Below are 288,358 nucleotides of genomic sequence, written 5' to 3'. Positions count from 1 at the left end.
AGGGGATGGGTAGTGTTAGAGGGGGAGAGAGGGGGAGACGGGTTGGGGGCGCACTGAAGGGGGACAGAGAGACAAAGATGGAGGACGAAAACAGCTGAGGATAGGGTGCAGAGACTCAGGGTGGGAAGAAGGAAAAACCACTCTGGGGGGAAGGAGTGAAGAGGAAACAGGGGGACCCTGGGGAGACAGGGAACGAGGCCAACCTACAATTGGTGGGATGGGTAGATGTCAAGATGAAGTTCATCATGCAGGAAGGGGAGGTGCTGGAAATGGCCCTGATGAAGAAAATGGAGGGTGCAGAGATGGAGAGAGGGAGGGATACTGTGATAGAGGTGTGGCAATGAGTGGGAGGTTGAGAGTAAGAAGAATGTCAGGGGTTGGGGGGATGAAGCATGCAGACAGTGTAAAGCATGCAGATATGTTGGAGGAAAAGAAGGTGGTGGGGGAAGGGGATGAGGTCATATTCGAGATGTCTGGGAGACGAAAGGTGGATACAGAAGGCAAGGCAGAGTGAGTGGCGTTCTAGGATTTGGAGGGCCTTATAAAAGTGGAGAGGGGTGGAGATCCAGGTAACGCTAGCATGACAGAAGATAGGATGGATGAGGGATTTGGAGGTGAGGAGGATGATGGAAGGATGCAGTCCCCATGTCCGGCCAGACAGGAGGTGGAAGCAGGAATGGGCTCTCTGCTGGATGGTCAGGAGATGAGGCATCCAGGTGAGGTGATGGTTGAGGGTGAGGCCAAAGTATCTCAGGATGGGGTGAACTGCATAATGAGGTAGAGATCATGGAGACAGAATGAGTGGGTGGTGCAGCCTATGATGATTGTCTGGGTTTTGGAGGGGTTGATATGAAGGAACCTTTGGTTGAACCAAGTGGTGAACTGGTCAGGTTAGGGCCATTGAAAGATACGATAGAGAGCTGAGAAGGCGGTGTCATCACCATATTGGAGGAGGTAGACAGATGGGGGTTGGTTGGGCATATCTGTGGTGTACAGGAGATAGAAGATTGGGGAGACAGCGGCACCCTGGGGGACGCCAGCAATGGGATAAAAGGTGGGATAAAAGGTACATGAGGGTGATGTAGGAAGGACGGAGTGAGTGGAAGGAAGCAACAAGATGAACTAAATTGATAGGTACAGTGTAGGTTTGGAGTTTAAAGAGCAGACCAGGGTGCCATATGTGATTGTAGTCATTATGGAGGTTGAGTGAAAAATATGGCTTGGTGACAGGAGTTAAGTTGGAGGGAGAATGGTTCAAATGGCCCTGAGCACTATGGGACTTAACATCTGAGGTTATCAGTGCCCTAGAACTTAGAACTACTTTAACCTAACTAACCTAAGGACACTATCAACATCCATGCCCGAGGCAGGATTCGAGCCTGCAACTGTAGCGGATGCGCGGTTCGAGACTGAAGCACCTAGAACCACTTGACCACACCAGCCAGCTGGAGGGAGGAAAGGTGGACGAGGTCATGTAGTTGGTCTCTGGCAGGGAAGTGGAGTAGAAAGCCACACAAGGTAAGGGGCAGGAGATGATGTTGATTAAGGTGGTAATGGATATGATGGAAGAAGACTGATTCGAAGACCTTACTGAAGATGGAGGTCAGGTAGATGGGTTGATAGGAAGAGGTGATGGAAGGGGGTTTGCCAGGTTTAAGGAATAAGACGACATGGGAGTTCTTCCACAAGTTGGGGCAGAAGTCGGTAGCGAGGATGACATTGTACATATTGTCAATGATAGTCAGGAAGGAGAATGGACATTCTCTGAGGTGACCCAGTGGTGTCCAGTGGCTGTGTTGCGTTCTGACCGGAGGATAAGTTTAATGTCTTGAAACTGTTTATCTCTGAGGGGGGCAACTCTCCCAAGTACTGGAGACTGGGAGCAAGTGGAGTGACTGAGGTATTGACGTGTTCCATGACGGTGGGAAAAAGGGAGTAACCAAAGTCAGGATCATCGGGGACACAGAAGACCTCGGAAAGGTAGGAAGTGAAGCGGTTGGCCTTACTGAGGTTGTCGGGATGGGATCAGTCATTATGGAGAAGGGAGTGATGGGATGCATAATGGAAACCAGTAAGGTGATGGAAGGCTGACCAGTACTTGGAGGAGTTTATAGGCAGGGTGGTGTTGAGTCGTGTACAGGTCTGTTGCCAGTCCCGATGTTTTTTGCCCTGATGTCGCGAACTTTAAATGTTCCCTCTTTGATACCCACAGGACTGCCTCGAATTGGCTGGATTACGTTAACAGAGGTAGTGTGCTCTGCATCTACAGATTTTACTTACACCCTCTATCTACTGTTGCTTACAGAGGCATCCATCACATCAGGAGGTGAATTGCGAGAATTTCTAATTTTTTTCCGTTCCTAGTGTACACTTCTGTGCATTGCTATGTGCACAGCCAGTGTCTCTATTGAAGATGTGTTCACAAAGTATAATTTGAACTGTTTCTCTGATCACATTATCCCAATAGTTCGATGGATGAGCAGTTATTCCCGTTGTGCCAACAAAATCATACGCTTATTTAAATGTCCGTATTTAAGGCGATGGACTATCTTCCATTATGTTCCGCCTTTTTTTAAATCTCTGTTTCGCCATATTTTCTCCGCTATGCCGTTTTAAATGTCTCCCTGTTATGTGTTTACTGTCTTTCAGGAGAAGAGCGGCGCCTATGCTACTGCCAGCCTGCCCTGAATGAGGAACTGAAAGAAAGAGGTAATGGTCTCTCTCTCTCTGCTATCTTTGTTTCCCTCAACCTCCAAAACGCTTATGACCATGTCTGGCATCCTTGGCTCCTGTTTAAATGCGCTCCAGACCTATGCTCTTCCCATCGATTGGTCCATCTCGTTGCTTCATTCTGCTCCCGTCGCCCCTCCTATGTCACTGTCCACAATACCAATTCCTGCACTTTCCATCCCACTGCCAGTGTGCCCCAAGGTTCCGTTCTTTCCCCTCTCCTCTATCACCTGTATAATGCAGATATGCCCAAACCTCCACTGCGTGTTCACCTTCTCCAGTTTTCTGATGACATCTCCTTTCTGGCTCTCTATCCTATCCTTCAAGAGTTCTAACAAACCATCCAAACCCACCTCAACCCCTTCACCACCTGGTCCAGCCAGTGGCTCCTTCGCATCAACCTTTCCAACACTCAGGCAATTGTCATAGGTTGTACCACACACTCCTTTCAGCTCCACGATTTTTACCTCAGAATTTATGGTCATCTGACCCACCTCATTCCTATCCTGAAATACCGTGACGTCACCCTCGACCATCAACTCACCTGGATTCGCAATCTCCTTACAATCCAACACAATCGCCATAATAGACTCCACCACCTGTAACTCCTGTCTGGCCAGACATGGGGACAGCATCGTTCCACACATATACAAATCCTTGACTCGCCCCATCCTTTCTTATGCCAGCGTCACCTGGATTTCCACCCCTCCCAGATTCTATGAAGTGCTCCAAATCCTTGAAGGCTATGCACTCCACGTTGTCTTCCGTATCTGCCTCCTGTCCCCCAATAGGGTCCTCTATGACCTCAAATATTTTCCACATCTTCTCATTCTCCTCGAACACATCTGTACCCTTTACATTGCAGACCTAGTCCCCCCCACCCCTTGGTGCCTTCCATCCTCTCTACCCTGCCTGTTGCCGCATCTCTACCGTTGTGTCCCATCCTCTCTCCATCTCCACACTCTCCATCTCCTTTCCCAAAGCAACTTCCAGCACCTGCCCCTCTCGGATAATAAGCTTCACCCCGATCTCTACCTCTCCTACCAACTGTAACCCTATCTTCCCCCTCCTACTCCTAAAGGCTCCCTCTTCCCTCCTTTCCCTTCCTGTGAGCGGTTTTCCTTCCTCCTCCACCCCCCTTTCCTGTCATCCCTTCTGTCTCTCTGTGCTCCCTCCTGGCTTGCCTTCTTCTCCATCTCCAAACCTATCTGTCTCCTGTCACTTTTTTTTTCATCCTGCAGCCTCCAGCCCTCCCTCGTCGGGTCCCTCTCAGCAATTTTTCTTCTTCATCATGTGTGCTCCATCTCTTACAGTGGCTTTTCAAGTGTCCTTCTTATGGAGTGTTTTATACTGTGCTCAGCTTTTAAACTGTGAAAGTGACTTCAGTGTATCTGATTTGCTGCACGAATCGCCAACTGTGTTTTCCAACTTTATGTCGACTTTTTTAACTGTCCCACAATAAACGTCTCCCTGTCAGTGTGTGTTTTAATCCTCATTGCCTCCACTTATTATGTTTTTATGGTTCAAATGGCTCTGAGCACTATGGGACTCAACTGCTGAGGTCATTATTCCCCTAGAACTTAGAACTAGTTAAACCTAACTAACCTAAGGACATCACAAACATCCATGCCCGAGGCAGGATTCGAACCTGCGACCGTAGGGGTCTTACGGGTCCAGACTGCAGCGCCGTAAACCGCATGGCCACTTCGGCCGGCCTTATGTTTTTACATCACCCTTTTTATGCACAGTTTCCTCTTTTTTAACTGTTATGTTACCCTACTGTGGAGCAGCGGATTGTGCTGCTGCTAGCCCTCCCCTGCCCACATGGGCATGGGAATGAAATCACAATAAAGAAAAAAAATAAGTGATGGTGTCCCTTCCTCTCTTGGACTCCTTCTCCTCCCCCTCCCCCATCTACTGTTTCCTCCCTCGTATCACTTCCTCCCTGTCCATCTCTTTTCCCAGTCCCTGTGCTCCCTCATGGGCTGCACCTTCCCCATCCTCCCTATTTCCTGCCCCTTTGTGTGCTATGGGCTGCCCAACTTCTGTCCCTTCCTCCCTCCCTCCTCTGCCGACCACCCTTCTATCTTTCCTCTCTCTCTTCTCTGATCTCCCCTCCCCTTCCCTCCTATCCTTTCCTCTCCTCTCACTTGGCAGGTTCTTCTGACTTTAATCCAATTATATTGTTGTGTTTTGGTGCTCGCCATGTGTGTAACATCAGTGCAGTGTGTGTTCAGTGTTGTCATCCCATGTCACTCTCATGACTGAATGCCATTTTTAATTGTGCTCTTCTTGCCGCTCAGGCTTATGTGATAGGTAATCATCGAGTGTCATTTTAATTATATGTGGATTTAATGTAAACATGCCTTGTGAAACTACCCCATTTTTGTGTATTTGCCCTCCACTGATTCCCCTTCTCATGTGTAAACTTCATCTTTTATCCACATATTTTATGTATGTATCATTCTCCTGTGTTGTTTCTGCAAGGTAGTGCTGCAGGGTTTGCAGGAGAACTGTGAAGTTTGGAAGGAAGGAGACGAGGTGCTGGCAGAAGTGAAGCTGTGAGGACCGGAAGTGAGTCCTGATTGGGTAGCTCAGGCAGAAGAGCAAAGGTCCTGCGTTCGAGTCACTGTCCGGCACTCAATTTTAATCTGTCAGGAAGTTTCGATCTTTCTATTAATTAATCCTGTGATAATAAATGTAACAGAATTTTCTAACACATGCTCATTTGGTCGTTTCGATATAGACATCTGATTGACTTACAGAGTTTTTTTTTTTTCACGGTTACTCAGCTGTCAACTACATTGTTTGACATTTACAAATAAAAAATAGCGATCAAACGACTGAAATGCCATATTCTTATTTAAAGAAAGATAAGTTCTCATACTCAGGAATGCACGAAATGACATGTAAAACTTGTTCAAGCTACTACATAGGACAGACCCATGGGAACGTTCATACTACATACATTGAGCACATCAACTGTTACACAGATCACCAATTCACCAAATCTGTTACAGCAACAAACATGAAATGGACACCCATTCAAAAACATAGAAGAAGATCTTATAATTCCCCATCCCTTTCAGAAATCGCATATAATGAATTTAATGGTGGAGGTGGAGCAAACACTGTTTCTAACATTAGAGCGTAAAACACATAATAAAATTTATTTTGGCCAATTTTCGGAATACAGTATAACCTCAGAATGGCGACTTCAGTTCAAGATATACAGAACGTCGTACTAAACACGAAAAAATACATTGCTAGTGCTGTGTTTCACTGTTAAAATATTGAATCGTATCTGTCCACGTCTACACTGTCTTCAGTACTCTACCATCAATGATGTCCATGAAGCTGCACATTACGTTAATTCTATGCAGATATTGTGTCTCGATCGCATTGGATAAACAAACTACAGTTTACCAGTTTTCACTCGAACTAGTGTTCATGGGAATCATTATCTTCTGTTGCTGATTCATAAGAACTAAACCAGTAAACTGTTGTATAATTATCTAATTCTTTTAATAGATTTTCGAATCAACAGTATTTTCAAAATTTGAACACGTCAAACATCATTCATTATAGTTGTCATGTTGTTCTGCGTCACATAGCGTTTTACAAGACCTGCACAATTAAATTAAGGTATCCCTATGTACAATAACAAAAAATATTTTGAACACTATGGAGTTAGTTTTGATGTGTTGAAAAACTAATTATTTCTGTTAATTTTCTCCCATTATCTGTTATGTATCTTATGGTTTTCTTTTTGATGAAAGGTGTAAAATTCGATCCATAACTCATATTCAGGTATTTCATGGAGGATTAAGTTGGCTCTGGATGCATAATTGGGCTATACATCAAATTAAGGATATAACAACAATTCCTTACGCAACCTGTATACTTGTGAACAACTTCAAATATAGTTGCCAAACGAAGCATTCCTATAAGAAAGCAAACCGAGACACTTTATGGTAATACACCAATTAGAGAACATCCAATTCAACAGACTTACGCTGCACACATCCTTGGAACACGCTGACTCGGTCACCTCCGCGCATTCTCAAGGTCATTGTCGAGGCAGCTCAGATGTCATGTAGGCTAGTGGGCGGCATGAATTGCTCATACAGTGGAGTCGACCATAAGATCATCGACTGTTTTTAGTGGAGCACTCGAAGCGGTGTCCCTAAGTCAATTCCGACAGCTCTCACGGAACGTAGATAGTAGTGCAGAGTTACACTGGAGTCTGCTTACATATGCAAGTCGGAGATAGCTGCCTTTAGCATCAATTCCAGATACAGTGACGTGTGGGTGACGCACCGAATAGCATCAGCTCAGCTCTCAGAAATCTGGGAACAGATAACCCCCAGACTCCTCATCAGCAAACTGATATGTTTGCATCTCACAGCGACTAGGTTTGGCAGACCGTGCAAGCAGCAATTTCAAAGATAAGTCATTTGGCGAATGGTAGAAGTCTGTCAAGCGTCTGCAGCATAGCTGGCTCACTGTAACTTAATAGGATATGTTCCTCGAAGCCTATCCATCTGAGGCAATGACTTTATGTCTTACCGAGGGCGTGCGGAATTAGTATTTAATTTAGGGGCGACTAGACACTGCGATAAGACCAACAAACAATAGGATTAGCGGTGCCACAACTTGACAAATAGTCTCTAGTCCCCTAATGTTACATCAATGCCCGTTCTCAACTGGCCATGGTTGATTGGCTAATGGAGATGGGAGCCTTCAATAACTGCTTACACAACATTACTGATTTATGTAATTTATTAATAACAGTTCTCTGAAAAACAAGTCTTAAAACACTTCGTAGAAAGGCTGGTTAAATAGCCGTTCCTTTGATTAATCTGGTAACAGTAGCAAACATCACTTCCAAATAAAAACTTACAGAATCGTAATGGTAGAAAGATACCTTACAAACTTCAAAATTCACTTTCATTTAACACGCAGATATAAAAACATATCCAAAACTCACAATTAGGATATTTGTCAAATTCTAGTACTTGTAACCCGCTGAACTAAAGCGCAGAACTGACAATTTCATATCTGTACAGTGAGTATTCCTGATAACAGAAAATTATGTTCACAAATAAGAAATATAATAACTTTATGACAACGTCCATACGGCCGTTGGCCACACTTTTACACAATCGTAAATTCCGTTCAAAAGTGACAGTTACTACTCAATCTCCACACAGTTAAGTAAATTAACACCCTAGAAGTCACTGAAGGTTAATACACGTACCGTACTCCACTGCTTTCTTCTCCAAGATCATGACATCCATATCGTGGGCGAACATGCTACAGCACAGCGTTTTCAGGTTGGGTCCACGCTGTCTTCGTTTATCTGCCGTGGCAAAACACCCACAAACATCATCGGTCACAGCTCGCCGTAAATTGCGTCCATACAGTTGTAGAGTCCACAGCTGGGTTGAATAACGAAGCATCTCGGTTTCACCATCAATTCATTACCGCAGATTGCTAAAATTCTTAATGCACAATTCGGACCATCCGGACCCCAACACTCTGCCGTTCTGTCCTTCTCGTTCGGTACTCTCCAACCCCCCTCTCCTCGTCGCCAGAGGTCCACTCGCCGCCAACTCGGCGTGTTCCTATGGCATTGTGCTGGGCTGTAAAAATGATGTTATGATCCCTCCCCAGTGAGATCATGTTACTCAATTAATTATTCAGATTCCTCAGTCGAGCAATATGATGCAATAGCTTCCGGGGTGTGCCACATTAATTACAGTGTCGGCTCTGTCCATGTTGGTAATTCTGATTGCTATACGGTATGCTGGCCTATTTGACTTCACGTAGAGCTGGCTGGAGACAATTTTAAGAAAATTTTGCATTTGCCAGTGATCCCCTGGGGCCTAACAGTTTCCAGAGCGGGTATATTTTCTCTGTTCTATGAATTCTGTAAAAATAAACCCAAGGAATTTATTTTCATTTTTTCTTTATCAAATTAAAGGGAAGTTAGAAATGGTTTTATCGGTGTAATCTGAAGCATAGAGCCACCTATGCACATCGCTTTAAAAACATCTTAAATATTTGAGGTACACTACTGGCCATTAAAACCGCTACACCACGAAGTTACCGTGCTACAGATGCGAAATACAACCGACAAGCAGGAGATGCTGGGATATGCAAATGATTAGTTTTTCATGGCATTCACACAAGGGTGCCGCTGGTGGCGACACCTATAACGTGCTGACATGAGAAAAGTTTCCAACCGATTTCTCATACACAAAGGGCAGTTGACCGGCGTTGCCTGCTGAAACGTTGTTGTGATGCCCCGTGTAAGGAGGAGAAATGCGTACCATCACGTTTCCGACTTTGATAAAGGTCGAATTGTAGCCTATCGCGTTTGCGGTTTATCGTATCGCGACATTGCTGCTCGCGTTGGTCGAGATCCAATGACTGTTAGCAGAATATCGAATCAGTGGGTTCAGGAGGGTAATACGGAACGCCGTGCAGGATCCCAACGGCCTCGTATCACTAGCAGTCGAGATGACAGGCATCTTATCCGCATGGCTGTAGCGGATCGTGCAGCCACGTCTCGATCCCTGAGTCAACAGATGGGGACGTTTGCAAGACAACAACCATCTGTACTAACAGTTCGACGACGTTTGCAGCAGCATGGACTATAAGCTCGGAGACCATGGCTGCGGTTACTCTTGACGCTGCATCACATGCGGGAGCGCGTGCGACAGTGCACTCAACGACGAACCTGGGTGCACGAATGGCAAAACGTCATTTTTTCGGATGAATCCTGGTTCTGTTTACAGCATCATGATGGTCGCATCCGTGTTTGGCGACATCGCGGTGAACGCACATTGGAAGCGTGTATTTTTCATCGCCATACTGGCGTATCACCCGGCGTGATGGTATGGGGTGCCATTAGTTACACGTCTCGGTCACTTCTTGTTCGCATTGACGGCACTTCGAACAGTGGACGTTACATTTCAGACGTGTTACGACCCGTGGCTCTACCCTTCATTCGATCCTTGCAGAACCCTACATTTCAGCAGGGTAATATACGACCGCATGTTGCAGGTCCTGTACGGGCCTTTCTAGATCCAGCAAATGTTAGACTGCTGCCCTGGCCAGCACATTCTCCAGATCTCTCACCAACTGAAAACGTCTGCTCAATGGTTGCCGACCAACGTGCTCGTCACAATACGCCAGTCGCTACTCTTGATGAACTGTAGTATCGTGTTGAAGCTGCAACGGAAGCTGTACTTGTACACGCTATCGAAGCTCTGTTTGACTCAATGCCCAGGCGTATCAAGGCCATTATTACGGCCAGAGGTGGTTGTTCTGGGGACTGATTTCTCAGGATCTATGCACCCAAATTGAGTGAAAATGTAATCACATGTCTGTTCTAGTATAATATAATTGTCCAATGAATATGCATATATCTTCTGCATTTCTTCTTAGTTTAGCAATTTTAATGACCAGTGTGCTAGTTACATCACATATTAAGCTATCACATTTCAACAGAGCCTTCATTTTACACACATAATGGAAATCTACAAGCTTAGTAACATCAAAAATAGACATTCTTGCAGCTATGGATATCTCCAAAACAATTTTCTGTCCACTTAATTCTAAAACAACTAAATTGTTCTTAAATATCACATTACACTATAAAACTGGTCTTGCAATTAGAGCAGCAGCTCAGTATCTACCTTCCCAGCTTATTACAAACTTTACATCACACTTTTTTGCACATTCTTCACTAATTTTACAGAAACATTGTTACTCATGCTTAGCTGCTCTTACCCTTCTGGCCCCATAAACCACAGTCGGTTTTTGATCTAGTCAAGAAGCCTACTCCACAGCATAGTGCTCTTGGTATCTTCTTTCTTTGCACCAATTATATGACGATCTTTGGCCAGCTTATCTTTCTACCTTATTTTAGGTCTGCCTTAACATCTCCATTTTTGCTTTCGCGTCAACATCAGATTCTTTATACTGCTTTATGAGTTCTCTCTTTTTCCCTTCTTCGCAATTCTGCTCCCTCACAAATCATTTTCCGCTAGATTTTATGTACTCTCGATACTTATCTATTCGGTGTATTTCGGCCACATAGAGTTTTATTGCTCTGATTATGGTTTATGTGGCCTTATTTTGGATCCAGTTGATACGATTTTAGGTGACATTGCTTTGTTGAGTGAATATGAAGGTCTGGATGCCGCTTTTATACTTGCTTTTATTTCTTGTTTCTCATAATTTCTTTATTTATTCCAACACCTTCAGTTGTTATTCATAAGTTACAAAAACTTCTTTTCGAAACCTTTTTTTGCATTCTTAAACTTTTAAGAGTTAATATCGATATCGGTTTAATACAAGGAGGCATGGAATAATATCCGATCAATTTTGATACCAATAAGATTACTGATCAGAATCTGCTTTAAATTTCAGTGTTGCAGCACATAAATTTTACTGTGGTATAAAGCGGAAATCGACTTTTTACTGCTTGGTGGTGCTATAATTTTCTCTGCGGACAGTATTAGAGTGGAGTGAAAGAAATGGATATTTTCTGCACACAGTATCTTCTTCTGAAATGTAAACTATGTCTGAGTCATCTGATATGCCCATGTCATCAAAACCGTCCAGTCAGAGACTGGTAGGTGCTGCATCATCGCCCAATTGTAGATGCTATCATCATCGAGGTTTATAATATACGACTAATCATTATTTTAATTGAAATCTGTCATGAATCAAGTGTTTACAGCAGCATGTCTATGCGAACAGTGGACAATACCGTCTCTGATGCCAGGCCCAACAAATTGGAAATTGAAAATTTTTGCACAATAAGTTGCCACCGTATTAAATATTTTAAGCAAAGCATGCTACGTTAAATCAGCCGAAGTCACATAATGAGCTGATTTTAGTTCGTATGTTTTGAGACAGACTGGGAAGAAATTTTTAAACACATTGTCCAATAATAAGACACTGATTCACAAATATAAGTCAGAGTAATCCGCCAACGTCTTTTATCAAATAAATAACACCCATTGCACGCTTTTTAGTATACAGATCATCTTCAGACTATAAAGCATCTCGTTCACTGATCCATGGAAACAGTGAAAAGAGTCTAGACTGTATGTCGGAAGGCACAGTGGTCAACGGCTGCCTCAACTGTGTTTCTGCGGATCACTGAAGGAGATGCTTTATGGTCTGAAGATGATTTGATATGTTAGAGCAGGTCATCATTAAAGAAACATCATCCGTTTTAAGACAAACGTTGATTATTTTATTGCAACTGAATTAATAATCTGTCTCTTCCAAATATATTATAAAACATCTTCACCTTTTTTTTTTTTTTTTTGGGTGCATTCAAATCACTGTCTTCGTCTACAGATTTAAACCTCTACATGGAAGTTATTCCCTGACGTCTAACACACGTTCTATCGTGCTGTCCCTTCTTGTTGTCAGTGTTTTCTATATGTTAGTTTATTCGCCAATTCGGCGGAGAATGTCATCATCACTTACCTTATCACTCCACCTAATTTTCAAATGGTTCAAATGGCTCTGAGCACTATGTGACTTAATTGCTGTGGTCATCAGTCCCCTAGAACTTAGAATTACTTAAACCTAACTAACCTAAGGACATCACACACATCCATGCCCGAGGCAGGATTCGAACCTGCGACCGTAGCGGCCGCGCGGTTCCAGACTGAAGCGCCTAGAACCGCTCGGCCACTCCGGCCGGCACCTAATTTTCAAAGTTGTTCTTCAGCACCGTATCTCAAATGCTTCGATTTCCTTCTAGAATCTTTCTCATTTTTCCATCATTGCTACATCCCTGTTCTACATGCTTTCTAATATGGACGCTTCATTCTTGTTATTCCAATTTATTGATCTCTCTTGGTTCTTGTACATATTATATGTAATCTGTCTTATTAATCAAATAAAACTGTTCACTGTTGGGGATACTCTTTCTTGTTATTTTCAAGTCATCACGTTTTAGGTATGAGACTCATCTTTGCTGAGAGTACCCAGAAATTTGCAGGGCTATAATAACTGGAATTTTTGTTCGCAATGTTGTTTCACAACGATAGTTTTAGTAAATATTTTCTACTTTTCAATGTTTGTCCCATTCCCAGTAACATGGCCTGTATTTATTTCCTCTGCAGTATTATGTTCCGTTTCGTTCACTTGTTTGCATACGTTCATACAAAATTGTCATCATAATTCATCAGATTTCGAAGAGAGCCCCCTAGCAGATTCACATATTTTTCGCAATTGAGATATTTCGATTCTTACAGTGGAACTACTTTCCCTTTGTATCCTTTTGTTGTTCCTATATCCTTACACTGTAAAATGATCCCTGTAATTTAAATTTCAGAAAACATGTGTATATCCTCTAAATCTGTCTGTGTCATGAGGATAATTTGTGTGTTTCACATCAGTTTACTTCCATTCCCTGCACATGTGGCCAAGTTCTGCAGCAAAATAAATTATCGTTCTTCGAGGCTAATATTTATCTGCTTGTAATTTATCACGCACTTGGCCGTCAAACAAAGTTTTTTATTAAGTCATTCCATACAGTCGGTACCTCACTTCAAACGAAACTCCGATCATTTCTAGTGTAACTACGGAGAATGCAGAGAATTATACAATGGTTTGTGCACATCACTTGCGTCACTAGCGCCCCGTTGTAGTAGAGAGCCGATATCTGCATATATGTTAAATGATAGCTTTAACTGCATGCTGCGCTTTTGGAATTTTATTTACTGTTTCCCTGTTTTGTGCGTGACACTGTTGAATGATCTGATTTGCAAACAATCGCTAAAGGTTCAGCCAACTTCACTTTAGAATTAAAATAACACAAACAATGCTCAGTATTACAGCGTAACAGTATAAAGAGAAACGTTACTTGTGCTAGCCTCTAAAGCGTCTAAAGATTTTTATGTAAATATTTGTATATTCAACCGGCGTCATTAACTGATTAACTGGTTCCCATGATTATGATGTTTCAATGCACAGAGTAAAGTGACTTTAAATTACTTTTTCATCATATTCCTTTGCCTCTCCTATAAACGTAAATCGTGCTGAGAAGTTGGAGTAACACACATATTAAGAGACATCATTTCGTCGTTAGTCTCAAATATATTCACGTGCTTCAGATTGCTAGAAAATGAAATGTTAGCATGGTGTAATGCTTCTAAGCAAGAGATATAGCTAGATATGTAGCTTACAAGGTCATCTGATGGCTTACTAACCCGCTATAAGTGACCACTTGTAGCAATAATTACTATTCTTTGAATCCAAATTTGAACGAATTTTTGTTTGCATTCACTTTGGTAACTTCTTTCATGTTTCAGTATACAACCCATTGAATAAAGTTATGTTAACATGCAGTTTCAGAATTTCTTTTAACACCCAACGCTATTCGCGAATCTGGAAAGTGTCTAGTTCTTTTGAAGGACAGGTCATAACGTTAGCTGAATATCATTCACTGATGTCATTGATCGATGATAGAGACTTATTCCTACGGTGCGTTTACATTTCCCTAATATCAACCGACATGGACGGTAGAGAAGTAAGATATTTACGAGTATATCTAATCGTCAATGGAACTCATGTATTCTGTTGGTGACAAATATAAAATAAGCTTCAAGAAAGCTTCGGGATACTTAAACTCATCACCATTAGCTACTACGCCAATGCATATTGGGCTCTTAAACGCAGAAATATGCAAATCCACTCTAAACTATCATCACTAATTTTAATCCACATTGTGGATGTTTCACCCATTATTTGTAATATACACTACTGCTTAGACAAATGAACTAAGTTATCTGTAGCAACTCCTTTTCTTTGCCAATATCTTTAAAATAGAGGTGTCATAGTACTACAGAATTTGGTGGTTATCTATTGTAGCTGCAAATAGAGGAAAGAAGAAAAAAAGAGAAAATGAGGATGAAGATGATGATGACGATTCTCACTATAGTCCACATAATCGTCTTGAAACATTCAGCAACTTTGTAGATATTTAAAAATACCCTCATTTATTATTGCGTCTCAGTTGCACAATTTTAATTATATTACGTGTTTTGACGACTCTGGATCATCTTCAGATCCAAGTAGTTGCGTCAGAGACCCGTTTGCCTAGTGAGAACAACCTATGAGAATACAGCACTCTGATATGTGGTTCTGAGTAGACAAGACAGGTTGCCATGTTGCTGGCGCACAGATGATTCAGGGTGATCAAAACATGTACTGTACTTAAAAACGTGCGACTGAGGCGGAATAATAATTGAGAATTTAGATGATGATTCTCTTAAGCTATAAATACACTGCCATACAGAAAATACAAGTACTGAGACTATTTATACATCCATTTTGAATGTGAAGAGAGTTATACACTGCTTACAATCCAAAATGCAACACGAAGAAGGACATCACAGCCAAGTTGGTTTGGAAGCTAACGCATTGTAGAAAGATCACATGACTGAAAATACAGCCCGATGTGATGTGAGACAGATGATAAAATTGCTGGACATGACCGCTGCCACACGCCTCGGTCCTGAATCAGAGAGGCTCTGGATATGTTGTTGTGGTATAACAGTTCATGCTGCTTCCACATATTGCCAAAGCTGGACTGGTGTAGCAGCGGGTGCTGTATTCTGGGCCAGTCGTTCCTCTGTTGTCGACAAGACGTTTTCGACAGGTAGGACATCGGGAGAACAGGGAGGCCAACGCAGCAATCCGATGGACGGCGAAGAGGTCCTGAACACTGTGTGCCCACTATCCTGTTACGATGTGGCAGTTGACGAGCTAAAAAAAAAAAAAAAAAAAATACTACGTGAGTGCGAGAGTGAAATTTATACCACTCCCAACCATAGTACCGGGAGCTGGATAGTATGGAAATACATGAGGAATCAGTTCAACAGTCTCTCACCACGGTTTCTCCAGGTTAATCCGACCATCGTGGTGGCGGTGGTGCAAATAGAATCGGGATTCCTCGGTAAAAACAATGTCGTTCCATTCGGCTGACAAGTTCATTGTTCATCGAACCACTGCCGGCGCAAACGCCTGTAGCGTTGACTCAGTGGTAAACACATCAATGGACGCCTTGTGGAGAGTCTACTTTGTTACAAACGACGTCGAATGGTACGTGCGGACACTGCTTGTTGCGCAACAGATCGAATTCGTTGTGCTGTTGTTCGTGATGTGGCAGAGCGACTCAGTACTGACATGCACGCAACACGTCTGTCACCACGTGTGGAGGTGCAACGATTATTTTATTTTGGAACTCTTCCATTTGGTCCGTGTTTGCATAGAAAAACAGTAATATCATAAATTGAGTCCGCTTTGATGCAAAACATCTTAACTGGGATTTTTAATCTAAAACATGCAGAAAATAGCATGGTAATACAAACACAGTAAAATATTATTACATTTTTATTATTCATCTTTTGAAATATAGTTTTCTATGAAATACTTTCATACTACCTTATTTATTGTATGTTACAGCATGTTTTAAGCAATTATTGGCGCTGATGGCGGCATATTTTCTGTGCTCTTTTTTGTTGCCGTTTTTTACTTAGCGAACATCATGTCATCTGCAGCCACGTGAGCGGCTGTTAGTAGACAAAATACTGAAATGTGAACTTCGTATGTCAGCAATATATACTTGGGGTTATGGTAGTGTTGTGGAAACCAGTTATTTGGTGTGTACTGAGCTGTTACTTAGCTATTCGTGTACTCACGTTCGTTGAATGGTATGTGGCTGCTTTTATAAACAGAAAAACAAAACTTTCGCGCTTTGTTTCTGATCCAAAACATTACGCCCTCTTGCTGTTCACGTGTGTCGCGAGAGGTGTACAGCATGTGACGAGAAAGGCTATGAAAACTGTAGCGTGAATTACGAAAACTTCTGTTCATTATTTATGTCTCTGTGTGTGATGTTCGGTGTCCTTGGTCAGCTCTCTCAGGGCGGTAAAGAGTGTGTTGTTGCAAAGCGTTGTGTTTACATTTATTACACTTTTCCCTTCGACTATAGCCTTTTGTATGTAGTAATTTTCTTCTATCGTTAGTTTCCGGCATAAACTGCTGCTGTTTCCCAGAATGTGTAAGTCGTTTTCAATATTAGTCGGAATATGGTTTTCGTTCATTAGATTTTCTGCAAAAGATGAATGAGCGCTGTCACTTTTTAGAGTTCTCATGGGCTCTGTGTACTTAGTTCAGAAATTTCTACTTGTTTGTCCTAAGTATTGGGCCTGACAGGAGTTGCAAGTGAGTTGATGTATTCCAGCTTTGCTAAATTTGTTTGAGGTTTTTCTGACCGGTCTTAGTCTTTTCTGAATTGTATTATTTGTTCTGAATTGTTTTAGAATCTCTTGCTTTCTCAAGATGTTTCTTATTCTATGTGATATTTTGTTATTGTATGTTAGTGTGTACCATCTCTCTCTTTTTTCTGAAGTGGTGTGGTCAGCTGTGTTGTCTTTGTGTACTGCATGTTTCCGTTTTATCTTGTTGTTGAGTTTGTTTATGCTGTCTGTTTTGTAGTCGTTTTCAACAGCAATTATCTTGATTATGTTTAGTTCCTGTGTGTAGTTTTCTGGTTTACGAGGTGTTCTGTTTATCCTGTGGAGCATGTGTGTGAAACTGCCATATTTATGCACTGTCGGATGGTTGGATGACCTGTGGATGACAGTGCTTGTGGATGTGGGTTTTCTGTAGATGGAGAATTCATGTTGGTGGTTGTTTCTTGTAATTGTAAGATCCAAGAAATTTAGTTTCTTGTTGTTTTCTATTTCCTTTGTGGAGTGTATTTGACGGTGCACTTTGTTGATGTTACTGTGTATCTCTTCTATCCTGTTATGTGTTTCATCTACAAGACAGATTATGTCATCCACATATCGGTACCAGTAGATTATTTTGCACCCTCCTTGTTTTACAATATTATTGAATATTGTGTTCTCTATATGGTCCAAGAAAATGATGGCTAAGGTTCCACTGATGGGGGACCCCATGGGAAGCCCCTCTTGTTGCAAGTAGAAGTTGTTGTTGAAAGTGAAGTAGTTTTGTTCTGTGATTAGCCTAAGAATGGATGGAATTTCATTTATTTGTACTTCTGGGAATTTCTTGCATTTTAGCTGTTGTTCTATAATGTTTATAGATTCTACTGTGGGTATGTTTGTGTACATTGATGTTATGTCAAAAGATACCAGTTTTGCTGTTGGGGGATGTTGACATTACCTAATTTTCTCTATCATGTCTCCTGTGTTTTTGATTCTTCTGTTGTTTGTGTATGTGTATGTCTTCTGTAGGAATGTGTGCATGTGTCTCCCTAGTAAGTAAGATGGGGCTTTCTGAAGTCAACCACCGGCCTGACTGGGATCAGGGGTTTGTGGACCTTTGGCAGGCTTGTTAAGAGTGGAGCTTTAGGGTTCTTTTGTGTCATTCTTTTTGTCTGGTTCTGTGTCAAGGTGTGTGTAATGTTTTTTTAAGAGAGTCTTTACATTTATTTGGTATCTTTGTGTTGGGTGGATACAATCGGTCCCTTCGGTCCGTCGTTCTCTCCTGCATCCAGCGATTACAGATCTGCATCACAGTTGCTTGTTTCCGTCCAACACTATCATCGATTACACTGAAGGATAATCCGCAGTCATTATAGGTAACTGTGCCTCCTCAGTCAAACTCCGAAAAGTGCTCGAAAGACGCTCCCTGTATTATAAGAGTCATACTGAGCTGCTTACGCGAAACAACCACACGAAAGAACAATTCCAGTACATCCATACGGCCGTCTGTTCCCCCACCCCCCACCCCCCGGACATATTGCTCTTGCAGATGGCGTTACCGGTGGCCGTGATGTGCGCCTGCCCTGAAATGCTAATCATGTGCGTTTCTTGTCGCCGCAAATGCATGCTGCTAATTTCACCTGCTTTCGATGTTTCTTTCAGGGTGTTTTATTTTTAGTGGCCAGCGGTGTAAATATGCTCTGAATGACAGACACACACATACACACACACACACACACACACACACACACACACACACACACACACACACGACAGCTAACGTCGCCAGCAACAGAAACATTAATTTACTACAAGTGGTTAATTTGCTTTTAATATCTATCTTCCTGCATAGGCAGCTAATCCAAACATGCTAATGTCTACATACGTGCAGTCAAGAAACAGTTGTGTCGTATTTCGCCAACATTACTTAAATGCACATATCAGAAACCTGAGGTGTAGAGGTAGTGTCTTTGACTGATGATCAAGACAAACTCGGTCCCTGGTACGAACAGCGCCGAAACTTAATATTTCAATGAAAAATATCAGCAATACCGGGTGAGGACTTCCGGCATAAGAAGTCACCCTCGTTCTGCTAATGGTCTCGTCAAAAAGGACAGAAGAGTGAACAAAGATTCAGGGCACTCTCTAGTGTTGCGAAACACCCTGTAAAGGATTCAGCAATCATCAATGGAATGAGAATTCAGAATGCAGTTGGAACCACTGTATTAAATATACATCACGTGTAAGGTCAAAGAGCCGTGGAAGGAGGAATCCGTGGAAGTGTTAGGTCCCAGATTATGACATTCATTATTTGCCAAGTGATTCACGTTTATTACACAGTTTCTTACAAACAACAATGTTAAAACACAATCACAGCAAAATGGTTAATACAGCGGTTTTGAATTATCAGACCCAATATAGAAAAATGATACCAGGCTAACTATAGCTCTGAATTACTGACTCAACGTTTAACATGGTCTTTTAAAGGATACGACAAATTTAAAGCCAATTTTTGAAGGTGAATGTAGTAACAAGTAGCACAAATTTAGTAACAGGTAAAGTGTTTTAACAGTTTAAATGTCAAAGCTAACTGAATGCCTATAAATTGGACCATAATTTTATCCAGTACCTTAAGAGAGCTGACAAATTTAAATGAAGATTTCTAAAAGGTCAAATGCATCAACGGCTAGCACCAATTTAGTGAAGGGAAAATGTTTAAAGCAAATTTTAATGTCCTAGCCAACAGTACGGTTCTACATTACATATCCAAATTTAGCGCAGTCCATTGAGAAAACTGGCAAATTTAAGCAATACAAGGGCCATAAAATGGCCGGCTGACCAAGGGAAACTTGACACAGAGAGAGCACGGCACCAAAAGTCATCCAAGCCAACAGACAAAAATACGCTAACTTTGAACAGCTTTAGGCCCATGCGAACCAGAGAAGACAAACTGGACTGAAAAAAAGCAGTTACCGTGCCTTAGAGCTGCTTCCCACAAGGTAATGTCAGCGGAAAATCTCAAATGCTATCCAGTAATATTGTGCCGCCAATGCGTTCACCCTTGTCAGACCGGGCTAGTTGCACATATAGACTGCAGAAACAGTAGCTGACCCATCAAGCAACAGCAAGGCGCTCGTAAAGTAAGCACCATGCGACAAGAAGATGCCTAGAAACGCAAACCAACAGGTCAATTAGTACAATACCACACATTCAGCAAATAGCTGACTGAATAAGCAATCCAGAATAATGGAGAACACCCGGCAAACGGTGATTTACGGATTAAACTAATAATTTCAATAACAGTAAAATTTAAACACTGGAGTCAACCAAAAATAAGTGTCTTAACATACCCAGGATACGAACATAGTTTAAGTGGTTTTTAAACAACAGTCTTGAATCCTGGTTCAATTAATAATGTAACGGTCAGACGCCAGTATGAGACAGCTCGCAGGCCAATCAGACTCCAAGCATCAGCTAAGGAATTTCGCCTTATAACACCCAAAGATGGCAACAGAAATGCACCCGGTATGCTAATAGATGTGGTCAGACCAGAATGTAAATCATGTTTAAAGGAGCGCATTAATCATAAATGTTCAGAACAGCACCAGCAGCACCTGCGACCGCCGTCACACTCCCTTAGCTTGCAGAGACTGTGACAGTAATAATGTTAGGCATCATTTGGCAAGGAGAAACATTATTAGAACCAAACAATAAAAAACTGTCACCACAGTTCTCACACCGGGGGATCACAACTAAGTTACTTTTCAGGAAAGCCACACAGGGCGCTTAGTGAACACACAGATTACTGTAAGGGAAACACGCTATGGCGCATCCAAACTTCCCGAAAAGCACAAATCCACATCTGTAGGGCGAGAAGAAACCCAAAGTTATGATTTTGTCCCATTTATTTACTGAAAATGTTTAATGAAAAAATCTTGTGTGCTAGATTTTCCTGTCTGAGATCAGTTCAAAAGTGTACAGTACTCCTATTGACGAATATGAAGAACTGGCTCAGTGAACTGAAACTTCTTGCCGAGATAATCGGGGACGGGGTTTGAAAGAACTCGCAATTCCTACAGTATTTATTCTAGTCAGAGAACCGCATTTCGATGGCTTCCCTGAACAGGAGCAAGTGTACAGTAATTTGTAACATATAACATGCTGAAGTATTACTGAATGTCTTTTTACGGTAGGCCGTGGGTGACGAATAAATAGGGACTTGATCAAATAGGTTAAATTTCAATTATATTCTGTACTAATTAGGACAATATGTGGTACTGAAGTCAGTGGCGATTAGCAACCACACATTCGCATTTATGAATAGAATGTTACATAAAATAACCACTTGGAAATCAATCGAAAGGCGTACATATTTTTTTAAATAATTGTCTTGATAGCAAAGTTTTTTAAGAGAATTACCGGTATCGGCTATACAACAGCTATCTTCAGAATCTACAACGGAAGCAAATGAAAAGTATTACTACCTACTAAAATAACAGGTAAAATAAAAGGGCAGAAAATTTAATATAAACACGATATACCCCTCATTCTGCTGCTACGCAGGAAGTCATAACGATGCAAAAGCAAAAGTAGTTAAAGCTGGCATTCATGCTTCAACACGATGTATATAGGATGCAAAGCTGTTCTAGAAATCATTGATGTATGCTTAACGTACAGATGATTATAAGATATAACTGAAAAAGAATTCATCCAAAATCACAGTGAACTGTTCTCAGTTGTATTTAACCCTGATCCTATCAGGATAGCTTTGCTTCACTGAATACCACTGGAGTGATCAAGATCCCAACTAACTTATAATCGATGTGTTAGAAGAATTTTTGAAGTAACATAAAAACATACATTACAGTCATCAATCAATTTTATAATGTTACATTCAAGGAACAAACAGAAATTTAGATTGGGGTCGTACCGAACTCAGTGGTGCCAGTTTCAAAAACCATGAATAAATTGTAATGCATGCTAAATAGAAAACTGAACGAAACAAATCTGGATACGACTGAGCCAGAGGGAGGGAGTCAAATATTTTTCAAATAACAGCTTTGAAAACAAATAATATACATATTTCCTATGGCTTACGCTGTCATATTGTCCCCAGTGGTAGTAGGAGGGTATTCTCTAAAACTACAACTTCCCTCTCTCTCCATAGGGTGTGGTTTGAGAGAGAGGAGTTAGTGTTTTACAAATGTTGACCCAAATCAAAATTTACGAAGTAAATAACTATTTATTATTTATCCGCAACCATTTTCCACGCAAAAATGAGAATATGGATTTTCTTGAATTACAGCGCCAACTACCAATAATGAAAACAAATGTTTAAAACAAAATGTGCATAGTATTTTATGTAGAATCTGATTCTGCAATTAAAAATGGGAGGTCCAATTAGAAATTTTAAAACCAGAATGAGATTTTCACTCTGCAGCGGAGTGTGCGCTGATATGAAACTTCCTGGCAGATTAAAACTATGTGCCCGACCGAGACTCGAACTCGGGACCTTTGCCTTTCGCGGGCAAGTGCTCTACCATCTTTTTTTTATTTTTGTTTTTTTTTTTACCGGCGTATCCACTTTTTTTTTCTTGTCCCCATCACCATCACCGAGCCTGTGGTGCTTAGGGAAGTGGGAGAAACAGGAATCAACAGTAGTGGAAGGCGTTGTTATTTATTTATTTGCATTTGTTTTTGTAATATTCACTAATAGCATGAAATTATGGGAACACATATGCGAAAGAGAAAAGAAATATAGATTCTGGGTAAAGAAAAAGAAAGGAAAAAGGAAAAGCAAAAAGAAATAAAATCCGCGCAATCTGCGACGCGCTCTCCCATCCGCGGAGGTCAGAAGTAGAATAGATCGTACGCGGTTGAAACTCAGACACCGCCGGGGGAGGAGGGGTGGGTGCCCTCTGTGCCAGGCACCCCCCAACTCAGTGGAGGTCTAACAAAGACCGCTCGAAGATAGTTAGCAAATAATGTTCGGTAACGAGGCGTGTTTTCGAGAGCTGCCTGGGCTGTTCGTAAATAGGTCCAGAAGTCGAGGCGGGATTTAGGTCCCTCATGAAAGAGATAAGCGACCGCCCACCCTTTGACGCACGTAATAGCATGACATTTGGCGGCGGGAAAATGTCGGTCCTCCGGGTATAGAAACATTCGAGGCTCGACTGTGTCTGGTGGCACCCGGAGATAGCAGGCAATGATTTGCTGCACGAAGCGCCATACATCTTGCGATGAGGCGCATGTCAGACGGTGTTCACCAGTGTCCAGTTGCTGGCAAAGGAGACAAAGAGGGGATTCTGACAAGCCAATGTTGTGCAGGCGCTGCTTCGTGGCAAATTTCCTGTTGACTATGTGATAAAACAGTGCCCGGACGTTCGTAGGGAGGAAGGGCTGGTGGACGGTAGTCCACACTATGGGCCACTGGATGGGGGGGTGTTTGGTCTCCATCACATTCCGGGGAACACAGCGCAGCAACAGGCTGTAAAAATCCTTAGTCCTAGGTGGGCGTGTATATGGGAGACTGGTATGTATTTAACTGTAGTCGACGAAAAAGGTCGAAATATGGGACAAATGAGGCACGATATGGCCGACAGACACCGGTGGTGAGGTGGAAGCCGGTAGGAGGACCTCAAGCAAGCTGCGTGTTAGAGATGTGCCCTGGTCCATCCATTGTTTTCTCATGGCACTCATGTACAAGGCTGCAGCTCGCATACGGACATTGACGAGCCCGACGCCACCATACCGTGAGGGCAGGGTAAGTGTCTCATAACGGACTTTAAACATTGAACTAGCCGTGAGATAATAGCCAAAAGCCGCCTGAAGGTTGCGCCCAATTGCAGTTGGCAGAGGGAGAAGTTGCGCGATGTGAACCAATTTTGATGCCACATAAAGATTAATAAACGCAACCCGTTGAAGTGTGTCCTGGCGGCGCAAGAGGTTCTGGCGGACGTCGTTGCGGATGACGTGTAACAGGCGACGGAAATTCGTTGCCGCCGTGCGTGTGACCGTGGGGGTAAAGGTAATGCACAGGTACCGGAAAGTCCGCACAAGCGGCAGGGGTGCCACTTCACCCTCCTGGAGGCCTCGTCCAATGTACATTGCGGAAGATTTGGCGACATTCATGGCACTGCCAGCGGCAGCCCCACAACGGGTAATCAATTCGAGGAAATCCCGAATCTCAGAGCCGGAGCGAATGAGGAGGAGGAGGTCATCAGCATATGCCCGACAGCGAAAAGTGTGTTGGCGTAGGGTGAGGCCAGAGAGTTTGGTCGTCAAGCCCCCAATAAGGGGCTCAAAGGCAATGGCATACAGGAGGGTAGAGAGGGGGCACCCCTGCCGTATCGAACGGCAGATAAGTACCGGCCCTGCTATACGTCCATTGACTTGGACACGTAAACTGGCACTGTCGTAAAGACGCCAGATGACGTCGAGAAACGGAGGGGGGATGCCCATTCGGGCTGCCACCGAAAACAGGAAACGATGACGCACTTTATCGAAGGCGCTGTCGAAGTCTATAGCGACGACCGCAGCCTGGAGTCTGCAGGCCGCCGCTATCGCAATTAAATCGCGGCATTCCCCTGTGGCAGTCTGTATGTTAATCTGTCCGCCAGGCGTCGTTTGCTCTGGCGAGAGGATATGAGGGAGTGTAGATCGGAGCCGCATTGCCAGGAAGCGCGCGAAAATCTTGTAATCGGCATTGAGGAGGGTGAGCGGTCTGTAACTCGTGACCATCGAACCACGGGCTGGTTTGTGGACTGGTATAATGATGCCCTCAGCAAAGGCGGGTGGGATTGCTTGGTCAGATGTTATCAGTTCTTGATACATAGTCGTCCACCGTGGGGCCATGAGGTCCCGAAAGGTACGGTAAAACTCAATCGGTAAGCCGTCAATGCCGGGCGATCTGTTGACTGCAGCCTTGGCGATTGCGTTGTTGACTTCGTCTAGCGTGACCGCCACTGTCAAAGCATCCGCCTCCGTGTGGGGGAGGGTGCGCGTGACGTAATGCAAAATGGAGTCGTCTGCTGCAGTTTCAGCGTCGTCATCACTATAAGTACGACGGTAGTGCTCGACGAATACGCGGACGATGTCATTCTGAGTGGTCACCTGCGTTCCATGAGGCGTGGTCAGAGTGCTGATGATCTGCCGACGACGCCTTCGTTTGTCGGACACTATATCATGCATGGATGGAATTTCTAAATGCGCGTGATCGTGGCGCCGCGTCCGTATCACGACCCCTTGCAGTTTCCGGCGTGCCAGCGCAATTATCTTCGCCTTAGTTCTTTGCCGTTCCAACTGGTTGTCCGGCGTTGGCGGTTGAGCATCCAGATCTCGGAGAATCGCGCAATAGAAGTCAACAGTGGTGCGATGCCAGTCGGCCATATCCTTCCCGTATCTCATCAGTGTCCTCCGGATCGGCGGCTTGGCGCAGTCCAACCACCATGTCAATGTCGAGTGGTAGCGGGGAAGGCGTCGTTCGCAGGCTGTCCACGTTTCAGTGGCTTGTTGGCGACACGCCAGGTCATGCAAGTGTGAGGTATTGAGTTTCCATGGCGCACGGCTGCGCCATACTGATTGCGGCGGAAGGAGGACCGTACAGATGTAAGCGCAATGGTCGGAAAAGGCCAGCGGCCAGCGTTCGGCGCCCCGTATCGCAGATCTAAGAGTTTGTGAGACATATATCCTGTCTAGTCGGCTTGCGGAATTACTTGTAAGAAAGGTATGGCCAGAAAGGTCGCCGTGTTGTACTTCCCAGGTATCGTGAAGCAGGAGGTCTCGCACCACTATACGTAGCTCCTGGCATGTAGTATAGTGGGGAATCTGATCTTTAGGATGCAGAACGCAGTTAAAATCACCTCCTAGCAGGCAATGGTCATAACGCCCTAAAAACAGGGGAGCAATTTCCTCGGAATAAAACTGGGCTCTTTCATGCCGTCGGTCGGTGCCCGAGGGAGCGTAGACATTAACGATGCGTGTCCCCATGGCAGTGAGTGCCATGCCCCGAGCTGATGGAAGGAAGGCGACATCGGTCACAGAAATCCCGTGGCGGACGTAGATGACCACCCCGCGGCCCATAGGATCACTCGCGGAGGCGTGGGCGGTATAGCCATTGATAACCAGGAGACTAGCCAAGCGAACTTCCTGCAGAAGGGCGAAATCAATATCCGAAGCCCAGAACATCTCCTGCATAAGGTGGATTTTCACCCTGGAACGGATGTTGTTGGTGTTGATGGTTGCTATCCGGTAGGCCTGGTGTCGGATTGCTGGAGGCTGGTCCACTCCGCCGTCCGCACAAGGGTGTGGGCGTCGCAGCGGAACGTTATCCCGCTGGCCCGCAGGGGAGTCTGGGGAGAGTATGATTAGTGGTGCGGCCGTGACGGCGCAGGGTCCCGTAACGGCTCCTGCTCCGTGACCTCCTTCTCGTGCCACGCCGTGGAAGCGGAAACTGGTGTATCGTCCATTTTGTCTGCAGAAGATGTTGTAATTGTGCGTGGTGTAGTGTCGCCTGTGATACGTTCATGATTTAGTTCAGCGTCAGCACGGGGCGCAGGCACACCGGTAGATGTCTCCGCGCTCATTACGTCTTCGTCAGCAGTAGCGGGTTCTGAGGCCTCGTGCTGGTCGACGGTTACGTCCTCCTCGACTTGTAACGTCTCCTCTTGGCCGGAAACGGTGCGACGTCTTCGCTTGCGACGTTTCGGGGAACGTTGTTTCCTTGTGCGACCCTCCGTGTCCGACGACGGAAGGGAGTCGCGTCGTTCTGGCAGAAAGGTCGCTGGGGGAACGATGAGCGAGTCGATCTCCATCGTGTTTCCGAGATCAGGGTCAGCGTCTGGTTGCGCCGGCATCTTCTGAGCAGCGTCAATGGCCGGCCGAGGCGGAGGGTCGTCCGAGGCGCTCTCCGTCGGTGTCTGGTCGGGCTCGTTGGTGGCGTCGTTTGTGGTGGCCGGGCGACGTTGCAAAGTGGTAGGAGAAGCCAGAGCAGCGGCATAGGTCACCGGTAGCACTGTAGGTTGCGACGTAGGTGGTTCTTCGGCAGCTGGAAGTTGCGTAATATGCCGTTGTAGGCATTCGGATCTAAGGTGGCCTTCTTTGCTGCACCCGGAACAGGTCCGAGGCTGGCCATCGTATATAATTATGGCACGGCATCCGCCGATCCGTAAGTAGGAAGGGACGTGGCTTCGGTGATCTATGGTGACCTGTCGGACCCCGTTTAGGACAGGATACGTCCGAAACTGTGTCCACTTCTCCGCAGTGTGGCCGTGGACTGTGCCGTATGGGCGTAGTGCCGCGACGACTTCCTCAGCTGGAAGTTCGAATGGCAATTCGAAAATGCGTATCGTTCGCGTACCTAAGCCTGCGTGGTCGACGGTTACCTCCCCCACATTGCCATCAGCGTGACAGAAGCGGAGCCCCTGTTTGGTCTCACGTAGAACGTGATTGCACGCCGCGTCGTTAATGATTTTCACATAAACCGTGCTGCTCACGATGGACAAATGTATGCCGATAATATCGGTCGCCGGGATCTTCACTTCCTCTCGCAGAAAACGCTCCACCTCGAGTGCTTTGGGTCGGGCATAATCGTTGCAGAAAGTAAATCGGAGTGTTGATTTACGGTGACGGTTCGCCATGGATCGTACAAGGTAAGCCGGCACTTAAGCAACGGCCGTCAGAAAGTAAACAAGGCGAGCTCGCGCGCCGCACGAAGTCAAAACGTACGCATTCGCTCTGTTGCCCTGCCGAAGGCAGACTGCGTGAGCTACCGAAGCACGACTCACGCCCGGTACTCACAGCTTTACTTCTGCCAGTACCTCGTCTCCTACCTTCCAAACTTTACAGAAGCTCTCCTGCGAACCTTGCAGAACTAACAGTCCTGAAAGAAAGGCAAAGGTCCCGAGTTCGAGTCTCGGTCGGACACACAGTTTTAATCTGCCAGGAACTTTCATATCAGCGCACACTCCGGTGCAGAGTGAAAATCTCATTCTGGAAACATCCCCCAGGCTGTGGCTAAGCCATGTCTCCGCAATATCCTTTCTTTCAGGAGTGCTAGTTCTGCAAGGTTCGCAGGAGAGCTTCTGTAAAGTTTGGAAGGTAGGAGACGATGTACTGGCAGAAGTAAAGCTGTGAGTACCGGGCGTGAGTCGTGCTTCGGTAGCTCAGATGGTAGAGCACTTGTCCGCGAAAGGCAAAGATCCCGAGTTCGAGTCTCGGTCGGGCACACAGTTTTAATCTGCCAGGAAGTTTCAGAAATTTTGAAGTTTCCTCCTTCCCCACCCATAGGGGCTGGGGTGGCGGGCTAATTTTAACACCAGCAGATGGCCGACTCGAAAATAATCAACTTTGGATTCTACACATTTTTTTGTGTGAAGCTTATTTTTCAAGTTATTCTGGTTTGTCAACTTAAAGTTTACACCCTGTATACCACCTCACAAATCTGTTTATCTAGTGCCAGATTTTTCTGATGGTTAAGTAAAAATAATTTGCTTACCAAAAAATATAACTCAGAATACTTTAAATGAACCTTCTTTTAGTAATTTTGCTTAATCATCTGTATGTTATGCATACGTGAACGATCTCTAAGAAATTTTGCAACTTATCTATATACGCGTAAAACAAGCATGGCAATTTTGTTTCATAATTTTTTATGTGGTTAAGCTTGTTGTAGTGCAGCGGAGTGAGAAGTATATCAGGTTTGTGTTGTGTGCTTTTCATTTATTTTTACTACAGAGTGTGAAAAAGGCTACTAAATAGTCGAAAGCGGTACGACTGTTCAAAACACTTTGCCATCAAGAAAACAGATTATATGGAGAATTATATTCGCATTTTTGTCACAAACGAATCGTTTAGGGATCCATGTTTGCTGGAATATTATTGCTTGTATTGTTCTTTACTTTCACAGTGTCAGTTCTGGCAATTAATTGTGATACAACCTCTACAATGAAATTTTCCAGTACTTTATTTCGATTCAGTTAGTCCACTACACAACGATATTCTGACTGCAACCTGAAGTTTCGTACAGGATATAAATAGGTGCTAAGATGTCATAAAGCACAGTAAACATATACTAATCCACCATTGTACAAAAAGATAAAACCTTTCTAAATGATTACGTGCCTTTATTGCCTACTCAAGTAAAGGAGATAAGTATGACGATTTTCCACATTGGCCAGTATAACTACATACTGCATTTTAAAATCTTTTCAACTTGCTTATAATTCGTTTCCCGTCAAGAAGTCCCCGACCGGCATGCAAATAGTAAATGATAAATGATCATGCTATATTTGCGCAGTCGAAATATCGCGGCTCTTATAAAAAATTACTCAGTGAAAAGGCCAGACCTCAAAATAATTTCAAGAGTACATGTTTTTGATAAACAGGCGCACCTGAAGATGTCGGCCAGTTGCGCTGATGAAGTATTGTGGAGTTTTCACTATGACATCCGACGTCTCGCCTGAGAACCATATATACAGGTGGAAATCAGTTTTTCCTTGCTCCTTATAATAAATTAGCACAGGCACTATCTTGGAGTCAGTTCCGTTATAAATTTTGGCATGCGGCCCACGTCCTTTGAAACACTGTCCAGAAGACCTCTACACTTTTCCGTCGTGTCCATCGGCTGTTGTATGGCAAAATGTGAGCTGGCACACGCAGCACCATTACTCTTTCCATGAAAAGGCCGTGGGAGAACTTTTATTACACAGAGATCACTAGGTTGTAGGGTACACGCAAGCTGTATAAAACTGCACGTTATCCCCCACGTCATTACTGGCATGTCACCATTTGCAAATAGCACGTAATGCAATAACTCATATGATAATTTTCCTCGCGAGGACAACGTAACATTACTGTCATTAATGCCCTAATTTTCGCATATCACCCGACGCCAGCACAATAGGCGAGTAATAGACCGTTAATATTAGTCTCAAGCACTCATAAATGTTAAATAACCATATTTTAGTGTTTTATGGAAACGATTGGTACGTCGACAGTAGCAGAAATTTTGCAAGAGGTCTTTATCAACTGGCCTTTCAACGCAGAAGCATAAATTTTCTTCCGGTTTTGTCGCACATTCATCTAGTTTTATCACTGAGTTTCATGTATCGGAATTCCCGTTGTTAATTTAATTTTGACGTGAATTTTATTTTTAACAATTTACGATCGTAATATTTTGTCATTTGTGATTCTTGCAATCAGCACTATTATATTGATAACTGCTTTTGAAATGTAATGAAATGCACAATTGCCGGCCGAAGTGGCCGTGCGGTTAAAGGCGCTGCAGCCTGGAACCGCAAGACCGCTACGGTTGCAGGTTCGAATCCTGCCTCGGGCATGGATGTTTGTGATGTCCTTTGGTTAGTTAGGTTTAAGTAGTTCTAAGTTCTAGGGGACTAATGACCTCAGCAGTTGAGTCCCATAGTGCTCAGAGCCATTTTTGAAATGCACAATTCGAAACTTTCTGCCAATAACCCAAAACATTGTACGTTTACAATAAAAAAAAATTTCATGGAAGTCTGTGTACCTTGTAGAACCTCGCTAAAGTCGGCAGAGGACAGAACTGTTGAAGAAGACATCGCCATATAGCATACCGATTTATACATTGCATAATCTATGGTAAATTTTTGTTTCGCGATAAGCCAAACGAGGAAAGCCTGACGCTTTATAGATCTGTTTTGACGCAGTCGTAAGTTAATCAGGGTGATGCGATGGTGCTTCTGAAGCTCGTTCAGTATCGACGGTAGTCAGACTGTGGAGTACTTCTCTAACTGTGCATACGTCTTCTTCCTACCTCTGACGGGAATCCTTAACTGTTTTCGTACCTCCATAGTCAAATATTCAATTATTTGTTCCAGTTTTCCATTATTTAAGTTTAATGCCTTACAGAAAATATGCCGAGATCGATTTTTTTTCCGTTAAGGGGGTGACGCGTTTTCTGCATCAACACCAGTCTTCTGCTGATCGTTGTGGAATTAAGTTATCAACTACTGAGCCCCATAAGCAACAGGGTGATTCATTCGTATGCTGTATGAATGCCTAAAAGCATTAAGGAGTGAAGTAGAATCCGATAACATGGTTATCGGCTCCACCTGCTGATAGGGATACTGAAGACTCTGAAACGTTCCTTACTATGCTGTGGTGGCTATTAAAATTCCACAGAAAGAAGGCTAGTAAATAACGATATTTTACTGATTGTTCGAACACATTACTTCAAGAAGAATACATGACTGATTTCGTAGCTGATATGAGGGTATACAGCAGTGCCGGCCACGGCGTGAAGAACTTGACACGGGCTGGGTGTGGGCATCGCGCGCGAGCCATGGCTCATGCCTTTGTCGGCTTTGTTCGTTCCTTTCCCAAAGTATTCGATACAGCTCGATATTTCAATTTTATTTTTCGAGCGGCAAAACGCTCTTCAGTTCAACAGAATCGTGGTGTCAGTGCTGTTTACCTTCACTCTTCGTTCATGGTATGAATGACGTTCACAGGTCCAATGGATGTTTGCACAAAAGGACGCAATCTAGCCATATATCGTCAGAATCCTTTAAAAATGAATGGGAACGACAGAAGAGAGGGATGAGAATTCTCAATACCTATTATGTAGTCACATAAGTGACGGGTACTGAAAATTTGCTGTGAAACGATGCTACAATACTGCACAGAAGGAATTTAAAAATTTAGTTGACAATGAAAGTGCAAAAAATTATAAAGATCAGCAGACGTGCTAAATATGCGGGCATTCAACACGTGAAGAAGTTGGTGGTATGAATAGTAAAAATTTCTGAAGCTCCACGCATTATTCCACTGTCAGTTGCTACAGTTTTAGAAGGAATTGAAAGTAGAGTATGGGAACTTTCTATATAACTGAAAATTACGTTGGTTAATTTAGGTTGCAGGCCTGGAACCATTTTTCGATTTAAAACTCGAAATTTTAGAGTTTATGAAGGAAAAACGAGTGCAGAAACTAAAATTAGAACATCCGGAATGGTTTGCCAATCTCACATTTTGAGTGAACGGGACTGCAGACTGGCCACAGAAATCCAGTGCAAGGTGAGAAACGACTCCTTAAGCATGCATTTAAAAAGAAAATCCCGTTGTAGAAGGGACACACTCTGACATACACAACCAGTCCACGAACCTCATTGCCGTCAAAGAAAACGCAAGGATTGGTTTTATTGTGGCCTTGAAAGAATTGTAAGGATAGTTCCCTAAACGTTTTTAGTAAACTGAAAGTCTTACATCTGTTTTCCGTCCTGTTTTCGAGACCGTTTGCCATTTCAGTTGAAAGCACCCGGATCGATGTACAGATGTAACTGATTCACATGCATGCTAATTCCCCTTTTAAAGACAAATAATTTTAGGTTAAAATTGTCGAGGACGTCTATACTGCCTTCCTCAGGCAGAGGTTCACCATCTCTATAATGAGGCAGCAAAAGTATTACAATATTCCGATCAACATATGCGTATGAAAGACCATTTCTCGATTATCAAACTAAAGAAGTCACGATTACGTGGCAACGTGAGTGTGAAAATCTGCGAAACTGTCTCTGTCTGTGCATATACCGCCAATTAACACCACACAAAAATGATATGTCTTCACGGCAACAATGTAATTAATTAATATTGAAAACTTGTTTTGTTTTTGATGTATATCTATGAGAAATATAAAAGCAAGTCGCATGCAGTGCGACTACACTGCCATTTAAATGCGGCATCTTCTCCCTCCTTGCACTCAGGCAGCCTGGTGTGGAGATGGAGAAGTGTGCAATAATGCTGAGCGCTATGGCACTCATGCCAGGTCACAGCTTGCGAGCCGAGTTGTTGGTCACATCTGGTACACACGATGCAGAATTCAGAATACAGAGCTGCCACTTATTGCTGCAACAATGGACCTAACCTGGCCCGGCATCGAGTCAAATAGAGTTTGGATGGCAAATACTCCCATGTCAGTTCACTCTAATGTAGCTCTTTGCCAGAACTCTCATAATGGGACCAAGTCTACTCGTCATCGCCGATTTCATCCATATTTATGGTACATGCAGACTTGGTCACAAATGAAAGAAGTGTGAGGTCCAGATGGCCAATCATTTGGAAAAATTAGCATTTCTGACATGATTCAGGTAAGACATGAGCCAGTTTCGTTGGAAAAACATCCAGACAGCGGTTTGCTCGGCGGAAGGTGTACAGAAATATAATTAGAGACTCTTTGGGTCTAGTCCCTATGTGGTAAATTCTTTTTTTTTATTTTCAGTTTTCACCCTACACTGCAAATAGACTGAAATAATGCTATTTATTTTCCTTAATATTTTTCAGAAAAGGCATGAAAAGGAAAAGCAAAAGAACCTTTGAAATGCAAATTAGTTTCAAGGAAGGGATTGTAAGGCTTACATGAGAATTTCGTATACAAATACAGGCATTTCTTTTTTAATTTTTCAGTTTAAGATTTACACTTGCTGGGTTGATAGTCATTGTAAAAACCGACACCTTGAGCACGTTACAAACGCCGGAATTTACATTTGCATGGTTGTTTTAAGATGGTATTAAAAATCAACCGTGCTGCTTTGATCTATGGGTTGCGACTTTGACTAGCGATCAGAACGCATTGGGGCCCAGGCTCGAACGCCACCATTGCTTAAATTTTGAATACAAATTATCAGGTATGTCTACTGAAGACTTCCTCCATAAGAAGTCAACCTCAATCTCACAACGGCCGTGTCAAAGGGCGGAGTGCGGCCAGAGTTTAGGGTGGTCTCTTGCTCTTGAGGTGGAAAACTAACCATAAAAGGCCGAAGAATCAGCAATGATCAATATCATGAGCAAGCAGAGGCGATGGATACCACAGCATCAAAGACGCATAATGTATACCCACGGGACATCCGCCCGGAATTGGAAAAATATTATCATGATGTCTCTATTGGAGAAATGTTCCAAACTGGCCTCCCATTCGGATCTCCAGGAAGGGACTGCCGAGGGAGGGTAACCATGACAAAAAGATTAAGGATAACGTTCTACAACTCTAGGAATGGAATGTCTGAGGTTTGAAGGTGGTACGAAAGATAAAAAATTTGAAAAGCGTAATGCTGAGCCTTCATCTGGACATACTGGGAGTAAGTGAAGTGAAGTGGAAATAAGACAACAATTTCTGGGCACACTGGTGTAGGGTAACATCAACAGCAGCAGAAAACGGAATAACGGGAATAGGATTCGTTGTGAATATGAAGGTATGGCAGTGAGCGAGTTACTGCGAACGGCTCAATGACAGGGTTGTTCTCATCAGTATCGACATTAAACCAAAAAAACAACAATACTTCAGGTTTACATGCCGACGTCCCAAGCATAGGATTAAGAGATCAAAATATATGGAGATACTTAACAGATAATTCAGTACGTAAAGGGAGATGAAAGTCTAATAGTCATGGGAGATTGGTACGCGGTTATAGTGGAGGGAGTAGAAGAAAGTGTTACTGGAGAATATAGGCTTAGTAACAAGAGCGAGCGACGAGAAAGGATTATATAGTGCTGAAATAAATATCAGATGTTAATAGCTAGTATTTTGTTTAGTAATCACAAGAGGAGAAGGTGTACTTTGAAAAGTCCGGGACAAACTTGAAAATTCTAGTTATATTACATGATGGTCAGGCAGAGATTCCCAAATCTGATACTGGGTAGTAAGGCGTACCCAGGAGCAGATATAGATTCAGTTCGCAATTTAGTAATTAGGAAGATAACGCAGGGTAGGCTAAAGTTTAAAAGAATATTCAGGAAGAATCAATGTAAAAAGAAGTTTTATACTAATTCTAAGGAATGAAGCGGTACGTTGAGGTTCTCTGATGCTACAGACACTGCGATAATGAATAGATCAGCAGGAAGTTCAGCTGAAGAGCAATGTACAATTCTAAAAAGAGAAACCATATAAACTGGAAGGAAACACAAAGGTATAAGAAAGGCAAGTGAGAGGCAAGTGGAAAAAAAGAAATACTTCGTTGTTGGCCGAAAGAAGGACCAACAAAAATGTTCAAAAAATCAGGAATACAGAAATACAAGACCATCAGCAATGAAATAGACAGAAAATTCAGGGAAGGTAACACGAAATGACTGCATGAAAAAAGCGAAGAAATCGAAAAAGAAACTATTGTCGGAAAGACTGACTTAGCAAAGTGAAAACAATCTTCAGTCAAATGAAGAGTAACGGAGGGAACATTAAGAGTGCAATGGAAAATTCACTGTTAAATACAGAGGAGGGAGCTAATAGGTGGAAAGCGTACAATGAAAGCCTCTAGAAGGGAGAGAAGTGCCTGATGTCGTGATATAAGAAGTCGATACCTAAAAGACAAGGGTTCCAGTGCTAGAATTAGACTTTAAAAGAGTTGTTGACGACTTAAGTTCAAATAAAGCAGACGGGATGGATCACATTCCATCGGAATCTCTAAAATCATTGAAGAAATAGCAACAATACGACTGTTGAAGTTTCTTTGTAGAATTTATAGGGCTCGCGATATATTATGAGACTTCCAGGAAAATGTCAGCCTCACAATTCCAAATAATGCAAGAACCAAGAAGTGCGAGAATTATCGTACAATCAGCTTAGCAGCTCGTGCAAACATGTTGCTGACAAGAATTATTTACAGAAGAATGGGAAAGAAAATTAAAGGTTGGTCATATTACAATGAGTTTGGCTTTAGGAAAGCTAAAGGTACCACAGAGATGTGTATAATAACGGAAGCAAAACCGAAGAAAAATCAAAACCCATGTTCGTGGAATTTGTCTACCTGGAAAACGTGTTCGACAATGTCAAATGGTGCAAGATGTTTAAAATTCTAAGAAAACACGCAATAAGCAAGACGGGGAATAAATGACACTGTATGTACAAGAAGAGGGTACAGTATGCAAGAACGAGAACGAAGTGCTCGATTTGAAAAGTGTGTCAGACGGGGATCTAGTCTTTCACCCCTACTGTTCAACCTATGCATCGAAGAAGTAAAGACGGAAACAGTAGAAATGTCAGAGGGTGGAATTTAAAGGTGAAAAGATATCAGTGATCACTGAGCCAATATTGATAATTACGACATTGTCAGGAATTTCCCAACTATTTTGTCAACTATTATTGGTCATGAAGATTTCTGACGTTTTTAAATAGACTTCTCAGAAGTCATTTAGTAGTTAACAGGACCCAAGCAAAATCCTTTTTCTTAAATTGTTTCTTAGTAACAATAAGCTTTAGCCGCTGCTGCTGCATGTTGCTGTGCAATGTTGTAAACCACTTGGAAAAAAGCAGTCATCTAAAGAGGTGGGGGCATAACTTAGGGCCAAAACAGAGATACTGACATACTATAAAATGTCATGTACTCTAATCCAGTAAATTCCGTTGCACAAGCCAGATTCTGAATCACTTGTAAATTCTTATTCAAATACGCATTCAGATACCTTATCCAAATGTTAGTTTTAAGTTTTTCATGTGACGATCTGTTGAGGGCTTAATCGACAGTGAAACTAACACTGATACAACATGCACACGGTGTTAAGCTGGTCAGATTCCATTTACTGGTGGCTTGTCGAGTCCATTTTCATAGACGAACATAGACTATATTGGTTGTAGCTACTTTACATATTTGTTGTAGGTACGTTACAGCCCTTTCGCGAAAGCAGGGAAGACAGGAAATATAACATTACGCAGTACTTCATGAGTATTTTCTGTCTGCTTGGTGCCTTAGTCCGAGAATGTTACGGAAAAGGCAACAAATTGGGTATAAGCAGTTACTGGATGTATTGATCCCATAATCACGATTTCGTAGGTAGCAGATGAAATAATGTACACACATCAAAAAAAGTTTAGCATCATCTCGATTCAGAGAGCTCCGAAACCTGCACAGAGAATTGGAATAGAGATCAACAAAAACATCATTCCCGCCCCTTTTATTGTTCATGAAAACCATACATTGCATGTTGTACCACCATACAGCCAGACCTTCAGAGGAGGTGGTCCAGGTTTCTGTACACACCGGTACCTCTAATACGCAATAGCACGTCCTCTTGCATTGATGCATGCCTGTATTCGTCGTGGCATGCTATCCACAAGTTCATCAAGGCACTGTTGGTCCAGATTATCCCACACATCAATGGCGATTCGGCGTTGTTGTTATCATGAAGGAAGTCATTCACAAGATGCGCACGATGAAGGCGGGATTTGTCGTCCATTAAGACGAATGCCTCGCCAATATGCTGCTGATATGGTTGCTCTAACGGTCGGAGGATGGCATTCACTTATCGTACAGCAGTTACGGCGCCTTCCATGACCATCAGCAGCGTACGTCGGCCCCACATAATGCCACCCCAAAACAGCAAGGATCCTCCACTTTGCTGCACTCGCTGGACAGTGTGTCTAAGGCGTTCAGCCTGACCAGGTTGTCCCCAAACGCGTCTCCGACAACTGTGTGGTTGAAGGTATATGCGACACTCATCGGTGAAGATAACATGATGGCAATCCTGAGCGGTTCATTCAGCATGTTGTTGGGCCAATCTCTACTGTGCTGCATGGTATCGTGGTTGCAAAGATGGACCTCGCCTTGGACGTCGGGAGTGAAGTTGCACATCATGCAGCCTATTACACACAGTTTGTGTCGTAACACGACGTCCTGTGGCTGCACGTAAAAGCATTATGCAACGTGGTTCGTTGCTGTCAGGGTTCCTCCGAGCCACAGTCTGTAGGTAGCGGTCATCCACTGCAGTAGTAGCCCTTGGGCGGCCTGAGCGAGGCATGTCATCGACAGTTCCTGTTTCTCTGTATCTCCTCCACGTCCGATCAACATCGCTTTGGTTCACTCCGAGACGCCTACACACACCTCCCTTGTTGAGAGCCCTACCTGGCACGAAGTAACAAAGTGGACTCGATCGAACCAAGGTATTGGCCGTCTAGGCACGGCTGAACTACACACAACACGAGTCGTGTACCTCCTTCCTGGTGGAATGGCTGGAACTGATCGGCTGTCGGACCACCTCCGTCTAATAGGCGCTGTTCATGCATTGTTGTTTACATCTTTGAACGGGTTTAGTGACATCTCTGAACAGTCAAGGGGAATGTGTCTGTGATACAATATCCACAGTCAGCGTCTATCTTCAGGAGTTCTGGGAACCGGAGTGATGCAAAACTTGTTGTGGTGCGTGTAGTTGATCCGCCGAAAGAAGGAAGAGCAAACATTTCTACGGCAATTCAGGAATGCATAAATACAACAATGAAACAAATAGGAAGTACAAGAGTGCTAAGGTAAAACGGCACCAGGAGCTATATGAAGATATCGAACAAGACATGATTGACGGATGTACTGAATCAGCATCTAGAAACGTCAAAACAACCTTTAGTGAAATTAAAAGCAAGGGGATTAACATTGAGTGTGCAATGGGAATTCCATTGTTAATAGCGGAGGCGATAGTGGATATGTTTGAAAAGTACATTGAAGGCCTCTGTGTGAGAATCAGATCAAGGAAGGCAGAAGGGAGAGAGAACATTCCACAAGTATTTCTAAGACCAGCGGGTTTCAAATGTTTCAAATGGCTCTGAGCACTATGGGACTTCATCTGAGGTCATCAATCCCCTAGAACTTAGAACTACGAAAAACCTAACTAACCTAAGGACATTACATACGTCCGTGCCCGAGGCAGGATTCGAACCTGAGACCGTTGCAGTCGCCCGGTTCCAGACTGAAGCGCATATAACCGCTCGGCCACATCAGTGAGGGAAGTGGCAAAGAAAATATTGTGGATTTTAGTGTGTAGCAGTTCGAGACGAGATATTCCACCTGATTTTCGAAAAAATATCATCCACACAATTCCCAACATAGTTGGTGCAGATGAGTACAGACAGGTAGTTTAACAGTTTCGGAATTCACATTGCGTCTAAGACTGATATACGGATGAATGGCCACGCGTGGTAGCCGTGGGGTCTGGGGCGCCTTGCACGGTTCGTGCAGCTGCCCCCGTCGGAGGATCGAGTCCTCCCTCGGGCATGGGTGCCTGTGTTGTCCTTACCGTAAGTTAGATTAAGCGATTAAGCGGTGTGTAAGCCTAGGGACCGATGACCTCAGCAATTTGGTCCCATAGTCCCTACCACAAATTTCCAAATAAGGACGAATGGAAAAAAAATTGAGGATCTATTAGATGAGGATCGGTTTTGCTTTAGCGAAGTTAAAGGAACCAGACAGGCATTCTGACCTTGCGCTTGATAATGGAAGCGTATGTCGATCTTGGTAAAGCTTCGACAATGTACGAATTCGTGGGGAAAATAGGTCTAAGCTATGAGAAAACCACTGAAAGACCTAAGTCGAAACAAGGCCCCGGGAGTAGACAACATTCCATTAGAACTACTGACAGCCTTGGGAGAGCCAGTGCTGACAAAACTCTACTACCTGGTGAGCAAGATGTATGAGACAGGCGAAATACCCTCAGACTTCAAGAAGAATATAATAATTCCAATCCCAAAGAAAGAAGGTGTTGACAGATGTGAAAATCACCGAACTATCAGTTTAATAAGTCACAGCTGCAAAATACTAACACTAATTCTTTATAGACGGATGGAAAAACTGGTAGAAGCCGACCTCGGGGAAGAACAGTTTGGATTCCGTAGAAATATTGGAACACGTGAGGCAATACTGACCTTATGACTTATCTTATGAGAAAGATTAAGGAAAGGCAAACCTACATTTCTAGTATTTGTAGACTTAGAGAAAGCTTTTGACAATGTTGATTGGAATACTCTATTTCAAATTCTGAAGGTGGCAGAGTAAAATGTTGTTGTTGTGGTCTTCAGTCCTGAGACTGGTTTGATGCAGCTCTCCATGCTACTCTATCCTGTGCAAGCTTCTTCACCTCCCAGTACCTACTGCATCCTACATCCTTCTGAATCTGCTTAGTGTATTCATCTCTTGGTCTCCCCCTACGATTTTTACCCTCCACGCTACCCTCCAATACTAAATTGGTGATCCCTTGATGCCTCAGAACATGTCCTACCAACCGATCCCTTCTTCTGTTCAAGTTGTGCCACAAACTTCTCTTCTCCCCAATCCTATTCAATACTGCCTCATTAGTGACGTGATCTACCCATCTAATCTTCAGCATTCTTCTGTAGCACCACATTTCGAAAGCTTCTATTCTCTTCTAGTCCAAACTATTTATCGTCCATGTTTCGCTTCCATACATGGCTACACTCCATACAAATACTTTCAGAAATGACTTCCTGACACTTAAATCTATACTCGATGTTAACAAATTTCTCTACTTCAGAAACGCTTTCCTTGCCATTGCCAGTCTACATTTTATATCCTCTCTACTTCGACCATCATCAGTTATTTTGCTCCCCAAATAGCAAAACTCCTTTACTACTTTAAGTGTCTCATTTCCTAATCTAATACCCTCAACATCACCCGACTTAATTCGACTACATTCCATTATCATCGTTTTGCTTTTGTTGATGTCATCTTATATCCTCCTTTCAAGACTCTGTCCATTCCGTTCAACTGCTCTTCCAAGTCCTTTGCTGTCTCTGACAGAATTACAATGTCATCGGCGAACCTCAAAGATTTTATTTCTTCTCCATGGATTTTAATACCTACTCCGAATTTTTCTTTTGTTTCCTTTACTGCTTGCTCACAGAGTAAAATACAGGGAGCGAAAGGCTATTTACAATTTGTTCAGAAACCAGATGGCAGTTATAAGATTCGAGGGACATGAAAGGGAAGCAGTGGTTGGGAAGGGAGTGAGACAAGGTTGTAGCCTATCCCCGATGTTATTCAATCTGTATATTGACCAAGCAGTAAAGGAAAGAAAAGAAAAATTTGGAGTAGGAGTTAAATCCTTGGAGAAGAAATAAAAACTTTGAGGTTCGCTGATGACATTGTAATTCTATCAGAGACAGCAAAGGACCTGGAAGAGCAGCTGAACGGAATGGACATGGTCTTGAAAGGAGGTTATAAGATGAACATCAACAAAAGCAAAACGAGAATAATGGAATGTAGTCGAATTAAATCGCGTGATGCTGCGGTAATTAGATTACGAAATGAGAAGCTTAAAGTAGTACATGACTATTGCTATTTGGGGAGCAAAATAGCTGACGATGGTCGAACTAGACAGGATATCAAATGTAGACTGGCAATGGCAAGGAAAGCATTTCGCAAGAAGAGAAATTTGTTAAAATCGATTATAGATTTAAGTGTCAGGAAATCGTTTCTGACCGTAGCCATGTATGGAAGTGAAACATGGACGATAACTAGTTTGGAAAAGAAGAGAACAGAAGCTTTCGCAATGTGGTCCCACGGAAGAATGCTGAAGATTAGATGGGTAGATCATATAACAAATGAGGAGGTACTGAATGTAATTGGAGAGAAGATAAATTTGTGGCACAGCTTGACTAGAAGAAGGGATCGGTTGGTAGGACATGTTCTGAGGCATCAAGGGATCACCAATTTAGTATTGGAGGGCAGCGTGGAAGGTTAAAATCGCAGAGGGAGACCAGGAGGTGAATACATTAAACAGATTCACAATGATGTAGTTTGCAGTAGCTACTGGGAGGTGAAGAACCTTGCACAGGATAGAGTAGCATGGAGAGCTGCATCAAATCAGTCTCTGGACTGAAGACCACAACAACAACATGAGAAAACACGAATAACATACAGTTTCGACAAGAACCACGAGGGAGCAATATGACTGAAAGACCAGGAACGAAGTCCTCAGATTAAAAAGTATGCACGGCAGCCACTTCTGTTCAGTCTGTACATCGAAAAAGCAATGACGCAAATAAAACAAAGGATCAAGAGTGGGATTAAATTCCAAGCTGACTCGATATCAATGATACGATTCGCTGATGACATTCCTATCCTAAGTGAAAGTGAAGAAGAATTACATGATATGCTGAATGGAAAGATGAAAAGAAGAAGGGGCAGGGTGATACTACATTTTTAAGACAGCAGAAATAACCTATGGTATTAGAGAGAGCTCTAGAGGGTAAAAATTCTGGTGGAAGACAGAGATTGGAATACATCCAACACATAACGGGAGGCTTAGGTTGTAAGTACTACTCTGAGATAAAGAGATTGGCACAGTGGAGAAATTCGTGTCAGATCGCATCACATCAAATCACTGCCAGTGTCGTTGTAACTGCCGTCTGCTTCACATCTCCCGTAAGGTACGTAAATTTAAGTATTAACTGTGTTTTTCTTACTTGTCACTTCTTTTTCCGTGTGGTTTTGCTTTCAGGAAGCTTTAATTTTCGTGTACTAGTAATAGTGTTCCATAGATTTCGCGTTTGTTCTGAATACAGTCAGAGAGAGTCCCTTTAATCAGCTGTAGTGCCAGTACTTCCAGTGTCGTCGTAACTGCCGTCTGCTTCATACCTCCTGTGCAACGAGCTCCGTAAATGTAAGTATTAATTGTGTTTTTCTTACTTGTCACTTCTTTTACCGTGTGTTTTTGCTTTTATGAAGCATTAATTTTCGAGTACTAGTAATAGTGTTCCATAGATTTCGTGTTTGAATACAGTCCAGAGACAGTTAGTGCTTACTTTTATTTTTTCCAATAAGAAGTGTCTAGTAACCACAATTTAGTCAGCTATCAGCAGCCTTTAATAAATTATCAGTCTAGTTAGATATTGATTACTTAGCTCTCTACAGTAAATGGTTGATTTCTTAGGATGGATAGGATGTGTGCGTGCTGTGTACGGACGCAGAAGGAGCTGGCCACAGTTCGCGAACAGCTGAACGTGCTGACGGCCGCGGTCAGCCGTCTTCAGGCTGCTGCCTCGGAGTGTAGCGGCAGTGGGGAGTCGGGTGCGTCGCATGGTACACCCCAGGTGATACATGCTTCACCCACGGTCCCTGCTGTCGAGACATCTTCACGGGTACTGGGCACGGTTGGGCCACCCTCTCCCCAAGGGGAGTGGCGGATTCAACGGCGTTCGCGTCGCACGAGGCGGAGGGTCAACGTGGAGGCTGGCCGTGTGGCATCGCCCGGTCTGTCTGTGAGTGGACATGTGGCCGCTCCTTCAGCAGGGTCCGAGCAGGCACACGGAGGGAGGGGTTTATTAGTGATTGGGAGCTCCAGTGTTAGGTGGGTGACGGAGCCCCTTAGGGAAATAGCGGAAAGGTCGGGGAAGAAGGCCAGTGTTCACTCTGTCTGATTGCCGGGGAGTCTCATCCTAGATGTGGAGGAGGCCCTGCCGGTGGCGATAGAGAGCACTGGGTGCACCTGAAGGGAGAACCGATAGAGGTACTCAAAGTACCCTCCGCCACGCACCGTCGGGTGGCTTGCGGAGTATGGATGTTGATGGAGATGTAGATGACTGCAAATTTTTGCTCATGTCGGCAACAATGACTCCTGCCGTCTGGGTTCAGAGGTCATCCTCAGATCATACAGGAAATTGGCGGAGTTGGTAAAGGTGGAAAGACTCGCTCGTGGGGTGGAATCTGAGCTAACTATTTGTAGTGTCGTTCCCAGAACCGATCGCGGTCCTCTGGTTTGGAGCCGAGTGGAAGGCTTAAACCATAGGCTCAGACGATTCTGCAGAGATCTGGGGTTTAAATTTCTTGACCTCCGCTATCGGGTGGAGAAATGTAGGGCCCCCTGAATAGGTCAGGCGTGCACTACACGCAGGAAGCGGCTACAAGGGTAGCGGAGTACGTGTGGAGTGCACATGTGGGTTTTGTAGGTTAGAGAATTCCCACTCGAGGCCCGACAAGACGCGTCCTGAGACGCGAGAAGGTATTAGTAGGCAAAACGCAACAGAGAATGACAGTATTAATGTGGTAATAGTAAACTGCAGGAGCCTCTATAGTAAGGTCCCAGAACTCCTCTCATTAATAAACGGTCACAATGCCCACATAGTACTAGAGACGGGAAGTCGGCTGAAAGCAGATGTAAACGGTAATGAAAATCTAAACTGAGATTGGAATGTATACCGCAGAGACAGACTAGACAATGAAGGGGGAGGCGTGTTTATAGTGATGAAAAGTGCAATAGTATCGAAAGAAATTGACGGAGATCCGAAACGTGAAATAATTTGGGTGAAGGTCAAGGTTAAAGCAGGCTCAAAAATAGTAATTGGATGTCTCTATAGGCCCCCTGGCTCAGCAGCTGTTGTGGCAGAACACCTGAAGGAAAATTTGGAAAACATTTCGAGTAGATTTCCCGACAATGTTATAGTTTTGGGTGGAGATTTCAATTTACCAGATATAGACTGGCAGACTGAAACGTTTATAACGGGTAGCAGGGTCAAAGAATCCAGTGACATTTTTTTAAGTGCAATATCTGAAAACTACCATGAAGTTAAACGGAGAACCGACTCGTGGCGATAACGTATTTGACCTTCAGGTGACAAACAGACCCGAATTACCTGAAACAGTTAACGCAGAAGAGGGAATCAGCGATCATAAAGCGGTTAAAGCATCGTTGATTTCAGCTGTATATGGAAATATTAAAAAGCGTAGGTAGATTTTTCTGTTCAGCAAAAGTGACAAAAAGCAGATTTCAGAGTACTTGACGGCTCAACACAAAAGTTTTATCTCAAGTACAGATAGTGTTGAGGATCAGTGGACAAAGTTCAAAACCATCGTACAATATGCATTAGATGAGTATGTGCCAAGCAAGATCGTAAGAGATGGAAAAGAGCCACAATGGTACAACAACCCAGTTACAAAACTGCTACGGAAGCAAAGGGAACTTCACAGCAAACATAAACATAGCCAAAGCCCTGCAGACAAACAAAAAATACAGGAAGCGAAATGTAGTGTGAGGAGGGCTATGCGAGAGGCGTTCAACGAATTCGAAAGTAAAGTTCTGTGTACTGACTTGGCAGAAAATCCTATGAAATTTTGGTCTTATGTCAAAGCGGTAGGTGGATCAAACCAAAATGTCCAGAACTCTGTGACCAAAATGGTACTGAAACAGAGGATGACAGACTAAAGGCCGAAATACTACATGTCTTTTTCCAATGCTGTTTCACATAGGAAAACTGCACTGTAGTTCCTTCTCTAGATTGTCGCACAGGTGACAAAATGGTAGATATCGAAATAGATGACAGAGGGATAGAAAAACAATTAAAATCGCTCAACAGAGGAAAGGCAGCTGGACCCGATGGGATACCAGTTAGATTTTACACAGAGTACGCGAAGGAACTTGCCCCCCTTCTTGCAGCGGTGTACCGTAGGTATCTAGAAAAGCGTAGCGTTCCAAAAGATTGGAAAAGAGCACAGGTCATCCCCGTTTCAAGACGGGACATCGAACAGATGTGCAGAACTATAGACCTATATCTCTAACGTCGCTCAGTTGTAGAATTTTGGAACACGTATTATGTTCGAGTATAATGACTTTTCTGGAGACTAGAAATCTACTCTGTAGGAATCAGCATGGGTTTCGAAAAAGACGATTGTGTGAAACGCAGCTCGCCCTATTCCTCCATGAGACTCAGAGGGCGATAGACACGGGTTTCCAGGTAGATGCTGTGGTTCTTGACTTCCGCAAGGCGTTTAATACAGTTCCCCACAGTCGTTTAATAAACAGTCAGTGCATAAGGACTATCAGACCAATTTTGTGATTGGATTAAAGAGTTTCTAGATAGCATAACGCAGCATGTCATTCTCATGGAGAGAAATCTTCCAAAGTACGAGGTGCATTCAAGTTCTAAGGCCTCCAATTTTTTTTCTCCGGACTGGAAAGAGACGGAAACATGCGTATTGTTTTAAAATAAGGCCGCGATCATTGTCAATACGTCCCAGAGATGCCAGCACCGTACGGCAGATGGAATTTTACCGCCAGCGGCGAGAATGAGAACTGTTTTAAATACTTAAAATGGCGACGTTTTCCTTACTTGAACAGCGTGCAATCATTCGTTTTCTGAATTTGCGTGGTGTGAAACCAATTGAAATTCATCGACAGTTGAAGGAGACATGTGGTGATGGAGTTATAGATGTGTCGAAAGTGCGTTCATGGGTGCGACAGTTTAATGAAGGCAGAACATCATGTGACAACAAACCGAAACAACCTCGGGCTCGCACAAGCCGGTCTGACGACATGATCGAGAAAGTGGAGAGAATTGTTTTGGGGGACTGCAGAATGACTGTTGAACAGATCGCCTCCAGAGTTGGCATTTCTGTGGGTTCTGTGCACACAATCCTGCATGACGACCTGAAAATGCGAAAAGTGTCATCTAGGTGGGTGCCACGAATGCTGACGGACGACCACATGGCTCTCCGTGTGGCATGTTGCCAAGCAATGTTGACGCGCAACGACAGTATGAATGGGACTTTTTTTTCGTCGATTGTGACAATGGATGAGACGTGGATGCCCTTTCTCAATCCAGAAACAAAGCGCCAGTCAGCTCAATCGAAGCACACAGATTCACCGCCACCAAACAAATTTCGGGTAACCGCCAGTGCTGAAAAAATGATGGTGTCCATGTTCTGGGACAGCGAGGGCGTAATCCTTCCCCATTGCGTTCCAAAGGGCACTACGGTAACAGGTGCTTCCTACGAAAATGTTTTGAAGAACAGATTCATTCCTGCACTGCAACAAAAACGTCCGGGAAGGGCTGCACGTGTGCTGTTTCACCAAGACAACGCACCCGCACATCGAGCTAACGTTACGCAACAGTTTCTTCGTGATAACAACTTTGAAGTGATTCCTCATGCTCCCTACTCACCTGACCTGGCTCCTAGTGACTTTTGGCTTTTTCCATCAATGAAAGACACTCTCCGTGGCCGCACATTCACCAGCCGTGCTGCTATTGCCTCAGCGATTTTCCGGTGGTCAAAACAGACTCCTAAAGAAGCCTTCGCCGCTGCCATGGAATCATGGCGTCAGCGTTGTGAAAAATGTGTACGTCTGCAGGGCGATTACGTCGAGAAGTAACGCCAGTTTCATCGATTTCGGGTGAGTAGTTAATTAGAAAAAAAATCGGAGGGCTTAGAACTTGAATGCATCTCGTAAGAGTGATTTCAGCTGTGCCGCGTGGGAGTGTCGTAGGACCGTTACTATTCACAATATATATAAATTACCTTGTCGATAACATCGGAAGTTCACTGAGGCTTTTTGCGGATGATGCTGTAGCATATCGAGAGGTTGTAACAATCGAAAATTGTACTGAAATGCAGGAGGATCTGCAACGAATTGACGCATGGTGCAGGGAATGGAATTTAATCTCAGTGTAGACAAGTGTAATGTTCTGCAACTACATAGAAAGATAGATCCTTTATCATTTAGGTACAATATAGCAGGTCAGCAGCTGGAAGCAGTTAATTAGAGCACACACAGAGGCATACCGACAATCTTTCTTTCCACGAACTGTACGAGTCTGGAACAGAAGGGAGAACCCATAGAGGTACTCAAGGTACCCTCCGCCACACACCGTCAGGTGGCTTGCGGAGTATGGATGTACATGTTGATGTAGAAACCTGTCAGATGACTGTTGACTCAAAATAAAAAAATAAATAAACAACTTTTCTAAAGACCTCGTTGTCGACGGGACTTTAAACACGAATGTCCTCCTCCAAACTAAATCACGATTTCTGTGTGTATACCTTTTTCAAGTCAGAGCGCGATATGTTTTTCATTGTGTATTATATACCACTGAGAGGACATCGTAAAGGTGTAGAATTGTATTCAATTATTCCACTTCGATTACAAAAGAATACACAAATTTCATCTGGTGATTGCCGTCGAAACTAATGTAACGCTATTTTCTATTGCTCCCTTTTTTATCACCATTTGTACACGACGTATGACATGCGTCACGTGCTTTACCCGCGCCCGGCCCAGGCAGTGCTCTCTCCATTTATTCACAAAACGAGAGCCGTGTTCACTCGCTAATGGTTACTTTTCGAGTATGACTGTCTCTGTTAGGATAATATACTTATTTGATCAGAATATCGCAATTGACTAATTTAGGACAGCTATCGAATAGACACATCAAAAATATGGTTTTAACAAGAAACACATCGAAGGCTCCTATCAACGCTGGACGATTCATGAACCATATGATGATGAATATTTATATGGCCTTACTCATCAACACACTGTAAAAACTGGATTGCAAACATCTACAGAAACACCAAAGATGACTCTTTGGAGAGACAGCAGCTAAATATGAAAACGGCTGTATGTGCGAATTTTCCAACATAGCTCTGAACCGCCTTTAGCGATTTCAATGAAACTTTTTAAACGTATGACTATGTTCCCGGAGACAGTTACCGTGCTGTAATACAGGGTGGGGCAAATAAATGTGGCTGGAGAGCAGAGTCCCACGGAATAAAGAAACACAACAGAGGAAAGGAAATACTGTATTAACCTGACTATAGCAGATGTTTGAAAGTAACCACCACTCACCTCTTCGCATTTTTGGCCCATGGTCAGCAAGTTGCCGAAGGAGGATCGAAACTAGGCAGCTGGAATTGCTGCAGTGTCATCCGAAATTTGCTGCTGCAATTCTAGTAGGCTATGAGGGTTGTTGCCATACACCTTAGACTTCGGGGCTCCCCTCTCACAGTAATCGCACACTGCACTGACAGATCAGATGACCTGGATGGCCACCTAGGACCGCGACCAGACTGTCCTCTGCTGACACCTCTGTCAACTCTGTCAGGCGTGAATATTGTGTAAATCTGCTCCAAAGTTCGGCCGGCTGTATGGGCAATTGTTCCATCTTGTTGGAAGTAACTGTAGGTCTTTCTCTGCCGCAAATGGTTTCAAAATTTTGGCAATGTTACGCACCAGATTCAGCGGCTGATGAAAGAAGATGGGACCGATAATGCGGCGTGCAGTCATTGCACACCTTCTCATAGTGTTAAGTGGAAGTCATGGGGATTCTCCGCTGACCAAAATCTGTTACTCTGTGAGCCGACATAACAACTCGGGTGAAAGCAAGCTTCATCAGACGTAAAGAACAGATCCATGTCCAAGCCATTCATTGTTATCTCAGTGAACAGCTGCTCACAAAACTAGAGGCGCTGAGGTGCATCTTCTGGTTTTAATTGATGAAGAACAGACGGTAGAGACGATTGTGCACGTCCAGGTAGAGTATTCGTCCGAGTGGTCGATGCGACATACCGGTCTCTTGAGACACGCGTCGGGTTGATTCTGTAGGACTCTGAAGCATTTTCTGGTGAACTGCAGCCACATTTCCTAGTAAACGAGCACGTTTCAGAATGTTTTTGACTTGTTCAAAACAGATCCTGTCTCATGCCATTTTCGGGCTAAGCGTTGGAAGGCTCTGTTTGCTGCCACTCGGACACCATTACAATTCTCGCAAACGGCTGACCACACCGTTTCCACAACTTTGTTGTCATGTGAACTTTGTTGTCACGTGACTTTCCATAACGAATACCTGCTTCTGCACTGTGAGTACCTTCGTCGTCTCTGCACTGCTCCACTCACACTGACACAGCCCTCACGATGCTCTGAACCGATGTGGCTCACGTGGCGGGCGTACACGTGGTGAGCGCGTCGGAGGGTGTGGTTTTACGCATACATTCACGTCCAATCGTGTTCAATCGTCCTAGACATTTTTATTTGCCCTACGAAGCATAAATCTATGTCACATAATTGTCCCAGGAGCAACGTTTCAGCCTGTGAAATAGCTGCCACTACTACAATTTATTTTGATACATTAATGTGACCACTTGCAAAAGTTTGAATAGCCACCTTTTGCAGTGCGGATCGTTGTGACTCGTGGAGCAAGCGAACCACTGGGGTTCTGGTAGGTACCTACAGGAATGATTGTACCACGGTCAGATACACTAAGTTTCTCAGGTGAGTATTCATGGGGCACACAGCCCGATAGAGGTGGTCCCACAGTTTCTCAACTGGGGGGATGAGGGGAGGGTTTGGTGGCCAGGGAAGTATGGTAAACTCATAATAGTGTTCTTCGAGCCACAAACGTACAATGAGAAATTTGTGACACATTGCATTGTCCTGTTCGTAGAGGTCATAGCGCCGAGGTAAAAAAAGTATATATAGCGGCGGATATGGTTCTCAGGGATGTATGCATACGTGTGTTGATCCACTCTGCCTTTCAGAATGACAACATCACTCAGGGAAAGCAACGAAAACGTTTTTCAGACCATAATGCTCCGTCCTCCAGCCTGGACCCCTCTGACTGTTGTTGAACGGTGTTTTCATTCAGACCTTTCAAGCCGTACGCTCCAAAAGGTCTCCTGTTGCCATTCCGCGGACGTCCAATAGTGGTTTGGCGTGCAAATTCCAGTCTTCGTCGTCGATGACCCCTGTCATCTGTGGTCCCTGGTGGACCATAGTTGTCTCAGTGACAATTTTTGATAGCGCCGTGTTGCCATGCACGGAATTCGTTAACCACATGAGCATGCAAACAGTTTACAACTCAGCCGTTTCGGGAACGCTTCCACCCTTGGTTCGAATGCCAATGATCATACCCTTTTGGATGCGAGATAAATCACTGTTTCCGCATTACGAGAACGACTGCGCAGTTTTCCTGCATCCTCCAACACGTTTTATGCACTCTCGACAGCCAGTGCTCCCACCTGCCGTCTGTGAGTGGTTACTAAATTTTGACTCGAATACAGGCGGTGGTCTTATTAAGGAGTGGGCTGTTGAGTTAATAGGCTTCTCGCTACGGTGAATCAAGAGGATGTATTCAAAATGATCAAAAATTAACTTAAGGGTCGCATATGTAGTAACAGTTAACTGGCTTATTGGTGCAGCCTATGGATGGGCGTATGGGTAGGAAAGTGTAATGTATGAAGCATAGTTCTTTTAATGCTGTGAGAATGTCACTGAATGGATATGAATTACTATCTGGAAAATAACACTATTCGACTGACACACTTATAACATCCTTAGTGATTGCGTGCAAGTCCAAAGAGGGTGATTTGTGAAAGTAATGGTATCCGTGTCGAATCCATTGCTTTTAGAGTCACTGGGCTGGTTGATGACATTTAATTTCTAGTGGTAGGAGAGTCGGTAGGAAGGAGTGACATGTAAATCAAAAATATGTAACGTTTTAAAAACTTTCAATGTCATTTGAATCACGTAGACATCACTAGGCTAAAAAAATTCAAAAATCATGGCAGTAAGGCACATCAACCAATACAAGAAATCAGAGTGGGGTTTCGGAAAAAAAATTAATCAAACGTCGCTAGCTAGTCAGATGGTTCACAGATAAAAAAGGGGATACAAACAGAGTACTTTTATTCAACTTCATAGTAATGAACATAACGGACAAAATAAAAGTGACCCGGATAATATTTCTTTAAGATAGTCCACCTAAATTACATCATCCACACAAGGGGCAGATAGTGAAGATTGAGCTTCCAATCTTAAAGTAAATAAAATATTTTCCAGGCCGACTTTATTTTGTCCATCCTGTACATTGATTACAAAATATTTTCGCAGCTTTTGTAGTGGAAACTAAATATTATCTCGCTGTTTCTAGCAGTTTTTATAAAGCTGCTGGAAATAGCGAGATAATATTTCGTTTCCATTCGAATTAAGCAGTGATCTAACATGTCTGAGAGACATAAAGACTGTGGTGCAGATTACAGCACAATGCGCCTACGATTGTTGTGCAAACCCCAGCCCCTGCATATACCTTCAAGTAACGGGCATCACACGTACCGAGGATGTTTTGTGGAACAGTGGAGCACCAAACCCAAGCAAGAGAGCTGCCATATGCCACCACCTACGGCAGATATTCATGGTCTGAAGATGATCTTATAAAAGATCGACTCCGTTCACCACATTAAAAAAATTTATGCGATCTAGACTGCTTCCAGTTTATTTACTATCAAACATAGCTATGAAATCTCACGGTTTTCATGTTTCGATCCCTTAATTTCGTCAGCAGGTTTATGCGGCAATTATTGGACGCAGATTCTTTACTAGAACAGATGTTTAATAATGAATTCATTGATAGTTTTATGTTTCCACTAACGTGAGTTTCTTGCTACAGCACAAAAGGTCTGAAGCTTCGGATATATGCATTAACAATGATTTGCGTAGAACAGAACTGACCTTATTGACTAAAGAGAAATGTGGATTAGGAACGATCCAAGCTAGACCATTCCTTCATGATCGTTCCAGTACCAGAATCGCAAGTAAAGAAAAGAAGAGCAACTAAGCAAAAAGCAAGTTGTACGATTCTATCAGTGGTTTGACGAGAAGGTGTGGACGGTATTTGCTAAAAGCATGTGACATAATTCTATTGAGTCTGCCGCTCTTTTCATAAATCTCAAATAGACTGCAAGCTCTCAGCCGACATCCAATACATTGCTTCTGATGACAGCTTCTTTGTAATGTAAGTCACAAAATTTTATTTAACTTTTGATTTGTATTCACTTCATCAACTTCTTTCATGCAGTACTAATTTTCGAATTTCATTTCTCATTGAGAAATTATCTGCAGCTTGACCAACATTTATTGAAATTCAGAATCATCTCTCATTCACAGAGACACTACAGGACTTGTGGGATTGATTCCTTGAACTAATCACGTAAAGCCTGGCGTCAAAGTACTACTTCTTTTCTAATTTTCATAATTTTTTAGAAAATCTTTTGGAAGGAAGTTAGGTTTTATAGACTAAACACGAGGACGAAATTCTCGATAAATGAAACTATTTTTAATTAAAATACATTGTTATAATGATTGTTGTTGTTGTTGTGGGCTTCAGTCCTGACACTGGTTTGATGCAGCTCTCCATGCTAATCTATCCTGTGCAAGCTCCTTCATCTCCCAGTACCTACTGCAACCTACATCCTTCTGAATCTGCTTAGTGTATTCATCTCTTGGTCTCCCTCTACGATTTTTACCCTCCACTCTGCCCTCCAATACTAAATTGGTGATCCCTTGATGCCTCAGGACATGTCCTACCAGCCGATCCCTTCTTCTAGTCAAGTTGTGCCACAAACTTCTCCCCAATCCTATTCAATACCTCCTCATTAGTTACGTGATCTACCCACCTAATTTTCAACATTCTTCTCGAGGACCACATTTCGAAAGCTTCTATTCTCTTCTTGTCCAAACTATTTATTGTCCATGTTTCACTTCCATACATGGCTACACTCCATACAAATACTTTCAGAAACGACTTCCTGACACTTAAATCTATACTCGATGTTAACAAATTTCTCTTCTTCAGAAACGCTTTCCTTGCCAGTGATAATGATTATCAATTAATTATTTCGATAGTTCTCATAATACTTTGTCTACGCAATGGCATAGCGGTAAAGGCCTGCAATTTTCTGTTTTTCTAACGGGTGTTTCATTGTTTGTCGCAGATAGGAGTATGGTGAAAGGGATATAGTCAGCATTACATTGTCTCCATATTGTAAAGTCCCTTTAATTGTGTAGTGTGCGGTTGTGATTCATGGGAAGGCATTCTTGTTCTGACGTATGTGGTGAATGTCGGTTCTTGTCATGTGAGACCTATGGCGTTTTAATAGTCGTATGTGAAAAAGCTTTCATCATATATCTCTGCTACACTTACGAGGTGCATTCAAGTTCTAAGGCCTCCGATTTTTTTTCTAATTAACTACTCACCCGAAATCGATGAAACTGGCGTTACTTCTCGACGTAATTGCCCTGCAGACGTACACATTTTTCACAACGCTGACGCCATGATTCCATGGCAGCGGCGAAGGCTTCTTTAGGAGTCTGTTTTGACCACTAGAAAATCGCTAAAGGCAATAGCAGCACGGCTGGTGAATGTGCGGCCACGGAGAGTGTCTTTCATTGTTGGAAAAAGCCAAAAGTCACTAGGTGCCAAGTCAGGTGAGTAGGGAGCATGAGGAATCATTTCAAAGTTGTTATTACGAAGAAACTGTTGTGTAACGTTAGCTCGATGTGCGTGTGTGGTGTCTTGGTGAAACATCACACGCGCAGCCCTTCCCGGACGTTTTTGTTGCAGTGCAGGAAGGAATTTGTTCTTCAAAACATTTTCGTAGGATGCACCTGTTACCGTAGTGCCCTTTGGAACGCAATGGGTAAGGATTACGCCCTCGCTGTCCCAGAACATGGACACCATCATTTTTTCAGCACTGGCGGTTACCCGAAATTTTTTTGGTGGCGGTGAATGTGTGTGCTTCCATTGAGCTGACTGGCGCTTTGTTTCTGGAAGGAAAAATGGCATCCACGTCTCATCCATTGTCACAACCTACGAAAATAAAGTCCCATTCATGCTGTCGTTGCGCGTCAACATTGCTTGGCAACATGCCACACGGGCAGCCATGTGGTCGTCCATCAGCATTCGTGGCACCCACCTGGATGACACTTTTTGCATTTTCAGGTCGTCAGGCAGGATTGTGTGCACAGAACCCACAGAAATGCCAACTCTGGAGGCGATCTGTTCAACAGTCATTCGGCGATCCCCCAAAACAATTCTCTCCACTTTCTCGATCATGTCGTCAGACCGGCTTGTGCGAGCCCGAGGTTGTTTCGGTTTGTTGTCACATGATGTTCTGCCTTCATTAAACTGTCGCACCCACGAACGCAACGCACTTTTGACACATCCATAACTCCATCACCACATGTCTCCTTCAACTGTCGATGAATTTCAATTGGTTTCACACCACGCAAATTCAGAAAACGAATGATTGCTCGATGTTCAAGTAAGGAAAACGTCGCCATTTTAAGTATTTAAAACAGTTCTCATTCTCGCCGCTGGCGGTAAAATTCCATCTGCCGTACGGTGCTGCAATCTCTGGGACGTGTTGACAATGAATGCGGCCTCATTTTAAAACAATGCGCGTGTTTCTATCTCTTTCCAGTCCAGAGAAAAAAAATCGGAGGTCTTAGAACTTGAATGCACCTCGTACACTAAATATATTATTATTATATATTCAATTTGCTATCCCTGTTAATGCCTTACTGGTTCCTATAAGTCCTTGTTTGGCCGTCGTATGCTGTGGGGATATTTTTCTTTCTACCGCGACAGACGTATTGGCATTCTGTCTGTGCGGCTGGTCCCGGGCATGGGTGTGTGTGTTTGTCCTTAGGATAATTCAGGTTGAGTAGTGTATAAGCTTAGGAACTGATGACCTTAGCAGTTAAGTCCCATAAGATTTCACACACATTTGAACATTTCTGGCATTCGGTGTTGCAGTGTTACTCTTAGTGCGTTTTGCTCTTGATCACATCGTTAGCTACCTATGCTGTTTTCATAATATGCGCTATGACGATGCCTGTTATACGTGTATGCTATGTACGTTAGATGTTTTGCATATGTAACGTAGATTGTAATATACAGCTATGTACATCGCTGAATATTGCCTGGGTGTCAGTAATTTTCTACTGTTGCGTAGTAACACGTGGAATCGGATCTTGATCTACGTGCAGTTTTCTTCTTAGCCAAGCATAACTTGTGAAATTTTGAATTAGTCACTTGTGGTCAGTGGTTTCATAAACATCTTACATGGCTTGGTTTTTTTGCATCATATGTCTCTACATTATGTGACGGCGTGTTCTTTTATTATGTGCCTTACATGGTGCCTCATTTGTTACTCATATTTGCTTTGCATGTGACCCTAGACAGCCCTGAGATTACTTCCGTTTTCATCATGAAACGAGGGCATCGATTTAAGTTATTTTGTGGTACCCTGTTACTTTTAGGGTCATGGTTTTAGGTGTTGCTGTACGGGTTGGACTTACCCATTTCATATGTTTCACTGGGCTGGATGAAACTGGTACAATTTTGTAGACAGCCACAAGTAAAATTTCGTTAACGTATTATTTATACACTATTTGGATGTAGTTACTATATGGCTCAGTCCTTCTGTTATTCGTGTGAACTTTATTGAACCCATACTATCACACACCACTATACATAATATTTTAGCCGTTTGGTTTTGAACAATGAATATGATTTTCACAATGTAATTACGTTCGTTGTGTGGTTTTAGGATTTTTCTGGTAACACAAAAATCGTAATTTCATTTGGTTCGGTATAATACTGTCTTGCGTAACTTTGTTTCGTAGTAGTTACTATTGACATTACAGTATCGAAATTTTAGATAGTTGATGATGATGTTACATTTGCTGTATCCAGGGGCCTAATGACAGAGGAGAGGACCACCGAAACCTGCCGCAGTTAAATAATGATAAGTACAGACACACAACTGACTGTGTTATTGACTGGTGCACATATACAGTGTGTGACGGGTATAAGTGTAGATATTTTTATATCTGGTACCTTAATATGTGCCGGCCGGATGGCCGAACGGTTCTAGGCGCTACAGTCTGGAACCGCGAGATCATTACGGTCGCAGGTTCGAATCCTGCCTCGGACATGGATGTGTGTGATGTCCTTAGGTTAGTTAGGTTTAAGTAGTTCTAAGTTCTAGGGGACTGATGACCTCAGAAGTTGAGTCCCATAGTGCTCAGAGCCATTTGAACCATTTTTAACTTTAATATGTAAACACATCAGTGTTTTCGTTGTTCTTTCTCTGCACCGAACAGTCTTCCCACAAACACATCGCAGACTTTACTACTTGATGTTTTTTGCGCGGTCGGAACTGCACCCCTGAGTGGACTACGCCTGTCAGCATCGACTAACCGTTTTGCGTCTTCGCGTCTACCCTTTAACACCTGTCCTTCTGCCCAGAGGAAAATAAGCAATAATGATTTGCTCGTGCTAGATGTACGAGGGCTATCGTAAACTAAGGAACGATCGGTCGCGAAATAGCACCCTGACTGGAAATCAAAACTGTTTTATTTGCAACTGTTAGCTGTACCTTCCACCTACATTTCTACATAGTCTCCGTTTACGCTTAGACATTCGCAGTAGCATTGTACCAACTTTCCAACACCATCTTTATAGAAGGTAGCCTTTTACGCTTTCCGACAATACTCTACGCTTTATTGTAGCTCGTTGTCTGTGCCAAAATGTTGTGTACGTAGCCAGAGGTTCATTTAAGCGGAGATGAAAATCAGAGGGAGCCAGGTTCATGCTGTACGGTGGGTGATAAAACATTTCCCATCGAAAACGCTGCAGAAGGTTCCTCATTGTCCCCGCAATGTGTGGCGATGAACTGTCATAAAAAAGAAATTGCATGACAGCTACGTTATGTAGGGTTACATGAAATCAGGAGAGATATTTTAGCAGGTACTCACACTTGGCAGGAGCAACTAGTTTCTAGACATCTGTGCGCTCATGACTTCGACGAGCAACTTGATGCAATTTACGCTCATACGTGAGACAAAGCCTAACACATTGATGCAAAGCTTCGTCGGATTTTCACTGCGGTTTACATTTCGGAAACGATTGTTCCTTACTTTCCGAATATCACTTGTACTGTGAGATGCTAACCAATCTAAAAGCATACGACATGTAATAGCTGTAACTATTAATGGGAAAATGACGTAAATACTAATGTTGTTCGGTACACCGCTCTGTCACCAACAGAAGTATCTGCTCTTACAGCCGTTGCACCCTGTACTTACCAGCTGTTGTCCTACTATCCGTCTGAAGATGGATATACGAGAATGAACACCGTAGGTTTAGCAGTTCCGCCACAAACGGCGATAACTACGTCACGTGACTGCTGGCTATGCAGGTCAGCCACAAGTGGAGCTTCGGAAATGGCAATGTAAATGTCTGGAGAACAGGCAATTCACGACAACCAATTACTACCATCTACACTGCATCAACTTCTTTTCACGACCATTGCTCCTGGAATTTGCCAAATCTGTCTTCTCGCCCTTTCGTCTTGCCACCGGACATTGTCAGTAATGCCCAACGAAAGGTGAGAGAGTCTGAATTACAGTGACGAGAAATAAATCGCAACACCAAAAAATAATTAATGAAACGTATTGAAATTTCAGGAAATTTGTCTAGCTAACGTATTTAAGTGATTAACATTGCAAGATCACAGATTAACGTAAGCACGATATAAGCCATTGCAAACGTGTATTTATAACCGGTGTAACCGGCAGAGGCCGGCCGGAGTGGCCGAGCGGTTGTAGGCGCTTCAGTCTGGAACCGCGGCTACCGCTACGGTCGCAGGTTCGAATCCTGCCTCGGACATGGATGTGTGTGATGTCCTCAGGTTTGTTAGGTTTAAGTAGTTCTAAGTTCGAGGGGACTGATGACCTCAGAAGTTAAGTCCCATAGTGCTCAGAGCCATTTGAACCATCTTTAACCGCCAGAATGTTGAATTCAATCGTGCATGTACTGTATCGTAAGGTTGCGGATGTCAGTTTACGGGATAGAATTCCATGCCTGTTGTCCTTGGTCGGTCAACACTGGGAGGTAAATGTTGTGTGTGGGTGACTCTGGAGTTCATCCTTTGATGTACAATATATGCTCGGCTGGAGAGTGGTGATCGGGCAGGCCAAGGAAACATGTCTATGTAGAGCATGTTTGGTTACAACAGCTGTACGTGAGTGAGCCTTATCCTGCTGGAAAACACCTCTTGTAATGCTATTTATGAATGGCAACACAACAGGTCGAATCACCAGACAGACCCATAATTTGCAGTCAGGGTGTCTGGGATAGCAAAGAGAGTGCTCATGCTGCCATATGAAATCGTATGCCAGACCACAGCTTTAGATGCCCGTCTCGTGTATCTACGACGCAGGCAGGTTGCTTACAAGCTCTCAGCTGGCCTCCTTCGAACCAACACATCACCATCACTGGCACCGAGGCAGAATCACCTTTCATCAGAAGACGCAACAGACGTCCACCCAGCTCTCCAATGAAGTCTCGCTCGACAACACAGTCGCGAATGGTGGTGGTTTGCGGTCTGTGGAACGCACACTTCAGGGCGTCTGGCTCGGATCTCTCTTAGAAGTAAACGATATGTGAGAGTTTGCTATGTCACTGTGGTGCCGACTGGTGCTCGCTGCTGCATATGCAGTACACTGCAACAGAGCCACACGCCGAACACGACAGTCTTTCCCACTTAGCCGTCCGGTTGGTTAGTTTGTTGGTTGATTTGGGGATGCGGACCGAACAGCGAGGTCGTCGGTCTTATCGGATGAGGGACGGATGGTGGAGGAAATCGGCCGCTCCCTTCGAAATGAACCATCCATGCAGTTGCTTGAAGCGCTGTAGGGAAATCACGGAAAATTAAATCAGGACGCGTGTCTGAACTGTCGTCTTGCAGAATGCGAGTTCAGTGTGCTAACCACTGCACCACATCGCTCGGTTGGCCTCTCGAACTCGGTCTTCTTGGGACTGTTTATTCTTTTGACCATCACCGTTAGAAATCGTGTTTAGTGGCTACATTACTATCAAGTGTTTCTACAATATCGCAGTTGCCAAATTAAACGACCTCGTCAAAGTCACTGAGATGTTGATACTGGCGTCTTTGTCGCCTTAAAGGCATTCTTGACGAACTCGCCGTCCGATCTCAAAGGCAACTAACGCTCACAACCGTTACTGCGTTATTTAAAGCAAATCTGATTTACATCCTCATAGAGGCGCTGATAGCGTCATTCTTATGAGACGGGCACAAAGTTTAAATAGACATCATCTTTCAGATGTAGAAAGAAACACAGCTACCGACGCCTGCTTATCTGTAGCATAATTCTTTCTTGGTGTTGCGATTATCTTTCGGTCAGATATTTCCAAGTCGTGGGGGAAACTCAGAACTTGCTCTCATTATCTAGTGTTACTGTCTGAGTCCTGTTAACTCGAAACTACCGCAATTTCCTTCATTTATTTTCTTCACTACTGGCCATTAAAATTGCTACACCACGATGATGACGTGCTACAGACGCGAAATTTAACTGACAGGAAGAAGATGCTGTGATATGCAAATGATTAGCTTTTCAGAGCATTCACACAAGGTTGGCGCCGGTGGCGACACCTACAACTTGCTAACATGAGGAAAGTTTCCAACCGATTTCTCATACGCAAACAGCAGTTGACCGGCGTTGCCTGGTGAAACGTTGTTGTGATGCCTAGTGTAAGGAGGAGAAATGCGTACCATCATGTTTCAGACTTTGATAAAGGTCGGATTGTTGCCTATCGCGATTGCGGTTTATCGTATCGCGACACTGCTGCTCGCGTTGGTCGAGATCCAATGACTGTTAGCAGAATATGGAATCGGTGAGCTCAGGAGGGTAATACGGAACGCCGTGCAAGATCCCAACGGCCTCGTATCACTAGCAGTCGAGATGACAGGCATCTTGTCTGCATGGCTGTAACGGATCGTGCAGCCACGTCTCGATCCCTGAGTCAACAGATTGGGACGTTTGCAAGACAATAACCATCAGCACGAATAGTTCGACGACGTTTGCAGCAGCATGGACTATAACCTCGGAGACCATGGCTGAGGTTACCCTTGACGCTGCATCATAGACGGGAGCGCCTGCGATGGCGTACTGAACGAAGAACCTGGGTGCACGAATGGCAAAACGTTATTTTTTCGGATGAATCCAGGTTCTATTTACAGCATCATGATGGTCACATCCGTGTTTGGCGACATCGCGGTGAACGCACACTGGAAACGTGTATTCGTCATCGCCATACTAGCGTATCACCTGGCGTGATGGTATGTGGTGCAATTGGTTACATGTCTCGGTCACCTCTTTTCGCATTGACGGCACTTTGAACAGTGGACGTTACATTTCAGACGTGTTACGACCCGTGGCTCTACCCTTCATTCGATCCGTGCGAAAGCCAACATTTCAGCATGATAATGCACGAACGCATATTGCAGGTCCCGTACGGGCCTCTCTGGATATAGAAAATGTTCGACTGCTGCCCTGGCCAGCTCATTCTCCAGATTTCTCACCAATTGAAAAAGTCTGGCCAATGGTGGCGGGCAACTGGCTCGTCACAATACGCCAGTCACTACTCTTGATGAACTGTGGTATCGTGTTGAAGCTGCATGGGCAGCTGTAACTGTACACGCTATCCAAGCTCTGTTTTACTCAATGCCCAGGCGTATCAAGGCCGTTATTACGGTCAGAGGTGGTTGTTCTGGGTACTGATTTCTCAGGATCTATGCACCCAAATTGCTTAAAAATGTGATCACATGTCGGTTCTAGTATAATATATTTGTCCATTTAATACCCGCTTATCATCTGCATTTCTTCTTGGTGTAGCAATTTTAATGAGCAGTAGTGTAGTTAACATTTGTTTTCCACCGCAAGTGTAAAATTAATTGTTTGCTGTAATGTTGCAGTAATTATGTTGAGGTGTGTTAGTGCCAATTTAGTCTCCATTATAAAGCTTTTCGAAGTGTTTTTTCCGTCCAGTACGGGGGACTCCACATCATGTACGTCGCGACGCTCCTCTTTGACCGCAAGTTATCGGCATCAGCTGGACGCTTATCGATGCACGACGACCCGCCCCACCCCACGCGTAATGCGGGATTTGCGGAGGACGACGAAACAGGAGCAGCGCGATGCCGCACTGCGGTCGGCGTTCCTAAGCCCCGTAATCGAAATATTCGGGCGACCCTGCGGAGAGGCGACAGGCGCCGGGCTATGCAAATGTCACTGGGGCACACCTGCGCCGCCACCCGTGCGTCCAAAGTGGCACACCGAGGAACGGCGCCACGGAACTTTTAAGTGTTAGCGATTCCTCACTTTGCCAAGAGAAATAGTTTCGCTTCGCTCTTTCACTTTAACTTGTCACCTGTTAAAATGAGTTACATAATTTTCGTTTTCCACCGCTGCAGAAACACTGTACGTGGCTTGATTTCAGCACATACAGTATTCCCGTCAACAAACAGTTTGTTACAATTCTCCACTGGTGTTTCTGATGAAGTGCAAACTGAACGGTACCGATTAGATCGCAAATCCCAGAGATAATATTTTTTTTTATTTCCTTTTAGGGCATTTAAGGAATGAAACAAAGGAATAGAATTGATTTGAGTTGCGACTTATGAAATTTTCCCGGCGTATTTCTTCTAATAATTTCCGCGTATGCAGCCGGATCCCGTCGACCGTCTGTCATGATATTTCGGCCCAGAGACGTTTGGCCATCATCAGGTGAGAACACAACTACTGAAGAGCCCAGGTGAAGTCGCGGTATTTATGCCGAGTCTCGCGCCTGCGAATTGTACTGGCATCCTACAGCGCATGCGTCAGGTGTTGACATGCGCGGCATAGCCGAGTTGTACGTGCTGCCCTCGGTGGTGAAAGTAACAGATCTAGTCATTGGGTATCGAATGACGTCGTCGATTCCGCTGTAATTGTATAATTTTAATAACAGGATTCCAATTTTTATCCAGCTGAAAGCCGTTGTCACGATTAATATGATTATCGGCAAGACGTATTTGCACTGATTCTTTGATCACAGAATCCCAAAATCCGGAAACCGAAGCTAAAATTTTTGTTCCATTGAATTCCATTGAATGTCCCAAAGAAATACAGTGCTCTGGTACTGCCGATTTTGACGGTTGCCGCAGACGGGTGTATCTTTCACGTTCTGTACATTGTTCATGGACAGTTATTGTCGTCTGGCCAATATATCCAGAGCCACATTCACAGGGAATTTTGTAGACTCCTGCTTTCTTCAGTTGTAAATCGTCTTTAACGGATCCATCCAGGACCCGGTTCTTTGCTGGTGGACGGAAGATAACCGTGATTTTATTTTTCTTCAGTAATCTGCCTATTTTCGGCGACACATTCCCGGCATGTGGAAGGAACGCAGTTGATTTAAAGTCGTCATCAGCGTCCTCAGTGCGTTGCTTCTTGTTATGACAGCTGCGCATAGCCTTCCTCATTTGGCGTGAAGTGTAGCCATTCTCTTTAAAAACCTTCTCCAAGTGTTCTAATCTTGCGTGGAGGTTTTCATCATCCGATATTACATGCGCTCGATGTATTAAGGTACTGAGAACACCGGCTGTTTGTGCTGGGTGATGGCAGCTTGCCACCTGGAAATACAGATCTGTGTGAGTCGGTTTCCTGTACACAAAATGTCCTAATGACCAATCATTTTTTACGGCGTACTAGCACGTCTATAAACGGTAAAGTGCCATCTTTTTCAATCTCCATCGTGAATTTGATGTTCTCATGTAATGAGTTTAAGTAATGAAGGAATTTCTCCAGTTCCTTCTGCCATGAGGCCATACGACAAAAGTATCATTTACGTACCGCCAGAAGACCGCAGGCTTTAAAACAGCAGAGTCAAGTGCTTTCTCCTCAATATCCTCCATAAAAAGATTAGCTACCACAGGGGACAAAGAGCTCCCCATGGAGACGCCGTGTTTGTTCAAAAAAGTCGTCATTGAATAAAAAGTACGTTGAGGAGAGTATATGTTCAAACAAGGCCGTCAGTTCTGCACTGGATAAGTTACCAATAATATGTTACGATGCGTGTTTTTGGTAACATCTTATGGTACCGCTATCAGTTCACTCCTTAGCCATTCCATTCGTGAATGACGTATGCGAAGAAGGATGTTGATAAACTTCGGTATGAGTTCTAAACCTCATATTTTCCTCTTCTTGGGCATTTCGCGTGCCATGCAAGTTGTGGCTGAAAAATACTGACTAGATTTCACAAAAGAATGGAAAAACATGAATCCGACCTCGTGAAAGATCAGTCTGTGTTTCGAAGAAATGTAGGAACATGCAAAGCAATACTGACCCTGCGATTTACCTTCGAAGATACATCAAAGGAGGATAAACTACGTTTATAGCGTTTTTAGATTTTTGACAATGTTTATAGGAATACATTCCTTTAAATTTTGAAGTTATCAGAGGTAAAATATAGCGAGCTAAAAGTTGTTTACTACTCATACAAAAACCAGACTGCAGTGGCAGGACATTAAAGTGAAATTGTACTTGAGAAAGCCTCTCCCCGATGTATACTGAGCAAGCAGTACGAGAAACATAGAAATATCTAGAAAGGGAAATAAAGTAAAAGGAAAAGAAGTAAACGCCTGGAGGTTTGCTGCTTAGGTTGTAAGAGACAATGAAGAACTTGGAGGAGAAGGTGACCGGAATGTATAGTCTTGAAAAAAGGTTACAAGATGATTATCAGGAGAGAGTTAGAGTACGTTAGGAAATGAGATACTAAAAGCAGCAGATGAATATTGTTATTTGAGCAGCAAGATAAAACATTATGGCTGAAGTAGAGAGGATTAAAATGCAGACTCGCTATAGATAAAAAGCGTTTCTGAAGAAGAGGAATTTGTTATCCTCTAAAATAATTTAAGCATCAGGAAGAACTTTCTGCATGTATTTTTTCTGTAGCATAGCCTTACACGGAAATAGAAAGTGAAGAATAGAAGCGTGTGAAATGTGGTGCTACAGAAGAGTGCTGAAGATCTCATGGGTAGATAGAGTCATAAGATGGTAGCAAATCGAAATGGGAGAAAAAATAAATTTATTGCACAACTTGACTAGGAGTCGTTCGTCTGGTAATGGAAGGAACTTTGGGGAGCGGGGTGGGAAGGGGGGGCAACCTAAACTATCGAGTGAGACCAAGAGACACAGATTCAGACTTTGTGTTGAAATAGATGTAGATTGCAGTAGTTTTTCCGAGATGAGCAGACTAGTACAGGATAAGTAGCGTGGAGAGCTGCATCAAACCAGTCTTCGGACTGAAGATCACAATAACACTGCATATGGAGGGAGAAACATGCGGTCTTACTCTTCTTGGAATGTACGATCTTGGAATTTCAACAGTAAACCTCTTGTGATACACGACGCCTCTTGTACTGACGGGCACTGGAGTTTCTCGAGCGTATCCGTAATGACTTCGCACTTGTTAAACGATTGCGTGACGAAACATGCTGATCATCGTTGAATTTTCCCTATTAGATCTTTGATACAGTCTAGTTTAAGGATCTCTGACTGAGGGCGAATTCTCAATAGTCGGTCTTACAAATGATTAGTAAGCCGCGTTTTTCGTAGGCGATGTGATTTTTTTAATCTTCTTCCAATGATTGTCTTACTAGCCTCTGCTTCCACTACCCTTAATTTTATGAGGTCGTTCCACATTAGCTTTCGACTATTGTCTCGTCCCTTAGTCGCGAAGTTGGTGATTAGCATCTTCTTAGTGTATGAGATGATCTGTAATATATATTTATTACTTACTAAACGTGCATGGATTCTGATCGCCTTTTTGTGTTACAGTTTGCCTCGTCAGTCTCGTATTGTTAGGTTAAAAACTATTTTTTGATGCACAAGTTATTCCTTATTTAATCGTAAGTGGAACGAAAATTTTTTAGATATCGTATACCATGTACACCAATTGGTTTTCTGTAAGGCTATGATAGCAACGTAACGCCAGGAACTATAATCCTGTAAATTTTTCATTTTTGTGGTCATAGTGTCCGTAGTTGCTTTATAATTCTTTAGGGTAGTTTTGTTCTCTCATTGCAACTACAAAAATGCGTTTCTTTTTTTTTCCACCAGACACGTTTCACTTTATTGAGGTAAAGCATCATCAGTGGTCTGTAATTAAGTTGTTTACATTTTAATTTGCTTTTAGATAGAAAAACAGTTCGTTAAGAATAGGTTTATTTGTACTTACGGTGATTTTTCGGCTGATTTCTCGCTAGCACACGGAATTTCCCGATGTAAGCGAGAAATCAGCCGAAAAATCACCGTAAGTACAAATCAACCTATTCTTAACGAACTGTTTTTCAATCTAAAAGCAAATCAAAATCTAAATAACTTAATTACAGACCAGTGATGACGTTTTACCTGAATAAAGCGAAACGTGTGTGGTGGAAAAAAATCACGCATTTTTCTGTTGTTGCAACGACAGAACAAAAATACCCTCAAGAAATACAATCCAGTATCCTGTTGACAACTATTGTATCATAAATGTATTATCTAGATACAGTATGAATTACTGTTTGTATGTTACAAGCCACTGAGAATGCTTTGAAAGTGAAATTAGCGAAATATGTGTGTGTGTGTGTGTGTGTGTGTGTGTGTGTGTGTGTGTGTGTATGTGTGTGTGTGTGAACTCTTATGGGACTTAACTGCTAAGGTCATCAGTCTCTAAGCTTACACACTACTTAACCTAAATTATCCTAAGGACAAACACATACACCCATGCCCGAGGGAGGACTCGAACCTCCGCCGGGACCAGCCGCACAGTCCATGACTGCAGCGCCCTATACCGCTCAGCTTATCCCGCGCGGCCACAAAATATGCTTGGGAATCATACAAACAGCCATTTCTTTAGTCGTTGGCTGCGTCTAAAGCTCCTTGTTTTGGCTGTGAATCTGCTATCTACAAATTTTTTTGACTGCCGTTAGTGCAGAAGTCGTGCCTCTCATTTATTAATACGGCTGTCCACCATGGAACTGACCGCCTTTCAGATTCAGTTCGTAATGGTTCTTTTGTTATGAAAACATTCGTGTGTCTAGCTTCTCTAATTATTTTGTTATCTATCATAAATCTGTTGATGAACGTTTCGTTTTCTACCAACCTTCTCAGTTCTGTGTCCTTGTTTCTAAAGTCATTGTAGCAATTTGATACGAGGCGTATTCGGAAAGTAAGGTCGGATTAGGCGCGAAATGGAAACCATTGTTAAAATCCGATGGAACTTCCACAGATGTGTTGATCAGTCTCTTTAGTGCTCCTGTCGATCGCTTCACGTCGCTCTTTTCAGTTCAGAGTGCAAAGTGATTACATAGATAAGCTTAAAACAACAGTGTCTCCCGCCAATTATGTGGATCTGGTAAGTGATATTTCGCCTGAAGTTATACAGCCCACATAACATAAATTCAATGCGTTTCCTTCTTCGAGATAACTTTCGGCCGCATTCTGCAGAACTAATAAAGACGCTCCTGCAGCGTTTTCGATGGGAAGTATTTGATCACCCACGATACGGCCCCTAATTGGCTGCCTCCGTTGTTCATCTCAGCTCACATGAACCGCTGGCTACGAGTACAACATTTTGGAACAAACAACGAAAGGCAGACCAACGTGGAGAATTGGCCGAAAGCACAGGAGGCCGCCTTCTGTGACGAGGGTACTGGAAAGTTGGTACAACACCACGACAATCGTGTAAGTCGGAGAGGCGACTATTTAGAGAGGTAGCTGGAAGGTTGGCTAATTGTTGCGATTTTTTTTATTTTCGCTGTCGTTTTTATTTCGCGACTGATTGGACTTTACTTTCCGAACAGCCCTCATATAAATTCTTCTGTTGCAGTTCTCTTTTTAATAATATTCTTTTAAATCGTTAAAGTTTTTCTCATTCACTATGTATTTAAAATTGTCTAATCGTTGACACTGTGATCTAGTGAGGATGTTCCTATATTAAAAGGGTTAATAAGTGAGCTGAACAAGCTTCTTCGTCACAGCATTACTCGCCATTCACTGATCTACGAGGCAGTCGGTAAATAGATCTATATTACGTATTACAGTACTGTTCTCGTGTGGACGAGGGTATGCTGGAAAATGATGCCCCCAACTTTTTTTATTCTCTTCTCGGTATTGGATGAAATTTGATACGTCATGCATATTAATCGGTCGACTTTCCCGCTTCACTGACGCAAGTTGCAACCCTCTGCCACTAGGGGGCTCCAAATGACTGCGCGCTACATGGTGTGGTGTAATGTAACTATGTCGGTGAATGAGAAACAGCGGGCTGTAATCGAGTTTCTAATTCGAAAAATTCGTCCACACATGGAGCACCCTCTCCTTCAGCATAAAACTTTTGCGTTCACTGTCATCGATCGCCTTTCCGACATAGCCCCATTCGTTTTTCTTCCGTTTTAAAAACTTAAATAACGTCTTCGAGGGCTTCACTTTGACACTGATGAAGCGCTGCAAGTAGAAAATTGTTAAGGCTTTCGTGGCCACTTGTTGACAAACTGCCTATTGGCTTCTGTCTCGGGTTCTTCGGCCGACGTTCATCTAATGATTTTTCTGACGTTTCGCCAGCACGAGTGGCTGGCATTGTCAAAGCTTCACCCTCCACTGCCGGTGGTGAACTGGAGGCGAGCTCGCGGCCGCAGACTATATGTACCTGGCGCGCCAACGTCCGAGGGCTTCTCCGCGGTCATTTCCGGTGCGGTTCTCCTCTTGCTACCTGCGACGGTCGTTCGCTGCGGTACGGGAAGCCAGGATCCGTTTACCTTAAGGCTTTCCTCTTTCTTGTTGAAACTGTTCGCGTGTTTTTGGATGTCTACAGCTTCTCTGAACAAGCGCGTGTGATAGTGCTTCTCTACAGCCAGAACTTCCGTGTCGGCGAATTTTATTACGTGGTCGGTCTCATTCAGTGCGTGCTCTGCCACGGCCGATATCTCCACCTGCCCCAACCTTCAATGTCGCTTATGCTCTTTGATCCTGATGTTAATGGATCGTCCAGTCATTCCGACATAAACTTTTCCGCATGTGCAAGGTATACGGTATATTCCCGACATTGCAAGTGGGTCTCTTTTCTCCTTCGCCGATCTAAGACACTCTTTGATCTTCCTTGTCGGTTTGAAAATCGTCTTTACGCCGTGTTTGCGCAATATACGGCCGATTCTGTCCGTCACTCTGGGAATGTATGGCAGAAAGGCCGTACCCGACATTTCTTTTTCTGGTTCCTTACTTCGCCGAGTCCAGTGCCTGTGCTTCGAATTGTTCCATGACCTTCATGGAACAATTCGAAGCACAGGCACTGGACTCGGCGACTTGCAAGCCTAAGGTGTGGTACAGGTACGTCGATGATACTTTCGTAGTGTGGAGCCATGGTGAAGAACAGCTCGGTGAATTCCTGAGACACTTGAACAGCCTCCATGCCAACATAACATTTACCATGGAAGTAGAAAAAGACAAGAAACTGCCATTTTTAGATGTGCTGGTCACAAAGGACGGCGGAAACCTGGGACACAGCGTGTATCGAAAACCGACTCACACTGGCCGATACCTGCATACACTGTCAAACCACCACCCGAGCCAGAAAAGAGGCATGATTAGTACGCTCGTAACGAGAGCAGGACGAATATGTGAGCCTCAACACCTCAAACGAGAAATGCAACACCTGGAAACTGTTCTGAGGAGCAATGGGTACTCCACAAATTACATTAGAAGTGTAACAGAGCCAAACACTCGGCGAAGTAAGGAACCAGAAAAAGAAATGTCGGGTACGGCCTTTCTGCCATACATTCCCAGAGTGACGGACAGAATCGGCCGTATATTGCGCAAACACGGCGTAAAGACGATTTTCAAACCGACAAGGAAGATCAAAGAGTGTCTTAGATCGGCGAAGGAGAAGAGAGACCCACTTGCAATGTCGGGAATATACCGTATACCTTGCACATGCGGAAGAGTTTATGTCGGAATGACTGGACGATCCATTAACACCAGGATCAAAGAGCATAAGCGACATTGCAGGTTGGGGCAGGTGGAGAAATCGGCCGTGGCAGAGCACGCACTGAATGAGACCGACCACGTAATAAAATTCGCCGACACGGAAGTTCTGGCTGTAGAGAAGCACTATCACACGCGCTTGTTCAGAGAAGCTGTAGAAATCCAAAAACACGCGAACAGTTTCAACAAGAAAGAGGAAAGCCTTAAGGTAAACGGATCCTGGCTTCCCGTACTGCAGCGAACGACCGTCGCAGGTAGCAAGAGGAGAACCGCACCGGAAATGACCGCGGAGAAGCCCTCGGACGTTGGCGCGCCAGGTACATATAGTCTGCGGCCGCGAGCTCGCCTCCAGTTCACCACCGGCAGTGGAGGGTGAAGCTTTGACAATGCCAGCCATTCGTGCTGGCGAAACGTCAGAAAAATCATTAGATGAACGTCGGCCGAAGAACCCGAGACAGAAGCCAATAGGCAGTTTGGCTGCAAGTAGAGGTGAGATTGTAACTCTGTCAACAAAGTTAAACTTTCTATAGTAACGTTATCAACAAACCGGTCTCTCATTTTGAGAAATATGTTCGTCGCCAGAGTGACTATGTTGAGAAACAAAAATGTAGACATGGAGAATATAGATGCAGAATGTGAATAAAGTCTTTTTTCAAAAAAAAGTTTTGAACGTTTTCATGTAAAGAAACTCGGGGTATTACTTATCGGCATCCCCTCGTAGTAGTGTCATTCTGTTCATTCGCAATAAAAAGGTATCGGCACTCAAATATGCTTCACTACCTTTCCCCTATCATTAATAGGTTTATAGTCCACATTGCTGATCGAGCGTGACTGTGGATACTTATAGTCTAGTTTATTTCTTAAATCTTAAAATGTGGTCTAATTTCTCGAAGTCAGTATTTATGTTTCGAGATATGTCGAAATACATTCTGGCTCCAAGAGATTTGCAAGACACTTTGGTGCTCTCTAGGAGCACTATCACTTCATCTGACAGTTGCTGCAATACGATGGCATCTATGAATTTGTTTGTACAGAAATTTTCCTCATATTTCCTGCACTAAATTGCTGTTTAAGCACGACAAGCTGCACGAGACTGTTTGTAGCCGCTTGAGTTTTCTGCAGATTTTGTTGCATTTAATTTGATGTCGTGGATTCCGTAGAGAATTTGTATCAGAGGTGTCAAAAGAAGGCCGCTTAATCATTTGTGTTCCACTTTTGTGATAGATGCTATGTTGACGCAATTTTGCATTCTGTTCCCTTTTCTATTACTAGTGACAATTTTTATAACTTGTTACGTAAATTTACGTCTTTTGTCTTCGAAGGTCTTTCTCAGACATTTTTCTCAAATCTTCATAATTCCTTGTATATTTCTGTGCGATGGATAGTAGTTTCTCTACTTTTTTAAATAACAAACAATTTAAATTCGTCTGCTGATAAAGGATCACCATCAGGTTCTTCAGCACAGTTTACTGTGACTTCTTTTTCCTAGCTTTTACCCGGTATCTTCACGTGGTCGGCATCCTAATTTCGATTTGCTGATGTTACTGGTATAGTGTGGTCGGATGCCCATCGTGTAGCCACCCATCCGTCCCCAGGACCAAACTGCGCATCCCCATCTGTTTGCTCCCGTGTTGCCATGTTTCCTGAATGTTTTCGAATTGTGAAGCATTACGCGGGCATTACATCCACGCTGGTCAGTACACGGGACGTCGTTGTTAACACGCAGGGCCTATTCGATCAAGAGCCGGCGCACCTCCCTGAATCACGAAAGCGTCGTGCTAAAGTGCGCTGATAACACGGCTGATCACAATTTGACATGGAACCCAAACATACACCCGAAATTACTGATGCACATACAGAATTTTTATCATCATGGTATATATAGTTACGCGCTGGACAGGGCTGTGGTTTGGCACTGTGGAAAAGAAGGTAGCAGCCGCTTTGCACATACTTCTTTCATTTTAAAATTATTGTCAGACGTCTAGAGAGACGATGTTGTTAGAGACGACGGATGTTTGGTGGTGTGTTGCCGTATTCTATGCCAGCTGCTGCCGCGCGGTGGCGGACCTGCCGCCTGCCCGCGTTTCGATGCCGCTATTGGTGCCGCGATGTAGCGCCGCAGCGTATCTTAGAAGCTGGTCATGGTGCCATATATGGCTATCTACTAGCCACGTCGGATGTTTACGTTAAGGAATACTTCAGTTTCTTCACACAAACACAATGACCTCTCATAAGAACACTTCCAAGCGTTCACTAATATAAACGAATCGACATACAACCGCAGTAAACAAAGAACCAAGATACAAACATAAAATTGAATCCACTTCATCAGGAAAAGTATACAGGTCAGTTGACTTCCGTGACCGCAACGGGAAACCAACTTGTGACGGCTGCGACAAGCTTCGCTACTAATGAAATAAAATTTTGGTGAAACGTTAGTTGATCCGAAATATTCTAGGTTGTCTACCATTATCTCTATTTTCACGCTCTGCGACAAAAGTTCGTTACTCAATCATCTGAAGTAGGATTTTTGTACATTATCGTGATTAGAAGTGCTTTTTCATCGAGAATTTTAATAAAGTCCTGCCGATAAGAGCAATGCCCAGGAAAGCGAAAATTTTGGGCTCGAGTTCAGATGCGACACACAATTTAAATTAGCAAGAAAGTTCATTTTAGAAGGTAATCTCTTAAGACCTCAACGATTAACTCTGTCTTAGCCGATAACAAAAATATACCTGTAAGACTCATTGTGCACTGGTCACTCACGAGTACTGTTCAAACGTTCACGATCAGTGTTCGGCGTGATTGCTGTCTGCACGTGGATGCCACATTGTGCATATAAGCAGACGAAGCTTCTCAGTGTTGAAAGATAGTAGTATCGGCAACGGATCATTACAGGCAGCGCCTTCGTTTAACAGAGGCTGAAGTGTAAAATAGAGTGCAAACCAAAATCGGTTGTGGCAGAAATAAGATCGTAGTTCTTGTAACTTGCAACAACGTGACGTGAAGTTGAGTGAGCGCTATCAATTGTTGTTTGTCCATCCGTGTGTCAATGGGACACGGACGGTTGGTGTTAGAGGGACCTTCTGGAGCAGATACCTGTGTGGTTAGCATGGGCCCAACATTAGGCGAGAATATGCGAACGGCGTCTCCTAATGGACACTGAGAATATCTTAAAATCGTCATATCGAGGTGTATATGAATTATCTCCAACAGTATCAGTTGCGCGAGAAGTAAACGATGTATACTCCCGAAAGGGAATTTTAAGCAAGAATTTCTTGTGTAATTGAGTAATCGATCCGACGAACACTTTATGAGCTGTTCTCGTTTTAATATAAGTAATTACGTAATTTTCTGGAAAATTAAGCTGTCAAACAGGAAATTAAGCAGTGATCAGCTACGTGAAAACCACCATCGAATAGCATAGAGATATTGGCAGTGCGATAACTTAATTATCCCTCAAGATTAGTGAGCCGATAATGAACTCTGGATCATTAATATTCAAGTAATTATAATATACCCACAAACGCGTGGGACTACATGCAATAATATTACTACGGAGTACGAATAATAAAGCATTACATTTACAGATCCGTTTGATGAAATTATTGTCCTTACGAAGCTAATTATGTTAAACATTGTCAAAAGCAAATAACGATGTGAAATTTCAGTCTCAATTCATTTTTAACAAGTTTCTTTTACTGTGCAACAAAGACGCTAAGTGAAAATGATAGTTTAAGTGTTACCCAGAATAGACATTGTAAAAAGAATTATACCGCTTTTGACCAACAAATCGACAAAAAATTTCTGTATTAGGATTCAGCATAGCTAAATGCTGTATAATGTAGTGATAGGACACTTTGCAGAACTGTATACCACTGACGCTTACCACATTGAATATAATGGATGACGGTCATTTATTTATAAACAAATACATTTGATTAGCCAGATTATTATGACCATTTACCTAATTGCCGGTTTGTCCACTTTTGGTACGGATAATGGCAGCGCCGGCCGAAGTGGCCGTGCGGTTAAAGGCGCTGCAGTCTGGAGCCGCAAGACCGCTACGGTCGCAGGTTCGAATCCTGCCTCGGGCATGGATGTTTGTGATGTCCTTAGGTTAGTTAGGTTTAAGTAGTTCTAAGTTCTAGGGGACTAATGACCTCCGCAGTTGAGTCCCATAGTGCTCAGAGCCATTTTTTTGATAATGGCAGCGACGCTTCGTGACATGGAATCAGTGAGGCCTTGGTAGACTGTTGGAGAGAGTTAGCACCACAACTTCATGAAGAAGTCTCCTAATTCAGGGGAAGGGGGCGGCCGATGAACTCTGACGCCACATACAGTTACACCCCAGATGTGTTCGATCGGGTTCAGATCTGCCGAGTCAGGGTGTGTGTGTGGGGGGAGGGGGGGGGGCGCTTATCTATTGGAACTCACCGGCCGGCCGGAGTGGCTGAGCGGTTCTAGGCGCTACAGTCTGGAACCGCGCGACCGCTAAGGTCGCAGGTTCGAATCCTGCCTCGGGCATGGTTGTGTGTGATGTCCTTAGGTTAATTAGGTTTAAGTAGTTCTAAGTTCTAGGGGACTTATGACCTCAGCAGTTCAGTCCCATAGTGCTCAGAGCCATTTGAACCATTTTTTTTTTTTTGGAACTCCCCACTGTGTTCTTATAACAACTCTGTACCAGTCCTGGCCTTGAGAAATTGCTCATTATCTTGTCGAAAAATATCAGTCTAATGGGAAAACACGATCGTCATGACGGAGCGTACGTGGTCTGCAACCTGCCTTCATGGCGCCTTGCACGAACTCCACTGGACCCATGGATGCCCACGTGAATATTTCGCAGAGCATAATGGAGCCGTCACCAGCCTGTCTCCATCCTGCAGTATAGGTGTGGAGGAGTTGATCCCCTGGAACATGACGGATTCAAACCCGTCCCATCGGTATGATGAAGAAGGTATCGGGATTCATCAGATCATGCAACGCTCTGCCACTGCGTCAACATCCAGTGCCGATGGTCATGTTCCCATTTCAGTCGTAGTTGCGATGCCGTGGTATTTAAGATTGGCACATGCATGGGTCGTCGGCTGTAGAAGCCCTTCGTTATGAGTGTTCGGTGGGCTGTGTGTTTGGACACACTGTACTCTGTCCAACATTAATCTCTGATGTTAGTTCCGCCACAGTTCGCCGCCTGTCCTGTTTTACTAGTCTGCCCATCCTACGACGTCCGACATCTGTGAGCTGGGGTGGCCGCCCAGCCCCACGACGTCCGGACGTGGTTTCACCTTGGTTTCGCCACGCATGGTACACTCACCACAGTACTTCTCGAACGCCCGGCAAGTCGTGCAGTTCACGAAATCCTAGTGCCGAGCCTCCGGGCCTTTACAATCTGCCCTCAGTCAAATTTAGATAGGTAGCGCGCCTACCCTATTCTACACACGGACAGCGCGCTCATTGATACTACGCGTACCCTGCAAGTGTCTGAATAGCAGTCGTTCGTCGCCACGTGACGCTGCTATCGGCTGTAATGGTTTAGGTAGGTGGTCATAATGATCTGGCTGATCAGTGTATAGACTAAAGCTGCATTGTACGATTATTCATTTGCAGTCGCGCTGAAATAGTGTCGGACATTCGCCAGTCTTCAACAGAGTGAATCAAGAAGAAAAAACAAAAACTACTATGATCTGCCGTCAGATAGAAAGTAGATCCAGAACCGTAATAGACGTTGTACCAACTACAGCAGAAATAGTACCATTCTGCCTCGCGATTTGTCATCTGACGGATTAAAATTTACCTTTATTTTCTGCTGTGAAGCCATTTCAAATGTCTGAATACTAGAATTCATGAAGAATAACGTACTTGGGTTTGAGTCTAGCCGTTCATCAAATTACATTAATGTAAAAACCGTGTGATTCTCCAGACTTTACAACGAAAGACAAGACGGTCGGTGCATCTGGAACAGTTTTGATGTAACTTACGGTTTAGAAGAATACAACTTACTGGAATGGGATTGTGACGCCAGTTTTCTTAATAACATTTTTGGTTTGTGGTGATAATCGTTGCTGGAATAGCACACTTGGAAAGATCGACTCTGTTTGTAGCCAGGAGGTATAAATTTTTCTTTCATGTATGATTTCTGACATTGAATTCAGTAATACTGTGCACCATTGTTTGTCTTTACCGCCAACGGTGTGCTTAGTAAGTTGCCATCTGTTATTACCATACTCTCGGTATATTTTCGTGCTATCGAGTTTAAGCTATGTCTGAATGAAGCTGCAATCAAAGTGGCTGAATCTGGTGGCTCTTAGAAATATGTGAGTATTAATCTGCCAACCTACGTCGATATTCCTTTACTATTGTGTTTAATTTTGGATCTGTTTAGGGCTAATATTTTTACTATTTAGTATAAGTAGCCTGAAGAGTATTTTGTAGAAATGTATCCATCTCTCTGCTTGGGGTCTTAACCAACTCCGTATTCTAACACAATGTGGAGGTAATTACTTTGTTTTCTAAAAGAATTATGAAATTTGGGACTACGCTGAGAGCGATCGATTTCGTAACAACTGATACTTTAAAATCTTATTTTTCACATTTCTCGCTCTATCTGTTGTTGCAAACACTTTACTCGCCTGGTTTTCCTACTGGGTATATTGGATTGTATGGCGAACCCAAGAGTTTAAGTACTATCTGATCAAAATTTCGAAATAACGGGAAGTTCGCTTGAGTTTAAGAGAACCAAAGGATGAATTTTTTTTTTGTAAAATATAGTTGAAGAAATTCATACTACCACCATAATTATTATGAACAATGTTTTATCACCGACCACTTTCACGAGTATGTGTTGTTTTCAAGTCGACTTAAAAATACATTGTAATGGAAATGTCTTCGATGGACAGATTAACACGTTAAACACAATTTCCAATTAAAAAGCTGCCTTGGTCAAAAAGATTTACATTAGAACCTGAGGGAAACTGCGTTCTGAGAGCGGCATGCGTGTGCACTTGAGGACTGCTGTCATAAGTTTCCCACATCAAATAACAGCTCATGTCTGTTACAGTTGTATAACGTACATCAATAGGTCTAAAGCTAGGATATAAGGTGCGATTAAAGTCTTTCTTCCCTGTTGTTCAATATGTACACCGAAGAAGCTACGAAGAAAATTAAATAATGGTCCAAGAGTGGTATGAAGAAAACTTCATAACCTAAGACCGCTAAAAAAGCATTTTATCGTTTGACCAGTTTCGACACAGCTGTGCTGTCATCATCGTATCATTGCACAATTGCGCTGGAGGTTGTCCGAAAGAGGATCCTTCAGCGAGGCGACATAATAACGTGAGCGAGGTTTAACAACGCTAGGCAACGAGGAGACTGCGCTGGGGCTGCTACAGAACGATCCCGCTGCCAGCATGCGGGCTGCAGGCAGCCATTCCGGGATTTCCCACAGCAGCGTCCGTCAGATCCTGCATGACAGTTCCATGTACCCGTACCGCAATCAGCGCTTGCTGTTACTTGGCGAAATCAAGTTTGTTCGACAACTGGCCTTTGCACGCTGCTGTTTACAGATACGCACAGCAGACCCCGTTTCCTAGCAGCCATTTTGTTCACCGATGAGGCGACCTTCACGTGAAAGGGAATGTTTGACCAAAATTATATCCATGTGTGGTCGAAGGAAAATGCACTTTCAACCGAAACCCAAGCGGGCCGGAGACGACCGTTGAGTTCATATATGGGCCGGCACCGTAGAGTACCATCTCGTCGGGCTCTACCTTGGGCCCAACGTTTGACAGGTGAGTCATATCTCATCTTTCTTCAGCAAGTATTGCCGCAGCTGTTGGACGGCGCACACGTATCTGCTGCGAAGTGTTCTGTCCTTATGGTTTTGGCATGATGGGCTCTCCATCACGAATTGCGATGGTGGCCCATCATGCTGAAGTCTTGATGTGCGTCGCTACCGGAACGCAACGTATCGCCAACAATAGATTGCCCGGCGTGGTATGATGCACTGGTCAGACCTCAATTGCTTTAACTACTTCATCTAAGGATATGGTACGACACTGGTGAACGAAACCTCCGTTACAGTATTGAGGAACGTTTTGCACGTACCACAGCAGCTAGCTGCTAGGGAATTCCGAGACACACACGGTATTTTCCAGAACGTCAAGTATTAGGCCTGCATCACAGTCTGGGGCCACAATTTCGAAAACCTTCTTTGCTGACGATCGCTCTCTGTGTTTGTTCTTACCTATTGGTTTCCGGTGTACTAAGCATAATAAAGGTGTTTTGTTACCCTGTTCGAGTCCTTCCTTTCTTCTGTTTCATGACGACACTACCTCTTCGTGAAACCGTTTCCGACTATTGCTATTTGATTTTCCATCGTCCTGGTGTACTCTACCTCCCTTGAATATTTGCAACCGCTGTGCTGAAATACTCTGTTGATCGGATAGGACGTTTATTTAGGCCTGTTAGATAACCTGAGCTCAATCTTTCCTATTTCTCTGCCGGGGGCTGTCTCAAAAAGTAAATGGAAATGCCATGTGGCTAGGGCCTCCCGTCGGGTAGACTATTCGCCTGGCGCAAGTCTTTAAAGTTGACGCCACTTGGGTGACTTGCGTGTGTATTGGGATGAAATGATAACACAACACTCAGTCCCCGAGCGGAGAAAATCTCCGACCCAGCCGGGAATCGAACGCGGGCCGTTAGGTATGACATTCCGTCGCCCTGACCACTCAGCTACCAGTGGCGGACTATCTCAAACAGTGAAGAGCTGATATGGTTGAAAAAACTGCAGCAGCGAATTGTACATTCTTGTAAAATTTTACTACGTTATGATTAAGAGGTATTTGTAAGAATTCGTCTTTCATTGCAGAGATAAATGCAGTACTGCCTCCAAATCGCAAGACATCAAGTGCGAGCTAACAGTAAATTGCGGGATGGAACGTGGTAAAGTAGTATTGCATTTCCTGAAATAAGGCCGACGTACTGACTCTGATAATTTTGTATTGTAGCTGTTAGGACATAGGTAAAATCTGAACCCAGTTAGTGGGAACTTAACAGAAAAGTCTAAATATCAAAAACAGTTATCCTTATTACTAAAACGCTAGCAACTGCAGCGTTAGAGCAACAAAACTTGAGATTCAATATTGCTTGTAATTATTGTCCAAATTTCAAAATATAGAATATTGCCATAAACTGCCCCTTAAGAGGCGTAGTCTTATCTTAAAAGTTTAGCACAATAAGACAAGTACATTTAGAAATTGTGTGTTTGCCTCGAGGCAGCATAGCTGGCAGCGTGAAAATACACAGACTTGTTTCATCCACTTCTTGGGAATGAGAGCACTCAGTGGCTACCTACAAAGCTTACACGGAATTTCTGACTTTTACTAAACCTTTTGTCGCTGACACGTCGTACGAAATGAAAGAGAAATGTTCATCGGATACCACATATTCGTCGCTCATGCAGTCAAATATCAGCATCAGGCCTGCCGTTTTAATTTTTTTCTCAGTTACTACCAACACTATTCGTAACTTACTTAGCAGACAGTATCTGTCTACACTCCTGGAAATGGAAAAAAGAACACATTGACACCGGTGTGCCAGACCCACCATTCTTGCTCCGGGCACTGCGAGAGGGCTGTACAAACAATGATCACACGCACGGCACAGCGGACACACCAGGAACCGCGGTGTTGGCCGTCGAATGGCGCTAGCTGCGCAGCATTTGTGCACCGCCGCCGTCAGTGTCAGCCAGTTTGCCGTGGCATACGGAGCTCCATCGCAGTCTTTAACACTGGTAGCATGCCGCGACAGCGTGGACGTGAACCGTATGTGCAGTTGACGGACTTTGAGCGAGGGCGTATAGTGGGCATGCGGGAGGCCGGGTGGACGTACCGCCGAATTGCTCAACACGTGGGGCATGAGGTCTCCACAGTACATCGATGTTGTCGCCAGTGGTCGGCGGAAGGTGCACGTGCCCGTCGACTTGGGACCGGACCGCAGCGACGCACGGATGCACGCCAAGATCGTAGGATCCTACGCAGTGCCGTAGGGGACCGCACCGCCACTTCCCAGCAAATTAGGGGCACTGTTGCTCCTGCGGTATCGGCGAGGACCATCCGCAACCGTCTCCATGAAGCTGAACTACGGTCCCGCACACCGTTAGGCCGTCTTCCGCTCACGCCCCAACATCGTGCAGCCCGCCTCCAGTGGTGTCGCGACAGGCGTGAATGGAGGGACGAATGGAGACGTGTCGTCTTCAGCGATGAGAGTCGCTTCTGCCTTGGTGCCAATGATGGTCGTATGCGTGTTTGGCGCCGTGCAGGTGAGCGCCACAATCAGGACTGCATACGACCGAGGCACACAGGGCCAACACCCGGCATCATGGTGTGGGGAGCGATCTCCTACACTGGCCGTACACCACTGGTGATCGTCGAGGGGACACTGAGTAGTGCACGGTACATCCGAACCTTCATCGAACCCATCGTTCTACCATTCCTAGACCGGCAAGGGAACTTGCTGTTCCAACAGGACAATGCACGTCCGCATGTATCCCGTGCCACCCAACGTGCTCTAGAAGGTGTAAGTCAACTACCCTGGCCAGCAAGATCTCCGGATCTGTCCCCCATTGAGCATGTTTGGGACTGGATGAAGCGTCGTCTCACGCGGTCTGCACGTCCAGCACGAACGCTGGTCCAACTGAGGCGCCAGGTGGAAATGGCATGGCAAGCCGTTCCACAGGACTACATCCAGCATCTCTACGATCGTCTCCATTGGAGAATAGCAGCCTGCATTGCTGCGAAAGGTGGATATACACTGTACTAGTGCCGACATTGTGTATGCTCTGTTGCCTGTGTCTATGTGCCTGTGGTTCTGTCAGTGTGATCATGTGATGTATCTGACCCCAGGAATGTGTCAATAAAGTTTCCCCTTCCTGGGACAATGAATTCACGGTGTTCTTATTTCAGTTTCCAGTAGTGTATATCTCTGAATGTACCTGCAAAAGTATATCATCGTATGCCAAATACTCGTAATTTAGGAGATGTGACGTCACAAACATTCAGATACGTGAAAAAGTAGATTTTCTTTAAATGAGGAGGGGGGGGGGGATGACAGTAAACCTCCATCGAGCATTAATGATTTAATGGTTTACTACTAATTCTATCCGCAATACACTCTGTATACAATATCTGCACATCTCACTTAATGTATTTGCGAAATTTTGTGATTATACAACACATAATTCACGAGAAATGACTTCGTAAATATTGAGAAGCGTCAAAAATTGCCTTTTGCTTAAAATGGAATATAGCTTACATTGTTTATATTCATCCATTGTTTCATAATGAGAGCAGTTAGCGACTTCCGGCGAACTTTAAGCATAATGTCAAATATTTCCTAAACCTTTCCTCGCCTACACGCTGAAAGTCAAATGTTTAACACATCGTCTCATTTGTAGAGCAATAATCCGTTTGGAGCTGTTTTATAAAAGGGAGTTCGACTCTTTGAAGAATCAGGGATTTACTGGGACTATCGAGGACGATATTTCACGTCAAGTCAGTTGCAGGTCATTTTCGGACCGCACCTACGCATTTAATGGGTTGCTGCATAAGTTCATAAGGGAGACTGTAGTCATCAATAAAGTATTCTCCATGACAATTTACAACAGTCTCCCTACGCTGAGCTATCTTTTCGACTGCACGACTGTAGAAACCACGTAGTTTTGAGGCGAAGAGTTGTTCCAGCCTTGTTTGGTGCGTATTTTCATCCGGAAGGGATGTACCTTGAAGGTTGTTCGATAGGAAGTGGAAAAGATGAAAACTGAAAACCGGCAGGCTCTCTGGCCTCTTCATAAACTTATTAAGGACCATCAAACAAGCTTATCTTGAGTTTCTAAAATCTGAATTTGTATACACGTAAATTAATGTCTTGCACTACCGTATTACACTTTCATGCAAAGTAAGTGCGTGATCAGGACTAGGGGTGCACGCGTATCGTAATTCTGCTCATTTCGTGTAGGAGACGAGCAGGAACTTTCGGGCTGTGAGGACACCAACCGCTCACGATAGCAGAAGGTGGGGGGACATCCAGTCACTGGGAATTGCGGACTGAGTTCTGAGCCACGGCTGGAGGCTTTCTCTTTTGATTTCGGATCTCAGGGGGCAGAGCTACAGACGCTCGCTATTTTCACAGTGGCTGGGGGCAATTTTCTCACGAAAGCCTCTCGTTTTTGCCAGGGACGGGAAAGATCAGCGCCATGGCCATGCTATTGCTTCAGAAATTTTAGAGAAAAGTTCGCCGCGAACTATGAGCTAACCGACAGAACGGCGCATCATTTCGCACCCCAATTATCACATGGTTGGCACCCGTCGCCAGAAAGCTTCTCACATAATGACCTGGCGGAGGCTGTGATAAGCTGCTCGACTTTTACGTCAGCACATGTTTGCAGTCACCGTCAGGAATTGGCGGGAAGAAATAGTATTGGTACCTAGGCTGACAGAGTATGTAGTGGAAGTCTAGATGAAATTGTTGTGAGGCTATAATTGGCGAACGTTTTGTGTATCTGCGACGACTGGACGAGTTATTGTACAAGCAGAGTGGTCCGTCTGTGGGCGCGATGCAGAACAGAACTTGTGAGTTGGTTCCTAGCCACCGCAGGAGCTGGTCGTGTACGTTGCCACCCTTCCTGCAGATCCACTTGTCCAGCCACCTGAACAAAAACTTAGTTTTTCGGCGCTCACACTACGCTCGATCTCCAAGGCGGAGTCCATCTCCTTACAGCAGCCTACCACAAGTAGCAGCCGTCATCAGCTCGCCGCCTTGCACCGTATTTCCGGTAATAAATGCAATTCCGGTCCGTAGCATTTCAGCATATTTTTCAGCCGCCCAAAATCCGAATTGAGATTTCTCAGCGGTGGCATCTCTAGAATCACTTGGTCTCCTTTGACGATGTCGTGGTACTCTATCCGATTACCCACTTGTTTAACAGCATTATACATTTCACGTGTTCTCTTTGCTCCCCTCCCCTCAGCAGAGACGCACATTCGATTCCATGCACTATGGTTTGCACTAGGTTCTTGTCGACATGTCTGCAAAGCGAGGATTATTTACATATTTCGTTTACGTTAAGATACGTGACTGTTCCTGGTATAAGTTCATGATCATTTAAAAAAATAAATGCTATTGTAAATTTTTAGGAGTCACACTCACCAGAATCCTTTCCCATCATAAGTTTGGAGGGGGCCTATGACCAGTTAATTTACTCGTACATCAGGATTAACTCGCTACCCAAGCAGGATTCGCACCCTACAGATCACACTAATACAATTTAGGTTTCTTTCCTCTCCCTCACAGTTACCTGATTTTCTTTTTTTCTTTTTTTTTGCGTCCCTGCCAGATTGAAGTTAATGACGCCTACGTGCTAATTCTTATGTTTTCTTTGTGTTTTATTTGCGAGTTACCTTGCATGGTGACTCGAGGCTTTGTGGTTTCTGCACCACATTCATATCCGGCCGGAGTGGCCGAGCGGTTCTAGACGCTACAGTCTGGTATGTGTTGTTTTTGGAGGGCTAAAGTTTTTCTATTATAGTCTCTAGAGAAGAATGGTAGATTATTAGCGTCATTGCTGTAATGTAGTTCAGTACCGAATGCTGACAAGGGGTAAGGTGAGGTTGTTAAGAGACATGAAGGAGCAAACTGACGGCAGGGGCGGCGATTTTTAGAGGCATGAAGTGGTATTCGAGAACAAGGAGCGGAGAGGTCCACTTGCCAGTGCTTTTTAACTTCTGATACTAATCATGAAAGGAGAAAACGCTCAATTTAGGTTAATGCGGATTCCATTGAGCCACCTGGTGAACCCATTGTAATAATCCAGAACTCGTTGCAAACAAACAACAGAGCAATCACTTGGTGCCAGAAAAATAGCGTGCGAGAATCTAGAGTTGAATCCGCTATTATCAGTGTGGGATATGAACTATCGGAGGATGCTACTTTAGCTTCTATTACAGAGGCAAAAAGAAAAAGAGAGGGAGGAAATAAAAGAAGGGACGGAGCATAAGGAAAGAGGGAATAGAAAGTTCATATGGTTCAAATGGCTGTGAGCACTATGGGACTTAACTGCTGTCCCCTAGAACTTAGAACTACTTAAATCTAACTAACCTAAGGAAATCACACACATCCACGCCCGAGTCAGGATTCGAACCTGCTACCGTAGCGGTCGCGCGGTTCCAGACAGTAGCGCCTAGAACCGCTCGGCCACACCGGCCGGCGGAACAGAAGGACAAAGGATTCCGCAACGAATTTGTCTGAAAGGAATGAGACAGAGAAGAGGAGAGAGGAGGCTAAAAAGCGACGAGATGCAAACTTTACAGAACTTACAGAGCGAATTTCCCCTGAAATTAATGAACTCGGGAAAAAGGTGTTGTAAGTAGCAGAAGCAAAACAAATTGCAATTGGCGCAAAAAGAGAAGCACGTTTAGCTGAATTTCAAGCGGCAGGAGCCAATAAGATAGCTATCGCTGCAGCTAGGAGAGCCAAGCACCCGGATCAAACAATCAAATTAAAAAGGCTTTCCCCATTCGATCAAGAGTAGGAGAGGACGTGGTTGAGAACATCTCGAATAAACTCACAAAAAATACTTTATCGAGCGATTCACCTTGGGCAAATGTTCAGGAATGTTCAGGAATCTGTACAATTATAAAAGTCACCTTCGGTTAAGTCTTTATAGACGGTTTCCGGTTTAAGTGGTGACCCATACAGATCAAACAGAGAAGCGATCAGAGTGTTCTCGGAGATCCATTCCGGACTGACGCGACAAGTAACACCCGACACGCTTAGCGGTAAGGAGTTACCACATCACGTCGAACGTTTCCAGACATCGGTGTCGATGAGAGGTTCAAGCGCAGAAGGGACACCTGCATTCGGTCACAAACGCTTCCTGCCCATCCTGAAATTTCAGAACTTCAAATATACAGGGAGTACTTTACATTCAAAGATTTGGCTTAGACATTTTAGCGTCACTCTCCTCTTCGTGGCCACTAAATGTGAAGCTGGAATCTATTTGCTCTCACATGGAGTGTGCCGCTACGGAAAAAATATGAGACGTTGCAGCACGCTCCAGTTCATTCGAATAATTCAGAGACGTGTTCCTCGCCACGTACTTGTCACGAGAAATGCAAGACTGCATTAAGCAGGAAATAATGAGGTGGCCAGATCCAGGGGCGTACGAATACGAAACCCCTCACAAAATGTTCGACGCATTGCTTGACCGCCTGAGATAATTTGGTTTTGCTTCAGTAAACTCCCCATTCACTGCCAACAATGTGATAACAATACTGAATCATTTAAAGGTTTCAGATTCTAATTGGAGCTTGTGTTTGAGAAAGAAAATACAATGCAAAGAAGAAGTGCAAACGAAGGGAACGGTCAGCAACCCACTAGAATAACTGAGGGAGGAATGAACGAAACGAACAGCAAAATCTGCGACAGTAAAGAGTAGCACAGCCGCAGTGGCAATCATAACTGACACCAGATGTCAAACCATTTTTAGAACAGAGACTTTGTCATCTGTTGTTTTCCTTTCTTTGTTAGTATTAGCTTTGATATTCTCACTTTTGAGAATTTTGTAATGTGGTAGCATGTGTAGACTAGAGTCCGCATTAGTCTCTAGAATATCTCTGGTTTTTCTTGTTATTTTGTGGGTTTCTCTAGATCCCATTTTCTTTGTTTCATGTGAATGACAGCCGTGCGTCAGATACCATCCCTGGCAGCACTCGTGCGTGTCGGATAGGTTTTCAAAGTCACCATTTTCTGTTGTGGGAAAATACCTCAACGTGTTCATTAGCTGTCTGTTCCGTGAGGGTCGACACTGTTCCGTTTTTCGTGAGCTATCGTGTTTGTAATCAAACTGTCTTTGGTTTGGTCTGCAGTTTTGGTTGAGTACTGGGATGCGTTCTACGTGAGAGAGTAAATGGACGAGAGACGAGGACACGCGTAGGTAACATGACGCCCTTCTAGTTTGGTTTCAGATGATTACGGCGGTGCGTAAGTCCGTCCCAGGAATATTTGCTATGTGGTTAGGATAATAAGATGGACAGAGCGCTCACCCTCGCTACAAGAGCTCAGGATCATCGGGAGTTGTTTTAGGTACGAGTGTGAGACCCTGCCAGTTTTGGAAGCGCCAAATTGCACAGCAGTATGCTTAAGGTATTAAAGCGACCATAAGCTCACTCTCGATGTGGCTACGAAGGGTCATCGCATCGTTTTGCTATTGTCACAATGTCACGGTGCCCTTGGGTGCGTGCACAATTTACTGTGACCGATACTGACGTTTTCGTTGTTCAAGTATCCCACAATGATACAACATCTGTGACTCGATCAACTCATACCTCCTTTATTAACTTGTAGGTTTCGCAGATTTCATGTACTGTAGTTTAATATTTGTATAGCTTTGATATTGGTGTAATGCTCAATTTGTTAAATGGTATTTTATTATTTTTCCACATCATTATCCTGATTATGTCCAAGGGGATTCTCTAAATGATTAAATATTGGAGATGTGTGTTAAGAATTGTTCTTGTGCTCGTTGCATAAAATATTAATACTTAACGGGCCTCAGCTCGTCAGACACCACACTTATGTAATTTTATGTTACTATACTTCTTTAAGTTATGGTCATTAATGTCAAGCACCCCCTTTGACCAGCCAAATGTAGGAATTGTAATCTTTAGTATTTATTGCTGTCATTCTTTGCTCAGCACTAAGGGCGTGTTGAGTTACATTTTATGATACTACCTGCTTATTAGTCCTTCCTAAATTGCTGATTTTACTCGTTTAAATTAACTAATTAATCATCAGTTGGTTTAATTGAAGAAATTTTCGAGTTAACAGCCTGAATCATTTGTATTTTATTACTGCTTTAGTATCTGCACAATGAAAGAGTATTGAACTGTTGTGAAGTAACAAACGACTTGTGATAAATGGCCTTCACCTTTCCTATGGCCGTTTAGTTGTCCCCTTATAGTGGGGTGCCTACTGACATTTCATCGGTGTTGTACGTTAGTCCACAATGGAGCTCCAGAAGCGACATCGCGTGGCCTGGTACCGGAGCGGTCGGTAGAGGGGTGAGCTGGAGGGAGAGAGTATCTGGGCAGGCGAGGGATGTGCAGTGCGAGGTCGGAGGCATTCTCTTGGCGACTGAGGTGATATAATCCCTGGCCACGCCAACTTTCACGGTATTAGAGAAGACGTAACGGACACAGGTTTGGGGTCCGTTCTCAGGTACGTCGGCGCCACGGCCGCCATGGGGAGATGCCACACAACAGCACTACGGGGCTACTGTTCTTCCCACGGGAGGCGGACGAGAGGGGTCGAGGCGACGCGCTCAGATGTAAGCTGCCTGTAGCAGCCGACACACCTCGCCTGTCCACTGCGACGCCGGCCTGTCTCAAGGGCTCGAGGCACAACCCGAGCACCTGCTGGCGCCTGGCTCACGGACGAGGACTGAAATGAAGCAATGAATGCGCACTCGTGGAGCTGACCAAGGTACAGCTCACTCCCAATTCATTTTTTTTTGCGGGGGGGGGGGGGGGGGAGGGGTCATCAGTCTTCTGACTAGGTTGATGCGCCCCGCCACGAATTCCTCTCCTGTGCCAACCTCTTCGTCTCAGAGTAGCACTTCCAACACACGTCCTCAGTTATTTGGTGGATGTATTCCAATCTGTGCCTTCCTCTACAGTTTTTGCTCTCTACAGTTCCCTCTAGTTATTCTCTCATGTCTTAAGACATGTCCTATGATCCTGACCCTTTTCCTTATCAGTGTTTTTCACATATTTCTTTCCTCTCCGACTCTGCATAGAGCCTTATTATTCCTTACCATAACATTCCACCTAATTTTCAATATTCGTCTGTAGCACCAAATCTAAAATGCTTAGATTCTCTTTTGTTCCGGTTTTCCCACAGTCCATCTTTCACTACCATAGAATGCTGTACTCCACACGTACATTCACAGAAATTTCTTCCCCAAATTGAGGACTATGTTTGATACCTGTATATTTCTCTTGGCTAGAAATGCCCTTTTTGCATTTCTGGTCTACATTTGACGTCCTCCTTGCTCCATCCGTCGTTGGCTATTTTACTGCCTATGTCATCGGCGAATCGTGTCATTAATATACCTTCACCTTGAATTTTAATTTTATTCCTGAACCTTTCTTTTGTACTATCATTGCTTCGTCGATGTACAGACTGAACAGTAGGGGGGAAAGCCTGCATCCCTGTCTTACACCCTTTTTAATCCAAGCACTTCGGTCTTGGTCGTCCACTCTTATTATTCCCTCGTGGCTCTTACATATCGTATATTACCCGTCTCTCCCTATAGCTTACAACTATTTTTCTCAGAATTACGAACATCTTGCACCATTTTACATTGTCGAAGGCTTTTTCCAGGTCGAAAAATCCTACGAACATATCTTGATTTTTCTTTAGTCTTACTTCTATTATCAACCGCAAAGTTGTAATTGCCTCTCTGGTGCCCTTTCCTTTTCTAAACCCAAACTGATCGTCATGTGGTGCATCCTCAATTTTCTTGCATTCTTCTGTATATTATTCTTGTCAGCCACTTATATGCATGACTGTTAAGCTGATTGTGCGGTAATTCTCGCACTTGTCAGGTCTTGCAAAAATGGCTCTGAGCACTATGGGACTTAACTTCTGAGGTCATCAGTCCCCTAGAACTTAGAACTACTTAAACCTAACTATCCTAAGGACATCACACACATCCATGCACGACGCAGGATTCGAACCTGCGACCGTAGCGGTCTCGCGGTTCCAAACTGACGCGCCTAGAACCGCTCGGCCACACTGGCCGGCTGTCAGGTCTTGCAATCTTCGGAATTGTGTGGATAAAATTTTTGCGAAAGTCAAATGGTATGTCGCCAGACTCATCCATTCTACACAACAAAGTGAATAGCCGTTTTATTCCCGCTTCCTCCAATGACTAGAAATTCTGATGGAATGTTATCCATCCTTTCTGCCTTATTTGATCTTAATTCCTTCAAAGCTTTTTTAAATTCTGATTCTAATACTGGGTCCGTATCTCTTCTAAATCGACTCCAGTTACCTCTTCTATCACATCATACAAATCTTCCTACAAATTTTCCCCCTCATAGAGGCTTTCAGTGTATTCTCTCCAATTATCCGCTCTCTCCTCTGCATTTAACTGTGGAATTACCGTTGCACTCTTAATGTTACCACACTTGCTTTTAATGTCACCGAAGGTTGATTTGACTTTCCTGTATGCTGAGTCTGTCCTTCCGTTAATCATTTCTTTTTCGATTTCTTCACATTTTTCATGCAGCCATTTCATCTTATCTTTCCTGCATTACCTATTTATTTCATTCCTCAGCGACTTGCATTTCTGTATTCCTGAGTTTCCCGGAATATTTGGTCGTGCGGTAGCGTTCTCGCTTCCCACGCCCGGATTCCCGGGTTCGATTCCCGGCGAGGACAGGGATTTTCTCTGCCTCGTGATGACTGGGTGTTGTGTGATGTCCTTAGGTTAGTTAGGTTTAAAGTAGTTCTAAGTTCTAGGGGACTGATGACCATAGATGTTAAATCCCATAGTGCTCAGAGCCATTTGAACCGGAACATTTCTGTACTTCCTCCTTTCATCGATCAAATAAAATGTTTCTTCTGTTACCCATGGTTTCTTCGCAGTTACCTCCTTTGTAGTTTTTTTTTCTTTCCAACTTCTGTGATGGCTCTTTCTGGAGATGTCCATTCCTCTTCAACTCTAATGAATACTGATCTATTCCTTATTGCTGTACCTGTAGCATTGGAGAACTTCAAATGTATCTCGTCATTACCTAGTACTTCTGTATCTCACTTCTTTGTTTGTTGATTCTTCCTGACTAATGTCTTAAACTTCAGCCTACTCTTCATCATATTGTGATTTGCGTCTATATCTGATCCTGGGTACACCTTACTGATTACGGAATCTCTGTCTGACCACATGTCATCAAACTGAAATCTTCCCGTATCACCCGGCCTTTTCGAAGTATACCTCCTCCTCTTGTGATTCTTGTTTAAAGTATTCGCTATTACTAGCTGAAACTTGTTACAGAACTCAATTAGTCTTCCTCCTCTCTCATTCCTTGTTCCAAGCCCATATTCTCCGGTTAATTTTTTTTCTACTCCTTCCCCCTCAACTGTATTCCATTCCCCCATGACTATTAGATTTTCGTCTCCTCTTACGTACTCTATTACCCTTCAATATGCTCATATACGTTCTCTATCTCTTCAACTTCAGCTTGCGACGTCGGCATATATACCTGCACTATCGTTGTCGGTGTTTCTTTGATGACGATCCTCACAGGAACCATCCTATCACTCAACTGTTCACAGTAAGACATTATCTGCCCTACCTTCCTATTCATAACGAATCCTACCTCCCTCCCCCCTCCCATACCATTTTCTGTTGTTGTTGATATTACGATATACTCATCTGACCAGAAATCCTTGTCTTCTTGCCATTCTTGCCATTTCACTTCACTGACCCCTACTATATCTAGATTGAGCCTGTGCATTTCCCTTTTCAGATTTTCTAGTTTATCTTCTAAGTTCAATCTTCTGACATTCCACGCCCCGATTCGTAGAACGTTATCCTTTCGTTGATTATTTAATCTTTCTCTGCCGGTCACCTCCCCCTAGGCAGTCCCCACTTGGAGATCGGAATGGAGGACTATTCCGGAACCTTTGCCAGTGGAGAGATCATCATGACACTTTTCAATTATAGGCCACCTGACCTGTGGATACACATTACGTGTCTTTAATGCAGTGGTTTCTATTGTCTTGTGCACCTTCCTGCCGCCTGTAGGGGCAGTTCCCCACCCATCCCCACCCGTAGGACAAGAGAGTGCCCTGAACCTCAGTCCGCTCCTCTGCCCTTTTTGACAAGGTCGTTGGCAGAATGAGGCTGATTTCTTATGCCGGAAGTCTTCGGCCGCCAATGCTGATTATTAATCAAAATTTAAGCAGTGGTGGGTTTCGAACGTTTCGATTACTAATTCTAGACGCTATCCCTAGGCCACGGGTCTATATCCCAATTCAGATGCACGGCTAATGCACACTGTGTGGGGAACACTCACATTGTGATACAGTGCAGACGGCAGTAATCAAGCGATAGTGGGTCACCTATTCCTCAATGTATTATCATCAAAGAGCTGCCCAGTGGCCGCCTGTAGTTGACAGATGCGTCGCCCTAGTATGCTCTCTAGTGCATGGTACGAGTGTCATTCAATAAGTAATGCCACACATATTTTTTTTTAAAAAAAAAGCCGTTAATATACGTGGACAAATCTTATTTGTTGGTGCTTCACGTTTGATGTTTGTCCTGTGATCCGGCGAAGTTTCTAACCGTTCAGCCCGAAGAAAGGGCCGTAGTAGAGTGTCAAAATTGCGTCTACATGCGACGCACGTTACAAGTAGCGTGCTGTTATTGAATTATTGTGTTCAGAAAAAGCAACCGTGGTGAACATACACAAACGTTTGTGTGCAGTGTATGGCGATCGATTGTGCAGCTGATAGTACAGTTGGACGATGAGTAAAGAAAGTTACAGCCACAACAAAAGCAAAAACAGAGCCATGATCAGCCACGCTCGTGACGTCCTGTCACAGCCACAGCTCCAGACATGCCGTATCGTGTGGATGCCACTATTCGTGCCGAACGGTGCATCACAACTCGACAGTTGGCACAACAGTTGTCCGTCAGCATTGAAACTGTGTCTGCAATGATAGACACTCCCGGATATTCAAAGAGGTGCTCGCGATGGCTTCCTCGAATGCTAACAGCGGACCACAAGATTGAAAGAAAGGGCATTTCATCTGAACTGTTAGAGCGTTTTGAGACCGACGGAGAGGCCTTTCTCTGTGGGGAATACATTTTGAAGATGACGAGAGTGTCAGTCATGCAGTGAAAACATGGCTACGCCTACAGGACAAGAGCCTAAAGGACACATTTATACAAACTCTAAATGCTAATTTTTATTGTATATCAACTCAGCATTTTTCTCATTGCAACAAGACACTCTTCACGTGCATTTTGTCTCTTTCTGTTTGTATATGATTAATACACTCCTGGAAATTGAAATAAGAACACCGTGAATTCATCATCCCAAGAAGGGGAAACTTTATTGACACATTCCTGGGGTCAGATACATCACATGATCACACTGACAGAACCACAGGCACATAGACACAGGCAACAGAGCATTCACAATGTCGGCACTAGTACAGTGTATATCCACCTTTCGCAGCAATGCAGGCTGCTATTCTCCCATGGAGACGATCGTAGAGATGCTGGATGTAGTCCTGTGGAACGGCTTGCCATGCCATTTCCACCTGGCGCCTCAGTTGGACCAGCGTTCGTGCTGGACGTGCAGACCGCGTGAGACGACGCTTCATCCAGTCCCAAACATGCTCAATGGGGGACAGATCCGGAGATCTTGCTGGCCGGGGTAGTTGACTTACACCTTCTAGAGCACGTTGGGTGGCACGGGATACATGCGGACGTGCATTGTCCTGTTTGAACAACAAGTTCCCTTGCCGGTCTAGGAATGATAGAACGATGGGTTCGATGACGGTTTGGATGTACCGTGCACTATTGAGTGTCCCCTCGACGATCACCAGTGGTGTACGGCCAGTGTAGGAGATCGCTCCCCACACCATGATGCCGGGTGTTGGCCCTGTGTGCCTCGGTCGTATGCAGTCCTGATTGTGGCGCTCACCTGCACGGCGCCAAACACGCATACGACCATCATTGGCACCAAGGCAGAAGCGACTCTCATCGCTGAAGACGACACGTCTCCATTCGTCCCTCCATTCACGCCTGTCGCGACACCACTGGAGGCGGGCTGCACGATGTTGGGGCGTGAGCGGAAGACGGCCTAACGGTGTGCGGGACCGTAGCCCAGCTTCATGGCGACGGTTGCGAATGGTCCTCGCCGATACCCCAGGAGCAACAGTGTCCCTAATTTGCTGGGAAGTGGCGGTGCGGTCCCCTACGGCACTGCGTAGGATCCTACGGTCTTGGCGTGCATCCGTGCGTTGCTGCGGTCCGGTCCCAGGTCGACGGGCACGTGCACCTTCCGCCGACCACTGGCGACAACATCGATGTACTGTGGAGACCTCACGCCCCACGTGTTGAGCAATTCGGCGGTACGTCCACCCGGCCTCCCGCATGCCCACTATACGCCCTCGCTCAAAGTCCGTCAACTGCACATACGGTTCACGTCCACGCTGTCGCGGCATGCTACCAGTGTTAAAGACCGCGATGGAGCTCCGTATGCCACGGCAAACTGGCTGACACTGACGGCGGCGGTGCACAAATGCTGCGCAGCTAGCCCCATTCGACGGCCAACACCGCGGTTCCTGGTGTGTCCGCTGTGCCGTGCGTGTGATCATTGCCTGTACAGCCCTCTCGCAGTGTCCGGAGCAAGTATGGTGGGTCTGACACACCGGTGTCAATGTGTTCTTTTTTCCATTTCCAGGAGTGTATGTCTATAAGGCGAATGTGGTGGGGACAAATTCAGTTCACCACTTTTTGCTGATAAACACTTCTATATTTTGATACATAAATACAATTCTGCTCTGGATACGTTCAGCTTACTCATATTCGTAATTTGTACTCAATTACAGAGAGTTTACAGATTATTTAATGAACACTGTGTTTTGATCGTTCCCATTTGGTAAACTTAGCATTGGTTTATTCATGTAGTGTTTAAACGATTTTTCTTTGTGCGTATTCTCTATGAAATACACTGATGGTCAATGTTTTTATTAATATGATCTTCTTCGCTGTTATTATTATATGATTGTTATACAAATAGCGTTCAAAACGTTTTGCACAGTCATCTCTAAGTTTTTAACTTTTTGCAGGAGGAGAATGAAATTTTTTGTGAAGATACTTGGAACATTTAGCTGTAAGTAGGTATATAAAAGAATTTTCTTTTAATTACAGGTGAGCAATAATGGACCGTGAAGTGGATGTCAGGTTGTGACAACGGTCGGTGATGGAGTTCCTCTTCAAGACCGGCGATAACTTTTTCACATCGGTTCACAGGAAGTTGCTCCCTGTTTATGAGGAGGACACAGTGGATCGCAGCAGTATCGAATGGTGGTTTCAGAGATTTAAAGAAGGGGGTTTCTCTCTACTGGACAATCCACAATGCGGTAGACCATCGGCGGCAGTGAATGATGTGAATAAGGAGACCATTGATCAAATCATCCAAAATGGCAGATGTTTGATGACACGACAGCTTGCTAAAATGACTCGTTTGTCATTGGGTAGTGTGGTATCACTGATACAGTCACTAGGGTACAGAAAAATTTGTGCACGTTGGGTGCCAAGATTATTGACAAGAGAATGAAAACGATGAGGAAGAAAGTGTGCGAGGTCTGATGAAGACCTTTAATGAAGAGTGGAAAGAGTGTTTTGACAGCGTCATTACCCAGGATGAAACATGATGGTTTTTGTCCGAACCTGAGAGCAAAATCCAATCCATGGAGTGGCGTCATCCGGGTTCCCCTCGTAAGAAGAAACCAAGACTTTCACGAGCAACAGGCCGAAAGGTGATGGCTTCCTTCTTCTGGGAGCAGTGTGGTGTCATTTTCATTGACTTTTTGGAACCTGGCTCCACAATTAACCGGGGCTGTTACTGTTTGTGACTGGACAAACTGCGACGTGCCATCAAGACCCACAGACCACAGCTTCATCGTCAGCTTATCATACTACGCCATGACAATGCCAAACCCCATACAGCCCTTATGACACAGGAGGAAATCAGGAAAATGGGTTGGAAAACTGTTCCTCATCCTCCCTATACGCCAGACTTGGCTCCGTCTGATTTTTACCTCTCTCGTCGTTTGAAGGCCCACCTGAACTGTAAAACATAGGATAGTGAGAAAGACCTTATTTCCTGTGTCAAGCGACGGTGTAAAAGTCAATCGCCAGAATTTTACCAAAGTGAATTTGCATCATGGAAAGAACGTTGACCAAGATGCGTCACAACTGATGGAGGCTACATTGAGTAGACTCAATGCATAGCTAAATGTTCCAAGTATGTTCACAAAAAATTTCATTCACCTCCTGGAAAAAAAACACAGTTCTTTGAACATTTCAGTAGTATTCAAAGAACTGTGTCTGACTCCAGAACAACAGGGAACTAACATGAATCGAGATCAGGTAATAGTACATTGATAATGGCTAGGCACTAGCCGAAATCTGGATTTGCTAAATAAAACCAGCAGAAAAGAAGGACGACTGATTGCTGCGCTGTATAATTTATAAATCACATAACAGTCGCTGAGTGCACCCACTTTCCTAATGGAAGGTAACTTGATTTTGATTGTCGTAAGTTTTTATTTGTGCACAGTTATTACGATGACTTAAGTCGAATCTGGCACACTCATTTGAAATACCCTGGGCAGCAGCCTGGTGTTCAGTTCTTTGAATGTCGGTAAAAAATGAGTGAATATGTGTGGTGGCCCAGAGTATGTCTCCGTGTTTCCCGCCTTAATTTTCATGAAATGGTAGAGGATTGTCAGTTCTTAGCCTCTGTTTCTTTATTCGACCCTTCGGTTCCTTCAAGGATGTTCTGAAACGTAGGGGTAAGGTGCGATTTTATTTTGACGTTGTGCCACATTTCTGAAGTGAGGCACTAGTGTCAATGTGTGTGTGATCAAAAATGGTTCAAATGGCTCTGATCACTATGGTACTTCACATCTGAGGTCATCAGTCCCCTAGACCTTAGAACTACTTAAACCTAACTAACCTAAGGACATCACACACATCCATGCCCGAGGTAGGATTCGAACCTGCGACAGTAGCGGTCGCGCGGTTCCACACTGAAACGCCTAGAACCGCTCGGTCACTGCGGCCGGCTGTGTGTGTGTGTGTGTGTGTGTGTGTGTGTGTATGTGTTTGTGTGTGTGTGTGTGTATGTGTTTGTGTGTGTGTGTGTGTGTGTGTGTGTGTGTGTGTGTGCGTGTTGGTCTGGGGGGGGGGGGTGGCGGCGGAGAATACAACATGTCTTTCTTCATACACTTGTTAAGAGCCATCAAACCAGCCAATCTTACATTTCTAAAATCTGAATTTACGTATGAGGAAATTACTGTCATTTCACTACAGTATACACTCTCATGTAAAGTACGTAAGGGGATGGTGTCAACCAGCATGTGCATGATCTAGAACAGGATGCATGCGTATCATAATTCTGTCCATTTCACGTATGAGACGAGCGGGATCTTTTGGGCTCACCACACACAATAGCAGGGGGTGGGGGGACATCCGATCACTGGGAATTGCGAACGGAGTCCTGACCCATGGCCGGCAGCTTTCTCTCTCATTGTCGGGTCTCAGGGGCCAGAGCCGCGGCCGTTTGCTATTTTCACAATAGCTGGGAGTAGTTTTCATGATTGGGGCAGGCACACACCAGCTCAGTGCCACAGTTGTGCTATTGTGTCGGAGATTTAATAGAAATGGTCACAGAGCTCCACGGGATAGCCGACACAGTGGCGCCACATCTCGCGCCCCAGTTATCGTATTCTGTTGGAGTCCGTTGCAGAAAGTGTTCCGCATAAAAGTCTTGCGGAGGCTGTAATAGACTGCTCGAATGTTACGTCAGCACAAGTTTTCAGTGACTATCGGGAATTGGCGGGAAAGAATGGTTCAAATGGCTCTGAGCACTATGGGACTCAACATCTTATGTCATAAGTCCCCTAGAACTTAGAACTACTTAAACCGAACTAACCTAAGGACATCACACACACCCATGCCCGAGGCAGGATTCGAACCTGCGACCGTAGCAGTCCCGCGGTTCCGGACTGCAGCGCCAGAACCGCTAGACCACCGCGGCCGGCGAAAGAATGGTACTGGTGCCTAGGTTTACAGAGAAAGATAATGGGAGTACAGTCGAATTTTGTGTAAGACCATAATTGGAGCAAGCTTTGTGTATTGGCGACGACTGGCCGAGTTCTTTCACAAGCAGAGCGGTCGCTCTCTGGACACGGAACGGAAGAGAATTTGTGACTTGGTTCCTGGCCACTGCAAGAGTCGATCACGTACTTTGCATTCCTAGCTGCAGAGTAATTTCTTTCGCAATTTCACCTGTCCAGCTACCCGGACAGACAGTTTTCCTCGCCTTCACGCTTAAATCGATCTCCAAGGCGGAGCCCATCTCCTTACAGCAGCTGACCACGAATGGTAGCGATTATCAGCACACCGTCTTGCACCGTACTGTCGGTAATATACGCAGCTGCGGCCTGTAGTCATGGGCGGCCTGTAGTCATGGGCGACTGGAATGCAGTTGTAGGGGAAGGAGTAGAAGAAAAGGTTACAGGAAAATATGGAATTGGGACAAGGAATGAAAGAGGAGAAAGACTAATTGAGTTCTGTAACACGTTTCAGCTAGTAATAGCGAATACCCTGTTCAAGAATCACAAGAGGAGGAGGTATACTTGGAAAAGGCCGGGAGATACGGGAAGATTTCAATTAGATTACATCATGGTCAGACAGAGATTCCGAAATCAGATACTGGATTGTAAGGCGTACCCAGGAGGAGATATAGACTCAGATCACAATATAGTAGTGCTGAAGAGTAGGCTGAAGTTCAAGACATTAGTCAGGAAGAATCAATACGCAAAGAAGTGGGATACGGAAGTACTAAGGAATGACGAGTTACGTTTGAAGTTCTCTAACGCTATAGATACAGCAATAAGGACTAGCGCAGTAGGCAGTACAGTTGAAGAGGAATGGACATCTCTAAAAAGGGCCATCACAGAAGTTCGGAAGGAAAACATAGGTACAAAGAAGGTAGCTGCGAAGAAACCATGGGTAAAAGAAGAAATACTTCAGTTGATTGATGGAACGAGGAAGTACAAACATGTTCCGGGAAAATCAGGAATACAGAAATACAAGTCGCTGAGGAATGAAATAAATAGGAAGTGCAGGGAAGCTAAGACGAAATGGCTGCAGGAAAAATGTGAAGACATCGAAAAAGATATGGTTGTCGGAAGGACAGACTCAGCATACAGGAAAGTCAAAACAACCTTTGGTGACATTAAAAGCAACGGTGGCAACATTAAGAGTGCAACGGGAATTCCACTGTTAAATGCAGAGGAGAGAGCAGATAGGTGGAAAGAATACATTGAAAGCCTCTATGAGGCTGAAGATTTGTCTGATGTGATAGAAGAAGAAACAGGAGTCGATTTAGAAGAGATAGGGGATCCAGTATTAGAATCGGAATTTGAAAGAGCTTTGGAGGACTTACGGTCAAATAAGGCAGAAGGGATAGATAACATTCCATCAGAATTTCTAAAATCATTGGGGCAAGTGGCAACAAAAAGACTATTCACGTTGGTGTGTAGAATATATGAGTCTGGCGATATACCATCTGACTTTCGGAAAAGCATCATCCACACAATTCCGAAGACGGCAAGAGCTGACAAGTGCGAGAATTATCGCACAATCAGCTGAACACCTCATGCATCGGAAGCTGCTTACAAGAATAATATACAGAAGAATGGAAAAGAAAATTGAGAATGCGCTACGTGATGATCAGTTTGGCTTTAGGAAAAGTAAAGGGACGAGAGAGGCAACTCTGACGTTACGGCTAATAATGGAAGCAAGGCTAAAGGAAAATCAAGACACTTTCATAGGATTTGTCGACCTGTAAAAAGCGTTCGACAATATAAAATGGTGCAAGCTGTTCGAGATTCTGAAAAAAGTAGGGGTAAGCTATAGGGAGAGACGGGTCATATACAATATGTACAACAACCAAGAGGGAATAATAAGAGTGGACGATCAAGAACGAAGTGCTCATATTAAGAAGGGTGTAAGACGAGGCTGTAGCCTTTCGCCCCTACTCTTCAATCTGTACATCGAGGAAGTAATGATGGAAATAAAAGAAAGGTTCAGGAGTGGAATTAAAATACAAGGTGAAAGGATATCAATGATACGATTCGCTGATGACATTGCTATCCTGAGTGAAAGTGAAGAAGAATTAAATGATCTGCTGAACGGAATGAACAGTCTAATGAGTACACAGTATGGTTTGAGAGTAAATCGGAGAAAGACGAAGGTAATGAGAAGTAGTAGAAATGAGAACAGCGAGAAACTTAACATCAGGATTGATAGTCACGAAGTCAATGAAGTTAAGGAATTCTGCTACGTAGGCAGTAAAATAACCAATGACGCACGGAGCAAGGAGGACATCAAAAGCAGACTCGCTATGGCAAAAAAGGCATTTCTGGCCAAGAGAAGTCTACTAATATCAAATACCGTCCTTAATTTGAGGAAGAAATTTCTGAGGATGTACGTCTGGAGTACAGCATTGTATTTTAGTGAAACATGGACTGTGGGAAACCCGGAACTGAAGAGAATCGAAACATTTGAGATGTGGTGCTATAGAAGAATGTTGAAAATTAGGTGGACTGATAAGGTAAGGAATGAGGAGGTTCTACGCAGAATCGGAGAGGAAAGGAATATGTGGAAAACACTGATAAGGAGAAGGGACAGGATGATAGGACATCTGCTAAGACATGAGGGAATGACTTCCATGGTACTAGAGGGAGCTGTAGAGGGCAAAAACTGTAGAGGAAGACAGAGATTGGAATACGTCAAGCAAATAATTGAGGACGTAGGTTGCAAGTGCTACTCTCTGAGATGAAGAGGTTAGCACAGGAAAGGAATTCGTGGTGGGCCGCATCAAACCAGTCAGTAGACTGATGACAAAAAAAAAAAGCGGCCTGTAGGATTTAAGTTGAATTTTCAGCCGCCCGGAATTCGAACTGAGGTTTCTCAGCGGTAGAATCTGTAGAACCACTATTCTTCCTTAGGTAATATCATGGTACTGCAACCGATTACTCAGTTTAGTATTACATATTTCACGAGTTCTCTTTGCTCCCCTTCTCGTAGTAGAGAAGCACGCTAGATCCCATGCAGTGTCGTTTGTACTAGGTTCTCCTCTATTAAGTGAGGACTACTTACATATTTGATTTATGTTAAGATACACCACTGTTTCTTGCTCAAATTGATGATAATTTTTGTGTTCTCTTTAAGGAAAATAAATGTAATTGTAAAGTTTTAGGACGACATTTACGTGTTAAGCAGTCACACTCACCAATCTTACATTTCTAAAATCTGAATTTACGTACGTGGTAATTACTGTCATTTGACTATAGTATACACTCTCATGCAGGGTAGGTAAGGGGATGGTGTCAGCGAGCATGTACATGATATAGAACAGAGTGCTTGCGTATCATAATTCTGTCCATGTCACATATGAGACGAGCGGGAAGTTTTGGGCTCACCACTTACAATAGCAGGGGGTGGGGGGACATCCGATCACTGGGAATTTTTGGAGGGGAATTTGTTCAGTTAATATAATTAATAAATTATTTGATAGGATATCCATCCTACATAAGATTATTATCATGGCCATTATAAGACTGCATTGCATACCTTATTTCGATTCAATAATTCCACTTGAGTGTGATTTGCCTAACATCGTGATTCTTCCTCCTGGCTTGCATATCAGTTAAGGGTCTCATTATAGCAAACACGTGGCTGGTTTCCCAATTCTGAAGGCGCAAGATTAGGCGAATAATGTGAGAGCAGAATCACTTCTCAACCCAACTCCTGTACAGCGTTCTTTGTTAGCCTTGGAGAATGCCGGTGGGCGTTACCGTGGTGCAGTATCGCTACACAGAGACTTTCTGGTCGTTGTTCTTAGATTGCGTCTGCAGGACATCGCAGTTGTTGTCAATATATGCCAGCAATGATGGTTACACTTTGGGGAAGCAATTCGTAGTGCACCACACAGTCGTCGTTCGACCAGATGCATAACATTATCTTTTGTGGATGATTGCAGTTCTTTGTTGCTTTCTTTGGGCTCATCCATTGCTTTCTTTTCCTTATTTTAACATGAAGACATCATTTCCCATCACCATTAACGATAAGGGTTGGGGATGAAAATGGTCCATGTTGTTCACGAGCCAGCTGATGATAAGGAAGCAGAGATTGACATATGTCAATCCGCTGATGTGATTCTGACTTGGAGCCCGCGGTACCCATACACCCCTTTTTTTGAAAGTTCCTAACCGAATGCAAATGGCTCACGATGGGGGCATGATCACAGTTTGTCAGATCTGCCAGTTATCGACTCCACTGACTTGGATCGTTGTGGTTTGATACGTTTAAACGATCTTCATCAAAGCCCAAAGGTCTTGCTAAACCTGGAGAGTCACTAACGTCAAAACGACCATTAAAATGAGGAAACCATTTCATTGGGGTGCTCTGTCCGAAGAATGCGTTGGAAATGTTCCGATTTCTACACTTGACACTATTTTATAGCGTACGCAGTTCCGCTAACTGTCTGTAAATGACAAAATGACTCAAATAGTAACAGTGAACTACAAATAAGAAATGGCAATCGATACATGAACCCACAGCAAGCGAAATACCAACATGCAGACAAACACTCTGCGAACTTAAGGACCAACCTAATATTTATCAAATAGCTGATTTTCGTACGCATGTTTACAGGAATGTTTTGCTTCTATTATAGTGTACCCCCACACAAGTCATTTTTCGGTCTCAAGTATGATAGATCCTGTATGTTAACACAAGGTGTTCGGTCTTTATCTCAGCCATGCTGTACATTTGTTAACAGTAGTTTCACAGCAGATCTGCAAAACAGTAACAGCAGCAGACGGTGAAACCAATGTAGGGGAGAAGATCTGTTATAGGGATGAGGTACACGAACGTAGGGGAATTTCTAAGCACCGAAATCGGAAAACCGCACAGCTCTGTGCATCTGGACTCGTCGCCAACGCCTCTCCCATCCGCATACAGGGCGGTGTGAGCTAGTTAAGGCGAGGAGTTTTTCAGACTGTCCGGAATTCGGACAGCGCCGAGGACTGACGACGACGGAATGGGGGCAAGCCAGCGTGGCGTGGAAGAGGAGGCGGCGTTGTCACGGCGGGCGCTATATTGGAATTAAGGGGAGCAGAGGTAGAGGCAGAGGCAGAGCCAGGGGCCAGACAGACGCTACGCCACGCCGCCTGGGCCGCTGGCTGGCTGCTCCAGGGAGCTTTATGAGGGACTCGCGTCAAGCCGACGAGGCCGTAATAAATCCTGCCTGCGCACATTAAACTTCTTTATTAAAACTAAGAACAGATGTTGTGAGCCGTCTTACGGCAGACCTCGCAGTCTGGAGAGAGAGAGAGAGAGAGAGAGAGAGGGAGAGAGCGTGGGATACTAACTTTAAGGCTTGCCAGATCCCAGAGAGAATTTGGGGGGGGGGGGGGGGAGGTGACAGATGATCTGGTCTCGGGTATGGTTCACAGTAACGTAATCGTTGCTCGTTTGCTTTGGAAAGAACTTTTCGATATTTAACGAAAAAAGCAAAAACGTATCTTTAGTCGTTCTGGAAGAGGAGAAACTTCTGTTCACTGGGGCGAAATTCTGGAACACATCAGCGTTCAGTTTTCGTTCGACTCAGATGTTTGAATGACCTACTTAAAACACATCAAGAACAATCTATACATTTGGTGGCTGACATGAAAGCTACAGTTAATCTGGTTAGGATGTAAGTGACAGAAGAAACTGTTAACAGTATTTTTCAAAGAAGACTTAGTAGCGCACCCAAAGCCTGGATACATCATTTTGAAGATAAAACTGCTTCAGTCTTATTTACTTTATGTATAAGCGGATGTCAGTTATAAAACAGCATAAACGACATAGAACGCTAGAACGCTCCTCTGATACCACCACAAGAGCTGACTGTGAACTCTGGGTCATACCATCTTATATTGTGATCAGAATTTTTTATTTTATTTTATTGCACCTGATGACGCAGATAAATTGCTGCGAAACCAGTCATACTTATAAATACGGTACTTGTATTGTATTGTATGTCAACCGGGCACCTAGAAACGACGGAAAGGCTCCGTCCCCGCCGCAGCCGCAGTGGTCCAAAACCCCACGACGACTACCGCAGTCCCCTTCACCCCTTCGCCGCCCCACACCGAACCCAGTGTTATTGTGCGGTTTGGTCCCCGGCGGACCCCCCCCCCCTTCCTCCCACCCCCCCACCCCTCCCCAGGGAACATCTCACACCAGACGAGTGTAACCCCCATGTTTGCGTGGTAGAGTAATGGTGGTGGACCCGTACGTGCCAGATGGAAAACCGCCTAAAAACCGCCCAGGGACTGGCCGGCTCACCGGACCTTGATACAAGTCCACCGGGCGGATTCATACCGGGGACCAGGCGCTCCTCCTCGCCCGGAAAGCAGTGCGTTAGACCGAACAAGGTACTTACAAATGAAACGGTTTTATTTTTAAAATGATTTTTCAAAGAATTAATCGATGATTCTCTGAGGCTGGCACGTACATCTTAATACGCAGCGTGCTGTCTTGCGAGGTGAGACACTCTCAGCCTGAGCCCGCGGCCGTTGATCTGGTACATCTGCCAGCCTCAGTGTAGCCCTCTACGCTCGTTCAAGAAAATTATGAACTGGTCACTGTTCATCGCCCCAGAAACACGATACACAAACAGTCAAAATACGGCAACAGACGCAGGACACTTAACAAGACCCACAGACAGGCGGCGCAAACGTTTTCCATCCCATGTGTCAACTGATGACCGGACTACATATGCAACAGAAAGGACATCTAGCCGCAATGAAATAAATTTGCCATATTATGAAATAACCGTACAGGGCACACATATATCATCAAACCATCGTAGAGTCCCGGACATGGATACAAACGTGCGGATCCTCCACAAAGCCGAAAATGGGCAGAACTACATGTGCTGGAGGAGTCTGAAATACAAAGGCCAGTCAGATCAAAACTAGACACTTGGTAAAAAGTAAGTGAACTGTAATTTCAAAAGTAGTCGCCATAACCGTCAATATCTCTACCTTACTGGGAGACGAGACGGTCAGTGCCTCCATGTAAAAATTTTTAGGTTGCCTCCGCAATGATGATTGTACCCAGGCTCCAAAAATATGTAAATCGCATGAGTGGTCACATGTTGCCGAGTTTGTTTCGAGTACGCTGTAGAAGTTTTGCTAAAAGCAATCACACATCCTCAATTAAGTCCTGATCTCTCCCCATGCGATTTCCGTAGTTTTGGAGCCCTGAAGAAAGACACTTGTGGCTGTCGGAAAGAGACACACAGCTGGGTACAGTCATGGTTCCCTCGTAACCGCAAATATTTTTGCATAAGAGCACTGACTGTATTTTCTCACAATGGCATAAAAGTATTAACAGTTGTGGCGATTACTCTTGAAATAATAAACAGTTTAATTACTTTTCTTCATCTCTCTAGTTATCCTTAAATTGGCCCTTGTATATTACATCAAAATAACTAGACAAACATTGATTTTGAATGGGTAAAACTAATTTTCATAGAATGGCTATTGCATTATTTACCATGACATTCTACGCGAAAGCTATAATAGTTTATGTCGCGGACCCGTAAACGTCAATATGCCTATATGCTGTGTGTTCTGTGTGACTGTAAAATGTAAACTTTCACGGCCGGAACTATCACAAGTAATAAACTGATCCGGGCTAGTGTGACGTTGTCGAATGAATTCCATCTTAAAATCCACCGTTTCGCCTCCATCTGCGGAGGACATTTTCAAGAGGGATCGTAGCTTCTTGCCACGTCCCATTCACGCCTTGGCTCCCTACTCACTGCAGCAAAATTCCGCTCTCGCGTGCTTCCGCGCAGTGAAGTGACGTCACAAGTTTTGAATGCGCGAGCGCTATTAGCCACTGTCGACTGTAGTCCCCCGCTGTCGTTATCACGTCACGGTGGACGACCGGTACACATCTTCCTCAGCACCAGAATCCAGATGTCATTCAATTTCACGCCCTCCTCCTCCCTACTGAAATTCCTGCGATGTTTTACAATCTCTGCCGCCTCTCTTTATAGCCTTCGTGGTATCCGCTTGTGGATCCCTGTACTTGAGTCTCATCAAAATGAATGTGACGGTCACCTGGCTGCAAAGCATGTTCCGTAATAGCCGATCTGTCAGTATTCCACATTCTGCAATTGCCCTTGTGCTCTTCTAGTCATATGTAGACTGTTCTTTTTGTAGCACCCGCGCAGACCTCCCCTGGAGTACACGAAATGCTAGTAATTCCTTTTTACAACGGCTGGCGAGCATCCTTGGCCGATTTTTGGACGATCTTGTATCTTCTGCGTGGGATTGTAGGCTAATGCGATGATCCGCTTTTTCAAGATTCCCCAATACGGTCAGTAACGTCATTAATGAAAAGCAGGAAAACTTCCGAGTTCACCTGCGACTGAGCACCGTTATTATTCCTACTCGGTGGTCTTAACGCTCTTTTCACCTCTCGAACGAATAAGCATTCGTGAAAAAACCTCCGGTGAGATTTTAACTCTGCGTCCATTAGCTCTGGTTCGCAGATTTTCCTTGATCTATCCGCCAACATTTTTATGATGCCTCGCTTTTGTTCTGGATGGTGGCTCGAATCCTGGTGTAGATAACGGTTCCTTAGAGGAAAGCCTGTTCAACTGAGCTGCGTCACCACCAAGACTTTATAGATTCCATTAAGACGTATAGTGAGTGCTATTGCTTCGCCCACCTAGTTCTTGACAACATTATTACGACTGTATGTGGACCGATCAGATTCTTATATTAAGAATTCGGCACATTTTATCAGTAAATCAAACGACATAGTGGCAAAGAAAGAGGACATATTAGTTATATTGACATCTTCAACTTTTATAGTCCTGTCTTCCTCAGTTGCGTGTAATATTACGGTATATTAATAATTTGTACTTATGGACCGTCTGACAGCAACTGAATAAAACACAGTTTTAGTGCCATACGCGTTTCGCCTTTATTTTCTGCAAGGCATCATCAGTGGCCTGGAATATGTACATATGTTAGCTATTTTATTTAAATTTTTGTCATTGTGCCTATAGGTTATAAACAGTTCTGGTGGTTGGTATTTCCTATTAAGTACTTAATAGGAAATACGCGTCCTGACTCCTGTTCATCGCGAACGAAGGCTGGAATTACACGCCAATATCGCAACCTGATGCCCACTGAGTGGCGACATTTTGTCTTTTCAGATCAATCATTTTTTTTATTCTCCACTAGACAGATGGCCGTTGGCGTGTACGGTATGAAAAGTCTGAAAGAGAACACTCCAGGTCGGAGGATGAAGCTATATGGTATGAGAAATGTTTTCGTGGGGTTCGCTGGGTGATCTCGTCACTCCGAAAGGCATAATATTTCCAAAGTATACATCTATCCTGTGCGAGCATGTTCACCCCCCCCCCCCAAAAATGAAGCTTGTTGAAGCTTGTTTTTCCTCAGCATGATGGCATCGCATCGGTTCTCACTACAGACAGTCCCATTAAGGGGGGGGGGGGGGGGGGTAGGACGTCAAACGGGCCGACTTCGGGCAGGAGAGGAACCACATGAGATTTTAATTCCCACTGTCTATACTTCTACTAAAAATTTCATAAAACTTTGTCAGCATGACGAGGAAGGATTCAGGATTCACACTGATAGAAGTGGAAGTTTAAAAATATAACAAAAGACATTTATTTAGGAGTGAAATTTCATCTTTTTTCACTTACTATTGGCTGCATTTGTTGTTATAGGTACACTTTTCTTCATAAGTAAGAGAGATTCCTCGATTAATTTCGCACAGCATACAAACCATACTTACAGGTGTATGAATCTCTATTTAATTTATTAAAACATGTATGAGCTGTTATATATTAAACTTCATGTTTAGAAAAAACTCAAATTTTATGGTTAATTATCTCCATTTTTACCACAGTTTTAATAGATTTGGAAAATTCTTGAGTTTCATACACTTGTAAGTATGGTTTGTATACTGTGCAAAATTCATCAATGAATCTCTCTTACTTATCATGAAAAATGTACCTATAGCAACAAATGTAAATATCAGTAAGTGAAAAAATGATGACACTTCACATGTAAAAAAATATATTTTACAACTTCCACTGCTACGAGCGTGAATCCTGAATCCTTCCTGGTCATGTTGACAAAGTTTTATGAATTTATTTGTAAAAGTATAGACAGTGGAAATTAAAATGTCCTGCGGTGCCTCTCCTGCGCCAAGTCGGCCTGTTTGACGTCCTACCACCTTAATGAGTGTGGACAGATTTTCGTTTGACGGCGTTCTCTACCTTGTCAACCTCGTGGCAAGATCTGCCTAATGTCCTTCGTGCTTCAGTTTTCATAATTTCAGTTTTTTTTAACTGTATCTTTGTCACTTGAATATCCGTACTTCGCAGTAATTCAGTATGATTTATTTGATGTTTAATTTTGCATACTGATATAGTATGCATTTTTATTTCAATTTACGACTAACGTTGTGCTATTGTATCCCCTTTTATGTAATTAACAGAAGTGGATGTTGGTTGGTTGGTTGGTTGTTTTGGGGAAGGAGACCAGACAGCGAGGTCATCGGTCTCATCAGATTAGGGAAGGACGGGGAAGGAAGTCGGCCGTGCCCTTTGAAAGGAACCATCCCGGCATTTGCCTGGAGCAATTTAGGAAAATCACGGAAAACCTAAATCAGGATGGCCGGACGCGGGATTGAACCGTCGTCCTCCCGAATGCGAAGAAGTGGATATAAAAAGAGTCTAAATCACTTATTCAGTAAAATAAAATGGTTGGCTGGACGGTGTTGTCTTTCTAGAAATTGGAAATACTTGTGACTGCCTAGGAACAATACGTTTTTAGTTGTGGACCCTGCTAATTGCATTTCCGTTAATTTAAAAATAATCTAGTCAAGCATCCTTCGCTCAGTGGTGTGGCAGGACGTAGTGAAATGCACTCTTTGAAATCACTTCTGCTTATTACAACAACCAAACTAAATATGACTTCAGAGAATGACGTCTACGCAACTTGAGGACAACAACATCTTGAGCACAAGGGAAGATTAACAGCGACACAGTCCCACGAAGATGGGAACTTGTGGGCAGTCCACTGGTAACGACACGGTCCTATGAGGCTGGAAGCTCGCTGGTAATCAGTTGGTGAGCAGCAAGCTTGCATGAGGCGATGAGCTCGAGGGCAGTCACAGCGGATACTTCGAGGCGGTGCCATCGGAGCGGCTGGCGGAAGCGCAGCGTCGCACGTGCCTCAGGACTAGGGCGGCAAGGCATCTTGGCGGGAAGCCGCAGGAGATCCTTAGCCGAGACTCGTAGTGGAGTTTTGATGTGGCTGTTGTTTACTCGGAGCTCGGGACGTAACTTGAGAAGAATACTACCGTCACCAGCAACAAAGCAAGAAAACATTTGCCGTTATTGCTTATTACTGAAAGCTGGCAGTGGCTTAGGGTCCGTCCCCTTACTTGAGTGGTCAGCGTGTCTGACTGCCTTGCTACGAGCCCGGGTTTGATTCACGGCTGTGTCGGAGGTTTTCTCCGCTCGAGGACTGGTTTTTGTGTTGTCCTCATCAAAATTTCATAATCATCGATACGCTTGTCGCCCAGTGTGATGTAAACTGAAAGGCTTATAACCCAGCGGCCGAACTTCCCCAGGTGGGGATTCCCGGCCATCAATGCCATAAGATCGTTTTCAGTTTCTCAAAAAAAATTACAATGCAGCCCAAATAACTTTTGATCATTTTCCCAATTACATAAAATGTATGACAGAAAGTAAAGCAAATTTCGTATCTAACTTAAATTTTTTCTGAGCATCACATGAACGAATATTTAATTAAACACTGTAGAATATATAATTGTTGTAAAGTCCACAGGCTTCATTTGGAATACGAGCAGTGAGATTTTCATTTATTTTAAGGGCATGTGCTCGTGTTTTTTGTAAATGTCAAGTATGCAGCCATGGGAGCAAAAAGTCATCTACACTCGTTCATGGTCTGTAAATTGACCCATTCCACATAATTTTATTAGAAATCGCATCGACGATTATCTAGTTACCTAACTCCCACAATCAGCTGAGACGAAGTTTTAAAACATCGGTTAGTGATTTACTTTATGATGACAACTCCAAATATGTAAGAAAAGCGATTTATACAGTACGATCTCATCGACATCTTAGTCGTTAAATAGTCAGAAGGGACTTAGTAAGCTAACTATTGATACATTTACCGATCCTTCTCACGCTGAAAGAAATACGTCAGGAAAAAGTATTCACCTGAAGTGATTTAGGGGAGCTACGGAAAACAGCTGAGAGCTAAACACTGATTTGAAATTCGATCCTCCTGGTAAGTGAACGCATTTACTAGGTGAAATTTTGCGGTCGGCTTTACAGTTCAGGCTTCTAATCACTGGTCTGCATGTCATCCAAGTAACGCCATTCTCAGTATCTTTCCGGTGGACGCACTCTCTCAATTTACTGTCATACATATCAGCCTATACCCCGTAGATCCAGGCACGTCATGTGTGATATTTCATCTGCTCCTGTCTCTGTATTTGGCTGATCATCAGCTGGGAGCTGTACACAAAAATTTATGGGCCCCATTAAAAAAACTTAGGCATCTGATCACTCGTATCCATAATATAGAAGAATTAAACCATAGCTATAAAAAATTTTACGCATATCTTCGTAAGGAAATACAAGTAAATAATTTCAGTATAGTTATTACATACTCGGCCCAGTTTCGGCAGATTTGACAATTAACCCTGCTCATCAGTTAGGACACCCCAACTCTGCAGAAAATTAAGTTTCAGAACCATTTCCATTTCTTGGTGCCGTTAGGCTGAAAGCGATCTGTTTCATCTCCTTACACCACCTCATTAACTTTCATCACACATCATATGCTTCAGTTTGAAAGCTTCCTTCTCTCTCTGAGTTTTGACATATATGTATCCCACTGTGGCAAGATAGACTTAGCACGTTAATAGCATGTGAGCAGTCAATAAGAGACCCACAGTGCATTCTGGTCTACATCCCAGCACCAGAAATATTGTGTGGTGTGCATAAACATGGAATTCGTCAAAGTGGCAAGTATCGTAGAGATTATATATGTAACCTTTTCGATTATTTCTTTCCTGCAAAGTGTTCGGAAATTCGCGTTACAAACTCCTAGGATTTGTAGAGGAAAGTGAATACAAAGTAATTTGGGTAGGAAGCCATCTGCGGAAATATACTGTTTTCGTGCTACAGCCGTATGAAAATACGTTTGCTAGGTAGGTATGCAACCGGGTAGTCATGGTGGGGGGAGGGGGGGGGATACGTCGGATTATGTGATGTCATTGACCTCTGTCCTACATCTCATTCACGCGTCTGAGTTTTAGAGCAACATCGTCGAGTACGCGTTTGCAGAATACGTCGAAATGATACTTCTTTAAGGCGAAGCTCATGGTAACGGAAGAGTTGCTCGCCGCCTTTATCAAGATCGTTATCCACAACGTCCGACTTTATCCCATACCCTTTTCGCCAGAATTATGTAGCGGCTTCGAGAAAGGCCATAAGTACTGTCAGGGAGACGGTGCACACTATAATTGGAAGAGGTCGAACTGCATCGCGTTTCCTCTTTGTTTCTTTGGTTATTAATGAGTGGAATTGTAAAACAAGCGCTGCACTGAGCCGAGCCTAATAAATCACTGGGGAATGTATGTGCGTTACCAACATGTGTACAAACGGTTGTAGCACGGAAATGGTACGTTTCAGGATATGGGTTCCAATTCGAAGTATTATCTATCCAGTACCTCCTGGAAGCGCTGAAAGTTTGTAATGTGAATATATGAACATACTGTAGAGTTTCTAGTGCATATACAATCTTTTGGCTATGCTCTCAGAGGCCTAAGCATAGGTTTTCTCTTCATAATTTTACCCTTACAATGTATACGTTGTGCAAACTACGTTACAACACAAACAAGCATAGTGGCAGACATATTGTTACACCACAAACAGCTTGAGCGTATCCTACCAAACTGACACTCCTGTACATTGATGAGCAAAACTTCAGAACTAAAATAACGTTGGTATGCAGTTAATGGCCAGCATTCCTCTGCAACGTCACATCTTAAACTCTACTAACTCTCCTTTCAGTTTTCCCACTGTAAGTGATCTACTCCAGTCCAATGCTGCACTTCAAAAAGTAAATTCTCACAAATTCCTTCATCAAATTAAGCCCTATTCTAAATACTAATACTATTCTTCCACCAACGAGTGTCCTCTTCGCCTGTGATATGCTTCTTACATCCTTCCTGCTACGTCCTCCATGTATAATTTTACTCGCACAATATCAAAGTTCTATCACTCCATCTAGTAAGTGAGCTCCTATTTTGATGTTTAGTTTATTGTTAATATCGTCTTTGTTGGGTCTCGCCCACTCGTCTTGTAAAGAGTGCCTAACCGGTGCAGCGTTCACGGAATGCTATTCAACAATTCAAGCAAATAACGTTAATAGTTTCATTTCAATAAATCAGATTTAACAATGCTTAACTTGGAGCTTTACTAAGGTTTCCAAATGAAGAAGCGACACGCAGACAGTAAAGTTCTTGCTATACACGATGTTCCTGCAAGTTGACACACGTCACTGACAACTGATCTACGAGTGCCGGTCTACAACTGTGCCTATACTGTCCAATACTGTCCACTACTGTCCGCTATGGCGTGAATACTCAGCACTAATATCAGGCCGAGGCTGGCAGGGACGGCGCTTGTATTCACTTCTTGCAGAGGCCGCTTCTGGCGCGGCGCACCGTCTTCTCTGGTTCTGCGTTTCTCGCCTTCGTTCCGGCCCTTATGATTACGCCAGAACAGTTTTGACCACTCCACAATATTATCGCCGTTGTTACTTTATCTCTCTTTCCATTTTCTGCGCTTAACAGACCGTTTTCTATGATTCTCCCTCACGTTCACTGAACATCATCATTGGTATCTTTTCACCGTGAATTTTAACTCCACTCCTGATACTTTTTGTCTATTTCCGCCACTGCTGCTTCGACGTTCAGGTCACATGGAAGCGGAAAAAAATTACCTGTTTCATTTACACACTTTTTCGTCTGAGCACTTCGCCCATTTCCCCTCTTGCTACTATTACGTACTGCGTGTTACTTGATTTACCCTTTAACTGATACCTATTTTTCTAAGAATTAAGAATACCTTATTCTATTTTTCTAAGAATTAAGAATACCTTACTCCATTCAACGTTGTCAAAAACTTCATCTAGATCAACATATCCTGCCAAGTTTCCTTGATGTTCTTTAAGTTCAAATGGCTCTGAGCACTATGGGACTTAAAATCTAAGGTCATCAGTCCCCTAAAACTTAGAACTACTTAAACTTAACTAACCTAAGGACATCACACACATCCATTCCCGAGGCGGGATTCGAACTTGCGACCGTAGCAGTCGCGTGGTTCTGGACTGAAGCTCATAGAACCGCTCGGCCACCGCGGCCGGCATTCGTGCTTCGGTAGCTCAGTTGGTAGAGCACTTGCCCGCGAAAGGCAAAGGTCCCGAGTTCGAGTCTCGGTCGGGCACACAGTTTTAATCTGCCAGGAAGTTTCACATCAGCGCACACTCCGCTGCAGAGTGAAAATCTCATTCTGGAAACATCCCCCAGGCTGTGGCTAAGCCATGTCTCCGCAATATCCTTTCTTTCTGGAGTGCTAGTTCTGCAAGGTTCGCAGGAGAGCTTCTGTAAAGTTTGGAAGGTAGGAGACGAGGTACTGGCAGAAGTAAAGCTGTGAGTACCGGACGTGAGTCGTGCTTCGGTAGCTCAGTTGGTAGAGCACTTGCCCGCGAAAGGCAAAGGTCCCGAGTTCGAGTCTCGGTCGGGCACACAGTTTTAATCTGCCAGGAAGTTTCACATCAGCGCACACTCCGCTGCAGAGTGAAAATCTCATTCTGGCATTATTTAAGTTTTGAATCCATTATCAAGTATAACGTCAGAACTGCCTCTTTCTTTCTTTTTCCTTTCCTAGTGTCAAATTGATCGCCTGATCATTTTTACTTTGGTATTCATCTGCATATGTTTCTTATCAGCAACTCGGATGCATGAACTGTTAAAGTGATTGTTTCACACTTCTTGCAGTCATGTGCCTTTGATAACTTCGAAACTGTGTGGATGGTATTTTTCTGAGAATCTTAAGGTATGTGTGTATGTCTGTGAATTCCTAAGAGACCAAACTGCTAAGGTCATCGCTCCCTAGACTTACACACTACTTAAAGTAACTTATGCTAACACACACACCGATATCTGACAGAGCGGCCGCGCAATCCGTGACATGGCGCCTCAAACCGTACGGCCACTCTGCGCGGTATGTCTCGAGTGCCATATTCTACGCCGATGGGAATATCCATTTCTTTGCCAGTTCATATAATTACTGTATTAATTCCAAAGAAACGTTACCTTTCCGATATAATTTGTGACACTCTTTCAAATTATAAGTAATACGCGATTCCCTATGTCACCCTATTTGATTCCCATTCTTTGTAACACGTCAGTAAAGGCTTCTTCCTCCTCGTAGAGGCCCACAGTGTACTTTCTTCTACGCATCCGCTCTCCCCTTCTTTTGTCTCTCCTAATTCTGACGTCTTTTGCTTTTAATTTCACCTAAAATTGTTTTCTGCATACTAGAACCGTTCTTCTGGCGATCTTTTTTCTACTTCTTTACATTTTTCCTGCAACCATTTCGATTTAGCTTCCATCGATTTTCTTTTATCTCAAAATGTGAAAGCCTTACATCCCTGCATTCCTGTTTTCCCCTGTTTTTAAATTTCCCTCTTTCATTCATCATTATTTCATCAGTCACCAAAGGTTACTGCGCAGTCACCATCTTTATACCTCTATATCTGCCATTTTGTTTTTAAGTATATTTCTCCCCCTTTAACTAAATAACCAATGTGGGATTCAATATTACAGATAACGTTAAACATATTTAATCATTCCTCACAACTTTGGTACCTCATTTCTCACATACAGATCATATCTGTCGATTCTCTTAAACTTCCACCTATTCTTCATTTGGATCATTGTGGTCTTCTGTTTGAAGACTAAATTGATACAACTCTTCATGCCAGTCTATCTTGAACAATCGTTTTCATTTACGCACAACCACAGCAACCTACCCATTTGAAACGGCCAATTATATTCAAGCCAAGGTCTGCATCTACAAGCGTAACACACACACGCACACACACACACATACACACACACACACACACACACACACACACACACACACACACAAGCGCGCGCGCGCGATCTCATTACCAAACTGACAATTCCTTAATGCCTCTCGAAGTGTCGTATCAGTCCATCCCTGCTCGTAGTCAAAGTGTACCTTTAACGTTTTTTGCTTTTTCCCGCAGTTCAATCGAATGTCTCCCAATCTGTTATTCGATCAACCCATCTAATCTTCTTCATTTGTCTCCAGAACTACACTTCAGAAGCATCCTTTCTCTTCTTGTTTGAACTGCTTACCATCCACGTTTCATTTCCATACTCGGCAGCACTCTGGAAACTTACATTCAGGCGTCTGCTTCATTTTCTCTTTTCGTCAATTGAAATTCATTATCGACTGAGTTACCCAGGAACTCCTACTAGGCCTTATGGTTATGCTTATTTGACTGCCTACCGTCTTCACTACATCTCTCTTTCAATTGCACGCCACTTCTGCGACTTGCGTGTTCCTAACCCATCCCAGTCATCCAAACGGAGAAAGGGAGCCAATTTAAGTTTAACGTGGAATCCGAGCCACGTGTTGTTTATGACAACTCCTCACAGCGTCGAGAGATGAAAGTTAGGTTAAAAGTCAAAAGTCAGACAAAAATCTAAGGTCCGACCTGCATTCGATACCAAGACCTCTTCCTTTGCAGTCAAGCGCTTTACCACATCTTTTTTGTTTAATGTTTATTAATGTCTGGTGCACTTGCTAGATCGGCTACTGCTGCTACAATGGCAGGTTATCAAGATTTAAGCGAGTTTGAGCCTGATGTATAGTTGACGCACGAGCTATGGGCACAGCATCTCCGAGACAGCGGTGAAGTGGGATTCTCCAGTACGACCACTTCAAGAGTGTACCGTGAATATCAGGAATCCGATAAAACATCACATCTCCGACATCGCTGCGGGCAGAAGGAGATCCTGCAAGAACGGGGCCAACGACGACTGAAGAGAATCGTTCAGCGTGACAGAAGTGCAACTCTTCCGCAAATTGCTGAGTCATCAACAAGTGCCGACGTGCGAACCATTAAACGAAACATCAACGATACCCTTGATGACCACACGAACACAAAGCGTATCGCCTCGCACGGGCCCGTCAATACCGACATTGGACTGTTGATGACTGGAAACAGGTTGTCTGCTCGGACGAGTCTCGTTTCAAATTGTATCGAGCGGATGGACGTGTACGGTATGGAGACAACCTTATAATTCCATGGACCTGCATGTCAACAGGGGACTGTTCAAGCTGGTGCAGGCTCTGTAATGTCGTGGGGCGTGTGCAGCTGGAGTAATATAGGACCCCGGTACGTCTAGATACGACTCTGACAGGTGACACGTACTTAAGCATCCTGTCTGATCACCTGCATCCATTCATGACCATTGTGCATCCCGACGGGTTTGGGCAATTCAAGCAGGACAATGCGACACCCCAAACATCCAGAATTGCTACAGTGTGGCCCCAGGAACATTCTTATGTATTTAAACATTTCCGCTGGACACCAAACTCCTCAGACATGAACATCGTTTAGCATCCCTTGCAATACTCTTACGGATTTATGGAAAGCCCTGCAGGATTCCAGCACTACTTCAGCCATTATTGAAGTGCACACCAGGTCGTGCTCGCGGGTGCCCTGCACGTGTCCTCCGGGTGTACCACTGTCCTTGTTCCTTGTCTCTTCACAAATCAGCAGTGGGAAAGCGGAGGGGAGGAGTAGCCGCGCGGTCCGGGGCTCCTTGCCACGGCTCGCGTGGCTCCCTCCGTGGGAGGTTCGAGTCCTTCCTCGGGCATGGGTGGTGATGTGTTGTCCTTATCGTAAGTTAGTTTAAGTCGTGTGTAAGCCTAGGGACCGATGACGCCAGCAGTTTGGTAACCTAGGAACCTTTCACAAATTAAAAAAAAAATGCCAACTTCAAAGTAACAGGAATGAAACATCAGAACAGAAAAGGGATTCTACACGTCATCCCAGTCTTGGTGATTAAAAATGTGATACAGCATTTTCGCAAAATCTTACGATAGCATGGTATCCTTTGCCACATCCATTGGGCTGTAAGCATATATGGGTAAAGGCGCAAGTTTCCGGGTCATACTCGCTTCCCACCACGTAATGAACATTATGCCCGACAAGCCACATACAGGTATTGTTCTTCGTGCTGGGATAAAATACTTAATCGTGACGCAGGAGAATCCCACTGCAGGTTGCCGCTTCCATCGTTCTGGCAAGAAAAGCAAATTGATGGCGGAACCAACTCCAACGTCTGCGTCTGCAGGCGGCCAGCCGGTGACGTGTTGCTTACGTTCTATGGTAAAAACAACATTGGTATGTTGCACTAAGGCCAATGCGAAAAAGTCAAACGTTGTTGGGAACGAGGTTATGAAAAACTTGGGATCATGAAAATGGCACTTACATCGGAAAAGCAGGTAGGCCGACATTGGACCAAACAACCTCCTAGTCTGTCTCTGGCAACAAGGACTTCACAGAGGAAACGCGATTTGGAAACGCCCAGAGTCATAACATTTTTACAGGATGATACGACTGGGAAAGATTATCAACCCTCAAATAACTGACATCAATATAAAATTCCCTAATATGCCTTCAGGGGGGATGTATTGGATTTTGGTCCAAATAATCGATTGCTCAAAAATATTATTTTCTTGACCTACACAGTTAAATCAATGTTGTGAGTGAATTTTATCGTGTTAGCAACTTTAGAAACGCCATTAAATTGTTAAACTGGTCAACTCTGCACTAGCGGCCACTCCCACATTTTCCGAGATTTGGGAAATTTCTTGCTTTAGTGGAATTTTTGTCAGTGTGAAGGCTACATTATTTCAATATCTTTGGTTGACATCTATATCTCTGGCTGTCATCTATATCTTTGCCTGATAACTTTCTTGCATGTCGTTTATTTACGTTTTGACATTACTAACGCATGTTAGTAGTTGGAAGACTGAATTCGCAAACCTTTACGTGGAAGTCGAGATTTATGCATATTGGGTGGTGGAAAAACTGTGTTTAGGAAACGGAGGTTTCATGAAAATCGGTTTACCAATTAAAAAGAGGAAGCATCTCAAAATGAAGAACATAAGCTCTCAGCTTTAGCATCGTTACTTAGGACAGGAGAATTGTACAGGTGCGTGAATGGTGTTGATATGGATTCCTTTGGATTCAGGCTTACTGATTTAGAGCCTCTCTGCCAGGCTATAAAGTTTACACGTTCATGTGTTACCTGTTAAAATACCGAATGCATGATTGTTGGTGAAGAAAGAAGAGTGGGAATATCTTGTGATTTTAAACTAATTTGTAATTAGTGAGGCTATAAATTTTCATTTTCCTCCTCTAAAATACTGACATTAATACCTGTAAAAGCAATTGTACGTTAGAATATGCTCTGAGATGCCTTGAAGTGGGCAGGGAATGGGGTAATTTATTGTGTGGTTTTCTGAACATGCCTCCACCTTGTGCAAGGTTTGAAAAAGTAAACAAAGAAATGTCTGATGCTGTTTGCGATACTGCGAAAGTTTCTATGAAGAAAGCCGTGAGAGAATTGGTGGAAATAAACCAAAAAGAAATAGATCCTGTGGTAGATATTCATGACAGTGACTCCACTACAAATGTTAATGACCGCTTTGTGTAATGAGATTTTCACTCTGCAGCGTAGTGTGCGCTGATATGAAACTTCCTAGCAGATTAAAACTGTGTGCCGGACCGAGACTCGATCTCGGGACCTATGCCTTTCGCGGGTAAGTGCTCTACCTGTTTGTGTGTCTGTAGATGGGACCTGAATGAGAAGGGGTCACACATCTCTGTATGGAGTTGCATCTGTTATTGGTATTGACTCAAGTAAAGTTTTAGATGTTGAAAATATGTCTAAATACAGCCACCAGTGTGCAACAAGGAAAATGTCCAACAATGAAGACAGTAAGAAACTGTGGCAAGAAAAGCATGCAGTAGCATGATCTAAAAATTATAACGGCTCAAGTAGGAACATGGAGGCTGCTGCAGTTGTGAGTATGTTCTCCATATCTGAGGACCTGTATGGTGTTAGATATATTAAATATCTTGGTGATGGGGACTCCTCTGCTTTCAAAGTTGTAACAGATAAAAATCTGTACAATACAACAATAGAAAAGTTGGAATGTGTTGGCCACATCCAATAGAGGTTTGGTGGTAGGCTTCGTCGCTTGCTGAAAGAGAAGAAAGGTGAAGTACTTAAAGAAGGAAAATCACTAGGAGGAAAAGGCAGGCTTACCCTGAAAGAAAATGATTCTCTTCAGCTATTTTATGGGAGAGCTATCAGGAAAAACACACATAATTTAGAGGCCATGAGGCGTGAGGTGTGAGCAGTTCTTTTCCACAAAAACTATCCAGTGACCGAACACCAAAGCACAATTTGTGTCCGAAAGACAATTGGTATAAGTTCAGCAATAGAAATGAGAAGTATTCACATAAACACTCATTACCAGAACCTGTTATAAATTAAATTAAGCCCACATAAAGGTTATTGAGGAAGTGTGTGTGTGTGAATTTCTAAGAGACCAGACGCTCAGATCATCGGCCCGAGGAAGTGTCTTCAAGGAAAGACACAAAATACAAATGAACGCCTCAGTAATTTAATTTTGCTCAAAAATGACATTATGTGGACTTGAAGTACTCAAAATAGGTGTCTGTGATACAGTTTTATCTTACAATAACGGAAATAATGGCAGAATTGATGCGCTAAAGAGAGTTAGTATCGATCCTGGTGTGTTAGCAACAAAAGCTTTTTACACCATCGACGAGAGCAGGATCAAGAAAGCTAACAGATCATCGTTTTACCTGCAAATACAGGCCAGGCAGATTCGAAGAGCAGAGAAGAGAAACCTGCAGGATGAGAGCAGTATGGAGGATTTCAAAATTCAGGTAAGCTTGTTACATGTAGAAGTATGAGAATAAAATCTAGGAACCTCATTTTCTCTGTCTTATATTTTTTACCTTATTAGAAGCCTTTTCTCAAAAGTATATGCGCTAATGCTATAAAATTTCGATGAACTGTTCGCAACGTGTTGCTATCTCCCTGGAACTAAAAAATACGAGATCCTGCAATTACATTCTGGTTGTTAGATGAATCTATGTAGAAAAAATAGGTAATTTAGGATGTGCAAAATTAAAAACTCTGTTAATGATACAATTTATGCCATTAATTAATAACTGTACTTCAGTAGTCTTATAACCTCCTCAGGACACTACAATAAAATTTTGAGATTAATTGCATGATTAGAATTTGAGTTATGGCTTTTCATAAAAAAGACAATAAAAAATTAAAAATTCAGATTTATGGAAAAATATTAATCTTGCCTATTTTATTATATTTTTCTGGTAAAACACAGCTCTTTTTCTTTACACATGCAAAATTTTAGATTTTTACGTTAATAAATGTGGCTGTAATGATTTTTTAACTAAATGTTTAAACTTTCGGTTACATCCCCCTTAATTTGTTATTTACACCACCAACAGCTATTGCAGGGGTTCAGTCGATAGGACAGAGGCACGCAAAAAGGCTAACTGTAAGTGACTGGTGGACGCAAGGACACGTTAAAATAGTACGTCGAAGAAGTAAGCCAGACGTCTTGGCCCGCCATAACCTTGTAGAGCACTCGCCAGATAAATTTGCCCATTAATCGTTGTAACGTTCGGGACATCTTTGCAAGAAGAGGAAAAATTTGTGCAACAACCATAGGTTTTATTCAACACATCAAGTGTCCAAGGTCCGCAACTTATAAGTAACGAAGGAGGCGACGCTCATGTTCAAGAATCGGCCTCTGATTCCTATGCGTGACAGAATTCCAGCTTAGCGCAGACATCCTCATCGGACAACGATCAATAACAACACCCAACAATCAATGACGGGCGACCCTCACAACCCACAGAATATCAACTGCATCAAATCACCGCAAACTGAGTACCCGACTTTCCGATCGTTACCCTGTGCTCCACTAAGTCAAAAAAATTATCCAAAACGTCCTTGTGCACCGGTTTCTCGTTATGAGGACGAAGGAGTACCACAACGTCATACGCATATGCTCGGACGATAAACCTTTCCCTAATAATGACCAGCGAGCAGCTATAGACAGCAATAAGAATTCCAGAAACAGCACAAAAAACGACATAGATAGGAGACTCCTCTTAAAGACACCTCGATAGACCTCTGTGGCGGTAGTAAGACTACAATTCACGTCAAAAGACGCCTGAATACTAGTAATTAGAGAGATGAACGCGCCCTCATGCATTATTATCGAAATCAGTAGCTGTCAACACTCGAAACAGAAAATCATGACTAACTCGATCAAACGCATGATTAAAATCAATAAAAAGTAAAGATCCCGACACAGGAGTAATGGAAGCAATCGAAATAAGATCACGACATACAGCAAAAGGAGGCAGGAGAGTACGACCTGGGAGACAGCTTTGATAAGGCGCGACCAATGCCATCAAGCAAAACTTACGAACGGTTATTTGTCACTGGTGTTATGATTTTATAATGAAATTACAGTAGGGTTGTCGGCCGGATGTGATCCACGTACAGACGTTCCTTCTTTATGGGAATTAAAACAAATTTTCTGACCTTAAAGGACGGCGGTATGTGTATCCCTTGCACTGCTTCATTCGCCATAGCTGTTATCGTAATCTCCTATCAGAGGCCATAACCGGAAATTCTTTGGGAAGGCCATCTACACTCCTGGAAATGGAAAAAAGAACACATTGACACCGGTGTGTCAGACCCACCATATTTGCTCTGGACACTGCGAGAGGGCTGTACAAGCAATGATCACACGCACGGCACAGCGGACACACCAGGAACCGCGGTGTTGGCCGTCGAATGGCACTAGCTGCGCAGCATTTGTGCACCGCCGCCGTCAGTGTCAGCCAGTTTGCCGTGGCATACGGAGCTCCATCGCAGTCTTTAACACTGGTAGCATGCCGCGACAGCGTGGACGTGAACCGTATGTGCAGTTGACGGACTTTGAGCGAGGGCGTATAGTGGGCATGCGGGAGGCCGGGTGGACGTACCGCCGAATTGCTCAACACGTGGGGCGTCAGGTCTCCACAGTACATCGATGTTGTCGCCAGTGGTCGACGGAAGGTGCACGTGCCCGTCGACCTGGGACCGGACCGCAGCCACGCACGGATGCACGCCAAGACCGTAGGATCCTACGCAGTGCCGTAGGGGACCGCACCGCCACTTCCCAGCAAATTAGGGACACTGTTGCTCCTGGGGTATCGGCGACGACCATTCGCAACCGTCTCCATGTAGCTGGGCTACGGTCCCGCACACCGTTAGGCCGTCTTCCGCTCACGCCCCAACATCGTGCAGCCCGCCTCCAGTGGTGTCGCGACAGGCGTGAATGGAGGGACGAATGGAGACGTGTCGTCCTCAGCGATGAGAGTTGCTTCTGCCTTGGTGCCAATGATGGTCGTGTGCGTGTTTGGCGCCGGGCAGGTGAGCGCCGCAATCAGGACTGCATACGACCGAGGCACACAGGGCCAACACCCGGCATCATGGTGTGGGGAGCGATCTCCTACACTGGCCGTACAACACTGGTGATCGTCGAGGGGACACTGAATAGTGCACGGTACATCCAAACCGTCATCGAACCCATCGTTCTACCATTCCTAGACCGGCAAGGGAGCTTGCTGTTCCAACAGGACAATGCACGTCCGCATGTATCCCGTGCCACCCAACGTGCTCTAGAAGGTGTAAGTCAACTACCCTGGCCAGCAAGATCTCCGGATCTGGCCCCCATCGAGCATATTTGGGACTGGATGAAGCGTCGTCTCACGCGGTCTGCACGTCCAGCACAAACGCTGGTCCAATTGAGGCGCCAGGTGGAAATGGCATGGCAAGCCGTTCCACAGGACTACATCCAGCATCTCTACGATCGTCTCCATGGGAGAATAGCAGCCTGCATTGCTGCGAAAGGTGGATATACACTGTACTAGTGCCGACATTGTGCATGCTCTGTTGCCTGTGTCTATGTGCCTGTGGTTCTGTCAGTGTGATCATGTGATGTATCTGACCCCAGGAATGTGTCAATAAAGTTTCCCCTTCCTGGGACAATGAATTCACGGTGTTCTTATTTCAATTTCCAGGAGTGTAATTGCACGAAGCAACGTGAACTACAGTGTCAGATACATCACTGTGAAAATTTGCCTAAGACTTTTCATGGAGAGCTGGCCTAACAACACCATCAAGGAAGGTAATAAAATCGGTAGGCGGCATACCGCCTGATTCCACTACGGTTTAAAGGTCGGACAAATAAAGGGGGAAGTTCACGCATTATATCACGTTGGGATAACCACTCACATCCATCTATAGAACGAATGGTAATGAAGCACGTCCTTTGAGATCACCTTTGGTGCCGAATTAGGTTATACAGATACGCCAACTCACCCTGGGGCGTGGGTACCGAGGACAGTGACACGGGGTAATACCTGCGCCGACACATGATGAGCGTCTTGACCCTTGACTGGGTTAAATGCTAGGCGCCATTTTGTGGCATACTCGACTAGGGTGTTAATGGCAAGCTGAAGCTTTTGGCGTAGGGAGGGGGGGGGCTTGCTTCGGGAGTGAGCATAGACCGCTGTGTCATCGGCATACAGGGAGAGATGCACCAGAGGAATAGTGGGCGTGTCGGCTGTGAAAAGGCCATATAGGACAGACCCTAGCACGTTCCCCTGTGGAACACCCGTCCTGATGTGCCGCCTGGTGGAGGTACCTCCCAGGATCCGGACTTGGAAGGTGCGTCCTTAGAGGTAAGTGGCGATGACTCGGACATGGGAGGTGGAGAAGCCGTGCCCGAAGAGCTTATAAAGCAGCCTCTCATGCCAGACTGAGTCGAAGGCCCAGAAGACGTCGAGGAAGATGGTCCCGGAGTACTCCTGACGCTCAACAGCGTCCAGCGCCTCCTCGACGAGGCGGAGGAGCTGGTGTGTGTGGTGGCGTGACCATGGCGGAAGCCAAATTGACCGTCGAGGAGCACACGGTCCCGGGCGACATGAACAAGGACTTGTTTGAGATATAGCCTCTCAAATAGCTTGGAGAGGGCGGGAAGGAGGCTGATGGGACGATAACTGGAAGGTTTAGGGATGGCAATAACTTTTGCATGTTTCCATGTGGAAGGGAATTGCCCGGAGGAGAGGATGGAATTGAAAGTGGCGGTAAGGACAGGAATGGAAGCTGTTTGGGAAGCTGGTTGGTCACAGTCTCAGGGCCGCCAGTTTTCCGAGGGTGGAGGAACTTAAGCTCCCGGGTAACCTCCTCATCCATGATGGGGGTGATGAGGTCAGCAGGGTCAAGGGGAGCGAGGAACTGGTGGAATCGCGCTGTGACCATGCGGACATGGGCAGGGTCAATGGGGTGGTCATTCAGCATGAAGCTGCACACGAAGACATCAGCCAAGGCATTGGCCTTAGCATCAGGATCGCACACAGCCTCTGCACCGACCAAGAGGGGGGGGGGGGATATGGAGACACCTAGGCAGGAGCCAGGAGACCAGGCACCAGACAGAGGCATGACATAGTCTAGAACAGAGAGTTTTGCCCCCCAGTCTTGACTGCAATGGGCTTGAATAACAGCCCGGATCTCGTGCTGCATACGGTTCACACGGCGCCTGGTGACGTGGTCCTAGGATCATTGCCATTCACATATGGCCCAGTTCTTCTCAGTGATGAGGGCACAGAGGGCTGGGGGCAGAGGGCACAGGTGTGTTGGTGGGTATGGGGGATGGGGAGGGGTCGCAGCAACAGCACCGGCAATGGGGGTGTCTGTGAATTGTGTGAGGGTGAGGTCAGCCCCTACCCTGGCGGCGTCAGGAATGGTAAGTAGAGCCACTTCGACCCACCTCCAATAAGACTCCCAGTCGATGCCTCGCAAGTCCAAAGACCTGACAAGGTCAGCGGAGTAAATGATGGGGATGTGATCAGAGGCAAGGACAGTACGAGTGGTGACAGGGAGGGGGAGACCCTTCACAAGGGCGATGTCAAGAACATCAGGAGGTCCATGATGGGGAAAGATGGTGGGGTGAAACGGGCCAATGATGTGGGCAGCATGCGCTCCAGCCAGACGAAGGAGACGACGGCCATGGTTGTTTGTGAGGCGGCTGTGCCAGGCAGCATGCTTAGCATTACAGTCGCCCCCAACGAATAGGTCGTCGCCTATGGACAGCACTGCAGCAAAGTCGGAGGCATGGAGTTAGCTATGGACAGCACTGCAGCGAAGTTGGGTGCATGGAGTAAGCTGCGGGGCCGATGGTAGAGGGCCACGAAAGTTAAGGGGCCTCGCACAAGTGTTCACCACAATGCCAGTGGCTTCAATGGTTGCTAGGGCGGGGAGGGTAATGGGATGGTGGCAGAGGGAGGCGCGTACATACACTGCTGTGCCACAAAATGCAGTGGGCTGATCAGTCTGGTAGCAGCAGAAGTTGGGGGCCCAGACACTCACCCCTGGCTTATGGTGGGTTTCAGTAATGAAAAAGATATCTACCCCTTCATCAAGAAGGAATTGCCGAAATTCCTCTTGTTGGCGGTGGATGCCATTGGCATTCCAGATGATGGTGAGGCCATGGAGTCTAACAGCCATGACAGGGGGTGAGGAGGGTGAGGGTGATAGGGGCGGCAGCAATTTGTTGGGGAATGGAATGGAGGAGGGCGTCAAGGGCCCCAGTGATCGCAGAGGTCAAAGCCTCCACAACACTGTAGATAAGGTCACCAAAGACTGGGGGGAGGACTGGGGAGGAGGGGAGAGGTGGAGGGAAGGACCAGAATGTGCATGTGTCAGGAGGGGAGGGGTGGGGGGGGGGAGCTGAGGTGAATGAGGCTTGCTGGGGGTAAGGGGAGGGAGGGAGAGGGGTCAGAAGGGGGGATGGGGGTGGAGGAGGGGGGCAGGTAGGGGTGGGATGCCCATGGGAAGTGGGGGGGGCGGGAGGTCGGGGGGGGATGGGCCTGGGTGACCGGACCACACATGGGTACCTGCTGAACCGACCCCACAGCGCTCCACAGCGGAAGGGCTGTGGAATGCCTTAATTTTTGGGCAGCCCAGGTAGTTGCCTGTATGGGCGCCACCACGTCAAGCACAGGTGGGGAGAACCTTGCAAGGCTTAGAGCAGGTGGAGGATTCATGGCCGCCAGCTGTTCCTGGACGTCATGGTCAAAAGAAGAGAGGATGGCACTCTGAGCCATGGGGTATAGAGGAAGAAAATGCACACCGACCTGTATTTGCATGCAAATAGCTGCCACCACCCTTCGCAGAGGAATGGGGTACTAGAAACACTGGTGCACAGGGCGCGCACCATCTCGGACGCTGAGAGTCTGCCCCATGAGCTAGAACACCTCAAAACTGTATTTCGGAAAATCGGGTACACGGAATGGCAGATCAGACGCGCTCTCCGCCCCACCTCTACAGTACAGCGTTTGGAGATGGACGAAGTCACAGAGGAAGAGATACCCACCGGCTTTATGCCATATACTGGCGCACTATTGGGGAAAATAGGACGATTATTGAGGAAACACCGAATAGGAACTATCTTTTGCCCGCCCAATAAAACACGAGCATTATTGGGAAGTGTCAAAGACGACCTCGGTTTGCGGAAGGCCGGCATATACCAGATCCCCTGTGAGTGTGGGAAGACTTACATTGGACAGACAGTGCGCACCATCGAAGATCGTTGCCGAGAACGTCAGAGGCACACTCAACTTATGTACCCCAACAAGTCGGCAGTTGCTGAGCACTGTTTGTCCGGAAACCACGAAACGGACTACCAACATACCAGAGTCTTGGCACAGACATCTAAATACTGGGACAACGTCGTTAGAGAGGCTATCGAAATTCGTACCAGGGACGGACTCATCAACAGAGATTGCGGCTATAACTTCAGCAAGGCATGGGAACCAGCACTGAGTATAATTGAAAAGAGGCTCATCAACGAAAACGAACGAGCGACCAGGGCGGACGAGGCAGTTACACCGACGCCACCACGGACGCCGACGCCAGCCTCTCAACGACCGCCGACGCGTGGCCGCGGGCGCGGACAGCGGAGAGAACGCCTCGCGGTGGAAGGGGATTTAGGACGGCCGCCCGCCCTCAGGAGCTCAGTTCGTCAGCGCACCTGACGATGACGACTTGTCTGATAGCCGAAATATTGTGCCCATTGGACACTATGGACCGGCAGTACACCCGTGGACTGTTCGAGCAATAAATACGCCGGGAGAAGTTGAAGAATCGCCTCAAATGGATTGCTCGTGCACCATCATATAGATAACGAAGGGCATTATAATAAAATTCCCGAGTCCTCCTCATTTCAACCGCTTTACCAGCACTAAAATGTAGTCGAGGTTTGGCAATGACAACCCACCATTTCTTAATTGAGGGATAATCCACATGGAAATCGCTTGCCTGTTCCAATACGGCAGTGATGATATACAGAGACGTGTCTGCCAGATGTGAAATATTTAACTTCCAAATAGGGCGATAAAGACGTTCCCGCTGCAGAAAGTGATTAAGAGTCATTGAAACAGCACAGTGGTCAGTGAAGCTGGCAGGAATAACATCAACTGACAGAAGATAACTACCTAGGGAAGCAGAAAAAAACGGTCCAGTGCACTACTGAAAGTAGCTGCAAAAGAAATGAACCGCACTAATGTGGGATGCCTGCAGATTCAAGCATCCTGCAGACTAAACGACGCCGCCATATCGTTAAGTCCACGACAATAGTTAGAATATGGAGTCTGATCCAGAGATCGTAAGAAGCAGTTAAAATCTCCACCATCAAAATTTTGCTCGGGTTATGACGAAATAGATAAATTGCATCTTCCTTACAACATAGAAATCCTGGGAAGACAAATCACATCAAATAACACGTCTTGCAAACGCACATCAGCCTGGGAATCATAAATAAACTGCCATAAAGCATCAAGCCGTAATGGAGAGCTTATCTTATTAACACTTAAGGTAAGAAACGAATACGCCTGCATTAGTTAACGCACGTAAGGCATGAAAAGAAAACTAGAAAAGAATTTACGCATCACGTCCCGCTCTTCACAACACCGGCAGATTGGGGGAGAAGAAGGTACTGATTTGAATCCTCTGTACCGGAAGGTGCGGAATCCAACGTTGTTTCACTCCATTCCTTGACAATGCAACTTATTGACGTGGAACGTTCGGAGGCTCATCAAGGTCCGGTCCGTTGTGAAGGAAGTGGGGGGGGGGGGAGGGGAGGCGCAACACACTCTTACATCTGCATCGATTCTCCTCAATCCACCTTACAGAGCTTGGCTGAGGGTACGCCTTACCGCTACTAGTCATTTCTTTTCTTAATCAAAATATCCACGGGTGTGCTGCCGGTCTATAGTGTCCAACGGGCACAATATTTCGGCCATCATACATGTCGCCATCATCAGGTGAACTGACGGACTGAGCTCCTGTGAACGTGCCGGCACGGAGATCCGTACGCTATGGCTGCTCAGAGGGAACTGGGTTCGGTTGCGGCGCCGAACCCAGTTCCCTCTGAGCAGCCATAGCGTACGGATCTCCGTGCCAGCACGTTCACAGGAGCTCAGTCCGTCAGTTCACCTGATGATGGCGACATGTATGATGGCCGAAATATTGTGCCCGTTGGACACTATAGACCGGCAGCACACCCGTGGATATTTTGATTATCAAATACGCCGGGAGAAACTCAAGAATCACATTTCTTTTCTTGTTCCAGTCGCAAATAAAGCGAGGGAAAAGTGACTGTTTATGGGCCTCCAAATCAGCCCTAATTTCTCTTATCTTAGTTTCAGGTCCTTACGCGTAACGTGTGTTAGAGGCAACAGAATCGTTCTGCAATCAGCTTAAAATGCCTTTTCTCTAAATTTTCTCAATAGTGTTCCTTAACGGAATGCGAGAAACACAACTGGGAACGATAAACATCATCATTATCATCATCATCAGATGAAGAAGAGACAGGCAAGACAGCGTCTGAAGCTGTCTGTATCATCAGACTACCCGGAAGAGAATCTGCAGTAACCTGTTACTCCACTCTATCAGAATGAGGAGTGGCGGAATTGCGCTAGAACACTGTAAAGGAGAACACCAGACGTGGTCTGCGTTAAATCGTTTGAACCCACCGGAACAGACGTTTCTACTGGTGGAGAAGAGGACGCAGATGCAACATTCATTTAACACCAACAGAAGCAGCCAAGTTATTCCTAAACAAGCAAACGCCACAATTAACGGCAGTATTCAAAGCATCAACTACGGAAGAGACACCCTCCACCATCTCCTTCTCTGAGAGTGGTGATTGGGGAGGATTGACTTAAAAATCTTCACCATTCTGATTCCGCCGGAGCTCAAGTTGTGCTACCGGTGCCGGCACGTTAACGGCAGCAGGGGCCGCAAATGAATGTGCCGCTAACGGCGGAGAGTCGCGCGGAGCGGGAGGTAAAGTCTCCCCAATGACCTCTAAAGCTGGAGAAGCACTGACAGCAGATTGCGAAGACACTAATTCAGCAGCCGGCCGGGGTGGCCGAGCGGTTCTAGGCGCTACAGTCTGGAACCGCGTGATCGCTACGGTCGCAAGTTCGAATCCTGCCTCGGGCATGGATGTGTGTGATGTCCTTAGGTTCGTTAGGTTTAAGTAGTTCTAAGTTCTAGGGGACTGATCACCTTAGAAGTTAAGTCCCATAGTGCTCAGAGCCATTTGAACCATCCATCGTAGAAGCTGCATGACAGGTCTTTTCGAGCCACCAGTAATTTTCTGCAGCGTACAGTATTAGCAAAGCTACCTTTGTTAGAACTGAAAGTTTGCACTTTTGAATGAAATTCGTATCATCGTCACTGGACGACCATTTTGCTGTCGTCATCTTCCGAATTGTTTGAAGAAGTTCTGGAGTTCGGGACATCATGGCGCGGACAGCCAACGCCATCGCCAAAGAACAAACCAACAACAAGCTCCGCTGGGCAAGAACGATGCATCGCCGGCCGATACACGCACACACGCGGTGCTCCGATACGGGTGGAATTAGAATACCTGATCGCTCGACGCGAGAGGCGGAACAACCGCTAGTCTCCAGGCCAGACATCATCTCTCAATTCAGGCCATTTGTCTTCTATTGTATGTCTTCTCATATTCAATCAGTCTTCGCCTAATACGCCCTCTGAACCTCTAGTTCTTTCTGTTTATCCAGGTACCATCTTTTCATTTCCTACATTTTTGCAATTTCTTCATTTTTAATCTGCAGTAACTATAACCGGAATCCACATCTTCCCCAGGAAATGTTTTACAAAACCTGGTTTCTAAGTCTCCGCCTTACTATTACAAAACCAATCTGAAACCTTCTATTGTCCCAGTGGCCCTTCTGTCTGTACAGTCCTATTTCTTGACTCATAAATCAAGTGTCAGCGATGATTAAATTATCCACTAAGCAAAATCATTCATTCCTTTCCTCCCAATCCGTGTTCTATTTTTCCTTCTTTTCCTTCTCCTACTACTGTATTTCAATAACACCTCATAATTAAACTTCAGTTTCTATTATCTATATAAATAATTTCCTTTACGTCATCATACATTCTTACATTCTCTTCAAATTGTACTTCTTTGGTGGGTGTTGGCTAGTATGATGCGTTCGCTATACTGTTTGTAGTCGCTTACTCATATTCGTGTTTTATTGTTCAGCATTAGACCACTCCTACATTACCCCTGTTTGATTATGTGTTGACAACACTGTATTCTCAATACCAGAAGAGGTATTCTTCCCGTCGCCTCACTTCACTGTCTTCATCATAACTCAATTGAGATATTGAGTCTGTATCTCCAAAATACACCTTACAATCCAGTTCTGATTTCGGAATCTCTCTCTCTCACCATGGAGTTACCCTGCGGTCCTGCATGTCAGGAGTTATCACATATATAAGTGTATATCCTTCTCTTGTCATTCTTACACAGTAAATTTTCTGTTAGTATCTGTAATTTATTGCTTTCCTCCCTCATTCGTATTGCCGAGCCTTTACTCTGTCCGTTCCTTCGCCTACTGTAGTGTTCCAACCCAACTAAATACTAGATTTTCAACTGCAATTGCGTTATATGCTACCCGTTTTGCGCCGTCTCATAGGCTCCCTTCCTCTTCATCGTCTCCACCTGTCGTCATGATGTATACAAGAACTATTGCTGTTGACACTGGTTTATTGCAGATTCTGATGAGAATAATCCGATTTGTGAATTGCTTACAGTAGCTCACACTGTAACCTATTTCCATATTAATCCTACTCCTGCTGCCTCATCTTTATGGAGTATGAAAGACATCGATCCACACCCAAGGGACTAATCAGAACACGTCGAAGTGTGCAAGAGAACGAGTGGAACACCTTCACTGGACAGTTGAAGCATTACGAGAGGTTAACTTGAATCAATCGTACTACAAGTTGGTGGTTACGGTGAGGTATTTGTTTGTAGAGTATGATGTGATGGGATACTTCGCGTTTAAGAGCAGAGTAGCGACCAGGCAGCCGAGTATACATTTACCTCAGGCAATAATACCGTAGGATTAAGTAGGGCTGCTCTTACGCCTGCCATCTTCTAACGCCAGCGATTCACGTGTACTACCGAATACTGTCCATACGGTCACTCACCTGCCCCCACAAATGAAGCACTTGCAAAGAGAAAGGAGTGCAGTTTTACAAAAAAAATCAACGGTGACTCCAGTTACAAGATAAAGGTTGGCAGTCCAAACTAAGAAGGAAGCAGTGTAAAGATGAGAAACGGCTTCATGTGATCACATTGTATTTGCTCGGCACAAATAAATATTCTCGAATATCCCTTCAGGTGGAAGTTTCGGATATATACAGGGTGTTAAAAAAGGTACGGCCAAACTTTCAGGAAACATTCCTCACACACAAAGAAAGAAAATATGTTATGTGGACATGTGTCCGGGAACGCTTACTTTCCATGTTAGAGCTCATTTGATAACTTCTCTTCAAATCACATTAATCATGGAATGGAAACACACAGCAACAGAACGTATCAGCGTGACTTCAAACACTTTGTTACAGGAAATGTTCCAAATGTCCTCCGTTAGCGAGGATACATGCATCCACCCTCCGTCGCATGGAATCCCTGATGCCCGGATGCAGCCCTGGAGAATGGCGTATTGTATCACAGCCGTCCACAATATGAGCACGAAGAGTCTCTACATTTGGTACCGGGGTTGCGTAGACAAGAGCTTTCAAATACCCCCATAAACGAAGGTCAAGAGGGTTGAGGTCAGGAGAGCGTGGAGGCCATGGAATTGGTCCGCCTCTACCAGTCCATCGGTCACCGAATCTGTTGTTGAGAAGCGTACGAACACTTCGAATGAAATGTGCAGGAGCTGCATCGTGCATGTACCACATGTTGTGTCGTACTTGTAAAGGCACATGTTCTACCAGCACAGGTAGAGTATCCCGTATGAAATCATGGCGGTGAACCAAGGAAGTACAGTACATACTGACGAAACTAAAATGAGCTCTAACATGGAAATTAAGCGTTTCCGGACACATGTACACATAATATCTTTCCTTTATTTGTGTGTGAGGAATGTTTCCTGAAAGTTTGGCCGTACCTTTTTGTAACACCCTGTATACACGTAAAAGAGAGAGAGAGAGATAGAGGGCCAAGGAACCTCAATCAGTTTCTATAATGGATTGATGAAATGTGGCAACGAACAAAATGGCCTTGTTACGCAAACAGGTCGTTGCAAGAGTTTTCTTTCCCGTTTAGTCCCTTCTAGCTATCACCTGACGGGCGTGGTTAGCTGGCATCTTCAGTTGTTTTTTATTGCTCGAAAGTATGTCTCGACCTCTCGAGTTATTCAAGTACATAGCATTCAGTGATGAAAGGGTGTCTACAGGTGAATCTTGCATCCGTACTGGTTCACTGAAGAAGAACTTGGAACTTTCCGTGAACGATTCCCGAACTCAGGTACTTCTTCGAACAATTCGGAAGATGATGACAGCAAAATGGCCGTCCAGTGACGATGATACGAATTTCATTCAAAACTCTAAACTTTCAGTTCTATCTCAGGCAGCTTTGCTAATACTGTACACTGCAGAAAATTTCTGCTAGCCCGAAAAGACCTGTCAAGCGGTTTCCACGATGGAGAGATGTTAAACGAATCTCTTGTCATTCAGTATTTAAGTCCTTATACATCATACCTTACTGCATTTCCCATTTTCGGTGATTACCTACAGCTGATAAAGAACAGAGCGTCAAGTACTGAGAATCGTTGCTTAAAGAGAATTTTGGTAGCGACTGTGACCCACGGTTTACTTCGTGAGTGATGAGTCCTAGGTACACCTTTCAGGCCATGTGAATAATTAAACTGATCGCTACTGCTCTCCCGAAAACATTCATCTTCACGATAAAACATCTGTAGGTTGGTGTGATGATTCAGATAGTCGAATGATCTTTTGAAAACGTCTACTCTCTCTTAAAGGAACATGAAATTCAGGACTGCTTTTGTCAGTAAGATGAGCAACAATGACGAGAAAAAGAATCACAACACCAGGAAGGAGTTGTGCGACACAAACGAAAGTTGGTAAACGTGTTTCTACACCTCAAACGTGATGTCACTCAGACTTCGCATAAGAGTGGCGCCAGTAGCACCACTATGCAAGAAATCAGGTTCGTATTAAATACACCTTGTAACGGTCGTGAGCGTTAATTATCTACGCCTGGAGATATCGTCTGTCGTCTGGGGTGGGATTTCGTATGACAGCAGGAACACTTTCGAGGCCATCCCACGCTCCCCGACAGTAAATCTGTTACCTCAGTCTGGTGATTCGACCTGTTGTGCTGCCATTCATGAACAGCATACCAGGATGTGTTTTCCAAAAGGACAACGCTGGCCCACATACTGCCCTTGTAACCCAACACCCTCTAAAGAATATCGACATACTGTCTTTCCCTGCTCGATCATCAGATCTGTCTCCAATCGAGCGCATATGGGACACGCCGGACGGCAACTCCAGCGCCACCCACAGACAGCATTAAGTGTCCCTGTATTGACCGACCAAGCGCAACAGGCATGGAACCGCACCACCCAAACTGACGTCTGGCAACTCTTCAACACAACGCATGCACGTTTGCATGCTTGTATTGCTTTTATTGCTTCTATTGAAGATTCTGGCGTTTACACAGGTTATCGATTTACCAGCATTTCACGTTTGCATTGGCTTATCTCGTGTTTACATTAACATGTTATCTTCAGTTTTAATCAGTTATACATGTTACCTAGACAAATGTATTCCTGAAATTTCATTACTCTGGCACTAACTATTTTTTGGTGTTGCGATTTTTTTCCGTCAATGTATGTGCAGCACATTCCATCAATTTCTTAGTCGTACGCACTATGTCTTCATGTACGAAAGCATAATAAATGGGTTTTGTGTTGACTGTAGCGGAGGACACATGGCAGCCCTTAGTGGCTTGCACCTCTGTTGCATTTTATTTTAAATCTGACTATCTGACGCTGTCTGGTATGACCGCAGCTTTCGTGTGTTTTGGTACGTTATGCTGTAACATTTATTTTTAATTTTGTCCGAAGAAGGTGTCCCTTGTGACACCGAAACCTAGGTCACAAATTAATTATGTTCGCAACTGAGGGTTTGGTTTTCAAAATTTTGTATTATATAACAGTCGCTGAGTGACAGACATGTTAAAAACCTTAATAAACGAAAGTTTGTGATTGCCTCCTTCGTAGATCTTGGATTACTTTTGTTTCTTATGTATTGTGATATTTAAAGCGAAAAGTTGTGAACTGCCCTTTGATTTGTGCACTTCTGTTTGCGCATTCATGCAAGTTTAAGGTGATTATTTTCACCCTGAAATATACCCCCAGACAGAAGTAACGATTTTAAGGACTAACTTGATTTGATTGTGAGTAGATTAGTGATAGGAAGTGCAATCTTACGCAAAAGCGCTACAACAGGGGGAAAATCGTTTATTAGAATGTCTTTCTAAACATTGAACACGGACTGTGAACTGTGAGCATATGGTTCCACCAAAAACGTAACTAACAGCATATAAATGTTTCCTGTAAGCTCTGGAAACATTTCTTAACATCAGTTGCTCATCACTATTTAACAACGTGCAAGTCTCTGGTATTTGCTCAGTACTATTAAGTGCAAGCTCTTCGTCTCCGCTGCCCGAAGATCTCGTAGAAAACTGGATCAGCCTCAAACTTACCTTTTGCTCTCAAAGTCAGCAACAAAAAATTAATTCTGAAGGAACGCGCTTGTGCAATGTGTCCATTATAATGCAGATTCTATGGATTATATGAGCTCGTCAGACCGATTCATTTGAAATTTTTATATGGATGCCATATCACATGGCACGTTTGGGACTCAAATTGTGAAATAAAAAAAAGTGACTGAAGCTAGAAATGAAAACGGAAACACATACGTAATGGTCTGTGATGGCTTTGTTCACACATCGAAGTAACGTACCTCTAGATGCTTTGGATATAATATCCGATACCAGACAAAAAATAGCATTCCATATGCAATAAATACATCACTTAAGATAAGTTGCGTGTAAATCAATTGAGATTTAGAGTACTTATCACTGATACAGGTGTTGGACACCCGACATGCACTGCTAGCGCACGTCCTGAGGCTCAGGCGTGAACCCCATGCTGCCCGTAATCGCAGAAGACCATATTATTCGTTTCGAACCTCTTGATAAGTATGGAGGTGTGATTACACATGTCAATCACATCGCGATTACGGGCAGCATGGGGTTCACGCCTTAGCCTCAGGACGTGCTCTAGCAGCGCATGTCGGGTGTTTCAAGCGTCAACTTCGCGTCTCAATATCGCGGGATGTAGTGGGAATATTGCGGTGCAATCAACGTCATTGTGTATGTGCTTTGTCATGCTATGGATTGCTGAAGTAAAAATATAGGAGGTCCATTTAAAAAAACATAAGTTTGTGTTAAAAAACACATATGCTTTCGTTTTAGAATGTTTCCAAATATGTACATTCATGGGCCCCAGCCCTACATTGATACCGGTGAAAGTCGTTTTCCAATAGCTGTTATTGTTCCAGAGATATTTTGGGTGGACGAGATAGCTGGGACACCCTGTATATGGACCCAATATATAGCTGCGTTTTGCGTTCGCAATGAACTCATACCTTATTCTAATACCAAAGCAAACTTGTCTTCTTTCAGTCATTTTGATCTTGTGGATCTAATGTCAAACGTGAGGTAGCTCATTATCTCTCTGAATATGTCACAACCCATTGTTGACTTCACAAAATTACTTCCCCACTTTATTGACCACAATGTTTCTGGTTCTAAGCTCTTCCCTCCTATAGCACCACGGACGTGCAATATAGCTATAAAAGCTTCCAGCTCTTCAACGTTCATAGTCCAATTATCTGAACCCAATGCTCGCCGTGCTACGGCCTCAGTGCATTTTACAATGTGTTTTAGAATTTTGTCTGTTATCATAGGGTGCCAAACACTGTAGCAGGTCTCCCTCACCTTTCGTTTTGCGTGAGGAGATGGTCCTGCATGGTCTTTGAAAACGTTCTATTGTCCATATTTTCCAGCTACAACTGTGATTCCCACTAACCAGGTCGTTCCATTTGGCGCTACAATATCTCTACCTGAAGGAAACAGAAACAGTCCACAACCTTGGTCATTTCGTTGTCTGCAATGCCCATCGTCACGAGCTGACCTAGCCCTTTTGGCAGCTGTTCCTGTAATAATTAGTATTGCAACACGTATTAGTATGGAATATGAGAACAGAAACTCGCCTTCATAAATGTAAAGTAAGACTTGTAAAAACTCAAGAAAACAACAATGTATAAACATAAGGTTTGTGAGCCGTGCAGACCCCGGCTTATGCGTTGCTTTAAAACTTGGCTGACACTCTGTGTTTGGTTTCCCGCGGTTATTGCGATTATGCCGTGGTTCCTCCGCTTTCTACGTGTGGCAGAAGGGGTGTGTATCGATATTTGCATCGTATACCATCTTTGGTCTGTTGCTTATAGTTCCGGCTTGGCGGTGTGCAACCAGTCGGTCGGTTGGAGCGGATCAGCAAGCAAGTCTCCGTGCGGTGCAGTCGGGCGGGCCGCTGGCGGTCTCTACGCAATGTCGGAGCGTGTGCAGGCTGTTCCGAGTGCTGCGAGATTCGTGGCTCACCGACGCAGGACATGAAAGTTGAGTGGTGATTTAATTACCGAAATCACGTCCCTTCACCTTGTCCCGTTGGTTGGTGGTTCGCTGTTGGTGGTATTCCTGCGAACAACAGCGAGTGTTCGAGTTGGTGAAGATTTGAAAATCAAGTGGACCAGCGGAATTTTCTGCCTTGTGGCCGTTAGTGTTCCGGTTACCTGCCGAGGTCGCTGACGTAAATTCAGGCAGTATCCTTTCCTCACCTGTTGTCACTGCCCGACGTGGTGTGTAGTTTTTGACAGCTTAATGTATAGTGCGTTGTAGGCGGCTGTGTCTGTAATCTTTTGGCTTTGGAATCCTCGTATACTGGTCGGTGGTTAGCAAGTCGTCTGGTCGATGGGTCCCTGACTGTCTCATGGTTGTGTTGCCGGCGGATCGAGTATAGTTGGGCCGACTTCTTGTCTCACCTAAGCGAACGTTAAGATTTCAAGGGCAGACCGATCCCCCTGGAAACTTCCGAGCGCCTTTGCCCATACTGCCTTTCTTGTTGCCGTTTAATTGTGTATTTTTAGTGGCTCATAGCCGGTGGTTGGAATTTGTACGATCAAAGGGCTTCAGTCGTCTTAAAAGTAAGTTTTTCTAAATTGGGCAAGTCTTACATTGTCTGAAGCTTGGGTCTTCTGCCCGTTGAAAATTTATTGTAGTGTTTTAAAGCATCAGCTTTAAATTTTAAGGACCTTACTTATCAAGTATTACTTTTTGGAAGATAAAACTGTGGGCCTTCTGCCTGTTGAAAATTTATTGTATTGTTTTAGAGCATCAGCCTTCAGCCGCTTTAAGTTTTAAGGATCTTACCTATCAAGTATTACCTTTTCGAAGATTTTGGGCTTTCTGCGTGTTGAAAATTTATTGTAGTATATTGTTTTTAAAAGCATCGGCCTTCAGCTGCTTTAAGCTTTAAGGCTCTTACTTATCAAGTACTAAATTCTTTCAAGATAAAGCTGTATGCCTTCTGCCTGTTGAAAATTTCCTGTAGTTATTGTTCTTAAAATGATGGGCCTTCAACCGCTTTAGAATTTTGGTTTCTTACTTATCAAGTACTTGGGCTTAAATACTATTTAAGGTTAAGACCTTCGGGCCTTCTGCCTTGGAAAATTGGTTGCAGCTTTAGCGTGGCGTCTCAAATTACAACTGAAATCTGTGTCTATGTAGCACATACATAAACAATAATTATTATAAAAACAAACACATAAATTGTACAACTTCCTCATCAATATTCAATACAACATCCTGAGGAGTAATATCATCTTCCGATGAAACATCTGAAACTACAGGTGGCGGAAATTCTTCCTCAGATGAAGTCTCCCGCTGCTCGCCCTCAGATTCATGATCCAAAATCTCATTTACCTCATTTGTAATGTACTCTTCTGGGTATAATAAATTTGTATGTTCCAAGCACAAAACCATATTCCATGAAACAAAGCACTGGCTGCGCAATACTTGCATACACATGGACACGTGCTCCAACAAGCTTTCCCTTTCCTCCCCTGCTGGAAAACTGCGACGTCATCAGATAGTGAGACAAAAAGAAGTTTTTCGATTGTCGACCAAACAAAACCTAACAATAAACATGAAGCTACACAAAAACTGCGATTGTTGTAGCGGCTGCAGCAGAGGCGTCAGAACTGACCCGTCCCCGTTTGTAGGTGAATCTTCATATTTCCCTTTTCAGGTTTCCCCATAAAATGTAAAATTAAGTATAATCTCTAATTATCTTATTTTATAAAAAGGCACAGAAATTGCAGCAGGGAGTAATGTAAAAGAGTGACAAACGAAAGAATTAAGAAGTGGGTCACGAGTGACTCAGCCGTGGTTCTTGTGTTGAATCGCACCGAGTCTCACGTTTATCACACGAAAATCCCGATAATCCTGTACGGCTCAATTGAAAACTAAGCTGCGCACGTCATGCATTGCACCACATAATATCGAAATGTGGTGCTCAAAAGTTTCCATCTTCTTCTCTAGGTACGGCGTGCTGCACAACGGCTACAAGAGAAGAGTCAGCACACATGTCCCACTGAACCAAAACCAGTGAAGATGTAGAACATAATCAGCACCCACTATAGAATACCTTGTGGTCACCTGTTGCGTGACCGGAACTACAGAGCTATACATAGGCTGTGTACAGAAACTAGCTGGCGAACTGTGCTGAACCGAGGCTCGAACCCGGGACCAAGTGCTCTTAGAAGCAAGGCTGTAAGGACGTGTGTTAAGCCGTGTTTGTGAGCTCAGTCGTCAGACCACCTCTCCGCGAAAGGCAAAGGTTCCGAATTCGAGTCTCGGTCCGGCACACAGTTTTAATCTGCCAAGAAGTTAAATATCAGCACACATTCTGCTGCTCTCTAACCGGAACCACCCAAAACGACCACCTCACATTCATATTGGCTAACTAGTCCAAATAGCGCCTCATAAGAGATCGCAGAATACTCGCAGTTTCAAAGATTCATTGCTCCTAGTTTTGCAGTCGATACGCTGATCGACATCCTATCTAAACAAGGGACAAACACAATGCCTACAGAAATTCAGGAAAAATTAAAAGGCACTTGTTATTTGGTTGCCACTTTTCAAAGTTTACGAAAAGAACCTTAAAACGCTAGACCACCTGAAGGGCAATGTGTGTCAGAATATTAATACAACCGAAGTTAAACTTCTGCATAAAGCCAGTTAGAAAGTGATTTCTCGATCACTAAAATGCATTGTGTGTGGGATGCCCATGGTCAACTCATATTGTAATTTTTAAGATAATTTTCTGACTTCAAACAAAATGACGGAATGTGACCAGTTATACGGACGGCCAGTTTTACCTAGGACATACAGTATACCATCAAGGCACTCTTCTCTTTCTGTAGTCTCATTTACAAACTGCACTCGTTTCTAAATAACATTTCTTTACCTTCAAAACAAGTGCTCTTTGAACCTGTAAAAGTTAGCGATGTGAAAGGGTATAAACTGCAAAATGAATTGGTTACCTGAAAGAGGAAGAAAAAAAATTAAAAGTATTTGTCAACGTGACGTGGACAGAACACTGTAAAAGTACTGATATTGTCAACAACTGGAATGTTTAAAGAAAAATTGAATGAAAAATAAAATATCGAAGTGAAACAAATGGCAATAACATTTATGAGTAGTACCAACAGCGGCATCTATATTTATTTGTTTGGGAATGGCACTACACACAAAATTTGACACACCCACTCGAAATAAAAACAGCCCGAAGTGCTACGACAAATATATTGATGCTGATAAATACATACAGCGTACAATAAAGTAACTCCACTCTTTAACGCCAGTTAAAAGTTAACACACAAATGGGGAACAAAATAACACTCAGACGGTAGAGTTAAATCTCATCAATTGCAGATGGAAAGAATCGCAAACCACCGAATTTCTTTCCTGCCGAAACCCATGTTTTCGGTGCGTTTGAAATAGTGCTCTTTAAGTCATCAGTCTTTCTGCTGTATTTATGTTTCCTCCTATATTTATTATACCAAGTATTTTCTCCATAAAATTAAGATGAGTCTAATGGGGGCACACTTGTATGTGGCACCCGCATACGATTAATGTAAACCAAAATGAAACCATTACATTATAAACAATGTATGTCTCTGATAGGCTTTATAAAGCAGATCGCTGAGTGTGCACCACCGCAGAGCTAAAGGTACTGTTTGTGGTCTGAGACTGGCGTAAGAGAACGTTTGGCGCACAGCAGTGGGTAGCTGTTCGTGAGCAAAAGAGGATGGGGTAGGCAGTTTTCGCGGTGTGCTCTGTGAATCCACCAAGTGTTAGATTATAACGTAGGAATTACGAGTACATGTAATATTGGAAATACAAATGTGTAAGCAGAAGTCTTCTCGCAAACAAGGTGAAGATGTTAAATATTTATGACTCTCATTTTGCCAGCACATTAGTGTAGAGGAGTTGGCTGATAATTGGCAATAGTTGGGCAACTCCAGAATGTACGTAAACAGATTTAATGTAAAGGCTAGCTAGATATTTCCCTTTTGTAATCTTTCTAAGATTTGTTAACACAGGTATATGTAATTTGATGACTTTTATTTATGCTTTTTTAGTGGGCTTAGATAATACTTGCTATATAAATCTCATTGTAGGTGAATCAATTAGTAAAAAGGACGTAATTTCTCAGAGTAATATAATTTCAATTGTCTGATGTTTTGGAAAGACAAAATTAACTTCGAATACAATTTCACTATTGAAAAGTAGTGTTAGATATTCACCCAAATCAGTAACTCCACGCTGCCCAGGTCATATTTTTTTCAAAGACTGACTTTTTCGTAAGTGTTTTCATTTATCAGCCAAAAGAATTTCATGTACATTTCAAAGTGTTCCGGCCAACCTGCACACCACTGAGCCTGTAACTAGCATATTTTATTCTCCTTCATAAGAGACCAGAATATAGCGCGATCCTCCGTTGCTGCTCTAGAGGTAAGACAATTTTATTTATTTGTTACATGCACAGGGACTAAAGTTATGAGATTTGTTAAGGGGCCAGAGGATTCACTGCCTACGGGGCTGAATGTATTTTGCGGTGACTGTATTTCTTTATTGGTATTGGGTGTTGCATTGCCCAATCAGTTCGTAAGAATTTTTTGGTTACAATTATACAGAGTACTTGTACCACTTGCAGTTACAACACACTACACGATAACTTCAGTTTTGTATGCATCCCAGTTGAGGCATTCATTCAGTGCTCTTCAATGCAATAAATATACAAAGAAAGTTACAAAATAATTACTTCCATCCTCTCCCCTCCTGCTGTCTTCGTAATTTTGCCTTTATCGATTGTAGACTGTGGTCTTTCCATTATTTCTTTAGAACAGCTTTTGATCTTTTAAGTTATCTTTACAACAGAGCTATGACTGAAGTAGTGGAGGATGTTAACTGATTGAGATCTGCACTTACGGTATACCGTATAGATAAATTACTAATAGCTAAATGAAACAAAAAAACTTTTTTCCTTTAATATGTAGACATTGATCAGCCAGAACATTATGGCCACTTACCTAATAGCCGGTATGTCCATGTTTGGCACCGATAACAGCAGCGACACATCGTGGCATGGAAGAAATGGGTACTTAGTAAGTCTCTGGAGTGAGATGACAACACATCTGCACGCACAACTCTCCTAATTCCAATAAATCCTGCGGAGGGGTAGAGGGCAATGAGTTCTGACGCCTTATTGATTGAAACCCCAGATGTGTTCGATCGGGCTCAGATCTGGCAGTTCGGGGGCCAGCGAATCAACTGGAACTCGCCACTGTGTTCCTCGAACCACTCTACCAAACCCTTGACTTATGACATAGTGCATTATCTTGTTGAAAATTGTCACGGCCGTTGGGAAACATGGTCGCCATTAAGAGATGTACGTGTCTGCAACTAATGTACGATACTTCTTGGCCCTCATGGTGCCTTGCACGAGCTGCATTGGACCCATGAATGCCCACGTGAATGTTCCAAAGAGCATAATGTAGCCGACGCAGTACAGATGTCAAGGAGATGTTCCCCTGAGAGACTACGGATTCACGCCCTCCCAACGGCATGATGAAGGAGGTATCGGGATTCATCTGATGTGATGAAGAAGACTGCACAACGTCCTTCCACTGCGCTAGCGTCCAGCGCCGATAGTCATGTGCCCATTTCAGTCATTGTGGTGTTAACGTTGATATATGTACGTGTGGTTACCTGCGGAGGCCAATCAAATGGTTCAAATGGCTCTGAGCACTATCGGACTTAACGTCTGAGGTCATCAGTCCCATAGACATAGAACTACTTAAACCTAACTAACCTAAGGACATCACACACATCCATGCTCGAGGCAGGATTCGAACCTACGACCGTAGCGGCAGCGCAGTTCCGGACTGAAGCGCCTAGAACCGCTCGACCACAGGTCCAGCGGAGGCCAATCGTTAAGTGAGTTCTGTGCACTCTTTTCAGACACACTTGTACTCTTGTCAGCATTAAAGTCTGATGTTGGTTGCGCAACAGCTCGCCGCCTGTCCTGTTTTACAATTGTGCCCAGCCACCGGCGTCCGACATCTGTAATGAGGTTTGGCCGCCCTAGCCCACAAACTCTGGACTTGGATTCACCTTGCTTGCGCCACTTGTTGAAGACACTCACCACAACACTCCCCGATCACCCGACAGGTCTTTCAATTTCCGAAATACTCGTGCCGAGCTTCTGAGCCATCACAGTCTGCCCTCGGTCACAGACTGATAAATCACGAGTCTTTCCCATTCTACACACGATAGCACGCTCACTGATACTACATGCACCGTTCGTGTGTCTGACTCGCAGTCGTCCCTCGCCACGTGACGGTGCTGTCACCTGGACGAGTTTATATCGATAGTAGGTCGGTGGTCATAGTGTTCTGGTTGATCGCTGTATATTTTAAATGTAACATACACAAGTCAATTAAAATGATCTCACACTATGTCTATCAGTAAGGATTCAAGGAATAATTTTCTTGTGCGACAGTAAAACTTTTTTTTTTTTTTTTAGGAGACTCATTCTTTAATTCGAGACCTTAGGCGATACCTATGTGGTCAAGAGTGTCCAGACACCCCCCAAAACCTAAGTTTTTCATATTAGGTGCATTGTGCTGCCACCTACTGCCAGGTACTCCATATCAGCGACCTCAGTAGTCATTAGACATCGTGAAAGACCAGAATGGGGAGGTCCGAAAACTTGCGGACTTCGAACGTGGTCAGGTGATTGGGGGTTACTTGAGTCATACGACTGTACGCGAGATTTCCACACTTCTGAACATCCCTAGTTCCACTATTTCCGATGTGATAGTGAAGTGGAAACATGAAGGGACACGCATAGCACAAAAGCGTACAGGTCGACCTCATCTATTGACTGACAGAGACCGCCGAGAGTTGAAGAGGGTCGTAACGTGTAGTAGGCAGACATCTATCCAGACCATCACAATGGAGTTCCAAACTTCATTAGGATCCACTTAAATTTCTATGACAGTTATATGGGAGGTGAGGAAACTTGGATTTCATGGTCGAGAGGCTGCTCGTAAGCCATACATCACGTCGGTAAATGCCAAACGACTTCTCGCTTAGTGTAAGGAGCGTAAACATTGCACTACTGAACGGTCGAAAAACGTTGTGTGGAATGACGAATCACGGTACACAATGTGGCATTCCGATGGTAGCTGTTGGGTATGGCGAATGCCCGGTGAACGTCATCTGTCAGCGTGTGAAGTGCCTACAGTAAAATTTGGAGGCGGTGGTGTTAGGGTGTTGTCGTGTTGCCATGGAAGGGGCTTGCACCCGTTGTTGTTTTGCGTGGCACCATCACAGCACAGGCCTACATTGATGTTTTAAGCACCTTCTTGCTTCCCGCTGTTGAAGAGCAATTCGGGAATGGCGATTGCATCTTTCAACACGATGGAGCAACTGCTCATAAAGCACGGCCTGTAGTGGAGTGATTACACAACAATAACACCCATGTATGTGACTGGCCTCTACAGGGTCCTCACCTGAATCCTACAACACGCCTTTGGGATGTTTTGGAACGCCATCTTCGTGTCAGGCCTCACCGACCGACGTCGATACCTCTTCTCATTGCAGCACTCCATGAAGAATGGGCGGCCATTCCCCAAGAAACCTTCCAGAACGTAACTGAAAGTATGTTTGCGAGAGTGGAAGCTGTCATCAAGGCTAAGGGTGGGCCAACACCATACTGAATTCCAGTATTACCGATGAAGGGCGCCACGAACTTTTAAGTAATTTTGTGCCAGCTGTCCGGATACTTTTGATCACATAGTGTATTTACTTCGTTTTACCAACCAACATCCGTTTTTGAGAGTACTATGTGTTACTCATTTCGATGAAGGTTTTTTTATGTGTGATATATCTGTCACCCTTTATATAATCCTAACTATTTACACAGTAATTTTATTTTAATCACTAGAACTCTGTTCATTGAAAACACAGTACATACATCTCCCATTAACAATTTGTTTTTCTGTAGAGGAAAGTATTTCATTTCCATACTGAAATCATTTCTAGGCTTCTAAGATCAATTTGTTTTTCTGTAGAGGAAAGTATTTCATTTCCATACTGAAATCATTTCTAGGCTTCTAAGATCAATGCAGTGTACTTTCTTCAGCAATTCTCACATTATCGATTCTATCACCACATGTAGATCTTAGTGTGACTTGTAGCATAAATGCTGCAGACCTTACTTTGGCATGGGTCAGTTGCGTGATATCTTTCGTTGGTAGTCATTACGTTGTATGTGCCACGCTACGTTTCCAGCTAATGTACATATTTTACTGTTTACGTTTCTCTATTCCTATAGCAATACTTCAAATGAACATGGTCGCGTAGCTCTCGACGTTCTATAAAGTGTCGTTTCATATATGTGGAGTATGAAGTATGTATTCTTCTACTAGAAATAGAGAATGGCACAAATTGACGATGTCTGCACAAGCGTTGGCTGCATAGGACCTGAAAAAAATGTGAAACGCAGTAGTTCCAGACTTTCCACATGAGCGCATTTAAATGCAGAACATTATTGCGTGACAACAGCTATTTGTAAGAGCTCAGATATTTTCATTTTGATGTTTACGCCAGCGTGAATTTTATTTCAGTTTTAGCAGCGACACAGAAACGCTGTGACGATTTGCTGCATTCATTTGCGACCTTTCTAAGTCAGTAGAGTCAGAACATAAATGTACCACCTAAAACAGTATGGAAAAATACCAGTTGTCGCGGAAAAGAAGCCTCGGTCGGCATTACATGATACCAAAATGTTATTCCGCTTCAGTGTTACTTGAAAGAAACATTCCAACACCACGTGTTCTTGCTTCTCTGGATGTAAACACACAATTTTACTTTCCTGCAATCTATACTCGTGGTACAAAGGGTATTTTAAATTATTAAATTGCACAGCATTTCATGAAGCACGGGTACAAGACTTGAATGAGTGTCAGTATGGTTTTCGGTGTGCTAAATCTGTTGAGGATGCCATTCACCATCCGATGAAGCTTGCGCACTATATATCATACATACATGCAGTTATGCACTGTAAGTCAAGGTTAACACCGCCAGGTTTCTTGACCATCTGTGATGACCGGCGCTCTTCTCAATTAGAACACTAAATTGTTGCATGATTGACTGTTGCAATGGATGAATTTCGAGGCTGTCGCAGTCAGACGAGATTACCGCGAAAGGGATAACGAGCGATTGTCCTTATTTCACCATAGAGAGCCCGAATGTTTTCGTGGCAGTTTACACGGATAACATCATCTAGTTGGTACAGTGTAACTCCAGGAAACAAACAGTAGAAGGAGCCATTGTGGCACGACACTCCTAAGAATGGTTGCTAATGCACCAAACTGTTGGTCGCACGTAGTTAATATTACTATTTACTATTCAGAAGAAAAATAAATAGAGATGAATACAAAAATTAATACTCTTAATATCAGACACCTAACTACAAGGCGAGATTTGTATGCCCATCTTGATCAAAATTTGTCGTATGGCACGCACGTCAAGCAATTTAATAGAAGAACATTAGCACTATTTAACAAACTTATTAGCATTCGGGAAATAAAATATCATCCGCCGCCAAATTGATAAAAGTGTATCATACTTATTTACTTGTCTCGACAGTAGAATATGGGAGAAAGTAATGGACATACAGACTACATTTAGTTAAGTATACGATAGTAGTGAGGTGCATCCTAAAACGTGTAGTGCATTTAGGACATCAGCTGAGGGTTTGCTCGTAGTTGTGGGTTTAAATCCAGTGCAGTTTGTCGTAAGACAGTCATTAAGGAAATTACTGGTTCAAAATTCAAAGATTAGGTAAGGTCAAAGAAATCACAAGTTTGTCATAATACTAGGCATATTAAGGATAGAATGAAAAAGATTTGTAAAACAGCCTAGGACACGTGTGAAATACATCCACAGATTATCGACACGTTGACAGCAGCACTATCAAAAAAAGTCTGATTAAAATTACTTGATATTTGACTTCTCTCACTTGCCGCTACAGTGTTGCCACATCGGCTACCAGCTACCACTCAGTTGTAGGTGACACAGAAACACGGCAGGTCACTTCACAAATGCTGTTAACGTGTAACACGGAGCATGTTGGAAGCGGTCGCAGCGAAGTATGACGGAAATGCAAGATGCTCTGTCGAGAGCTGATTTTTAAACGACCAGTGACTGAACTGCAGCGGACGATGCATATTGTAGCCCTGAATATAAACTGGTGTCCCCAGGCCACAACATCCTGATGTGTAATGTGCCCAAGAAAATGGCGATGATCAGTCTGCGGCAGAACTAAAATCACGATTGCTTTGTTCACAGCGATTAAAGCTACCCTCTACGATCAAACTCGAGAAAGAAAAATTGCAGTTTCAGCGCTACAAAGAGAATGGTAATTCTTCATTATCATTCATTGGTTACCTAAAACTATACTTACAAAAGATACAAGAACTGCCGCTTTACCAACAGATGAACAGTCCTCTTTGACAATTGCTTGAGATCATAGACGATACTGGCAGATTCCAAATGAAAAAAGAATAATAGGAAGAAAAAATGAGGGTAAACAAAAAAGTCAATAAGATCATGAAATTGAAGCTGCAAAGTATTGCAAATTAAAAAAAAACAAATTTAAATCAATTAATTGAAGAAAATTATAATGAAAGTCTTTTGATTAGATTTAGAAATAAAAAATGTCGCTTTCCTTCGCGAATTTCGAACCAAAAGTCTTTTACAAAAGACGGTAATGCGCTAGCCACTGCGCTACGACACTACCACCTGAAGCTGTTTACATGTATGACCCATTTTTCAGTAGCAACGATGAATTGCAGCGTTCGAATATTCGGCTTCAAGTAATGTCGTGCGAAACTTGTCTAATGTAAACCGATCTCTATGGGATCCCGTCTTGTGCAAAAGGGTCTAATAGTGTTTGGTTAGTGCTGGGTATGAAACGCCTGTATGTTATTAGCATCATTTTACGTGTGTATGTGTGTGTGTGTTTGTTTGTTTGTTTGTTTTTTATGATTATGAAGTGTAGTGAATTCCTTGATTCGGAATACAAACACAACAAAAAAGAAAGTCTCACAAGGTAAACTGACCAATTGTTGTGGCATTTGCCAACGGCAAACAGTTCGGAAGTGATGTTGAGTGTTCTGAGTTGAGGAAACCAACTCCAGTCCATGTATTGCCAACTACCAAGTAAATCTGATCAGACTATAGGAACCAGCATTTACTTATGATTCGAGAATTGATCCACTTTCTCACTGGATACGGTCCTTGTCCAGTGTACTTGCATCAGATAGGTAGAAGACTGAGCCATTTTGGGTACACCTGAACTCTTAGTGTTAGAGTGTTCAACCTGCTCACATGATTCTCAGGTAAGGTACACGTTTTAAAACGAACATAATTCAACACATGAAGAGACCTAGTGCGGCCAGTATTCTAATGCGACTCGCAGACAAAATTTCATAGTATCTTTTCAAGAATACATCAGAACATAAATTGGTGATATACTAAAGAAGAGCCTCATTGACCATCTGTGTGCAGGCGTAATGATGGCAGCCTTTAGAAGCCCTTATTGAATGATGCCTCTCTTACACGAGTGACTTTCATCTCGTAATTGATTACCCGACCACTGGAGTATTGTTCCCATGTTGAATATTGTTCCAATATTGAATCTCGCCTGTCACTAGTGGTTCCCTTTATTAAAAAGTGGGCGCTAAATTTGGTGTATCGTGAGGGATGTCTGCTTTTTGGTATCCGAACTCTGAAAGTAAGATCTTGAAATATTTCCCGTCTTGCAGAAGGTCAGTATATAGTGAGCCGTGCGTGGCTCGTGTTACCGCCATCATCTATTTTACACCCTGTTTTTTTAACGTTCTTCCACCTCACTACGTTAATTTAAAATACTACTGTCACCGAGTTGCTGCTTTGCCTGACGGTGACAGGCGCTAGCAGCGCGTATCGATATATCCCCTCCTGTAGTATCTTTGCTTGACTGCTATTACTTCGCCGTCGTTGTCTGTCCTGACCCAGTTCGGATAGTGAGTTCGGATAGCGAGTTCCGGTCTGACAACCAGTTGGAACGGGTCTGGAGCGGAGTCGGGACCTGCCAGTCGGGGAGTTGCAATGCGGCACTAGTGCAGTCGGGTTGGAGCAGCAGTGAGGTCAGCATCGTCATGGCTCGCCCGACCATCGCCGCCATTCATTACTTGAGCCGGGCAGCGGTCTTAGTGGATCTTCGGTCGGTCGCCCTACCGGACGACGCATTTTGGCTCGCCGGTAGTTCATGAGTCGGCTGTGTGCAATCCGGCGCTGGTGCAGTCGGGTTGGAGTAGCTGCGAGGCCTCCGTCGACATGGCTAGCCCGACCATTGCTGGGCTATGGTCTTGGTGGATCGTCGGTCGGTCGTCCTCACCGGAAGACGCGTTTGGGCTCGCCGATCGTTCGTGAGTCGGCTGTGTGTGTGTGTGTGTGTGTGTGTGTGTGTGAGTGTGTGTGTGTGCATCAACTCTCGATTTGTTGGTTGGGTTGTTCTGGGGGAAGAGACCAAACTGCGATGTCATCGGTCTCATCGGGTTAGGGAAGAATGGGGAAGGAAGTCGGCCGTGCCCTTTCAAAGGAACCATCCCGGCATTTGCCTGGAGCGTTTTAGGGAAAACACGGAAAACCTAAATCAGGATGGCCGGACGCGAGATTGAATCGTCGTCCTCCCGAATGAGAGTCCAGTGTGCTAACCACTGCGCCACCTCGCTCGGTCTCCCGATTTGTCTTCGTGTGTGTTTAGTTGCTGTTCCGTATGGTTCAGGTCCTTGTGAAAGTGTTTGCCAGGTTGTGTGTGTAGTTAGCGTAATTTAAATTTTGTCTGTGTACTGGCTCTGAGGAGTCGATTGTCTGACCGGGCGACGTATAACTGGTTCTCTGAGCGCTTCTGCCCCCCTCCCCCTTTCAATTATCATCTTGTGGAACTTGGTTCGGTCCTTTCCTGGTGCAGGGATGTCCCCTGCTTGGTTGGGTAGGAGCCAGTATTTCCGTCGTCGTGTATTTGGAAGTGAGTGGGAGACGCACCAGCAGTGCGGTCGCGACGGAGTAGCAGTCGGGGACGGACCAGCAGGCAGTCGGTCGGTTGATGCGGACCAGGGAAGAAGTCTCTCCGCGCAGTGCAGTCGCTGGGTCCATTGTCGGTCCCTGCGCAGTGGCGGAGCGTGTGTGGAGCTGTCCTATCGCTACGAGCTTGGTGGTTCACCGACCCAGAACGTCAAAGTTCAGTAGTAGTTTCAACTAACAAAGCCTCGTCCATTCATGATGCGTGCTACGTAACTTTCGTGTGTTTGAGTTCTCATGTACCGATTGGTGGCAAGCAAGTCGTTATGTCTGTCGGTCCATGGCTGTCCTCTGTTTGGGTTCCGAGGATCAAGTATAGTTGGGCTCACCACCTGTCTCGCCGAAGTGAACGAGGGTAGACCGACCTCCCTGCAGGCTTTCTGAGTGCCACCGGTGTTTAATTATCTGTTGTCAGCTACTTTAAAATTTAGGCTTATGGTTATTTGTTTTGGATTTCTTAAAATTTTGCAAAATTTATTTTTAAAGTATCTTTCAAGGTTAAACATTGCGGCCTTCTGCCATTAAAAGATTGTGGTAATATATTCTATAATTTTCAAATTTAATTGTGGCCCTCACCCATTTGTGTTACACCTTGCATCTGTTGTTTTATTTGTTTCTAAATTATTTTATTGCTATGTTAATTAGATTTTTATCTTGTTGATTTTTAAGATTCCTTGTTTGGAGGCCTTCAGCCATGAGAGTTGCATTTGGTAAAGATCCGGCTATATGCCGCTTTGGTTGTAAAGGTTATTACATTACAGTAAATGAAAATTAGAAGGAGAAACTGACCTCAACCTTTGGCCCCTTTCCACAATCCTATTACTTGTTCTTCCCAGCGGGTTCAGCGGGCGTTTCATATAGTAACATAATAATATTTATGGTTAAGGAAACAGCAATGATAATAGAATTTATTAACGACCATAGAAAAATCCGTAATGGATACTGTTTGCTTTTGCCCACTCATCTCGTATAAGGTTCCTACGGGATGCTGCGTTCTCGAAACGCTATAAAACAATTCAAGCAAATAATATTAGTAATTTTATTTATAATAAGCCGATTTACAATACTTTGGATCTAGAACAAGTGTCGCAAACGTCGGGCGACATGCAATATAATAAGTCATCGGCTGTATGCAAAGTTCCTGCAAGTTGACACACGTCACTGATAATTGATCTGCGAGTGCCGTCTACAACTGTGCCTATACTGCCCACTAAAGTCCGCTACTGAGCACTAATGTCCATATACGGAGCCGATCTGAGCGACTTGAAGGTGCTCCCGTCATGGTGCTGTCGGCACCATGGGCCGACTTCATTCCAGCGCCTTCCCTGGTCTTGCGTACTTCGTTCCGGTGCTTGTGGTTACGCTAGAACATTCCTCCCCTCCCCCAAAGCGACGGACCGCCGTCGTGAAAGAAGTACGACCACGGCGGGGGATGTAGGAGTGTGGGCGCAACGTTGAGCCGGAAGCTCTGGCTGCAGGGGAGGTCAAGCTTCCGGCTGTACCCTGCCATTCGGCCTGCGCTCTGGCGGAAACGTCCCCTGGAAAACTACCAGAAGGGTACACGTCTACCACCTGCTGTAATGAATCAGAGGAAGAAGGCGGCGAGTTCTGCGGTGTGGGGGGGTCTAGCTCAATCTCTAGGACGAGAGGAGGCGGATGCTCCGTCTCCATGGAGTCATCCCGCGGTGTCGTGATGACACCCTCTGGCGACTGCTGTGACTGCGCTGTGGTCTGGACCCGCGAATCTGGGGGAAGAGAGACTGAGAGATCATCGTGTACATGACAGAGGCGAAGTTGATTTTGATGGCGGCGCTGCACACCATCTAGTCCCGAAAGAAGATAAGTGCAAGCGCCAAGTAGACAGACGATCTCGCCTCGCGCCCAGCGCCTTATTCCGCTAAAAACCCTGTAAAATACAAATCATGGGGCGCGAAGCAATGCTTGAGGCCATCCTGCGTCGCCGGATCCTGAGGAGTGTGGAGCAGGTGGAGCAGCGTCCGATGGCGGCGGCCGTGAATCAATTCCGCTAGTGATGGTCCGTCTCCTGGATGCGAACGAAATGAAGCGAGAAACAGTTGCAATGTTTCATACCTGGTGTGTGCGGAGCGAAGTTTCGCCATCTGCTGCTTGAATGTTCAGACAAAATGTTCTGCTTCGCCGTTTGACTGTAGATGGAACGGTGTACTAGTTAGAAGCTGTATGCCATTGCGTTCACAGAATAATTCATATTCATTTGACTTGGACCATTGTCTGACACTATTACTTCAGATAAACCTTTTAGGCAAAAAACGACAACACCTGAAGTGTGCTATGTGACGTTGTCGAGTTCATGACCGTAGAAAAAGAAAATTTGCTACACGAGTCATCCACAATCAATCAACGGGTGTTCCAAAAAGGTCCCACAAAGTCTATGTGCACACGTTCCCATGGCAATTGCGACATAGGCCAAGCAATGAATTTTTGTGGCAGAGAGGACTGATTTTCCACACATGTTGACACTGTGACGTCAGTTGTTCGATTTGGGCGTCATTACCCTGCCCAGTACAGTGTCGATGCGCTAACTGTTTCCTTAAGAACAATCCCCCAGCGTCCTAAGTGAAGTAAATACAACATTTCTGTTTGCACAGCCTTAGGGATTAACACACATGATTGTCCATTGTCGTTTTGACCAAGAATCACACCTTTCTGTACAGCAAGCCTATGCCGACGTGAAAAGTATTGGCTCGCTACAGAGTTCTTTTATTCAGTGCAATTAACAAGGCCAAGATGTGCGAATATAAACGAGCAAAATGTTCAAATGTGGATCAGTGTACGTGGCCTGCGCAATTTTCTTATATTTCAACGGAAAATACTTCTGACACTCCACTCCTTTTTACTTTCGTTTCAGCAAAACCACCCTGAGACTGCGTTAGCATCTATAGAATTAATGACAGGGGTTAGTAGTGGACCCTTATTCTACGACAGAGAACATCGGTGTTTAGCTGTACACAATTTGTTGAAGTTCAGAATTATTATCAAAGAAGTGCACGAATTTACATATTTTGTGACATGGCACTTACAGGACGGTTATCAATATAACGCATTAGGACCTGTTCAGTAGAAATAACCCTGAACACAACAATATCAAATTTAAATAGAAGGTTCTCTACAACATTATTCTTACTACTACATCATGAAGTTGGCCAATATTATGACAACTCATCCGATTTCGGTTCTAAGTTTGGTGCAATTTAGGATGACAGGATGGTTAGTCTTTGTGACAAGGTGAGCAAAAGATTACTCAAGGCTGCTCGATTTCACAGTGGACACATGCTGGTGAACCATCAAGTTTACGCATCTGCCAGCGGCAATTACCTTTCAGATGCGAGGTGTTGTTGGCCGCATGGCTGCTCTCACCCTCTGGAAAATCCTATATAAAGCTAATCAAAATCTTTACTGATGTTATCAGCAAAAACTGTCCTATGATTCTCATTAGGCGAGAAAACATGCAGTTATCCCTAGTCTGGAAAGTGTGGCGATGTACACGTGCATAGATGATGCAGCGTGTATACTTCAACGCCCTCTCATTTCTCGCAATAACAATTAACTACATGGCTTTTTCGTTTCCCCACTGTCGGAGCTCACCGACTCTTCAGCTAATTTTTAGCTGAATATCAGTAGTGTTCACACAAAATTCCTCTTTTGTCGTCGTACAAAGCGTTATGGCCCTGTTCTACACTTGACGCTGGTTCAGAGGAGAGTCCCCGAAGTTTTCGGTCTTGTGTCTTTCGTAGTAAACTATCCCGCTCTCTCATTGACATTCATTCAATCTGCCACCTTACAGACTGAAGCAATTCAGAATCTTGAGCATCGATGTGATAACAAGATGGAGCAGAAGCGTCAAAATCTATATCACGGCCAATCGGAAAACGTGAAGGTGCGTCCACATTACCATGTTGGGCTGTCGGACGATACACAATTTTGCACTGGTACTGAAACAACAACGAAGCCCATCTTTGCAATTTTTGGGCAGTTTGTACAGAAAGGAATGCAAAGGACTGTGATCCGTTACTAAGTAGAATTTCCTACCATACGAATTTGGTGGAATTTGGTGACACCTTAGAAAATAGCGAAAGCCTCTTTTTCAGTCTGTGAATAGTTACACTGAGCTTTGGACAACACTTTTGATGAGAAAGCAGTAGGTCTATCTTTGCCACCAATTCTGTGCGGAAGCATGGCACCGATTCTGTAAGAGGAAACGTCAACTTGCAATACAACTGGTTTTTCAGGATCAAAGTAAACTAATCAATGATGAATGAGAAATGCATCTTTAAGTTTTTGAAAAGCTACTTGGCACTCATCTGTCAAAACAAAGGGGACATTCTTAAGTTGCAAGTGATGCAATGGTCTGCAATTTGTGCAGTGTTCAGTATGAACCGAATATAATAGTTCATTTTCCCTAAAACTTACTGCAGTTCAGTAACATTGCGAGAAACTGGCAAGTCTCGTATGGCTAACAAATGCGACTGAAGAGGATGGACACCTTGACTGTTTATAACATGACCAAGATACAAGGTTTAAAAAGAATCGGACTTGTCCAACCTACGCTTTAGTCCTGCAGCAGATAACACATGAAACAAAGCACGTAAATTTTGCAATATGTTCTTCAGGTGTACGACCTGCTACTACAATATCATCCAAATAGTTCGAACAGTTTGGCATTTGTCCAAACACCTTGAAATGGCGGGTGCAGAAGCACTGTCGAAAGGCAAACGCAGACATATAAACAAAACCAAAGGAGTATTTACTACATACACTTTTTTGAGATACTTCATCAAGCAGTATTTGAAGATATGCACCGCGCGAATCAGTTTTTGAAAAGTAGCGTCCAGCAGCTAATTTGTCCATAAGATCCTCTGGGCGTGACAATGGATAACTATCAATGACAGTTTGTGGCGCTACGGTCGCAGGTTCGAATCCTGCCTTGGGCATGGATGTGTGTTATGTCCTTAGGTTAGTTAGGTTTAAGTAGTTCTAAGTTATAGGGGACTGATGACCACAGATGTTAAGTCCCATAGTGCTCAGAGCTATCTGAACTGTGGTGTGCGTACTGTAAGACCTTCGGTACACACACATTATTTGACTCGTCACTCTAACGAAGTAGGCGAGTGTCAGCAATATGTCTCGTGGACTTATCGTGGCGTGTTTATCTTCAGCTGTTAGGTCAGACGATAGAAATGCCACTTGCATGCTTAGAGTAGCAGATTGACAGTGACCAACTTTAAACAGAACTTGATTAATTTTCACACACATTTATTGAAATAATAAAAAGCATAGACATCACGTAACTTGATTCTGGATGCTGTTTACAATTGACTATCTGAAGTTCCTTTGGTCTTGGTACGTTGACTATAGACTGGTACAGACTAATGCAGACTGGTACAGACTGGTGCAGACAAATGCAGGCTGAATGATTGGAGGTCTGTACACTCGTTATAATACCTCGCGCGTTCAGGTATCACTGTGCGAGTGTGATCCGCGAAGAGAAATGGTTCTACGTTAGCAGCAATCTCATTGGCTGCGTTACATATTAATACGCGGATCGGCGGAAGCAGAATTTGGTCCGTCTCTAAGGCAGCGCCATCTCGTAGTGCGGAGACTGACGAGCACTGCGCCTGCGCTGTTGTGCTTAGCAGGGCGCGCTCTAGTGGGAAAGTTGTGTATGCGCTGACTACACGGAACTATGTCACGACATGAACCATTTCAACAGTTTGTGGCTTGACTGTAAAGTCAACACAGAGACGAATGTGACCTGAAGGTTTGGGGAGCAAAACCAATGAACTTGCTCACTAACTAGCTGATATGGGTGCAATAACTCCTTTATCTTGCAATTCTTTAAGTTCTGCAACGACTTTGTCCCGTAATGCAATGGGAACAGTTCGGCCTGGCAAAATTTCGGCTGAGGATTGTCTTTCAGCGAAATATGTACAACAGAAGTGTTAGCTTTGCCTAAACCTTCAGAAAAGATTTCTGAGAATTCTTTCAGCAAGCTACTTACACTGTCTTTTTCATTGAATGCAGACACTGACAACAAATTGCCCCAAATTTTAGATCCAAACAAACCAAGAGAATCAAGACCAAATATGTTCTCACACTCATGTGATTGTTGAGCCATGTTGCAGCTTGCGTTGGTACCGTTGGTACGTTGGCATTGTGTAATAGGGATAGTGGCGTCTCGTTTTCTTCTCGTGTTTACTAGCGCCACTACATCTCCTAGAATTGTCTGTCCATGAGTGGCAGCAGCAGCGGTTATCGATATCTAGTACCCTAGTACTGTATTTGGAAGGGCGTAAAGTGTTTTCCGGATTGGAGTGTGTCGGGTAGTTAGGTTGTGATGCAGCAGCAGTGAGGTCCAGCAGCGCGATTACAGGCCAGGACCGCAGGCGGCATGGAGGCACTGCCGGATTTAGGGTTTATAGTTGCGAAGGCGACAACCTCCTTCTCCACTGGACCCAGAACCTTTGATTTGAGTGAATATTAACCCAATAGTGAGACCACCACTATTTGGAGATCATGCCGTTTGTTCGTGCGTTGCTGCTCGCAGGGTCGATGTGATGAAGAGCAACGAGTGGAGTGTTTGAAGTTGGCGAAATTAATTATCCATCCTCCACTTCTTATTATTAATCATTGAATTCCTTGTGTTTATTGGCGAAGTTCCACCAACGGTATTTTTCTGCCTAGCGGCCGCTAACGCCCCAGTTACCTGCCCTGGAGATTAGCGTATTTTCGCAGCAGTGTACCTTCCCTTGAATCGCCGCTGCTATCTGGTAAGGCGTGTAGACCGACAGCCTCCTTGATTGTGATCCGGGTATGTCGCTTATTTTGGACTGCTTTGGTCGTAATGGTTCCTTCTGCTTCTGGATGTTCTAAGCAACGAATTCTCAATACGCAGTGCTGGTCTGGGTGGCTAAATAATTCGATGGACTTGTCCAGAATGTTCTTCAAGCGAGTCGCGAACAGTTGTGGCCCGGTGACATGGCGCATTGTCATACATAAAAATGAAGTCCATGAACAGCTGTATGTGAAGTATCTGAACATAACTGTTTCCAGTCAGTGATCGGTACAGTATAACCAGAGGAGCCAGTCCATTCGATGTTAGCACAGCCTACGCCAATGTGGAGTCACCACCACCTCGTACATTGCCTCGTTGACAACTTGAGTCCGTGTTTCTGTGGAACCTGCACCACACTCGAACCGTACCACCAGCTCTTGCCAACTGGAATCGGGACTCATCTGACGAGGCGACAGCTTTCCGTACGTCTAAGATCCAACAGATACGGTCATGGGCCCAGGAGCGGCGCTAATAGCAAAGGCACTCGCGTTAGTCATCTGCTACATAGCCCATGAACGCCAAATCTTCGCACTGTCCTAACGGATACGTTCGTCGTACGTCCCAAATTGTTTTCTGTGGTTATTTCAAGCAGTATTGCTTTTCTGTTAGCACTGACAGCTCTTCGCAAACGGTGTTGCTCTCGGTCGTTAAGTAAATGTCGTCGGCCACTGCATTGTCCGTCGTGAAAAGCAATGCCTAAAATTTGGTATTCTCGACACACTCTTGACACTGTGTATCTCGGAATACTGAATTCCCTAACGATTTTCGCAATGGAATGTCCCATGCATCCAACTAACATTCTGCTTCAAAACCTGTTAATTCCGTCGTGCGGCCAGTAGCGCATCTGAGACCTTTTCACATGAATTACATGAATACAAATGACATCTGCGCCTAAGCACTGCAATTTTATACCTTGTGTACACGTTTCTACCGTCATCTGCAAACGTGCATATCGCTATATTATTTTTGTCACCTCAGTGTATGGTTATGTATGAAAAGGTATGTGTATTACTCCTTATATATCTTTGTTGTAAATATGTTACAGATCCATAGTTCATTTGAAGTCACAAGAAATCTGATGCACGTCGTAGCAGTCATAAGGCAGCCACTGGTAATAGCGGACGTCACCGATAACACAACATCGCGGAACCGCCGGTCATCGCTCGGATTTACTACTGGTAAACACCCAAAGTGAAGCTACAGTGAAGAATCAAGATGGCGCTACATGGTTATTCAAAATAATGGTTACGATTAGCTTTTACATAAGAGAGAAATACAGTCCGGTTTGAGTCATCTTAGAAGTCAATTCATGTGGAGAGATAGGCTACAGTGTTTAGTTGGTGTCTGGCGGAGCCAGACTTTTTGCTAAGGAGACTTACGGTTTCGGTAAATCAAAAACTTTTTGCTAAGGAGACTTACGGTTTCGGTAAATCAAGTTCTAAGAACTGACTACTGTTAACTTACGTAGCTGCAAGGGGTCCTCCAAGACAGATATATGAGTGATTTGGTCTGTAGGTTTCAGTAGTACTGATTTACACTTAAGAATTGGTTTTGGGTAGAGAAGGGTGGTCTTTTTATTGAGAAGCAGTATTCTGCGGGACGAAGAAATTATAAGTGTTTTAGGTATAATTTTGAAGAAGCAATAGGAGCCGTCTCTCTGATAGTATGAATTTACTGAGACGATAGTACCAGAAAGTCATCCGCTTAAGCCGGCCGGAGTGCCGAACGGTTCTAGGCGCTACAGTCTGGAATCGCGCGACCGCTGCAGTCGCAGGTTCGAATCCTGCCTCGGGCATGGATGTTTGTGATGTCCTCAGGTTAGTTACGTTTAAGTAGTTCTAAGTTCTAGGGGACTGATGACCTCAGATGTTAAGTCCCATAGTGCTCAGAGCCATTTGAACCAATCATCTGCTTAAGTCACTGACGTATTGGTAGTTGACCGATAGCATATCCAGAGGTAAATGGGTTGTTGCTATTTGTTGCTCGGAATTAGGTGGTTTCTTTGGTACTGACTAGAGTGCGTATTATATATTTTAGACGCAATAACTTACAACGCAAACCATGAATTCTCAACCAAGTATACACATAGATCTTACCCTTGGCCATGTTATAAAGTGAACTCCATTTAAACAGACCCATTAAAACTGACAGCACTTATGAAAACTTTGCATTTATTAATCAACAGTGTCGAGGGAACTTTTTTGAGTAGGGAATTTTAGTGAGACGTATAAAGAGAGCGACTGAACAGGTAGCGTTTTCACTTCTTTCTTTTTTTACGTTTCCTTACTGTTTTGGGGGATTATAGTTTATTTTCTGGCACTCAGTAACTAGCACCATGACTGTTGTACTGAAGTAAATGTTCTTTTTAAATAAATCAAATGCTACATGCATTACAAAAATAATAAAATATTAATTTGCCTTTTTCTTTGTCAGATATATTCCTTTAATAGCACAAAACAGAACTTACAATGTTCTCTGCAGACGTATTTTTCACTTGTGGAGTCACAAGGAGAAAGAGAATTAAACTGACATCACACCTACCTAATAACGATACAAGAATAAAAAGGACAAGAATAAAAAGGATACTATTTTAATGAATTAAGTTCACTTGAGGATGAGAAAATCAGGCCAGGCCTACGGATAAAAGAAAATCTTAAAGAAAATAAAAAAATACCTTTCAAGATCTTGGGTTGGCGAAGATTTGGCAGGTCGTATATTCATCATTTCTATATTGAAGATGAGAAAAATATTTCAACTTCATGTTTTGTGACTAGCCAGAATTAAAAATATCTAAAACTGATGGATACAAGAACGAATAACAAATCAGAATTTGTAACAGAAAAAAGATGTCGGATGGTACTTCATTTGGACTACGTGTCGTATGGTTTCCCAGGCAAATAGATGTAGTGAAGTGGTTGCCCCCCCCCCCCCCCGAACCATGGACGTTGCCGTTGGTGGGGAGGCTCTCGTACCTCAGTGATACAGCGTACCGTAGGTGCAACCACAACGGAGGGGTATTGCTGAGAGGCCAGACAGTCGTGCGGTTCCTGAAGAGAGGCAGCAGCCTTATCAGTAGTTGCAGGGGCAACAGTCTGGATGATTGACTGATCTGGCCTCGTAACACTAACCAAAACGGCCTTGCTGTGATGGTACTGAAAACGGCTGAAAGCAATGGGAAACTACAGCCTTAATTTTTTCCGAGAGTATGCAGCTTTACTGTATGGTTAAATGATGATGGCGTCCCCTTGGGTAAAATATTCCGGAGATAAAATAGTCCCCTATTCGGATCTCCGGGGTGGCACTACTCAGGAGGACGTCGTTATCAGGAGAAAGAGAACTGGCCTTCTACGGATCGGAGCGTGGAATGATAGATCCCTTAATAGGGGAGGTAGGTTAGAAAATTTGAGAAGGGAAATGGATAATTTAAAGATAGGTATAGTGTGAATTACTGAAGTTCGGTGGCAGGAGAAACAAGGCTTCTGGTCAGGTGAATACAGGGTTATAAATACAAAATATAAGAGGGTAATGCAGCAAAAGGTTTAATAATGAATCAAAGAAAAATAGGAATGCGGGTAACTAACTATAGACAGCTTAGTGAACGCATTACTGTGGCCAAGATAGAGACGAAGCCCACGCCTGCCACAGTAGTACAAATTTATATGCCAACTAGCTCCGCAGATGACGAAGAGATTGATGAGAAGTGTGAAGAGATGAAAGAAATTATTCAGATAGTGAAGGAAGACGAAAATTTAATAGTCAAGGGTGACTGGAATTCGATGGTAGGAAAAGGAAGAGAAGGAAACGTAGTAGGTGAATATGGAATGGGGGTAAGAAATGAAAGAGGAGGCAACCCGGTAGAATTTTGCACAGAGCATAACTTAGTCATAGCTAACACTTGGGTAAAGAATCATGAAAGAAGGCTGTATACATGGAAGAGTACTGGATATACTGGAAGCTTTCAGATAGATCATTTAATGCTAAGACAGAGATTTGGTAACCAGGTTTTAAATTGTGAGACATTTCCAGACGCAGATGTGGACTCTAACCACAATCTATTGGTTATGAACTGTAGATTAAAACTGTAGAAACTACCAAAAGTTGGGGATTTAAGGAGATGGGACCTGGATAAACGGAGAGAACCAGACGTTCTAGGGAGTTTCATGGAGACCATCAGGGAAAGATTGACAAGGACGGGGGAAAGATATACTGTAGAAGAAGAATGGCTAGCTTTGAGAGATGAAACAGTGAAGGCGGCAGAGGATCAAATAGGTAAAAAGACGAGGGCTAGTAGAAATCCTTGGGTAACAGAAGAGGTATTGCACTTAATTGATGAAAGGAGAAAATATGAAAATGCAGCAAATGAAGCAGGCAAAAAGGAATACAAACGTCTCAAAAATGAGATTGGCAGGAAATGTAAAATGGCTAAGCAGGCATGTATCACTAGGGGTAAGATAGATAGTGTCTACAGGAAAATTAAAGAGACATTTGGAGAAAAGAGAACCACTGGAATGAATATGAAGAGCTCAACTGGAAGCCCAATTCAAAGCAAAGGAGAGAAAATAGAAAGGTGGAAGGAGTATATAGAGGGTCTATACAAGAGCGATGTACTTGAGGACAATGTTATGGAAAGAGAAGAGGATGTAGATGAAGATGAAACGGTAGATACAATACTGCGTGAAGAGTTTGACAGAGCACTGAAAAGCCTAAGTTGAAACACAGTCCCGAGAGTAGGCAACATTCCATTTGAACTACTGATAGCCTTGGGAGAGCCATCCCTTACAGAACTCTACCATCTGGTGAGCAAGACGTATGAGACAGGCGAAAGACCCTCAGACTTCAAGAAGAAAATAATAATTCCAATCCCAAAGAAAGCACGTGTTGACAGATGTGAAAATTACCGAATTATCTGTTTAATAAGTCACTGTTGCAAAATACTAACACTAATTCTTTATCGACAAATGGAAAAACTGATAGAAGCCGACCTCGGGAATGATCAGTTTGGATTCCGTAGAAATGTAACACGTGAGGCAATACTGACCCTACAACTTATCTTAGAAGATAGATTATGGAAAGGTAAACCTACGTTTCTAGCATTTGTAGACTTAGAGAAAGCTTTTGACAATGTTCACTGGAATACTCTCTTTCAAACTCTGAAGATGGCAGGGGTAAAATACAGGGAGCGGAAGGCTATTTACAATTTGTACAGAAGCCAGATGGCAGTTATAAGAATCGAGAGGCGTGAAAGGGAAGCAGCGGTTGGGAAGGAAGTGAGACAGGATTGTAGCCTATCCCCGATGTTATTGAATTTGTTTATTAAGCAAACAGTAAAGGACACAAAAGAAAAATTCGGAGTAGGAATTAAAATCCATGGAGAAGAAATAAAAACTTTGAGGTTCACCGATGGCATTGTAATTCTGTCAGAGACAGCAAATGACCTGTAATCGCAGTCGAACGGAATGGATACTGTCTTGAAAGGAGGATATAAGATGAGCATCAACAAAAGCAAAACGAGGATAATGGAATGTAGTCGAATTAAAATGGGTGATGCTGAGGGAATTATATTAGGAAATGAGGCACTTAAAGTTGTAAATCAGTTTTGCTATTTGAGGAGTAAAATATCTGATGATGGTCGAAGTAGAGAGGATATAAAATGTAGACTGGCAATGGCAAGGAAAGCTTTTCTGAAGAAGAGAAATTTGTCAACATCGAGCATAGATTTAATTGTTAGGAAGTCGTTTCTGAAAGTATTTGTATGGAGTGTAGCCATGTATGGAAGTGAAACGTGGGCGATAGATAGTTTAGACAAGAAGAGAATAGAAGCATTCGAAATGTGGTGCTACAGAATAATGCTGAAGATTAGATGGGTAGATCCCATAACTAATGAGGAGGTATTAAATAGAATTGTGTAGAAGAGAAATGTGTGGCACAACTTGACTTGAAGAAAGGATCGGTTGGTAGGACTCGTTCTGAGGCAAAAGGTATCACCAATTTAATACTGGAGGGCAGCGTGGAAGATAAAAATCGTAGGAGACCAAGTGATGAATACACTAAGCAGATTCAGAAGGATATAGGTTGCAGTAGGTACTGGGAGATGAATAAGCTTACACAGGATAGATCAGCATGAAGACTTGCATAAAACCAGTCTCTATACTGAAGATCACAACAACAACAACAACAAAAACAAAGTCGTGGCGCTATACTGCGACCAGCTTGCTGGATTGCAGATTATTTAAATACGGAGGTGGATTTAAATAATAAAAGGAAGTCATAGAATTAAGAGGTATTCATGCAATCCTTTAAGGATAACATCATAGAAAGAAACAAGCCGAGAATACATAAAGAGATAAAGATACATTTAGTGTAGGTTAAAACTAAGTGAACTATTAAGTGTAGAGAAGGATTATCTTATAAATGGCGCCAAGATACAACGTTGTTGGTGCAGTTTAATTTCTTGTAATAAACAAATGAGATCTCCATATCTTCTGAATTCCTATTAGTCTTGAGTAGAGCCTTTGACGATTGATACATTTTTCATATAACACGGTGAAGTCTGCGACAACACTTTCAGAGTATTGTGTGGTTGTATGATTACAAAAGTATACTTTTATCTATCTGAGAAACGGTATAAATATTCCCCGAAGGAGTGAAACATAGAAATCCAGCAAATGTGATAACTGATAGGCGTGCTTCTCGTGCTAGATACATCCCGAATTTTTTTGGAATCTCTAAACAGGTCGGAAACTTACGTTAGGTCACATGTTCCGATAAACAATAAGACTGGTTACTGTATGTGTAAGTATATTTTCTGGTGTACTGATTGGACGTTGTAAAGGGGTATTGCCGTAATAGTGAGCCGAGGTAAAGGTAAGGTGACGGCTTACTCAGTCATAAAGTCGCAGAAGCAGACAGCGCTCGGGTTTTCACGTCACACAGTACTCCAGGTCGTCGAGATAGCAGAACTTTCTGTACGAAATGTCGTGAAGATCAGATACGTACAAGTTCAATAGTAAAGGTGAGAGAACAACGTTAGGAACGTCCTGAGAGTACCACTGTTAAGCACGAAGGAGAGATGGCAAGCGTACACTGCTTGGCTTCAGGAAGGTGAGGGCTTGTCTGATGACGTCGTAGCAGAATAAATGTCAGTTGATAGGAAAGAGATAGGAGATCCAGTTTTAGCGTCAGAGTTTAATCGGACTTTCGAAGGCTTGATCAAATAAGAGAGAAGGGATGGATAATATGCCCACGGAAATTGTGAAATCGTTCGGGGAAGCGGCAACGAAATGACATCAAGTTTCTACGTAGACGCTGTAATACTGGAACATACGATGTGACTTGCGAAAATTATCATCGACAGGATCCCGAACACAGCAAGGTGAGGTAAGTTCGACAATTAACACACAGTCAGATTCACATCTCATTCAACCCAGTCGCTAATCAGAAAAATGTGAAGAAGAATGGAAAATAAAACTGAGGATTTGTTACATGACTATCACATTGGCTTTAGGAAAGGCAGACAGACATTTGTGACATTGAGATTTATTATGGAATGAAGATTTAAGAAAATTCAAATCACGTGCATAGAACTTTTCGACCTAGAAAAAAGTGTTTGATAGTGTAAAATGGTACAAGGTATTCTAAACACTCAGACGAATTAGCAGTAAGTTAAGGGAAAGACGATTAAGATACAAAATGTACAAGAACAAAGAGGTATCATTCACAACACAACACGAGAAACCAAAAGTGTCCATTAAAAAGGGTATAAAAAGGGTATATACATCGAAGGGAAGGTAGGATGGAAGATTAAAAGTCCCTACAGTGATGTCTTTAGGGACGTAGCTCAAGTTCGGATTACGAAAGTGTGGGGAAAGATATTGGCCGTGTCCATTTCAAAGGAACAACACCAAAATGGCTCTGAGCACTATGGGACTTAACATCTGATGTCATCAGTCCCCTAGAACTTAGAACTACTTAAACCTAACTAACCTAAGGACGTCACACACATCCATGCCTGAGGCAGGATTCGAACCTGCGACCGTAGCGGTCACGCTGTTCCAGACTGAAGCGCCTAGAACCGCTCGGCCACTCCGGCCGGCGGAACAACATCGACATTTTCCTGGAGTAATTTAGGGAATCACGGTAAATCCAAATCTGAATGGCTGGATGGAAATTTCCATACACCGAAGAAGCAATGAGGAAAATAAAAGAACGGTTCAAAGGTGGGATTTAAATTCAGGATGAAGGGATGTAAATGTTAAGATTCATTGATGGCACTGCTACCCTCACTGAAAAGAGAAGAGTTACAAGACAAAAAGCGTAATGGATACAGATTACTGACTGAGAGTAAACCGTAAAAAGACGACAGTAGATGAAGTACAGTAATTCTTTTACATTGTAAGCAAAATAACACGTAGCTGGCGAACCAATGAGGACATGAAAAGCAGAACGACACTGTTAAAGAGGGAATTAGTGTCAAAAGAACTCCACTAATGTCAAACATGGGCCTCAGTTTTAGAAGGAAATCATAGACTGTGCGAAAACCGGATAAGACGAGAACCGGTGCATTTAGGGTGCGGTGCTGTAGAAGGATGTTGAAAATTAAATATTCTAACAAGGACTGATGACATTCTTCGAAGAATCGGCGAACAAACGAAAATTTGGAAAATAGTGCCAAGAAGAGACCAGAAGACTGAATATCTCTCGTGGCACTAGAGGAAGCTGCAGATAGTGAAAACTGTAACTTTATCTCATAGACAGTGATTAGACTACATCCATTTAATATTCTAACTTCTATTGTGCAAGTGCTACGCTTCATAAAGAGGTTGACAAAAGAACAGAATTTGACTGAATTTTCTCATTTCGAGAAAACCGAAGGTCTACTTGCTAAAACCATTCAACTGCCTAGATCGCTCAAGTATTTCTTTAAGACAACCGGTGTCGACAGACATTGCTATGATCTTTAGGACTTAAAAATCGTAAAATGAACACGTTTCACAACAATATGTTTTTTAAGACCTTTCAGGCAAATGCCTGGGATAGTTCCTTTGAAAGGGCATGGCCAGCTTCCTTGCCATCCTTCCCCAATCCGATGTCCAAATCAACCAACCAACCAACCAGAAATACTGTAACCTACGAAATAAATAAATTTATGTAATAAAAAGTTCTGATAAATGGGAAGGATTCACTGAATTACTCGTACTATATATACGTATAATCTATCGTTGCAAGGCTTCAGAGCAGTAGTAACAGCTGCCACATAGCAATAACGTGTATTCCATCGCAAGGTCTCGATACTTTTAGCCACCAAAGAAGACGAAGTTTCCAACTATCTAACTTTTGTCCGAATGGGAATGGACTTTCATCCCGGTAGCCGCGGGTAGCCGGTAGCCGTGGGGTAGCCGCTAGGTCTGGGGCGCCTTGTCACGGCTCGCGCATCTGCCCACGTCGGAGGTTCGAGTCCTCCTTCGGGAATGTGTGTGTGTGTGCGCGCCCGCGCGCGCGCGCGCATGTGTATGTGTGTGTGTGTGTGTGTGTGTGTGTGTGTGTGTGTGTGTGTGTGTGTGTATTGTTCTTAGCGTAAGTCAGTGTAAGTTAGATTAAGTAGTGTGTAAGCTTAGGGACCGATGACCTCAGCAGTCTGGTCCGATAGGGTCTTACCAGACATTTCCAAAAATCTTTGGCAGAAGAAGTACGAAAGAAGGATTTATGGCCCAAAAGCTTCTGAGAGAAGCTAATTTTACACATATGATATGTCTTTCTCATCCACATCTTCTTCACTTTGTACAATATTAAGCAATTTAACACCCTTTACGGTTCCGATCTCTTTCTTGGTTTCCCAAGATGACGTTCTCGTTTCTGTAATACATCCAGTATGTGCTCATTTTATTCCAGTATATATTGTTTGCTTCTAGCGGTTCTTTAACAGTGTACATGTGATTCAGCTGCCCCTACTGCTGTCGTTTTGTGCGACCCGCAGTGTTATATCTGGCCTCAAAAACCACATACGACATTTTCATATTCTCTGCCTCGCTACGCGCAAACTATTAGGCCAACAAAGAATGAAGAGGAATTTAATGAATTGAATTTCACCGGGATACATTTTCACTAGAAGCCATACTTTTCGAGTTATTCAAGAAAAACGGTCAAAAGTGACCATCAAACGCACCCCTCTTTCCCCCCCCTACCCACCGGTCAGGATTCCTAGAATGTTGTTGATGGCACTCCCTCCTACCAATGTGCAACAATTAGTGACCTAACAGCTTTGTGTATATTACCAGCATAAAATAGACAATCACGTCTTTGTATTCGTAAGCCCTTCTTATTACTAGATTACTCTGCTCGTAAGAGTTAAGTTCAGATCGAAATGTCAACGTAATTAGTTTTACCATAACGTATAAAAAATTCGTTTTTTCATTACACTTACGGGCACGTTTAAGTTGATAATCGTAACGGATTAGACAACCATGGTGTGGCGTAATGGCCCAGTCAGCAAAGACCAAAGAAGAATATTGAAAATAGTTAGTGAAGTCGTAAATTATTATACAGTGGTAGGCGGTATTTCCACGAAGAAGGTATTAGTAGAAATCTTGACTGCATCAGTCAAGAGTGTGGAGGGATGAGTGTGGGGTTAGAGGTGCGTTTGGACGTCATTGTTGCATGTTTTTCTTGAAAAACTCAAAAAAAAAAACGTATCCCAGTACAAAATTTGACTACATTAAATTTCCTACAAAAAGCTTCTGGTCATTTTTTCTGTAGTACTAATAGTTTTCGCTTAGCGAACGAGAGAATATGAAACTTCTCACGCTGTTTTTAATGACAAGATATAACATTACGGGTTCGATTAAACGACAACTGTGGGGACAGCCGAATCACTCGGTGTATGTTATGTTTCTTGTTTCCTACTCACAATTCACTACTAAATAATAGTACACTGATAAAAATTTAATCTCTTACGTTTACGAGATCCGTTTTTCTGATATCAGGTGGTTCCCGCAGGTTTCACCAACTTATTCAGCTTAGGTATGTGTAACGTATAGAAGCAAAATGTCAATAAGGCAAATTGAATAGAAAGGGCACGGGATTAAACGTAGGGCTCACGTAATGCAACACTGAGGCAGCTGAGCTTTCTTTCAGCCATTGCGAATCGTTTCACATGGCTGTCGAACATGCTGAGTCGGTGCCAACGGGAGCGCCTTCCACACGAGGCGACCCGTACTGCTGACATGTGTAATCGCGCCGATTGCATGCACGTCGATTGTTCCCTGCCAAACACAATACTCCGTTCACAAATAAACCACAAACTGTGCCGCTTGTCTGACAATAGACCATCATTTTAATCATCGGCATGTAGTACAAAAGAGGCAGTCAGGTGATAACCGTGTACCAACACTGCTATAATGGAAGTGCACGAGCATAATTTTTTACTATTTCTTTCATTGTACATTGAGCCACGTCAACGTAAAAACTCCACCAGTACAGCTAAGCATTCAAAACGAAATACAGTGACCAGGAACAGCATATTTATTTGCCCTACATAGAGAGAGCGACACAACCCTTTTTGCAGGATTAACCAGAAATCCACAAAATTTGCAATGAACCTGTAACTCAAAAATAGTCAACTACAAATTGTTATTGTCCGAGTGCTTTACAAATTAATGACGGTGAGTCTGTTGTGTAGCATTACAAAGCGGGGTGTCTTATTTGTAATGCGTCTTCTACTAAGAGCAAATAAATGCGTCCTAGCAAGTACTCTGTAGCGAATATTTAGGACTGTTTCGAGAGTCAGTTTTTTGATTGATTAGATAATTAATTACATTATAGTCTATGATGCGAGGATACCGTGTTATTATTTGGTGTGATTGTGTGATGTTCATGATGGGGCAGCGCACTTGTTTGTGATTTTCGTATTTAGCTTGCACAGAGTGTATACAGAAATGTAAAATGAACAAGAGAGAATAAAATTCGTAATACCGGAAAGTACAAGAATTAACTACAGATGTTACAGTTTGTGTTGTACCTACGCAAGTGGTAACAACACTAAGTTGTAAAACAGAAGGAAATTAATTGGAAGCAGCGACCGTATTAACAATCCTGAAACGCTATGGTACATTAGTGGGCGGTAGAAAAAACAATGAAGAAACAAAAAAGCATATAACTTCTAAATGTAGCCTCATCAACCCAATATATACTTGGAACAACTGCATTTCTATTTCTTCGCGTTATCACGTCATTTGGGTTCGATTCACGTTGTAAACTAATCTGTTTTGATGAACGTTTCTTTCTTACAAAGAAAATTTTGAAGTTAAGGAACAGTGATAAGTAACACAAATCAGAAGGAACAATGTTGTATATCAATTCACATTTTCAACGAATATTGCCGCTGTGCTGACTGATGCGTTGTGTTCGTCGAAGACCCTTCTTATTTGTTACTTTTGTAGTCTTTTAATGTTCACGGTTCCCATATGAGTTCCCGTGTGATCAAGTTATGGTTATCTGTAAAGCCCAGAAGTGATCGGAATAAAAGTTTTGCCCGTGGTATTGATCTATGCAGCTTATGAATGGATAATGTCAGATATTTTACTTCGAAGGGTACAGTTTATTAACTTTAGTGTAGGAAACCATGTTTCCAGTAAAACTTCAAGTTCCATTCGGATGTCTCACTCAGCTGTTTACGAACAGACATTTGAAGCGATCTAAGAAAAATTCGCATTTGCTACGAACGTGAAATGTTTTGAAACTGTACAGAAATGATTACTTCAGCGTGACATGGGTTTAGAGCGTCTTGTTTTCGGTCGATTTCAAAGTGCGATAAAACATGAAATCGGTGTATGTGAGCGAAATTTATTAAAATTAATATATTTCAGCGAAATTTATTATTTAGGTGCTAAAACATTTAATAACGGGCGCTAGATCTGTGCTGTTTTTAAAATATCCACGATTATATGTGAAATCACCAGAAAGATGACAAAAGCGTGAAAACGACGATTGTAAATGAATACTTGTGTAAATGTGTGCTAACCTGTCAAACACACACACATACGCGCTACTGAGTTAGTATGGACTAAATAAAACAAAATGTGTCTCTCTGATACTTTACGTCATTGAAAAGAGAACATTAAAACAAGATGATATATACTAGTGGCGTAAAATTGCCTGGGAGTGAAAGGACCGAGCCAAATATGGGCTGAACATCACTGGTATCAAGTTTTTTATTTAGATTCGTCAGTAAAAACAGGTTTGTTGATTAGACAAAACTATGCAAAAATTTAAGAACAATTACTGATAATCTGACGTCAAATATTCCTGTGAGATCAAATAACAAAAGGTTTGGACTGATTCAAATACTTGCTCTCAACTCTTCAAAAGTCATTCATGAGAGCATGAAGTAGGGAAGTTTTAATTTACAACAAATGTTATTCTCTTTTCAAAAATATACAAATTTCTTGTGCCACTGGCTACTATCGTTGAAATATTTACAGCGAATTTCAATAAGGAAGAAAGGTAATATTTCACCAGTTGACGTTATGTAACAATACCGTCAAAGGTTCTAAGAAAAAAGTATTCAGAACAGGCAGACTGCAGACATTTTTAGAATGTGTGACTAAATTAGAACAAATAATTCATGTTTATCAGAAAATCAGTTCATTAAACGGAAAGAAAATAATTAAAGCTGCGTGATATGAAACCACCATACGTTGGGCAATGTGTTCTGGACGAATGGACCCGAAATTACTCAAGCCAAGCCCGTTACGCTGCTCACGACACTCCTATACTGAGCAGTCAGTGGGAGCAGTCAAAAAGGCACAAACATACAGCGATAGCGTGATGAACATGGAAGCAATTTTTAAGTAAAACGAGTGAAACTTAAGTCTACAGACTACACGCTGGGAGCGCAGAGAAAAAATTTGTGAAGAGTCGCTAAAAGATAATAAGGTAATTGGCCAAGGCAACCACCCCCACTGACAACTGATGGTAAGAAGTTAAGAGGCCAATCGAGATTCAGCTTCAACTTCAAGCTTGGCCTCGGAAGAATGGTAACGAGATTCGGCCCGGCAAGACGCACAAGCTTGCAGAATATAAATAATTAAAGAAAGCAGTTTGGCGGTTTAGTACACACTGTATTAGGCAACAAAAATGTTTTGTTCGTCATACTGAACATAAAAGAAATTTACAAAACCCCAATAACTTAAACATACAATCAAGTCATAACGCTACGAAAATCACCAAATGGAAGCTATTATGTTTTGATACGAGCTACCCGTTCCTCAAATCGTCTGGCCAGACACAGGAACAGTGAACAACAACTAGAGGCTGAACCGAATCCGATATAGAAGCTGCAGGGCACAAACACGCGCAGTAAGAGAACCAGTCACAATTATCGCGCTCACAGCGGCGAGGAACATAAGTCTTTACGAGAGCCGCGTGGTCTTGGCACCGAAGCAACGAACCAGAAGTAGCTCACCGACCACACGAAGTCCTTGTGTGACGACGAAAAGTGGAAGATTTGGAACCGCCAGGAAATGTGTGGATGACTACGACCCAGGGTGGATGACGACGACCCACCGATAGCCTCCAGACCAGATCGACCAAAGGAATAATGTGTCCACCCCCGTTTCTGGTTGGCGTATTTTGTGTCCGGTAGATATTCAGCCCCACCAACCTGGAAGTCACACAGGAGGAGAAAAAACAGACAAACAGCCGGCCCGATGCCCCCCCCCCCTCCCCCTGGCCTCACCACATCTACGGTGTCGGTGTTGCCTCACTGCCTCCCTTCGGAAACGCTTTCAACGCCATTCGTGGAAACGCCACGCTAAAAACTGTGGTCCAGGAGACGTGGTGCGAGCTATCGATCGCGGAACAGTTCACGAGGATGTTTCATTTATTTCTCGATAGACTAATGAACAAATAAAAGTGAGGCAAGTAACACTCAACGAAGTAAAGACACATAGTAGAAAATCACCATCTGCAGCATACAAAAATTTACTAGATGACTTCAAACAGGACGTTTTCTTTCTTCGTTGTGTGTGTAAGAATAGTAGTTTAGAATTTTGTAACTCAATTGTAATGTAACTGAATAGCGCAGAATTTTTTTAATTTATTTTTCCTTCACCTTTATTTGCTTCAATCCCTTTCCAGACATAAACACAGCACAATTGTACGAAACACAGAAATATTTGTTAGGAAAGCGGAAAACATACATCGCTCGCTTGAATTTTCGGATGGCGGTTCATTTCTGTCGTTGTAGTATTTTCCCATCAGTTGTGCCTAGAGCTACTGGGGAGTCACTTCTGTGTCACGTGTTAACTGAGCTCCATGACTTCCAACAGATTCAGCTTTCGCCTTTTGTCTGAAACCTAAACGTTTAACTGCATGAATATGGTGTCCGAAAGAACAGACATCATTGGTGATTTTGCGGCTCTCGAAGAATGAAATTACATTGAAATCCAGACCTTTGTAGCTGCTTACTGGCGTTGATAAATATGAACGGGGAGAGTTGAAAATGTGTGCACCGACGCTCACGGGGAGCGTGCCAGAGATAAGTCCCTGCAGTCGCAATTTCCTTCGTGTCGTCGATGACTCAGTCAGAGCCGGCACGGTAACTCAGAGTGTTCCGTCGGAGGTTTAGCAGCCCTCTGTAATAAAAAAACTGATTTAATGGGTGAACGATGAACTTGAACAAGCATCATGGGACTTCCGCCCCGAACAAATACAACGAACACTAACGAACAAAATGAGAGCAAGAAAAATGTCGGATAGAGCGTCTGCCATGTAAGTAGGAAGTCGCGGGTTCGAGTCCTATTTGGAGCACACATTTTCAATTGTCCCTGCTGATATTTATCAACGCCTGTAAGCAGCTACAAGGGTCTGGATTTCTGTGTAATTTCATTAAGCATTTAACTGTCGTTGACAAATACGGCCCTCACTCAGTGTAGCAGCCACACATGTAGAGTCTGAATTCTGCAACGTCCAGTGCGTTCACAGTTAGTAAATCTATTTGTAATGATGCTGCGTAGCAAATCAAATTACAGTGAAAACATATAATTTTACATACGCTACTATAATCTGTAGTAACTGGATATTAAAGGTCATTGTTTGTAGAAAGTTGTGTACTATCCCATACTTAGGGAAAGCATCGCAGAATTTAGCTAAAAACTGGAATCCTGCAGTTACTAAATTTCTTACAATGTGAGGTACAGCCTTTATTGTTTTGCTTGAATATATTTTCAACTGTATTTCAACTCGACTGTCAAACATGAAGTTTTCTCATTTTTCATATCACACTCAGCTGTTCACCAATAATCTATCTTTTTTTTATTGTAACTGATAGTTATTTCCTCATGATGACTTAGTACCCGAAAACGAAATAAATTAGTACCGTAGATCATTCATAATATGTATTTCGTATTGATAAATATGAATATGACATTCTAAAATTAATGCTGGGTGATGTATATAAGCCCTTTCGGAATTACAAGAAAGGAACGTTGCCTGGATGTTACAGTGTTTCAACAGAAATGGATAAACGCGGAAGCAAACTAATAAAAAATACACTGATAATTATTGACAGATTTTCTGCCGATGATATTACAGAAGAAATAGCTCGGAGATGACAAGTCAGTCACAGCGGACATTATAGCACAAAATTCATGGAAGATAAATGTATGCTCTGTCATTTTCGTCATCTTCTTCTTTGCTGCAAGCAATAAAATTATTTGTCTAACATGGTGACAGATGAAGACGTACAGGTGTACGTGTCATCCATGTTGCCATTAAACTGGCTCATGGTTCAGTATGTCATCCATGATGAAAGCTCGGTCCTTGTGTTGAAATATTTACAGATTATCTTTCACTCGAATCAGTAGAATGTAGAGATCTTTCAGATTGTGAAATGGTGCACTCTCTTGAAAAAATTCTGATTTTGCTGACAAACGCTTGCGCTACAATAGCAAGTGCATTACATTTCGCGCTCTGCATAAAACGAAAGCCTTAGGGAAAAACGGGAACATAATTACCTAAGTACATTTTGTTGTTTTTCACTGAAGTGTACACTCAGATTTCATTTCCATCTGTAATATAACTCAGTTCATAATTAGTTTCAACAAGAAATCACGATGTCACTGTAAACTTCCAATGTCAGATCATTCAATGAAACACAACTAAAAAATTAAAGAAATGTTTTAGAAATATATCACAAATTGATTGGATTGTAGCTGTTAACATATTTATTTTACCATATAACCAAGGAACCTTAAAAAACATGTACTGACTAAATAGTTTTAGTGTAAATGCGTTTGTGAACTAGAAATCAGGTATACATTTTTCTACTCACGCTTGGTTAGAGACCACGTCAAGTAACTAGAGTGGCTTTCTGCAAGCCTTTCTGGCAGCACAAAAGCCTTTCATTCTTTCTCTAGCCGCCTCTTTTCAGTCCAGCTGCTGGCTGCTTTTGCTCCTCGTGAAAGCCCTTAAGTGATCTGTACTTTGATCGGTTAGAAATGTACGCTCGTTTCATTTCTATGCTCTTGAGGATCTTCCTTACTGCCTTGAAGAATTTATCAAAGGCTATAGGTCTGTTACTGAGGAGTAGGTATTGGGAGATGATGAAGCTTGCATGGAGAGCTGCTCAAACCAGTCTCTAGACTGAAGACCACAACAACAACAACCACAACATAGGTCTTTTATCCAATATATTAAAAATCTGCTTCGTTGGTCGAGTTGCATCCATACTGAATAGATTTCCGTAGAACTTTAGTCATCGTTTCTTTATTGGCTATCAGTCGTTAACTCAGTATAATTGTTTTCTTTCGGAAAGTCGATACTGTTCGTCTATTATCCTAGGACCCATAAGAATGCGGAAGAGCTTGCTCTCAAATTTTACCGTTTCTCTCAGTTCAGCATGTCCCAACATTCAGTTCTGAACATTGTGTTATAATGTAAGAGTTAAGCTTCTCCTGAAATTGCCCTCTGCTAGTATAGGACATGCATCCTACGAAAGTAGCGGTCATCTTATCTCGCCTGCTGTCGTTGGCTTCTTTTTCGCAAGTTGTCCTCTGCACTATCTCATCGAGTATGTGAAACTGCCCACATTTTCTATTTTACGCTATTCTGTAGTTTGGTGATGCGGTGCTGTTCGGTTGTCAATTATATACTCCGTTTTCCCGAAAGAAATTTGGACGGCAGCTTTTCCCGCCTTTTCCTTCACCAAGTTTATCTGTTTCACAGCTCTGCGTTTCTTGACAGAATTTACAGGTTATCAGCCTTTCTCAACTAATTTCCTTTCCCATTCTCAGATGATCTTCTCTAACACGCAATGAGAAGACCTGGGGACATTCCATCATCCTGGCAGATTCTAGTTCTTATTTAAATCCCTGTGCAGAGTTCTCCATGAATTTTACCTTTAAATGTGTCTGTTCAGTTTGCTGAATAATTTCTACTATTTTAGAGTCCAAAATGGTTCAAATGACCCTAAGCACTATGGGACTTAACAGCTAAGGTCATCAGTCCCATAAACTTAGAACTACTTTAACCTAAGGACATCACACACATCCATGCCCGAGGCAGGATTCGAACCTGCGACCGTAGCAGCAGCGCGGCTCCGGACTGGAGCGCCTAGAACCGCACGACCACCGCGGCCGGCTTTAGAGTCCACATTCTCTCAAGATGTCTAACAGTAGTGAGCGATCGACCGAATAATAGGCTCTCTTAATATCGTCGATGACCACTACCTCCATCCCCTGAACTCGCCTCCGTATTATCCAGATCGATGATCTACTTGTTTAACCAGCCTAGCCTATAGTGCTTTGGAGAGTACCTTGAAGATCTGACGTACGATAGAAGTTCCGCGATTACTGTTGGGTACTAACCTAGTTACTCAGATCTTTTCCACCTCTTAACTTAGGGCATTAGTTGTGATTAATTTCCGCTTTTGAGCACTTCACCTGCAATTTAGTCTTCCCTAGCGACTTTGTTGTTCAGTTCCGCGACAATCTTCCGAATTCATCAGGAGCAGGAAGAGCTTTGTTCTGGAGCTATTCTCGGACATTTTTCTCTGACTTTTTCAAATTTAAGCAGTGCTGCAAAACACTTGGTTAGGATCTTAGTTATTTTTATTGTTTGCAGACAGATCCCATCGTCTCTCCTGAAGTTCAGACTAGATGGTTTACACTGATTTGCAGACTGCCTAAAGGTCCCTTTCGTGTTGTTGTTTGTTTAGAATTCTAACTCAGTGCTTTCGATCTGTTCCACGACCTTGGATTTTTTGTCTTTAAGGAGGATTTTTGCTGTCTGCTTCCGCACTTCTTTGTCCTCTGAGGTCCAATCTTCCGTTTGGCCAGTGTACCAAGTTTTGTTGGCCACTGCCGATGGGTGGACTGCCTTATCGAAGTCTTCTGTTTACCTGCATCTTTAAGGATGCTACTTCTTACGTAGGATCTACGTTTTTTTTCGGATATATGTCTGCTTTTCTTTCCTGTGATAACTCATGAAAATTAGATTTGTTTTGCTTTAGCTTTTCGGGGTTGATCTTTATAACTTTATACTCAAGCAGTTTTTTTCTTATTAATGGAACAAGTATAACCTTAAACGGGTCAGAATGAGAGCTGAGTCTAGAATGTCACATATCCTCGCTTCTACATTCATGTACTTTTTCTATTGTAGATTAATAATGTAGACGTTTTGGAATAAATCGTCCCTTCTGTTTAATGATGTGGCTAAGCCCGTAGCTAGACACGAAAAAATATTGTAATTAAAATATAGTGTTGCTAGTTGCAGTTTTCTTTCTTAATGGTGCTCTTCCGATTCAGCATCACTCATTAATAACGTCGAGGAAACCTGAGAGATCATTAGTTACTTCCTCACACATACATGTACTTACTACTCATGAAGTGACAATCCCTACTATATATATATATATATTAAGAATAATCGTAAACTTGAACTATCACCTACATTTTAATAATAATCATGACATTAATAATAATTATAAAAATAGCAGCTATGTATAGAACACTTTCAATCCCATGTTTAACGTGTATTGAATATTGTAATGTATGTGTCACAGTAGTATCTAGCCTGAGAAGGTGCGTTCCTCTGGCACAAGTAGAGACTAAATGTGACATTAATACACTATCAGTCTTGGCAACTTAAATGATGTAGTTGACCATAACCACGCCACAAAGCATCTCATTTCCTCTCTGTGTCCGCTTCGGACATCAGATCTTTCCTTACTCGCAAAGATGCATTCTGCTGCAATATTGTGAAAGTGAGGACGCTTTTCGTTCGGAGAGAGCAAGAGTGTCAGGTGAAGTTATGAAGAACATTAAACAGAGTTTCGTGCTCTATTCACAGAAGTTAACGGTAAATTCAAGTTGGAATTTCGCCGCAAAGTTAGTCGTAGTTCTAGCAGCAGCAGGTATAATTCAAACTTTACTGCATTCAACGATTTAAGGTGGAACTTACGTCCGACGACTGGAATTTTCCATTAAAATGCAGAAGTCATCGGAGCAAGAAAATTTTAGCGTAGGAGCGTAGGTGGATGATCTCCTAAGCAACGTTGCACACGCCTCAACAGAATCGTTCGAAAGTCAGATATTTCTGTGCGATACGAATCAATTGAATTGATCGTCGATACCTTACAATATAAATACTTATGAATGATACAGAACTGACTCCCACAGCCATTTCCGTTATACAAAAAACATAGCGAGGACTTGGAGATTAAGTCACTGGATTCGCTTTCAAGAGAAGTGTAGTTCAAATTCTCGTTGGACTATGCTTATTCCTGTTCTCCAATGTTTCTATTTTTCACATGGAAATGCCAGTTTCTTTGTATAGGCTACTGCTACTGATAGCATTGATAGTGTAAATAAACTCTTTGACTAAGTGACGCCTAACATCCCTCCCATCATTTCTTACAAAAATAAATTATATCTCTCACTTTCTTGTAATATAAACATTCAGGGCCACATAAAGTCCACTGACAACAACAAAGAATGCCGTCAGGTAACATATCAGTTACCCTGTGGAAGTTAACGAAAGTGCAATATAGCGGAAGATAAGCGCCGATTTCATCTAACGTAGTTGTACCTTACGTGCTCACAGAAAATTCAGAGAATATTTTCATTGTGTAGGAAATGTAGTATTTCACATGTTCTTCCCTAACAAAACTAATGCAACCATTCATATTAATGGCAACAAACTCTTTGAAAAAAATATTACCTTAATTTCATGCACCCACTAAACAAACTCCACATCCAGATACAGGATTACTCAAAATTTACGAATAATGGAAAGCTCTGCGCGGTGCAGTTTGTCCGGTAAAGAGGTAGATGTTCTTTAGGCAAAATCTGTTAGAAATGGCAGGAAGTGTCGTAGATCATAAAGGCGTTCCAGACCTTTTTTGTTTACTGATAATTTCATCCCATCATGACGATGTTTGTTTGTGTGTGTGTGTGTGTGTGTGTGTGTGTGTGCGTGCGGCCGGGGGGGGGGGGAGGTGGCAGGGGGGAGGGGTGGCACTATGGCGCAGTTGGACTTTAGCATGACTTCTAAACTAAATCAATAAAAGTAGAACTTAATCGTTTGTATTGATGACATTTCCATCATATATATACATATGATGAGTTGATGATGTGACTAGTTCCCCGATGCAGGTAGTGTTGGCCCTTGCATGTGATTGATGGTTATTATTGAACATAATGCTCAGCTTCCTGAAAAAGTAGGAAGAGTGATATGGTAAAATGGATAAATGAGGAACAATGTAGATGCAAGTGTATTTTAAGCGAGTATCGGGTAATGTGTAAGGGAGAGGCGGAGACTACGGTAGTTGGATTGTGTATGGAAAGATGATCTGTAGTGGGGATAGGGCTGAATCCCAGTACATACAGGTAAATGAATTGCACGTCCCAGTTACAAATCAACTGCAGTGTTGGAGGCGAGTCGTGACTGTGGAGACGAAAAGGGAACCTCGTATAAACTAAATTGATGGTTGATGAGAAGTTCTTCCCTCCAAAAAGTTATATGAAAGAACCTCAACGCCAGACTACTGTGTGTTAAACGTAGCCCTTGCACTCAAAGTCCTCAATTATTTGCTGGATGTGTTACAGCCTCTGTCTTCCTCTACAGTTTTTACTCTCTACACCTCCCTCCAGTAGAGTTCCATGACGGCTTAACATACATCGTACATCTTGTGCCTTCCACTTTCAGAGTATCCCATATGTTCCTTTCGTCGTCGATTCTGAGGAGAAACTCCTCATTCCTTACCTTATCAGTACACATGATTTTCAACGTTGTTCTGTAGCCCCACACATGAAACGCTTCCATTCTCTCCTGTTCTCTTGTTCCGTATCTCACAACAATACTGTTCTCCAAACGTACATTCTCAGAAATTTCTTCATCAAATTTAAACCTATGTTTGATAGCAGTGGACTTCTTTGTCTGTGCTATTCTCCTTTCTATGCCCTTCCTGGTTCATCCGTCGTATGTCATTTTTCTTAACTTCGTCTAAATCGTGATCACTATTTCTGATGATAAATTCCATGCTGTTCTCATTTGTGCTACTTCGCATTACTTTCTTCTTCTTCCAGTTTACTCTCGATCCATATTCTGTACTGATTAGACCATTCCATTCAGCAAATCATTTAATTCTTTTTCACTTTCACTGAGATCAGTGAATCTTATCACAGGTATCATTTAAACATGGATTTTAATATCACTCTAGAATCTATTATTTCTGTCAGTGCTTCTGAGATGTACAGATTCAACTTTGGCACTGTATTCTGTCTTACACCTTTTATAATCCGAGCCCTTAGATCTTGGTCTTCCATTCTTAATAGTCTCTCATGATTCTTGAACATACTGTATATCACCCGTCTTTCCCTACAGCTTACTCAAATTTTTCTCAGAATTTCGAACATCTTCTACCAATTTACACTGTCGAACGCTTTTCCCAGATCGACAGATCCTACGTACGTGTCTCGATTTTTCTTCTGTTTTGCTTCCATTATCAGGTGCAACGTCAGATCTGCCCCTCAGGTGCATTTACCTTTCCCAAAGTCAAACTGATCGTCGTGTAACAGTAGCAGCTTTCATGCAGAGCTGTTAAGATGATAGTGCGATAGTTATCGCTCTTATCTCTTCTTGCTCTCTTCGCAGTTTGTGCGGATGGCATTTTTCCAAAAGTCTATTGGTACGTCGCTGGTCTCATAGATTCTACACACCAACGTGAATAAATATTAGGTTACCATTTCTCTCAATGATTTCAGTAATTCCGATGGAGTGATACCTATTCCTTCTGCCTTTTCGTATCTTACACAGCTCTTTTAAATTATGATCCTATCTCTTCCATATCGACTACTGTTTCTTTCTTCATCATATCACCAGACAAGTCCTCCCGCTCCTTGAGGCCTTCAGGGTACTCTTCCTTCTAATGCGTTCTCTCCTTTGCACATAAGACTAGAATTTCCATTGCTCTCTTAATGTTGTGGCTCTTGCTTTTAATTTCACCGAGGGCTGTTTTGACTTTTCTACTTGCTGCATCTGTCCTCCCGACGATCATTTTCATTTCGGTGACTTCACATTTTACCTGAGACCATTTCGCCTTGGCTGTCCTGCACTTCCTATTTATTTCATTCCGAAGCGGTCTTTCCCTGAACATTTTTGTACTTCTTTTTTTTAATGATCAACTGAATTAGTTCTTCTGTCACCCAAGGCTTCCTCGCAGTTACCTTCTTGTACCTACTTTTGTCTGTCCAACATCTGTTATTGCCCTTTTTAGAGATGTCTACTTCTATTCAACAGCACTCGCTACTATGGTATTCCTTAATGCAGTGTTCACATTGTCGGTGATTTTCGAACGCGCTCATTATTGCTAGGTAATTCACTATACCATTTCCTTCGACATTGATTCCTCGGGACGATTATCTTAAACTTTAGACTACTCTTCGTTGTTACTAAATTGTGAGTCCATAACTGCTTCTGAGTAATCCTTACAGTGCCCGCCCGTTCGGTCTAACGCGCTGCTTGCCAGTCCCGAGCACTAACCCGCCCGGCGGATTAGTGTCGAGGTCCGGTGTGCAGGCTAGCCTCTGAATGATTTGTAAGGCGGTTTTCCATCTGCCTCGGCGAATGCGGGCTGGGTCCCCTTATTCCGCCTCAGTTACACAACGTCGGCGATTGCTTTGCAAACACTGTCTCAAGGTACGCGTACACCATAAATACTCTACCACACATACATTTGGGGTTACACTCGTCTAGTATGAGACGTTCCTCGGAGGGTCCACTGGGGGCCGAACCGCGCAATAACCCTGGGTTCGGTGTGGGGCGGCGGTGGGGTGGTTGGACTGCTGTGGCCTGTTGTGGGATTGTGAACCACTGAGGGCTACAGCGGAGGCGAAGACTCTGTCGTTTCTAGGCCCCCGTTTCAATCCACACATCCACATGCCTTACAGTCCAATATCTGACTTCTTAATGTCTGCCTGAACATGTAATCCGCTGGAATCTTCGCGTGTATCTGGGTCTTTTCCAAGTTTACTTCCTCCTCTTGTGATCCTTCAACCTCTATTTATTATTCCTCCGCTTAATTGTCAGCCTCTTTCTGTATCGGGAATCTCAAGTTCCTCTGTTCTCTTCTTTTTCTTCCGTTCTGCCACAGATCATGAGTCAGTTCCAAATAATGCTGTGTGGAAGACATGTATTCTCACAAATTTCTTTCTCACATCAGCCTCTATGTTTTTTACTGGTAGACTTATTTAGCAAAGAGATCTTAGCAGAATACTCATATTCCGTCTACTGGACTAACTAGTTTCATCTCTTCTTTTCCATAATGCTTTGTCGTTCTTTGAACTCTCTCAGCAAATATTGTCAGGTTTATCCTTTAACACACAGTCTGAGTCCTAATTATGAATCTTTCTTTTATTTCGTCCATTGCTTCTTCGGTATACAGGTTGGAAAATAAAGACTTTATTCTTGTATTACAACCTTTTTAGTCCGAGCAATTCTCTCCATGTCATACAATCGTAGTACTGACATTTGTTTCTTATACACAGTGTACATTACCAGCCGTCATGTATACCTGTTTTTATTTACATTGTCGAACCACTTTATAGGTCGACAAATCTTATGAAAGTGTGTTGAGTTCTCTTAACTTTTGCACCCATTTTTAAGGATATTACGGTCAACAACTTCGATGCTACAGCTTTCTAGCTGATTATGTGATGGTCGTCACATTTATCTGTCCTCAGGATCTTCGAACTACTTGTGGATTATTTATGATGAAGAAAGTTTGCTCCTGCTGAAAGTCTCATTTGTAGTGTTCTTACATTGTGAGAGGTGGTTTGGTGATGTTCTCTTGAAACTCTAGTGGTACGCCTTTAGTCTCATTCTATGCACTAAGCCGTTAGATCGTTTACTAGCCAATTCCCCCAATGATAATAGAAATTCCGCTAGAATGTTGTTTAGCTCTGCTGCGATGTTTGATCGCAGGCCTCTGAAAGCTCGTCTGTGTAGCCATCATCAACATGTTGTTTCATGAGTTGTATCCAACGTCAACGAAGTTGTGTTTCGTCTGTTACATGACATACGAAGCTGGTAGCAGCGGAGTACATTTGTGCTCAAAAGCAAGTTGTGTTTCGATTTCACGTGTAACGGTTATTTCAGACATAGTTTCTCTTCGGTCGTACGTCTTTGTTTCATCATCATTTACTGAAGTTTCCATCCGCTGTTAACGATAACTTTATCGCTATAATGAATGTGTCAATTTCGCATACATTTCGCAATCATTTGTAATACCCCTGTATATATATATATATATATATATATATATATATATATATATATATATACAGGGGTATTACAAATGATTGAAGCGATTTCACAGCTCTACAATAACTTTATTATTGGAGACATTTTCACAATGCTTTGCACACACATACAAAAACTCAAAAGGTTTTTTTAGGCATTCACAAATGTTCGATATGTGCCCCTTTAGTGATTCGGCAGACATCAAGCCGATAATCTTCCTCCCACACTCGGCGCAGCATGTCCCCATCGATGAGTTCGAAAGCATCGTTGAAGCAAGCTCGCAGTTCTGGCACGTTTCTTGGTAGAGGACGTTTAAACACTGAATCTTTCACATAACCCCACAGAAAGAAATCGCATGGGGTTAAGTCGGGAGAGCGTGGAGGCCATGACATGAATTGCTGATCATGATCTCCACCACGACCGATCCATCGGTTTTCCAATCTCCTGTTTAAGAAATGCTGAACATCATGATGGAAGTGCGGTGGAGCACCATCCTGTTGAAAGATGAAGTCGGCGCTGTCGGTCTCCAGTTCTGGCATGAGCTAATTTTCCGCGTGCTACGCGTGAAACTTGCCCGCACGCGTTCAACCGTTTCTTCGCTCACTGCAGGCCGACCCGTTGATTTCCCCTTACAGAGGCATCCAGAAGCTTTAAACTGCGCATACCATCGCCGAATGGAGTTAGCAGTTGGTGGATCTTTGTTGAACTTCGTCCTGAAGTGTCGTTGCACTGTTATGACTGACTGAGTTTTTCTACGTATCTGTAGTATATCGTGACCATATGTCAATGAATGGAGCTACAGTGAATTTATGAAATCGCTTCAATCATTTGTAATAGCCCTGTATATGCGTGTGTGTACCAAAAATACAAATTATAAAAAATAAAAAAAATGTTAAAAACTAAAAAATTACCCTACCGTGGGCATGTGGTTTTGGTGTGGCGGCGAGTCTTGTGTGCTCTGAGGACCCAGGAGGTTACATTGGTCAGGTTGAACCATATCAGGCAGGTAACCGTAGAGCAGCCAGGCTAACGATACGCGACTCAAGAAACGTGGTTCGGAAGTCAGTAAAAACCTATACCGTATCAGTCGTAGCCCGAGTAAAAAAAAAAAATGAACTACATCCGTTGACAAGCTATGACGGCCTAATGTCAAAACTATGGTCAAGTATCATAGCACAAGAGAGACGAATAAGTCCTGGGCAGAGCACGGGAAAAATAAAGGAACTAGCTCTTTGACTTATCTGGCACTTTTAAATGGAAACATCTTGACATATTTGCCCTTTTTTTAAGAGTTAACACTAATTCTCCAGTGTATAAATTTCTTTCAGTTTTGGATAATTTTATTCATATGCACATGAGACTGCATGTGCAACATACGTAACATAACCATAAATACTTAATACAGTAATAGAGTGTACAAAATAACAGCAAGCGTAAAATGCGATACCGAACGGAATATTAAATACTGTGCGAAGTTTGTGATAACAATATATATAAGTGGAATATATCACGCAGATAAACTTACGATGCGCCCATATTACACAGATTAACTTATGTAAACGCTTCCTATATTCGAAGCCGAACGATTCGTGCAACAAATAAAAAACTACTGAAAAGCATACATCTTGTTCTGGTCTCTCATCTTAAAATTATTGTTATTATTTATTCAAGGTGTGCAGTAATAAAAATTAAAAGCTGAGAAAATACCGCGAGAAAAACTGACAAAAGCAAGTTTTGCACCTATCATGCAACAACCAACCCGAATTAGAGCGACTGGCTGCCAACCATGAACCTTGGCCTCGGTGGGGTGGCATGCGCGCGCCAGCGATAGATAGCCTTACTGAAGGTGCAACCACAACGGAGGAATAATCTGCCGAGAGAGCAAACAAACGTTTGGGTCCTAAAGAGAAGCAGCAGACTTTTCAGTAGTTGCAGGGGCAATCAGTCTGGATGACTGATTGAACTGGCCTTGGAGCATCAACAAATTGGCTATTCTACACTCCTGGAAATTGAAATAAGAACACCGTGAATTCATTGTCCCAGGAAGGGGAAACTTTATTGACACATTCCTGGGGTCAGATACATCACATGATCACACTGACAGAACCACAGGCACATAGACACAGGCAACAGAGCATGCACAATGTCGGCACTAGTACAGTGTATATCTACCTTTCGCAGCAATGCAGGCTGCTATTCTCCCATGGAGACGATCGTAGAGATGCTGGATGTAGTCCTGTGGAACGGCTTGCCATGCCATTTCCACCTGGCGCCTCAGTTGGACCAGCGTTCGTGCTGGACGTGCAGACCGCGTGAGACGACGCTTCATCCAGTCCCAAACATGCTCAATGGGGGACAGATCCGGAGATCTTGCTGGCCAGGGTAGTTGACTTACACCTTCTAGAGCACGTTGGGTGGCACGGGATACATGTGGGCGTGCATTGTCCTGTTGGAACAGCAAGTTCCCTTGCCGGTCTAGGAATGGTACAACGATGGGTTCGATGACGGTTTGGATGTACCGTGCACTATTCAGTGTCCCCTCGACGATCACCAGTGGTGTACGGCCAGTGTAGGAGATCGCTCCCCACACCATGATGCCGGGTGTTGGCCCTGTGTGCCTCGGTCGTATGCAGTCCTGATTGTGGCGCTCACCTGCACGGCGCCAAACACGCATACGACCATCATTGGCACCAAGGCAGAAGCGACTCTCATCGCTGAAGACGACACGTCTCCATTCGTCCCTCCATTCACGCCTGTCGCGACACCACTGGAGGCGGGCTGCACGATGTTGGGGCGTGAGCGGAAGACGGCCTAACGGTGTGCGGGACCGTAGCCCAGCTTCATGGAGACGGTTGCGAATGGTCCTCGCCGATACCCCAGGAGCAACAGTGTCCCTAATTTGCGGGAAGTGGCGGTGCGGTCCCCTACGGCACTGCGTAGGATCCTACGGTCTTGGCATGCATCCGTGCGTCGCTGCGGTCCGGTCCCAGGTCGACGGGCACGTGCACCTTCCGCCGACCACTGGCGACAACATCGATGTACTGTGGAGACCTCACGCCCCACGTGTTGAGCCATTCGGCGGTACGTCCACCCGGCCTCCCGCATGCCCACTATACGCCCTCGCTCAAAGTCCGTCAACTGCACATACGGTTCACGTCCACGCTGTCGCGGCATGCTACCAGTGTTAAAGACTGCGATGGAGCTCCGTATGCCACGGCAAACTGGCTGACACTGACGGCGGCGGTGCACAAATGCTGCGCAGGTAGCGCCATTCGACGGCCAACACCGCGGTTCCTGGTGTGTCCGCTGTGCCGTGAGTGTGATCATTGCTTGTACAGCCCTCTCGCAGTGTCCGGAGCAAGTATGGTGGGTCTGACACACCGGTGTCAATGTGTTCTTTTTTCCATTTCCAGGAGTGTATGTTGGTGCTGCGAACGGCTTAAATCAACTGGAAACTACATCCGTAATTTTTCCCGAGGGCATGCAGCTCTATTGTATGGTTAAACGGTAGTGGAGCCCTCTTGGCTAGAATGTTCCTAAGGCAAAATAGCCCCTATTCAGATCTAGGAGCGGGGACTATTCTGGAAGATGTCATCATCGTTGTTGTTGTTGTGGTTTTCAGATAATTATTTGATGCTGCTCTCCGTCCTAATCTATCCTGAGCAAGCTAACGCAAACTACATCCTTCTGAATCTGCTTAGTGTATTCATTTCTTGGTCTCCCTCCAGGATTTTTACCCTCCACGCTACCCTCCACTACTAAACTGGAGATCCCTTGATGTCTCAGAACATGTCCTACCAACCGATCCCTTCTTATCTTCAAGTTGTGCCACAACTTCCTCTTCGCCCCAATTGTATTCAGTACCTTTACATTAGTTACGGATCTACTTATCTAATCTTCAGCACTCTACTGTAGCAACATATTTCGAAAGCTTCTGTTCTCTTCTGGCCTAAACAATTTATCGTGCATGTTACACTTCCACACCTGGCTACACTCCATGCAAATACTTTCAGAAAAGACTTCCTGATACTTAAATCTATACTCGATGTTAACAAACTTCTCTTCTTCAGAAAAGCTTTCCTTGCCATTGCCAGTCTACATTTTATATCCTCTCTACTTCATCAGTTATTTTGCTCCCAAATAGGAAAACTCATCAACTACTTTAAGTGTCTCATTTCCTAATCTGATTCCCGCAGCGTCACCTGATTTAATTCGATTACATTCCATTATCCCCGTTTTGCTTTAGTTGTTGTTCATCTTTAGGATATAAGACACTGTCCATTCTGTTCAATCGCTCTTCCATGCCCCTTGCTGTCTCTGACAGAAGTACAATGCCATCAACAAACCTCTCCAAATTTTTCTTTTGTTTCCTTTACTGCTTACTCAATATATAGATTGAATAACATCGGGGATTGCCTACAATCCTATATCACTCTTTTCCCAACCACTGCTTCCCTTTCATTTCCCTCAACTATTACAACTGCTATCTGGTTTCTGTACAAAGTGTAAACAGACTTTCGCTCCCTGTATTTGACCCCTGACACATTAAGAATTTGATGGAGAGTATTCCATTCAACGTTGTCAAAAGCTTTCTCTAAGTCTGCAAATGCTGGAAGCCTGAGTTTGCCTTACCTTAACCTATCTTCTAAGGTAAGTTGTAGGGTCAGTATTGCCTCACGCGTTCCAATATTTCTACGAAATCCAAACTGATCTTCTCCGAGGTCAGCTTCTATCAGTTGTTCCATTCGTCTGTAAGGAATTCCTGTTAGTATTTTGGAGTCGTGGCTTATTATACTGGTAGTTTGGTAATTTTCACACCTGTCAACATCTGCTTTCTTTGGGAATGGAATTATTATATTCTTCTTAAAGTCTGAGGGTATTTGGCGTGTCTCATACATCTTGTTTATCAGATGGTAGAGTTTTGTCAGTACTGGTTCTCCCAAGGATATCAGTAGTTCTGATGGAATGTTGTCTTCTCCCGAAGCCTTGTTTAGACATAGCTCTTTCAGTGCTCTGTCAAACTCTTCACAAAGTATCATATATCACATTTCATCTACATCTATGTCCTCTTCCATCTCCGTAATATGGCCCTCAACTACAACTTCCTTGTATAGACACTTTATATACTTCTTTCACCTTTCTGCCTTCTCTTTCTTATTCAGGACTGGCTTTCCATCTGAGCTCTTGGTATTCATACAAGTGGGTCTCTTTTCTCCAAAGGTCTCTTTAATTTTCCTGTAGGGAGTGTCTATCTATCTTACCCCTAGTGATATATGCCTATACATCCTTACATTTGTCCTCTAGCCATCCCTGCTTAGCCTTTTTGCACTTCGTATTGATCTCATTTATGAGGCGTTTATATTCCCTTTTGCCTGCTTCATTTACTGCATTTTTTATTTTCTCCTTTCGTAAATTAAATTCAATATCTCTTCTATTACCCAAGGATTTCTACTAGCCCTCGTCTTTTTACCTACTTGATCCTTTACTGCCTTTACTATTTCATCTCTCAAAGCTACACATTCTTCTTCTACTATATTTCTTTCCCCGTTATTTTCAATTGTTCCCTAATGTTCTCTGTGAAACTCTCTACAACCTCTGGTTCTCTCAGTTTATCCAGGTCCCACCTTTTCGTAGTTACTTGTTTTAATCTACAGTTTACAACCAATATATTGTGGTTACAGTCCACATCTGACCCTGGAAACGTCTTAAAATTTAAAATCTGGTTCCTAAATGTCTGCCTTAATATTATATAATCTATTTGAAACCGTCCAGCGTCTCTAGGCCTCTTCCACGCATACAACGTTCTTTCACTATTCTTAAACCGAGTGTTACCTATAATTAAGTTTTGCTCTGTGCAAAATTCTACCACGTAGCTTCCTATTTTACTCCTTTTCCCCCATTCAATATTCAACTAAGACCTTTCCTTCTCTTCTCTGTCGTTATCAGGAGAAACAAAATTGCCATTCTACGGATCGTAGCGTGTAATGTTAGTTTCCTTAATCGGGCACGTACGTAGAAAATTTAAAAAGGTAAATGCATATTTTGAGGTTAAATATGGTGGGAATTAGCGAAATTCGGTGACAGGGGAACAGGACTTCTGGTCAGCTGAATAAAAGGTTATATATACGAAGTCATACAGGGGTAAAGCAGGAATGGGTTTAATACGGTATAAGAAAATAGGAATGCGAGTAAACTACTACGAACAGAGTAGTGAATGCATTATTGTAGCCTAGATAGACACAAAGCCCAGTGCGGGTAAACTACTACGAAGAGGGTAGTAACGGTCGCAGGTTCGAATCCTTCCTCGGGCATGGATGTGTGATGTCCTTAGGTTAGTTAGGTTTAAGTAGTTCTAAGTTCTAGGGGACTGATGACCTCAGAAGTTAAGTCCCTTAGTGCTCAGAGCCATTTCTTGAAGAGCGTAGTAAACGCATTATCGTAGCCTAGATAGACACAAAACCCACGCCTACTACAGTATTACAAGTTTATATGCTAGCTAGCTCTGCAGATGATGAAGAGAATGAAGAAGTGCATGATGAGATAAAAGAAATTGTACAGGTTGTTAAGGGAGACAAAAATTTAATAGCCACGGGGAATTTACATTCGATAGTAGTGAAATGGAGGGAAGGAAAAATAGTAGGTGAAGATGGACTGGGGAAAAGGAATGAAAGAGGAAGCTGCCTGGTAGAATTTTGCTCAGAGTATAATCATCGTGACCACTTGGTTTAAGAATCACGAAAGAAGACTGTATACGTGGAAGGGGCCTTGAAACACCAAAGGTTTCAAATTGATTATACAATGGTTTAACACGGATTTAGGAATCAGATTTTAAACCGTAACACATTTGCAGGGGCAGATATGGACTCTGACCGCAATTTATTAGTTGTGAACTGTACATTAAAACTAAAGAAATTTCGAAAAGATAGAAAATTAAGGAAATGGGACCTGGATAGATTGAGAGAACCAGAGGTTGTTGAGAGTTGCACAGCGAGCATTAGGCAACGGTTCACTACAACAGGGGAAAGGAATACAGTAGAAGGCGAATGGATAGCTTTGATAGACGAAATAGTGATGACAGCAGAGGATCAAATTGGTAAAAAGACAAGGTCTGGCAGAAATCCTTGGATATCACAAGAGATATTCAATTTAATTGAAGAAAGGAGAAAATTTAAAAACGCAGCAAATGAAGCAGGCGACAGGCAATACATTCGTTTCAAAAATGAGATTTACAGGAAGTGCAAAATGGCTAAGAAGGAATAGCTATAGGAATGACTAAAGATTAATAAGCAAGGGGAAAGACAGATTTCGCCTACAGGAAAATTAAAGATGCCTTTGGGGGACAAGAGAAGCAGCTGTATGAATATCAAGAGCTCAGATGGAAACCCAGTTCTAAGCAAAGAAGGGAAAGCAGAAAGGAGGAAGGAGTATATAGAGGGTCAATACAAGGGCGATATGCTTGAGAACAATATTATGGAAATGGAAGAGGATGTAGATGAAGATGAAATGGGTCATATGATACTACGTGAAGAGTTTGACAGACCACTGAAAGACCTACGTTGAAACAAGGCCCGGGAGTAGACAACATTCCATTCCTTTCCAGGGCCCGACCTGATAAAACTCTACCAGCTGGCGAGCAAGATGTATGAGACAGGCGAAATACCCTCAGACTTCAAGAAGAATATAATAATTCCAATCCCAAAGAAAGCAGGTGTTGACAGATGTGAAAATTACCGAACTATCCGTTTAATAAGTCACAGCTGCAAAATACTAACGCGAATTCTGTACAGACGAATGGAAAAAATGGTAGAAGCCGACCTCGGGGGAGACCAGTTTGGATTCTGTAGAAATATTGGAACACGTGAGGCGATACTGACCCTACGACTTATTTTGGAAAATAGATTAAGGAAAGGCAAACACTTTTCTAGCATTTGTAGACTTAGAGAAAGCATTTGAAAAAGTTGAATGGAACACTCTCTTTCAAATTCTGAAGGTGGCAGGGGTAAAATACAGGGAACGAAAGGCAATTTACAATTTGTACAGAAACCAGATGGCAGTTATAAGAGTTAATGGGCATGAAAGGTAAGCAGCGGTTGGGAAAGGAGTGACGCGATGTTGTAGCCTCTCCCCGATGTTATTCAATCTGTATATTGAGCAAGCAGTAAAGGAAACAAAAGAAAAATTCGGAGTAGGTATTAAAATCCATGGAGAAGAAAAAAAGGTTCGCCGATGACATCGTAATTCTGTCAGAGACGGTAAAGGACTTGGAAGTGTAGTTTAACGGAATGGACAGTATCTTGGAAGGAGTATGTAAGATGAACATCTACAAAATTAAAACGAGGATAACGGAATGTAGTCGAATTAAGTCGAGTGATGCTGATGGAATTAGATTAGGAAATGAGACACTTAAAGAAGTGAAGGAGTTTTGCAATTTGGGGAGCAAAATAACTGATGATGGTCGAAGTTGAGAGGATATAAAATGTAGACTGGCAATAGCAAGGAAAGCGTTTCTGAAGAAATTTGTTAACATCGAGTATAGATTTAAGTGTCAGGAATTCTTTTCTGAAAGTATTTGTGTGGAGTATAGCCATGTATGGAAGTGAAACATGGACGATAAATAGTTTGGACAAGAAGAGAATTGAAGCTTTCTAAATGTTGTGCTACAGAAGAATGCTGAAGATTAGATGGGTGGATCACATAACTAATGAGGAGGTATTGAATAGAATTGAAGAGAAGAGGAGTTTGTGGCACAACGGGCACAACTGGACTAGAAGAAGGGATCGGTTGGTAGAACATGTTCTGAGGCATCAATTGATCACCTATTTAGTATTGGAGGGCAGCATGTAGGGTAAAAATCGTACAGGGAGACCAAGAGATGAATACACTAAGCAGATTCAGAAGGATGTAGGTTGCTGTAGGTACTGGGAGATGAAGAGGCTTGCACATGATAGAGTAGCATGGAGAGCTGCATCAAACCAGACTTTGGACTGAAAACCACAACAACAACATGAGTAGTTGGAATAAGCAGAAGTGCGCGAGATGCATACACGACTGAATACTATCAGGTTTTCAGTCCTGTACGAAAATTAACGAAGTTAAGATTGTTTAGTACGAAATCAGAGTTTCTACAACACAGCATAGTAGTTTTTGAAGAAAATGGAGTAAAACATTTCCTATTGGCTAATAATAACGTGACCTACCCTCTGACAATTACTGCTATAACCATTTTCAAGTCGGTTTTATTTTCTACGTGGTCGTCGATAAAGCTTTACTTGCTCGATGAAACAGTATATCATTTTGTACAGGGCTTGGCTTAATTGTGGCCTGATAAATACATCGTTTGCATGTTCAAAGATTTTACGATGATTTTAAGCCACTGGTGATCAAAATCTTTAACGTATACGCAATGAAATGATAATCAACTGTAATAATAGAATTTTAATTATATCAAAATGACGGGCTTATAATACAATTTATCTCTACGAGACACAGTTCGTTTGAAAACACACGATTTTTCTCACGTAACACTCGAACGACAAAATTTTTTTGCAAATGCTTCTTATGATTTTCGTAAGAATATATTTTTTATTATTACATGTGTCACTTTTAACTGTCTCAGCACGTGTGGGTCGCTTAAAACCGGATTTTTTGTGTGAGTTTAGTCCGCTGTATCGTAGAAACGGATAAATCTTTCTCAAATAATAGGACGACCAGTGATTACATGTGTTTTTCTACCTTACAAAATCAGAAGCGGTTCGCAGAAGTTTGAAACGTAGAGTGCCGCGCGTAAGACTCTCAAAAAAGTGTCTTTTTGCACTTAAAAACAATACAAAGCTAGATTTTTTAAAGCAAAATTCCAGTTTTATTGTATGAACGCATTTTTTATTTATCTCATTCGGTTTAAGCCGTTTCCACGCATTTAACTCACGGAAGAACGAATTTTACGTGCTACATTTAGCTCGACTTTAAACGACAGTATCTCGACAACAGATAAAAAATACTGGACAAAATATATTGTTTTGTCGTTATCCATTTGTCTACCTGCGCGCAGAACTTAAACCGATTCATTAAAGTACAGACGCGGGTCACTTCAAAAACGTCCCAGAAAAACGGTTTTTTTGTTTGCACGTAAAATCCAAAAGCACGATTTTTGCAAACGGTTAAAATGTTTCTTAGACCAAGGTCCGATTCACCGCTGGACCAAATTTGAACCATCAGTCTCGCTCCAGTTCGTAATTATTTAATGGTGACTGTTTTTGCATTTAAAATTCGGACGTGCAATTAGAAACGGTGCCTTAAGTTCAGAATTAATTTCAAGCTAACTAAAATCTTTTGCAAAAGAAACTAATCGATTCGCACAGTTTTTCTATGCGCCAGTTCCGGTTCGCCGTTCAAGCCTCGCTTAATATACTTCAACATATCCGCAGTAAGATAGATGTTCAAATGGCTATACAAATGGCCGCTGGTCTGAGCTAAAACAAAAACTTTCTACCTCATTTACCTTACTCAAATAGAAACCAAGCACCAAGTTCCCCAAAACGCGATTCTGAACCTGAAGTTTTCATAGATATTTGTTGTAGCGATTCTGCGTTGTAACGATTACTGAGTGGATTCACGCTATTTCTCGATAGACTGTATCGGTACATTCATTCAACTTTCCTTGAATGATTCACATTTAACAATTATTGGCTGTTATGATATGTTACCCTCATCCGAGTGATCTTCCCGAACAAGTGCTGCCACGTATTCCATATCTTGCTTACTGATGCTTTTGTTACCCTGACTTACGGTTATAGAAATTAAAATTTTGATCCCGCCTTCCAACTATACTAAAGCAAATCAAATGCTTTTTAAATTAACACGCGACGTATCAGGACTACTATTTATTTCAGACTCCGTGTAATCAGTAGGCAATCTGGCAACCTGCCAAGAGTCGATAGAGCGATGTATGCTCACTGTGATCGGTGCCTGTCCTGAGTACACAACACACCGCTAGTACACGTTCCTGAAATGTATTATCAGCAGATACTTAAACTATAATTTATTAGTATATATTATAAAAGTAAGCGTACAATCTGCGTTCCGCTAGAACTGAGAAACGAGTCACGCTACAATCAAGGGGTCCGCCCCAGTAGCTGAGTGGTCAGCGTGACGGATTGCCGTCCTCCGGGCCCGGGTTCGATTCCCGGCTGGGTCGGAGATTTTCTCCGCTCAGGGACTGGGTGTTGTGTTGTGTTCATCATCATTTCATCCCCATCCGGCGTGCAGGTCGCCCAATGTGGCGCCGAATGTAATAAGACCTGCGCCAAGGCGGCCGGACCTGCCCCGCGAGGGGCCTCCCGGCCAATGACGCCAAACGCTCATTTCCATTTCCACAATCAAGGGAATTATGTGGGGTGGTAGCCCTCCATCCCCCATCCATGAAGAAGATCCCGTTTTTACCTGAAGCGTGTACTTTTCAAGACATAACGACCGGGAAGTTTCACCCTATAGAAATGTTTAGAACTTTCCAGAACATTCGTCGAGAGTATTCGAGAACATTCCAGAACGTTCGAGAGTATTCGAGAGCACTCAACAACAATGCAGAATGTTCCGGAATGTTCCACAATGTGCTGGAATATTCTGGAATTTTCGGTATTTGTGGAGAATTCGGGAAGATTCCAGAATGTTCTGTAACATCCCTGAACATCCCAGTTCATTGCGGAACATTTCATAACACTCTCAAATGTTGTTCAATGCTGTGGAACATTATGTACTATTCGAAGCCTTTTTGGTATGTTTTGGAATTCGCCACTGGTGGAGATACCCATTGGTGCAGGTATACAACCAAGACCTGCCGTGGGTTCTAACGTCAGTTTCTTAGCAGTGACGATGGGAGAAACGAAAAGGTAGTGCAATGAGTAAATAAAAAGAAACAGTGAATTACGAGCAGGCAAAATGATATAGTGACTGAATATAAATCGAAAATAAAGTGTGGACAGTGTGTAAAATGTGTACTTAGTGTATTTGTAGATAAAAAAGTTGTCTTGATTTATGTTTTGGACAGTGTCCAAAGGTAAAAGAGGAGGAAATCTTGCCAGTTCTGAAGCAAAAGAAGAGTGAAAAAGGAAACAGACGAAGAGCGCAGTACGTGTAAGATGCCAACGAACGAGAATGAACATCATGAGAAACAGAGAAACCGAACAACAACGAAATGAACGGATTGAACAATCAAGAATTACGGCACAGTCTTATAATAAAAGACAGTGAACTCAAGCCAGCCACAAAAATATCACCCTACCAGTATCTCAGACGAGGACAAGTAAACAGTACGGCCTAACAAATGAAGCATGCCACTACGACCCGACGAAAGAATGTAACAAGTAAAAACACTTCGTAATCGCAAAAATGGATAACATATGCCAATTCTGCAACGTTAAAAATTTAGTACAGAAACAACAGGACTCTGTTACATGAATGGGAAAATTCGATTATTACCAGTAGAAGGGTCTCTGCAGGAATTATCACGTTACATGACCGGGGAAACTCCTGAATCACTTCAGAATACAAAAGCGTACAATACCTGCTTCAAAACGTCTTCTTTCGATGTCACTTCGGTCAGCACTAACAGAGACGAAATCCACTGTGTTTTTCCCTTCGAAGGACAAATCTAGCACAAAATGTGATTATTACTACCACTACCCAACGAAGACCATAAATTTCTCCAAGTATGTTTAATCGAAAATGAGAAACAGATACTGATCAACGATGTTCAAACATCAGTGGATTGAGACGAGAAGTAGTTCGAGATATACAGAGGATCTTACACAAATACAGTCAACTGATTCAGATAGAATTTCACTAGATCGAATGATTTCTGATGACTATAAAGTTATGATTCAAGTCGACAAAAGATCACATGGAGAACATGAACGCCTCTTTAATGCACCTGACATGGACGAAGTCACCATCGTAATTGTGGACAATGAAAACACAAGCAGTGACGTAATTGTGCAACGAAGAAGAGAAGGATTACAATGCATTGCAGAGACACACAGTTCATGTGATTGCCTTCAGTAACGATTAATATTTCGGATATCGTTTTAATGTGAAACAAATGCAACCGGAAACAGGAGTAGAAAAAAAAGTCGCTTCCAAAGAGTTCAATGCTTACGGGTAAATGATAGGAGACGATGAAACATACAATCAGAATCTTAATAATCACCGTTTCTTGCAATAATTACTGGTAGATACGAATGCAAAACCAGAAGCGGAACGGATGCTTTACATAATGCTCAATGAGGAGAAACTACACACGGAAGAAAACATCCGTCTTCGAGACGCAATCATAAATGACGGAAACATTGACGACATTGGAAGAGTAGTAATCCTATCCTCATCACACATAGTCTGGTACCGAGCTCCGCGAGTTTCGAACCCGTGCCAGACGGCATGGAACTCGATGACCACTAGAGGTCTTTCCTGCAGTCGCGCCATAAGCTGTGGCTGCGCGCGATCCTGGCCCCAAGTCTAACGTAAGGGCTCCACTGTGTAAGCATGTGCTCCCAGTGGCCTAATAGCGAAATGCCCTGTCGTGTATTTAGGCGGCTGCCTCTCACTCAGCGAGGTTCCTTTCCCCCATCTGCTCCTATTCCTCGCATATATCCGCATCCTCTACACCTCCCGCCGTCTTGAACCCCCTCACCCCCTGGTTGCTCCTCTCCTCTCCCATCCCCGCCCCCTGCCACGTCTTCACCGTTGTGTCCCCCCTACCCTCCATCTCTAAACCCTACATCTCCTTTCCCAAGGTGGCTTCCATCAACTCCCCTCCCGGATGATGCCCTCTCTCCCTCCATTTATCCCTCCTATCAACTCTGATACTCACTCCCCCTCCTTTCCTCTGTCCTTTTCCCGGGCTCCCTCGCCCCCCCTTCCATCCTCTTTCTTCCCCACCTCCCCTCTCTTTGCCCCCTTCTCTCCCCTGCGTCCTTTTACATTTCCCTCCTGTGCCTCCTCTCATTCCCTCTCGCGTCTGCCCTTCTCCCCCTTTATTAGTCCTCTCCCTCCTTGGTTTCCCCCCCCCCTTTTCGTTTTTTCCTCTCCTCCCTCCTTGTTTTCCCCCCTACTCCAGGTCCCCCCCCCCCCCATCTGCCTTGGGTCGGGAGTGCCATCTTTGTGCCGCCTTTTTCGTGCAGTGTTTTACAGTGTGTTTTTCCAGTGCGTGCTCCATGTTGTGTCTTTTGGGATGTGTAGCGAACAGCCATCATACTGTCGCTGGGGGTGCTTTTATTACTTGCGAACAGAAACCAGACTGTCGCCATGGTTTTTTAACTGTGTGTCTACTGTGTTACTTGTCTGATTCCTGTGTCTTTTATCTACATTGCCACCCCCTTTGCTTCCGTTTTAACTTTCCGCAGTTTCACGCCATTTTTCACTTTAAATCGCCATTTTATCGCCTGTTTTTTCTTGTTTCTTTCTCCTTCCTTTATTTAAAAAAAGTCTGTAAGCTGTAGAGCAGCGTAGTAAGCTGCTGCCGGCCCGCCCCTTCGGGGGGAATTGAAAATCAATAAAGAAAAAAAAAACTCAGCGAGGCAGTCTGGTATTCGCGTTGAGTCGGTTACAGACATCGTGTTTACGTTGCGTATGCTTACTTCCCGTTTACGAGTGGGCATTGTTTTGATTTCATGAGGTTATCTGTTGTGACCTCGTTGCTTTATACTTTGTTGTTGATCTTGGTGTCTCGCTCAGTTGTCTGTCGTCGTGCCTGTCCTTCCATTTACTTTCGTCCGTCTTGTTTGTTTGCGGGCCGCTCCCGTTCGGTCCCGCCGTGTTCTTGTTAGCGGCAACCCCGCGACCGTTCCTGTCGCGGTTACAACACATAGGAATTCCGAGACACGTGAACGAGTATACTCAAGATGCTGTGCTTACATAAGAAAATATGAACAACCTGACCTCATCATACCATTCACATGCAACTCTTCTTGGCCAGAAATCAACGAACAACTAAGACACAGACAAGCCCCCATGCTTCGACACAACATAATAGCCCGTGTTTTCCCACAAAAAAAATTAGATTTACTGAAGTCATCACAAAATGCCACACCTTTGTAATCGTTAGATGCTGGATGTACACAATCGAATGGAAAAAACGAAGACTGCTTCACTCACACAATCTCTTATGGCTACATGACAGCATTCAGTCTTGGATAGAGTTAAAATCATACAAGCTGAATTTCCCAGTCCACAAGAAGATTAGGAACCTCACAACATACCAGTGAAAAACATGATTACGCATCGTGTCGGACATTAAACAAATGGTTCAAATGGCTCTGAGCACTATGGGACTTAACATCTGAGGTCAGCAGTCCCCTAGAACTTAGAACTTCAACTTAAACCTAACTAACCTAAGGACATCACACATGTCCATGTCCGAGGCAGGATTCGAACCTGCGACCGTAGCGATCGCGCGGTTCCAGACTGAAGCGCCTAGAACCACTCGGCCACAACGGCCGGCCAGGATATTAAACGCACGATTTGCTATGTATGAGTGATGGAAAATGTACATGAATACCCAAAACCAAACTTGGACGACACATAAACCGGAGTTGATAGCTATCCTAAAATCGTTGGCTTCACAGCAAAACTACGAATATCAGGGAGTAACGAACTGGGAATAGATAATCAATGGGTAGTACCATGTAACACACTGCTTTCCAAAACGTTCCAAGCACACATAAAGTAAAATATTGTAATTTAGTGAAATCCATCAAATATTTCAAACAGACATGACAGCGAACAACAAAACGACGAGATCCTCTTGTACCAAATAGGAAGATATATCATCAGTAACGAAGCAGCGTGGCGGATTTTCGTTTTTCCAATACACGAACGCAAACCTACGTGCAACATGAAGCAGTATACTTGGAGAATGGACAGAGAGTATACTTCACAAAAGACACCGACAGAAAAACTGCAAGAGAACCACCTCAGAACAAAACATTAACAGATTTTTACAAACTGTGCCAAACCGATCCATTCGCGAAAACATTACTATATGTCGGCGTCCCTATCTATTATACATGGAACTTAACAAGAAAAAAACTTTCAATGACGAAAACAAGGAATTCCAATAGAAGATCATCCAGAAATCATTAAAACTGGCGCATTAGACCGAGTATACACCGTAAATCCGAACAATTCCGAGTATTTCTACCTTCGTATGTTGCTACACGAAATAGGGAGAGCAACAGGTTTCATAGCTCTCAAGACTATTGACGGTTACCTATGCCAGACGTACAGAGAAGCAGGCCAACGATCAGGACTACTGGAAACGACAACCACTGGAAATTAACACTACAAAAAGCCTCACTCAGAGCCTCAGCTGAACAAACGAGAGGCTTAGTCACCATAACTCTAACATGTAACCCATCGAATCCAAAAATCTATGGGAATCCTCCAAAGAGAGTATGAGGTATGACACACTGTAACAAATCCGACAAGCTCATCCAGAACTGACCGAATTCAACGACGACATCTTCAATGAAATACTCATTTGCCTAGAAGATAAATGTTTAGCAATAACAACCAGACCTTAATACAACCCGAGATGCAATCACCACTAAAAGATGCTATCAGTGTGCTGAACTTCGAAATTACAAATGAAAAAAGCTACAACATCAGGGAACTACTTCAATACGTTGCTAACAACAAGCCACTCCTCAATGACAATCAAAAGGAAATTTACAACGTTATCAAGGACCGGATCGGCAACACTGCAGGAATTATTCACTTGGACGCACCAGATGGCCCCGAGAAAACGTTTCTAATAAAGCAATTGCTGACGGAAATATGTGCTAAAAACCATATCACACTTGCACTGGCATAATACGGCATTGCGGTCTACTTATGGAAGGAGGAAAAACTACCTGTGAATATAGCGAAAGAGAGATTCCCGGTATGTAAAATCTCAAGAGCATCTGGCTGGGGTGAACTTCTAAGACAAACTAAAATTATCTTCTGGGACGAATGCATAATGATACATAAAAGATTACTCGAAGCCATGCACAGAACGTCAACACCAGCAGAGGAGATAAAAAAAATCGTTCAAATGGCTCTAAGCACTATGGGACTTAACACCTGAGGTCATCAGTCCCCTAGAACTTAGAAATACTTAAACCTAACTAACCTAAGGGCATCACACACTTCCATGCCCGAGGCAGGATTCGAAACTGCGACCGTAGCAGCAGCGCGGTTCTGGACTGAAGCGCCTAGAACAGCTCGGCCACAGCGGCCGGCGGACGAGACCAAAGCATGCTTAAAAAATTGCATCTCTGGCCACACATACAAATACTACGACTAACAAAAAATGTGAGAGTGGAACTATCGAAAGATGAACCAACAACTCATTTTGCTCATCAACTTTTACTACTTTATTCTACTGACCAGAGGACTCATTAAACTCAACTGTGATTTCTACAACATAGCCACTCTGAAAACTAACTCATAGACTAAACTTATCCAAACATTGTTCATAACTATACCAATCTGGACTGGCTACTTGAAAAGGCAATTTTGGTAACTAAAAGTAATATTGTCGACGATATCAACTTTAATATTCAAAAGAAAATCCCGGTGAAGACAGAAATTACAATTCGATCGACACGACGGTAAACGTTGAAGGAAGTGTGAACTTCCCTACAGAATTTCTAAAATCTTTGCAAGTACCAGGAATGCCATTAAACGATCTTCGACTTTAAATTGGATGGCCAGTCATACTACTCAGAAATCTTATCTCACCAAAATTATATAATGGTACAAGAATGATCGTCAAACGGCTCTCGAATAACAAAATCGAAGCCGAACTCATGACTGGAAAGTACAAAGGACACACACTGTTTATCCCCAGAATACCACTGATCTCTACTGAACTACCAATCCAGTCTAAAAGACTGCAGTTTCCAAAAAAAATTTGCCTACAGTTTTACAATTAACAAAGAGCAAGGACAAACTTTAAAATATTTCAGGATCAACCTCAAAGTCTCCTGCTTCTCTCACGGTGAACTATACGTAGTTTGCTCTGAAATAGAAAATTCGAAAAAATTGTACATATATGCCAGGATAACAGAATCAGAAATGTCTTTTATAAACAAGTACCGTAAATAGTTAGAATATGTTTTCAATAAAAGTTTTACCTCTTATACTTTAACCACTATTGTAAATAGAATATGTTTTCAATAATTCTTTTTACCTCTTATACTTTAAAGTTTATCCTTTTATTCCAACTACCACACGATCTCATTCCGACTCCCTGAGAGAAGTCGGATACCACACTTAGTATTACATAAATGTAAGATAGTAACTGAACTGACTTCTGGCAAAACATGGCATTTTAATCTTTTGTATTACGAGGGCTATCCACAAAGTACATTACGTTTTGGAATTAAAAATAAATAAAGTATTGGAAATATTTTTATTATATACAGATGAAAGCCATACTTCAATACTACTTTTCTATATAGTTGCCATTTAAATTAAGGCACTTCTCGTAGCGATGGACGAGCTTGGAAATTCCTTCGTCGTAAAATTCGGCCGCCTGCGCCTTCAACCACGTGGTTACCTCTTCTTGAAGCTGTGCGTCGTCATCAAAACGCTGCATAGCCAACCACTTCTTCATTGCTGGGAATAAATGGAAGTCGCTAGGTGCCAGGTCGGGACTGTACGGCGGATGAGGAAACAACTCCCACTTAAAAGATTCGAGAACTTCTCGAGTGGCATTTTCCGTGTGGGCCCGGGCGTTGTCGTGAATCAGCAAGCTCTTTGAGCCTAACTTTCCCCTGCGCTTGTTTTGTATTGCTCTTCTGAGGTTGTGCAGAGTTTGGCATACCTTTGAGAGTTTATTGTAGTGCCTCTGTCCAGGAAATCCACAAAAATCGTATTTATACCGGGTTACTGATTAACCACGTGGTTGAAGGCGCAGGCGGCCGAATTTTTTCGACGAAGGAATTTCCAAGCTCGTCCATCGCTACGATAAGTGCCTTAATTTAAATGGCAACTATGTAGAAAAGTAGTATTTAAGTGTGGCTTTCATCTGTATATAATAAAAAAATTTCCAATACTTTATTTATTTTTAATTCCAAAACGTAATGTAGGTTGTGGATAGCCCTCGTACAATGTATTGCAACAAAACAGTTCAGAAACTTCTGTTGTTCAGTGCTTAAGTGTGGACACAAGCCCTGTTGGATGGAAGTATGTCAGTACTGCTCCGAAACACAACTTATCACTAGTTCGAATTCTGTTCTCAAATAAAATTTTCAAATAAATTCAATACTTTCACTCGATTAACTTCTAAGTTTATAAGAAGACAGAAAAAATCGAAGTTTCAGAGTGAGGAAGCAAGAACAATCGAAGGTCTGTAAATGACGGTCTATAATAATAAGTAGGAAGATTTTAACCCTAGAATGATAAAGGGGAGGGATGTGACACTGTTACTAAACGAATCATAAATTTTATGAGCCATATTTTATTCAAAGGAGTCGTGATTTATAGGTTATGCACTTGTTAATTACGGTTATAATGTCTCAAATAGTATATAAAATCCGAAATGTATACGAAAGTGCTTTATTACACCCATTACATCCTATACTGACAATATCCGATTGCCGGGAACCACGAATTAGTACCACCTCAAATTGTAAGAGAACAGTCAGGAAGAAACAACGTGCAAGGAAATGAGATACTGATGTAGTAAAGAATGACGATCTGCATTCGAAATTGTCTGAGGCTGTAGATACCGCAACACTATGTATGTAGGCAGGTTAATTGATGAAGAATAAGATTTTGTAGGCATAAAAAAATAGCCACGAATATAATGTAACAAATGAAATACATCCATTAATTGATAAAAGAAAGAAATACACAAACATTCAGGAAAAGAAATAAATGCACCAATATGTAGGTTCAAATGATATGGAAAAGCTACAAGAATTCCAATATTTCATTTCAGATGGTGAAACTGCCAATTTGCAGTATTTGCATGAATGATTTTCATCTACAGTGAAGCAAATGAAAACTGTACAATAGTTCACAGTTTGTGTGGAGCAAAACACTCATGTAGGGGACATATAGCTCATATCACACTTCCAAAATTGTTCCAGCCGCAAAGAGGAACACACTGTGACCAAGCAGAGCAACTATGCTTGCTAGTTTAGTTGGTTGCTAGTTGTATGTGAAATTGGAGTGCGCGTAGCCGACGATTCATGGTAAGTGCAACCTCTAGTTCCTTGTGACCACGACTCTAGTGTCTATGTTGACCAATGGGTAATTCAGTGCTCTACAGGGTGAAAAGTAATTAAACCGACAAACTCTGGGAGGTTGTAGGGAACATCAAAACAAATATTTTTCCCTAATGTCATTTTTTTCCTATGAGGAGTATTTAAACCGGTAGAGTAATATTTCTCTGGCAGCAAATTAATTAAACCAACAAACGCTTTTCCATTTTTTATGACCAAGAGACAACACATTAACACAACCCAATTTCAGTTACAGTAGATTTTCAAAGATGCCTCCATTGACACGTAAACAAAGGTTACACCGTCGGATCATGTCCTGTCTGACACGAGCAAAAATCCCAGGAGTATCCTGAATTGTTCCTGCTGCTGCTACTATCCGGGCAACCAGATCCTCTTCTGATGCAACAGAAGTTGCGTAAACCAGGTTGCGCACCTCTCTCCACACAAAAATGTCCAGAGGGGACATATCTGGGGATCGTGCATGGTACAGGACCACCTCAGCCAATCCACGTTTCTGGGAACCGTCGGTCCTAGAATCGACGAACACGACGACTGAAATGTGCCGGCGCCCCGTCATGTTGGAACCACATGCGTTGTCTTGTAGGGAGCGGGACGTCTTCCAGCAATTCTGGCACTGCTCTGGCGAGAAAATTGTAATAGTGTCTGCCATTTAATGGCCTAGGTAGCAGGTACGGCCCAATTAAACAGTCCCCAACAACACCCACCCACACATTAACGAAGAACCGCACTTGATGAGCGCTAGTGGGGTATCCGCACTGCAAACATGAGAATTGTGCATGATGAAGACTCCAACACGCCAGAACGTTGCTTCATCGGTAAACAACACAGAGGATGGAAATGTAGGATGCATTCACCCTCTTCCAGGTACCACTGCGAAAACTGTGCTCTGGGTGGATAATCAACTGGTTCCAGGTTGTGCACACGCTGTAAGTGAAATGGACGTAACAATTTCTCTCGAAGGACTGTTCGTACATTCGTCTGATTCGTCCCCATGTTATGTGCAATTGCACGAGCGCTGATTGAAGGATCCCGCTCCACATGCTGCAACACATCTTCCTCAAATTGCAGCGTTCTTACCGTGCGGCGGCGCCCCTGTCCACGTAATCTGCTAAATGACCCGGTCTCACGCAGACGTTGGTACACAGCAGCAAAGGTCGTATGATGCAGGATACGGCGATTAGGATATTGTTGTTGATAAACCCGTTGTGCAGCTCGTCCGTTGTGGTGCGCTACGTAGTACGCACCAACCATATCAGTGCACACACTCCAGTTGTAACGCTCCATTAGTAAACAGAGACAATGCACTACTACATTGGTGGGCAGCAGTTGCCTACTACTGAAGAGCGTAATACGCCCTCTAACAACTGAAGATCGTAATGCGGCCTGTAACAACTGAAGAGCGTAATACAGCCTCCAACGGTTTAAATAATCCTCATAGGAAAAAATGACATTAGGGAAAAATATATGTATTGATGTCCCCTACAACCTCCCAGATTTTGTCGGTTTAAATACTTTTCTCCCTGCATACTATCAGTTCCATGACTGTTGCACTGAAGGCGGACTGCTCAATTGTCTCAGTAGTCATGCACAGGCCGCTGAGAATCCCCAGTACTACTGTGATAAAGAGGCATCAATGCAGATCAGCGGGGAAATGTTGGGCGGTCATAAAAATGACTGGCTGATAGATCTGTCTCTGCTTCCACCCTGCTTATATCCACCAGCCTAAAACAGTCTGTTTCTGAGAGGTGTACTCGCCACGTTGTTTAAAGATATCTCGCTTCACCTTCGTGCACATGTGTAGCTGCAAGAGGGTGAATCCCCTATTCACTTTCAAGGGTGTCCAACGTTTTAGCTTACCTAGCCCACACTGGAAGAAGACGAGTAGTTTTGGGCTAAACATAATATACGTAACACTAACAATAACCGCTGAGCTAAAAGAAAATAGACGGCCAGAGGTATATAGCCAACGCTTTTAAGTAATTCAGAAATAACGTAATTTTTTTCCGATCGTGTGATAGACGCTCATTTCTAGGGGCCACACCAACACTGGCTTTTTGCTGCACGCGGCCCGCGGGTTGGACACCCCTGTTTTACACGGATTCTTCGTGAACATTTACATTAAGCGTTCACTGAAAGATGGGCAGGATCTCCTGTTTTGTAGCTCTAGCACTAGATCTCATGGCATTTGATTTCTTCTTTTGGGGGTCATGCAAAACTACACTCCTGGAAATGGAAAAAGAACACATTGACACCGGTGTGTCAGACCCACCATACTTGCTCCGGACACTGCGAGAGGGCTGTACAAGCAATGATCACACGCACGGCACAGCGGACACACCAGGAACCGCGGTGTTGGCCGTCGAATGGCGCTAGCTGCGCAGCATTTGTGCACCGCCGCCGTCAGTGTCAGCCAGTTTGCCGTGGCATACGGAGCTCCATCGCAGTCTTAACACTGGTAGCATGCCGCGACAGCGTGGACGTGAACCGTATGTGCAGTTTACGGACTTTGAGCGAGGGCGTATAGTGGGCATGCGGGAGGCCGGGTGGACGTACCGCCGAATTGCTAAACACGTGGGGCGTGAGGTCTCCACAGTACATCGATGTTGTCGCCAGTGGTCGGCGGAAGGTGCACGTGCCCGTCGACCTGGGACCGGACCCCAGCGACGCACGGATGCACGCCTAGACCGTAGGATCCTACGCAGTGCCGTAGGGGACCGCACCGCCACTTCCCAGCAAATTAGGGACACTGTTGCTCCTGGGGTATCGGCGAGGACCATTCGCAACCGTCTCCATGAAGCTGGGCTACGGTCCCGCACACCGTTAGGCCGTCTTCCGCTCACGCACCAACATCGTGCAGCCCGCCTCCAGTGGTGTCGCGACAGGCGTGAATGGAGGGACGAATGGAGACGTGTCGTCTTCAGCGATGAGAGTCGCTTCTGCCTTGGTGCCAATGATGGTCGTATGCGTGTTTGGCGCCGTGCAGGTGAGCGCCACAATCAGGACTGCATACGACCGAGGCACACAGGGCCAACACCCGGCATCATGGTGTGGGGAGCGATCTCCTACACTGGCCGTACACCACTGGTGATCGTCGAGGGGACACTGAATAGTGCACGGTACATCCAAACCGTCATCGAACCCATCGTTGTACCATTCCTAGACCGGCAAGGGAACTTGCTGTTCCAACAGGACAATGCACGTCCGCATGTATCCCGTGCCACCCAACGTGCTCTAGAAGGTGTAAGTCAACTACCCTGGCCAGCAAGATCTCCAGATCTGTCCCCCATTGAGCATGTTTGGGACTGGATGAAGCGTCGTCTCACGCGGTCTGCACGTCCAGCACGAACGCTGGTCCAACTGAGGCGCCAGGTGGAAATGGCATGGCAAGCCGTTCCACAGGACTACATCCAGCATCTCTACGATCGTCTCCATGGGAGAATAGCAGCCTGCATTGCTGCGAAAGGTGGATATACACTGTACTAGTGCCGACGTTGTGCATGCTCTGTTGCCTGTGTCTATGTGCCTGTGGTTCTGTCAGTGTGATCGTGTGATGTATCTGACCCCAGGAATGTGTCAATAAAGTTTCCCCTTCCTGGGACAATGAATTCACGGTGTTCTTATTTCAATTTCCAGGAGTGCATTTCGTTAAAGACATCTATTGGGAGTGTATACATTTGGACGCCTGCGTCATGTTACGAACGGATCATCGTGTGGCGATCTCAAGCAGGTATTAAAGCTGAAGAATGCCACTTTAAACAACTGTTGTAAAAGTAGACCTTTGGTCAAGATATCCAAATACATAAAAACTATTTTCATAAATACTTGGATATTTATAAGCATCAGCAGACCAAGGATAAACATGAAATCATATTTACGCTTACACTTTGGACTCGCAAGGGCACTTTGCCGACTCGTTGTCACCGATTTCGTCCAAATTTGTGTTATTTGGCAGAAGTGAAAATGACAGAAGAGGGATCTCCAGATGGTCGAGGATTTGGAGACATTAGCAAATGTGGCACGGGGCGGGTGACGCATAAGCCATTTATGCTGTCGTAAGTTCCATGTTTAATGTCTGAATACATGTCCTATCTGCGTGTTCTTTCTTCTTCTCAGCGTTTCCCATATGTTCTTATCTTCACGGATTGTACAGCGGTAAGCGTGCAGGATGGTAATCCGAGGGGATTTCCCTATGTGGAGTTTTTAAATTTTCTGTTTTTAATTTATTTGCACTGAATGTAAACCAAACTAACGACCAGTATACTGTATTTATGAATATTTTCTTAAAAGGCACGAAAAGAAAAGGCAAAGGGAAATTTGGAAATAAATTTCCAGGAAGATATTAAAAAGTGTGCACGTGAAGTTTATATATGAAATTACATACTTTTAGTATTTTACAGATGATGATTGATACGTAAAGAGATGCTATTCATCGTAAAAAGAAAGGAAGCAGTAATTTTCTAGGTATCATATACATGTTACAAAGTGGCATACTTACAATTAAGTGGTTGTTTCAAAGCTTCTACATAAAAAAATACTTGTGTTACACTCATAGAAGGTTCTCTCTCATCGCACAGTTTCGCAGAAAAGCACTTGTGATGTATCATTTCGGAAAATTTTGGCAAGGATAGCTGGTGATGTACAGTGGAATGAATTTTTACAGCGGTTTTCTAGGCATCTACTTACTTTTTCTCCCCATGAGATAAGAGCACTTTTGAAGTTTTTTATGAAATTCTTTACCTGCCGATAAAAATAGTCGTCACAACGTTGAACTAGTGGAGGGTATATCGCTCTGACTGTACCGGGTATGTTGCGAACATCTGTCGACCATGCAGTGTTATGGATGCAGCATGTTGCTGAGTCGGGAGATCATACTAAAAACATATTGTAACTTGTGACCATATCCTAATAAAAGTGCCAGAACCACCGTTATCATGTGTATGATCGTTCCTACACTTCTCCTGCAACCACACCATATTCTAACTGCTTACAGCGTTATATTTTCAGCTGGTGGCAGTAAGTGGAACTATTATTTGTCTCAGCAGACTTCGTGAGCATCAAGGGATGAACATACGTAAGACGTTTCAGCACTCTGTGATGTATACAGCCCGCATTTTAGCACTCGGAACATTGACGTCACTTTTAATTATAGCCACCCGTTGGATAACAACATAAATAAAATTATCTTAACACGAAATGAATAAAGTTGTTCTATGCCAAAAAGTGTCATCATTCTATAAAAGTTAAACGCTTCAGTGTAAAAGTAAAATAGATTCTGCGGTCACTTGCCTCGAAACCATATGGTCTAAAGTCCCTCTCTCACTAACTTTCTCACTTCTTTTTTTTTTTTTGGGGGGGGGGGGGGGAGAGGGGGGCGGGCACAGGAGGTTATCATTCTTACGACTGGTATGACATGGTCCGCCACGAATTGCGCTCGTGTGTCGACATCTTCATCTCGGCGTAGCATGTGCACCACTCGTCCCCCAAATATATGTTGCTCTACATGAATCTCTGTCTTCCCATACAGGTTTTAATTTCTACATTTCCGTCGAGTAACATGAAAACTACTCTTTAATGTCTGAATACATGTCCTATCTGCGTGTTCTTTCTTCATCTCAGCGTTTCCCATATGTTCCTATTGCTCGACGAACCTCTTCACTCCGTATGAGTCCTCCTAATTTTCAATATCCTTCTACAGCACATCTCAAACGCTTCGATTCTATGTTTTTCCCGTTTTCCCACAGTCCATGAATCACTAACATTCAATGCTGTGGTCCAAACGTACATTCTCAGAAATCTCATCTTCAACTTAAAAGGCCTATGTTTGATGCTAATAGCTTCTTTTATATCCTTCTTGCTTCGTCTATCATGTGTTATTACGCTTCCAAGAAAGTAGACTTCCTTAACTCTATCTGCTTCATAGGTACCAATTTTGACATTAAGTATATCGCTAATTCTCATTTCTGCTGCTCCTCATTATTTTCGTCTCCCTTCAGTTTGGTTTATAGTGTGTGCTCAAGTCCAACAGGACTTGCAATTCTTCTTCACATTCACTGAGGCTACTAATGTTGTTACCGAATCTTGTAACCAATATCCTTTCACCCTGACTTAAATCCAAACTCTTGAAACTCCCATTTCCGGCAATGATTCATTGATGTATAGAATGAACGATATTGATGAAACACAGCATTTCTATCTTGACCCTTTTCAATCCGAGCATTTGTACTAGGTCGTCCGTTCCTTTCTCACTCTTGGTTCTTGCACATATTGTGTGTTACGCATCTTTCCTTTATGGCAAATACTTATTCCCCTGAGAATTTCGTGCATCTTGTACCATTTTTCATTGTCAAAAGATTTTTGTGGGTCGACAAAGCCTACTAATATTTGATTTTTCTTATGTCTTTTTCCCATTATCAAATCCAATGTTTGGTGGCTTTACTTCCCTAAAGCCAAACTGATCGTCATCTAACTGATCATAAATTTTGTTTTACAGTCTTCTATGTACTACACTTATTAGCAACTTGGACGCATAAGCTGTTAATCTAACTATGCGAAAATTCTCTCAGTTATCGGCCTTTTCTAGCTTCGTGAATGGGTGGAGGACTTTTTTCTGAAGCTCTGGTGATGTGTCTGAAAACTCTGAAACACTTCGCACCAACTTGAATCGCCATTTCGTTGCCACTTTCCCCATTTAGCTTAGAAATTCCTAAGGGTTGTTAACTACCACTTCATTCTTATTCGATCGCAAATCTTCCGAAGCTCTGTCAATCTCCGTGAGCCGTGCACGGCTCGTGTATATGCCGTTTATTGTTTGTCATCTTCTATTACGGTATTGCCATCTCGTTTTCTTACTCCATTTACTGGCATCACTAACTTTCTGTCTCACTTGCCCATGAGCGGCAGCAGCAGCGCGTATCGATAAGTGCACTGTCGTACCATCTCTGGAACGTCCGATAGTATTTCTGGGTCGTCGTCATTGGGGCGCCGACGGCCAGTGCTCGCCGACCACTGGCGACACACATCAACTGTCCGACGAAGGGAGATTGGAGCGGGACGACCGTTGGTTGGTCGTTCGGTTGGTTGTTTCATCGTCCAACGTATACTTGGTCCTTTCACCGTTTCCGGACCTGGGAGTTGGTCGGTTGGCATGGAGCAGCGAGAAAATCTACGCAGTGCATAGTTTGACCAGGCCTGCTGGCGGCCTCTATGCAGTGTTGGCGTGTGTGGTGCTGTTCCCATTGCTACGAGCTTCGTGGCTCAGCGATCCAGGACATGAAAGTTGAGTTTTGACTTAATCTACCAGCAAGTCACGACAGTTCACATTGTGTCGTTTGGAGTTCGTTGTCGGCTGGTGGGATATTCCTGCGAGCAACAAAGTGTGTTTTCAAATTGGCAAATTTTAGCCAGCCTCCGGTGGAGTTTAACTGTACTTGGTTATTTGAATTGAAGTGCACCAGCGGAATCTTCTGCCTTGTGGCCATTAACGATCCAGTTACTTGCCCTAGCCGTTGATGTAAATTCAGGCAGTGTATTTTCCTCATCGTGTTGTCGCTGTCCAGCACAGTGTGTAGTTTGACAGCTCGATGTATAATTGGTGGGCGCCCATACCTTCTACGTTGTTCCGTTGAACTCCCTGTTGTGTGCTGGTTGGGTGAAGCGGAGGTTATCTTGTCGGTGGTTCCGTTGACTGTCTGTCGGTTGGGTTGTCATCGTATCGACAATGGTTGGGCCGACTGCCTGTCTCACCGAAGCGAGCGTTAGTATTTGAATTCCAAGCCGACCCTCGGAGCTTCTGAGTGCCCTTGGATGTACTGCCTTTTCTAGTTTGTTCTTGCTGTTTGTACTTGTATGGATTCAAGCCGACTTTTAGATTAAGGTTGTTTTGCCCTTAAGGCGTCAAATGGTTTGGGTCTTCAGCCTAATTTAAAAACTGTTTTACATACAGCCCTTGGCATTTTTAAAATTGATGTTATTGAGTCTTAAGTGTTGGGCCTTTAGTGGATTTTTAATTTAAGTTGTTTGCTCTTAATATGTCATATTCTTTGGGCTTCAGTGTAATTAAGGAATTGTTTTAAGATAAAGTTTAGCCTTTTAAATTTCTGATTTTGGTTGAGCTTTAAGTTATTAGCTTTCAGCTGTTTTTAAATTAGACTGGTCTTGCCCATAAGGCATGAGATTGTACGGCGCATTCAGCCCCTAATTATGTTCCAAAACTAAATTTTTCTTGGCTCTTGTAACGTCTGATCAAATAAAAGGTTGTATGTTTGAGTGTAACTGACAGCCGCTTATTTTGGCCCCTTTCCACAACTTAAACTACTTGTCCTATCCTACGGGTTTAGAAGGGCATCACCTATGCCTTTCATATCGACTGATGTGTGTTGTTCTTTTACGTCATTAGAATATTCCTCCCCATTGCTGAGGCCATCAATATATAATTTTTCTGCCTTCTCCTCTAAGTTTCAAGCTGGATTTCTCATTACACCCTTAAAGTTGCTAACATTGCATTTAGTTTCGCCGAAAATTCTTTTTTCCTCTTCTATATGCTTATTCAGTCCATTCGACGACAATTACATTTTCGGTTTTTACACATTTTTTCTCCAGAAAATTCGCTTCCTATTCATTTCATTATTAAATGACTTATATTTCTGCATTCATGTCTTTCCCTGAATATTTTTGTACTTTCTTCTTTCGTCGACCAGCTAAAGATTTTCTCGTGTTACCCAAGGTTTCTTCGCTCTTACCTTGTTTGTTCCTATGTTCGTTTGTTCATCTTTCATTATTAGGTTTTTTTTTTTTTTTTTGACAGAGATTTCCATTTGTCGTCAACTTATCTACTTATTTTGGTATCCATTGCCGCGATTCCTACAGCCTTAGGGAACTTCAAACTCATCTCATCATCCCTCAATACTTCAATATTCCGCTTCGTTCCACATTGATTTTTCTGACATTTCTCTTAAACTTCCATCTACATCAATGCTTAATTGTGATTAGTCTCTTATCAACGATTTTCGACTCATAACTACTGCAGTACATCTTCTTTATACGATGAAGATAACCCACTCTCTTTCTGTATTCCTAGTTAATTCAGCCTTGCTGTATTCTGATGTGATTTCAGTGGTATGTTTTGCAATATACACTTTCGAGAACAGATGGTTTTATACTTTCAGAATGTTTGCATTCAACAGCTTGCGGTAATAACAGTCCGTCAATCACCACCTGGAATAAGTTAGTTACTCAAATCACCTTGCTTGCATGGCTGAAAAATTGCAAAAAATACAGCTGCCAGATTAATATAATTTTTGCGGAACGGTAACCACTGTTATTAACCGAAATAGTCTTGATCATAGGGTATTGGTCCGATCCTACTTCCACTGTCACTTCCGTCATTCTGACTGTGGGTCGATTCCATAGCTGGAAGATGATTGGGGTCAGCAACACATAATCTAGTATTTGGACTGCTCACGCAAAACAGTTTATAAACTTAGCCAGGATTTTGCTATCCACATAACGTTTACCTCCATACTTTAATGTGGTTAGCTATGGCGAGAATGACCTCAATGTCTCAAGGACGCAGCATCGAAAGAAGAGGCTCATCAATCATGGCGGCACCCGCACGTCACTTCTCCTCTCTAAAACAGCCCACCTGCTAGCGGGGCTGTTTAGAGTTTCTGCGGAGGTTGACTTCAACGAGTTTGAAGGTAATGGCCTCACTCTAAAGTACTGTCCCAGGAAGCCCCCATTCTGCAGAATTCCACCAACACGCGACCATGAACCATGTAGGACTTTTCTCTTTCTTCTTAATAATTTTTTGCTACAAAGGATGTTTGGTTTTTCTTTATACTCTTTAATTTCTTAGTAATGAGGACAAATATACTTAATTCTCAGTAACCTTTTAATACTCAATTATAACAATTGTTTTTTTTAATTCTCAATAACTTCTTATAAAGGCATCCTGTGGCAACATGTCTATAAGGAAACCTGTACAGACACAAATTTGTTAATCTGACATGGGAGTCAGGGAAAAACTGATAATAAAACGGTTACACACTAGGTTATCGTCGTGAAATATGTTAGTTAAAGAACTACTGACGGTAACACACATAATTATGAAAAATATAACCTCCGGCAAGTAATCGTTGTCTAGGTTTTGCGCCTTTGATTCGTAATGAAAACGTCCTCGGTCGGGCGGTGCAGTGGTTAGCACACTGGACTCGCAGTCGGGACTTGAAACCTGGCCATTCTGAATAGCTTCAGGCAAATGCCGGGATGGTTTCTTTAAAAGAGCACAGTCGATTTCCTTCCACATCCTTCCCTAATCCGAGCTTGTCCTCCGTCTCTAATGACGTTGTCGAGGGGTCGTTAAACACCAATTTCTTCCTCCTCCTCCTCCTCCTCCTCCTCTGTCCCTGGTTAGAACACCATCAGCGCTTGAATTTTAACAGGAATCATCAGAAATGGCGTCATAGGACATGAGACCTGTTATTGAAAAAAGTGTTATGGTGATCTCTCCATTGCCAAAAGATTCCGGAATTGTACCCCACTCGGATCTCCTGCAGGGGACTGCAAAGGCCCATGAGAAAAATATTGAAGAACCAACGAAAGGACAACGTTCTACGAGTCGGGACGGGGAAAGTCAGAAGTTTGAACGTGGTAGGGAAGCTATAAAATCGGAAAATGGAAATGCTAAGGTTCAGTGTAGACACAGTGAGTGTCAGTGGAATGAAATGGAAAGACGACAAGGATTTCTGGTCAGATCAGTACAGCGTAATATCAGCTGCAGCAGAAAATGATATGACGCGTGTAGGATTAGTTACGAATAGGAAAGTAGGGCAGAGAGTGAGTTACTGTGAACAGTTTACTGAGAGGACAGTACCAACGCCGGTAGCAACAATTCAGGTATACACGCCCACGTCACAAGTTGAAGATGAAGAGACAGAGATAGTATATGAGGATATTGAATGGATAATTCAGTAAGTTAAGGAAGACCAAAATCTAATAGTCATGGGTGATTGGAGTGCAGTAGTAGTAGAAGAAATATATGGGTTTCGCTGTAGGAACGAGATTGATAAGAGACTAAATGAATTCTGCAATAAATTTCAGGTAGTAATAGCGAATTCTCCGTTCAAGAATTACAAGACGAGGGTGTATTTTTGGAAAACGCCGGAAGATATGAGAAGATTTCAGTTAGATTACAACTTATCAGGCAGAGATTCCGAAATATGGTACTGGACTGTAAGGCGTACGCGCGAGCACTTACAGACTCAGATCATAATTTAGTTGTGATAAAGAGTAGGTTGAAGTTTAAGAGGCTAGTCAGGAAGAGCCAATGCACAAAGAAGTGAGTTATGAAAGTTCTAAGGAATTAAAAGATACGCCTGAAGTTGTTTGATGCCATAGATATTGCCATAAGGAATAGCTCAGTAGGTCTTTCGGTTGAAGAGGAGTTGGCATCTTTAAAAAGGGCAATTACAGGAGTTAGAAATAAAAACCTAGACGCCAAGAAGGTAACTGCGAAGAAACCATGGGTAACATAAGAAATACTTCACCTGATGGAAGTAGGGAGTACAAAAACGTTCCGGGAAATTTAAGAATACAGAAATACAAGTCACTTAGGAATGAAATCAATGTGAAGTGCAAGGAAGCTAAGGCGAAGTGGCATCATGGAAAATGTGACTAAATCGAACACAGGAATGACTGATTGTGTGAAGGACTGACTTAGCATAAAGAAAAGTCAAAACAACCTTCGGTGAAATTAATAGCAAATTTGGTAACATTAAGATTGCAATGGGAACTCCACTGCTAAATACAGAGGAGAGAGCAGATAAGTGGAAAGAAAACACTGCTTTATGTGATGTGATAGGAGAAGAAAGAGGAGTCGATATACAGGGTGTTACAAAAAGGTACGCCCAAACTTTCAGGAAACATTCCTCACACACAAAGAAAGAAAATATGTTATGTGGACATGTGTCCGGAAACTCTTACTTTCCATGTTAGAGCTCATTTTATTACTTCTCTTCAAATCACATTAATCATGGAATGGAAACACACAGCAACAGAACGTACCAGCGTGACTTCAAAGACTTTGTTACAGGAAATGTTCAAAATGACCTCTGTTAGCGAGGATACATGCATCCACCCTCCGTCGCATGGAATCCCTGATGCGCTCATGCAGCCCTGGAGAATGACGTATTGTATCACAGCCGTCCACAATACGAGCACGAAGAGTCTCTACATTTGGTACCGGGGTTGCGAAGACAAGAGCTTTCAAATGCCCCCATAAATGAAAGTCAAGAGGGTTGAGGTCAGGAGAGCGTGGAGGCCATGGAATTGGTCCGCCTCTACCAATCCATCGGTCACCGAATCTGTTGTTGAGAAGCGTACGAACACTTCGATTGAAATGTGCAGGAGCTCCATCGTGCATGAACCACACGTTGTGTCGTACTTGTAAAGGCACATGTTCTAGCAGCACAGGTAGAGTATCCCGTATGAAATCATGATAACATGCTCCATTGAGCGTAGGTGGAAGAAACTAAAATGAGCTCTAACATGGAAATTAAGCGTTTCCGGACACATGTCCACATAACACCTTTTCTTTATTTGTGTGTGAGGAATGTTTCCTGAAAGTTTGGCCGTACCTTTTTGTAACACCCTGCAGAAGAGATAGGGAATGCAGTATTAGAATAAGAATTTAAAACAGTTTTTAAGACTTAGATCAAAAAGACAGAAGGGGTAGATTGAAGTCCATCAGAATTTCTAAAATCATTTGGAAAGTGGCAACAAAACGACTATTCACACAATTCTGAAAGTTGCAAGAGGAGGTGACAAACGCAAGAATTGTTGCAGAACCAGCTTAACAGCACATTCACACAACTTGCTGACAAGATTAATACATAGAAGAATGGAAAAGAAAGTTTGACTTCAGGAAAGGCAATTCTGATGTTGCGGTTGATAACAGAAGCAAGACTAAAGAAAACCCAAGACACGATCTTAGGATTTGTTGATCTGGAAAAAACATTCGACAGCATAAAATGGGCAAGATGTGTGAAATTCTGTGGAAAACAGGGGTAAGCTATAGGAAAAGACCGTAATTTAAAATATGCACAAGAGCTAAGAGGAAAAGATAAGAGTGGAAGACGAAGAACGAAGTCCTCTGATTAAGAAGGGTGTACGGCAGGGCTGTAGTCCTTCACACCTACTGTTAAGTGTCTACATCGAAGAATGAATAGCGGAAATAAAGCAAAGGTTCAAGAGTGGAATTAAAATTTAAAGTGATAGGATATCGATGATAAGATTAGCTGATGACATTGCTATTTTCAGTGAAAGCGAAAAATTACAGGTTCTGCTGAATGGAATTCAAGGTGATAGGTTGTCAGTGATAAGATTCGCTGATGGCATTGCTATCCTCAGTGAAAGCGAAGAATATTTACAGGTTCTGCTGCATGCCACAAGCAGTTTAATGCGTACAGAATACTGATTGAGAGCAAATTGATGAAAGATAGAAGTAATGCGAAGTAACAGAAATTAGAACAGCGGGAAACTTAACATCAGTGTTGGTGACCACGTAGTAGATGAAGTTCTCCTACCTAGGCAGCAAAATAACCCATGACGTTCGAAGCAGGGAGCACTGACAAAAATAGCATTTCTCGCTAAGAATAGTCTGCTGGTATCAAACATTGGCCCTAATTCGAGGAAGAAATTTCTACGAATGTACGTTTGGAGCACAGCATTGTATAGTATTGAAATATGGACTACGAAAAAACCGGAACACATGAGATTCGAAGCATTTCAGATGTGCTACAAAAGAATGTTGAAAATTAGGTGTACTGATATGCTAAGGAATGTGAAGGACATAAGTATTACAATCACTGACAAGAAGAAGGGACAGGATGGTAAGACATCTATTAAGACATCACATAATGATTGAGGACGTAAGTTGCAAGTGCTAGTCTGAGACGAAAAGGTTGTAACAGGAGAGGAATTTTCGGAGGGTAGAATCAAACTAGTCAGAAGACTGATGACTCAAAAAGAAAACTGCCTCATATGTTTTGCGGATTTTGGAAGCAAACGTTTCATAGTGCAAGAACAAAAACTGGAAGATATTAAAGTTGTAAACCGATATGACTTTCTACGTCTCATGCAGAAGCGGCTCTTGCTCACCCTACTGTGGCTGTTGGTGGCAGAAATGCTACGAGCTCAGTATATGGTAGCGCCGGCCACCTTCCTTCTAAGTTGGCATCGTAAGTTGATGAAAAGTGGCAGAGCACAGCGAGGCAACTAGGTGATGAGTAGCGTAGGAGAAGTCTCTGTCTTACTGACTCTCTTTGATGAAGTCTGACTTAGAGTGCAGCGGATACCGCTGAGGATACCTCGTTTTATCGCGTTTTTCATTACGAGGTAGTCCTGGTTGGTTGGATTCTATTTCTTCCGAGATCTGACCACTAAAAATGCATCTCTGAGAGCCTTAGTCCCCTTCCCTAGACTAGGTTTAACTTGGTTAACCAATGGTATTTTTCCTTCCAGTTTCCTCACAATAAGCCGTTTCTTGCTCTTTCTGTGTCTTTCTTGAGCGAATAACACAGCTTCCATTAGGCATTACAGTGCTCGCAGCCACTCTGGGTAAAACTTCCATGTGAAAAAAGTCAGTTCACATTATGTTCTTATCACAGTTTTCCTGTAAGAGCTACGCATGCAGCGGCTCCCCAAGGTTTCGAATACTTGGGGTTTCTTTTTCATCTGCCGAGCAACAACCCAGAAGTCGTTTGCACATTCGACACACTATAGTGTTTTCTGCTAAGCCTCGTTCTCACTCCATCGCATAAATATTTTCGGAAGCTGTCGCTCCAGGAAGTTCTTTCCGTTATGAAAACCTCCCGGCGGCACCGCAGGGTGCCAGAGATGGCCCTGCCGACCCTTGACCATTGTGTGACCGCCACCCATTGTCGGCACTCCTCAGAAGAAGTGCAACGGCGCTGCGGTCACTGGCTATATCGTCCAGTTTACTTCCAAAACATTTTCCTCCTCCCCAAAAATAAATCCAGTTTTATATTACAATACCTCATACATTTATTTGATCATTTAGCTACGTAGGTCGTGGGTGCACCTCTAATTTGAATCTGATGTATTTGCATGTTCTGCACATCCATTCCGAAAAGTGGTCCCATTACATCATTTGTCATTCTCATCGTATACACTGTTGACACTTTGAACCTCATTGTGCCGGCCGAAGTGGCCGTGCGGTTAAAGGCGCTGCAGTCTGGAACCGCAAGTCCGCTACGGTCGCAGGTTCGAATCCTGCCTCGGGCATGGATGTTTGTGATGTCCTTAGGTTAGTTAGGTTTAACTAGTTCTAAGTTCTAGGGGACTAATGACCTCAGCAGTTGAGTCCCATAGTGCTCAGAGCCATTTGAACCATTTGAACCTCATTGCCTCGGTATAACACTTCCAGTTTTGTGGCGACGAATCAAAACATTCATGTCACTACAAGAGCGTGACACGATTCGCAGTGATGAAGTTCACGACTCCCGTTTCCGCCCTTAATAAACAATCTGCCGGAAGCGCCTTTGACGGCGGGCCGATGAAAGCGCTACACGCCAGAAGAACCGCGGCTGCCCGGGGCGTGTGATTAGTGACTGCCCGCCCGCCGCTGGTAAGAAATGACGCGTTCATTTGTTTTACAGCGTCTGGGGCGGCACGAGTGCTGATTACGGCGGCCTATCCCACCCCCGCCAGCCGTCAAAGGCGCAATCAATCACCGCCAAGGCGGCCCGTCGCTCAATCTTGCGTCTGGCGCAGGCAGGCAGCGCGCGAATACATCATCCCGGCGCGGCGTGCCGCAGCCGGCAACGTTATGCACACGCTCCTACCGGCAGACGCGTGCCGCCTAAAGAGAATTTTGTGAGGCACATCCACACTGCATCGACAGCAGGTTCATTGCAATGGATCTGTACGACGAGGATTGTCTCTACGAAGGACTTTATCAGGAAATGTTGTCTTATTTGGTAGTACCAAGTAGGAAAACTAGGGTAGCTCGAGCATCGTGCCACCTATGATGATTTTTGTGTGATGCGAAGTACAGGGTGGCGCACGAAAAACCGATCTCGAGTTCTAGACTTCCCATTGTCGCGTGGCAATTGTCATCTATTGTTATGAAGCAGACGCAACTACTTTATTATTGTCTGTACGAAAGCCCTTGCGACTTAATTAAGACGTGTGAAGTTAGTATCCCAGCGAGATGAAGCTTCTTCTAGAAAGAATCGATATAGTGGAGGCATGCAGTTCATTTACAAAAAACGTAGGATTTTTTGCAAAAAAAAAAAAATATATGTGAGTGGATTCCTAAGGGACCAAACTGCTGAGGCCATCGGTCCCTAGACTTACACACTATTTAAATTAACTTACCCTAAGGACAACAAACACACCCATGCCCGAGGGAGGACGCGAACCTCCGGCGGGAGGGGCCGCGCAATTCGTGACATGGCGCCTCTAACCGCGCGGCCACTCCGCGCGTCTTTGCAAAGAAGTTTACTGGTGTTTGTATACCAGCAAGTGCAATATATAGGATTTGGTTACAAAGTAGGATGCTACAGCGTCAGCGGCAAACGAAGAACAGAATGGAGCCCCGTTCGTCTTTAAACCTACTATGATCGCGGATATTCGAGCAGGAATGATCCAAAGTCCTGGGAAGCCGACACGTAAACTGTTGCAACAACTGAATGTTTCGCGTAGGTCTTGTGAAATTCTTTTACACCATATAGGGATGATTCCTAAAAAATGAATGTGTCCAAGAATTGAAGGAGGAACATAAGGCGAAACGTGTGAATTACTGTACGTGGCTATGTCAGATAATTTAGCCTGCAGCGTTAGATCCGCTGCTGTACTTTATCAGTGATAAAGCCTGGTTCCACATCCCAGGAGTCAACTCCCAGAACACCATAGGCTGGTCAACAAAAAATCACTGTCCGCTTTTAAGGAACTTCTTCACAGTGAAGAAACCGGAGTGTGGTGTGGCGTGTCAGCAAGTTGGATAGTGGGTCCCATATTTTTTTAAACAACTCTAAACACCGCTGTACATACGCGAATCTTTGAGGAATTTTAAATCTGTGAGGAACTTTACGTACAGTTGATCCCCACAAGAACGTATCTACACTGTCATTCAACAGGATCAGCGACCTTTCACACTTGAGGTGAGTCAATCTCACGAATCCGTGAAACATTCACAGAAGAAAGAACTGTCAGCAAAGGACTGCGGGCTCCGCATTCGCCGGACCTAACGACTTGTGACCTTTATCTGTGTAGCAGTGTAAAGGGAAAAGTGTACGCAAAAGAGCCAGTAACGTTAGAAGACCTGAACGACAATATTGGTAATGAAATTTTGAGAACTGATAGGGCAGAATTGCTGCAAATGTATATTAACATGTTAGGGCGCGCGCAAAAGTGCATTGAAGACCGAGGTAGTAATTGTCAGCTCCTAATATATTAAATACAAGATAAATTCAGTAAATATAGACCTTTGGCGTAGCTTATGTGTTATTTCTTTATTACTACTAGGTCTACAACTTTGCTTCCGCCGTTTTTTTCTCGAAGTTAGAGACTTTATTGTGCAAAACTTATAAAAAAATTTACCATTCAAAGTATTGGGCATTGTTGACCACCGCTTTCTCTTAGCTTTAGGACAGCATACGAATCCCGCAGTGTATAAACTGGGCATCTTTTGAGGGGAGCCATGAGTCGATCCACTTTTGCACTTCTGCACAGAAAGCAGATGGCAGTCATAAGAGTCGAGGGACATGAAAGGGAAGCAGTGGTTGGGAAGGGAGTGAGACAGGGTTGTAGCCTCTCCCCAATGTTATTCAATCTGTATATTGAGCAAGCAGTAAAGGAAACAAAACAAAATTCGGAGTAGGTATTAAAATCCATGGAGAAGAAATCAAAACTTTGAGGTTCGCCGATGACATTGTAATTCTGTCAGAGACAGCAAAGGACTTGGAAGAGCAGTTGAACGGAATGGACATTGTCTTGAAAGGAGGATATAAGATGAACATCAACAAAAGCAAAACGATGATAATGGAATGCAGTCGATTTAAGTCAGGTGGTGCTGAGGGAATTAGATTAGGAAATGAGACACTTAAAGTAGTAAAGGAGTTTTGCTATTTGGGGAGCAAAATAACTGATGATGGTCGAAGTAGAGAGGATATAAAATGTAGACTGGCAATGGGAAGGAAAGCGTTTCTGAAGAAGAGAAATTTGTTAACATCGAGAATAGAGTTAAGTGTCAGGAAGTCGTTTCTGAAAATATTTATTTGGAGTGTAGCCATGTATGGAAGTGAAACATGGACGATAAATAGTTTGGACAGGAATAGAATAGAAGCTTTCGAAATGTGGTGCTACAGAAGAATGCTGAAGATTAGATAGGTGGATCACATAACTAATGAGGAGGTATTGAATAGAATTGGGGAGAAGAGGAGTTTGTGGCACAACTTGATGAGAAGAAGGGACCGGTTGGTAGGATATGTTCTGAGGCATCAAGGGATCACAAATTTAGCACTGGAGGGCAGCGCGGAGGGTAAAAATCGTAGAGGGAGACCAAGAGATGAATACACTAAGCAGATTCAGAAGGATGTAGGTTGCAGTAGCTACTGGGAGATGAAGAAACTTGCACAGGATAGGGTAGCATGGAGAGCTGCATGAAACCAGTCTCAGGAGTGAAGACCACAACAACACAATATGACCGCAAGTGCTGGTCAGCTAGGTCGTGTGTCACAGATCGAGATAGGTGGCAGTCAGAGGGAGGAATATCTGGAGAATACAGCGGGTGGGGCAGAACGTCCCATTTCAACGTTTTGAAGTATGTTTTTACGGGATTTTTGACATGGGGTCGTGCACTGTCATGCCGCAAAATCAATTTTTCATGCCTATCGATATAGTGTGGCTGTCTGTCTTCCAGTGCTCGGCTCAGACACATCAACTGCTTTCGATAACGATCTCCTGTGATTGTTCCCGTCGGTTGCAGTAGCATCGAAAGCTTTCTCTCTTTCATAACCATGCCGGCCTTATACGTCAAAATCACGATACTTGAAGCATGGTAACCATTTTCTGCGAAGTTCTGTCACTAACACGCGGCTCATCATAGGGCTTACCCAGCTTTTTATAAGACTCAGCCGCATATTTCTTCATATAAAAGCAGAAAATCAAAACCTCCCGCAGATGACGAGAATTGGGCTCGTAAGTTGACGTAGTCAGTCGAGAATAACTTTATGATGCAATTAAAAATCGACTGATGTTTTGATGGCGTTACGTTCTCAAATGCCTAAGCTTACTGTGCGACACTCACGACGAACGACTTGCACCACTACTTTCCACTACTGCCGTATATTGGAAAACGGCGGAAGAGCAGTTGTAGACCTAATAATTACTACATGTTTATCGGTTTGTTGTATCTGCTCATGGCAGGCAACAATTCGTGCGTAATTAGTGTAATCGGAGCCTGTATTGTCTAATATTATTAGTGCTGCTACTAGTAGTAGTACTAGTATTCGTTCCCCTGCTGCTCCTCGTCAAAGTAGTGATTGCAGCATGATGCTTTACAGAATGAAGGTTCTACTGCAATTCGTCTCTAACGCTAACCTGTTCATCTCGGAGTAGCACTTGCATCCAGCGTCCTCAGTTTTGTTCGTGTACGCTTCAGTCACTGACTCCCTCTAGAGATTTTACTCCCTTCAGCTCCAACAAGCATCATGGAAGTCATTTCTTGATGTCTTAAGAGATATCCTACCATCCCGTTCCTTAATCTTGTCAGTGTTTAGCACATGGTTCTTTACACAGAGGTTTGAGCGGGCAGGGCGGTTGATTAAATAAGAAAGCGTCAGTTGCCAAAAATTAATCTCAAAAAATGTATATGAGAAAACGTAGTGTACATTGGTGGCACCCCGAAGTGGAGAGGCAGTCAAAATGGTTCAAATAGCTGTAAGCACTATGGGACTTAACATCTGAGGTCAACAATCCCCTAGAATTAGAACTACTTAAACCTAACTAACCTAAGGACATTGCACAAATCCATGCCCGAGGCAGGATTCGAACCTGCGACCGCGGCAGCAGCGCTACTCCGGACTGAAGTACCTAGAACCGCTCGGCCACAGCGGCCCGAAGAGGTAGTCACTTAGACCAAAATATAACGGATAGTGTGAGAGAGACCGGGAAAGGAGCGGCCGTGTTAGCTGGTCAGCTGCCGGCAAGCAGAAGAGTGACGCGTCTTCGGTCAGACCCCTGTGCGCCCATGTCCGAGGCACCGTTGTACATTGTTCGCTTTTTCATAAATTCAGCGCAAACAGTTATAGATACCAAAAAGCACGATACATCAGATTAAAGAAGAAGTGAATACAATTCTTTTGATATCCAGCTATGACCTGGAGCTAGTCTAGAAAGTTACAGTCGAAAGACGATTTAATTAACTGAAATTTAATGACTAATTAGTAAGATTTAACTAGTCCATAAGAAACAGTTCTATTGCATATCTAATTAAAATCAGCATATCATTTAATTCAAAACACCGACACGATTCGCAAAGCAGTACGTTTAGGCAGACGTGATTACACAATACTCACATTTTTCAGTTTGTAAGAATTATTTTTTTATTGTCATTTATAATAACCGTTTATTAAATCCAGTTGTTTTGCCCATAACTGAAAAAGTAACACACCTACGTCAATTCTAATTGCAGGATTACAAATAGCTGGAGCATGGCCATTAAGTGCTGTCACATTACTTTTAATTTTAATAATTGTTGCCTCAGAGATCATGAACTATTCTGAATATTGTTGCGATAAGTTGCAATTGTTCAGCATTAATTTTTCAGCAAACTACTGCACATAGAATAAAATGTCAAATTTTTTACGCTTTTAGTGCCCATCTAATGGCACACTTAGACTTCTAATAACATTTATGTGTAAAAAGTTGTAAGTGGCATTTTTAATAGCAACGAGGTAGATACGTGGATTTTCCGTGGAGGAATGAGCCGAGGGCTTAGAAGTGTTGTGGCCATTGTGACTCTGTTTTATTTATGTCAGCTGCTCAGGATAAGTCGTATTTTTGCTTGTGAAATTTATTTGCAATATTAATTAATTGCACTGAGTCAGATTTTGTATAAGTTTAGCAATGGGGACTTTGCTAAACATTCTATTGGGGCTCGTGCTTATTTCAGTTCAGGTACTGAAGTAACAGGTTACCACTAGTGATACACCACTTGCCGTGCCTGGTTGACCTGGAACCGAAAGGGCAAGACCAAAGGGCTATTTACACTACTGGCCATTAAAATTCCTACACCACGAAGATACCTGCTAGAAATGCGAAATTTAACCGACAGGAAGGAGATGCTGTAATAAGGGAATGATTAGCTTTTCAGAGCATTCACACAAGGTTGGCGTCGGTGGTGACACCTACAAAATGCTGGTGACACCTACAACGTGCTGACATGAGGAAAGTGCCCAACCGATTTCTCGTACACAAACAGCAGTTGACAGCTTTGGCTTGGTGAAACGTTGCTGTGATGCCTCTTGTAAGGAGGAGAAATGCGTACCATCACGTTTCCGACTTTGATAAAGTGCGGATTGTAGACAATCGCGATTTCGGTTTATCGTATCGCGACATTGCTGCTCGCATTGGTCGAGGTCCAATAACTGTTAGCAGAATATGGAATCAGTGGGTTCAGGAGGGTACTATGGAACGCCGTGCTGGATCCCAACGGCCTCGTATCACTAACAGTGGAAATGACAGGCATCTTATCCGCATGGCTGTAACGGATCGTGCAGCCACGTCTCGATCCCTGAGTCAGCAGATGGGGATGTTTGCAAGACAACAACCATCTCCATGAACAGTTTCACGACGTTTGCAGTAGCATGGACTATCAGCTCGGAGACCATAGCTGCGGTTACCCTTGACGCTGCATCACAGACAGGAGCGCCTGCGATGATGTACTCAACGACGAACCTAGGTGCACGAATAGCGAAACGTCATTTTTTCGGATGAATCCAGGTTCTCTTTACAGCTTCATGATTGTCGCATCCGTGTTTGACGACATCGAGGTGAACGCACATTGGAAGCGTTTATTCGTCATCGCCTTACTGGCATATCAGCCGGCGTGATTGTATGGGGTGCCATTGATTACACGTCTCGGCCACCTCTTGTTCACATTGACGACACTTTGAACACTGGACGTAACATTTCAGATGTGTTATGATCCGTGGCTCTACCCTTCATTCGATCCCTGCGAAACCCTACATTTCAGCAGGATAATGCACGACCGCATGTTGCAGGTCCTGAACGGGCCTTTCTGGATACAGAAAATGTACGACTGCTGCCCTAGCCAGCACATTCTCCAGATCTCTCACCAATTGAAAACGTCTGGTCAATGGTGGCTGAGCAACTGGCTCGTCACAATACGCCAGTCACTACTCTTTATGAACTGTGGTATCGTGTTGAAGCTGTATGAGTAACTGTACCTATACACGCCATCCAAGCTCTGTTTGACTCGATGCCCAGGCGTATCAAGGCCGTTATTACGGCCAGAGGTGGTTGTTCTGGGTACTGATTTCTCAGGATCTATGCACCCAAATTGCATGAAAATGTAATCACATGTCAGTTCTAGTATAATATATTTGTCCAATGAACACCCATTTATCATCTGCATTTCGTTTTGGTGTAGCAATTTTAATGACCACTAGTGTAACATCGTTAGTGGCACAAATATGTTTTAAAATGCACGTATTGAACACGCATCAATCAAACCGATTAAAACTATAGGCTTTCCTCCACGATGATTATAAGGATTGATACAATATGAGGATAACTGAATGTAGTCGAATTAAATCGGGTGATACTGAGGGAATTAGATTAGGAACTGAGATACTTAAAGTAGTATATCAGTTTTGGTATTTGACTGCAAAATAACTGATTATGGTCGAAGTAGAGAGGATATAAAATGTAGACTAGCAATGGCAAGGAAAACGTTTCTGAAGAAGAGAAATTTGTTAACATCGAGTATAGATTTAAGCGTCAGGAAGTCGTTTCTGAAAGTATTTGTATGGAGTGTAGCCATGTACGTAAATGAAACATGGACGATATCTAGATTAGACAAGAACAGAATAGAAGCTTTTGAAATGTGGTGCTACAGAATAATGTTGAAGATTAGATGGGTAGGTCACATAACAAATGAGGAGGTACTGAATAGAACTGGGGAGAAGAGAAATTTGTGGTTCGACTTGACTAGAAGAAGGGATCGATTGGTAGGACATGTTCTAAGTCGTCATGGGATCACCAATTTAGTATTGGAGGGCACCGTAGAGGGTACAAATCGTAGAGGTAGGCCAAGAGATGAATACACTAATCAGATTCAGAACGATGTAGGTTGCAGTAGTTACTCGGAGAGCTGCATCAAACCAGTCTCTGGACTGAGGACCACAACAGCAACGACAATACGAATCTCAAATATAGAGTAATGAAAGTATGTTCCACATTAAATCACAAAACCAATGCATTCACTTTACACAATTATTAAAGGAAAATTATTAAAATGTTAACACTTGCATAGGCATCTAGCATTCATGACATTTGCGTAAGGAAAATCATTGGAATCGTTGGTCAAAACAAGTCATCGATCTTATCAAAGCACGTAGCAACAACAGGAAATATATGTGAATTCTACTTAAGATTAACACACTCAGTGCCTAATAACATGCCCCGACGTTACGCAACCTTTCGGGACGTCTTACAGTCACCTTCAGCACGTTGTGTTGTTGTTGTGGTCTTCAGTCCTGAGACTGGTTTGATGCAGCTCTCCATGCTGCTCTATACTGTGCAAGCTTCTTCATCTCCCAGTACCTACTGCAACCTACATCCTTCTGTATCTGCTTAGTGTATTCATCTCTTGGTGTCCCTCTACGATTTTTACCCTCCACGCCGCCCTCCAATACTAAATTGGTGATCCCTCGATGTCTCAGAACATGTCCTACCAACCGATCCCTTCTTTTAGTCAAGTTGTGCCACAAGCTCCTCTTCTCCCCAATTCTTTTCAATACCTCCTCATTAGTTAAGTGATCTACCCATCTAATCTTCAGCATTCTTCTGTAGCACCACATTTCGAAAGCTTCTATTCTCTTCTTGTCTAAACTATTTATCATCCACGTTTCACTTCCATACATGGCTACACTCCAAATAAATATTTTCAGAAACGACTTCCTGACACTTAAACCTACACTCGATGTTAACAAATTTTTGTTCTTTAGAAACGCTTTCCTTGCCATTGCCAGTCTACATTTTATATCCTCTCTACTGCGACCATCATCAGTTATTTTGCTCCCCAAATAGCAAAATTCCTTTACTACTTTAAGTGTTTCATTTCCTAATCTAATTCCCTCAGCATCACCCGACTTAATTCGACTACATTCCATTATCCTAGTTTTGCTTTTGTTGATGTTCAACTTATACCCTCCTTTCAAGACACTGTCCATTACGTTCAACTGCTCTTCCAAGTCCTTTGCTGTCTCTGACAGAATTACAATGTCATCGGCGAACCTCAAAGTTTTTATTTCTTCTCCATGCATTTTAATGTCTGTAAAGAATTCGCGTTAGTATTTTGCAGCTGTGACTTATTAAACTGATAGTTCGGTAATTTTCACATCTGTCAACACCTGCTTTCTTTGGGATTGGAATTATTATATTCTTCTTGAAGTCTGAGGGTATTTCGCCTGTCTCATACATCGTGCTCACCAGATGGTAGAGTTTTGTCATGACTGGCTTTCCCGAGGCCATCAGTAGTTCAAATGGAATGTTGTCTACTCCCGGGGCCTTGTTTCGACTCAGGTCTTTCAGTGCTCTGTCAAACTCTTCACGCAGTATCTTATCTCCCATTTCATCTTCATCTTCATCCTCTTCCATTTCCATAATATTGTCCTCAAGTACATCGCCCTTGTATAGACCCTCTATATACTCCTTCCACCTTTCTGCTTTCCCTTCTTTGCTTTAAACTGGGTTTCCATCTGAGCTCTTGATATTCATACAAGTGGTTCTCTTTTCTCCAAAGGTCTCTTTAATTTTCCTATACGCAGTATCTATCTTACCCCTAGTGAGATAAGCCTCTACATCCTTACATTTGTCCTCTAGCCATGCCTGCTTCGCCATTTTGCACTTCCTGTCGATCTCATTTTTGAGACGTTTGTATTCCTTTTTGCCTGCTTCATTTACTGCATTTTTATATTTTCTCCTTTCATCAGTTAAATTCAATATTTCCTCTGTTACCCAAGGGTTTCTACTAGCCCTCGTTTTTTTACCTATTTGATCCTCTGCTACCTTCACTAGTTTATCACTCAAAGTTACCAATTCTTATTCTGCTGTATTTCTTTCACCCATTCCTGTCAGTTGTTCCCTTATGCTCCTCCTGAAACTCTGGTTCTTTCAGTTTATCCAGGTCCCATCTCCTTAAATTCCCACCTTTTTGCAGTTTCTTCAGTTTTGATCTACAGTTCATAACCAATAGATTGTGGTCAGAGTCCACATCTGCCCCTGGAAACGTCTTAAAATTTAAAACCTGGTTCCTAAATCTCAGTCTTACCATTATATAATCTATCTGATACCTCTTAGTATCTCCAGGGTTCTTCAGGACGTAGGCCTCCCTACAGATCACACATACGAACATTTATAGACATTGCGGGACCCGTCCGGAGGTCCAGTTAGCATTAACTGGCAATAAGCAATGGAAGGCCAAAGTTGTGCAAGTTTTCTTAAGGAAATATGTCGAAGATATTTACGACAAAGCTTCGACTCTAAACATTACGGAACGCTCAATGACAGAATTAATATAATACTCGCACATGATTGAAGGCAAAAAGGAAAATATGTAATAGCTCGTTAAACAAAGGCCAGCTTAAAAGACGGCGCCCATACACCCAAAAGGTGAGATCATGACATTAATAACGAACTTAAACTTTGGGAAGGAGCTGTTTGTTTCACTGTTTTAACAGTGGCGCCGTAAGCGCTGGCCAGCCAACAAGGCAAAACAAGAAAATAGTTCCCTCAAAGGCTTAAAGCGTATGTTAACTACTTTATACAAATCCGTGTAAGGCGGCTTGCATTACAACCAGTTAGAAAGCTTGGGCTCTGGCACGAGCGAACAGAACTCTAGTAGCAACACGCAACTTGAAATTAAGACTAAACCGTGTTTACGACACCGTTACCGAAGTATAACTGCCAGTAGGATCTCACCAAACTCAAGGTACACAGGAAACCCTCCTGAAGTCAAACAGTTGGCCAAAATTCACAATTGACATATAAACGGTTCCTCTTTTAAAAAAGCAAACCCTGAAACTAACATTCAGCAAATATGGATATCAATACTACTTCAAGTTAGGAAGGCTGAGCAGTAATTGCGTTTCGGCCGTTAATGTTGTTACTCTCAAACTTCAGGCAACATTTAACCAACTGTTTCACAATTAAACAGAAGATAGATCTTGGTGATACTGGATAAGACCACTTGCGAAGGAATACACACACGAGGACAGCGATACCACGTCTGACGGCTTAACGCCGAACATGAACACATACAACGAAGAATTTTCTCGAGGTTGCACGCCCGGCGTAAGGCAGAAAGGCGACGGCGGAGGAGAAAACGATTGGAGAGGCCAAACGTGTTTCTATTTTCTCGGGATTAAACCGCTTTCTAAAACGAAGTCATACGGAAGAATTCCGCAGACGAACGGCGGATGCCTTCCTACTGACAGGCCTGCGTAGACCACCAACGAACCACGTCCCGCGTACAAGGGCCGACACGAGGCAATTAATCTGAGCCGTGCATGGCTCGCCGTCCCACCATTTGGTATTTTACATCCTCTTTTAACGTATTTCCATCTCACCACGTTGATTTAAGTTACTGGCGTTACTGGGTTGCTGTTTTGCCTGACCGTCATCGGCGGTAGTAGCGCGTATCGATATATCCCCGCCGCGCGGGATTAGCCGGGCGGTCTAAGGCGCTGCAGTCATGGACTGTACGGCTAGTCCCGGTGGAGATTCGAGTCTTCCCTCGGGCATGGATGTGTGTGGTGTTTGTTCTTAGGATAATATAGTTTAAGTAGTGTCTAAACTTAGGGACTGATGACCTTAGCAGTTAAGTCCCATAAGATTTCACACACATTTTTTTGATATATCCCCTGTGATAGGATTTTTTCTCGGCTGCTATTACTTCCCGGTTGTCATTTGTCGTGGAGTCAGTCGGATCGTGCGAGGGGGATCTCAAGTTGATTCCCTATTTCTAGATTTCCGGAAAGCTTTTGACACCGTTTCTCACAAGCGACTTCTAATCAAGCTGCGGGCCTATGGGGTATCGTCTCAGCTGTGCGATTGGATTCGTGATTTCCTGTCAGGAAGGTCGCGGTTCGTAGTAATAGACGGCAAATCATCGAGTAAAACTGAAGTGATATCAGGTGTTCCCCAGGGAAGCGTCCTGGGACCTCTGCTGTTCCTGATCTATATAAATGACCTGGGTGACAATCTGAGCAGTTCTCTTAGGTTGTTCGCAGATGTTGCTGTAATTTACCGTCTAGTAAGGTCATCCGAACACCAGTATCAGTTGCAAAGCGATTTAGAAAAGATTGCTGTATGATGTGGCAGGTGGCAGTTGACGCTAAATAACGAAAAGTGTGAGGTGATCCACATGAGTTCCAAAAGAAATCCGTAGGAACGATTACTCGATAAATAGTACAATTCTCAAGGCTGTCAATTCAACTAAGTACCTGGGTGTTAAAATTACGAACAACTTCAGTTGAAAAGAGCACGTAGATAATACTGTGGGGAAGGCGAGCCAAAGGTTGCGTTTCATTGGCAGGACACTTAGAAGATGCAACAAGTCCACTAAAGAGACAGCTTACACTACACTCGTTCGTCCTCTGTTAGAATATTGCTGCGCGGTGTGGGATCCTTACCAGGTGGGATTGACGGAGGACATCGAAAGAGTGCAAAAAAAGGGCAGCTCGTTTTGTATTATCACGTAATAGGGGAGAGAGTGTGGCAGATATGATACGCGAGTGGGGATGGAAGTCACTAAAGCAAAGACGTTTTTCGTCGCGGCGAAATCTATTTACGAAATTTCAGTCAGAAACTTTCTCTTCCGAATGCGAAAATATTTTGCTGAGCCCAACCTATATAGGTAGGAATGATCATCAAAATAAAATAAGAGAAATCAGAGCTCGAACTGAAAGGTTTAGGTGTTCGTTTTTCCCGCGCGCTTTTCGGGAGTGGGATGGTAGAGAGATAGTATGATTGTGGTACGATGAACCCTCTGCCAAGCACTTAAATGTGAATTGCAGAGTAATCATGTAAATGTAGATGTAGAGGAGAGTTCACGGTGGTAGTTCGGGTCGTGAGTTGGGCCCTGCCAGTCAGTTGCAACGCGTCTGAAGCGCAGCCCGGGCCAGCCAATCGCCGGCTTGCAGCAGCAGTGAGCCCTGCGTGGACATCGCCCGCCCGACCGTTGTCGCCACGCATCACTTCAGCCGGGCCTGACTTTTGGTGAATTGTTGGTAGGTCGGTCGGTTGGTCCGAGGACAACTCCGTGCGGAGTAGTCGACTGGGCCGCTGGAGATCTCTGTGCAGTGTCGGAGTGTCTCTGGAGCTGTCCGATCGGTACGAGCATCGTCGCTCGCCGACCCAGGACGTGAAGGTTGATAGGTTTTGAACATTACGTTGTTGGTTCCGGCGATGCTGTTAAGCAGTTTTTCCTGTGAGCAACGACGAGTGAAGTGTTCGATCGTGCGAGGGGGATCTCAAGTTGATTCCCTATTTCTAGATTTCCGGAAAGCTTTTGACACCGTTCCTCACAAGAGACTTCTAATCAAGCTGCGGGCCTATGGGGTATCGTCTCAGTTGTGCGATTGGAACCTAAATTGATCAAATTAATTTATACATAGTCAAGTGTACCAGCGGAATTTTCTGACTTGGGGCCGTTAGTGTTCTGGTTACCTGCCCTGGCCGCTAACGTAAATTCAGGCAGTGTTCATTTTGGGTGAAGTTAGCCGTATTATCTTGTTTCGTAGTTAAGTGAACCAGTGGAATTTTCTGTCTTGTGGCCGTTAGTGTTCTGGTTACCTGTCCTGGCCGCTAACGTTGTTTTTAAGCAGTGTCTTTTCCTCACCTGTTGTTGCTACTGAACATCGTGTGTAGTTTTGGCAGCTTAGTTCACATACGCGTTTGTTTGGGGATAGTGATACTCCTAATTTTTTTGGGGGACCTGGAATTCTTGAGTACTCCATCGTGGCGAGCAAGCGGTTGGTCGGTCGGTCCGTGACTGTCCTTTGGATGGGTTCGCACGAATTAAGTGTAGTTGGACTCAGCACCTGTCTTGCCTAAGTGAACGAGGGCAGACCGATCCACTGGAGACTTCTGAGTGCCGTTCTCTTAATTATCCTTCTGGCAGTGTTAATGTTGTTGTAAATTAACTGTATTTTATATTTTTAATTTGGCAAGGTTAGTTGTAGGCCTTTAGCCCTGGAAACATGTTCTCAGAGTTTCCTTCAAGTCCAAACATTATCGCCTTCTGCTCTTGAAAGGTTACTGTAATTTCCTCTGAAAGATTTTACAAGTTATTGTGGGCCTTCCGCCGAGGGTGTTGTAAACAGGAAATTTTTAAAATAAATGTACTGTTTAACCGATTGTTGCAATATATATTTCCTTAATTTGCAGAATTTAACTTTGGGGCCATCAGCCATCTTATTGCGTTTATTATCTCTTTCTGTGCACCTCGTGGGCCATCAACCCTGTTAGCATTATAACATTGTGGCTTTCTGCCTTCAGTAATCATCATAGCATACTTGAAGTTTTGAAGATTTAATCCGGCGGCCTTCAGCCGCACCGCATATTGATCTCATATATGTATTCGATTTATCTTATTCGTAAATTTAACTGTGTGTCATGTCTTTTCAAAATTGAATTTATTCTAAAGCATCTATTTGGAGGCCTGCAGCCGCGAAGAAAATTCAATTCTCTCGAAAGTGTGTTCGTGAACTAAATGATAATAAATTACTATTGTGAAATGAATCCGACCGCAACTCTCTTGGGCCTTTCACACAGTCCTAATTACCTGTTAGCCCTGCGTGATTTAGCGGGCGTTTCAGAATCCACGGATCTATAGAAGGGATTCAGCGGGTCACAAAACTGACCGACTTGACCGTTACTGTCTCCGTAAGTCACTTCCTCTCTCCGCACATCACGCCTTTCTCTTCTCCAGTCCCTGTAACTCTCTCACTTCCGCCACGCCTCGTACCCTCCTCTATGGCTAAATTTAACGAGTGCGAGAGCCTGTGAATTATTGTGTGAATTTATGAGCAACAGTATTTATTTGTTAAGCAGTTGTACTTGAGGTGAATTATTTTGACTGCAGACAACCGTGGTCAATTTAACGTTTATTTGCTTTCTAATTGACACATAAGACTAGCTTATTATTAGTTTTAATCCATTCAAAAAGCAACAAGTACAAAGAGAGAACCAATCATCCTCATAGTAGAAAACTTCAAGCATTCGTAGATGTATTCGCCTAATGTACAAGCCCTGTTGTCAATCTCTCCCAAGGAAATTAAGTTTTTACTGTCTCCTCACGCTGCTAAGATTCTGAATTTAGTACCCAGTCGTTCCATCCAGCTACACGTTCCGCTACACGCATGCTGCATTGGTAGACCAAAGTCCAATGGCACAACATCGCCATACCAAGACACAGCTTAGTGTAGCTACTGTGAGTAACCAATAAGGAAGCGCAGGGCCGGCCGCGGTGGTCTCACGGTTCTAGGCGCGCGGTCCGGAACCGCGCGACTGCTACGGTCGCAGGTTCGAATCCTGCCTCGGCCGTGGATGTGTGTGATGTCCTTAGGTTAGTTAGGTTTAAGTAGTTCTAAGTTCTAGGGGACTGATGACCACAGCTGTTAAGTCCCATAGTGCTCAGAGCCATTTGAACCATTTGAAGGAAGCGCAGGAGGAATTCCACGTGACTGCCTCCTGCATCCACGTACAAACAGGCGTTTCCCAAACTGGCTCTCTTGTATTCTACGTCTCCTACAAGGCAGTTGCCTTAGATCATCTACGCCTACTCTCTTATGAGTTGGTCATCATAAAGGGCAGTTTCTTTCCATTATTCCGCAGCCGACCTAAAATAGCGCTGCTCTTTTTAACAACTTCCTGGAGGATTCTTTGCAATATTTCTTTTTTATGTCTTATTAATTCCATTCCAGCCACATACTACGCTGTGCCTTCTTGTACAAAGCGCACCTCAAATGCTCTTTTTCGCTCCTTCTCCAATTTTCCAACAATCCATGATTCAATATCATACAGTCCGGCACTCTAAATGCGCGTTCTCGGATGTTTCTTCCTCACATTAAGGCTGATATTTGATACTCGTATTGGATTTCTTACGACAAGGAATGCTCCATTTGCTTGTTCTGGTATGCATTTTCGGGTACTCCTTGTTTCGTCAGTCACGTATTATTTTGCTTCCAAGTTAGCATAATTCCTTTATTTCATCTACTTCGTGGTCCCCAATCATGACGTTAAGTTTATAGTTGATCTCATTTCTGCTGTTCTGTATTACTTTTGTCTGTCTTCTGTGAACTCTCATTCCGTGCTTGCTCATCATACTGTTCATTACATTTAAGGGTCCTGCTATTACTCCACACTTTAACTGACGATAACAACCTCATAATCGTATCTCGTCAGTGTTATCCTTTCACCCCGTATTTTAATCCCAATCCTGAAACTTTCTCTTGTTTCTGTCACTACTTCTTCGATATATCAAGTGAACAGTAGGAGTGAAAGACTGTATCCTTCACTTAGACCCTTCTTAAGCTGAGCATTTCGTTCTTGGTCTTCTTCATGACGTTCCCTCTTGCACCATTCTACATGAACACGTCTTGATTTTTTTTCTCTTAAATCTTGCTTTCTTTATCAGCGGCGACGACAGATCTGCTTCTCTGGTATCTTCCATAAACACGGAGACTGTGCAACACTACTGGGGTCTTCGGTAAGTAATAAATATTGTGAAAAATCATTCGTCAGCTGAGATCAAATTTGTTCCTACCTGCACACTAAAGGGCGAGCACACAACCGTAAATCTGACATGGCCCGTCTGCAAATTACGGGTTCGGTTGTGCGCAGTTACACTAGGCCGCTATAAAAGCATCAATTACTCATCTGGCGTACCTAGTGGACAATCAATGGATAGTTTACAAAGGCAAATAAATATAGGAATATATTATTAAGCAAAGGGGATAGGAAAGGAATGATCGGTCAGGATAATGGTGTAGCGTAGGCATGGAAGTTCACTAACTTTTTTTCATTTCAAACGCAACTTATTTCGAGTGATGTTTTCTAAGCTAGAGTTACAAGCAGATACGAATATAGAGAACCTAAACAAAGTTCAGCCTGCCTAATTGAAACCTCCGTCACGTGTACCACCACTACGGTCAAGTGAGTATCTTGGAGTTATATCACCATTCTGCCGCACAAGCTTTCTAATTTTACATATTTTAAAAATGTATGACATACATTTTCGACAATTTGCAGACGCGTATTATTTTACACCTTAAACGATTTAGAATAACCAACTTTGATTTATATTTTATAGATCCAAAAACGGAAAGACAAGCGCTAGTAAAACTCGTAACATTATTCAGCTTGCCACACAAAACACCAAACTATCAGAAGTGTAATTCCTATGTTATAACACGGAACAAGGAACCAAGGCAGTGGCGTGGTAGAGAAGTCTGAATATGAGAAATTCGGCGCGGAAATCCGTGTTACTGTATTTCGAAAAATGAGTCTGGCAGTCTGGTGGTATAGTGTATTTATTTGTAAAATACAATATTGCCATTTCCATAGCGCGGCTGTTATCAAGTCGAAATTATGTTCATGGTTACGACGTTCTTGTGCATACTGCGCTCTTTGAATTGCTACGTAAATACGTTTCTCGTATTCTGACTGATTCTTGCCCTCATCCGTAATATTGGTTAGTGTAAATGATTCCATACTTGTTTTCGTTTCATATGAAATCGAAACTTCGTTAGTCGCATGGCATTCTGTGAACCGATGTCTATTTGTTGCTGCTTGAGAATTCGTGTGTGAACTACTCGATTTAACCCTTAACTGGTCCGGTGAAAAAAAACTGAATAAAATCTCTAGTGGGGTCTGAGAAAATTCAATGATTGAAAATAAGATTTTATCAAAAATAATTGCACTTACTTGTCAAATAAGATACATATCTTATTTGAATGTGAATCTGTAGTACATGGACTATGTGAATATACATAAATTATGTGTGATTACATAATTAAATTGTGCATGTAAACTAAACCATGTTATTTTGCACAGTCTGGACAAATACGTACACTGTGTTCCGAACAAAGCAACTTATGACACTTCACACAAGAAAATTTTGCCTTTCTGTCTTTTTCTCGAGGGCACAACTGACAACGCCCCTTTCTGACACGTGGCTCTGGACTCCCCACTCCTTCGTCTCCACCTCTATTTTTCGCAACTACCTGCTGCAGATCGCTTGGAAGATATCTGGTTTCACGTCTAACCATATGCTCTTTGATAAGTGCCGTGCCTAATGAAGTCAAAAATTTCCTTCTTAGCATCTTCTGTGCTGTTGAATTCGGCTTTCAGTATGACACAATAGCACTACTTACACCAGCAATCTACAACATTGCGAAGAAAATAGCCATAGGCAGTCTCCTTGTGCGTCTAGAAGTAGTGTATGTACCACACAGCTGGTCAAGGGTATCCACCCCACCCTTTGTCTCATTGCAGTTGGCTATCATTTCAGGTTTTCCAGAGTCTGTTATCTTCTGGTCGTAATGTATGCTAGACAATAAAACATCTGCTTTGTTCTTCTTTGGAACATATTAGCAAAGCGTGAGGTCTGCAGTACGTCCATAGAGAGTAGATCCAGTTTGTCTAGGCCGGATAGCTTTGAATTCTTGTGGAATTTAACGTGTGTTGTCTCTCACTGTTCCCAGGATGGTGAGCTTCTGTGTTTTCAATTTCTCAGCAAGTTCATTGAAGGTGAACCAATTGTCAAGTCACATTTCGATTTGTCCCTTTGATGGATTCAATTAATCGCAGCACTGTTTGCGTCAGCACTGACATGTTTCTGCGAACTTCACTTTCTGAATCAATATAAATGAAAGCATTATTCTTATAGAAGTCCCTGGAATCTGCAAGGCATAGAACTTTTATTCCATATTTATTAGGTTTTTTAGGCAAATACATTTTAAAAGGGCTACCCCCCCCCCTCCCGGAAATGGTACCAGCATTTCGTCAACAGTCACAAAGCTTCCAATAATAAAATACTGAATACAATTATGGATGAATGCATGCCAAATTTCACGAATAGGAGCACGTTTATCTGTTCCCCTTCGCTCTGCTCGTGCCTGGGCACAGTCAAACCACGAGGCTGCAAAAATGAACAAGAATCTCTTGACACTCATAGTGGTCCGGAAGACTCTCTACCTGTACCATCTGAAGCAAAAAGGCTAGAACCATCTTCGTTTCCTGATTTCGATACACCTGCCAGGTATAACAGTCCTACCACTGCTTTGATTTCAATCATATCAACATCACCCACAAATGATGGCAGTAGGATGATGCATGGTGTAAGTGAAGTATAATTGCCAAGTACCTAAAACGTCATTGTCACGGACATCCTTTGCAGCTCCACGAACACTTGGAAATCTAATAACAATGTTATGCGCACGTGTACGTCCAAGTGCAGGGGGATTCTTGCTCCACTTGAAACATTTATTCTTCCCGTATAAATAGTTGGAATCACAAGTGGGCACACAATCTTCTTCCTCGCTGACATCAGTTTCATCTGAAGATGATATGTCACCAGGCTCCACTACACTGATATCACTAAGAGTGGGGTCATCCAGTAGACGCTGTATTTATTCGTCTGTCAAAAGCTACCTCCAAACCATGGCACCGTAACTCCTGCAAATATTACAAAAGTTTAGTACAAAAAATGGGAGAAAGGTTCCTAGAAAATGCTCACCTTAATGGAAAAAACACTAATGTTAACGATCTGATGGGGTCTGACACACCCCGGACTGCTCCCAACTGACAAACCGTTTGGAATGAATTCAGTGTAATGGCGCGCATAGTCATCTGCAGACCATTAGAGAATACAAAAACTGCCAGCGCCATCTGTTGCCTAGATATAGAGGTACGTGTAAGAAAAAAGACCTGGGGTCTGACAGTTAGACTAGACCAGTTAACAGTTAAATGCACTGTAAATATATTGCTTGTATTGTACGTTATTTTTGTTACTATCCGTTCCTGTTCTCTCCACCTTAATGGAGGCCCCCGATATTTGCACTGAATTCTGCTGAAGTGTAATGTTTGCAGTCCCTGTCAATACCGTCTAAAAACAATTGCGTAGCTACTCTTGCATTGTTGGAATTAGCGAGGAAGAATTCTCTAGTCAACAAGACCACAAAGCGTAGGGACCACTCATCTATAATCATATCCATACTCTGCAGTACACCGTGGTGGCAAGAAGCAACACAATTCAGAGCAGAATTATATACTCATTACGTGGCAAGATATAATAAAACTGAATACCAATACTTTGAAAATTTTCTAACACGGAATTCCCCATTAAATGAGAGAGTACGGAGAACAAGTGCAAACAAAAATAGCGAGGAATACGAGTAATATACTTAAAATGCATTTAAATCTAACAATTCAGACTCAAAATAACAAGCAATAACATATACGTGTAGGTCAGCAGTATACCATGTAACGAAAAGAGCATCAGTTTTACATTAAACGAAAACAAATTTGGAATCATTTACCCTACCCAATGTTAGGGATGCGAGAAGAAGCAATCAGAATACGAGCATTAAATTTACAACGCAGTTCAAAGAGTGCAATAAACACGAGAAGTCGTAATCAGAAGCGCACTGTAATGAAACCAACTTCTGTTAACTATGACAGAAAATCAGCCAAAAAGACAATGAGATGATAGACTGATAAACCTGTAGCCCTCCAAGAGGCGTGACAGCGAACCAACGGCGTGTTACCAGAAGTTTGCAACTACGGCACTGCCCAATCAAATATCCTTCCTATAGACACTGACTTATAAAGATTCTAATTAAATAACAAATGGGAACAACTGCTGACGCTAATCTTTCGCGTAAGTATGAATAACTCTTTGTTTTGGCTCTCCGAAAACTTTTTATGTTTAAACTTCTTCTGGAAAAGCTTCTTGTTTTAACTGCAGTAGTGTGACTTGTGTCAACTTCCTACTATAGGGTGTTTCTTATTATAATTACTGTATAGCAGATGTGTACGCTTTAGTTTTACCCATCTCTGCTGAAAGCTTCAGCAAGCAACTCTAATTGTGTAGTTTTTGCAAAACAAAGGATAAGTTGGCTGCACAGTATACTAACTGAACACGAGAAATAACTATCTGTGATACCCTCAACTACTTCCATACCAACATTAAAGCGTTAACTCTCTCAGTGCGATTCTCGTACAATTCCACAAATGAGATATATTCTCAGTAGTGTCAGAGAAAATGTTCAAACAGCAGTAATCACTACAACTGAAGGAGGCCCCAGGCCGCAATGATATGTTTACTAGTGCTGAATTAGCTCATTTATTTATTTATTTATTTATTGAGTTATCAGTTTTCTGACTGGTTTGGTGCGGTCTGCCATGAATTCCTCTCCTGTGCCAACCTCTTCGTCTAAAGGTAGCACTTGCAACCTAAATCTTCAATTATTTGCTAGATGAATTCCAGTCTCTGTCTTCCTCTACAGTTTCTGCCCTCTACAGCCCCCTCTAGTACCATGAAAGCTATCCCATGACGTCTTAACAGATGTCCTACCATCCTGTCCCTTCTCCTTGTCAGTTTTTCTTCTCCTTGTCAGTTTTTTCCACATATTCCATCCCTCTCCTATTCTGCGCAGAACCTCATTCATTACGTCATCAGTCCACCCAGATTTCAACATTCGTCTGCAGAACCACATCTCAAATGCTTCGATTCTCTTCTGTCCCGGTTTGCTCACAGTCCATGTTTCACCGTCATACAAGGCTGTGCTCCAAACGTACGTTCTCAATAATTTCTTCCTCAGATTTAGGCCAATGTTTGATACTAGTAGACTTTTCTTCGCAAGGAATTCCCTAGTTGCCAGCTCTAGTCTGCGTTTGACGTCCTCCTTGCTCCGTCCGTTATTGGTTATTTTGCAGATTAGTAAGGAGAATTCCTTAACTTCGTTTATTTCTTGACCATCAATCCTGATGTTAAGTTTCTCGCTGTTTTCATTTCTGCTACTTCTCATTACTTTCGTCTTCCTTCAGCTTACTCTCAGTCCATATTCTGTAGTCATTAGACATTCAACAGATCATGTAATTCTTCTTCATTTGAATCAGGATAACAATGCCATCATTGATGTCCCTTCATCTCGAATTTTAATTCCACCCCGGAACATTTCTTTTATTTCTATCATAGCTTCTTCGATGTATAAATTGGTTAATAAGAACGAATGTATACATTCCTTTCTTATGGGGTTTTTATTGTGAGCACTGCGTTCAGGTCTTCAATGTACTCTTTCCACCTATCCGCTCTCATTTCTGCATTTAACAGTGGAACTCTTAATGTTACTATCCTTGCTTTTAATTTCACCAAAGGTTGCTTCGACTTTCCTATGTACTGACTCAGTCTTTCCGACAATCATTTCTTTTTCGATTTCTCCACTTTTTCATGCAACCATTTCGTCTTAGCTTCCATACACTTCTTATTTATTTCAATCCTCAGCAACTTGTATGCCTGAATTTCCCGTAACTTTTTTGTACTTCCTTCTATCGTCGAAGAACTGAAGTATTTCTTCTGTTACACGTGGTCTTTTAGCAGTCACCTTCTTTGTACCTGTGTTACCTTCTTTGTACCTTTCGAGCTTCCGTGATTGCCCTTTCTGGAGATGTCAATTCCTCTTCAACTGAATTGCCTACTGAGCTATTCTTTATTACTGTAGCTATAGCCTTAGAGAACTTCGAGCGTATCTCGTCATTCCTTAGTACTTCCGTATCCCACTTCTTTGCGTATTGACTCTTCCTGACCAATCCCTTGAACTTCAACCTACTCTTCATTACTATTACATTGTGATCTGAGTCTTTATCTGCTCCTGGGTACGCCTTACAATCCAGTATCTGATATCAGAATCTCTGTCCGACCATGATGTAATCTAACTGAAACCATCCCGTATCACCCGGCCTTTTCCAAGTGTACCTCCTCTTCTTGTGAGTCTTGAACAGAGAATTCGCTGTTACTAGCGAAATTTATTACAGAAGTCAGTCTTTCTCCTCTCTCATTCCTTGTCCCAAGCCCGTATTCTCCTATAACCTTTTCTTCTATTCCTTCCCCTACAACTGCAGTCCAGTCCCCCACGACTATTAGGTTTTCACATCCCCTTACGTACCGTATTACCATTTCAATATCCTCATATACTTTCTCTCTCTCTTCATCTTCTGCTTGTGACGTCGGCATTTATACCCGAACTATCGTTGTCGGTGTTGGTTTGCTTTCGATTCTGATAAGAACAACCCTACCATTGAACTGTTCACAGTAGCACACTCTCTTCCCTAGCTCCCTATTCGTAACGAATCCTACTCCTATTATACGATTTTCCAATGTTGTTGATATTATCCCATACTTATCTCACCAGAAATCGTTATCCTCTTTCCATTTCACTTCACTGAGCGCTACTTTATCTAGACTGAGCCTTTGCATTTCCCTTTTCAGATTTTCTAGCTTCCCTACCTCGTTCAAGCTTTTGACATTCCACGCCCTGGGTGGCAGAATGTTATCCTTTCGTTGATTAATCAATCTTTTTCTCATGGTCACTTTCCCATAGGCAGTCCCGGTGATCCGAGTGGGGACTGCTCCTGAATTTTTTGCCATTGTAGAGGTCATCATGACACTTTTTCAATTACAGGGCACATGTCCTGTGGATACGTTTTTCGTGTCTTTGATGCCGCGGTTCCCACTGCCTTCTGCATCCTCACACAGTTTCCCACCCCCAAGGACAAGAGAGTGCTCTGAAGCTCTGTCCGCTCCTCCGCCTTCTTTGATAAGGTCGTTGCCAGAATGACGACGACTTGTTATGCCAGTAGTCTTCGGCCGCCAATGCTGACAAATCAAAATTTAGGCAGTGGCTGTTCAGAAGAGATCTCCACCACCTCGTACCTCTTCAGTGTATATGTAGAATGTAGAGAGAGAGAGAGAGAGAGAGAGAGAGAGAGAGAGAGAGAGAGAGAGAGAGGAGAGAGAGAGAGAAAATATTTAAGAAATCATTTAAGAAATCATTTTTTATTTAGTTACTAAAACATGACTACAAGTTACATTTTATGTTTGCATGCACTGATTTTCGTCTATTATGCTTTCGACGGACGATGAATCCAATACACGTTCAAAAGCCAGAAGATACTTTTCATACGACGTAATTACATTTTAACAATTTTCAGATTACTTACTTTACTTATACGGTGAAAACTTGGTTGTAGGTAAACGGGAAGCATCCTGTAAGTTTCGATGAGTGGGTTTTTGAGGATTAAATTACATGACATGAATGGCCGTATCTTTTGATTGAAGTGACTTACTAGCATGAAGCTTTTAAAGCTCCAAGAGCCAATAGTCCTTAATATGTTACACAAATTTGAATTTGATACATCTACCCGCTCTTAAGAAAAACGGTTCTTAACAGTCGGACAGACAAACATACAGTCACACTGACGGACAACAAACCAGTCCTAGAAGGGTTTTACAGATTGAAGCACGGAACCGAGAAGGTACATTCTTTCTATAGTATCATACATTTACAAATCATACTAATATTTGGATTATTTCCTAGGCTGTTGAATAGTACTGGAAGACTTGAAATGTGGTACTGTCTAAGAATTTTAAAAATGAAAAATTACTAAGAAATCTACGAAACGTCTTTGCCACAAGGTTAGTGCAATCTCTGCTATGACGCCCAGGAATATTCTACTTGTCACTGGAATGATCAGTATAGCCTATGACCGGATTATTTGCATGGAGTGGCGTATTGCCCGGCCGCCTATTACCCAGAGAATGGTCCCTGGCACTCGTTTGATAGCAAGCTGACTGGATCTGGAGGGTCTGGAACGTGGAGAAACCGCCACTCCTATCTGGGATTCAACTCGGCATTTCCAGGGCCGGAGTCTAGTGTTGTATCCACTAGACCACAAAGCCCACAACACAGCAGCATTAAAGAGGAAAAATGTTAGCGCCAGACAAAGAAGTGGATACTCGCAAAGGATGTTGAGTGTAGCGGTCACGTAGAGGTGACGAGATTAGCTGAAAATAGGAAAATAGAAAGCCTGGAGAGACGTTACTTAAGGAACAGAAGAGGTCCAGAAGCGCTTCCCATTATGTTCATTCCTTAACGAAATTTAACACAGTAACACATTTTTCACACCAACAGCTCCGTTCATCAAATCAGTGCTAAGAGATAAGAATAATTCACATAAGCACTTAGTCATCTACTTTGCTTCACAAGCGTGCCCGTTGCTCTGTAAAACCCATAATTAATCACTTATAGCATTAATAAACAGTTTAACTACTTGCAACGTTCAGTTCAAGAGAATCGTGCATGACCGATGGTCAACTTCGTCTACTCCATTGATAAATTTACAAGTACAACCAGTTTACGTTTATATTAATAATGATATCAAATAATGTAAGTATTACATAAAATATGACTACTATACGCCTTACACACAATAATGTGATCAATGTAAATGAGTGTCGTAAACTGCTTTCTGTCTGAAATTTGAAATTTGTGGTAAGGTTCTATGGGACCAAACTGCTGAGGTCATCGGACCCTAGGCTTACATACTGATTAATCTAACTTAAACTAACTTACGCTAGGGACAACACACACCCAAGCCCGAGGGTGGACTCGAACCTCCGACGAGGAGAGCCGCGCAAACCGTGACAAGGCGCCCCAAACCGCACGGCTACCCCGCGCTGCTTTCTGTCTGAATACGAGTGGCTGTGAGCCTATGAATTGTCTTATGTACTTCAGTGAATGTAGATTCATATGTTTGTGATAAATTTTGGTGATATCTTTAGTGAAAATATGCATATTTTTTCGACATTCTACATGCTGAGTATCATTACACTTAGGCTCTGTCGAAGGAAAATTAATCTATCTCTAATTTTTTTGTATATATACAGGGTGTTTCAGAATGGATATAATGATTTTAATACTTTGCAGCATTCAATGTATTCAGCTTACAATTATAAATAATACTTGAAAGCAAACAGCAACTCCAAGTGTTCAGTGTGAGCTCCATGCGTCAGTGCATAGGATCGACAGGTGAGTTCTTCCCAAACCTTTATCAGTTTGTCTGGAGAAATTCCTGCAATGATGCTGTTTCTAATGTCGAGTAGATTAGCTGGTGGTGGAGGCACATACATATGATCCTTTATGAACCCCAAAGGTAAAAATCGCATGGTGTCGTATCGTGTGTGAACGTGAAGGTCATGCAAAACAAGCTCAGTTATATGGGCTCTTGCCGCCAGCCCAGCGGTCGAGTACAACGTCGTTTAACACGTCACGAACTGAATTATGCCACTGCGGTGGCGCACCATCTTGCTGCCAGATAAAGTGCTGTGGTTCAGCTTCTTCCAGCTGAGGAAAGAGCCATAGATAGCATCAAGACAATAAACACCAGTTACTTTTCGCAAAAAGAAAGCACATAAACTTCCCCCAGGGATACAGTGCCAAAAACATTCAATTTAGGGGAGTATCATTGCAACTGCGCTATCTCGTGAGGATTTCCTGACACCCAGATGCACACATTATGTCTTTTTACATTTCCACTTGGGTGAAATGTTATTTCATCATTGAAAACGACACGATCCAGAAAATCTTATCGTCAAGCAGCAACATTTCGTTTGCAAAGTTGGCACGTACACCGAAGTCCGTAGGCTTTTGGGTTTGTAACAACTGCGTGGGATGAGGATGTAGTTATAAGCGTTTGCTTAAGTCTCCACACAGACGTCACTAGAATTACTAATTCACCACTAGCTTTCCTAGCTCATTCCTTGGTGGGTACGCCTGACAAATTCACACTCGTTCAACAGAATCTTCAGTCACTCTTGGTCGTTCCATACTCTTACCTTTGCACACAGGAAGACAAATAAAACGATCTCAGTTGCAATTTCATTTACTGTATTGTTTATACTTGTAAGTTGAATGTTATAAATTTTACGGAACTTTAAACTCGTATATTCATTTCGAAACACCCTGAATATTCCCACTTTATCACCTTCTTCTACATTCTTAAATATCACCTTACTACAGACATATAGAAATAACCTATATTTAAACCCCTCTACAGCATCGTCACAGTCGAAATACTTGCCACTTTAAAAAATTTAGTTATAGGTATATGTGAAGGGTCAAAGAAAGCAATGCATGAAGCCAACTGCAGCTTTCCGTGTCATTTCTGACAAGTGATATGTTCGAGGCAGAAGACTGGAAACAACCATAGACAGTATCTAATTTCACCTGCTTTTGAAATCAAATGTGCTATTACATGGAAGAAAAGATAGAGCAGGAACTTCGGATGGCTCTGAATACCTTGCTTGGGACTATCGGATATCACACGATGTATTACTGTCTTATATCAATATATTCCATAAACATCAAACTTATTCGTTAACTACATTTTTTGCGACTAGTCCGTTACCAGCTGCTGCGACGTTTAATGTGACAAACACAATAAATACAAAACGTAGAGTGTCATATTTCATTTATTGGAGTCATTAGCGTTTTAATGGCAACATGCTAGTGAAAAATTCAGCGGCTGTTTAGATACACACGACAAGCTGAAACGGAAAAAGTTAATATTACATACAACAAAATTGAAATGGCATTACCTATTTATTGCTCACTTCCATAAAACTGAAATGCGATAAACAAATAATTCTTTTGTTTACATACGTTGCATTTATAATAAAAATCTAATTATCTTTCACAATCACAAAAAGAAGAGTGACGAAAACCATTATTTGCATATATAGCTTCGAAAGCGTCCTTTTACTCCTTTTAAAAATGTATCTTGAAACGCTAATAATCTCATACAGCTCGTGTTTCGTGAAGTAGGGTAATTCCTCAGTATGGATTTTTTATACTGAAGTAGTAAAAGTTCTGAATACTTTTTGTTTCTCTGCTTCTGTTTCCAGGAAAATATTAAGCGTTGTGTCTGCTTTCTCTCAAGATTTAACTTATCTCTGGAGATATAAGAGCTCTACCACATAACTCTAAGAACATCAGGGCCGCCAAGGCAAGGTAATCGACGGAGAATTCAGTGTTTTGTAAACTTCCGGGCGGCGTGTCATTGAAACGGCCTCAACAACAGCACAAAATAAACGTAACTTCAATGTACTTTTATTACTACTTAATTCCTTGAAACTTCCTGGCAGATTAAAACTGTGTGCCAGACCGAGATTCGAACTCGGGACATTTGCCTTTCGCGGGCATCTGCTCTACCAACTACTTAATTCCTCGTCAGATCTACAAGAGTGTTAAATAATCTAATTCGTATTTTGTCGAAACTGGGACTCTTCGTGGCAAGGGAGTCATCTGTGATCCTTATTTATAGAATTCCTTTTTTGTTTTTCTGTCTGTATATCGCTGATTTTTGTTTCAAAATTACTGGATTGAACGCTGTCACCCATCATAAAACATGTTAAAAATCACTGGTAATAGGGACTAAAGCCATGTTCGTAAAGTTGAAAAATATTTTATGATGTGCATACGATACAAAAGTTGTATAACATGCCGTATGACGTCGTTTCAGAGTAATGGAACTACTCGGTTCATTATTGTATACAAGACCATGCTTGCATACAGTCGCTGTATACGAAAATTTTAAAAGAACGTCAGAAGGTGCCCTCTATCCGCATAGTCGAATTTAAATCAGATACTGAAATAATTCGAACATAAATCGTTCCAAAGCAATATCAATAAAACATTGTTGAGGATTTCTTACCCTTGCAAACACATTAAATTTTAGAAATTCCTGTATTGAAATTTTTAAAAATTTCTTTGGTATATAAGGCCTGTAATGTTAAGGAATACACTTAACATAAATTAAAACATCATACTGAAATAAGTAATAGATAGAACGTTCCAAATATGTATATGTAAGATATTAATAAGGATTTTTTAGCCTTACAAACATACATACTAAGTTAAATTTGAATAACTCTGAAGAAAAATTTAAGAAAGAAATGTGTCTTCTCGTCTTTCCATTCGACAATCATAGAGGAAACTGCGTAAGACCAAATGGCGCACAGACTAAGCTATAAATCCATCATGTTAACTTCATCAAAGTAGTATGTGTACGTTTAGGAATGTTTTGCATATGGGTTATTCCTGTATTGTATTTTAAATCCTTAGTACGGATGGACGGTAGTCCTTAAAGTTACAGGAGCTTTAACCAAACAAATTCGTATTAAAATGTTGGACGATAGCGTGCGAATATTGATTTTGTATATGAAAGTAAACCGATAGTTCTGTTACGACAGGTTAGGCTACTCAATAAGTACAACGTACCGTAGTTTAGCTAGTTCTATATTCTAATTAGGTTACAATTTTCTTTAACTTTTTTGTCTCATAGAGATTTTAAATTCTGACATTAAAAATAAGAAAAATGTCCATTTTTAAAATGTGCTACTGACTGCAGTAATTTTAGGGTATTTCTTTGAAATGAATTTGTGTGGTGTAAACAGATAGGACATTTGCATGCAACTATCCATTACCTGAACCATTTGCTTGTCAAACCAAAATGATCAGACTCCACGCAAATGCCAAAGTTAGGTGGGATAAATGGACAAGATTTTTTATAAAAGTGAGTATAGCGTAATGGATAACTTGCAAGCCATGAACTAAACTATATAAATGTGTAAATTGTACGAAATACTTGCTTATCTGTGATTCACAGATGTCGAGAAGGCCTTTAGGTCATTTCCAGCTAATCTTTACTAACTGTCTGAGAATCAGTGAGGGATAAGGAATTGATTCAACATGTGATAGTATTTTGGTCGTGAGAGAATTTAGATTTGATAGTTGATTAAGGCATTGAGATTCCACATCACCAAAACTCAGCGACGATACAAGATATTTTCAGTCCTCCAACAGGACAAAACATATGAGCTAGATGACGATACAACGTACGCAGACGCGCGTGTAATATTATAATGTAATGGGAAATTTCAAATAAGTAACAATAAAGTTAATAATAATAATTATTATTATCATTATTATAATTATTATTATTATTATCATTACAATAATAGAAGTACCAGAAAGCTTCATTTTGTGTATGACTTTGACTGTGTGATCTAGTATACATACATTTCACCACCAAGTGGAAGAAGGTAGTAAGGAAGACTTGATAGTCAACATATCTAAAACTAAACTGCATGAATTACTAGTAAAGTCATTGAGCCGTTAGGTGAGTTTGTATTTAAGGTACTTAGACATCCTATGTATTGGACAAGAAATGGACAGTTTTTTTTTTTATTTACGTGAAGCGGAAAGATATCAGTTATTATATTTATTGCAAGTAATATGGATGCGATCGGATCAAATAATGAAGCGGATGGATGATATACGGGCAGAGGGAGTTGTTAGCTTGAGTCTAGCGGTTTAAGAAAAGACCGAAAAGACTGCTTTATATAAGGTGGGAAAACAGACATCAGAAAAATTGCAAAAGGATCGTAGATGGTTGGGTTGGAAAACTGTAATGCGTATAAGAATTTAGATGAGACTTTTACCCAGTACTCGTCATATAGTCACTCACTTAATAGCAGAGTTCCCGCGAAAGGCAGCAAATCGGAATCGAACACCGGTCCGAGTGACAGTTAAACATTTACATACAGTCCCAGCATGCAGTTCGACTATTTTCTTCCACAAGCTTCAACATGTTACGTACAGTACCAACACGTAGTTAGCCTACACTTAAGCGCCAAATACAGAGGTATGTAAACCGGCAGAATACGGTTCTGCGGTTGGCAACGCCTATATAAGACAGCACGTGTCTGGCGCAGTTGATCGATCGGTTACTGTTCTTAGAATGGCAGATGATCAAGATTGAAGTAAGTTTGACCGTGGTGCTATAGACGGCGCACGAAAGATGGGACACAGAATCTCCGAGGTAGCGATGAATGGGGTTCTTTCCATATGACCATTTCACGAGTGTACCGTGAATATCAGGGCTCTGGTAAAATATCAAATCTTTGATATCGCTGCGGCCGGAAAAAGATCCTGCAAGAACGGGACCAATGACGACTGAAAATAATTGTTCAACATGACAAAGGCGCAACTCTTTCGCAAATTGCTGCAGATTTCGATGCTGGACCATCACAAGTTTCAGCGTGCAAACCATTCAACGAAACATTATCGATATGGGCTTTCGCAGTCGAAGGGCCACTCGTATAAACTTGATGACTGCATGACACAAAGCTTTACTCCTCGCCTTGGCCCTTCTACAGCGACATTGGACTGTTGATGACTGGAAACATGTTGCCTGATCAGACGAGTCTCGTTTCATATAGTAAAGAGCGGATGGACGTGTTCGGGTATGGAGACGACTCATGAATCAATGGACCCTGCATGTCAGGAGGGGACTGTTCAAGTTGGTGGAGGCTCTGTAATGGTGTGAGATGCGTGCAATTGATAGGCTACAACAACCTTCTCTCACTCCTTTCTTGACCACTGCTTCCCTTTCATGTCCATCGGTTCTTGAAACTGCATCTGGTTTCCGTACAAGCTGTGGACAATCTTTCGCTCCCTGTACTTTTTTTCTGCTAGCTTCATAATTTCATAGCACATTCCATTCAACATTGTCAAAAGCTTTCTCCAAGTCTACAAATGTATAAAATTGAGGTCTCTTTTCTTCAGCCTAACCTCTACGATAAGTCACAGGGTCAGTATTTCGGCACGTATACCCACATTTCTTCCAAACTCGAACTCGTCATCCCAGAGGATGGCTTCTGCCAGCTGTCCCGTCTTTCTGTAAATAAATCGTGTCATTATTTTGCAGCAATGATTTATTAAAATCATGGTGAGGTCATGTTCACACCTGTCAATACCTGTCTTCTTTCTAATTAAAATTATCACGTTCTTCTTGAAGTATCAGACAATTTCGTCCGTCTCATATATTTTGCGTAGCAGCTGGAATAGTATCGTCACGGTATGTTCCACCAAGGATCTCAGTTGTCTAATCGAGCGCTCCTGTTTCTACTTAGGTGTTTTAGTGCTCTGTCAATTTCTTCTCCCAGTAACAGAGTTAATAAAAAAGAGGTCATAAATTAAAACGTCGTGCCTGATGCTGAGGTTTTACTGCTGAACACGAAAATGCAGCAAGCAATTAACTATTTATTCATGTTATCTTTTTGTGAGAGATGTCAGCGAGAAAAAGTTTTGTAAAGGTTTGAAATTTTAAAGTTCGCTGGAAGTCACTAAGTGTTCTAATTTTCAAATACTGGATGAACATAGTCGTAATTTTCGCTGCCTCGAGACAGTTTCTAACTGTAATAACTGTTTACTGTGTTAAAACATTAACAGGAGAACTCACTGAGGGTCATGAGATATCTCCTAATATCGTGTCGGGCCTCCTTTTGCATAGAGTAGTGCAGCAATTCGACTTTGCATGGACTGAACATGTCATTGGAAGTCCCCTGCAGAAATAATGAGCCATGCTGACTCTATAGTCGCCCACAACTGCAAAAGTGCCCGCATCTCGTGGTCGTACGGTCCGTTCTCACTTCCCACGCCCGGGTTCCCGGGTTCGATTCCCGGCGGGGTCAGGGATTTTCTCTGCCTCGTGATAGCTGGGTGTTGTGTGCTGTCCTTAGGTTAGTTAGGTTTAAGTAGTTCTAAGTTCTAGGGGACTGATGACCATAGCTGTTAAGTCCCATAGTGCTCAGAGCCATTTACAACTGCAAAAGTGTTGCTGGTGCAGGATTTTGTGAACGAACTGACCTCTCTATTACATCCCATAAATGTTCTTTGGGATTTATGTCGGGCGACCTGAGTGGCCAAATCATTCGCTCGAACTGTCCAGAATGTTCTTCGAACAAATCACGAACAGTTGTACTGCGAGACATCACCCATTGTCATTCACAAAAATGCCAATGTTGTCTGAGACCATGAAGTTCATGAATGGTTGAAAATGGTCTCCAGGTACCGAATATAACCATTTCCACTCAATGATCAGTTGAATCAGGGAATCCAGTCAGTTCAAAGTAAACACTGCACATACCATTATGGAGCCATCAGCAATGCTCTCTTTGACAACTTGGGTCCATTGCTTCATGGGACCTGCGCCACACGTGAACTCTACCATCAGCTCTTACCACTGAAAGTGGAACTACTCTGACCAGGCCGTGGTTTTCCAGTCGTCACGAGCCCAGAAGAGGGGAAGCAAGCGATGACGTACTATTACCAAAGTCACTAGAGTCGGTCGTCTGCTGCCATAGCACGTTAACGGCACATTTCAGTGCACTTTCCTAACGGATACGTTCGTCGTACGTTCCTCATTTATTTCTGCGGATATTTCACGCAGTGTTGTTTGTCTGTTAGCACTGAAAATTCTACGCAAACGCCGCTGCTTTCGGTCGTTAAGTGAAGATCGTCGGCCACTACGTTGTCTGCTGTGAGAGATAATGCCTCAGATTTTGAGTTCTCGCCACACTGCTGACACTGTGAATCTTGACATCATGATCACTATTGAAACCGTTTCACGTGAACCACCTGAATACAAATGACGGCTCCGCTAATGCACTGCCCTTTTATACCTTGTGTACGTCAGACTACCGCCTTCTTTATATGTGCACATTGCTATCCCATGACTTTCGTCACCTCAGTGTACATCTCTTGAATAGATTGTGACAGAATTTCAGATTCTTAAATTCTATCAGTTATTGCACGAATTATTGAAAATCAAATATTTGTTGCTCCTGGAAGCCGTCAGATAGGCAACCTACAACTGGTATTTTGCACCATGCACCGGGCTCGCACTTAGTAAAGTACACTACTAGACATTAAAATTGCTACACCAAGCAGAAATGCAGATGATAAACGGGTATTCATTCGACAAATATATTATACTAGAACTGACTAATGATTACATTTTCACTCAATTTGGGTGCATAGATATTGAGAAATCAGTACCCAGAACAACCACCTCCGACCGTAATAACCGCCTTGATACGCCTGGGCATTGTGTCACAGCTTGGATGGCGTGTACACGTACAGCTGCCCATGTAGCTTCAACACGATACCACGGTTCCTCAAGAGTAGTGACTGGCGTATTGTAACGAGCAAGTTGCCTGGCCACCATTGACCAGACGTTTTTAATTGGTGAGAGATCTGGAGAATATGCTGGCCAGGGCAGCAGTCGAACATTTTCTGTATCCAGAAAGGCGCGTACAGGACCTGCAACGTGCGGTCGTGCATTATTCTGCTGAAATGTAGGGTTGCGCAGGGACCGAAAGAAGGGTAGAGCCACGGGTCGTAACACATCTGAAATGTAACGTCCGCTGTTCAAAGTGCCGTCATTGCGAACAAGAGGTGACCGAGACGTGTAACCAATGACACCCCATACCATAACGCCGGATGATACGCCAGTATCGCGATGACGAACATACGCTTCCAATGGGCGTTCACCGCGATGTCGCCAAACACGGATGCGATCATCACGATGCTGTAAACAGAACTTGGATTCATCCGGAAAAATGACGTTGTGAAAGTCGTGCACCCAGGTTCGTCGTTGAGTACACCATCGCAGGCGCTACTGTCTGTGATGCAATGTCAAGGGTAACCGCAGCCATGGTCTCCGAACTGATAGTCCATCCTGCTCCAGACGTCGTCGAACTGTTCGTGCAGATGGTTGTTGTCTTGCAAACTTCCCCATCTGTTGCCTCAGGGACCGAGACGTGGCTGCACGATCCGTTACAGCCATGCGGATTAGATGCCTGTCATCTGGACTGCTCACTACGAGGCCGTTGGGATCCAGCACGGCGTTCCGTATTACCCTCCTGAACCCACCGGTTCCATATTCTGCTAACAGTCATTGGATCTCGACCAACGCGAGCACCAATGTCGTGATACAATAAACGGCAATCGCGATATGCTACAATCCAACCTTTATCAAAGTCGGAAACGTGATGGTACGCATTTCTCCTCCTTACACCAGGCATCACAACAATGTTTCACCAGGCAATGCCGGTCAACTGCTGTTTGTGTATGAGAAATCGGTTGGAAACTTTCCTCATGTCAGCACGTTGTAGGTGTCGCCACCGGCGCCAACCTTGTGTGAATATTCTGAAAAGCTAATTATTTGCATATCACAGCATCCTCTTCCTGTCGGTTAAATTTCGCGTCTGTAGCACATCTTCTTCGTGGTGTAGCAATTTTAATGGCCAGTAGTGTACATTCTTATCGCCTGACTGGGCAACGTCTGTGTCGTGGTCGCCTTCTTTGTCCTTACTTTCATGCAGTCTGTGTCTGCACTTGTCGAGGGAATAAGTTTATGTTCTTGTACGAAATGATGTTGATTCTCAGTGGTTGGATGTTAAATATGTACTCGTTACATTGTATATCGTTCTGTTACATGCATTATAAACGTTGTGTATTTATCCAACGGAGAACGGCTTAATTTTTATAAGTGGTTCCACATTTGGACTGTTGAACTGATTTTTGTGTTACATGTGTTGTGGCACGTTGATTAGATGTTATCTTAATATTGCTTGACAATGACTAAAAATGTCGAAACTGGCCTATAGTAAATAAACTGAAATCTGTACAGCAAATAACAAACAATTTTTTCGTTTGAAAAATCTACGGTGGCTATAGACATATGAGCAAACAAATTACCAATTACTTCAGACCTCTCTGCGTGCTTTTAAGTTTCTGACAAAGGCTCAAATTCTCTACCGGGATTCTAGTGGTTGTTCTTTCTTACAACCACTTGTTAACAGAAGGTAGGAGGATTAAAGAATAATGTGTCGTCATCGAGATGAGTCTTAGAGACAGATTACGAGCTCGGAATGTACAAGAAAATCGTAGTAAATCCTAATTTGTCTTAAAAAATATTCCTGCATTCGGCTTAAGTAGTGTATAGAAACCGTAGGCAAGTTTTATAAGGCTGTCCGGAAACCGATATTAATGCAATATCTCGACTGCCGGGGATAAACTCCTAACCCACTATTATCTTTGACATCTTGGAAATCGACATACATCGAGGAAAACAAAGTTTCACTCAGTATCTACCGTGACAGCCCATAATGAAATTACCCTTGCGTCGAGGTTTATAACTACAACTAGACCAGACACCTTTGGACCTATAATATTTTCATTCCATGCCCAGCAGAGTTTTTATACCTCGAGTAGTTCGTTCACAGTTCTACCACGATCAACATTTTCATCATAAATAAGTTATTGAAGGATGTTACAGTTTTGAAGTTGGTAGCACTGGTGACGTGGGTCTTTATCAACGTGCTACAAAGGCCTTTCATACATAAGAAGTTTATTCGATGTTATGATAATTTTTCGATGTCTGGCAACCTCTGATAGAATCTGAAGCTCGATACAGTGTTCTATTCTCCAGAAGAATTTGTTGCTTTTCGCGGTCCTTCATGACTGGATGAATCCGGTCCAGTATGCGGGGTGGTCGCAAATAGTCTGAAAAGCTTGTATGGGTGTTGGATAGTAGGCTGTACTGAGAAACTGTTGTTAAGAAAAAAATTCGACACGTTTCACCGTTTCCGACTTAATTAACTAGAAATTACCTAGATGGTTGCGCGCTCAGATTCAAGTGACCCTCCCGATACAATAAGAATCAGTTTTTCTTAGATCTTCGATAATAGTGCACGACACTGCTCAGCCGTTGGCTTGGGTTCGATCCTTACTATCGACCCATGTCCAATTTTGTTATCGCTCACTTAATCCGTTTTAGGGAACCAAACGAAGAGCACGTTTGTCGACCTGTCTGACGGGACGCTCCAATTCGCATGCACAACGGCCTGATTAGCTGACATCAATAGCGATTAACACGCGAACAGCGCAGCATATCGAATTTGTTTTAAAAAATTATTTCTCAGCACAATCTGCACTGCAACGCCCTACCATTACCATACACTGCACAATCGTACCCGATGTTGGTTCCGATTGAGAGGTGGTGTTGATCCTCCATGCCACACAAAACAGGTCACAACACTGTTGTAGAAGCAACGACAAAAGTATGTCAAATTTCACACGACGCAAAATCCCCAAGATAGCCAAGTTTTTCAGAAACTCGAAACTTGCCGCGAACTTCAGTGTGAGATCATTTTAAGTTTCCACAACTAAACTCTGTTTCGAAATCTGCCAGGGAATCTTACGCAAAGTTTGTCAGCGGAAAGGCACAAACCGTACCCTTGCTGCGCGATAACAATGGAGACGTTACGGAAAAAATTGGTTTTTGTGGTAAGGTCTTATGGGACCAAACTGTTGAGGTCATCGGTCCCTAGACTTGAAAACTACTTAATCTAACTTAAACTAACTTACACTAGGGATGACACATACTCATTCCCGAGGGAGGATTCCTGAATTACAATCAGGAACAACTGCCAACATGAGTAACTTAGAAATAGATATCCTCGGTTTAGCGAGGAAAGACTATTATACCAGTATTCAGAGACTACTCTTTTTCTTCTAAAAGGCAACAGAGATGATGTAAACTGCAATTTGTTCTCCAGTAGTGGATCCGGTGTGCTTTAAGGAAACGTAAGAAGAGTGTCTCTACCGTGTTGCCCCGACACCCTCATGGGTTTTCCACATAAAATAGGTCACAGTCAGTCTCTGGTATCTCCGTTCACCAAATATGGGTTGGAAGTACCTATGAAAACTTCAACGGATACCTCTCCCGATATTTACTATATTATTTATGATACGATAAGAACTGCTTCTTTTGATATTCAATGACACACGGTGAAGTGAAGTACTTTCGGAGAAATCGACAACGTAAATTATTACTACTGTATTGGTATCTAGACGTGTGGTGTAGAAGTAGCGTCTTCAGTCCTGGGTTCTAAACCCAGCCAACGCTTACATGTTGAATGAAACTCATCAGCAATGGAGGCAGAAAACTTCCGACATAAGAAGTCACCCTCATTCTGATAACCACCTTGTGAAAGATGGCGGACACACGTTCACGGCACTCTCTCGTTCTTGGGGTAGGAAATTGCCCCGAAAATGATGAGAAGTCAAAAATGGTTCAAATGGCTCTGAGCACTATGGGACTCAACATCTTAGGTCATAAGTCCCCTAGAACTTAGAACTACTTAAACCTAACTAACCTAAGGACATCACACACACCCATGCCCGAGGCAGGATTCGAACCTGCGACCGTAGCAGTCCCGCGGTTCCGGACTGCAGCGCCAGAACCGCACGGCCACCGCGGCGGGCGATGAGAAATCATCAATGATCGTCGGCATGAGGATGCCGAAGGAAAAGGAAATCATCGCATTAATGACACATAATGCTCACAGGTCATGTGGCCTGTAATAGAAAAAGTTGTCCTGATGATCTCTCCATTGGCAAAAAATGTCGGATTAGTCCTCCATTTGGATCTCTGGGAAGAGACTCGCCAGTTTTTCCCTGACTCCCCTATGATTTTCCACATATAGTAGAGTATAGTGAGCCTCGGGGAGGTGACCATGAAAAAAAGACTGAATAACAGACGAAAGGATAACGTTCTACGAATCGGGGCGTGGAATATCAGAAGTCTGAACGTGACAGGCATGATATAAAATCTGAAAATGGAAAGGCAAAGGCTCACTTTAGACATAACGGTGGTCAGTGAAGTGAAATTGAAATAACGAAAAGGATTTCTGGTCAGATGAATGTGGGGGCAGTATGAACAGTAGCGGAAAATGGTGTAATAGGAATAGCGATCGTTATGAATAGAAAGTTAGCGCGGAGGTTGGGGTGCCGTTAACAGTTCGATGACACGTTTGTTCTTAACCGAGTGGACAGGAAACCACCATTTTGACAACAATAATTCAGGTATAAATTCCAACGGCGCAAGCGATGAACAGTATTTGAGGATATTGAATGGGCAGTCCAATACGTAAAGGAAGATGAAAATCTATTAGTCGATAGAGGAATGGAATGTGATTGTAGAGGAAAGACTGGAGGTAAAGGTTACGGGAAATTTTGTGCTTGGTATTAGAAATGGGAGATAAGAAAGACTAACTGAGTTCTGCAATAAGTTTCAGAAAGTAATGGCGAATATTCTGTTAAACTCTCATAAGGGGAGAAAGTATAGCAAGGGCGATAACATTAGGAGCGTAACGGGAATTCCACTGTTAAATGCAGAGTACAGAGCGGATAGATGGAAAGAATACATTGAAGGCTTCGGTGAGGCGGAGGAGTTCTCTGATGACCTGACAGAAAAGGAAAGAGGAGTCGATACGGAAGAGATAGGAGTCCAGTACTGTAACCACGATTTAAAAGAGATCTGGAAGACTTAAGATCAGACACGGTAGAATGGACCGATAGCATTCCACCCGAATTTCTAAGATCAAAGAGGGAATTGGCAACAAAACGATTATTCACGTTGATGTGTAGAATGCATGAAACTGGGTATATACCATAACACTTTCGGAAAAACTTCATCCAAACAATTCCTAAGATGATACCGTGGGTGAATTATCGTACAGTCAGCTTAACAGCTCATGCCTCTAAGTTGCTAACAAAAATAATACACAGAAGAAAGGAAAAGAAAGGATGTATTACATGATGATCAGTTTGACATACTAAATGTAAAAGCACCATAAAGGCAATTCGGACTTTGCGGTTGATAATAGAAGCAATACTGAAGAAAAATCTAAACAACTTCATAAGATTTGTCGATCTGAAAAAACGTACGACAATGTAAAATGGTGCAAGATATTCGAAATGCTTAGAAAAATAAAGGTAAGCTATAGGGAAAGACAGGTAATATACAATAGGCCTGCTAAATCCGCAGGACAGGACAGGTAGTTTAATTTGTGGAAAGGGGTCAAAATAAGCGGTTGTCAGTTCCACTCAAACATACAACCTTATTTATTTGACCAAACATTACAAGAGCCAAGAAAATTAAAAAAAAAACACACAGCATTAATTCTTGGAACTTAATTACTGCCTGAATGCACCATACAATCTGATGCCTTAAGGGCAAGACCACTTTAATTTAAAATCAGCTGAAAGAAGCCAATAACTTAAGACTCAAACCAAAATCTGAAATCTAAAAGGCAGAAGGCCATATCTTAAGTCAGTTCTTTCAATCAGGCTGAAAGCCCAAACAGTCTGACACCCTAAGAGCAAAACAACTTTAAAATTCTGCCGAAGGCCCATCAAAATAAATTTTTACAAGGCCAAAGGCCTTACCTTAAAACAGTTTTTATTTAGGGCGGAGGCCCAAAAAATCTGATCCTTAAGAGCAAAACAACTTTACTTCAAAGTCGGCTGAAGGCCCATCACTTAAGACTCAACAAACTTAAATTTTTTTAAAAAAGCCAAAGGCTTTAATTAAAACAGTTCTTAAATTGGGCTTAAGGTCCAAACAAACTTACGCCTTAAGGGCAAAACAACCTTCATTTAAAAAATCGTCTAGAAGCCATACTGATACAAACAACAAGAACTAATAAGAAAAGGCAGTACGCCCAACGCCACTCAGAAGTTTCCGAGGGTCAGCCTGGAATTCAAACACTAACGCTCGTTTAGGTGAGACAGGCAGTCGGCCCAACCATTCTCAACCTGACGACAACGCAACCGACAGACAGTCAATGGACCCACCCGACCAGCACACAACAGGGAGTTCAATGGAACAACGTAGAAAGTTACATGCTAACAGGCGTTGACATACGTCAACGGAGACAGATGAAAATGTGTGCCTCGACCGGGACTCGAACCCGGGATCTTCTGCTTACATGGCAGACGCTCTATCCATTTGAGCCACCGAGGACACAGAGCATAGCGCGACTGCAGGGATTTATCTCTGGCACGCCTCCTGCGAAGCCCACATTCTCAACGTATTGTCCCGCACTACATTCGTAGTGCCCCCAACCATTATACTCATTACTCACGGCGCGTTGCCGATTCCCGTAAGAGTTCAGGCATTGTTTGTGCATTCGCACAGAAGAAGAAGATGGTCAAGTGGCCGGTGAGCCTTAACTATATATATATAAAGATGGTATCTGTTCTTTCGGAGCTATCAATACGGACAACGCAGTGGCTGACGTCCTCCATTTAACGACCGAGAGCAACACAGCGGGAAATATCCACAGAAATCAATGTGGGGCATACGACGAACGTATCCGTGAGGGCAGTGAGGCGATATTTGGGATTAATGTGCTATGAAGACAGACACTCGATGCGGGCGTCTTCGTTGACAGCACAACTTCGCCTGCAGCGCCTTTGCCTGGCTCAAGAGCACGTCGGTTGGACCCTAGATGACTGCAAAACCGTGGCCTGGTCAAATGAGTCCTTATCCCGGTTGGTAAGAGGTGATGGTAGGGTTCGACTGTGGCGCAGACCCCACGAAACTATGGACCCAAATTGTCAATAAGCGGCGTGCGAGCTAGTAGTGGCTCCATAATTGTGTGGCTGTATGTTCTTAGAATGGACTAGGTTCTTTGGTGGAGCTGAACCGGTCATTGAACATTTGCAGCCATTGATGCACTTCATGTTCCGAAACAACGATGGAATTTTTATAGACCATAATGCGCCGTCTCACGGCACTACAGTTGTTTGCAGTTGGTTTGTAGAACATTCTGGACAATTTGAGGGAACAATTTTGCCACCCAGATCGCCTAATATGAATCACATCGAACAATTGTGGTACCTAGTCGACAGGTCAGTTCGTGTACAAACAGCTGCACCGGCAACGCTTTCACAGTTGTGTATGGCTAGTATAGGGGCTAGGCTGGTATCACCCCAAAGTACCGTTATCCAATATGGCGCCGATGACGTCATCCAAAATGGCTGCTGTGACATCCAACAAGATGGCGGATTTTGGAGGGAAGTTTAAATTTTGGCTGGAAAGTGCCATGCCCCCCTCGCCCAGAAAAATGGCGCGAAGTTCAAATTCCAACATGATAATGCGTCACACCCCAGTTATCTCTACTAAGCAAAGAAAATGGCGGGAAAAAAAGACTTATCTTTAGTAAACTTATTTCAAGCAGGTGTGTTCTCCACTGGGTATGCACTCCAGTTGTTCATATTGGTTCATATTGGTGCCACCAGAGAGCGCTCTCCTGACGTCAGCTGATGACGCAAGTAGCGTCATTCAAGATAGCTACACCCGGTGTATCCACCAGGAGCTCCAGAGCCCAAAAGGCTTAGTTCACATTGATGCCACTAGAGGGCGCCACTACGAAATCAGGTTATGACAGTTCTACCGATAGAAAACCTGTCTTTGATCAGAGGACTTCCATCTCTTGTGTGATGAAACTTGACACCTTCCACTAACGAACTTTGAATTATGTGATTCCCCCATGTCGCATCTTGGGTGTAAAATCGAGACTTCAGCATAATAACAAAGTTAGCGGTAGGATCTTGTGAGGTGCTGCAATCCCCGTGTACACATCTGCCCGGCAGATGCGCTGTTTACAGATTTAGTGAAGGATTCACTTGTAATTTTCACATGTTGGACGCCGCCGTTATGCGTTTTCTGTTTCCTTGTAGGATGTATCTCCCACTACTAACTATTATTTTATATAGGCCTGATGCGAGCATCGTAAAATTTCTGAACCGTGATTGGATGTGAACAGTGTACGCTATACAACTCTGCAAAGCTATATTGTGCTCGTATCATGCAATGAAAATTGTTTACGATTCGATAAGATAGTTCAGCGCAGAAAAACTGTGAAGAGGGATGTATTTCATGGGCCTGAAAAATATTTCTCACAATGCAATATTAACGGCGCTACATTCGATACGTCTGATAGGTTGGAAACGCAGGCGATCTAACATTATAGCCCGTTTTTAAGTGCAGTTCTCTCTCTTACCAATACCTTCTAGGTACCGATCCTAGACTCTATAACAATCCTTTAGAGTTGATAGCTTGGTTGAATTAGGTAAAAATGCCTCGAACACCATCCGTCTGGAGCTCGATCGTGTATAAAAATAATTTAACTTCTTCTTAACTGTCTGCTATTACATGACGGCACTCTGAAATCTGTTACTATACATCGATAAGGAGTCCTAAGATCCTCGACATGGTCACATCTCGAGAATGTCGTGCATTTGTACGCGTTAGGACTCGGAAAGCTCAATTCATTTACGAGACGTGGAGTGTAGGGGTCTTCGTCTGGTGGGTTGTAGATTAATTCGCTAACTGTACTGCAGGGATGGTTGGTAAATGACATTGTGATGAGGGTCTTTCAATCTCTAATTTTACCCTAAGACAGTGAGAATGCTCTGTGACCCCCATACGCAGAGAGATAGATTGTAAATTAAAGACTATTCTCGAGATGGTAGAAATATGTGGAGAGCTGTCTGGTATATTTTGATGATTTATGTGTTCGAGAATTAAGAGTGAATGGATGTACTGTTCAGTCATCTATCCACGTTCGCGATGATACTTGTAATGTGGAGAGGGCATGGTTTAGCTATGATACTGAAATTGGGGAACCATGCTGTCACATCATTGGCCGGTGTTGAACTTCGTGTAAAATTATTCGCGCTATCAAGTTTCATGTTCATTATTAGAGTATATGGATGGTGTATTTTCCATCCCCCCCAGCATTGGTTAGCAGATAATGATTGACTAATATGGCTTGTTTCAGTTGGGGAAAAAGTTTTAGTGGAGGGACAGCAACTTCTGGGGGTTGCTAGCACCGAAACGGTGGTTGCGTACATGAGTGCAATATGAGGAATGAGTTGAAAGGGAACGCATAGTCGTCAGCTGTTCTGTCAGTGTGAGAGACGAGTCTAAATTTATAGGTCGTCATTCGCTTTCGGACATCAGTTTGGAGACCTATGCCAAGGCCTTAAAAGTCTTCTTGTTTCGTTATGTTGTAAGTGGATTTTTTATTTAAAATAAGCAGATGTGTGGCGTGCTATGGTAGTTGTAGTAACAAAATGATTTACACCGCGCGATGTCTAGTTTTCTCTGAGAGGTCTTGTATCAGGGCGTCTTAATATTAGTTTAGAAGATGAGACAGGCATTGAGGTCGTGGCAGAAAAACGAAATGTTTGCCGTTGTACAAAAGCGTGTTAGAAAACAGTGTTTGAGACAACTAAACAGGACCAGAGGGATCGTGTCATGTGATAATTCCCGTAGAGTATAGATGAGCAAACTTTAAAGTGGCCTTGGTGGTGTCTGTAAATTTAATAGAATCGTGTCATACATACAGCATCAGTATTAGTAGTTTGAGGTGAGAGCCGGTGAGGAAGGGGCTATACAGCCAGGAATGCTTGGATGGCTGCATGCTGCGCTATTGTGGAAAGTATTATGAAATTTGTTTCTCCGCGCTGGAGGCCGAGAGCAGCTATGCGTTATTGCTCCCTCATCGCTGCCTTGGTGACTTCTAATTTCGTATGAGCTTTTATAATTCGTAATTTTTACCTGTTGGGCTGGTTGATTTGAATGGACGTGGATCTGTAGTATTTGCATCTGGTTTGGGGACGTACCACATTGCGTGCATTTCCACCGAATGGTCAAAACACGGTCCTGTTGCAGTAATTAAGGTCGTTCTGTTTCTGCAGAATGTTGTTGAACGTCGTGGATATGTCTTTCCTCGACTTCTGCTCAGTTCAGACTTAAATTGGACCGATCACATGCGCGAAGCTGTAGAAATAGAATCAGTTGCATGATGTGTAGGGGGTGACTAGAACCACGTTGGAATTTTACTGTAGAGGCTAGGTTCGGGAAAGGTGACACGTTTCGAGATATGAGAGTGCGATAAATATGATTCAGTGGTGGTTGTGATCCGATGCGGGTATGTATTTGAATGGAGAGAGGTGATTCCAAATGATTCACATCATTTCGAACATATAGTGTAACACTAGAGATCTGAGAACCTAGTGTACATTTTTCTTCTGATAATACGTATTCCTATGATCACCATCACGGTATTTGTCCAGAAGAAAAAACCTCATTCACAAGTAATGTCGTACCTCAATTCGTGATGCCGGTATAGGTTTTAACATTGATACTTGTGTGTACCTGTAAAACCAAGACTGATTGTGACAGTAACATGCGCTAGTTGGTGGTACCAGTTTTTTCTTTAACATCTCACCGATTACGTGTCTCTTTCTAGGACACAGTGGTAAAATTCAAAAGAAGAACTTAAGAGAGATGCATGACCATCGCTGATTTTCGATCAGTATTATTTGGTATGGTAAGCAATCAGTTATAGACTAAGTAATATACTTAGTGGGTGCGTGATATGTTCGCATTTGAGCATCAGTTTTATAAAGTATGTAAGTTTGGGGAAAGGAGATGACTATGCCCTGTTATAGGGAAGGTAAGGATGGATATCACTTGGAGTACTGTGATAGCAATGTGGGGGAGGGGGAAGTATGTCCAGTTGTAGGGAAGGTACAGCTATTGCCAGGGCCACTGCCGACAACAGGGTGTGTTTACGATACCTCACTCATTCTCTAATGCTGTTCAATTGAGAGCACGATCGTAACATTTAATTGTAAGTATAATGATAAATATACACTCCTGGAAATGAAAAAAAGAACACATTGACACCGGTGTGTCAGACCCACCATACTTGCTCCGGACACTGCGAGAGGGCTGTACAAGCAATGATCACACGCACGGCACAGCGGACACACCAGGAACCGCGGTGTTGGCCGTCGAATGGCGCTAGCTGCGCAGCATTTGTGCACCGCCGCCGTCAGTGTCAGCCAGTTTGCCGTGGCATACGGAGCTCCATCGCAGTCTTTAACACTGGTAGCATGCCGCGACAGCGTGGACGTGAACCGTATGTGCAGTTGACGGACTTTGAGCGAGGGCGTATATGGGCATGCGGGAGGCCGGGTGGACGTACCGCCGAATTGCTCAACACGTGGGGCGTGAGGTCTCCACAGTACATCGATGTTGCCGCCAGTGGTCGGCGGAAGGTGCACGTGCCCGTCGACCTGGGACCGGACCGCAGCGACGCACGGATGCACGCCAAGACCGTAGGATCCTACGCAGTGCCGTAGGGGACCACACCGCCACTTCCCAGCAAATTAAGGACACTGTTGCTCCTGGGGTATCGGCGAGGACCATTCGCAACCGTCTCCATGAAGCTGGGCTACGGTCCCGCACACCGTTAGGCCGTCTTCCGCTCACGCCCCAACATCGTGCAGCCCGCCTCCAGTGGTGTCGCGACAGGCGTGAATGGAGGGACGAATGGAGACATGTCGTCTTCAGCGATGAGAGTCGCTTCTGCCTTGGTGCCAATGATGGTCGTATGCGTGTTTGGCGCCGTGCAGGTGAGCGCCACAATCAGGACTGCATACGACCGAGGCACACAAGGCCAACACCCGGCATCATGGTGTGGGGAGCGATCTCCTACACTGGCCGTACACCACTGGTGATCGTCGAGGGGGCACTGAGTAGTGCACGGTACATCCAAACCGTCATCGAACCCATCGTTCTACCATTCCTAGACCGGCAAGGGAACTTGCTGTTCCAACAGGACAATGCACGTCCGCATGTATCCCGTGCCACCCAACGTGCTCTAGAAGGTGTAAGTCAACTACCCTGGCCAGCAAGATCTCCGGATCTGTCCCCCACTGAGCATGTTTGGGACTGGATGAAGCGTCGTCTCACGCGGTCTGCAAGTCCAGCACGAACGCTGGTCCAACTGAGGCGCCAGGTGGAAATGGCATGGCAAGCCGTTCCACAGGACTACATCCAGCATCTCTACGATCGTCTCCATGGGAGAATAGCAGCCTGCATTGCTGCGAAAGGTGGATATACACTGTACTAGTGCCGACATTGTGCATGCTCTGTTGCCTGTGTCTATGTGCCTGTGGTTCTGTCAGTGTGATCATGTGATGTATCTGACCCCAGGAATGTGTCAATAAAGTTTCCCCTTCCTGGGACAATGAATTCACGGTGTTCTTATGTCAATTTCCAGGAGTGTATATGCGAGTGGTTTTCCGGAATGATTCCGTGTATGCAAAGTCCGTGGTGGTAATGATTCACGTTTCCTGTTGACAGCAGTATCGGTGCAGATGCAAAGGTCTGTTGGATTGTACGAATATATATGAGTTAATTTTCCCCTGTCTAGACGGCCAGATAGTGAACTAATACTTAGTATGCGTTGGGCGGCTTTCGTGATCAAGTGGAACTTTGAGAAGATGGTATGATTGAGATGGATTGTTATTCCCTCCCATGTAAATTATTCGGTTTGACTGTTTGTGCACATTTTGGGGTGTTTCTTTAGTGGATAGAAGATCGAATATGGTGTGTGGAAGATACGTTTGCCTGTTCTCTAGGCATGGGAAAGAAGTTGGCTTGTAAATTACATGGATGATATGGAGTATGTTAGATCAGCGAGATCGGTAGTCGCTGCAGGAAATATGATTTTTCATGTGTTTGTTTCTAGTTACTCAGTGGTCTAGAGGACGTTCCGCGTAGCTAAAGTTTTGTGACTGTAGAGAAATTATTTCGAGTCTATATGTCGGGAAATGTGTTAGCGATCGGGAGGCTACTGCTGTGTACTTGATATCGTGAAGTATAGTCTGGTATGTATTTGATGGTGTGTGGATAATTTTGCGAGTTTTAGTTGTCGGTGCGAAATGGTGATCAGTGTAAAGTAGTTTATTACCGCTGAATGTCGCGTCTGTAGAAAGCAAGAAAAGGCTGATGGTGCTTCCCTAGGAGTGGGGGGAGGGGGCGGGAGAAATCGTGATATATAGACAGTGTGAGTGTAGGCATACGATAAGTTTTCCGGGTGCTGTACAGATATGAAAGATGACTGCAGTGTTTGTCTAAAATGTGTGTATATTGTATTGTAAAGTTACTGTGGCTTACATTGTATAAACTGTGTATACATTGCATTGTAAAGATAGTTTGGTTTATGTCATGGCATGACTAGAGAGGATGACTGTGTGTCCTATTGTGAGGGACGTATATATTGAGCAGGTTGATAACGACGAGGGTATGAGATAGAGTTTTTAAGTGGATAATTATATGCGGTATAGATACTGAAGCACACTCGTCAAGAGGAGGGATTACCTGTACATTGATTGGTATCAGAGAGTAGCAGATGTCGTAATATTTATTTGTAGTTACAATGGTAAATATGTTCTTGGCTTACAATATTCTTGTGAGTCTGGTATCTATTTGATAATGTGGAGAGAATTTTGCGGGTTTAACTGTCAATGCAATTTCGCGATCTGAGTAAAATAACTGCTAGAACAAATGGTACTGTTGGATTCATTAACATGGTTTGTGGTGGGACATGGGAGCCTCTACATACCCGTGCGAACATTTTCATATGTTGAGAGCAGGATGGGTATCACGTGACGGGGTGGGTATCATGCTAGGTCCGCGAGGAAGACTGCATTGGACGTTATTGTACTTTATTTTCGTAACGAGGTTCTGTTAGGGCATGAATTTCCGTGCATAAAAGCTGGAAAAAGACGAAAACTAGTACAAAAGCGCACGTTAAATATTTCTGGGGGGCTAAGGAATTTACTAGAGTTAGACTTGGTTATTATTTTAGATAGCAATGTGACTTGAGTATAAGATTGATAACATTGTTAGATGCGTTTGTGATGGTATGCAGCTACGCGAAGGGAAGCGTCAGTCAAACGTGATGTATGGTCCGTTAGAATCGCTAAGGAGAAAGTAGGTTCTGCTATTGCGGAATGGAATTCTGCAGCGTCTTTTCCGGACCGCAGTTAGAGTGATGGTAGCGTGAACGCTTCATGCGCGCGGCCCTGCTTGTAGGGCGCGCTCTGTAAATACGAGGTGCGACAATAAAGTAATGAGACTCATTTTCTTTGCAAGATGTGGCAACACTACAGGCTTGCGTAGGCACAATATCTTTGACTTTGGTCTATAAGCTTCTTTTAGTCTAAGCAGCACATTGATGCAACTGCTCAGTCGTGAGTTGTGTTGTAATAAGTTAAGACGTGTTTGTGTCTCTCCTCACGGAAATGGAACACCATAATATCGCGCAACGGTATGACACTTCTTTTTGCTTTCAATTGGGTGAAAACGCGACGACAACTTACAGTAAGCTTCAGATGGCTTTTGGAGATGAGGTTATCTCAAGAGCTCAAGCTTTTCGATGGCGTAAAATATTTAGTGAAGGCAGAACGAATGTTGAAGATGAAGACAGCAGTGGACGAGCATCAACTTCACGGACAGATGTCAACGTGGCCAGGGTGCGTGAGCTCGTACGATCTGATCGAAGATTATCCGTGAAAATGATTGCAGAAGAACTAAACATCAATCGATGTCCGTACGATATTTCTGATAGTTGGATTCTGCATCACGATAATGCGCCATCCCATACCGCTCTTTCAGTACAGCAATTTTTAACCTCAGAACTACCACAGCCACCTTATTCACCAGATATCACTCCATGCGACTTTTTTTCTATTTCCAAGATTCAAAACGGCGGTCAAGGGACACCATTTTCAAACGTCACAAGATGTCCAAAAAGCTGTGACGAGGGTCTTCGAGGATATTACAGAAGATGACTTCCAAAAATGTTACCATCAATGGCAGAAGCGCTGGAAAAAGTGTGTCCAATCAGAAGGGAACTACTTTGAAGGAGACAACACTAAACTTGACTGAAACGTTAAGCAACTTTTTCTTCACATCAGTCTCATTACTTTATTGTCTCACCTCGTAAGCCCGTCATCAATGGCGTCAACATACAACTGTCACCTGTGTTCGGCTACAGCTCGCGTTTGCGCTCTCGCCCGATCACGTCAGCACGTGTGTCTAGGTGAACACGTATTTGGATAGGAATTTCTCAGAAATGAAGTATGAATGAGATGTGGCCGCTTGCGGGACCCTGGCGTGGGGCCTGTGAGTGGTTTGACAGCTGACGGACGCGCCACATCGTTGGTGCTGTTGACAGGGTGTGGCGGAGGGTGCTTGCGCGCATAGATTGAATTATTTTGCGAGCAGGTCTGTAGGCTGTGCTATGAGTTATTTGGACAGTTTACGAGTACTGCGCATGTCTAGACATAACTGTGCTGAGTGATTTAGGAGGAGTCTGAACCTCTGTAATTAAATTATTTGCGTAAATTAGGAGTTGTTTGCGTGTCTGCAGACTGTGTGTTGTGAGCGGAAACATAAGATGAAGAGTGTTTGCCTCAGCGTGAAAATATATTCGATCTCTAAATAAAATGTTCGAAAGTAAATAGAGTGCATTCTTTCCTTGCTCTCTCCAGTAGCCTAGCGCAGCCTGAGTAATTTTAACATAATTCTCGCCCCTACAGACCACCATCTGGGATTAGGTCATAGGAGGGATGGCAGTAATGTGTACTATGTCAGTTGGACAGTAAACCTCGAGGGGGAGAAACAGTCAGCAAAATAAAGACTTGTGTTCAGATCTGTTTTCCAATCATTTCGCCCCACCATCTTGGATGACATCATGTGCTGTGCACTTACACGTTAGTACAGGTTAGTGCATGTTAGCCCGCCAACATCGGTCGGCAATGGGGCGTGGTGCTGGGTTGAGGATCGTGGTGGAGAATTTAACTATTTGATTCCAAGTCCAGGTGGGTGTGGCATTGGTGAAAATTGATTCCAAGTCCTGGGTTCTATGAAGTCGAACCACGCGACTAATGCAGTAACCAATAGGAGTGCAGCATTCTAGAGGTGGGGTGGTGCTAGGTCATGAATGAACATGGTGCTGATAGTGGGAAAATGTGGAAATTCTCATTTGATCATTGAATGTTGTACTTGTAAATTGACTTACTGAATATGATTAAAATTGAAATGGAATTAAGTACTTAGGTAATTGATAGGTGAGATGCGTGATGTGGGTGTGAGTTTAGTTAGCATATTTACAGAAGACTGTGTAAGGCGCGTGTATTGAGGTGGCGGCTGAGAGTGTTTGACGTAAGTGGTCGGACGCCCAAGGGCCGGTGGCATGGCACAAGAGAAAGCAGAGGATCTTGTGTAATAAACCGACTTCACGATAGTATTCTCTGGTAGCCACGGTATGAACTAAGCCAGTTGGTTTCAGCAGCTCACAGTGAACACATTGTATACGGCCATCTAGAATATCGGTACTTGCGTCATCACCCGACGTCGCGGTGGCGTCCTCTGGTGGCACCAATATGGACATATGGAGTAAGCCAGTTGGACTCTGGAGCTCGGGGTGGATACATTGGGTGCAGCCATTTTGAATGACGCTACTTGCGTCATCAGCTGACGTCAGGAGAGCGCCCTTTAGTGGCACCAATGTGAACTAACCCAGTTGGAGTCCAGACCCAGTGAAGGACACACCTGCTTAAAATTGATCAAACAATAAAGATAAGTCATTTTTCCCGCCATTTTCTTTGCTTAGTAGAGATAACTGGGGTGTGACGCATTATCATGGTGGAATTTGAGCTTCGCTCCTTTTTTCTGGGCGAGGGGGGCGTGGCACTTTCCCCCCCACAATGCAAACTTCCCGCCAAAATGCGTCACCTTGATGGACGTCACAGCAGCCATCTTGAATGACGTCATCGCCCCCATCTTGGATAACGGTACTTTGGAGTGGTACCAGCCTATCCGAGTCTTCCAACGACTTGCTGAGTCCATGCCACGTTAAGCTGTTGCACTTTGACACGATATTAGGAGGTATTTCATGAATTTTGCCACCTCAGTGTAGATGGTCGTCAGTTCATATCCAAAACGTTTAACTACTTGCGACTCCAAATGTTGAGACAACAGTTTCAAGGAGTCTTGCAGAGGTACTTTTATGAATAACGATATAATGCTGTAACTTACAAGCAAGTCATCTTTTCGTAGTTGCATCTTGACTCTCTTACACCCGAGGTGTTGCACATTTTTAAGAGCTGCGTCGCCATGCTACACACATAGAGATCCTGGGGATATAGATCTTAGTATGGTCATTGTTTACTGAGATAGTCTATTAATATATTTTGTGGCTACACTCCAAATGAAAACTTCCTTATGCTAGTAGTAGAATGAAGGCTTTCACGACCGGTTGACATGGCTGTTGATATACTTTCCGGGATGTGAGGTCGTGGACCAAGAACTTTTCTGCTCCTTACGTTTCCTTATGCTACCTGTACTGCAATTAGCATAACGTCTACTACGTCGCAGCATATCAGGCTCTATGTTTCATTTTCGAAAATTGTATACAATATTGTAGTTTCTGATGTCTCCTCGGTGTAAATTGTGGGTATGCAGCCGATTTGACAACATCATTTCTCGCGCAAAATGAAATCCTCGAAATCCTTTTCAAATTGACAAACACAAACAAAAAGTATCAACAACGTATTTGTCCTCTACTCCCAGGCTCTATTTCACATTTTTGTAAAGTTACAACAATACACATGCCGCTTCATTCATAACTCGTTGAATAAGGAACATCTGTTTCCGAACCAATTAGAACGAAACTTTACATTGGTGCAGTTCGCTTTTATTACAAAGGACCAACCATGGGAGGCTCCACTACACGGAAAACTTAGAAAGAATGAACGAGAATTTGTATCCCACGCCTCCCACATGTGAACGCATACCGTAATCACAGTTCCAGCTCTATTGGCGTCTTCATGTGATTGTGCCTAAGGCGTATAATTTACTTCCTAATTTCGTTGCAGTTGCTTTCGCTAATAAAATTTCGTGTCACGCTCGGAAATGGGTAAACCACAGTAAAAGTGTTTTTTAATGCTGCAGTATAATTGCTTTAAGTACCATACAGAAGGCCACAAAGATAACATGATGCAAACATCGCCAATGTACTATCTGACATTGCCGATCAGTTAATGTCAGAGAGCGAGACACAGAAATCATTACACAAGCCATCTTTATCTCACTTTCACATTAAATAAGGATGACTTTGCATTGCAGGCATTTGTTATTTAAAATGGTTCAGTACTGCATGGGAAATACATCTCTTTGCAAGCGAACCGCGTATTAGAATCCAGCTAATCAAAGGAATTACTGCAGTCGTTCAGGTTTGTTTTTCTTTAATTGATAGCTTCATCGTTTCTTTGACAGACTTACCCCTGATTAGTTCTATTCACCATGCATAATCCCGTCATTGCACAAGATCTACGGCACGAATCTGTGATGGCAGTCTGTACCACAGTATTGAGTCTATGAATTAACTTTTTCACACTCTTACTCTGTTGCTTTTCAACATCTCTCACTAATATGTCCGTCTTTCTGAAGTTGATTTAACACAAATTTCTTTATTTGTCCATTTCTTTGACCCCTGATTTGTAACTTTATCTGTTTGGTTGAGTTTCAACATCTGGTAACCAGATATTTCAAATGTTTTGCATATTATATGTTCGTGAGACAGCTTCATTCCACAGTGGGATGTGGTCAGCTGCCCGCGACCCAACTCTATAAACAATTTTGGTTGTAACTTTAGCCTTTATTGTCCCGTCTTCAGGCAATTACGTAATAAAAACATATGACATATAACACTTTTAACATGAAAATCAGAGTTACTAACAGTACAACATCTCAGTGTCATATACATTACACAATGGATTTTTTACAGAAACTACAATGGGCTGTTTTTATAGATTTAGGTGTGCTGTACACGAATATCATTATTAAAATTGTCTCCTATCTTAGGGTTACAAGTACACTGTAAATTTACGTTCCACGTATATTGCTACCATAATCAGTAAGATACATATATATTAATTCAACTTATCTAATTTATTCATGCCATTTCTTTTGGGTGGTGTCTGGAGCATCTTCCTGTAGCATCCAGCTGAAACCAGCCAACATAGCAGTAGTCCCTGTCCTATGTACTTCTAGTCCATGTGAGAAAAGTCCTGATGGAAACGCTCTCTGTGCTCATGACTGATTACACCAAGATTCTCTGGGAATACGTCAAGGTGGGAAAAGTGCATCTTCATGGTCGCATTGCAGTCAGTAACTTTATAAAAGCGAAGGTTCCTGTAATCATCTGCTTTCCTGTTTCCCAAAAACAACGCTGCCACATTACTAAAACAGTGTCATGCATGTAGCTGACCTGGATTTACAGTGAGTAGTGGGATAAAGAGAGATCTGGCGTATTCTGTTTGCGTGAGTTGCATACGTTCGGGGATGAACATACACTAAGGGCCGTGTTACACCCCTCCAACACCATTTAATGTTATGATAATTGATTTATAACTCGCTGTGAGTTGATTTATGACCCCTGGGGATAATCTGTCCTGATAAACCTCTGCCCCTCCCCATTCCCACCTCCTCCCAAATTTCTCAGGGAAAAGTGACACTTCTTGAGTTTAAGCCACTTGTTCACCTCCTGGTCAGTCCCTCAGCTTGCCTCCCTCCCTCACTTCACCTTCCCCTCCCCATTTGCAAACTGAGAGAAGAAGAAGAATCAGTCCATGTTAAGCTGCTGGAGAGCAAAATCTTACAATACAAAATTCAAATTAATCCAAACTGACATAATAATATATTGTTCAATTCAATATGTATAGTCTTTATTTAATCAGTTTACACATGACATGGCTCCTTCTTTCCCCTCCCCACTTGTAAAGTGGCAGGAAAAATACTGGAGAGGAAAGTGCTGTCTTTACTTTTAGTGAGAAATGTGTTCAATTGATGTGAAGTTGAATTTTGACAGAGTGGAGTTTAATGTGTGTATTACCTGCAAGCATATGGCTGAGGACTACAGCCAGAGCTTCCTACTCTAGGAGTGGAAGGAGGTATTAATGGATGAGCAAGGGGTAAATACTTTTCAGCAAATAATGGCGAAACAGTGGGATGGGCTGAAGATGCATTTCACGTTTCATAGAGTCTACTACCTGTGCTGGAGCAGTCTTGTGATTTTCGAAATGCCTGTCAATCCACAATGCAGGAGACCCGACAGAACGAATCATAGGCGTTCCCCTTGCTGTACACGCCTCAAAAGTGCTAGTTCACATTATCACTATCATATGGCACTTGAAATATGTATTTTTTACCCCACCACTTCCCTTGGAGCCTATAGCTATGCAGCATTCCCCCCTCCACCACCAGAAATTTGGCAGGAACCAATAGGAACGAGGGAACATCACATTTGGTCATGTGATTGTGATGTTGGGAGATATAAAATAGATGCAATCATAGTCAGTAATTGAAACCAGGTGAGTGTGTGTATATTTGACATGCAATTCTTTCGCTTTTTCTTTCTCTATTTTGTTTTTTCTATACAAACGATATACAGGTAATTTATAAGTACAACTCTTGTCAAGGTACATGGTGCACAGATCTTTTTTACAAGTTATTTGTTTACAAGTATAGACAGTACACATTCCTCACACAACTGACGTATATAAATAAATGAAAAATATTTACACATAAACATTTACTTACACTACGATAAAAGGGTCATACTATTCTGCATGATTTGCTTTCAGTCTCATTGTCTTCCTCTCACTCAGGGTCCCCCCAAACCCTCTCTCTGTACAAATGAACAGTGTGAGAACAGGATATTTTCAGCCCCATAATCACAAATGGCCCTTTATCGTCACTAAGCGACAGGCTGACAGCAGCACAGTGTATACGTTGTGCCCTCACGATTGAATACCAGTTTGCTGCACCATATGCTGCGGCTGCAGTGGAGCACCGCAAAGATTACTGTACAGGTACTGCAGATAGCCTTCGATAAAGATTACTCTCGATGCTGCGTGATACACATCCTTAGCCCCCTCTGAGTGGCACCTTCCAATGAGCGATATGCATAATTTTTGCCCACAGACCTAGAAACTCCACAATTGGCAAACCATTCACCTCGTCTTTCATTAGGCTGATTACCTACTTGTCCTGTTGAACAATACCGTAAGAATTATCACCACTGTATGAATATTTGTTGAATTTTTCACCATGACATCTCATTTCTTCATCTGGATCACAGTTCTTCACCCAAGTTATGAAGCTATCTGCATCCATATAAAGTAATTTAGAATCATCTAAATGACGTTTTGCAGTCTCATAATGAAAGGAGTATATGCGGAATTTGAACAGGTCTGTTATCACTGACTACTGTGTTGTCACTGAACACAGTGATCCGTTTAAGATTTTGTCTGAGGATGCAGTTTCTTATCTCCCAACAGCCTTTGCATCGGTTCTAATCAAAATTTCGCGATGTTCCCCCAATTTCTCCATTGTTCTGCCGAGAAATGAGTTATTCATTAGTTTAAAAAAATCTTTCTCAAAGTCACACACCGTGGAAGCCTTCAGTCTCGTATTCAAATCAATATACTCCTCCAACTGGGGGATTACTTGAAAGAGATAGCCTGGGTGATTCTAATCAGCCTCACACCAAACTGAGACACTGTTAGTGATTACAATAGCGAATAATCTATCTCCGCTTATTCCCCAGCGTTGTCATCAGTTTTGGGGTGAAGCCTCCTTGTGGAACTAGTTGCTCCAGACACACTGGAAACTCGACGTCCGCATCATGCAGACTAATAGGGTATGTGAATTCTGCCTCCACAAATGCTCTACATCAGAATCAGACTCCATACCCTCGATTTTTCCGCCTAATCCCTTGCATTCTTCTTTGTACATCCATCAAACTCGCCAGTTGTCAGTGATTGTTGCATGGTATGCCCATAAGGGTTTCTGACATCCAAGTACATGATGTAACTCGAATCAAGGGATGTGTTGAACCTCTCGCACATATGGTGGTTATTTGCCTTGGCTTGCCTATGGGCACATTGACAACGTCCACCACAGATCACTCACTCAAAGAAAAGCATATCTGCATCGGTCAATAGTCCCACGCTGAGCTTAGTTTTCTCAGGCATATCACTTCAAGACAACCCATGTGCTGTGTAACGAAAGGTGGGTGGTCGTGCATAGACTCCAGAATTTCTCGAAAACAACTGAGAGCAAGTGCACGTCTGTGTCCACGTAAAACTGTACACATTCTCCTAAAGTGGAGATATTGAATTCTCGCCAGACATTCACAGCATGCTCATACTCTGCATCCGATATGGTATCGTCCATAAGGTTGCTGGAGAATGCAGTTACGTTTGGTAGCCTGGTTCCGTTGAGTTTTGCCATATTACCCAGATACTCGTATGAAAAATTTCCATCCCTACTCACGTGTTGAAACTCTTCTTCGTCGGCAAATGCAGCTCGTATGATGTGCATGTCCTTCTCAGGGAAAGTTTCAATAAGTTCCTGGAGTGGTACCTGCATAAAAAGTAGCGAGTCAAGGAAGCGGAGTGTAAGTATTGGCGTCATTCGTTTGGAGACTGAAATATGTTTCTCAACACTCTCAGGCAGGACACAGATCTGATATTTCCCCAAACTGAAATTAGTCAAGCGCTCAACAAGAAAGAGGAGGTCATACATGCTTAAATTAGGAAAGAAAACAAGCATACGTCTCAGTAATTTATACTTCAAGCATCATGTATTGTGTACTACGCCATGGAACTTCCCTGTAAGATGAAAGTGGTTCCTACAAGGAGTTTCCGCTTTTCTGTCTAATAGCAGCGCACAAATATGGCAGTAAACTGCCTTATTGTACAAATTTTTATTCTCCTTCGATTTGGTCGTGCGAATGTTGTCACTGTAGATCTTATCAACCTCACATGAAAGTTTTTCAATCTCAGTGAGAGGTCAAACAGCAGGAGTATCCCTGACATAAAATTTGTACTTGGTATGCTGCCACATATGGTATGTGTTTTTCTGGGAAAGTAATACGTGAGGCTGTAGGATCGCATTCACAACAGGTCACAGGATCGAAGAAACACTCTTAGTGGGTATACACCACAAACTGGCATCGCTTCTGATTGAAATCATTCTTAAACTTTGTTAATTTTTTTTTCCTCAGTAGGCACAATAACATGTACTGGGTCCTTCGAAACTGTCTACTAGATGGTTTACTGGAAACTGAGGAAAAGGAGTTCAGACACCTTAAGCAAAAATGCTGTGTAACATTGTGTGTACACGGTTGGGATGAATTGAGTTGGTACATGTCCTTGATCCAAATAAAATTATAATTGTCTTTCCCCTTATTTTCCTCATCTGAGAATAGCAGCCATGTTTAAATTCATTTTAAGCTCAATGACAAACTCTGAGAAATTGAGAGATCCAGCGACTATATGGTTATTCTGCTTGTTCTGCTCATGTGACTTGCGTTTTTCCAGACCATAAACGTGAACAGATAGGCCGATATTTTGCGCCTCAGATTTAGGTATGTCCTGGATCTTGATGTGGATCGCAATACCATCAAAGTTATAACACTTATGAATGTCAAGGTATCTACCGTATCAAGATGTGTGCAGAGGGTTTTTCGTGTAAAATCTTTTGGAAGTCAGGATGAACCATGTAAAACACGTCTGGTCAGATTTATTTTCGACGTTAACACTCGTACATGCCTTCTTACCAGCTGTAGCCTTAGGAAGCTTGATATAGCTGGACACTCCACTTACTGGAGCGTTGACATACATATGCACGTCAAGGTATAGCATTCAGCTGAGTGCCTTACCTGACCCTCTAACTTCCATCTCGTAAAAGAGGTCCGTCATAGCACTCAAGATGTACTCGCGAAATCACATGACGATTGATGTGCTCCGCGATATCACACAATTTTCCCCTCAAAGATAGTGAAGGCTTGTCTCTTCAGTGCCAAAGGCCTGTTTGGAGGGTTGCAACAGTTCTATGCCCAGAACAGCACTACATTTGATGGAGGGATACCACAGATCATTAACAACCTTGAGGAGCTCCGTTTCTAGAACAGGAAGGCATATGTTTCAGGAACGCTAGTCTCACGGTACCCTCGTACTGCATTCTTGATCTAATGCCCGCTAGCCACAGTATTACTACAGTTAGTTTAAGTACAATTAGATGATGATGATTCTACTGCTGCTGGCTGTTACGCGGCCGTACACCATCTGTTAATGCTTATTGTAATTAACACGTAATTTCAACATACTGTATTGGCATGTGCATCGTCCCAATGTGAGTAACCTAGTTGTTCCCGCAACCCTGAGACAGTTACCGGAAGGAAGCTGGCCCATCGACACCACATCGGAGCTGGTGGAGGAACAAGAGTAGTGGGAATTGCTGCGGCTGCTGGGGCTGCAACTTTCCATGCGGCGACAAGTGGTGTCTTACAAGGCAGAGGAACGTGGTACACCTTTGTTTCGCTAAGACAGCACATGAGACAGGAATGCATGGCCTTTCATTACTGTTGAGTAACAGTGGTGCTATCAGGCTTTTTTTGAGTTATCCACTCGTCTGGTTTGTATGTAATGTTCGGGTCTTCCAATGAACCGCCATTGCCACTGTAGAATGTAATATTACATTCAGCACCGAAATAACGCTCAAATTTTTTCTAGTGCTCCCTAAATACAGACACACGTACTTTGTCAGATTCCACTGCTGTAGTCCTAAGATCGACAGTTCAGCTTTAAGCTTTGCAAGATCTAAATAACTAATCAGATCGCTGAGTTCACCCTGTGCGACTTTGTGTAGTTTTCCAGATGACGATGTTGGTGTAAATATAGGATCACTGTCAGCTGTTTGTTTTCGTTCAGCATCGTTGCTGTCACTGCTTGATGGTGGTACATGTAGGGGAAGAGGACCTGGCAATCCCTAGCCATGAGTCTCAGGGCGAATAACACATAGGATGTCAGGGTTTCGAATACTCTTCATACTGACTTCGCTCTTCAAAGCAGGCACCACACAAAAATAGCAATCTGATCCACTATTTTTTTGGTTCACACAAAATAACAGGCACCAAATAGCAGGCACAGAAGTCTTAATGGAGATGTTTATACCACGCATCCAAGCACTCTGTGTAGACGAACATTCGGTATATGTGTGGTGCTCACGATTTCTCTTGGCCTCCAACTCGACACTGAAATACAAGGCATATGCTGGTTTCACTGCTTTAGTCAATGATCGCCTTCTTGAACCACAAATTACATCTGGACAGATGCAGCAAAAGTTATAAGATTTGTTACTACAAGTGCGGGGCATTTTTGTGAAACTTGTAAACTTCCTCACATGCGGAATAACACAGTTCTTCAGTTTCAACAATTCACCTCACATTCACTGCCAACCACTATGGCACAAGTTCCCATAACAAGTGAACTAACGCAGCACAATAGCATGGAGCCGTATCACTTGACTATACTGACATGACTAGATGGTGCGCATATCAGTCAAGGCGTAAGGCAGTGCTCCCAAATAGCACCGGAAGCGTCCGCCTCACTTGAAGTAGAGCAGGCTCGTCCAAACTGAGCCCCTGGGGCGCTAGCGCCCGCGATCGCCCGCGGCCAGCGCCCCAGGCGAATTCGTATGTTGCTGCAGTGGCCGAGCCGTGTCGCTCAGCTGGCCGTGCGGACCGCCCGAAAGCCAGCCGATAGATATATTTGTTCGCCCGTTTTCTCTTCGGGCAGGGGACGTCTCACAAGTGATTCAACTAGAGCTGATTCACCTACAGTGCCATATCCGCCAGAAGGACCGCGTTCTTACGCGTAACTTCCTAAAACTAACAACCGTTCATTCTTTGGCGATAAAAATTTGACCAATTCTTTGAGGTTAACAGCCTCACGGAGTATTGTACCAAGCCTAGACAAAATCGTTTCCTCGAAAAAGAAAAACGTGTAAAACGTTAACTGTCTTCTTGCACAATGTTGACTGTAAGAATAAAAGAGCTTTATAACGTTAATTCTATTTTAATAAGTTTTCAAACTTTGTCAGTTAAAATTATTACGTACAAAACAGCAAACTAAGGATCCGATTTCTAAATTCTGGGAAGGGATACAAAAATTTGTAGCACGAAGTATAACAAAAAATACTTACTTGTAACTACTAACAGTAAGATTGAGACTCTATATCCCTTACATAAAACTATTTCTAAAATAGAATATTTTGTTTACGTTAGATCTGACCGCGGGACAGTCCAGCGCAGAGCAGTGCGGTCTCACTCTCTTTTCTCTCTCTCTCTCTCTCTCTCTCTCTCTCTCTCTTTCTCTCGCTCCTATGCCGACACTAGCGACACACGGTCGCGGACGGGGCGCTGAACTACACTGGGGCGCGCCTGCCGGGCGCAATTCTTGGGTGTGCCTGAAGTAGAGGAATCCTTGTCACAATGCCTTTGCTTATAGCTCTTATAATGTCCAGTCAGTGTGACTGTGGAAAGTAACACAATATTTACTTGTAACCCTGAACTAGGACAATTTTAAGCTTGATATTCGTGTTCAGAGCATTTAAATCTAAACAGCGCTGCTACTTTCGTTTCTGTAAACAATAAGAAGTGAATAATTGTGCACAAGTGTTACATTTTCTATTTACATAGTTCGTTGTTGTAACTTACTTCACCACTTAATTCTGCTGTGAAGCACAATTTTATGTGAATGCATTGTATCTGATTTATTTCGCAAACTAATTCAATTGTTCCACGTATAGGAATAATAGCTAGCAGAAAGCTTACGTAAAATTAGGTAGGAAAATCAACGGCGAAGTCTCTCTGCAACAGAAATACGTCGGAAAGCCAAAGGAAAGCGGAAGCTCGAGCGGTATTCCTGCCAACAACGTGCCACATCCTGTCGGATTCAGACTATATTGGTTGCAAGACTTATGAACACAACTGTTAGTCGTGCGGAAAGTTAGAGGAAATAACCTCGGATGGATGTAATTCGCTTGGAAGTGGCGCACAAGAGTGACAGTCAACGATTCATAGGACATTACGTAAAGTAGAATAGGAAAGAGGAGAATAAATTAGATCAAAAGTGCTAGGAATTAGTTGTATGAGTAAGTAAACTGAACAGAAGACAATAACAAAAATTTCCGCTTCGACACGGCTCCAGCATTGTAAATGCACGGATTAGTAAACGTTTTCCTCAAGTAAATATATTAAATATAAAATTGTAATTTCTTTTGCGTATCTTTATCCAGGCTTCGAGGTTTCGTCTATGATTAGTAACCAAAACGTCCTCGGTCACAGATCCGAACCACGCTACAACTTAAATTTCGAATAAAAATCATTACCAATCGCGGCCGAAGACTTCCGGCATAAGAAGTCACCTTCATTCAGTGAACAGCCTCGTCAAAGAGAGCGGAGAAGCGGGCAGAGGTCTAGTACACTCTCATAGCCTTGCAGCGGGAAACTGCCCCTAAAAGTGGAAGAATCAGCACTGGTTAATTGCATAAGGATGCAGAAAGCAATGGAAATCACTGCGTTAAAGATGCACAATGTCTATCCACAGATGTGGCCTGTAACTGAAAAACGGTTATGATGAATTCTAAGTTGGAAGAAGATTCCGAACTAGTCCACCATTTGGATTTCATGGAGGGGGGGGGGGGGGGGGGGCAGGAGCAGCTGCTCATGACAAAATGATTGAATAACCAACGAAAGGATAACGTTTACGAGACGACACGTGGTATAAGGAAACCGATAAACCCGAAAAGGGAAATGAAGAGAGTCAGTCTCGTAGCAGATACAGTAAGGAGTCAGACAAATGAAATGCAAAGAAGACAACGATTTCTGGTTAGATGTTTGTAAGCTAATATCAACAGCAGCAGAAAATGGTGGTAACAGGAGTAGGATTCGTTATGAATAGGAAAGTAGATCAGAGAGTGAGTTACTGTTAAATATTCAGTGATACGGTTGTCTTCGTCAGAGTCGACAGTAAACCAACAACTACAACGATAGTTCAGGTATACATGGGTATATATGCCGACGTAGCAAGCCGAAGATGAAGATTTTTTCTGTCATCTGTCATCTGACTGGTTTAATGCGGCCCGCCACGAATTCCTTTCCTGTGCCAATCTCTTCATCTCAGAGCAGCACTTGTAACCTATGTCCTGAATTATTTACTGGATGTATTCCAATCACTGTCTTCCTCTACAGTTAATGCCCTCTACAGCTCCCTCTAGTACCATTGAAGTCATCCCCTAATATCTTAACAGACGTCCTATCACCCTTTCCCTTCTCCTTATCAGTGTTTTCCACGTCCTCCTTTCCTCTCCGATTCTGCGCAGAACCTCCTCATTCTTTACCTCATCAGTCCACCTCATTTCCATCATTCCTCTGTAGCACCACTTCTCTAATGCTTCGATTCCCTTAGGTTCCGGTTTTCCCACAGTCCATGTCTCACTACCATAAAATGCTGTATTCCAGACGTACACTCTCAGAAAATTCTTCCTCAAATTAAGGCCGATATTTGATATTAGTAGACTTCTCTTGGCCAGGAATGCCCTTTTTGCCATTTCTTGTCTGCTTTTGATGTCCTCCTTGCTCCGCCAGTCATTGGTTATTTTATTGCATAGCTATCAGAATTCCTTATTTCATCTACTTTGTGACCATCAATCCTGATGTTAAGTTTCTCGCCGTTCTCATTTCTGCTACACCTCATTACTTTCGTCTTTCTTCGATTTACTCGCAGCCTATATTCTGTACTTATTAGATAGTTCATTCCGTTCAGCAGATCATGTAATTCTTCTTCGGAGATGATAGATAAACTCCAGTGGAAGACTCTGCAGGAGAGACGCTCAGTAGCTCGGCACGGGCTATTGTTAAAGTTTCGAGAACATACCTTCACCGAAGAGTCAAGCAGTATATTGCTCCCTCCTATTTATATCTCGCGAAGAGACCATGAGGATAAAATCAGGGAAATTAGAGCCCACACAGAAGCATACCGACAATCCTTCTTTCCACGAACAATACGAGACTGGAATAGAAGGGAGAACCGATAGAGGTACTCAGGGTACCCTCCGCCACACACCGTCAGGTGGCTTGCGGAGTATGGATGTAGATGTAGATGTAGATTCTCTTCCTCTCAGGATAGCAATGACGTCAGCGAATCGTATCATTCATATCCTTTCATCCTGAATTTTAATTCCACTCCTGAACGTTTCTTTTATTGCCCTCATTGCTTCCTCGATGTACAGATTGAACAGTGGGGGCGAAAGCCTACATCCTTGTTTTACTGCCTTTTTAAGACGAGCACTCCGTTCTTGGTCGTCCGCTCTTGGCTGTTGTATATATTGTATATCTCCCTATAGATTACCCCTACTTTTCTCAGAATTTCGAACATCTTGCACCATTTTACATTGTCAAACACTTTTTACAGGTCAAAAAATCCTATGAACGTCTCAATTTTTGCTTTAGTCTTGCTAACATTATTAACCTCAACGTCAAATTGCCTCTCTCGTGCCCTTACCTTTCCTAAAGCCAAACTAATTGTCATCTAGCGCATCCTCAACTTGGATGCATGAGCTGTTAAGCTGATTGAGCTGATCTTCGGAATTGTGTGGATGATGCTTTTCTGAAAGTCAGATGGTACGTCACCAGACTCATACATTCTCCACACCAACGGGAATAGTCGTTTTGTTGCCACTACCTCCAATGATTTTAGAAATTCTGATGGAATTTTATCCATCCCTTCTGCCTTATTTGATCTTAAGTCCTCTTAAATTCTGATTCTAAAACTGGATCCCCTATCTCTTCTAAATCAACTCCTCTTTCTTCTTCTATCAAATCAGACGAATATTCCCCTTCATAGATGCTTTCAATGTATTCTTTCCACCTATCAGCTTTCTCCTCTGCATTTAACAGTGGAATTCCCGTTGCACTCTTAATGTTATCAATCCTGCTTTTAATGTCACCGAAGGTTGTTTTGACTTTCCTGTATGCTGAGTCTGTCCTTCGGACAGTCGTTTCTTTTCCGGTGACTTCACATTTTTCCTGAGGCCATTTCGTCTTAACTTCCCTGCACTTAATATTTATTTCATTCCTCAGCGACTTGTATTTCTGTATTCCTGAGTCTCCCAGAACATTTTTGTACTTCCCCATTTCATACGTCAATTGAAGTATTTCTTCTGTCACCCATGGTTTTTTCACAGTTACTTTCTTTGTTCCTATGTTTTCCTTTCCAAAAGCAGTGATGGCCCTTTTAGGAGATGTCCATTCCTCTTCAACTGTACTTCCTTCTGAGCTATTCTTTACTGCTGTATCTGTAGCCTTAGAGACCTTCAACCATATCTCGTCATTCCTTAGTACTTCCATATCCCACTTCTTTGCGTATTGATTCTTCCTGACTAATGTCAGAAACTTCAGACTACTCTTCATGACTACAATATTGTAATCTCAGTCTATCTCTGACCCAGGGTTCACCATACAATCCAGTATCTGATTTCGGAATCTATGTCTGACTATGTTGTTGTTGTTGTTGTGGTCTTCAGTCCTTAGACTGGTTTGATGCAGCTCTCCATGCTACTCTATCCTGTGCAAGCTTCTTCATCTCCCAGTACCTACTGCAACCTACATCCTTCTGAATCTGCTTAGTGTATTCATCTCTTGGTCTCCCCCTACGATTTTTACCCTCCACGCTGCCCTCCAATACTAAATTGGTGATCCCTTGATGCCTCAGAACATGTCCTACCAACCGATCCCTTCTTCTGGTCAAGTTGTGCCACAAACTTCTCTTCTCCCCAATCCTATTCAATACTTCCTCATTAGTTACGTGATCTACCCATCTAATCTTCAGCATTCTTCTGTAGCACCACATTTCAAAAGCTTCTATTCTCTTCTTGTCCAAACTATTTACCGTCCATGTTTCACTTCCATACATGGCTACACTCCATACAAATACTTTCAGAAACAACTTCCTGACACTTAAATCTATACTCGATGTTAACAAATTTCTCTTCTTCAGAAATGCTTTGACTATGATGTAATCTAAATTAAATCTTGCCGTATCACCCGGCCGTTTCCACGTATACCTCCTCCTATTATGATTCTTGAACAGAGTATTCGCTACTACTAGCTGAAACTTGTTACAAAACACAGTTAGTCTTTCTCCTCTCTCATTCCTTGTCCAAGCCCATATTCTCTTGTAACCTTTTCTTCTACTCCTACCCCTAGAACTGCATTCCAATCTCCCGTGACTATTATATTTTCATATCCCTTTACATACTATATTACCCTTTCAGTATCCTCATACACTTTCTCTATTTTTTCATCTTCTGATTGCGACCTCGGCATGTATACCTGAACTATCGATTTCGGTTTGCTGTCGATTCTGAGAAGACAAACCTTTCACTGAACTGTTCACAGTAACACACTCTCTGCCCTACCTTTCTGTTCATAACGCATCTTACTCCCGTTATACGATTTTCTGCTGCTGTTGATATTACCCTATCTGACCATAAAATCTTGTCTTCTTTCCACTACTATATCTAGATTGAGCCTTTGCATTTCCCTTTTCAGATTTTCTAGTTTCCCTACCACGTTCAAGCTTCTGATATTCCAAGCCCATACACTCGTAGGAGAGATAGTGAAGATATATGATGATGCTGAACTGGTAACTCACTACGTGAAACGAAGTGAAAATCTAATAGTCTTCGAGGATGGAAAAGCAACTGTCAGGGAAGGAGTAGAAGAAAGGGTTAGGGTGGAACACGGGCAAGGTACTTGGAATGAGAGAGTAGAAATAGTAATTGAGTTATGCAATAAACTTCAGCTAGTAATATCGAATACTTTCTTCAAGAATCGCAGGAGGAGGAAGTGTATTTGGAAAAGGCTGGAAGATACGGGAAGATTTCTATTAGATTCACGATTACGCTCAACTTAAATTGGAAGGAACACATAGAAAATATTGTGGGGAAGGCTAACCAAAGACTGCGTTTTGTTGGCGGGACTCTTAGACAATGTAACAAATCTACTAGGAGAATGCCTACACTACGCTTGCCCGTCTTCTTTTAGAATTTTACTGCGCCGTGTGGGATCCTTACCATATAAGACTGATGGAGTACATCGAAACAGTTCGAAGAAGGGCAACAAGTTTGTATTATCGCGAAATATGGGAGAGAGTGTCACTGAAATGATACAGGATGTGGGCTAGACATCATGAAAATAAAGGCGTTTTTCGTAGCGACGGAATCTTCTCACGAAATTTCAATCACCAACTTTCTCCTCCAAATGTGATCTACAAACGGATAACCGATCACCACGATAAAAGAAGGGAAATCGGAGCTCGTACGGAAAGATACAGGTGTTCGTTCTTTCCGCACGCTATACGAGATTGGAATAATAGCGAATTGTTAAGGTTGTTAGATGAACCCTCTGCCAAGCACTTAAATGTGATTTGCAGAGTATCCATGTAGATGTAGATGTAGATTCCATCATGGCCACGTACGGTTTACCAAATCAGATAGTGGATTTTAAGGCGCAGCTGTGAACAGATACTGACTCAAATCACAATTTAGTAATGATGAAGAAAGGCTGAAATTTAAGAGACTAGTCAGCAAGAATCAATTCACAAAAGACTGGGATACTGAAATACTGAGGACTGGGGTCATACGGTCTGAGGGAGAGGCACTGCGATAAGGAATAGCTCAGTAGGCAGTTCGTTTTGAAGAGGAATGGACGTCCCGTAAACGGCAGCCAAGGAAGTAGGAGCGAAAAACATAACTACAAAGAAGGTAATTGTAAAGAAACCGTGGGTAACAGAAGAAATACTTCAACTGATCGCTGAAAGAAGGAGTACAAATATGTTCTGGGAAATGCAGGAATACAGAAATACGAGTCACTTAGGAATGAAATAAAAAGGAAGTAAGAGTATGTAAGGTGAAAGACTACTTCAAAAGTCAAAACAACCTTCAGTGAATTAAAATCAGCGGTGGAAACATTAAGAGTGTAAAAGTAAATCCATTGTAAAATACGGAGGAGAGAACGGATAGTTTGGAAGGGTACCTTGCAGGTCTTTGAGAGGAATAGAACTTGTCTGTTGACGTGATGCAAGAAGAAACAGGAGTCGATAGTGAGGAGACAGGGGATCTAGTTTTACAATCTGAATATAAAAGAGCTTCGGAAGTCTTAAAACCGAATAAGGCAGAAGGGATAGAAAACATTTGATAAGAATTTCCAAAATCACTGCGTAAGTGGAAACAAAGCGATTATTCACGTTCATATGCAGAATATATGAATCTGGCGATATACCATCTGACTTCCGGAACAAAATCATCCACACAATCCCAAAGATTGCAAGAGCTTACAACTGTGAGAATTATCTGACAATGAGCGTAACAGCACATGCAGCCAAGTTGCTGACACGAGTAATATAGAGAAGAATGAAAAACAAAGCTGAGGATGTGTTACTTGACGATCATTTTGGTTTTGGGAGAAGTAAAGGCACCAGAGAGGCAGTTCCGATTTCCCGGTGAGAAACTTTCGCTTGTGGTCTACTGTTAGGGTCATTGATTGATAATCGAAACTTCCTGTTTCCTGGGTTTGATAGGGACCACCGCTTAAATTTTGATTAATAAATAGCACTGGCAGTCGGAGACTGCCAGCAGGAAAAGTCGCTCTCATTCTGCCAACTGCCTTGTCAAAAAGATTGGAGGCGCTGACAGAGGTTCAGGGCACTCTCTTGCCCTAGGGGTGGGAAACCGTGCCATAGTACGGAAGAATCACCATCGATCAACGGCATCAAAATGCAGTGGAAACTACTGCTTCAAGACAAATAACGCGTTTCCACAGAATATGTGGCTTGTAATTGGAAAAGTATCATGATAATCTCTCCATTGGCGAAAGATTACGGAATAGACCCCAATCGGATTTCCGGGAGTGGATTGTCAAGGAGGAGATAACCACAAGAAAAGGATTTAGGAATCAACAAAAGGATGTTCTATGAGTCGGCGAGTGGATTGTCAGGAGCCTGAACGTGGTACGGAAGGTAGAAAAATCTGAGAAGGGAATTGTGGAGGCTCAATCTCGATATAATAGGGATTAATGATGTGAAATAAAAAGAAGACAAGGATCTATTGTCACGTGAGTATAGGGTAATATCAACAGCAGCAGAAAATGGTATAACGGGAGTATGAATAGGAAGGTAGGGAATAGAATGTATGAACAGTTTAGCGACAGGGTTGTTCTCATCAGAACCCACAGCAAACCAACACCGGCAACGATAGTTCAGGTATATTTGCCGACGTCGCAAGCTGAAGATGAAGAGATAGAGAAACTATATGATGATGTTGAAAGGGTAATACAGCGCGTGAAGGGGAACGAAAATGCAATAGTCATGGGGACTGGATGTACTTGCAGGTGAAGGAGTAGAAAAAAAAAAAGGTCACAGGAGAATATGAGCTTGGGACAATGGACAAGAAACGAGAGAGGAGAAAGACTAATTGTCGTCTATAATATATTCCTTCTGGTAATAGTGGATACTCTGTTCAATAATGACAAAAGGAGGAGGTATACTTAGGAAGGTCAGGTGGTATGCAAAGATTTCTGTTGCGTTACATCATGGTCAGACAGAGATTCCGAAATCAGATACTGGATTGTAAGGCTTACCCAAGAGCATATATAGACTCAGATTACAATGTAGTAGCGATGAAGAGTCGGCTGAAGTTTAAGAGATTAGTCAGAAAGAGTCATTAAGAAAAGAAGTGGGATACGGAACTGCTAAGGAACGACGAGATATCTTGAAGTGCTCTAGGGCTACAGATACAGCAATAAGGAAAGCTCATTAGGGAGTAGAGCTGAACAGGAATGGATATCTGTAAAAAGGGAAATCAAAGAAGTTGGAAAGAAAAACATAGGTGTAAAGAAGTTAACTCCGAAGAAACCCTGGGTAACAGAACAAATACTTGTTGATTGATGAAAGAAGGGATTACAAAAACGTTCAGAGAAATTCAGGAATACAGAAATATGAGTCGTGAGGAATGAAATAAACATGAAGTGAAGAGAAGCTAAGACGAAATGGCTGCATGAAAAATGTGAGGAAATCAAAAAAGAACCATTGTTAGAAGTACTGACTCAGCATATAGGACAGTCAAAACAACCTCCGATGAAATTAAAAGCAAGGGTGAAAACATTAAGAGTGCAACTGGAATTCGACCGTTAAACGCAGAGGAGAGAGCGGATGGGTGGAAAGAGTACTTTGAAGGCCTCTATGAGGGCGAAGATTTGTCTGATGTGTCAGAAGAAGAAACAGGAGTCGATTCAGAAGAAATACGGAATCCAGTATTAGAATCAAAATTTAAAAGATCTTTGGAGGACTTACGATCAAATAAGGCAGAAGGGATAGATAACAGTACACCTGAATTTCTAATACCATTGGGGGAAGTGGCAACAAAAAGGCTGTTCACACAGTGTTTGAGTCTGACGACATACCATCCGACATTCGGAAAAATATCAACCATACGATTCCGAAGCCAGCAAGAATCATCCCACAGTCAGCCTGTCAGCTCATGCATCCAAGTTGCTTACAAGAATAATATACAGAAGAATGGAAAAGAAAACTGACGATGTGTTACTTGACGAGCAGTTTGGCTTTGGGAAATGCAAAAACACCAGAGAGGCAATTCTGACGTTGCAGTTGATAATGGAAGCAAGACTAAAGAAAAATCAAGACACCTTCATAGGATTTGTAGACCTGGGAAAAGCCTTCGACACTGTAAAATGATGCATGATGTACGAAATTATGAGAAAAATGGGGATAACCTTTAGGGAGGGACGAGAGATATACGGTACAATATGTAAAAGTGCATAGAGGGAACAATGAGAGTGGACGACCAAGAACGAAGTACAAGGATTAAAAGGAGTGTAAGACAGGGATGTAGTCTTTCGCCCCCACTGTTCAATTACTACATCGCATTACCAATTATGTAAATAAAAGTAAGTTTCCCGAGTGGAATTAAAATTCGTGGTGAAAGGATATGAATGATAAGATTCGCTGATGACACTGCTGTTGTTGTTGTTGTGGTCTTCAGTCCTGAGACTGGTTTGATGCAGCTCTCCATGCTACTCTATCCTGTGCAAGCTTCTTCATCTCCCAGTATCTACTGCAACCTACATCCTTCTGAATCTGCTTAGTGTATTCATCTCTTGGTCTCCCTCTACGATTTTTACCCTCCACACTGCCCTCCAATGCTAAATTTGTGATCCCTTGATGCCTCAAAACATGTCCTACCAACCGATCCCTTCTTCTAGTCAAGTTGTGCCACAAACTTCTCTTCTCCCCAATCCTATTCAATATCTCCTCATTAGTTACGTGATCTACCCACCTTATCTTCAGCATTCTTCTGTAGCACCACATTTCGAAAGCTTCTATTCTCTTCTTGTCCAAACTAGTTAACGTCCATGTTTCACTTCCATACATGGCTACACTCCATACAAATACTTTCAGAAACGACTTCCTGACACTTAAATCTATACTGGATGTTAACAAATTCCTCTTCTTGAGAAACGCTTTCCTTGCCATTGCCAGTCTACATTTTATATCCTCTCTACTTCGACCATCATCGGTTATTTTACTCCCTAAATAGCAAAACTCCTTTACTACTTTAAGTGTCTCATTTCCTAATCTAATTCCCTCAGCATCACCCGAC

At 43.1% G+C, this 288,358-nt stretch overlaps 1 non-coding gene across 1 annotated transcript; it reads right to left on the bottom strand.

The window, feature by feature from the left end:
- Positions 1-257,783: 257,783 nt before the first annotated feature.
- Positions 257,784-257,857, bottom strand: Trnat-ugu (transfer RNA threonine (anticodon UGU)). Its single transcript has one exon. It is a non-coding gene; the product is annotated as a tRNA-Thr (tRNA).
- Positions 257,858-288,358: the final 30,501 nt, after the last annotated feature.

This window comes from Schistocerca cancellata, chromosome 8, assembly GCF_023864275.1.
Source record: "Schistocerca cancellata isolate TAMUIC-IGC-003103 chromosome 8, iqSchCanc2.1, whole genome shotgun sequence".
Taxonomy (NCBI): Eukaryota; Metazoa; Arthropoda; class Insecta; order Orthoptera; family Acrididae; genus Schistocerca; species Schistocerca cancellata.
This window is presented reverse-complemented; position numbering and strand designations above follow the sequence as displayed.